This window comes from Emys orbicularis, chromosome 3 (assembly GCF_028017835.1).
Source record: "Emys orbicularis isolate rEmyOrb1 chromosome 3, rEmyOrb1.hap1, whole genome shotgun sequence".
Classification (NCBI taxonomy): domain Eukaryota; kingdom Metazoa; phylum Chordata; order Testudines; family Emydidae; genus Emys; species Emys orbicularis.
Genome location: NC_088685.1, coordinates 133,245,684 through 133,534,041, shown reverse-complemented (window position 1 = coordinate 133,534,041; position 288,358 = coordinate 133,245,684). Strand labels below are relative to the sequence as shown.

Below are 288,358 nucleotides of genomic sequence, written 5' to 3'. Positions count from 1 at the left end.
CCCCACACATATGCTGCAACACTTGTGCAACAAATCTTCGCCAGTGGTTGAACAGGAAAAGGAAATCTATGCCTTTTGCAGTGCCAATGATTTGGAGAGAGCCAACAGATCATACCAGCAATTGTTACTTCTGCATGGTGCCTCCAGTTGGGAAAGGTGTGTCAAAGAAGCAAAAGTGGACTGTGCATTATCCAAACATTCCATCAGCTATATGCCCAGTACCCCACGGAGAAGGACTGCCGGTTCCTGATGCACCAGAATCATTCTCACTTGAGTCAGACGAGGAAGAGGATGAAACTTCTGGTCCTGAACCATCAATGTCACAGGACCCACATTTTCTCCCATCCTCCTCCTCTGAACCACACCTCATAACACAAGGTGAACTGAATGACCTTGGCAGGGATTTGGAACTACCCAAGAGTAAGGCAGAGCTGTTGGGCTCCAGACTACAGCAGTGGAATCTCCTGGCAGGTGATGTTAGGGTTTCCATGTTCCGTGACCGTCAAAAGGATCTTGTCCCTTTCTTCTTCATGGAAGGTGATCTTGTAGCCTGCAACAACATCGATGGTGTGATGGCAGCCCTCAACATCGTTCACGATCCAGATGAGTGGAGACTGTTCATTGATTCATCGAAGACGAGTCTTAAAGCTGTTTTACTGCATAATGGCAATGTTTTGCCATCAATTCCAGTTGGTCATGCAGTCCATATGAAGGAAACCTATGACAACATGAAACAACTTTTGAGGTGCATAAACCATGACCAACATCAGTGGCAGCTTTGTGGTGATTTGAAGGTAGTTGCTCTCTTGCTTGGTCTGCAGACTGGATACACAAAGTACTGCTGTTTTCTCTGCGAATGGGATAGTCGTGCAAGAGATTCCCACTACATCAAGAAAGGTTGGCCACTCCGACAGTCATTGGAGCCTGGGAGGAAAAGTGTTCAGCATCCACCACTTGTTGAATCAAGGAAGATTTTGTTACCAGCCTTACACATCAAGCTGGGTCTGATGAAGAACTTTGTCAAGGCCATTGACAAAACACAAGCAGCTTTCAAGTACCTCCGTGGAAAATTTCCAAGGTTAAGTGAAGCTAAGATAAAGGAAGGTGTCTTTGTTGGTCCTCAGATTCGTGAACTTCTTCGAGATGATGCATTTGACCATGCACTGCGTGGCAAGGAAAAGATGGCATGGAAAGCCTTCCAGTTAGTGGCAATAAATTTTCTCGGAAACAACAAGGCAGACAACTACAGGTTGTTGGTGGAAAACCTCCTCAAGGCATACAAAAGTCTTGGTTGCAACATGTCACTAAAGATACATTTTTTGCACTCTCATCTAGATTTTTTTCCACCGAACTGCGGAGCAGTGAGCGACGAGCACGGCGAGCGATTTCACCAGGACATTGGAACAATGGAGAAACACTATCAGGGCAAATGGAGCCCATCAGTGCTTGCAGACTATTGCTGGACAGTGACAAGAGATGCTCCATTTAATGAATACAAGAGACAAGCCAAGAAGCGCCGAGTAGACACTGAATAGGACTAAACTATGTACATAATAGTTTTTTGCCTTTTGTTTCATAATAAATTTTATTTATATAACCCTTTTGCTGATTTTTAAAGTGTTACATAAACAGGACAGGTGAAATATTATCATGTAAAGCAACCATAAACACATGAAAAGACCTAGGTTTACAATTTATGATTAAAACTCTACTATCTACACAATATACATAGACATAAAATGTAAAAACTTAAATATCTTAGAAACAGTAGCCAATCAGTTGTTTTAATTGTCATATTTGAATTCAGCACATCAAAATACATAATAAATAGCACATTTTATCTCTGAAGCAGATGACTTCTCAAAAATTGTAGACCAGTGTTACCAGAGCATTCCTTAACCCTCTGTTCCGCAGTGTGGGGTTTGTACACCCCATTGTACCCCGGGATAGCTATGTAGTAGAAAGACCCCATGCTCCTGGATCCCATTCCCCCAACCAGTGAGAAATAATGTTCGATTCTGGGGTCAGCTTTGCCAAACATTGTTGATAAAACCTGAACTTCTCCAGGCTCACTTACCCTGCGTTACCCAGTCACCACACCAGCTGGATTAAGGGTGGTAGTGATTGCATTGTGTGCTCCATAACTTCTTTACAGGGCTTGGTGGAGGCTTATTAGGAGAGGGAAAGTATGGTGCAGATTATCAGGATCCTGTCTGAGTCTGTCCAAAAAAAGAAATTCCTAAAGGGGAGAAAGGGAGGAGTCTTGTACAGCTGACGGCAAACCTCTGCAGACTAACTGGGATATTCAGTTGGCAGATGGACTAACACTTCCTGGGTTCGTGCCAGCAAGTCAGATTGAATTTAAAGATGAAGCACCCACTGCCTGGGAAAGAAAGCCAGTAGTCCACTGATTAGGAGCACTTCCTGGCAGCTGTTCATGTACTAGCTGCTACACAACTCATTCTTTCTGCAAACCCATCGAAGATGGGGAGCATTGGTGACTCTGTGTAGGAAATATGACCACAGGGCGCTACATACTGTTACAAGGATCAGTTTTGTGCGGGTGGCTGAATGGAAAATGTCTGATTTGTAAAGGAAGCTAGGAACTCATAGCTTGCAAGAATTACTCTACCAGACCAGAATGATGGGCCATTTAGTCAAATATCCTGTCTCCAATAGTGGCAAGTGTTGGATGTTTGAAATGAAGGTACAAATCCCTCTCCAATCTACCTAACTGCAGTATTATTCCAGAGGGAAATTTTTTTGCCTAACTCCAGCTGGTGATTAATTTATGGTCTGAAGCATGATTTCTCTCCCTTGTGACTTTAGCTGTGCTACAGATCTATATTAGAATGCCTTTCTACTGAACGTGTAGGGCCAAATTAATCTGAGGGGTAACTATAGTGATGCTAATGGCATTTATACTAGAGATGAATTTGGAAAAGTATGCTACTAAATATCTTTAAATTCGCTCGCTCTCTTCCCCCCCCCATAACCTTTCCTACAAAAATAGTATGAGCCAGAGGGTTTGTTCCCCTCCTGCATTTTTCTTAAAATGAAATGGAAACCCCAGCCTCAATGAAATATTGAGGTACATTCTCTGATTAGAAACCCACCAACCAATACAAATATATGAAGCCTAAGTATGTTCAGTAAAATAAGTATTTTCCCAGCAGCTCATTCCATCGTATTATATCCAAATGGCCCATCTAATTTATGATGGCAATTCCATGGTCATTCCTCCTAATCTCCCATTATATATAATTTGCTTCTCTCTTTTAAGCATATGGTATACATTTTTATTGCATGCATGGGAAAGAGACACAAACTCAGACACTGAACTGGTGCCAACTCAACATCTTGACTTGCCCCTTGAACATAAGCTTATATAAAAGTTAATCAGTTTTTAGGCTGATTGTACAACATGTGCAGTTGTGATTAGAGTCTGTATTTAAGACTTGGCTGCCAAAAAGACTTCAGCACTGACAGGCTTAAAAACTATTTCCAAGTAAGATTCAAACAAACCTGGGATTGGCAAGCAGATCTGTACAATTTATATACAGACACAAGCAAATACATCTTCCCGCCCCCCTATGCCTCCATAGTATCGTTCCAGTGTACAGCATACACGTTCACCATTTGCAATATAAATACCACCTCCTTCTCAGGGCTGGAAAGTAAAAGATCTGGACAAAAGTGACTCTACAAACTTGACAAAATGCATCAACAGCAAATAAAAATGAGGCCATTGCTGGGAGAGAGGTGCACAAGGGTGAAGCTTGAATCGGGGTCTCTTCATTGTCAGCAAAGGTCCTGGTGTTTCCTGATTTGTGCTGCAGCACTGGTCAGGCTGTTTGCATTCTGGGCGATTTGGATAAAACAAGAACCAAAACAAGTCTTCACTCAACACCCAAACTTAACTTTGTCTGACTGTTTGTACCTGTTTGTTTACCTTTACAGTAGTTCCTGCCTTGCTGAAGCCTGAGAACCTGATCTGAGGGGCCTGCAGTTAGATTTCCAGCTTTAAGAAGGTTAAATAAAACTCTTATCTGCCTGCTTATCCAAGGCAAACCTGGATCTGGGGATTGGGAGATAGATCCTTTCACTGCTGGGTCATCAATTCAATCTGACCCGCATACGTAGAGTGACTTCTTCATTACCAGCCGATTGCTGTTCAGTGGCCTATATGAAATGAATGTGATCATCTCAGTTTACTTGCTAGGGGGCCAGTGTTTGTCCATGTCAGAAGAGCCACCAGGGCTAGATCCCAGATATGGTTAAGCATTCACTAATGGGGTGTGTAACCAGGTCTAATCCAGTCCAGTGTGGTACCCTGCTACTGCCTCAGTTTCTCCTTCTGGGGCTTCTCCAAAACTGCCCACAGCCATTGCAACTCAATGAATACCCTTTCTTGGGGTCTGGTTTATTAAAACATCATCATAGTTCAAATGCCAATTTAAATCAAAACAAGTCTGTCCTCCACATCAGTCTCTTCAGTCCCTAGCTGGGCTTAACATTTCTTTCCAAAAGCCACATCCTGCTGCCTGGAGTTTCTGCAGGTCTCTAACTCTTAAGGCTGTTGCTCCTCACTCCACTGCAGGTAGCTCCAGCCAGACCTTGCCCTGTGGCTGGCACGGAGAGAGCTCGCTCCTGCCAGGCCTTTTCATCTGGCTGGTGTTGAGAGCTCCTTTCCTTGTCCTCACTGGCCTTGGATCCCCTGTGGAATCCCTGCAGGTTTCTCTCCCCAGTTATCCTTGTATCAGGGACCTCAGGCTCCAGCCAATGTTTATTCTCCCAGGTCACTCTGAGCAGATGAGCTCTGCCAGGCTCACTCTTGACTTCTCTGAAGATACCTCCCCTGGTCTCTCTCTCTTTAGTGGAGCAGGCACTGGTTTATAGCTAAGGCTACGATTTAGTCACAGAGGTCGTGGAAGTCACAGAATCCGTGACTTCCAGTGACCTCCGTGACTTCAGCTTGTGATGGTTGGAAGCTCCGGGGTACCCCTGCTGCCTCTGGTGCTCCCGGAGCTCCTGGCTGCCACAGGCGGCAGGGCTACCCGGGGCCTTGGGCAGCAGGGGAAACCTGCAGCTCCAGCTCCCGGACACTGTGGGCCCTTGCAGGTGGTGGGGGCACCCCACAACTCCTGGCCACTGTGGCCCCCAGAGCTGCAGACGGCAGGGGTACCCTGCAGCTCCCAGCTCTGTGGGCAGCAGGGGCATCCCACAGCTCCTGGCCCCCATAGGTGGTGGGGGTACTCCTGGAGCTGCAGGCAGGAGAGGTACCCCGCAGCCCCCAGCTGCTGCAGGCAGCAGGGGACCCTGGAGCTCTGACACCCAACCCGCGGTGGGGCCCCCCGGAGCTCCTAGTCGCTGCACAGCTGCTCCGCTGTAGGCGGTGTGGGAACCCATAGATCCCCATTTTGTCACGGATATTTTTAGTAAAAGTCTCAGACAGGTCATGGCTTCTCTGAATTTTTCTTTATTGCCCGTGACCTGTCCATGACTTTTACTAAAAATATCCATGCCAAAATCTTAGCCTTACTAATAGCCCAATAGGCTACCATCATGTGATGCCTGATCACCTGATCCAACCATCAGCCCAAACATAATCCCAACCATACATATAAAATGATGGGGTCTAAATTGGCTGTTACCCCTCAAGAAAGATCTTGGAGTCATTGTGGATAGTTCTCTGAAAACAATCACTCAATGTGCAGTGGCAGTCAAAAAACGAACAGAATGTTGGGAATCATTAAGAAAGGGATAGATAAGATAAAATCTCATATTACCTCTATATAAACCCATGGTACTCCCACATCTTGAATACTGCATGGAGAGGTGGTTGCCCCATCTCAAAAAAGATATATTGGAATTGGAAAAGATTCAGAAAAGGGCAACAAAAATGATTAGGGGTATGGAACGGCTTCTGTCTGAGGAGGGATTAATAAGACTGTCTTTTCAGCTTGGAAAAGAGACAACTAAGTGGGGATATGATTGAGGTCTATAAAATCATGACTAGTGTGGAGAAAGTAGATAAGGAAGTGTTATTTACTCCTTCTTATAACACAAGAACTAGGGATCACCAAATGAAATTAATAGGCAGCAGGTTTAAAACAAACAAAAGGAGTTGACAGATAGGAATGGTCACAGACACAACATACTTTATCTTCAAGGAAGCAAATTTTGAACTTGAAAATGTTGTGGATACCTGCCCTGGAAGCCTGATCCCAAATGTTCCTCCTCTAGTTTGAGAACAGAAATGTATTATGGGCAGTCTCTGATCTTAGTAACACCAGTGTAATATGGAGTCATGCCACTGAAGTTACTTTGGATTTACACCTGTGTAACTGAGATCAGAGTCTGGCACAAGTGATCAATCAAAATTAACTGACATGGTCAGAATCTGCAGTTTCAAAAACTTGCACTGAACTGCTCATGAACAGTCTGCAGGCTAGGAATTATTTGCAGTAAGTACTCAGGGATTAATTGTAAATCTCAGATAAATTTGAGACATTCATAAGCTACTTGCAAACAGAAAAAGAGGCTAAAAATCATGAAAATAAATTATCTGCCATGAATTATTCACTCAGCTCCCAGCATGACAAATGGCTCACTCGCTGTTAGTTTCAGCAAAGAGATCAAGGCATGAATAGAGTTTAGAGGCAGAACTATGCTTTCACCCCAGAGATGCACCTTCAAAACAGACTAGCAGCACACAGGTGATGAGGCGTGAGGAGGCTTATGCTGCATATGCTATATCTGTTTTGTGGCTGAACAAAGGATTTTTACCCAGCAAGGCTGTCAAGGTGGCTGCGTACATGAGGACTAGACTAACACAAAGAAAATGTTAAGGGTTAGAAAAGGAAAGACCTTAAGGTTGGTTGTACACCTGGCATATTGTATTATTGAGTTTTTGTTTTGGGGGGAGGGGAGGAGGGTGTAGCATTCAACACCTTCTGGCAGATTACTTCTCTACAAGCTCCGAATCTGTCTGCCTTCCCCACCACAGGCCGAGCACGGAGTGCAGTGCTGGCTACAAAGGAATAAAATGGTGGAAAAGGAAATATAGTATAAAGCAGCAGGGTAATCCAACTTCAGAGTGCTCATGCACAAATATCAACACACTTGGATTCCTTCCTTTACTATAATTAGGTGCTTTCTGGAAACAGGTATGCCTCTGTAATGGATGTGGGCATCAGGAGTGAAATGATGACTGATGTCCAGACAACATTTCAAAGAGAGAGGACGGCCATTGGAGGAGGCTGATACGTGACTCAGTTAATCTAGTAAAATCCCTATCCAAGTAGAATATATCCTGGGAACAAAGGTGGCTTGATTAAAGACATGGAGCCTGATTCACCACTACTTTACTTCAGTTTTACATCAGTGGAATTTCAGGCATGCTAATTCAGTTACACTGGCGTAAAACTGAAGTAACATAGTGGGGAATTAGGCTCTTTGGTTGAACATTTTTATCTAGTGAAAACAACTTAACTCATTCCTGGTCGAAAAAGATTAGGAATTGAATGGTCATATGCATTGTCTAACAAACCAATTTGTTGACTATTTTTTGATAAAAGGACATTGGGTTAAATTTGGAGGTGATGTGTAAGTTATCCACCTACTCACTGACATGGTCCCCATCACCTTAGTATCTGAGCACCATTAATAGATTTTTCTCTATGGTATGGAAGAATGACCCCATTTTACAGATGGGGAGCTGAGGCACAGGGTACATGAAGTGACTTGTCCAAGGTCACAGAGGGAAATTGTGAGCTGAAAACCAAACCCAAATCTCCGGAGTCCCATTCCAGTGCCTGATCCAGAAGACCATCCTTCTTACCCCTCTGTAAGGTATACATAGGAATAAGGGAGCCTAAGTGGGGGTGTAATTCACATGCCAAAGGGCTGGAGGAGAGGGGTGTAACAGGAAGAGCAGATAACTGAAGGGTGTAAATTGAAGTACTCCCCACCCTACTGTAACTTACATCATCTTGCGCTTTCCTACAACCCCTCTGCTCTGTAAGATACACCACTATACACTCACTTACATTCATGTAAAACAACTTGCCAACATGTAACTCACCCCACCTTACCTGCCACCTGTGACTTCAACCCATTGCTTTTAAGATTCCACATCATGGCATCTAGAGATCTTCTACTACAAGGACCAAAATTGTTTGAAATTGTTGGGAGCTGGGCACGCGCATCCACGGCATTGTTTGAATGAAAGAGAGAGATCTTGTGAGTCAGAGAAAGCTGTCAGGCTCCGTCAGACTGGGGCTATAGGAGTCATGTAGAGGAAAAGCCAAGTTTGATTTGATTTCTTTTCCTTTTTTTTTTTAATAACCTCTATTTCTGTTAAGATCATAGGCCTACAGCAGACTGAGAACATGTTCATCTCTATGTACCTGTGTTTAAATTTATTTTATTTCCCTCTACTTTGCCTTATTTCTGCCCATTCAATCTAAAAAATAAATCTCTGTTTATCACATACAAAGTGACGACCTCCAAATCTTTCCACATCGCTGTAAGGCCTTAGCAAGTCTTTAGCGCAAAGCTGACAAGACAGACTAAAGGACAGACTTACCTTTGCACTGGTGCTGGTGGAAGGGCAGAGAAAGGTGGCTTGTGTCTCCCCTATTCAAGGATTGGGTCAGCTCCTGCCACAGACCAGAGCAACCAGAAAGGCTGCCCTAACATGTACCCCATTTAATAGCCTCTATGAGCCACTGTAGGGTCTCACTTTTCTCCAGCTCACTTTCTACACCGAGAGATGCTAAGCCCAGCTCCCTTAAAGGACCAGACCACCCTGCTACACTTGCCAAAGGTGAATCTTGCAGGCTTGGGCCCTATACAGGGGTGCTGGAACAATTTGTGTAGTAGGGTGCTGAGAGCCATTTAACCAAACTGTAAACCCTGGATATGATGGAAACCACTTTAAGCCCGGGGATGCGGCAGCACCCCCAGCACCTATGGTCCTTTAGAAGCAAAATAGCATGTAATATGTTCCTAAGTTAGGAAATTGTTATGCTGTGTGAGTGTGAAGCACCAATGGTGTGTTATATCTCTTGCTGGTATGGAAAGGACATAATGCTCTGCAAGGTCTCTTCAATTTATAACAGCTGTGATCCTACTATATGTCAGTATGGGGGGAACACAATTACTACCTAAGGACCAAAACAAAGACAATAATAGCTTCTGGTGTGTGTGTGTGATATCGTAGTGCTGCAGCTGATGAATAAGGGGTGGGGGTTACTGGAGGCTCAAAACTGCCTAGTGACTTCCCCATTATTGGCAGAGGGGTCTGCTCAGTTACCTCATGTTTCATTTGAAATACATTTGCTTGCTGCCAGCAGCTTTGCAGTCTTAGTCTCAGACTTGTATTGCCATAGAAACAATCTCTCACCTCCCTCTGTTCGTAGTACATTTTCCTTAAAGGATCTTTCTTCTTTACTTATCCACTTCATCTTTTCATTTGCTACCTCTCTCTTCATTATGTTGTTCCAATTCCCTTGCCTTCTATCTTACTCCACTATAGCTAAATATTTACCTCGTAATCGTTCTCAACTCACAGCCTCTGCCTGTGTGGCTGTCAAAATCCTGTAATGATGTATTTTAGCTAGGGAAATCAGGCCAACTAAGCATGTGTATGTGTGTGTGTGTGTACACATGTGGTACAGGAGGTGGTGTCATAGGGATAGACTGGAATCAGAGCGTCTTGATGTTGATCGGACCAATTTTAACTTCTACTTGAGAAATAAGGAATGGGACTGTTTTAACCGAAAAGGTAGTGTGGAATTGTGAGGAATTTCCTATCTGGGTCACTTCCTCTGCTCTCCAAATAACTAGAAGAAGACAACAAACAAGATTCTAGGCACTGTGGTCAAATGGAGTCGCTTCAGGATCACTCAGCTGGTGCTTTTTATTTTATTTATTGTGGGGTTGTTGCCACCTTCTGCTCTCGAATCTAAACTTTAAATAAATAAAAAAAAAAAACGGAGACATCAGTAGCCCTTGTGGTTGCAAAGGTGACTTTCAAATCTTATTAAGGGAGCTTTTCCAAACTACCAGGATTGAGTTTTCAAACATGGATGCTTAATGGTTATAATTACGCCTTGCCAAGAACCCAGCCTTTGCTTAGACACTCCAGCTCTGAGAGCTCTCAATTTAAGAGTCCTGGCCTGAACTACCTTTGGGAAACTGAGGCACCAAGCCAGGAAGTGACTTGTCCCAAGTTATCCAGCAGGCCAGTCACAGAGCCAGGAATAGAATTCAGATTTCCTGAATTCTAGTTCCATGCTCTATCTGCTAGGCAACACTGCCTCTCTAGATGATTCCAAGAGGGAATCTCCCAGTTGCAAACTGGCATTGCAGGCTTCTTTTGTATCACTGGATTCAGAGGACCCCCAGAGCACTAGTGATCATTTCCTCAGGTCTTTATTTCTGTAGTGCAGCGTGCAGGAGAATGGAGGGTGACCAGCCCTGTAGTGTGCCTGCCTTTTCTCTGTTTCTGGCTTGGAACCCTGTGCTGGGTCTAGGGCAGAGGATTTATATTATTAGGATGCCCTTCTGGGTTAACACTTCAGTAGAGCCCCCTGCTGATGTAGTCTTTCCCTTCAGTGGCTGATTGTTTAATGACCAATTCAACCATTGTGTAGGGCCAGGTAACAAAACAACTAGAGATGGTGCTGGGGTGGGGTAGAAAATCTCAAGATGTCACAGACCTGCTTAGCATGGGTGCCACCAGGATGGATAAATATCTAATTGCTAATGTAAAAAAAGAAGCAATTAATCTTTCTGTGTTTCTTTATGCATCAGAAAGATATGATAAATGGGGAAAAATCTGAATCTGTGCCCCCTTTGCACATCAACCATTTATGTTGAAAGAAAATTCATCATCCATTGATGTTGAAAGAAAAACCAAGTGGAACTGTAATAGGTGGGTGGCCCTTCGCTTGTTTCTTCTGATGTTGAAACACCTTCCATCCTGTGGAATGAGTTTCAGAGAGTTTCAGACTTCTTCCTTTGCACAGTGATTCTAGGCTTCCCTTCATTTTTCCCTTGAAGCAGCCATGCACTAAAATCTGTTTGTAGTCTCTTGTTATTAAGATCAACAGTGACACTATAATAGCATATGACAGTCTTCGTTTTCTGCAGGAATTTCTACCATAGATGAATCTCAGTCCTGTCAGATTAAGTGAACAGTCACAAGGTTTAGCCATCCATCAATACAAATCAACCTCCCCATAAACATACTGCTGGCACATCTCATGGGGATTAGGAAGATTTAGTCCTCTACTGTTTGCCTTGTTAGCCCAGCAATTGCCACCAAGTGTCAGTAATTCCCAACACAAACTGGTTAATTGGCTTCAATTAAGCCTGCACTCTTCCCAGGGCTGCAGCAACTGCAGTGACCAGGGTGCTACTAATAGTGTGGTGCCCTGTCACAGTGGCTCACACAGACAGTAAGGCAGAGGTCCCCAAACGGTGGGGTGCACCCACCGTTTGGAGGCATGGAGGAACATTTTTGGGGGAGGGGCACAATTGGGGCCTGGGCCAGCCCCAGCCCCCATGGACGGGGGGGAGGGAGCACCACCCAGCTCCACTCCCAGCCCCATGCCCAAGGCCCTGCACCCAGCCCCACCCCAGTCCACAGCTGTGGTCCCAGCCTCAGCCCCCTTACCCCTGTCCGTGTCTCCCCCCTCCTGGAGCCGCGGCCCTGCTCCCAGTTCGGGGCGGGGGGAGGTGCATGGACAGGGGTAAGGAGGTGCATGAGGTAAAAAGTTTGGGGACCACTGCAGTAAGAGATCTGCAGCTCCTAGCAGCTACAGGATTGCCTAAGTGGTAGCAGTCTGTGTTTCTGGAACTGAAGGAGCCAGGGTTCCAGTGTTGTTTAAAATGAGACAGTGGCACGGTGTAGACTGGTTCTTATTAGAGACTGTCTGCAGTAATGGGAGAACTGGAAGAGGCCAGAGATGTTTTGAATAGTGGGAACAGAAACATGTATTAGCACTAAACTCAAACACATTCTCTAGCCTGTGAAGAGCAGGACAAGCCTTCAGCTGTGCTACGTCAGGTCAAGTAGGACTTAAGATATAGACAAGGGATAAACTCCAGGAGACAGATTCTTCCCTTTTATAACTCCATTTGAAGGCAATGAGTTAGACAAGATACGAATCTCACCCCACTCTGTATTTAAAATCTAGACTCTCTAGTATCAAAGCTCAGGGGGCCAGTTCAGATGTGCTGAATCCATATAATATTGCAGCACCCCTTTAATTGCTGTTGATATTTTTCTGTGATTAAGTTTTTTCCCTCTGGAGACTTAATTATACAAAAACCAGTTGCATGAAGGATCTATCACAGACATTTAATGAACTTTGCATCTCAGTAGCACTGAGAACCATCAGCACCTACGGATGTTTAATTCATTATCGAGAGCATCCTAGTTTCTGGCCTGAATTCCCACTTGCAATATGACTCCTTTTGACTGCTCTGGCAGAGTGAAGGGGGTCTTAAAGTGGGTGTGACTGTAATTTACTCCCACTTTAGGGCTTCTTTTCACTGTCAGGGCAGTGTAAAAGAGCCTTAGGGTAAATGAGAATCAGGCCCAATACGATGAGTAACAAGCACTATATAGCAGATAGAAGTTTCATGCTATCACCTATAAGATTGCTAGCAGCTTTCTACATCTCAGCAGCAATCAGGATGAAGCTCTGCATAAGAGTACATGCTGTCATGATGGCCCACTTAGTAGCTCTCTTGCTTTTAAGTCAGAAGGTTGAGATTAGAATCCAACACCAGTATTTGGGTCTCTACCCAAGCCTGACACTCCAGAGCAGCTGGACAGGTGGCTGCTCTTTCAGAGGTGCCAGCCTTTGGATACCTGATTAAATGAAAGTCCCTCTTGCCCATCCCTGTTGGCTGCCAAGGTGGCCTATGGCCCTTCTTGAAAAGTGCAGGGGATTACCCAAATTTCCAAATGAATAGCCCCATTGACCAAGCTGTTGTGGGAGCTATTGCTCAATGCATAATGGCCACTCCTTCACCTACACAGTCAGTACACTGCTAAGGGCCTGATCCTGTAAGCTCTTACTACTGGATGAAGTGCTCGCTTCCATGTGTCGTCTCAATGGGCCAAATTCTGCTCTCATTTATACCACTGTATATCTGGAGTAGATCCCTTGAAGATCGCAGTTCTCCTCTGGATTTATACCTGGGGAAGATAAGCAGAATTTCTTCCATGGAGACCACTTGTGCTGGTAAGCATTGTGATAGGTAGTAAGCGGTTGTAGGATCAGGCCCTTGCTTGGGACTATGGCCTTGGCTACACTTGCAGATGTACAGCGCTGTGAGTTAAACCTGACTTCGTACAGCTGAGTAGGGAAAGCGCTGCACTCTGTCCACACTGACAGCTGCCCAGCGCACTGTCGTGGCCACATTTGCAGCATTTGCTGTGCCATTGGGAGTGGTGCATTATGGCCAGCTATCCCACAGAGCATCTCCTCCCATTCTGGCGCCGTGGGTTGTGGGAAGGGGGCGTGGGTGCGGGGCATTCTGGGTCCTGTCCCAACGACCCGTGATGCATTGCTTCGCATCCCAGAAATCCCTTTGTTTCCGTCCACCTTTGGCGCCATCTTTCAACGGTTTCTGTGCAGCACGATCTGTTGTCTGCGGGGAAATGGAGCCCGAACTGCTGAGGCGTATGCTGACGAGTCTCGCCAGCACGTCACGTTTGGCTGTTGAACTATTCCTTAAGATCCAAAGTGACAGTGAGAGTGAGGAGTCCGACGATGCTATCGAGCCGCGTAACGCGTACGACACGAAATTGCTTGTGGCATTCACGGACATGCTCAGCACCGTAGAATGCTGCTTTTGGGCTCGGGAAACAAGCACCGAGTGGTGGGATCACATCGTCATGGAAGTCTGGGATGACGAGCAGTGGCTGCAGAACTTTCAGATGAGAAAAGCCACTTTCATGGGACTGTGTGAGGAGCTCGCCCCCACCCTGCGGCGCAAGGACACGAGATTGAGAGCTGCCCTGCCAGTGGAGAAGCGGGTGGCTATTGCAATCTGGAAGCTGGCAACTCCAGACAGCTACCGGTTGGTCGCAAACCAGTGTGGAGTGGGAAAGTCGACCGTTGGAATCGTGTTGATGCAAGTTTGCAGGACCATTAATCGCATCCTACTCAGAAGAACCGTGACTCTGGGTAACGTGCAGGAAATAGTGGATGGCTTTGCACAAATGGGGTTCCCTAACTGTGGAGGGGTGATAGATGGGACGCACATTCCTATTCTGGCACCACCCCACCTAGGATCTGAGTACGTTAATTGGAAGGGGTATTTCTCTATGGTTCTCCAGGCGCTTGTGGATCACCGTGGGTGATTCATTGACATTAACACAGGCTGGCCCGGAAAGGTGCATGATGCGCGCATCTTTCGGAACACGTGGCTGTTCAGGAAGATACAGGCCGGGACTTTTTTCCCAGAGCGGAAGATCACGGTAGGGGAAGTCGAAATGCCCATTGTGATCCTTGGAGATCCCGCTTACCCGTTAATGCCGTGGCTCATGAAACCCTACACAGGGAGACTTGACAGCAGCAAGGAACGGTTCAACTACAGGCTGAGCCGGTGCCGAATGACTGTGGAGTGGGTCTTTGGCCGTTTAAAGGCCTGCTGGCGATCTCTGTATGGGAAGCTGGACTTGGCCGAAAACAGCATCCCCACGGTTATATCCGCGTGCCGTGCCCTCCATAATATTTGTGAAGGGAAGGGTGAAAGCTTCACTCAGGCATGGACCTCTGAGGTTGAGCACCTGGAGGCTGAATTTGCACAGCCAGAGAGCAGGGCTATTACAGAGGCCCAGCGCGGGGCTGCAAGGATTAGGGATGCCTTGAGGGAGCAATTTGAGGCTGAAAACCAGCAGTGATATCTGGTGCCCTGCACAGGAGTGAAGTGCAGTAGTTCCAATCTTTAGGAATCAGTGTTTGCTAAGCAGACTTGCAGTGCCTGTTTATTTCCTGGGCTAAGGAGTCTTTTACTTTATGCAATAATAAAGAATGTTTTCAAAGCCAAAAAATCCATTTATTGAAAAGAAAAAAAAATTATTTATTGAAAAGAAACAAGGGGGTGGAGTGGGGAACAGTACAATCACAGATTCGCGTATGTCCTGTCTGGTGTGCTGTGCAGTGAGTGCTGCACTTCAGGATAGCTATACTGCATGGTGATGGGGGTTGAGTGCAGAGGGTAAGGGTCGTGGTTTTCAGGGCTGGGTGGTGAAGATACTGGTGTTGGAGGCAGCTGGTGGTGTGAAGAACACGGAAGTTGGGGAAAGTGGGTTGGAGGTGACAGTGGGGCACAACGGAAAGAGTTTTGGGACAAGGGCTGTGTGTGTGTGGGGGGGGGCGTTTGCGCTTGCGGTACTGCTCCTTCTGCATGGCTACGAGCTCCTGGATAGCGTCTGCTTGGCGCTCCAGGATGCTTATGAGCCAATCCGTGCTTTGCTGCCGGTGCTCCGTGCTTTGCCGCCGGTGCGCTGCATTTTCCTGGCGGATCCTGCTTTCTCTCTCCCTCCAGTTCTGTGCTTTCTTATTCTCTTTAATAGATTGCCACATCACTTCTTGCAGCATGTCTTCTTTGCTTTTTCGCAGTCTCTTCCTGAGTCTTTGCAGTCTCTGAGCAGGCAATAAGAGGGACGGCTGAGGACTCAAGGTTGATGCAGCTGTATAGGCAAAATGCAACATTTAACAGAGGCAGCATTGTTTATACCAGACAGAGTAGAAAACACAGAGGGTCTACACAATAGCATAATTTTCCTGTCCGAAACAGAGCACACATATCCCATGGGAGCCTCAAAATGGTGAGTAAGGGGGACTGATTGTTTCAGGGCTGCACTGTCCTCTGGGTTTCTGTGCCTTGGGGAGAGCCAACAGCTTCAGAGGGCACCTACACTGAACACTGTCCCAACATTTTCCACAGGAGTTCGTCCTGGATGATATCTTGCTGCTGAGGGTGACCTGGGAAGCAAGGGAGGGTCTTCTACTGCAATGCGGCTTCCGCCCTGGCCCATATGCAGCTTGCCTGTGTGCAGCAATGGTCCCCCTGCCCCTCGCGGCACAGTGGCGCGGACATGTTAGCCTGGCTGGGACAAGGACCATGGTGGCTCTCCCGATAAACCTGCGCAAGCGCATTGCACACATTCTGGATGAGACATTCGAGGAGATTACCGAGGCCGATTACCGCTATGTGATAAACCACATCATTGCACTATTCCGCATCTAGGCATGTATGCCTAACCCTCCTCTCCCAAAGAGCCCGCACCGAAAAAATTCCTTCCCGAAAAAAAACCGCTTACCGGGAACCTGCTCTTTTGTTTGTCCTCCACCAAGTACCGGCCGCTGCGACTGGCTACCTTCCTCCACACTCGAGAAGAGCTCCTGGCTGCATGGCTCCAGGGATTCTGGGGTGTCGCCATCCGGCCCACCACCATCACTCCCGTTTTCCTCCTCCTCCTCCTCCTCCCCCCCCACCCCGGCTCTGACGGGTCCATGGTGGTGCTCGGAGTGGAGGTGAGGTTAACCCCAAGTATCACATCCAGCTCTTTGTAGAATCAGCAGGTCGCGGGGGGAACACCCGAGCGGCCCTTTGCGTCGCGGGCTTTGCGGTAGGCACTCCACATCTCCTTCACTTTAATCCTGCACTGCAGGGCGTCCCGGTCATGGTCCCTTTCCATCATGTCCTTTGATACCTTCCCGAAGGTATCGTATTCCTACGGCTGGAGCACAGCTGGGACTGTACAGCTTCCTCCCCCCAAACACTGATGAGGTCCAGCAACTTGCCATTGCTCCATGCTGGGGCTCGCTTGGCGCGTGGAGGCATGGTCACCTGGAAAGATTCGCTGATAGCACTCCACGCCACGCCGGGCTGAGCAAACAGGAAGGGGATTTTTAAAATTCCTGGGGAATGTAAAGGGTCGGTCACATGGTTGGTTACCTGAGGCCAGGGCAGTAGAGTTTGAACTGATGACCAGAGTGGCTAGAACAGGCATTGTGGGATACTGCTGAATACTTCTGGAGGGCAGTCACAGCGCATTGGGCAGCCACATTGGCACCGCAGCGCTGCAGCGGCAGCGCAATACACGCTATTTCTTTCGGGGACGTGGAGTACATGCAGCGTTGCAACCACGGAGATACAGCGCTGCAAATGCCTTGCCAGTGTGGACGGGGAGTGAGTTACAGCGCTGGGGGTGGCTTTACAGCGCTGCAACTCGCAAGTGTAGCCAAGGCCTATGTAAAGTGCTCTGTGATACCTCGAGTAAGAAAGATGCTACAGAAAACCAACCTGATAAACGCTGATGTTTCATTAAAAAGCAAAAAGTGAATGTCCCCAAAAGTCAGCAACTCCCACAAATGCTCAGCTGTTACTTAAAAAGAGTGGTACACAATATCATTTTATTATGTCCATTGTTTTAAAGGTAACTCTGGAAAAACCTTAATAATTAGAATTTAACATCCTACTCGATGCATTTTCTTTGCAGTCAGTTTAAAAAGGGTGATAAAAATATGCTAAAAATTGCATTGGCGCATCTGTCAGAAAATGGTTACAGCTTTGCATGTCATTTGGGGTCAGAAAGCACTCAGAATGAAATTTTAAGAAAACTAATGTAGAGCACACATCTCTCCCCAACTCACACATAAACCACCAAAGTGTTTGACCCAGTCCCTGCAGTGCTAATATGTCATCTGTATGCACGCAACATATGGTTTGATCAATATTTGAACAAAGTCTGATACTCATTCTCCACTCACCTATGCCCGTGTACTCCCATTGCCTTCCGCAGGATTACTCCCAGTTTACAGAATAATGAGAGGATAATTAGGCCCACAATATCTGCAGTATATTTGCGTATCTGTATTATATAAGAACCAAAATGTACTTGATGAAATACATAATTAGGAAGTTAATCACTGCTTGGATGCTCCCAGAGCTCTCTGGTACAAGGCAATTTATCTTGACAAAGATTCATATGTCTCTATTCTGTTTCCTTCTCCTTTTTCATCTCACGGGATCACATCAGTGCTTCTATCCTTTCCGAGTGTGTGTCTGGGAAGATGTAGCTTCCACTGTGGTTGTGTTATGTACACATGCATTGCATTGCTTTCACTGTAGATACTTTTATCATATGTGGGTTTTTTTGATCATACAGGACAAAATCCTTCCTCAAATGCACATAACAGCTGTGCTGTGTTCTGGGGAGTTCTTCCAGGTCTAAGGCAGGGAAAGTCTTCCAACACAACTGGAGCTGTACTGTGTCTGCTATTCCAGCCTGAGGTTTGGAGTAGCCTCTACCATTTACATCTTTTTTCCTCAGCTGGGGTGTGGCAAATAACTGGTGAATCCACACAGTGGTGGATCCACTGATCCCACTCCCAAATCCTTGCTTTGCACCAGTGACCAGCAAGTCCTCCTCGAGCTGTCCCTCCCTCTGAAGAGCAGAGCCACCCCACTGGTTCTGGCCTTCTCTGATTGCAGAAGAAGAGGGAAGAGTTTAACAAGTGTCCGCTTGCTTGCCAACTATTTGAACTGTATTAATATGTTACAAACCAGGAGAGAATGTGGTCTAGTTGTTATGGCAGGGGCTTAGTGTCAAGATTCCTAAATTCTGTTCCCAGCTCTTCCGTTCACTTGCTTTATGACCTTCGACATGTCACCTGACCTCTCTGTTCCTAGATTTACCTTTCTGTAAAATGGGAAATAACAACACCTACCTTGCAGGAGCTGAATATTGGTAGACCACTTGGAGATCCTGGGTGCTGCCCTACCACATATATAAGTATTTGTATAAATGAAGTAGGAATAACCATTTCAAAGGAAAGCTTTAGCAAATACTTCCACTGTCATGTCTTTAACATGACTCATGCTGACTCTTGTCTTCCATAGGATAAACGGAACTGCACACTGCATCGAATGGCATATGTTGAATTCTTTTCTAGTCTGTTTGGGGAGGCGAGAGAAAAAATGAGATGGCAGTAGTTACTGGCAGGTGAGGCTGACACAGAATACAACAGTGCTGTGTATAAAATATTTAATCCCACAAAGTAAGATGGTACAATGAAGCTGTCATTGACCCGGGTAACCTTAGTGAATATTGCATAAAGTACCCTCTCTTCTTGTCACTATAAATAAAATTCTGATTATTCATAATGAAATTTGAGTCTTGATGGTCACACATATTAACAAAAGCATTGAGCTCAAGGGTTCTGCTGCTTTATGTGAGCTCCTGGGTCATCTGAAACAGATGTCTTCACGGACAACTCTCTTGAAGTGTGCAGGATCTGAGCTCTAGCACTTTCTTCCCCTGGCAGTACCTGCACCAATACGGAATTGAAAACAAATATTTGGCACCAGAAAAATGATGCAATGATTTTAAAAAGGGAAACAAAACAAGAGGAACACTACACAGAAAGGATGCAGAAGAAAGAGAGTTAACTTTGGGTATGTCCACACTGCATTGTAAACCTGGGCTTACAACTGCTGGACCCGGGTCTCACAGCTGTGCTAATACACCCATACTGCACTTCGCAGACCTTCTGACTTGGGTCTGTGGCTTGAGCTACCTCCACATTGCAAAATGACAGGACTTGGACCTGAATCGTAGTGGGACTCAGGCTCTGACCCGCCCCTGGCAGTGTCTTAGGACTTGGGTCCTGAGTGCCAGCTGACCTGAGTCAGAATGATTTGTGTGTGAATGGAAGGGGGGTTTGGGCTCAAACCTGAGTCAGAGCCCAGGCTTAGTGTGCAATGTGGACATACCTTAAGGGTATGTCTACACTGCAATTAGACACCTGCAGCTGGCCTGTACCAGCTGACTCAGGCTCGTGGGGCTGGGGCTAAGGGGCTGTCTAATTGCAGTGTAGACATTCGGGCTCAGGCTGGAGTCCAGGATCCGGGACCCATCCAAAGCCCCAGTGTCTACACCACAATTAAACCGTCCCTTAGCTCAATACCTGTGACCCTAAGCCAGCTGGCATGAGCCTTCCATGGGTTTTTAATTGCAGTGTAGACATACCCTTCAAGGCTCTACTGGACTAATTCTCATTGCTGGCTACTGTTTTACAGTATGTTCTCCTGGACTGCTCCATACGTTTGAATTATGCTGCTTCACATGATGTGAATTTCTCCTTGTGGTGGGGTGTACAGGTATTTTTGTGTCCCCAGAAGGATACCCAGAAGCCCAGCCACTCCCTGCTTCAGTGGTGTCTCTAGGAGGAAACCCCAGTGAGCCAGATAATAATTTGGAGTCCCATGGGCTACTTTCTAGCAGGGTTCAGAGGCAGCTCCAGGAGCTATTACCAGCTGGGAGATATTAGGTGGATGTTGAGTATATTTAGGCTCAACGCCCTAAAGAAGGGGTGGTGCTCTCAGACATAAAAGGATTAAGGAGCTGTTGTGCTGACCAGAAGCCAGAGCAGGTAGCCCTGGGGAAGCATTGGAGCTGCCCTTAATGTTTTTTATATTCTTGAGTTTAATTCTGTTTAAACAACAAGGAAAGAAATGCAGCGAGAAGTTGATTAGAGCCAGTTATGGCTCCATGATCCTCATGGTCAGATGATGCTGTCAGGCAGCTCTAGTGGTTCCACTGATATAGAGTCCTTAATGGTTCATATGCCAGTAGAGGGTTAGTGGAGTGGAACAGAACTCTACCCTGCCCCTTTCCTGCCCTCTCCACCCCCTACTCTGAGAAATGGGGGTCTCCACAGCAGGGCAAAGTGCTAGCAGTCAGCTCCCCTCTGAGAGAGGAATTATCTGTGGCTGGATTACAGCCCCTTTGCACCACCACTTCAGTCAAAGGACTTGTGACTCAGCTAGAGAATCTAGCCCAGTGACTTTTTCCAAGGTAGTGTCAATTTGGGCTAAGCTCACTTGCACTGAGCCAGAGAGGGAGATCTGTCCTCAAACACAAACCTATAGTCAACTTTCCCTTTCTCCATTCTGACCTCTGACTGCCAGAAGCAGGGGCTGGATCACTCAATAAATTGCCCTGTTCATTCCCTCTGAAGCATCTGGTGCTGGCTACAGTCGGAAGGCAGGATACTGAGCTACATGGACCACTGGTCTGACCTAGTATGGCGGTTCTTATGTTCTTATGACCTGTGCCTTCTGCACCCTCTTTGAGCACTAAGCAGACAGACAGACCCAGAAACGTGCCAAGTTTAATGGGAGGAGGTGATGGTGCTGTGGCTCAGAGATCTCCAAAGAAGTGCCATAGTAACATATCACCATGTTGTGATGTTTGCATCAAGACATCTTGGTGCTTCATCATGTTACAACACAAGATCTCAGTCTGATGCTATGTTGGCCTGAAGCTGTTTTAGGAGAAGACCTGTACTCAGTGGAGACTTTAGGAGAACGGATAGATCAGCCTATCAAATTTCAGGAGTCCTACTATATAACTATTCATCTTGGGCTTTACATTTTATACTTCATACAGACCATGGAACTGCAGCATATAGAAATGTCTCCCTCATTAACCCTTAACATCTGCAAAGTTCTGTACGAATATTAATTAAACCTCCTAACTACCCTATACACAAGTTAGGCTAAATATTACTAGCCTCATTTTACAGATGAGGAAATTGAGGCCATGGAGAGTGTCAATGTTTAGATACAAAGAGGCAGAGGTTAAATGGTTTGCCCAAGGTCACAGAGCTGTTTGGTGTCAGAGCAGAATTTAAATCCCAGGAGTTCCTCTGTTCATAACGCTAGAGTCTCCCATCATAATTGTGAACATGATAGGTGGCACCATATATCCTGCCAACAAGTTCAGAGAAAATTATCACACTAGGCTGCTTTTAAAATATTTTAAATGTCTGAATTGAAAGCTCTAATTCAGATTCCAGGAAGATGGGGACAGTGGTAAATACCTAGATAATACAATATGAAAGTGCTGATCCTGCATGTGAGTAACATTATTCACAAGGGCTTACAGGACCAGGACCAAAATACACAATACACAGCTTGAAAATTTCCAGCTTATTTGAAAAAGACTTAGAGTGCACATTTATGGTAATCTGTATAAAGGCTCCTGTCGTTAGAAGCAGCTAGCAACAGTCTGAGGTCTTCAGGGTACGATCAACCAGTGAGAGTGTGCTCTCATGATGTACTGCCTAATCTTGCTGGGAGCTTTGATTTCTTTGGAGCTGGAATCCTCTCTCTACTGATGGGATAGTTCCACTTAAGCACTGCGTTAGCCTCTTACCCTTGAAAGCTCATTTGATATATCTCTAACTAACCTTTGGACTTCTAAAAATTGTTTACCTTAGACACAACCCCGTCATCTCCAAGCATTCACACAGTATTTACACTACACTGTACATAAAGATAATGAGGGATAGATTTCCGTTGTTAAATATGCAGCTAAATAGGCACATGCATAAGAATGGAAATATTTTCAGGAGTATGAGAGGCAGCGTATTCTAGTTGTTCGAACAGGGGGCTGGAAGTTGGGAGAACCAGGGTAGTCTACCCAACTCTGCCACAGACTTTCTGTGTGTTCTTGGTCAAGCCACTTAGCCACACAGTCTCCATTTCCTTACCTGTAAAAATAGTGATAAGACCTTCCCCTCCTTTTTATAGGACTTTGAGATCCCCTGATGAAAAGTGCTGTAGAAGGGTACCGTGTTACCTGGAGTACCTAGTTCATCTGGAAAGAATTCTTATTTATTTGTGTTAAATTCTGCACACTTAAATGAGGGCCCTCCAGTTGCATATATAGCTTCTCATTAATGTTTCAAAAAACCCAAGACATTTCTGTACTCATAACTACACCCTGGTCAACATCCCTCATGCTCATTTAACATACACGTTTCCTCCAGTTTATGTCTGCATTTGCACTATGTAAACTTTCAGACATCCTTTGTACCAAAGTTGGGCATTATTAGTAGGCAAAAGCTTTTTTTTTTTTTAATCATACTGACAGAGAGAGCAAATAGTTATGTAACTTAAAATGGGACTGTTTCTCCCCTTCCAATTCCCCTTTATTTCTAATTTTGTCATACCTATAATTTGGAAATACTTGCTTCTCCAAAACAGTTGAAAAACACACCCTTTGCCTTTATAACCTACTATCTGGGTAAAAAGAGTTTATATTTGATTTTAGTTTATATAACAAAACCATAGGGGCTTGCAGGGGATTTATATAGGCGGTTTGGGCAGATTCTTTTTAATTCTTGAATTTGGATTGTGAGAGAGAAATCGAATTTGGGGCTGTGTCTGGCTCCAAGTATGCGTTATTAAGGCCATGTCTACATTAGCAAGCTTACAGCGTGCTGATACAGCTGTGCTACATCTGATGTAGATTCTATATTTCAACAGTATTCTTTCATTTGTGATTACTTAATTTGGTGCCAAGGATTTTGCTTTATGCATTTTTTTTGGTTCTTTAATTGACTATTTGAGTCATGTCATAAGTTTAATATTAAACACTGAAAATATGTATGGTCCTGTGCCAAGGTGCAAGAGCGTGGTAAACAAAAGGTTAACTCTGATTTCCTCTCCATCCTCCCTTTCTCAGGAATGGGGCAGCTGGGGACTAAAGGAGGGGGAAAATGCCTTTGGGATGCAGGCCTCCACACCGAAGTTTTGAGGAATGGATGAACCCCATGCGGGGGAGGATTTTGTAGCTGTTTGTTGTGGCTTATGGTAAATCATTTGGGTTCTTTCATGGTTATAAAGACTTGCTGCTCACGACAGACCTGACTAGTTTCTGATGTGTCTTGTTTCTGGTGAGTCACCACCATCCTCCATCTGCACAGCTCCCTCTAAGATCTGATTTGTAGACAACCGAGAGCAAAGCTCACTTGATGTGAAGTAGACCTGTTGGTTTACTTGTGTGAGTAAGGCAAACTGCATTTCAAAGAGACTGCCTGAATAAAACAAGGGGAAAACTGCAGAAAGAGCCAGTGAGAGACTCCAGCTGGTAGGGGCAGAAGCAGCCAAAGCTTCTGGGCCTTTAGACATTTAGAGCAGTGATTCTCAAACAGGGGTACATGCACCCCTGGGAGTACACAGAGGTCTTCCAGGGTGGGTACATGAACTCATCTAGATGTTTGCCTAGTTTTACAGCAGGCTACATAAAAAGCACTAGCGCAGTCAGTATAAACTAAAATTTCATACAGACAATGACTTGTTTATACTGCTCTGTATACTACATCTCTACCCCGATATAACACGACCTGATATAACACGAATTAGGATATAACGCAGTAAAGCAGTGCTCCGGGGGGGGGCGGGGCTGCGCACTCCGGTGGATCAAAGCAAGTTCGATATAACGCGGTTTCACCTATAACATGGTAAGATTTTTTGGCTCCCAAGGACAGCGTTATATCGGGGTAGAGGTGTATACACTGAAATGTAAGTACAATATTTATATTCCAATTAATTTATTTTATAATTATATGGTAAAAATGAGAAAGAAAGCAATTTTTCAGTAATAGTGTGCTGTGACACTTTTGTATTTTAATGTCTGATTTTGTAAGCAAGTAGTTTTTACGTGAGGTGAAACTTGGGGGTATGCAAGACAAATCACACTCCTGAAAGGGGGACAGTAGTCTAGAAAGGTTGAGAGCCACTGATTTAGAGAACTTCCCACTGTTTTGACTGGACTTTCTCTGCCCTGTGCTGATTGGGTGTTTGCTTCAGCAGCCCTCCAGCTTTCCTGCCCCCCCCAACCCCAATCAACACAAAGTTTCTTCACCTCAGGGTATGTCTACTCTTGGAGCCAGAGGTGTAATTTCCAGCTCGAGGAGATATACCTGTGCTAGCTCTGATTAAGCTAGTGTGCTAAAAATAGACATATGAAGTAGTGTTGCCAACCCTCCAGGATTGTCCTGGAGTCTCCAGGAATTAAAGATGAATCTTTAATTAAAGACTATGTCATGTGATGAAACCTCCAGGAATACGTCCAACCCAAATTGGCAACCCTAGGGCAAGGTACATACTTGGGGCAGCTATCGTCTCCCACCCTTCACACTACCACAGCTACCCTTCTATTTTTAGCACACTACCTCAATCAGAATTAGCGTGGGTACATCTACCCACCCACTAGGTGAAAAAACACATAATGTAGACATACTATGTCAACAGAAGAGGGCTTCTGTCAATGTAGCTAACTCTGTTCCAGGGAGGTAGTGTTCATGCACTGACAGAAAAAAACCCTTCTGCGAGTATAATTTCCATAGTGATATAACCTTTGCAAGCCCATTGAGCTTGCTTAAATTCCCTTGGATGCAGCATTTTTCATACCCTGTTCTAATTTGCTGTGTAGAGTTGTGAACCATTAAATAGCTACCATACTCCAACAGAGAGGTGGCTGCAATTCAGTGGTGGATGGGGTGGTTTCTTTGTGTCTGTGTTTAGTTCTAAAATGCTTTGAGATTCTAACAGATGAAAGGTGCAATATAAATATAAAATCAATGTTATTTTATTAATATTTAAATATTATTTTTTCACATGGAGCTGCACTGAAGAGGTCTCTTGAAAAACTTCCTGGTTGATCTAAAGATCCTCCTGAGTCCTTAGGATGTCCTTGCTTTTGCTTTTATTATTATTTCTTCTAGGAGACACTGACTTTCCCATCGCTGGAACACACTGACTCCTGCCTGCCACATCGATTAAGCAACTTGCCACTCAGTGTTACAAAGGGAAAGCTTTCTACTGGCTTTCTGATATGCTGTCTGGTCTCTCATGGCCAGCTGTCAAATGACATATTCATGTGGCTGGTTGATTCTTAACACAGAATCACTGTAAAACAGCCTGTCTTGAGTTCTTTATCTAGCAAGTGGCACTGTCCTTTATACATAGGGACCTCCTTGTATAGACAGGATCAAGGTTACTTCGTAGCTTTCCCTTTTCTGGACAGGGTCAGATTAAGTTACTAAAAGTTATTTATAACTGTGAGGTGGATTGCTAAATATACTAAATTGAAAGGGGAGTCAAGTTCTATAACAGAAAATATATGGAAAAATTCATTAGCTTATTTTTGCTATAACAAACTCAAATATAACATTTCAAGTTTGTTACATGAATAAGGCTGGTTTTGTTTTTATATATATATATAAAATTGCTAGATAATATATATAATCACATGTACTTACTGGTATGTCTTATATTATGATGCATGGTATACATATGTCTTATTTTATTAAAGCATGGTATACATTGCTAAGTAATGTGGTTTTATGGATCCCTAAATTGTGGTTTTATAGATCTTCTGTCACATCTTTGAAAAAAAAAAACGTACAAAGAAAAAGTGCTATTCCCCATGTTGGATACATATGATTTAGCTGATGACTGTGATGACTGTTTAGTTACCATGGATCACTAACTCATTTTAGGTGTTGAGTGATTCAGAGCAATAATTTTTAGATCCCCCCGCCCCCAGAAATTATTCTGTTTACTCTAGTGGCCGTTTGCCTATGTTGGAATTCAGCTGCTAAAACAAAATTGGGTACCAACTTTAATTTAATTTCACCTCCTGCCATGACATCTCTGACAGGCCTTAGTAGCATAGCTGCAATGCTGAGAGAACTCTTGGTATCTGGACCTTTGTACTGGGAATAAGACAGATTTGAACTACCTGCTGTAGTGGTACTGGCGGCTTGTGAGATGCTTAGCTAGTAAAAATTCAGCTGTGACATTCAGAACTTGATATTAATGTCTGAAGTTTCCTTGTTACCTTATTTGCAAGGAGCACCTGCACTTCTATATTTATCTGCAGTGGGTGTATTTCTTTTGTTTCTGCAGTAAGATTTAAAAGAAGGGACATGGCCAGTTCACTAATGAAGGTGCAATCAGAATATTAAAGAGCCACAGTAAAGGAGAGTGAAGGGGAAAATGAAAATACAAAATGCTTTAATGGGCAATCTGGGTGGCTCAGGAGACTGACTACAGAGCCTTTATGCTGCCAGTTCAACTCCAGTCTGGGCTGGTAGTGAATGTCTTACTCAGTGGAGAGCTTGTGAGTGGCCTATGTGAAATGAGGTTGGTGGGCTCTACGCCCTCTCCAATGGACAGATCTCTCTATCTCAGATCCCACCTGCACAGCTGGTTCTAACTGGCTGTTTTAGCAGGAGCAGGATTGGAGGGATATGGATATTGACCTGCCCTCTCACCCCTGAAAAGGCGTGTGGTGTCCAGTACTGTCAATAAGGCTGCACAACATTAGAACTTTTGAGAGTTGTTCTTTCCTTTCCGGTGATTTGATACCTACAAAATTTAACATCATGTGGGTTTATTTGGTTGGCTTTTGGGTTTCTTGCACCAAAACTTGCTTTTTGCATGGTGCGATGTGAACACTCATCTTTATCCCAACAAAATTTCCAATTTTAAAAATGTCAAGTTTTTGCTTCAAAAATAAGCCTGCTTAAAGTTAAAACAAGTCCACTGAAATTCAGATGATCCTATTTTCCAACAAAAACCTGACATTTCGCAACCTTTATCTCAAAATTGGAAGGAAACTGAAATTAAATGTAAAAACATCAGATTTTGAGATGTAAAAAATGTTGTCTTGAATACTTCACACGGCTCTAGCTGTCAGTTTGGCTCCTTTTGCCCTCCCTAAGGGCCCAGTCCTGCAAGGTGCTGAACCCCATCAGTTCTCACTGAAGGCAATAGGAGCTGAAGGTTTACCAACACTTCCCAGGGTGAGTCTTTGAACTCCTGCACACAAATTATTTACACACACAGAGGAAATGGAATGTTCATGTAGCAACACACCAACTCACAGTGGCACCAGACCCTGCCAGAACAACAGATGCAAAACCTGCAGACATGTCTCCATTGTGACAATGATCAACACCCTCCACAACACACCTTTCAAGATCCATGGGTGCTACATGTGCCTATCACAACATGTGTTCCTCATCCAGTGCATTAAATGTCCCAAAACCAACTATGTGGGTGAAACCAGACAATCACTACGCTCTCGAATGAACTCTCACAGGAAAACGATAAAAGACAAAAACACCCTATCACCTGTGGGCGAATACTTGTCACAAAGCGATCACTCTATGTCGGGCCTCTCAGTCCTCATCCTCAAAGAAAACCTGCACAACACCTTCAACAGTCGAGAGCTTAAATTCATCACTCTGCTAGACATCACAAATCATGGACTGAACAGAGACAGGCTTATTAAAATAATCTGTAACCCACTAACCCCCTCTTTTTTCCTTGTGACTGCAGAGGTGTTTACGGGCCACTCTGCCTTGAATGGTCCCTTACAATATGCACTAACTACTTATGCTAAACAATCTGTTCCACTTTGCATTTTGCTGTGCGGCTGGGAGTTTCTTTCCCTGACCTGAAGAAGAGCTCTGTTTGGCTCAAAAGCTCCTGTCTCTCCCCCACAGAAGTTGATATTGCCTCACCCACCTTTTCTCTCTAATGGCAAAAAGAGCTGACAATTCATGCGTTCTGATTACTCGTTCTGGAAGTGTTTGATATTAAATGGGGTGGGACACAACTGGCACAGCTTGGCAGGATGTTTGTTCTAATGTGACACATCGGTTGAAAGAAATCTGAACATGTAACTCCCTTCATGACAAGCAACTGCACTGTTATGTGGCAGTTCTGTGCCAAAAACGTTATAGGTCAATTCTCCACTTCCCCTCCTAAAATCTGCTACGTGTAGGAAGGCTGAAGTGTTCTACCCCAGAAAAGGCAGAGTGATCCCTTGGTCTGCAAAGTCGAATGCTTAGGAACCATGATGAGAGGCATTAGAGGTCCTATTGTCCCTTATATGGTTACCCACAGGAGTAGACTGTAAGCTCTTTAGGACAGGGGCTGCCTGTTTGTTCTGTGTGCATGCAGTGTCTAGCACAGTGTGGTCCTGGTCTGTGACTAGGAGGGCTGCTAGTGACTACCACAATACAAATAATAGATAATAATAACAGGGGACAGGAAGCTCCCACAGTGTTCACAGCTGTGGAAACAGCAAAAGGGCCCATCTCCTTAGGACTAATGGATCTTCAGAGGTCAGGAACATCCTCATGGAAACCCTGTGTCTATGTGCTAGCCTCCTGCCTCCTCCAGCTCTCAGAAAGTGTAACTCCTGCCAGGAGGGAGCTGTCTGCTAGGGAATCTCCACCAGCCACGTCCCCTGGAACATGCTTTCCAGGAAGGGCTGTTCCCTCTGCAGGGAGGGGGGCAAGTGAAGAAGCTATGGCTGATAGGAACAGTACTCATTTACACACAAAAGCCTGGAGAGTTTTGAAGGGTGAGGGATGATGCCAGAGTGAGCAGAGATTTCTTCCCCTCCCAAGTATAGTCACCAACCCCCACAGAGGCTAGGTTCTTGTCCCTTCTGTCCCTGGAAGCAGAAGGCATAATAGGGCCCTACATAAACATGAGTTAACTTTGCAAGCGCCAGGAGCATGGTTCTAATGTGCGTCTTTCAACATCACTAGATGGCACTGCAGTTTTCTTTATTCTATTGGAAAATGTAACTTTAGTAACAGTTTAGGCTTATTTTGTTTGTGGAAGCAGGAGCCTGGTAGGGATGATTTGGGGCCATGGCTGGTGTGTATGAGCTGTGCTGATTCACTGGCCCACAGCTGCATGTGAGGGAGTGGGAGCCACAATCACTTCTCCTGTCCATACCCTGCTGTAGCCACCAAACAGCCATGGCTGCACTGGGTACTGCAAACTGGTGCTGTGAGGATTCTGAGCCTCCTTTACATGTGGCAGAATTTCCCGCTGAGTCCATGGCAGGGTGTAACATAAACTGAAATGTTTCCATTCTAGCCAGGTGGTCGATTCAGCCAGGGATACATTTGGCCCAGCCTGTCGATCTGAAATATACAACCAAGGACAGTTATTTATACTTCTGTAAAACTGAGGCTGGTGGGAAACAGTGCAACTGTTGTTTTAATAGCAATCAGGAGGGGCGGGAGGCAGAGTGAGATGGAGACGGGAATGCAAACGTGACAAGGACTGAGAAATTATTTAGGATGCATAACCCAAAGCAAATGCATTCTTCAGTAACACTGTGCAAGTAACCCCATTAATACTGTAAACGTAACCAAGCTGGAACTGGCGATCAACAACGGCTGTGAATGACCTTACGCTGGAATTCTGTCCCTGCAGAGGACACCGAAATCAAAGTGAAGATGTGTTTATATTTCTGGGCATGAATGAAACCTATATCATTGAAAATTATAAACACACCTTTAGGGGGTCTAAGACTGCCTCTGTCAATCTGCCTCTATCTCGTGCAGTGGTTATTCACAATGCCTCGGAATAAGCTGGAGGTCCCTCTGAAATATAATCTATCTCAGTCAAAGGCCGCCAGGGCACTGTCTCTTTACTCTGGAATTATGGCGTTCATATTAGCAAGTCTATTAAGAAATTCATATTCAGGAAATGTGCACTCTGCAGAAATGTCTCATGGAAATTAGATTTCAAGAGGCAAAAATAGCACAATGCCATGAGATTACAGAAGGTGGAGATCCTTTTTTGTGTTTTCCCCCATTCTCCCAGCAATTAATTTTTCCCTCTGGCACAATTTGAAGACAATAATTTACTTTCATTAATTTATTGTCTACCTGTTACGGAACATTATTTTGATGAGTTTTTTTAAAACACGAGCACTTTTTTTAATCACGCTTTCTTCATAAATCTGCCAGAAAGATTTAATGCACCCAAGCGACTTCTGAGGGCACTCATCCATGTTATGCATATTTGGCCAAATGCAGCCCTGGGGTAAGTAGACATCAGTCTCCTGAATTCAGTGGAGTTGCACCTGCTTATATCACCGCTGAGCTTGGCCCAGTAGCTTTTGCAACATGAAAAACAAGTGGCAGTGACTTTTTATATTCAGATTGTATGTGACTAAATAATGTCATACAGACAGATAAAATTCAATGTGCTCCACTGCTGGATGTGCATATCCACTCTCTTACTAGACTCCTGTCTCAGAAGCCGACAGGCCTGCTCACTCAGTTTGAGAGAGAACAGGAATGTCCTTTGCTCTTGGCCTTAACTAATTCCTCCAGCCTAATTTCCCCCCTCCCTTCCTCAGGATGGCAGAGAGAAAGGTAGCTGCCACCTCTGTCTGGCCAGCCAGCTCCGTTAATTTCACTCCTTTTGTATATATAAGTGTATATGGACAAGCCCAGTGGCTCAGACCATATGGCCTTGAGATAACAGACTTCCTCCTGCTCCCTACTTACTGGAGCAGTAGCCATCACCCGTCTCTCATTGCTTCACCTTGGAGTGCTTCAGAGCCATCAAGAATGAGATTGTGCCCAGCTCTACTTAATCCCCTGGTTAAAACCGTTCTCAAAATGTTATTAAAATCCTGCCTACCTGAAAGACAGTCCCTCTCCCTGTGATATACAGTCACCGTTACAGTCCACAACAGCACCTGAGCTGGATCCCCCTCACTCGAAGAGAGCAGCTGCTGGCTGGAGGTTCTCTGGACAGTGCTTCTCCCCACCTTGGTCAGAAATAGCCCCAAACCTGATGGCCTGTTAGGTGTGATGGTTGCCATCTTAACACTCCCTACATACTTCTTCTGGACAGGAACTTCCTGAGCAACTGAGGTTCATATGCAGGGGTGGCTCTATGTTTTTTGCTGCCCCAAGCACAGCAGTCAGGCAGCCTTTGGCGGCATGCCTGCGAGTGGTCCACGGTCACGCGGATTCGGCGGCGTTTCTGTGAGTGATCTGCCGGTCCCGCGGCTTCAGCGTACCCACCACCGAATTGCCACCGAAACCACGGGACCAGCGGACCTCCCGCAGGCACGCCACCGAAGGCTGCCTGACTGCCGCCCTCACCCCGACCAGCAGCCCCACCCGCGGCTTGCCGCCCCAGGCATGTGCTTGCTGCCCCTGTTCATACGAGTTTGAAACCTGGATGAGCCCTTACTTATGTGCTATCTGCTACCTTGTGCAACACACTAGGGATTGATCTGGGAACCTCTAGAGCTATCAACATAAGTGTCTACAGCTTGAGTTAAAGAACCAGGATCTGTAACTGAAGGCTGTAACAGTCTCAGGGTCCTCTGTGGATTGGGCATGGGGGGGGGGGGAATGCAACATTGACATCTTTTGTGACTTTGGGCAAGTTACTTAACACAAGTGCCTCGGTTTTCCCATCTGTAAAACGGGAATCACAATATTTACCTACCTATACCACAGTGTTGTACAATGTGTGTAAAGAACTTTCAAAAAGTGCTACCTTCTAAATGCTAACTGCTGCCTTTTCCCTCCCAGGAGTCCTATTTACAGCTGCTCAGCCTCAACAATAAATTGAAATGGAACCTTTTTTATCACTATAATGAATACATTAACTTATGCCAGGGCGATTTAATGATGTGGTATGATTTCCTATAGAAGGTGGTTTTGAATATTTAATGATACAACCTTAGCTAGAGCTTTTCACTTCTACAGATGCCATAGCAATTATGTTTTAATGTAAGGATCTGGATATTTTAGAATCAAAAGAGGAACTATTCTTTGATGCAAGCCCAGCTTTCCTTCTGGTTTGCTGATGTCCTTTCAGGAGACAAGGGATCTAATTCTTCACGGCCTTACACCTTGTGCACAGTGGGTGTCAAAGGCTAGCATTCTGATCTTGTAACATAACACACCCATTTTGCATCGGTACATGCTGCTACACAAAGTGGCAATGATGGAGAATCTGGGGCACCTTCAAGGGTTAAATAGTAAGTGTGAGCCAATCAGAGGGCTGCAGATGCTGTCATGCTGGCCCTTTTGGGTGGTACTTCCTGTGACACCTAATCTCCCTAGGGCTCTTTGGCAGGGGCTTTATATAACCCTATCTATCTATCTATCTATCTATCTATCTATCTAATCTATCTAGGGTTATATGGGAGGTCGCGAGCTGTCAGCCTGCACCCCAAACCCTGCTTTGCATCCAGCATCAAAGATTCATGACCCCCCCACATATAACCCAAGGACTCAGAGAATACTCAGCTCTTAAGGTCTTCAAAATATGATACTGAAATTCCTTGTTCTCAGTTCAGCTCTGTGGCTTTGTCTACCTTACAGAATTAAACAGTTACTGAGCATGGCTGTCAATCAATTTAACTGAACTGGGACAGCTAAACTGCAAACATAGACAAGGGCAAAGAGTGCTGAAGGCAGTTCGGCCTTGTCTACACTTGCAGACGCAACAGACTTGAGAGGAAACCAAACAGAGCTTGGCTCTAGGAAGGTCTTTCCATTACTTAGCCATAGCTGGACTGAGTGTCTTAGTTCTGGTTCAACCTTTTACAGCCCTTAACCACACCCCTTTTCCCATCAGACATTGCTTCAGTTAGAGAAAAAATAAACTATACACAGTGGTGCTGGAATGAGGGCTGCTGGGGATGTGGCTGCACCCCCTGGCATGAAGTAGTCACAACAAACACCTAATACATGATTTCCAAGGTTTTCCATGATTTCTGTCATCAGCACCCTCACTATAAAAATTGTTCCAGAACCCCTGGACCATACACCTGCTGTAGTGGAGTTGGTGCTGTTCTGCAAAGTCCTGCCTTGGGTTATACTGTTGTTTGTGTACAGACACTTCCTTGAAGCAGGATACTTGACTGAAATGGAGTCTTCCTGTAGCACAGGTAAATACCTAGGGCTTTAATTCCCTTTTAAACTAGTAAGCATGCTCCTAGCCTTATGATATATAACATTGTCACACTTATCTATTCTGAGAATCTTTCTCCTTGCCTCGGCCCTTATGCTTCCAGTCTGGGATGGAACAAAGGTTTAGTGGAAGGAGCACCCTGGCCAAAAAAAAAAAAAAAGAGAGAGAAATCTTAAGGGTTGCTGGGACTAAAACCCATGTCTGGGGGCAGCTGACATTGGCCCATTGCCACTGGGAGGCCATGCAGAGCCCCTGCCAAAGAGCCCTAGGGAGATTAGGTGTCACAGGAAGTACCACCCAAAAGGGCCAGCATGACAGCATCTGCAGCCCTCTGATTGGCTCACACTTACTATTTAACCCTTGAGGGTGCCCCAGAAAGCAGTCTGGTCAACCACACAGACTTCTGGCTTGCTGCAGCTCCCGACCTTGCCTCATTTTTAAGTCTACAGCCCTAGCCTGATTCTGACCCTGACTCTTGCCTCTTGCCTTCCGACTTCAGCCCAGTAACTACTCCTGCTCTTCGGTCTCCAACCTTGGCTTGACTGCGACCTTGACTCTTGCCTATTGATCCCAACCCTAGCAGTTACTCTGATCCTTGCTCTGTGACTACCACCTTATGGCTGTCCTTGATACTGTAACACCAGCCCAGCAGTGACCCCTAGGCCAGACTGCCTACACCTTGATCTCTTCAGGTTTGTCAAGACCCCTTTCGACCCCCTCCGCAGAAGCCCCTTAGCAGGGTTATGTAAGGGGCAGGTCTATCGCCACCCAAGGGACACCAGGGGGTACCGGATGAGCAGGAGCAGATTGCCCAACTCTGAACCAAGAACCATGTGCTGTGGGCCCAAGTGACACAGCTCCTAGCAGAAAATCAGACACTCCACAAGCAGCTGGCATGCTCCCAGGAAGAAAGGGCTGTGCTCCAGGTTCAGGCTGGGCCACTGCCCTCCAAACAGGATCCCATGGTACCATCACCTGAACGTTTTGATGGGAACTGCCTGAAGTTCAGGGGTTTTCTGAACTGATGCCCATCACCTTTTCCTGCTCTGCAATCAAATATAACCCACCAGCCAGTCCCAGGGTGGGACTGATGCCAGCTTGCTAGCTGGAGAAGCACTGGATTGGGCCTCCCCCACAGGGGAGCAGAACAGTGCAGTGTTAACCAATTGGAACACCTCCCTGAAAGCATTTTCTGCAGTTATTGATAACCCTTATTGTGTTTGCTCAGTGGAAGCTGCCTCATACGCTGCCCAGTTCCAGCGTCTTGTGGCTGACGTCAAATGGAACGAGGCAGCCCAACTTCACTAATTTAGATGCATACTTAGTTAGAAGATAAAGACCGAACTAGCTTGTCTGGAGACCCTGAACAGTTTGGATGCCTTTATTGATGTCTGTCTCCATGTCAGCAGTTGGCTGTGTGAACGAAAGAAGAGGGAAACCATGCCACCACCTCACTCACACGCCATGCCAAAAAAGCCCAGGCCCAATCACGAACCAATCCAGGGTGATCTTGTCTGCTGATGCTTGACACTGGAAGAGAAGGAATGGTGATGGCACAATAACTAATACTTTTATTGCAGAGTGCCAGGACTTGTTCTTGCCTCTTGCCCATCATGGACCAGTAAAGAATCAGGAAACAAGAAAGCCCAGGCCTTATAGGGAAGGCCTGGGCACTGTCAGGCACTATACTCTGGAACTATCTCCCAGTCCTTGATGAAAACCTGGGTCCTCCCCACACTTCCAAGTACAGATACAGTTACTTATGTGGACAGGACATAGTTCACTGGTTCTCAAACTTTTGTACTGGTGACCCCTTTCACATAGCAAGCCTCTGAGTGCGACCCCACTTATAAATTAAAAACACTTTTTAATATATTTAACACCATTATAAATGCTGGATGCAAAGTGGGATTTGGGGTGGAAGCTGACAGCTCGTGACCCCACATATAATAACCTCGCGACCCCCTGAGAGGTCCCGACCCCCAGTTTGAGAACCCCTGACATAGTTGATTCCCCCTCAGTGAGCCCTGATCAATTCTGGGACCACCAATAATTTCATAGACACCAAAGCTGTTCAAGTCCTACAAATCCCCCTCCGCTTGAAGCCTATGTCAGTCCTTGTAGAGATGATAGACGCATTACTGGCCCTGCAGACAGGAATGACCCAGGAAACTGTATCCTTAGAGGCTGCACTCCAGTGACATCAGGACATACTGCAATTCAATGTGATTTATTCTCTATGCTTCTCCCTGGTTCTTGGCATCAGCTGGCTGGACCAGCACAATCCTTGCATCTCCTAGGGAGAGAAGAGGATCAGCTTCCCATCTCAACATTACTAAAGGGTCTCCCTGCATTCTCCTAGCCCCAACCTGCTGGACCTGGGGTCCAGGGCCAGTCTTAGGGAAAATGGCACCCTGGGCGAACTTGTAATTTGGTGCCCACCCCATCACTCCTGCCCCCCCCAGCTCCCTGGGCTTCCCGCCCCCCCATCACCTCTGGGCCCTGCTGCCTCCCCCAGTGTTTAATTTGTATTGAAAGAGATGCCAGAGGCTAGAGCTCAGCCCTGGCACAAATTAAGCACTGGCAGGGTGGCCTGATACTGGCGGGTGCAGGCCAGGCACCCAGCTCTGAAGGCAACGCCAGCACCAGCAGCAGCACAGAAGGAAGGGTGGCCTGGCATATGGTGTATTGTCACCTTTCAGTGCTGCTGCAGTGGCTTGTGGTCCTTGATGCTCGGCATGTGGCTCAAGGCGGGCTTGGCGCTGTCACATGGGGGCTGCATCTTGCCAGAGCCCATGGCCCTCCTGGCTCACCCAGGGCACCATTTCAGATTTTGGGGGGTGGGCGGAAACTTCACCCCTGATTCCAGGGACTACTTAGGCACCTGAAAACTCTAAGGTTTTTGCAGATAATAACTTAGGAATTAGCTGACAGGAGCACTGTATCTAATTGTTATATAAAGAAAGAAAAAACTCTATTTTAGTCAATTGTTTTTCACTAAAAACATAATTTTAACACATGCGATTAAGGTGTTTTTTTTCTTTTATTCAGAAAGGGAATTAATTTTTCTAATTATTTTGGCATTTATGTTTACTGATCACAATTGTGTATGTGACTCACTAGCATTTGACTCCATCATTGCTATTGGTATCACAGTTGGAACTGCATTTATTTTCATGCAAATTTTAAGTTATTTTACGATATAACTAAAAAGACCATTTGAAAATAAGCAACCTTCATCTGCCCAGTGCCTGATTGCTGCTGGGCTCCTGCAACTCCTGGTGATGCTAAAGAGGGTGTGGGTATGCAGTATCTCTCCAAATCAGCCCAGTGCTAGTATTTATGAGATCTATGAGGAGTTAATGCTTGTATGATAAATGCATTCAGTCTTTCTCTTTGATGTATGTGTTTGAAAAAAAGTATTTTAGTGATATGGCTCACTTCCCAGTGCTCTGAGAAAGTCACATATGTCCGCTTTCCTGTGTAATCTGATAATTTACTGCAATTAGTGTTTGAAATATTTCTGAGCCTCCAGTTACAGTAGTTAACCCGTATTTGTAAAATAAATATTTTCGTTCACTGTCACATTGCCCAGTGTTATGTGATCATGTAATGAAAGTCCCTATTGCAATGCATGCTGTGTGCTCACATGAAGAGTTAAGATATGATTTTCTGAGGGAGCTTTGCCACTGAATTTCCTAATTTGCTTTTGTGGATTTCAATTACACTGCTCTACAGCCAAAATGCTTCTGAAATAAATGTAGTCAAACTTTACTAATTCTGGGTCACTGAGAACGAAAATGATGCTTAAAATTGTTGATTGGCTCTAGTTTTCAAGATATGCTATTGGGTCAGTATATACGACCCTTGACTTGGGAATGGTGGAGGATAAGTGAGTTATAAAGGGAAGGGATCTCAATTTAAACCAGAAATGACTAAAATACATCTTTGACTGGATCTATGAATAAATCTATGACTGGGTTTGGACAGTACTTGCTTTTTAAGCAAAACAATGAATGATGCAATCTGAAGCTGGTATTGCGTCATACATGATATGAATTGCATCATGTTATTCCTAGAAGTCATGGATGATGCAATCATAACGAAGCTTACATCACTCTGCTGAACAAATTGCCCTATATCAGCTCTAGAAATCATACAGTGTCATGCTCTCTTATTTGTCAGTGTTTGATTTTGCAAAGGGACACATTTCTGTTTAGCCAAAGTGAGCAGAGATGCCTCGTACTTGTGTGAACAGTGCAGATAACTTCTGCTATGTTTGTGGTGAAGTGACTTGCATCAGAAAAGCGCAGTATAACCACTATGGTTAAGAAAGCCTATCACCTTTATTTTGGCTGCAAAATTGGAGATCAGGACAAGAGGTGGGCCCCACACATATGCCGCAACACTTGTGCAACAAATCTTCGCCAGTGGTTGAACAGGAAAAGGAAATCTATGCCTTTTGCAGTGCCAATGATTTGGAGAGAGCCAACAGATCATACCAGCAATTGTTACTTCTGCATGGTGCCTCCAGTTGGGAAAGGTGTGTCAAAGAAGCAAAAGTGGACTGTGCATTATCCAAACATTCCATCAGCTATACGCCCAGTACCCCACGGAGAAGGACTGCCGGTTCCTGATGCACCAGAATCATTCTCACTTGAGTCAGACGAGGAAGAGGAAGAGGATGAAACTTCTGGTCCTGAACCATCAATGTCACAGGACCCACATTTTCTCCAATCCTCCTCCTCTGAACCACACCTCATAACACAAGGTGAACTGAATGACCTTGGCAGGGATTTGGAACTACCCAAGAGTAAGGCAGAGCTGTTGGGCTCCAGACTACAGCAGTGGAATCTCCTGGCAGGTGATGTTAGGGTTTCCATGTTCCGTGACCGTCAAAAGGATCTTGTCCCATTCTTCTTCATGGAAGGTGATCTTGTAGCCTGCAACAACATCGATGGTGTGATGGCAGCCCTCAACATCGTTCACGATCCAGATGAGTGGAGACTGTTCATTGATTCATCGAAGACGAGTCTTAAAGCTGTTTTACTGCATAATGGCAGTGTTTTGCCATCAATTCCAGTTGGTCATGCAGTCCATATGAAGGAAACCTATGACAACATGAAACAACTTTTGAGGTGCATAAACTATGACCAACATCAGTGGCAGCTTTGTGGTGATTTGAAGGTAGTTGCTCTCTTGCTTGGTCTGCAGACTGGATACACAAAGTACTGCTGTTTTCTCTGCGAATGGGATAGTCGTGCAAGAGATTCCCACTACATCAAGAAAGATTGGCCACTCCGACAGTCATTGGAGCCTGGGAGGAAAAGTGTTCAACATCCACCACTTGTTGAATCAAGGAAGATTTTGTTACCACCCTTACACATCAAGCTGGGTCTGATGAAGAACTTTGTCAAGGCCATTGACAAAACACAAGCAGCTTTCAAGTACCTCCGTGGAAAATTTCCAAGGTTAAGTGAAGCTAAGATAAAGGAAAGTGTCTTTGTTGGTCCTCAGATTCGTGAACTTCTTCGAGATGATGCATTTGACCATGCACTGCGTGGCAAGGAAAAGACGGCATGGAAAGCCTTCCAGTTAGTGGCAATAAATTTTCTCGGAAACAACAAGGCAGACAACTACAGGTTGTTGGTGGAAAACCTCCTCAAGGTATACAAAAGCCTTGGTTGCAACATGTCACTAAAGATACATTTTTTGCACTCTCATCTAGATTTTTTTCCACCGAACTGCGGAGCAGTGAGCGACGAGCACGGCGAGCGATTTCACCAGGACATTGGAACAATGGAGAAACGCTATCAGGGCAAATGGAGCCCATCAATGCTTGCAGACTATTGCTGGACAGTGACAAGAGATGCTCCATTTAATGAATAAAAGAGACAAGCCAAGAAGTGCCGAGTAGACACTGAATAGGACTAAACTATGTACATAATAGTTTTTTGCCTTTTGTTTCATAATAAATTTTATTTATACAACCCTTTTGCTGATTTTTAAAGTGTTACATAAACAGGACAGGTGAAATATTATCATGTAAAGCAACCATAAACACATGAAAAGACCTAAGTTTACAATTTATGATTAAAACTCTACTATCTACACAATATACATAGACATAAAATGTAAAAACTTAAATATCTTAGAAACAGTAGCCAGTCAGTTGTTTTAATTGTCATATTTGAATTCAGCACATCAAAATACATAATAAATAGCACATTTTATCTCTGAAGCAGATGACTTTTCAAAAATTGTAGACCAGTGTTATGACTTTAATGTTTGTTAGCTTAGACTTTTTCAATTTAACATTGAAAGTTATGGTTGATTTCTGATCTCAGTAGGTTCATTCCAGCTGCCTGTCCTTTGATGATTGATTTTGGAGGCATCTGGGTATTTTGTGCCTATTCTGGCATCTGGCCAAATTAGTCATTAATCCATCCTACCTTGCTCCTACTCATGCCCATCTTTAAAAGAATATATTAAATCGTAACTGTCTATAATGTCCCTAGAGATCTCATAGCTTTCCTCCCCCTCCTTTTTTTGGTTGTCAGGTTTTTTTCTTTTTAGTGCTTATGAAGGCTGCTGGATTCACAGCCTTGGAGACTGAAGTCCTGTCTCTTCAGAACAAGCACAGCTTTCTCACACTGCTCTGCCAATGTAGCTCAAACCTGGTGGGACAAAGCTTAGGAGGGGAGAGAAGGTCAATCTCCAGGTCCATTTAATCCTTTGCTGAAATGATAGTTGATGGAACAAATTAATGACTAGGGACTGGCAGTGCTGATGGGGATTTGGATTTGGACATTTCACTAGGACCTTGACTGAGTCCATCAGACACATTGTATGGAAACCACTGAACAGTCACAACCTACCTGGGCTGGTAAATGTAAAACAACATCACAACATTGTATTGTTCCAAAGATATTTCAGTTGAATGTGGTGTAGCCTCATGGGTTTCCCTCAACTTGCTATTCTCTTGGGGTGAAATTCATCCCAGTGCCTAGCCCTGAGGTGGCTCCCTGCACAGAGATGAATGGCACCCTTGATGAGTAAAATGCTGACTATTAAGCACGGCATAATAAATTTTTTTTAAAAAAAAGACAAAACAGATTTCTTTAATCCAATAAATTGATAGTTTTCCAGTCGGGTTTTACATGATAAATGGGATGGCTCTCTTTTAAATAAGATGGTTCTATTTTGTTCCTTGTACATCAAGGAATCTGAATTCTGTAGATTCAGTGTTCTGAGAGCCCACACTTGGATTTCTCATCATGTGTATGTTTCTGCCTCTCCAGCAAATAGGATCAAATTTACTATCCCCTGGATTAGTACTAGCCTGAAATTTTACTATGCTGGTACCAATGGAATGATAAGGGCATCACAGTGAAAACTTCTTTCCTCATTTATGGGGTTGTAAAGTGCTTTGAAAATGTAAGAGCGCATTGAAATAGCTTAACATGATATCTGTCCTCATTGTGGTTTTTATTTTAATAATGGGATTTGGAATGATAGCTTAGTATAATAAGTAAGTTTTGAAATATCTACATTTCTTAGATCATAAGTAACACTGACTTAGGCCCGGATCCTGTAATTGGATCTGCCTGGACAGACACTTACTCCCAAATGGAATTGCACTGAAATTATGGCGCTTGGCATGGATCAAGGTCCTACCTATGTGGAGCTGGTTGAAGGATCTGGGCCTTCATGTTTATGATCATGTCTTCCTCTTGCGTCTGACCCAGGACGCTGATAAACTACAACTTTCTGACACCTAAAGGAGCTCTTCTTTAGCTTAAGTGATAGAGGTCTGTGCTCTTGGTGCTGAAGATCCCAGGTTCAGTCCCCCCAGATGACCATAGTGTCTGTGTGTGAGCATTCATTACACTCGTATCCTGGAGAATTGACTCAGCTCTTTGTCTCATTGACGTAGCATGATTCAGTTTTGTGAACTTCAGCATGTCTTTCTGATGAGGCTTTACAAATGACATGCATACTAAAGATCTCATGACAGTTTTTATAGAATCATATAGTGTATGCCTGTAAGAGACCTCAAGAGGTCATCAAGTCCAGCCCCCTACACTGAGGCAGGGCCAAATAAACCTAGATCATCCCTGATGAGTGTTTGTCCAACCTGTTCTTAAACACCTCCAGTGATGGGGATTCCAAAATCTCCCTTGGAAGCCTGTTCCAGGGCTTAACTACCCTTATAGTTAGAAAGTTTTTCCTAATATCAAACCAAAATCTCCCTTGCGGCAGATTAAGTCCATTACTGCTTGGCCTACCGTGAGTGGACATGGAGAACAAGTGATCACTGCCCCCTTTATAACAGCCCTGAACATATTTGAAGACTCTTATCAGGTCCCCCTTCAGTCTTCTTTTTTTCAAGATGAAATATGCCCAGGTTTTTCAACCTTTCCTCATAGGTTAGGTTTTCTAAATCTTTGGTCCTTTTTGTTGCTCTCCTCTGGACACATTTGTCCATATCTTTCCTAAAGTGTGGTGCCCAGAACTGGATGCAATACTCCAGCTGAGGTCTCACCAGTGTGGAGTAGTGTAAGACAATAACAGTAGAGGCTAGCCACCCCTGTTTTTGACCCAAATCCCCCCACCCCCAAAGTGTTGCATGATGTACTGTCCTGCCTTCTAGCATGCACTTGGCTGCGTTTCAATGGTGCTATAGGTTTTTCCAGAGTTGTACAGCACTCTGGGACCATTCAGGATGAAAGGTGCTGTGATATAAATCTATTATGATTATTGATTAGATATTCCTTTGCATGAGATATTTATAATTTGGTACTTGGGATGTTACCTCTCGTTGCTCATTGCTTGTAGCTGATGTTTCTGCATGAAAACTTGAAGTCCCCAACAACTGAGGAGTTTAGGCAGAAACCTCCTCCATGGACATGTTGTTCCACAAGGTATCTTGCACCAATCTCTAAAGCAGCTTGTATTGGACAGACACTGTCAGGGACAAGGTACTAGACTAATGAATCACTGGTCTGATCGAGTATGGCGATTCTTATATTTTCTTGTTGTACTTGACATCTTCTAGTAAACAAAATTACAATCCCTAAAAAAAAACCCCAAAAAACCAACTATCAAATCAGAACCAAAGTTTTGTAGCTAGTGTAGTAAAGTACAATTCAGAACTCTCTCTCCTCCTGAGAGAGACAGTGCTTTGCTATGTATCAGCCTGCTACTGGATCTGGAAGGGTTGCTGTGGAGAATGAGGGTATTATATGGAGTATTTTTTTAATAAGTATCATACGCCTCTCAGGTCAGCTGTTGATATTAAGCTGCCTGACTGCCAGGAGTTAAATCAAAAAAGGCTGTTAAGGGAGGGAGCAAACAGGAAATGAAAATGGCAAAGAGAAGGTTCCTTAAAGGAGAAATGGGGGGAGAGCCCCTGCTTGGCTCCCAACAGGCTGGCATGGAGATAATTTTCCATACCCGTCTCTCTTGTTCCTCTGCCCTGCCTCAGCTATGCCCATGGGTTGAACTTTAAAAGGCCACTCCCAGCAATCAATTGCACATGCACTTACTAGGTGCTATGTCTGTTGTGACGTATGACTGAGAAAAGCTTGCTCGTATACCTGCTGTAAGCTGTTTATGTTTCTCTCTCTTTGGCACTAAAGGAGCTCAGCCAAGGGTGTTTGATCAACAGCTGTTTTGAACAGGAGAAATTGCAGATTCTGTGGCAGCATGATAGACAAAGAGCCTTCTACATCAGGCAAGTAGGAATGCGGGGAGTCCATTGTTGCAAAATAACTTCAAGTGAGATGTAAGCAGTGGGGCTGCTTTCCATGCATAAGCACTGATCGGGTTCCCTCTTGACAAGGCCATGGCAAAGCAGAGTCATGCTAGGACTGCTAATCTTGGGCTCACTCAGCACAAAAATAGTGCCAAGGTCCATCAAATGACATTGTTATATTTATAAAAAGCCATGCAACTGTATAGTTACAGCACAGTGCAGTCACTGCTGGGGTGAGAACCAAACTGAACACCGCAATATGCAACAGTGGTAGATCAGGATTATTATTATTTATTTTATTAGGGTGGGGTAAAGTGCGTGCCAGTATAGAGTGAATGCCCGCCTGTATGGGAGTATTTCTCTGCAGGAGGGCTCAGCAGCTGGGACGGAAAGAAGTCAAGGCTGTAATCATGTGTGGGTGCCACAACCAGACCGTGGGCAGGGATGGAGAAGTAGTGTCATGGTAAGTGTAGTGTACTAAGGACTGTGTTGGAACTGCAAGCTATAACTTTAAGACCGGCGGGGGTTTCCTGGTCCTCCTTGCAGGCTGGAGCTGTAGCAAAGCATGAGAGCAGAGTCATTCTGGAAAGAGTCAGTTTAAAGTAAGGTGGGGTAAGTTGTGCCTTGCTGCCTTAGGGAGCAGCCTGGTTTTTCTCTCTCTGTTTTTGCATTCTTCTATGTTATCATTCTGGATTCTAAGAAATGAAGTAGTGGGTAATTGGATGTATAAACCCCGCAATGGTGATGAAGGGGTTAAAGAGCTGCTGTGGATAAGGATGGTCGCTTCCCACTCACCCAATCAGTTATGTCAGGGGTGGAATAAGGGCTTAAAAGCAGGAAGTTCCATATAGTTGCTGAACAGCTCTGAAAAAGAGCAGACGGTGGCCCAAGAGAAACTCCTGGAAGCCTTCAGGAAGGCCATTCACCGATTTCTCCCCTGCCCCTTCTGAATACCTACTCCAGTGCCCTCAAGGAGACAACAGACTCTCTGGTATACCAGCTGGGTAGGATAGGTTCCGCAAGCCCTTGTAGCCCTGGCTTAATTTAAATAACTTGACATAAGTAACTTGCCTAGTTGCTTAGTGGGTATGATTGGGAAGGTGAGTGGAAGGTTAAGTTGTCATAACAAGCAGTATGCTGGAGTCAGGGTGGCTAGTTAAGATAAGCAGGAACATTCTGATATTAGTAAGCAAGCCTAAAGGTAGATAAGGCAGAAGTGAGATTATGCATGGACCAAGTAGGCTGCACAGGGATTGGTTCCTGAAGAGTAACCAAGCCAGTCGTGAAGTGTATGATGCAATGTATAGTTAGGAACTAGTGTTGGTAGAAATGTAGTAAGAAAAAGATTTGTTGTATGACTTTGGATCTGTGATATACCCTGCATCCATCCCTTGTGTTTGAGTCTGATCAACTCAGCATAGCTTTGCTGTATGCCAAATAAAGGCACCTGAGTGACGAGATTGGAGTTTAACTGAATTTTCATGGAACCGGTGGAATAGAGCTTGGGGGAACCCCAACAGCACTAAGAGGAGCTGTTAGGTGGCTGATACCGTGACCCTCTACCCCTTTGAGGGTTAGGGACTCTACGAAAGGGACTGGGGGAGTGGGAGCCCCACTCTCTTCAAACACTGTTGGACTATTTGACGCTATTTTGTATCATAGAGGCTCCTGCTAAGGCAGATGGGGGCACCCTAAGAATTTTTCAGTGTCCAGACAGCAGGAGGTTCCCCTCAGCAGCCCGAGAACTGTGACAAATGGTGGAGAATGCAGGCATGAGATCGCCCCTGAGGTAAGAAGAGCTGGGTGTGTGTGAGAGAAAGTTACTTACACATGTGGGCTGTCTAAGCAAGATGGACTTGGACAGGCTGCTGAAATGGCTGACAGAAAGCCAACAGCAACAAGCCACACAGCAGCTGCTACAACAATTAGCTACGCAGCAGCAGCAGGTGCCGTAGCAGCAAGAGCTGCTAAGGGAAATAACGGCACGACAGCAAGACCAACAACAGCAGGCCCAACAAATGTTGTTGTTTTTTCAAGCCAAGCAGGGTGGCAGTGGGGACACCAACAAGTCCGAGGATGAAATCTTTCGTTGTCGGTGAAGCTGGCAAAAATGGGCCCAAATGATGACTTTGAATCCTTCCTTATTCACATTTGAACGGATGGCTGAGGCAGCCTAGTGGCTACAGGAATGCTAGGCCACCCTGGTGGCCCCTTTCCTCATTGGACCAGTCCAGGCAGCGTATGGAGAACTGGATGTGATGGCTCCACAGGACTACCTGAAAGTCAAAATGGCTGTCCTTTGAGGATGTAGCTATTACAGAGGAAACCCACCATCTGCACTTTGGAGAAGGGAAATACTCCCTAGGAGCATGACCCCAAGTGGTAGTTCAGTGGTTAAGGGACCACTGCTGGCACTGGATAAATCCAGAAGCCAGGACAGGGGTACAAGTAGCTGAAATTGTGTTGGTGGAACAGTTCATGCACCTCCTATCTGCTGGTGGAAGGGCCGGGGTGTTAAAATGTTAGTCAGAGACATTGGTGTCTTGGTTGATGAAGGAACTATGCAACCTATGAAAGTTAAGACACTGTGAACATCAGTCTATCATCTGCAAACAGAGAGTCTAGTATAACTTTTAATAAAGCTCTAAAAGAAATGTTTAGGAAATTTGTGATCACAGACCCCAAACATTGGACCCCAAACTGCAGAGCTTGATTGAGAGAGTTTAAGCCATGTGATTGGGTACTGTTACTGCTACAGAGTCTACACTGTTGGCCCACTGGCAAGGGCCCTTCGAGGTGGTTAGAACGGTGGGCCCTGTTGATTATGAAATCCTGCACTCAGGGAAAAGGAAAAATCCAGATTTATCATATAAACCTTCTAAAGGCCTGGAAGTCCAGGGAGGGGCTTTTCATTGAACCCTGCCCCCATATCCAAACTCATGCCCTGATTGATAAACCTGCGAGTCTGTAAAGATGGAGAAAACCTTACAACCTGAACAAAGGACAAGTCCAGCAATCTGTTCCCCATGGTCTTCTCATTTACTCCAGGAAAGCTACACTTGGTCTCTCCTCATATTAAAACAGCATCAGGACAAAAAGTGAGGGAAAACCCTTGCCTTCTGCCCCGGAAAATGTAGGACCTAGTTCAGAGCTTCAAGCAGTGTTAGACCTGGAAGAGGTAGAGGTGTGCTAAAGTAAATGGAGGAGCCCCATTGCCCTGGTCCCTAAGCTGGATGGAATGGTGCATAGATTTCCACAAAGTCAATGCGATATCTAAATTGTATGCCTATCCCATATTACTGGTGCGGTTGGGGCAGCAGAGAATATATCTACCCAGTGACCTTATCAAAGGGTACTGGCAGATCCCTCTTACACCTGACTGCAGGGAAAAGATGGCTTTCTCCATACCATTTGGTTTGTACTAGTTCCGTACCATACCATTCGGGCTCTATGGTACGTCTGTGACCTTCCAGAGGTTGATGGATAAAATCTTGCAACCCCATTGACAATACGCCACCGCCTATCTGGACAACATTCTCATCTATAGCCAGAATTGGGGGGACAGCCTGAAACAGGTAGCAGTAGTACTTCAGTCCCTCATGGAGACAGGGTTGACAGCCATCTGGTGAAATGCAAGATCGGGAACCATGAAGCCATGTACCTGAGGTATGCAATAGTAGGTGGCCAGCTGCGATGCTGGATGGACAAAGTCCCCGTTTTGATGAGTTGCCCTGTCCCTCTTGTGAAAAAACAAGTGCGACGATGCCTAGAATTAGTCACATACTATCGATGTTTTGTCCCGGGGTTCACCACCACTGCAACTCACATAGCAACCCCTTTTTGCTAATTACAGACCATGCACCACTCCGATGGTTGAGCAAAGTGTAGGAGACCAATCCTCAAATAATGTGTTGGTATTTGTTACTACACTCATATAGTCTCCAAGCTGTCACCAAGCTGGAAAAGCTCACCAAAATGCTGCCTTTTCCCCCTGTGATGAGGGAGCCCCTCCCCTCGCCAACTCTAACACCCTTACCCCAATCCTGAGGGGGAGGGTGTGTGACAGAGTGTATAAGCCCTGCGCTGGTGATGAAGGGGTTAAAGAGATGCTGGAGTCAAGGCTAGCCCTGCCCCTCTGGCCCTGTCAGTCCTCCTGTCAGAGGTGGAATAAGGGCTTAAAAGCAGGCAGTTTCAGACAGTTGCCGAGCAGCTCTGGAGGAGAGCAGATAGCAGCTTTCCAGATCCCAGAAGAGACTCCCAGGGGAACTGGCCCCAGGCGGGCCATTCACTGATTTCCCCCTCCCCCCAACCCACCCGTGCCCACAATGGAACAGTAGAATTTTGGTATACCAGCTGGGAGGAGAGGTTCGACAAGCCCCAAGGTGAGCCGTTAGGTGGCTGGCACTGCTATCTTCGACCCCTTTCAGGATTAGGTAAACTGGGACTATACTAAAGGGACTAGAGGAGTGGGAGCCAGGAGCCCCACCCCCTTCAAAACACTGTCAGAATCGTTGACCCGATTTTGTATCACGAAGACACCTGCTTAGGCAGATGGGGGCACCCGAAGGAATTTTCAGACAGTAGGAGGTGCCCTCAGTGACGCATAGTGATACTCTTGCTGGAAGGTTGCAATGTATCTCCGTGTGTCTATTTTCTCTCTGGCTGTGCTGTGAACATAACAGGAAGGTTTGGCATGTGTAATAGGGGCTGGCTATAAATTTTCTGGAATTGGGGAAGCAAGGTGGAGAGGACAGGGTTTTTTTGCTGGTGGGAAGCAGGATCAGTTTGGGCACATCATAGGTGAATGGAAGGAAGGCTCAGAATTGGAACAGGGCTCTTTTCACAGGTGGTGGTAGTGAGCAAAACTCCACAGTGGGAGGTTTGGTCCGACACGATGGGGTTGGATGCTTGTAGGAGGGGGCAGTTGCAATGACAAGTATAGTCTTCTGTATTTTAATGTACTTTGAGGATGTGGGGTCTCATCCCTCATTATCAAAGTGTCAAACATCTTCACTAAAAATATATATTCACCCTGAAGACAGGTGTCCTTGCTCAAGGCAGGCACACTTTTGATTTTCTTCATCCTAAAGTTTCTATGTAAACAGGAAGGTCCAACCCCCCTCCCCCAACCCCCATCAGCAAATAATTTGAATCCAGATCCTAACTCTGCAACTCAGCCCCATCTCCACTTGTAACCATGTCAACCCACTCTCTTGGATGCTAGGGAGAAAATTCATCTTTCCATCTGGCCCTGTTCATCTCATTATTGAATGCATGGCATGATTGTAAGATATTTTACCCTCTGCAGAAAAAAATCACATCGTATGTCTCATGGAAATGGTCTCATTTACAAAGAGGAAGAAATGGCCACAACTGCTAATACTGCCCTGGACTCTCTGTCACTCAAAGTGCTCGCTACCTTTCTGCTTTGCTCTCTTTCATGGGACTGCTTTGGTGACTTATCCAGTGTGAGGGTGTTAGCGCCCCAGCCTTCTGCACCTCCTCTCTCCTCTAAGTTGTTTAAATCATCTCATCTGTAAACAATCAGCTCCTAGTCTATTTTTGTGATAGTGCTCATGAGAAATGTCAGACTAATAGTCCTGGATCCAGATGTCCTCTTTAGTCACAGAACAGGTACAGCATGGACAGTAGCAACGTAAACTTTCCCAAATCACACCACTAGGATGCTGCCAACCTGACCTGGAAGGACTGACCACTTCTTAGGCCATGTCCACACTAGAGAGCTTACAGCGGCACGGCTGTACCAATGCAGCTGCGCTGCTGTAAGGTCTGCCGGGTAGCCGCTCAGTGCTGATGGGCGAGAGCTCGCCTGTCCAGCGTCCACATAATTAAACCACCCCCAACGAGCGGTGGTACCTGTGTCGGCAGGAGAGGCTCTGTCGCCAACATAGTGCTGTCCACACCAGCGTTTCTGTTGGTGTAACTTATGTCGCTCAGGGGGGTGGGTTTTTTCGCACCCCTGAGCGACATAAATTAATCCAACAAAAGTGCTAGTGTAGACAGAGCCTGAGTGTGAGAGGGAAGTTGGCTCTCCAGGCCTATTCATTTCTTGACTGTTCTGCTGAGACTGCCTACAGGAATGTAGATGGCTGTGGTGGTGGTGATAAAGACTCAAGTCTATTAAAACTACCCTCTCATTTCACATGGGGTGTCAAACACCAGCTGGTCACTCATCCAATGCCAGCTTGAAACCTGAGTTTCCATGTTTGGTTTGCGGTCAAAAATCTCTATAGCTGGAACAGAGCATGTCTCCAACCCGTTCATCTCGCTCAAGCATGGGCTTAATGCAGGAATTTCTGGGTAAAATTCTATGGCCAGTGTTTGTACAGGAAGTCAGACTAGATGATCATAATAGTCTCTTCTGGCCTTAAAATTCATGCATCTATGAAAGTGATCATATGTTAGAGCAGCGCGACCCCCTTCTGAAAACAAAAATTACTACATGACCCCATGTGAGGCTGAAGCCAAAGGCCAAGCCACGCTGCCCCGGACGGGGGAGGGCTGAAGCCAAAGGTCGAGTTTGAGAACCGCTGCGTTAGAGTATCCTGCCTTAGGAAATGTCTCAGTGAGACTCTTACTTATTTCTCCCTTTCATTTAAAATCTATTTTTTTTCCTCCTCTTACTTCAAGATTTATTTAATCTCTTTCTCTGAGCTTTAGCTAATTAAAACAAAAAATACTTTATTCATGTGAGTGTTCTGTGAACTTTACTCAGAAAAAATGCTGAACGTACCAAAAGCACAGAACAGTTTTTGTATAATGTGGGGGTTTTGTTTGGTATGGGTTTTTTTTGCTACTCAGCAAAGCTTTTTTTCTTTAAGTAAAAAAATGGCTACATCCCCACAACGTAGGTAGACAAAATAGTCAGATTTTCTTAGGAGAACAAAACAATTAAATAAATAGCTTTTTTATTGGTCAAAAAAAGTTGTTTGTTGCACATTGCAAACAAATGCTTCTCTAATGTGTCGCTGCACAGTGCCCAGCTCAGTGAGGTCGTGATCCTTGAATTAAAAGAACTTTAAGGTGGCAAAGTCAAGCCCTCAAAAGTAAAAAAATGCCATAATTAAGGTTGCACATGCAACCTTGTGCACATGCATTATAATACAGTTTCTAATTACATCATCACATACTATTTTTTCCCCACAGGACCCCTGCCTCCTTCAGTGCACAGACGGATGGTGCTCATTTAATAAGCAGCTATTCAATATTTTGTTATCCTCAGTGGTCAATGTTTGGCCCCAGGTCTTATTTACTGCACACTATTCCAACCCTGCTCCAAAGACAGAATTATTAATTTCCTCCTGGGCTTTTCTATGGCGCTCATTATCGTAGCATCCGAATGCTTCACAAACCTTCATGAATTTATCTGCACAACACCCTTGTGAGATCTCATGGCCACGGGGGCACACAGAGGGAAGTGAAAGAGAGATAGGAAACAGAAATAAAAAAACCTAGAGATTCAAGGGGCAACATGTGAAGAAAAGGAGAGGATTCAAATGAATCCCTGAGAACAGATACAGGAAGTGCCCTTTCCTCTGAGGTGCAACTGACATGGGATTCTCAGTGACAGAGAAAGTCATGCATATGAACATAAACTAGAGAACTGGAGGAGGAAATCCCTAAATCACCGAGGCTGTGGAGATCTGTCCCACTGTGGAATGGTGGGACTGATGCTGGGACAGGGCATGGCAGACCCAGGGATCGCTGCTGGAATAGCACAGATTCTGCAGCACTTCCAGATCTGAACATCCCTGACTTCAGAACTGAACGATAGTCAGAATGCTAATCCTAGGTCTAAAAAGGACAAGTTAACCACTAGGGAAAGATCAGAAATCAAAAGAAATACGCTACAAGTCCCTAAGCAGAACCTCCCCATTACTAGAGTCTCTCCATATGGAAAACAAGCAGAGCCCTCTAACATATAGAATCAGTGATCACCGACTGGAAGAAGAAAATGGAAGGCTGGAAACCCAGAACTGAATGATTGTGTAATTTAGGTGACAGAGCGGAGATTGAAAAGCACAGACATATTTGGCTGACTCCCTTGTTCAAGATTGCAGGGATAGTGGCAGTGACTGCCTTGCACTATATTAGTAAAAGACTTTTCATCAAAAAGTGAGGGAGTAAAGTACGGTCTAACTCTGGGAGAAAGGAAAGTGGCAGCAGGGAGAGCATCTCAGCTCCACACTATGATGTCATCCTATCAGATTCAGCACAAGGCCCAGCACTGTGAAGTCAGCACTGAGTCAGCACGGCACCAGGGTGGGGGGGTGAAGCCTGGTTTGCCTTTCCAGGTGGGACTCAGCAGTTCAGCAGAGTGGCTGGGTGCACAGTCTATGGCCAGAGACACACAGGGAAAGCCAGGGAGAGAGAGAGAGAAAAGGGAAATAAAAAAAACTATGAAGAAGAGATTTAATATGCAACATGGAAGGAAAAGAAGAATCAGTCAGAGAAGTCCCTGGGAACAGGTAAGTTCTTTGTGTGAAGAACAAGGGTATGTGTGTGCAATTTGTCAGGGTGCAAACAGGGGGACAAGCTCAGGGAAATCCCTAACTGGGACTAGTTGTTGGGTTGAATCTAGACAGCAGGTCTCATCCTCTGGCGACTGAGGCAGAGAGATGATGATAAGAAAAGCATCAAAGTGCACTGAAAGGAGAAAGTGCTAAGCCATGAAGTCCAACCAATGACTGAAGATCCAAGTGGCCCAGCTCTGGGAGCAGAGATGACAATGTGTAACTGTTGACAATGGGGGGCACAAATTTAAAGGTTCGGGTGGTATGCAGCAGGGTTCAGGGCAGCATATAAACCCTGGCATAAATTGGGGTGGGGCACATGACCCCACGTGCCCCCCCCCGCCCCACACACACATGTCACCTCTGTCTGGGAGTGAAAGAGCAAACCCTTGAGAAGAGTAGATGGTGAAAGGAAACAGTGACTTTACCAAAGGAGCTATTACTCACAAAACTGTGTGAATGGAGGAAGAACAGAAGTGGGTTCAGTTTAGCAGAATCCTAATAACCTCAGGTAAGGCTGTGCTGGCATTAGTTACTGGAAGCCCCAAGAGGAGGCTGGCATGGGCGGTGGGTATCATAGGCTGGGAGAGACTGTGTCTCCCCAAACAGCCAGGCATGGCCCCGTCCATGCTCCTCCCCAGCCCCCTCCTTCTGCTTCCCGCTCGGCATGGCTCCACCTCTCTGTGGGGTGGACCCGGCTTGGGCCACACCACCCGCCCTCCCGTCATTCCGGGGCTGGGGGCACTAGCCTGGGGTGGAGGCTGGTGGCTGCAATGGGGGGGGGGAACTCTGGGCTCCGACAGGGGGCATGGAAGGGGAGGGGCCTCGGGCGGAAGGAGCAGGGCTGGGGGCTAGCCTCCCCCAGCTGGCGGCGGTTCATGCACCGCCCATGGAGGCTGGGTATTATTATAGACCTTGTTAACACTGAAGGGGGAGCATGTGTGTATATTCATGGGTGCTCTTCCGCAAATGATTGTGAAACAGCATTCTAGAAACTTAACCAGGGTAACAGCCTGACTGTCATTACTCCATGATAGCCCATGAGCTAGATATCCACAATGTCTAATGTGTTACAAATGCCGAGCTCTTTGGGACAACGTGAGTCGTATAAAGTGCATCTGACATAGTGCTGGCCAAACTTTGGTCACACCATTTATAAGAAGCAAAATCAAGGCTATTGACAAAGATTTGCTAGACCTCTTGGTGTCAGTGGAAGATGCATCCACTTGGTTGGAGAATTTGACCAAAAGCTGCCCAGAAGATTCTACTTTTTGGCACAGGAAGGCTCTGAGGGGGGAGGTATGTAGCAGGGTGACTGTCCCCTTAAGGGTAGTAAGGAAGAGAGGTCAGTGAACATCTGTTCTGTGCTGTGTCCCTTTAAGTCTTGGGACTTTTAGAGCAGGTGAACTCCTAGGGAAGGCAGAGCTAGGTGTTGGGAGCCAGGAAGATGCCCCAGGGGAATAGTTAAGACTTGGGGAAAACCCAGGCTGCTGTTTCTTTAAGGGCCTGGGACCAGGAGTCTTGCAGAGTGGCTGGGGCAAGGCTCCCGTCTCTCATCCAATTGGGATACTTTTTGGGAAGAAGTCTGTATAGGGCCAGCTGGAGGAGAAGCTGTTTGAAACTCTACAGCTGGCCTAAATAACTCCATCTCCAAGGAGGAGAGGAGAGCTGGATGCTGGAACAGAGAGCAAATTCCAGGGGAGAAGACGACTCCAACCAGGTAGGGCTGGGAATGATGAAATTTGGAGTCTGAGGAGTTTAGAAAGGAGGGTGTTACTGGAAGAGGAAAAACCTTTGTGGCGTTTTTAAGGAGTCCAAGAAAAGAAACTGAGGCAGGAGGTTGCCGAGCCATGCTTGGCTAGAAGGGAGCACTACAGGGAAGGCATACACCTTTATAGGACTACTGTAATACAAATAATAGAGAGGTGGTTGACTTTTGTTGTTTTTAATTGCAACACTGAAAATTTCAAAGTGGTTTCCATTTTTTCAAGGGTCAGAACTAACCTACTTTTTTTCTTAATTATTCACTACATTTTTTTAAAATCAAAAACGTTTATCAAAACTAAATGGAACTGTTGCAATAGCAGTTCGGATATTGTTTTCAATAACAATTCTGAAGTGTGAGGGAGGGAATGTGAAAAACATTGAAAAAGGCAACAGTTCCCGCTTCCCTTCCCTCCGGAATAAGTTTCCTTTTTGAAACTTTTCCTAACACCAATCTTTAATAAATAATAAGAGGGCTGTCTGTCTGGAATATAAATATTCCTTGATCCTTCTGTACCATGGGAAACTTTTGCTCTGTTATGGACTGGGTATTTTTGTTTCTGTGTTATACTTTTGTATGTGATGCAGTTAGTGACTATCTGAGTGATAACGGGATGTGGTTATTTTCTGGCTTATTGACATTCAAATCTCTTCTCTTTGCTGTTCTGCTGTTCTGGAGGCATGATCCCAGGGCTTCATGACACCAATTTATATATTAAATATATGGCCGTCCAACATCTTGACAGATGAAAGGAGCCGTGACAAAGTTGGTCCCTCAGTGGTGCTTACCAATGGTGTGGGGAAAGAGCCTGACGCGTGAGCGGCAAACCTGCCCACAGTGGCTACAGGTCCACTCACCAAATGGAAGTTGAAGAACAGTCTGCTTCCTGGCTCACCTGCGGGCCTCAGCCTGGGCTCTCTGATGGCTCTCCGTGGTGACTGCGCCAGCCTTAACCTGGCATCTGAAAACTGAGCGATTGTGGGCAGGATTTTCCCAGTTGTCAGTGGGAACGCTGAATTTCTTGGGGCCTGTCCTTGCTTCACTTTGTTGCTATATCAGAGCTTTGGCCTTCCTCTATGTCGCTGGCAGTTCTTAAGTTGGAAAGTTTGAAACTTAGAAAATAAGCTACTTGGTTCCAAATGACTAAATTACAGCATGACTCAGCGTCATGGCTGGGTCACTGTGCCCCAGAGCTGAAGCACCAAATCATTGAAATAGTGTGGACTGGTACAAAATGGCATATTGAACTGAACAAAGGCCTGGATCAATGAAGCCATTAACAAAGCAACCTTCTGGGGAGCAGAGACGACATAGAGGCCTTTGTGATGATGCCCAAGAGTGTTTTTGGTTTGTTTTTTCTTTAAGAACAAGCTATATGGCACAAAATCTGTAATGCACAGAACAGTGATGTATTAAAAAGGTCTTTACAGCAACCCCTATAATTGAATTTCCAGGAACAAAATAACTCCTCTCTCTCTCTCTCTCTCTCTCTCTCTCTCTCTCTCTCTCACTTTCTCACGCCAACACTCATTTTATCTGATCCACAGACAATGTCAACTAATCGCTCCCTTGGAGCCAATGCTATTAGTCGCACCATCAGGCCTGATACACTTGCCCCCTCTTACTTGATCATTTCAATGTAAAGCCTCTTCCAGACCCCAGAGAGACTGCCTCTCCCCACTTCTTCTCCCATCATACACTGAAGGTGTGCTGGAGAACACTTCTTGTACAATGACAACTGCAAGGCTCCAGAGAGGGAACAGCACAATCATACTGCAAGTGAGACTTTATTGGAAAGTCATAAATTACCCACCCCCCCAATATTATGTGACTGGCTGATATTGTACATAATGAATTGTGTGAGCACACAAAGATTTATTGACATAGAGACTCTGCTGCTATTATGAATTTACCATGTTGAGTATTGTAGGGGCCCAGTGTTTGCAAGGCAATCCCCTCCCCCCAAAATACCTCAAACCTAATTGTCTCCAGACTTCTAAGAGCCCTTGACATGGCAAGAAGATCATAATGGATATTGTGATGGGTTGGACCCCTTGGGAAGCCACCTGATGTGCTGAGATACCACTGAGTCTACCTGTTCTGCTAGCATGGGTCCCTTTTAACCTGTCTTGCTGAGCCAGGCTATTAAAGCCTCCTCTAACACACACACAGGCAGGGCTACACCCAGCTGCAGATCGGCTCTGGGAAGACTCAGCTTAAGGGACTTGCTTCAGCACTCAGGTGTCCACCTCCCTTGAAGTGCAGACCCAAAGGTATATTATGAAATCTGCCTCCTCCCTCAATGTGGAGGAAGGTATGCGCAAGCTTCCCCCCACCCCAGTTAGAAATTATAGAAACTGGGTTATAGTATAAACAAAAACCATTTTCTTAACTACAAAAGGCAGATTTTAAGTGGTAAAAGGGGTAGCAAACAGAACAAAGCAGATTACTAAGCAAATGAAACCAAACACGTAAACTAAGCTAGTTTCACTAAAGAAATTGGTTACAAATAGTATTTCTCACCCTAGATATTGTTGCAGGCAGATTACAGAAAGTCTTGAAAGGCAGCTGCACTGGTCTCCCTCTTGAGACCTCAGCTATTATTACTCACGAGCTAGATGCCCTTCCAGCTTGGGTTCAGTCCTTCTCCCCTCAGTTTAGTTCTTGCTTCCAGGTATTTTTCAGTGTCTCTTAGGGTGGGGAGGCAGAGGAGAACCATGATGATGTCACTTCCCTGCCTTTTATAGCTCTTGTGTAAGGCGGGAACCCTTGGTCTTCTAGTGGAAAACCACTGGTATTCCAAAAGGGGAGGAGGGGGATCCAGTACCAGGTGACTCAGACCTCTGTCTCTGCATGGCGGTGGCAGCCATTGCTCGTAGGCTGTGTTCAGCGTCCACAGGAAGACTAAGCTCTTTCACAGTCCATTGTCTCTGCTAATGGCCCATTAGCCATGCTTGGCTTTTCTCTTGTTGTACGTGAAGCGCTGGTTGGGGATGACACCCAAAGTAACACATTTGAAATACAGATACATAGTTAATATTCCTAACTTCAGATACAGAAATGATACAAGCATACAAATTGAATAATCACATTCAGTAAACCATAACCTTTCCAATGATATCTCACATGAGCCATCTTGCATAAAGTACATCTCAGTTATGTCATATTCATATCATAAACATATTTTCATAAGGAATATGGAATGTCACAGATATTTTTTTCCCCATAGATTTCCAATTGTAATTTAGTTGCCTCAATTCTCTCTCTCTCTCTCTCTCACACACATACACACACATATTCTGTGTCTGTCTGTCTCTCTCTCACTCACACATACACACACACGCACACACATATTCTGTGTCTGTCTGTCTGTCTCTCTCTCTCCCACGCCATGAGAGTGAAGAATAAATTGGGGTGAGTCCAATTACTGTAAACTTAATTAAAATAACTTTAAAATGACTTAAGCACTTATCCAACAAGTGATTTTTGGTGACAGCTGTCTTGTGCATGGACAATTTATTAGTTAGTTAAGCCAACACTGTTTTTTTTAATATAAACAGATTAATTAATCAGCAGTTAACTCTTTTGACCAGCTCTGTTTTTAATTATTGCTGCTATCATTAAGCATAACGGCTTCTTTCCAAGGATTATTATACCAGTTGCCAGTACTAAATTCTATGTGTAAAGGTTTAAAGCAGTTTTCATGATAACCTCTTATTGCCACATGCTCATCACTTTCTAAATCACTCATGCCTCTTGGCTTGAAATATTCCATGCGTCATCACTGCTTGGGAGTGAATTGTTCTAGAAAACCTGGAACAAAATATCGTGTGTTATTTTTGCATTATTGCGGAGTGAGGAGTGGGGAGAATGTTCTTCTCCCCTATAAAAACAAAACCTAAGCATGCTTTTGTATGGAACTACAGCAAACTTGGCTTAAGTCTGAAACATGCCATGGCCATATCATTAACACAGGCCCAACACTTTTGCTTGACTTGAAATTATCTAGGTTTGATTTAACGAATTACAGGCTGTGCACTAGAATATTTCCTTAAGTCTACAGATACCCGGCAGTGATGGAGACAGCCCAATTGCTCCAGTTCCTGGTGGTCTTACAATCATCTTCATGCCCTTTCGCTAGCATGGGGCTGCCATTACTTGACCTAAATCTTATGTGAGCTGTGCCACAGGGAAGGACGAGAGTGATAGACCATCATCAACCCAAAGGAGGGCATATAGTCAGCCTTAGTGATAAGTGGGGAGAGAGATAAAGCTAAGAGAAGATAAGTCTAATGGAATCCACAGAGTCCATGGACAACAGCCAGAGACCCACTTGGGGCTGGGAAAGAGAGAGAAAAGAAGCATGAGAGGCAACCTGGTAGTACCTTTGAAAGCTAGCCCTAGAAAAGCCCTCGGGACAATGGAAAATAAGAGTACGGGGAAGTTATTCAAAGGGAGGGATAGGCCCTTAAGTTATGCTTCCAAAATAGCTGAGGTGTACATGCAACTCCGGATTGTGCATTTGCATTCAACCAGTAGAGCATCTAGTAGGCCACAGGCACACTTAAATACACAATGTGTGGGCATGCAGCAGGTATCTGCATGCATAAACTAGGTGGGCACAAAAATGCGCGCAACCACATGTGCCTAATTTTGAGTATTTGGCCATGCGGATATTTGAGAGTTAAGGATTCTTTGAAAGATATAAAAAATCTGAAATGCCCACCAATGGGCAAATTTAATCCTCTCATCAGAGTTAACAATAAAGATAGTCCCATGGAGTCCCAAGAAAGGAAAACAGGAAGTGCAGATGAGTTATTATAGAACAAGCTAGTAAGAAGAAGCAATTGGAAGCAGCACTCAGTGGGGCAGTCAAATCTAATAAAGTCTTGATGGACAAAATAGAATAGTCAATGAACTGGTCCCACACGGATGATCTTGGCTCTTAGACCTGCTAGCAGCAGTAGAAGAGAATAAGTTAAACATCAGAAGACCCACGTGGAGTCAAGCAAACCTCCGGAATCCCTTGATGAAGCTGAAGCAACAAATTTGCACTGGTACAGTACTTACATAGTCTTAAAAATGTCAGATTTCCACAGCAAGGACTGGATGGTGGTTTTTATCCAGGAAGAAAAGAGCACAAAATGTTGCTTTTTGTAGATTTGAGTCAGCACAGACGGGAAATGCAGCGCATGCTTTCATCTGCAATGTGCTTTCTGTAAAGGGCAAGTAAACCCTGTCTCTTTCTGCCTTGTAAAACTCAGGATGAACTCTACAGTATGTGCACCAGATTCTGCTCTGTCGCATTAGCATAAACGTGGAGCATCTCCGCTGATGTAAATGGAGTTACTCTAAATTGACACTGGTGTAACTGAGAGCAGAGTTTGCTTCTTATTGCCTGTATTTTCTGTCAACCAGAATCTCTCTCTCACTGTCATGCAACCCACACTCAGGATTTGACCCCCATATGGATAATGAGGGAGCACCTGGCTAGAAAAGTTATTGTAAATGGCACTAGTTGCCCTCTATCGTGTTGCCCCCCGTCCTTTTACTTCATAACCTAGTGCCTATAGTTTTTTAAAGCCTCTGTTAGGCCAAACGACACCTGCTGCTGATCTCCATTGATCTGCCTCCCTCCTGCCATATTAAGGGCCTGATCCTGGTCTCAGATCACTGTAAGTGAGGAGTAACTCCATTCTAGTCAATAGGGTTACGCTGGTACAAGTGAGATCCAAATCAGGTCCTAAACCATCCCTTCTTCAAACAGTCCTGTCAATCACTCTGTGTCAATTCCAGGCAAGAGGGTGGGCTGGACAGATAGAAATATGGGATTTGCCATAGCAGAGCAGACCACTAACCTGTGAAATCCAAATTCTTTTCTCCAGCTGTGACCCATGCCTGGCTCTTGGATGAAGGTGAACTCTGCCTCCCTCCCGCAACAAGCTCATCCTCCTTGGTTATGCACCTTGCCAGTTTTGCATTATGTGGGGGAGAAAATTCTCCTCCCCAATCCCTGCAGGAGCTTAGCTCACTCTTTGGGAAAAAGGCAGATCTTGTCTTTACAGGCATAATTACATATGCTACTAGTGGCCATAAAACTTTAAACACCTTTTAAAATCTAGCTCTATTCAGTTAGCAGCAGAGGCAGAACAGACAGTTTTAAAGAGAGCTTTAAAAACCATGACTGTTATTCTTGGCAATAACATAAAATGTCGGTGGCTAGGCATCCACATTTGGGTTTAACCCAGCAGCCAGCTTTCATTTAACATATTAACACTGAACTCCGAAGCAAACCAAACAGCAGCTATGCTGGCTGACAAAACAGCTGGGGGGGCGGGGCAATAAGGTGGAAATGCCAAGTGCCCCTCAGCAAACTCACTGTTCTATCTACCACTGCTGGGCCCACAACAGAGCAGATGTAGGGCCCAATCCTGCAAACACTTACTATTGAGCACTGTGCTCACTGTTAATAGGGCAGTGAGAAATGCGCTCGATATTAAGTGATTGAGGACTGGGCCTTTAATTAGGGCCTGATTTTGATCTTAGTTACCGCACTGCAAAGCAGAGTAGTAACTCTGTTGAAGTCAATGGAATTACATTGGTGTGAGATCAGAATCAGGCCCTTAGTGATAATGGTCCCTCGTGTTGGATGACTGGTTTTTCGGTGTGTGTCTCCTCCATATTGTTGTAAAGCCAAGACTTGAGCCATGTTCCATGTGGCTCACAGGCTGCTACTCTATTTGGTGAACCAAAAAGGAAGCCTCTCCCTCACCAAACCAGTAGAGGCTCAGCTAAGGTTTTCTTCACTGGACACTGTCACTGTTTTACCTCAGTTATTGTGGTGGTTCCAAACTTGTGTACCACATTTTCTGAGGGTGGAATTCTTCTAGCTCTTTTTTTGATCCAAATACCGTTCATCACACATGCCCATTAGCACAGATGCCACAATACGCTGTACAGTTATTCCATCCAGTGGGCCAAACTGGGCTGTACCTTCCCTGAATTCATACCTGATATAAGCCGGTGCAACTCCCCTGGGAGTCTCCAAGTCAAACTGAGCAGTGAGGTACATGGTGCAAATCACCTGTTGAATGTAAGTGGATTGTAAGACAGGTCTAAATAATACAGTAGTGCCCCCCATTTGGCATTGAGTTAATGTACAAAATCAATGTGATTTCCATGCCAGGGTGTGGATGTAAGAGTGCAGTAGGAAAAGGATCTAACAGGTGGGTGCAAACTCCTATCCCTCAACACGCTCACTTCTTTACCTCTACTCTTAATTGCTTTTTCTGCTAATCCCACCCCCACCTCCTTTTGATACCAGTTATGCTCATTTTGCGCACACATGAAGACCAAATTGATGCAAGTTCCTACCTAAAGGTTTAACTGTAACCCTGTGCTGTTGTAACCACCTGGTGTCTTTCATGTCCTACTTCGATTGTAGGGACCATCTCTCGGTTATATGTGTGTACAGTGCCTGGTGTGATGGGGCCTTGATCCCTGTGGGTCTGTAAGCACTACCACAGTAGATAATATTCCATTTCCTACACTTGCTTGACCAAATTAACTAGTATTTACATCACCATGGAATTTGATCAATGGGTTGAACACTGCGATTGAAATAGAGTACAACTGCAATATTTTGGATTCTTGGGCACATGAATAATCCAGGTTAGACATGGATTACCAGGGCCTGTCGGTATCGTAAAGGTCTCATAAGTGTATATTTTTGAGGCATAACAAATCTTTTCCTTTTTAACAGGCTTACTTCTTGGCCTGATAGCTGTAGACATAACCGTTGACATAAAGCTGCCGCTGGCAGACTCCTTTGCTTTAACAGTTTAATTCTTTCAGCAGGTCTGATCGTCACCAGACAACAGTTTCCATTCCTTTGTCAAGTATCTGTTTAAATGCATTTCACTAACCATGAAAGGTCTGGTATGATTGTGGTTGAAGGGATTATTTTAACATGTTTATTCTTTTGTAGGTATCTTATTTCATCATTGTGGTCTTGTCGTAATTATATTCAATCACAAATGGGGCGAATTGACCTTGGTTTCACTTGTCTCTCAATACGCAGGACTTGTTTCCCTCACATCAGTTATATTAAATGTGGGTAGGTTTTGATTTTTTAAAATGTCTTATCATTTTGTATTGCAGTCATACCTAGGAGCCCCAGTCACAGACCAGAACCCCATTATGTTGGGCATTGTACAGACACAGAACAGAAAGATGGTCTTTGCCCCAACGAGCACACTTATATAACACTCTTAATCTTCAAATTTAAATTAATTCATATACCTAGAACTGAGTAAATAATGGCGGGGGGGAAACAACCTGGTTTGTGAATATTTGCTTGAATTTGTAAATGAAAATACTTTTGCTATAGTCATACCATCTGCCCTGATCACCTACAAGTCTATTCCTACTACTGATTCGCTCAACAACCTAAGAGAAGCTCATAAGGTTGTTCAAATGGCTTCCAGGAGGTGTGCTCAAGAATTTTAGCTTGGTCTCTGCGACAGCATCCAACAGGCGGCTGACACAGGTGATAGTAGACAGTTGTATGAGGGCATTAGAAAGGCCATTGGGTCGATAAAGAACAAGACAACTCCACTGAAAGATCTGGATGGCAACTGATAAAGGGAAGCAACTGGAGAGGTGGATTGAGCACTACGGAATGATTTACTCAAGGGATTCTGTAGTAGACCAATGTGTGTTAGACAAATTGCCTGGGTTTGAAATTATGCCTTTGGTGGATGCCAAACCTATACTAGAGGAACTTGAACAAAGCGTCAAAAAGATTCCCAACAACAAAGCTTCAGGATCTGACTGTTTACCTGCTGGAATCTACAAATATGCAAACAAAGATTGCATGAGGTATTGCTACGCTGTTGGAAGGAAAAAACTGTTCCACCAGATTAAGGATGCTCATTTCATCCAACTCTATAAAAACAAAGGAGACAGAAGTGATTGTAATAACCACAGAGATATATCTCTTCTTAACATTGTGGGAAAAATCTTAAGCCATATTCTTTTACCTAAACTGCAAACTTTAGCTGAGAGAATCTATCCTGAGAGCCAGTGTGGCTTCCGCTTGGGAAGGATCACCATAGACATGGTCCTCTCTGTAAGACAACTGCAGGAAAAGTGCAGAGAGAAGTGTATTCTATTGCACATGGCTTTTATAGATATAACAAAAGCTTTTGACATGGTTAGTTGGTCAGGGCTTTACATTGTTCTGAAAAAATTTGGTTGTCCACCTATATTGCTAAATCTTGTAAAAACCATACATGATGGCATGAAAGCAACTGTAATGTATGAAAACCAGGAGTCTGACTCGTTTAACATCAACAGTGGAGTGAAGCAGGGTGGCGTACTGTCTCCCACATTGTTTAATACTTGCTTCTTATTCCTGCTTCATCATGCGTTTTGTGATATTTGAGAAGGTGTCTATCTTAGCTCTAGACATATCGAGGTTTGTTTAACATTGCAGGGTTCAGAGATAAGACGAAGGTGAAGGAGATCATTATAAGGGACCTGTCATTTACAGATGATGCAGCCCCTGTGGCTCATAGTGTTGATGCCCTACAACATCTTATTAGCAAGTTTTCTGGTTCATGCAAAATCTTTGGGCTAGCAATAAGCTTAAAGAAGACTGTTATCATGCACCAAGGCTCTTCAGAACCAGTTCCAGATATCATCTTTAGATGGTATTCATCTAGATGATGTTGACCAATTTTGCCACCTGGGCTCTACCGTTACCGCAATGTAGATCTTGATGCTGAGCATACTAGTAGAATCAGCAAAGCAGCCAGAAACTTTGGTCTTTTGCAAGACAGAGACTGGAATAATAACAAATTGTCAACTAAAGTGAAAATCTGTATTTATGAGACATGTATTTTATCCACTCTTCTATATGGCTCAGAAACATGGATGACTTACACCAAACATACCAAAAGACTAAGCAGTTTTCATATCAGATGGTTGCGTAAAATTCTTCGAATAAGACGGCAAGACAGGGTGACAAATGTGGAAGTGTTAAATCATGCTGGTATGTCAGTCATGGGAATGTTGATTAGTAAAAAAAAGACTCGGGTGACTTGGACATGTCAAGCGAATGCTGGATTACAGGATCCTGAAGAGTGTGCTGTACTCTGAAGCTTGCGAAGGGTCTAGAAAGAGAGGCAGACCACTGCGCAGATTTCAGGATGCTTGCAAAGGTGATTTAGCATCCTTTGGAATCTCTGTGGATGATTGGGAAAGGAGTGCAGAATGGCCGGTCTGGTTGGCGGAGTCAGCTTATAGATGGAGCGAGGCATTGTGAGGCGGACTGATCAAGCTTTCTGATGACCGGTGTCAGAGGAGGAAAGAATCTGCTGCTCGGATTCAGAGCTTTGCTAGTGCATGGGTGTGCCCTACCTGTGGATGGAACTGTCACTCACACATCAGACTCGGCAGCCGTCGAAGAACTCATCGGTGCATACACCGTGCTCTCTAAAGAGCAATGGTGCCATTGATTGAGTCATACCACTTTTGTGTTTGTTTTCCATCAACATTTAAATTGTGGACCTTTACTGGTGCAAATATTAAGGGAACATGAGTTTCAAAGTTGCATTCATACACATTCATTGAACTGAACTTCAAACTTTCAAGTATTCATGTCTGAAGTCTTTACATGCTCATCCAGGCCTGGAACAGAAACAATATGATGCACTTTCTCTGTACAATCACAACTAAGTATCCCGGCTTGCATCTGGAATATTTATGAGCAATCCAAAGAGTAAAGATTTTGCTAAGATAATTGTCAGTTAAATTCAAGTCAATAAATTTGAGGAATTAATTATCTGCTCCTAAATATTTTATAAGCAGAAAATTGGGATGAATTAATGTAATTAATTATTCATTGTGAATTATTCTGTTTTACCCATAACTCTCTTGTGAGGTCATTAAGTAAATGCTATTATCCCCATTATTATAGATTTTTTTTAAGGCCAGCAGGGACCATTATAATAATTTAGTCTGACCTCCTGCATAACACAGGTCAAAGAAACTCATCCAGTAATTTCTGCAGCAAGCCCATAATTTCTGTTTAAGCTACATCATATCTTTCAGGAAGAGTTGCATTCTTGATTTGAAGACTGTAAGTGATAGAGAATCCATCACATTCCTAGGAAAATTATCCCAGTGGTTAGTTACCTTCACTGCTGATTTTTTCCCCTTGTTTCTAATCTGAATTTGTCTAGTTCCAGTTTCCAGCCATTGGATTTCATATTTTTTCTGAAATCTCTTCCCCATGTAGGTACTTGTAGACTCTGATCCAATAATCTTTAACCTTCTCTTGGATAAATTAAATACATTGAGCTTCTTAAGTCTCTCAATATTATAACACATAGTTTTCTAGGCCTCAAATCATTCTTTCTCTTCTGAACTCTTTCCAATTTTTCAACATATTTTTTTGAAGAGTGGAATTCCTCACACTTTCTAAATATTATAGATAACAATTTCCTAACTTAAAAAGTGTTGCATCCAAAAAGTCTTATGATTAGACTGGTTTGGGGTGTGTTTCATCCGTGTGTGTGTGTGTGTGTGTGTGTGTGTGTGTGTGTGTGTGTGGTGTTAGAACCAGGATTATTACAGCTCAGGAATTAATTTACTGCCTTATACTTGGACTGCTAGATCCTACCTCTCTCATTTTGGGGTACACAGAAATAATGGACAAAGTCAGGATTCAATAAAGTAAAAAGAAGAAAGACCAAAAATCATCTTTGGGATTGTTGCAGGATTGCTTCCTTTTGAAAAGCACAAAGTGATCATTGTATATGTATTTGCCAAGTTGGAAAATTATGGACCATAATGATTTGGGTTGCAAACTATTTGGAGTCAAGAACTGAGTAAATGCCCATAAAGTTAACGTTCTAAATTCAAAAGCAGTTGGCCCCAACAGGCTATTATGAAAATGAGAAATCCACTCTTCAGTTTTTGCATTTGCATATGTCATATTTGTCTGCAAACTCAGTTAACAGGAGGCAGCATTCTCTATAGGTCAGAGCAGGGGAATCAAAAGGAAGAAGTACTGGATTCTATTCCTAGCTTTCATATTGGTTTCACTGTGACTTTAGGCAATTTACATAACTTTTCTCCCTGCCTGTTTCCCTGTCTGTAAAACTGGGATAACATGGTGCATTTGAGTGTCTTAGATGAAATGCGACCGATATAATTATAATTATTAAAACTCCTATACTCCCCTTTTAAGTGTTGTTTGATATATCAGTTTCCCCATAACAATTGTGTCCAAGACTGTGGTGAATCAAGAGCAGAGACCTACGTGTTCCTTTCCATCCATAACACAATTTACCTTCAGAACTTAATCTGATTTGAATTTTATTTTTGCAACCCTAATAGAAGCATTGCAGGATCCCATAGTAACTGCACCGAAGTGATTTCAGTTATGTAAGAAGAAATGACACTTCAGAAGCCTGGGTCAGCAGAGGACTTGGACTAATTATGGGAGACAGAACCCACATTGTTACACGGTTGTTTTGGAGCAGAAGCAGATCCTTTGTGTCTGAGAGACTTTGGTGTCACCTTTGCCACATCACTTGCACATGTTTCAAAACGTTCTTTAAAATATAAACTTAAAAAAAATCCCTCCACTTTTCTAAACCTAACCAACTTCTCTGCCAAAAAAAGGCATAAACACTCCCATGTGCACACGCAAAAAAACACACGCACAGCACAACAGGAACAAAAACCCCACATAGCCAAACTGTAAGAACACGATTACTGAAAATTTTTCCATTCCCCCTCACAATGGGTTGTTGGCTAATCTCAAACACAAATAGATTAAAACTCTGTATCGTCATCCAAAGTTTGCTTATGTTAGCATTGCTTAACTATACCAGTTTAGTTGAAAGTTCATACCACTTACTCAGCACTCTCTGTAAAATAATCCTCAAGTTCTTTTTACATATATTCCACTTTAACCTAAACCTGGGCTCCTTCGTTCAGGTATGTCAAATGACCTCCATTAGGAACTCATGTGTAAATGTATCATTTAACTCGCTTAAATTCTTCATGGCACCTCTTGTCTTCTCTCAATCCCAGTCTAGTAAACCTTTCCTCATAGGTAAACTTGTTAATTCTAGTCATTCCATTCCATACAATAACTGCTTTAAAAGATTGTTATAAAGTTTGCAAGGTCAGGAGCTCAGAAGTTAGGATATACCGGAATTAAAAGTTTCCTTTGGGCATATGCTTTATGCTACAGTCTTTAATTACATGATCCTATAGAATCAGGCCCTTTACACCAGTGTAACTCCATTGACTTCATTTGAATTTAGGATGACCAGACAGCAAGTGTGAAAAATCGGGACGGGGGTGGGAGGTAATAGGAGCTTATATAAGAAAAAGACCCCAAAATCGGGACTGTCCCTATAAAATCGGGACATCTGGTCACCCTATTGGAACTAGTCCTGATTTACAGCAGCACAAGTGAGATCAGAATCAGGTCCATTCAGTTCCGTGTTTCTAATCTGAGCCCATTCATTGTCTTTGTTCAGATTATCCTTTAAAGAGCCAGGTGCCTCATTCTTAATCACTCTATTTTAGTTTTATCTGTAAATTTACTGATCTTACACATTATTATGACATTATTATGTCAAGATCATATCAGTTAAGAATAACTGTTCCACTATAGGTCCCTATGGGACTTTATTCCCCACCAACTTCCACAAAGAATATACATCAGTGGTTCCCAAACTTTGGGTCGTGACCCCAAATGGGCTCACACTATCAGCAGATGGGGTCAGGGCGATCCCTTCAATGCAGAGGACACCATTTTGCTCTGCAGTGCATGACCTCATATGTACAATGCATACGCGGTCACAATGCATAGAGGATGCCATTTTGTGCTACAAACTGGCATTCTCTGCACAGCATGATCTTGCATGCACCATATGTACAAGGTCACACTGTGCAGAGGTCAGCATTTTGTAGAGCAAAATGGCATCCTCCATGTGGTGTGACCTCACACGTAGGGAGTGTGCAAGGTCACCTTGAGGGGAGGATGACATTTTGCTGTTCAAAACGGCATTCACCATGCTGTCTGGAGTCCCGGCAGGAAAGACTTCATTAAAATGGGGTCATGCCGGCAGAAAGTTTGGAAACCCCTGATATACACCTTTAACTCCAACATCTTTCTACCTATTAACTGATTCTTTACCCATCTTCATAATTTAGCCAAGTCGTATTTAGAGATTTAATTCAATAACTCACCAAATGAAATTTTGTCAAAGTTTTCTAAAATGAAGATATATTAAAACATGTGTGTCTCATTCTCCATTCATTTACCCTGGAGAGACTCAGGAATAACTCCACTGAAATCAGGGGATTTATGTTGGTGAAAAATCTGTCAGTCTAGATTTTTATAAGGTCACCCATCACTGTGGTATTTGAATTTCTTTAAATTTTTATGAGAGGAGAATGAAGTCCAATAATTGTCTTGTCTCTACTAAATCAACAGTTATTTCATAAAAAAGATAACCACGTTTGTCTGACATGATTTACCTTTCAAAGAACTATACTGATTCATGCCTATTCGATGATTCTTTCAAAAAGTACAATTTTTAGTTCAATTCTTTGATCCCTAATCTCGCATCTCAGCTGTGGTTGTAATTAGCTGGCATTTGTTCACCTTTATCTTGTTTGAGTGATTGTTTATCACTGTTTCAGTAATCTCAGTACTCTCAACCTGTCCTCATTAGTACCCATGAACACACTCTCGAAAGCTGTGCTGCTAATCCTTTTCCTTAACAAATACAGCACTAGTTCTTTTGCCACTTTCTTTTCAAGAACCAAGAGTTTCTTACTTTGGGATCCCATTTATTGACCCATCCAATCTTTCTTTGACTTCTCCCTTTTAATTTTACATCAATATCCCTTGCTACTTGTGTTTCATTTTTTTCTGGGAAAGGTAGAGTGTCACAGCTAAATACAAGGTGGAACAGATTCTTAAACATCAGAGTTAACGCATGTTGCAAGGGCCCATTCAAAATGAAGTGAGCCCTGGGTACTAGGGTGGCTCCCCAATATACCAACCACTTCATGGGCCACCTTGAGGAAGAATTTCTGGAAAAATGCACCACAAAACCAATTATATACTTGCAATAATATTAATGACCAGTGTGTTGCCAGTGTACATTTGATACCTTACATGACACCTTTTAGATACATATTATGACAACAGTGAGTTGGTCAGGCCAGCAGAGGCTCACTGCTACATACGGGGGAGCTCTTTCCCCTCTGGCATTGGGGTGCTCTTAGGCTCACCCTCTCCAGGGTTCCTTTCAAGGAGGGCCTGCAGCATGGCTTCCCCATAAAGATTTTAATGAGGTATAGGACCCGGGTAGCGTGACCAGACAGCAAATGTGAAAAATCGGGACTGGGGGTGGGGGGTAATAGGAGCCTATATAAGAAAAAGACCCAAAAATCAGGACTGTCCCTATAAAATCAGGACATCTGGTCACCCTAGACCCGGGTGACTAGCCTCCAGCCAATGGCCTGGTTTTTTTCAGAGGGGTTCCTGTGTGCAACGCTGCCTACAGTTTCCTCCTAAGTGAAGTTTTAGACCTACAATCCACAATCAAATTCCTTTTGGTATCCATTGCACTTTTTCTCTCTATTTCTTTTTCTGCCACTTGCTATCGACATAGTCCTGGTGCTATTTGTCCCACTTTTTATCCTTTCCTGTATGCCTACATTTAGATTGACATTATTGCTGTTCAGTGGGTGCAAGGGAGAGAGACTATATAATATGCAGTGAATGGTATTTATAAAAAGAAAATGGTTTGGTACAGGGGCTCAGTAAGCCAGAATATATTTTACAGACAAATAGCACCGGTGCTGGTGTACTGCAATATCACATGGAGAGTGGAATTCAGGGCTTTGCATAAATTAGTGCAGTGCCTCGACAGCGAGATTGATGAAATCATCACTCTCACCTTACAGAAGAAATGGCTCACACAAATGCCTTTAAATCTCTTGTCATTGCCAGGCTCCCATTTTTTCCCCTCAGGAACTCAAAAGCTCAGGATGAAAATACTCGGAGAATCCCTCCAGCTTCATACTTTCTGTCTGGAATCTATATTTCATTATGAGGGTAGGGAGGCATGTGCGCTGCATGCCCTGCCATCTATTTTTTAATATCCTGAGGGCAACATTTCTTGTAGCGATTAGAGAGTGGGGTTTCTTGTTCATCTTTTAAAATTATTATTGATGTGGCCTCAAAAAGGTGGTAGGCATTTTACAGAGAAACAAAAACAAGGTCCCTTGACTTGAGCTGACAGTCTAAGGTCCCAATCCTGTGCACACTTAGTCATGCACAGAATTTTCATGTGTGTAAAGTTATGCAATAGGACCAGTGGCGTGTGTAAAGATACATGGGTGTAAGTGTATGCAGATTAGCATACATATCGTTATAGCAATCAGCTACAACAGAGTGTGCATTAGGTTAAAGGTGCGATTCTCGTATGGCTGAATGACTAAGAGCCTACAGATGCTCACCGTGGCTTATTATTATTCCAGTTGTTGTTTGCTCTTTACACAACAAAAAAGTGTGGAGAACCCACATGGGCACAGTTGGGTCCCAAAAGAATGGTGTTTACTAAATGCAGTATACCGCACCTCCAAATTATCTGAATCCTTCTTTGTGGTAGGAGACAAGGAAGGGATTTGGATAACGCAGAGGGTCAGATAGTAGAGCACAGAGGAGGCCACCCTGCTGCTCAGTGGCTTCTGTGGGCTGCAGAGGGCTCCCTGCATTCTTCAGGGTCGGTGACACCCAATCCCTGCAGGCACAAGGTGCAGGGAAGCCTGTGGTACTGGTGGGGCAAAGCAGAAGCCTGACTGTGGGTCTCTGCACTGTGCCACCAGGAATGCAGCCTCCCCCTCAACTCCCCGACCCCTTGCATCTGCCATAATCAAGAGGGCAGGAGCGGCAGCACAGGGAGCCCTCTGCAGCCCTGCTGTCATGGGACTGAGTGTTCAGGGCCATGATACGGGAGCTGGCTGCAGAGGGCTCCCTCCCTGCACTGTCACTTCTGCTCTCTCAATTAGCCAAATTAAATCCGTGCCCCCCGCCCACCATGCTATTCAAATAATTAGGAGTATACTGTGTACACAAACATGCAACTCCCAGCTACCTATGGGTTGTGTCTGGGAATGGTTTCTTGTGGCTTCTAAAACACAGAACCTGGTGAGCACCACTAGAGGAATCACAAACTATTAAAAAAAGGGATACTGCCCTGTTGCTTTGGCTCATCACTTCTATAATTCAATTTAAAAACTAAATTATTTTGTGGGACTTTAAGCAAAGTATCCTGCCACTGTGAAAAGTAGTTCCAAGAAAATGGCTGAATCGTGGTTTCACCACCAGCCCTGAGCAAGGTGCAGTACATTGGTACCCTATCCCTGGAACAGACTGGGAAGAAACTTGTGACTTGGGGGTATGTTTACTCAGCAAAGAAAAACCCACGGCTGACCCGTGCCAGCCAACTCGGGCTCGTGGGGCTGTTTCATTGCTGTGTAGACTTCCAGGCTCAGGCTGGAGCCTAGACTCTAGGACCCTGCTTTCCTTTATCAAAATGAAATCTGGAGTTCTTAATAGTTCCCAGCTTAGCTTTTGCAATAGCAAATGAATTAGAAGTGGCTGAAATGGCAGCTTCGCAGTTTAAAACTATCACTGTCTCCTTCAGCCCTTCACTTTCTGTCCTCTCCTCATCATCTTCCCACCGACTCTGTTCATCCCCATACCTACCACAACTTCATCACCCTACCAATGCTTTCGTCACTCGCATATTGTCATATAGTGCAATTTGGTGAGTAGGTACCACCTGTCCACTATTGGGAACTAGCATATGGCTGTGACTTCACCCAAAAGGCCCCAACTGACTAGAACGTGCCTATTCAAAAGCTGTTCCCAATCTCTACTGTTATTTATAGAGCTGGGATTTATTTATTTTTTAATGAAAAGGTTTTGTCATAACAATTCTAAGGAAATGAGCATTTCCATTCAAAAAATATTTGGGAAATTTTGTTTTTTGATAAACAATTTCATTTTATTTTGGCAGGGTAAAACCTCACTTTCATTTATTTACTCTTTTTCCACTAGAAAAAAGGGAGGAAAAAGTTATATGTGTTTGTCCTCAACTGAGGCAAAATGAAATTGAAATTTTTCAACCATCTCCAATTATTTATTTAGCCGCTTAACCCTGTTGTCTCTTTTGGTCCAAGCAGTTAGCCAATATTTGGGGCCTTACAGGGTGTTTAATGGGTAGGAGAAATGGATTACAAGTCAGGTTGTGATGGGGCATCTGCCCCACACTAGCCCATAAAGGATTAATAGAACCTTAGGGAGGCTATGCAATAAAACAGCCAATGGGAGAGGACCCTAGGGAGGCTGTGCAGGAAACAGCCAATTGGAGAGTGCTATGAGGAGCAGCCAATCAGGGCCGGGCAGGCCCATCTAAGAAGAGCTGCAGGGTCAGAGCAAGTCAGTCAGTCCCTGGAGCTCGGGGAGGTAGGAGCACTGGCTGCCTTACAGGCAGAGGGCAGCTAGCACCTTGGATAGAGCTGTGCTGGGCAGGATCAGGGGAGCGAGGTTAAGCTCCTGGCTGACTGCTGACATGCTGGGGCCCTGAGACATGGGCGGAGAAGGCGCTGGGGCTACAGGGAAGTAGACTGTGGGGTTGGAGGGGACGTAGCACATGGCTGCCATCTTCAGGGTCCCTGGACTGGGACCTGGAGTAGTGTGCGGGCCTGGGTCGTCCCCCGTCCCGTCCCCGCCACACACACACTTGCCATCGAGGAAGTGGCTGAACAGTGAACTGCTGTTCCCCCAGAAGGGGGGGAAACAGAGTGTGACACAGCTGGAGGGCTGTGTCCTGAAGGGGACGCCATAACCTTTGGAACAACATGCTTCCTGGAACAGAGGTGACAGTGGGTGAGACACCACCAGCAGAGGGCGCAGCACTAATTCCCCGGACAACCAGCAGAAGGTGCCGCAGTGGTGAGTCGTGCCCCATCACACAGGTATTTCTCTGATGCAATCCTGTTTATTTACAAAGAATGTACACAAAGTCCTGTCTCCCTGAACACAGTAGGAATCAAACAAGAGGTAGCAGTTTCCTTGCTCACAATTCCAAGTCTTCTTTTCCAGCCAGCACTCTGTCCCAAAACGACCCCTCTTGCTTGGTTTTCTCTCAGGGCTGTGCTTCTCTTGCTGTCTCTTTCTGCTTCCTTTTCTGCTGGCTTTGTACATCTGAGCCACACACGCACAGCTGCAATCCAATCAATCCCCCTGTTTCTGCTCTCACTAAAAAAAGGGCATTTAATTACTCCCTCATTTAAGTTTAACAGAAGGCAGCTAGCACACCCTCCAGCATAACAATATGCTCCAGCTCCTTACAACAGGCAAAATGGATAACAAACTCTTACCTAAAAAGCTGAACCTAAGGATTTGATCCTAAGTGATCCAAAGCACCTGTCAGGATCAGGGTCAAAAGGCACAAGTGGGTACAATACAGCATAATACAAACAGAACAGACTCAGAATAGTGGATGATCAGTATGAGCCCAACCCTGTGAGGAGTTGAGTGCCCTCCACTCCCATTGATTTCAGCTGCTCGGCACCTTACAGGAGTTTGGCCCTGTAGCTGCAGTTCTTCATAGAAGAGATGGGGTTTGAGAAGATTCTGGAGTAGAATAAGGCATTAGCTGAATAATAGTAGGGCGGGTGGCTATTCCAATATATGGGGTGGCATAACAGATGGCACCATGTCTGGAGTGGGTAGAGGACTCAAGGGATGCTGCCAGTAGAGGAGTATGGAAAGAAGTTTGGTGGAGATGGAGCAGGTGTAGGCAGGAGCAGAGTTAAGGAGACCTGTGAAATTAAGTGGCGGTTTGAACTCTGTGTAAAACAAGAGAGGAAGACTTGTATGGAAGGTCCGGGGTGCAGGAGGGGAAGGAATGGTTAGAGTGCCTGGAAAGGAAGCTCTCTGTATCTCAGTGCATCTGTTCTGTCAGCGATCACATTGTTTGTAAAAGCATATGCTATGGGGATGAGTTTTGAGGACTGGCTAGTGTCTTAAACTGCTACCTACGGCCTTGTCTTTTAATCACTCTGGGGAATTTATGGCTGGATTAGTGTGCCTGTGGTCACAGAAATTCCATTAGCAGCCCTTCATGGAGGGAGGAACAATAGAAATGGCAGTAGTAGGAGCAGGGGCAGATGCAGATACAGAAACAGTAGCAATTCATGATGCAGCAGCAGGAGGAAAAGAAGTGGAGATGGCTGCAGCAGAATGAGGAGCTGCTATAGCTGAAAAGAGCAGCAGCAGTCGAGAGAATTTTCACCCACTCTGAATGCACAAAACAATGTTAATGCTAAGGTTTGAATTTTAATTGTGTGATGGTTGGGAAATGCAGAGGTGAACTTTCCACAACAGCCCTTGCGCCTCCTCTCCCCCACCCCCGTGTTCAACCTCTGGGAAGCATGTCTCCTCCCTGAAAACTAAGCCCCCATCATGTGTGAAGTCTTTTAAAACCAAGCCACTTTGGAATCACCCAAGCACAAAAGGGTATGCGAGCAATTTAGATCTGTCTCACCCCTCCTCTTGGGCAGGTGCAGGGGATGAAAACCTGGCAATTCTGGAGGAAGAGGGAAGCACTGCCTCTGCAGCATAGTTTCCTTTTCACCCCAGCTCTCTGGAAGCTCCCCGGCCAGTGCATGGAAGGAATCAAGCCAGTGTGGGGCTGAAAATGGCTGATCTCTGCAGCAGCTCCATCCCCTCCCCAAAGCCCTGTGGCACCTTAGCTGAGGTAATTTAATGCTGACTCTGGTCCAGATGTTGCCACCCTTTACTCACACTGAGTGGTACCTGGCTAGCATGAGCAGAGCCATTTTACGCAGTAATAGAACTAGAGGAGAAAGGGTGGGAGAAACATGGCTGGCTGCCAGCACGCTCTTTCTAGTTGTCCTGCTCTGTGGTTTGAAGACTCCTAAGGGAGAGAACACGGAGCTGGTAACATAAAGTTCATAGTCTATAAAACAACCCTTTGGAGCTACCTAGCAATAATTGTAACACAAATGGCATTAAGGTTTTGTTCGACCCTTTATTTGTTTGGCTCAAATGCCAGTGCATTTGATTTGCAGTGCATCTGCCTGTTTGTTGAAAGTATCCGAATGTAATTGGTAAATGGTTTCCAGATGCTGTTTGTGTTTTTATTGCTTTTTCTGACAGGTGATATTTTTTCCATAGACGGGATAGCCCTTAGTTTGGCAAACTCTTGGTCAGTGGGGAGAGTCTGGGGTCTTTTCCAGTTCAGCTGCGATTGTGATCTAGCTGCTAACAGCAAAGACTTTGGAAGCTTTTTAAATGGGTCTAATGGTTTTACATTGTGTGCACCTAGAAAAGCATGTGACCCTTTTAGCTCTGTTGGTGTGTTAATCATTTCATGCAAGGAGGAACTGCAGTCTAGCTGCTAGACTAGACAGTGGAGTGTAGATTAGAACACTTCTATGATTCTATGATTAGAACAGAATTTGGTTCCCTGGCATTGGATGCTTGTGCTGCCAGTGTCACCAACATATACAGTGATCCCTGCACGAATGCTCAGAGCATGGAATTGGAGGCTATTATTGTTACTTTATAAATCAAAACAAATAAATATTAGATCATCTCCTGTTTTAAGGCACTGTCCAAAAGTTACTCCAAACATACGGAGTACAATTCTGCTCCATCTATAATAATAATAATTAATTAATACCTAGCTCTTATATAGCATTTTTCAACTATAGAGCTCAAAGCATTTTACAAAAGAGGTAAGAATAATTATTTTCATTTTACAAATGGGGAAACTGAGGCACCGGGAGACAAGGTGGTTTGCTCAAGCTCACCCAACAATCTAGTAGCATAGCTGGGAATAGAACCCAGTCCTGTGCTTTATCCACTAAGCCGTCCCACCCACCCTATTAATTAATCAACCAATTTTTGTTGGTCTCTTGAGTGATCACTGAAGACAGATGTCATTGTACTTGTTCCTTCTCTCTGTTTCAGAGGGTTCTTAAGTTTTAGAAAAGCATTAGCATTATCCCACTCCGTCCCTCAGAAAATGTTTGTAGCTCAATAGATTTCAGTGGAATTAGAATGCATCTTTATTCTTCCTTCTAGCCTCCCACACTTGTCTTTATTAATAGTGTTTGAATGCTGGAATTTAGGCACCAAAAATTTGCTATTTATTTTTCACTAACCTGGCGGTTGCCAGCCAGAAGAAGGAGTATTAAGAAAGGCATTTGGTTAGAGAAACACGGCATGTGCTTGGCTGTGGTTTTAAAACACGCATGGGTGTTGCCCCATTGAATTCAATAGGACTACTTGGGTAAGTACTAGTCAATGTGCATGAGGGTTCCAGAACTAGCTCTGAGGAAGCAGGTGAGAAAAAAACACCAGTGAACTGAGTTGCACTAGAATTACTTTTTATTTTTTAAATAAAAATATTCCAACCCATATACATAGTTTAAACCCAAACCTTTTGGGGATTCCAGTGCCCTTTGAAATGGCACTGAGGAGTGATTCCAAACTAGCTCAACCTTTTCTTTCAATCCATAATTCATCATCCACACTTGTTGCTCATTCATTGCAGCCCAGAACAAAGAGTCGCACAAGAGGCATAAAGAAATCAAACCAATAAAAATGGGGCAAGATAAAAAGAAAAAGTCGCAAACCACAAGGGTATCGGAGAAGAGAAATAATTTCATTCAAAAGGCTCCTTGGCACCAGCATCAGAAACTTGCACGAGATGTATCCCCATTTTTTAACAAAACCCACAATGGGCCTACTCCTGAGCTGTGCTGCTGAGCAATTGATTCCAGTGGGAATTGTGGGTGGTGAGCACCTCTCTGGATCAGGCACAAAAGGCGCCTAACTTACAGTTTCACTGGATAAATGTTGAAGAATAATAATAAATGAGGGCACCCCATTCCACATTTAAACATCTTAACTGACACTAATTCTGCATGTTCAAATATCCGCGTTGGACACCCACGTGCCGATATTAATGCCCAAACACAGGATGTGCACCATAATTTAGGTTCTGTAATTTGAAAATTGGGCTCCTAGTATTGGAGAGGGAAGTTCTTCATAATTGCATGAGGCCAGGATTGAATGAATTGAACAATCCAGGCCCAGTGTCAGAAAGACATCCTCAAAGGACTGTTCTCAAGTATCTCACACCTTCACAAGTAGTTTGAGAACCTACATTGTTGATCAGTCCAGGTCAAGTTTAGACATTATCCATCCCACACGGTCTTCCATCATTCAGCAATGATTCAGTCCAGCCCATTTAAGGAGAGGCATCAACTGACTCCAGTCCTCCATTAAACACTAGAACAGTAGCTGAAATGCAGGTGCAGGTCTGGAGGATGGGATTGCAAAACAGAGGGAGTGTAAACTGGGGACATCCTCCAGGCTCTGAGAATGATGTAGAGGATTCCTGAGGGGGAGAACAAACTCCCCTCTCTGACTCCCGTCCCCCACCCCCATATGTCTTTCGGCTGCTGCACTCACCAAATTGAATGCCACGTTAATCTGGGATTGCTTGAAGATGAGTCCATCTGGAATGAATCCAAATAGGGAGCTTTGCAGATTGCAACCTGTAATCTGTCTTTAACTTTGAAACCATCAGGCTCTGAAACTTGTAATTTAGAATAGGCTCCCTGCAGATGTAGTAAAGTACCATCAGCTTTGGATCAAAGAATGAACAGCTTGGGCGCATACATGAGAGAGGACAGGTGTAGACCAGTCAGCCAAGAAAGCCACCCAAGAGCATAAATGCATTGAAGTCAGTGGGGAATTTTACCACTGGCTTCAGTGGGAGCAGGAGCAGGCTGACTTGTTGGAACAACAGATCAAGAGGATATAAAAAAATGCTTGTACTGGTGATTGCATTATGATTTGAATATTGTCCTTTCAGAGCTGCCTGTGGGTACATCTACACTACTGACTGTTCACATGTCCATACATTGATTGTGCCATAATCCCCCTATTGGCCATAGTTAAACCCCAGAAGCACGTGCCGAAGGTAAGTAGAGGGCGAGTAAGCTAGCACACCTGCGGGGTGTGTGGGTGGGTAAGTACATGCCTGAGGCTATGGCTACACTTAAAATGCTACAGCAGTGCAGCTGTGCTGCCTTAGCACTTCAGTGTAGACACTCACTATAGCAATGGGAGGGGATCTCCTGTTGTAATGAATCCACCTCCCCAAGAGATGGTAGCTAGGCCGATGAAAGAGTTCTTCCATCGAGCTAGCGCTGTCTACACTGGGGGTTAGGTCAGTATAGTTTGTCTTTCAGGGTGTATGAATTTGGGGTAGACCAGGTTGTGGCACAAGCCCGTTCCGGTGCCAGTTTGTAGAGTGAACGGGGATACGGGGTATGTACCAGGCCTTGAGTTTCATTAGTCCTCCACCCCCCATTCCCACAACACACTGAATTCTTTTTTTCCTGACCCTGACCCTGACCCAGTCCCGGTCCCTGTCCCCCTGCACACTGGTAGAAGCAATGCTGCATCGACTGACCACAGCAGAGCAGCATTCTGCTGCACCTCTTACAGGTGAAAATGGATCCACCGCTCAGAGCAGCTTTTTTGTCCACTGGGGATACCTGGATGCTGATCAATGTGTTGGGGGAAGTACACGGTCCTCAGACATTCAGCTGAAGCAGCAGGAACACTCACCTGCACCCAGAAGTTTCACAGAGGCTGGAGCAGGCGAGTGTTGAGCGGGCTCTGTCCCAGTGCTGGGAACGCATGAAGCACTTGAGGCTCCCGTACAGGAAAGCCAAAGACTCTAACAGTCAGTCCTGGAGGGCTCATTGTATATACCCCTTCTATGAAGAGCTGGACCGGGTGCTGTCAAGAGCCCCTAGTACTGAGCCTGAAGGGGCTCACAGTCCCCTCCTTGGCCCCACCTACCCCATTGTCCACGAGAGCGCTGATGAGGACCAGGGTGAGGAGGAAGTAGGGTCCGTGGGATGCCCCAGAAGACTTGGAGCATGTGGTTCTGCATCTGTACCCAGAGGGCCAGCTTGAAGAAACCTCCCGTGATGCAACTGAGGAGGATCCTGAGCTGTGTCAGGAGCCAGAATGGCTACATTACAATGGACCCCCCACCCTCCCCACTGATGTGCCCTCTTACTCTAGTGCTACATTCCTGATTTTAGTATCAAGAGCACCTGAAGTACCGTGCCAACTTTTCCTCCTTGGACGCTATGCCATGCATTGCTACGTCTCTGGGTCTTTGAACTGCAGTGATGCCTCATCCCCCTACTGAACTCCTCCAACATTCCCTCCACCCCCAACTCTGCTCCACCTCAAAACAGGCCTCAAGCCAGACAGAGTTCTAAATCAATCATTTTTATTGATTTCTGATGATCCACAAGTATGCAGTTGGCTCCTCAAGCTATTTTTTCAAACACTTTATAAAGGAAAAAATCAGCATGCCCAGGGCTGGCTCCTGGCACCAGCGCAGCAAGCAGGTGCTTGGGGCGGCCAACGGAAAGGGGTGGCACATCCGGCTCTTCGGCGGCAATTCGGTGGCGGGGCCAAATTGCTGCCGAAGAATGAAGTGGAGGTGGTAGAGCTGCCGTTGATCGCGGCTTTTTTTTTTTTTTTTTTTTCCGGCCACTTGGGGCGGCAAAAACGCTGGAGCCGGCTCTGCTGCCCCAGTGTCTGTGCAATTCTCAACCAGACAGCAGTCAGGCAGCAATGGTTCTGGAGCTGTGTGGATTGGTCGTCGAGATTTGGAAAGGTCGTGGTTGGGGAAGGATATAGAAAACTTTACAGTTGGTTGTCTAAGGAAAAGTTAGTCACAGCAGTCTTTACAGCCTCTGTCCCTGGTATCTGCCCTTTCCCGGCACAGAGCCATGCTGCACAAGCTTGAAGGAATGGGGGTGGGAGAAGGATGCAGTCTGGCAGTTGGATGAAAACAGTGCAGTGTCCTTTTCCAGTTGTCTGAGAGGAGGAGTTGTGGTTCTAAACTGACTCTTCAGTAAACCCAATGAAATAGCAGGGTGTCTCTTTCCCTGTCTATTTCACTGTTAGGCAGGCACAAAGCCAGGATTTCACAGAAACTCCAACTGGTTCTGCAGGTTCACCAGCAATGCAGATCTGCTTGGTCCACCTTCATAGCAGACCAGGCCCCTCCATTCAGCAATATGTAGAGGGATTTCCGTTCTGGTACTTGAAAACCCCTATGTTTGCCTAATGTTGGCCAGCCTTAAGGGAAAAAACTGTACCCTGGTAACGTAGCCCTGGGAAGGAATTATTCCACCTTTCTCCAATCCTGTTGAGACAATGTGAACATTTTAAATGGTTAAAAACACTAGTACTGTTTTCTTACCGTTATTAGCCTCTGCTTCTTCCTCGTGGGCTGCAAAATTTGTCTGAGAGCAGCAAGGGCAATGAGACAGGTACATTCCTAGAACACTGAAAAGTATCAAAATTGTGGCCTTCTACAGCAAATTTATGTTATATGGGGGGATTTCTCAGCTTGTTCCAATGGCCAAAAATATAGTGCTACTCTTCTCTTTGAATTGGCAAGACCTTTGGCTCCCAAGAGCAAACCATTCCACCATGTAGGAGCAACACCCCAGAGACGGCAGTGGTAGATGGAGAAAGACCATGGAGGAGCTGCTCATAGGGATAGATGGGAGAAATCAGGAGCAATTTGAATTCCTCAGGGCACGAGAGGATCAGGCTCTTCAGCTGGAGGAGACACTTATGCACCAGTTCAGAGACATGGAGACATACCATAGAGAATGGGAGCACTCCCTAATGGAGAGGCTCGTTGAAATGGTGGCCAAAAAGAGTATGGTTTCTGCCTGCTGCTGACACCCCAGAACCAACCCGTTAGATGCCGCCTCCTCCTCTTCCTCTGGTTGTCACCAAGGGTGCTGCCAAGCCAGAGGATCCTATCACAGTGACTCCCCCAGCTTACCAGGAGGAGAATACTGGTCCTCCAGGAGTCCTGGAACACCACCACATACCAACCCCCGAAACCTGTCACAGGAGACCTCCCCAGTTCTCACTCACCGTCACTGTCCCCCATTGCTCACTCGTTCTGATAAGGAGGTAGGCATAAAGACATTAAGCTGTGGGCAATGTTCTCACTTGTGAGTGGTTACTTTGGTAACAGTATGTTGTAGTTCTGATTTCAAAATCTTTCCATCTTCTAATGCATACTCTTCATAATTATGCATTGCTTACTGTGTGCTAGTCCTCCTTCCTAACGATGAACTGAATTTTTCATTCTTAAGTGGGACTCAAGCTTCCTACCTCATGTAATGTAAGTTGCACTGGGTGCCATCTTAGTGCAAATATTTTTGAGTCTCCTCCGAAATATCTTAAGTCATGTGGATACACGGGAGGGATGGAGAAAGGGCAGTGTCTGGTGGTATGTGCTTTAAAAAGCACTACTATTTTTCTCCGTAGCAGATGTCTAAAACACAGAGGTCGATCAATGGCTTAAGGATTTTATTACAAGTGTTGAAAATCAAAACCCAAGAACAATAGGAAAGGAAGAGGGAACACAGAGGTAATAATGTCAGCCAATCCCCCACTCCTGGGAAACCTTAAGGCCTGGTCTACAGTACAAAGTTAGATCAACATTAGCTGCCTTGAATTGACCTAGTTGTGCACAGATCTACACATAAAGTTGTGTCCCACCGATGTAAATGCCCTGTTACGCTGACATAGTAACATCACCTCTCCAAGTGGCATTGAGCCATGGTCCATGTACATAGGTCAATCCAGCATGAGTATAGACACCGTGTTACCTATGTTGACCCTAACAGTCCCACAATGCCAGACACTGGCCACGCTGGTCACAATTGTGAATTCCACTGCCATGGGGAAACATAGACCAGAAGGCCCCCTGCACCCGCCTTTAAACCCCCATGAATGTTTGAAATGTCTTTTCATGATTGTCCAGCTGAGCAAGCACCCCTAGCAGCTCTCCATTGTTGTGCGCAACTGCCCAGCAGATCTTGCTGGCTACACGCTCCAGACGCGCTCCTTCTTGGAGTAGATAGAAGATATTGGATGCCTGGGCCTCTGGGGAGAAGAGGCTGTGCAGGTACAGGTACAGACCAGCTGTAGAAATGGAAAAATCATGGAGCAGGTCCTCAAGGAATCCATTTTGAAGCACTTGGAGGAGAGGAAGCCGATCAGAAACAGTCAACATGGATTCACCAAGGGCAAGTCATGCCTGACCAACCTGATTGCCTTCTGTGATGAGATAACTGGCTCTGTGGATATGGGGAAAGCGATGGACGTGATACACCTTGACTTTAGCAAAGCTTTGATACGGTCTTCCACAGTATTCTTGCCAGCAAGTTAAAGAAGTATGGATTGGATGAATGGACTATAAGGTGGATAGAAAGCTGGCTAGATTGTTGGGCTCAACGGGTAGTGATCAATGGCTTGATGTCTAGTTGGCAGCCAGTATCAAGCGGAGTGCCCCAGGGGTCAGTCAAAGGATTGCACCCTCAGCAAGTTTGCGGATGACAATAAGCTGGGGGGAGAGGTAGATACGCTGAAGGGTAGGGATAGGGTCCAGAGTGACCTAGAAAAATTGGAGGATTGCGCCAAAAGAAATCTGATGAGGTTCAACAAGGACAAGTGCAGAGTCCTACACTTAGGACGGAAGAATCCCATGCACCGCTACAGGCTGGGGACCAACTGGCTAAGCGGCAATTCTGCAGAAAAGGACCTGGGGATTACAGTGGATGAGAAGCTGGATATGAGTCAACAGTGTGCCCTTGTTGCCAAGAAGGCTAACGGCATATTGGACTGCATTAGTAGGAGCATTGCCAGGAGATTGAGGGAAGTGATTATTCCCCTCTATTTGGCACTGCTGAGGCCACAGCTGGAGTATTGCGTCCAGTTTTGGGCCCCCCACTACAGAAAGAATGTGGACAAATTGGAGAGCGTCCAGCAGAGGGCAACAAAAATGATTAGGGGTCTGGGGCACATGACTTATGAGGAGAGGCTGAGGGAACTGGGCTTATTTAGTCTGCAGAAGAGAAGCGTGTGTGTGTGTGTGTGTGTGGGATTTTGATAGCAGCCTTCAACTACCTGAAGGGGGGTTCCAAAGAGGATGGAGCTAGGCTGTTCTCAGTGGTGGCAGATGACAGAACAAGGAGCAATGGTCTCAAGTTGCAGTGGGGGAGGTCTAGGTTGGATATTAGGAAAAACTATTTCACTAGGAGGGTGGTGAAGCACTGGAATGGGTTACCTAGGGAGGTGGTGGAATCTCCATCCTTAGAGGTTTTTAAGGCCCATCTTGACAAAGCCCTGGCTGGGATGATTTAATTGGGGTTGGTCCTGCTTTGAGCAGGGGGTTGGTTGGACTAGATGATCTCCTGAGGTCTCTTCCAATCCTAATCTTCTATGATTCTATGTGGACATGTATGAGCAGATTGCTTGGGGGATGCAGGAGAAGGAGTATGAGAGGGACCAGCAGCAGTGCCACGTGAAAGCCAAGGAACTGTGGCAGGCACACTAGAACGCCAGGAAAGCCAACAACTGTTTGGGTGCAGAGCTGCAGACTTGCCACTTTTACAAAGAGTTGCATGCCATATTTGGCAGAGACCCCACCATCAACTTTGAGGAGTCTGAGTCCGAGGCCCCTGTCATGAACAGTAAGTGGAAGAGGAGAAGGAGTATGGGGGACAGGCAAATGGAGTTTCCAGTTGAGCTGCAAGCCAGGGCGTTTTCGACTCTACCATAGTCTGGGCCAATCCTTGCAGTTGAGCACAAGTGAGCCCAAAGCTAGGGAAGGAACCTTGGGTAAGCGTGTAAATAAATTTCCCATTACAGTAATAGCACCTGCAACTTATCAATACACAGCAATCGAATTTTCATTAATTTACTCGTATTAGAAGAGGTAGTACTACAACAAAGAGTTGGTATCTGCTTTTCATTGCCTTCTAGAGCTAGGCATGGGGGCCATGAGGAACAGTTTGTTTATGCACAAGGGATGTCCCTGGAATCCTCCTGAGAGATCTCGATGAAACTTCCATGGATGTACTCTGCAATCCCTGGCTGAAGGTTTCTAGGGATAGCAGCCTTATTTCTTCTTCCTTGGTAGGACACTTTCTCAAGTCATTGAGTGATAACTTCAGCAGGCACCATTGCCTTAAATGGGCTAGCAGCATAAAGGCCCGGGTGACTTCAGGCCTGTGCGCTCTTGCCTTTGTTACTCTCAGGAGTGAGATATCGGCTAAAACCACCGTCTCCTGTGGAAAATGGTGCTACTATTCCCGGCAACTGCCCTATATTCATAGTTTCATACAACCGAGCAATTACATCCTCATTTCCCTCACCCCTGGAGGGTCATTCTCACCGTGACTGGTGGTGTCAGTGGTGCCATGAACAAGCACTCCGAAGCAGAAGTGCCAATGAGCATGTCTTGTTTACCAATTTAGGGGAGCAATGGGGGGGGGGGGTTGATGAATCTAAGTTTCACTTTCTGTACATACTATACTGACAATGGTACTTTGCAGCCTTCAGGTGTACCCCCCACCCCAGCCATACACACACACCACTGAAACAACTGACCCAGATAAGGAGGAGAAAAAGAGGATGTGGAAGGACATGTTCTGTGAGATCCTGCAAGCTCATGCTGCATCATGCCATGAACAGAGGGCCTGGAGGGTGAATATTACAGACTGGATAGAGACGGAAAGAGCAGACAGGAGAAAGGCTCGGGAGAGAGAGATGCATCAGGACATAACGGACCTTCTCCCTCAGCAAATGAAGATGCTGCAGACACTTGTGGACATCCAGGTTCAACAAACATGGGCTAAACTCCCATTGTGGTCTGTGGAGAACTGCATCATAGTGCATCCCTACACCCCCTCCCTCCTCAGCATCTCTCATAGCCACTGGGCCAGCATGCCTATACCTACCATTCCACACTGGGGGAAAATTATGGACAACCACAGCTTCATATACATGGACCTGTGAGAGCCATAGTTGATGTATGTGTAGCTACAAAGGACATCAATGTTCCTTCCTCTGATTTATTTATTAAGGTTCCTAAATTTTTTTAATCTAAAATGTATGTACTATTATGTTCTTCAGAATGTTTGTTAGGTGCTGTTTCCATAACTGAATACAATTTTTATTTTGAAAGTGATTCATCTCTATTAGTTTACAACACATGGTATGTAATGCCTGCTGGCAGTGAAAGTAATGCTCTTGTACACTCGCTACCCATCGGATCAGTGGCAAACAGTGCGGTCATCATAAATGTACAGCAAGCAATCCAACATTGTTAGCTGCACTGGCAGTGATATATGCACAGATGTGCACCAAGCAGCACACAGTTCCTAAGTCCCCAAACTGCAGCACCAGGTTGAGCATAGTACACCACAGCGCATTGCTGTAGCTTGCTGTTAAAGTGCTCTTTCAAAACCTCCCTGAGCTGTACAGCTCCTCATTGAGCTCATCTGATAACCCTTGTGTCTGGCTGTTCAAACTCAGCGGACAGCAGCTCCTCCACCACCCTTCAGCACTATGGCAAACTTCCCCCCCCTTTGCTTCACAGATATTATGCAGGATGCAACAGGCAGCTATAACAAATGGGATATTTTCCACACTGACATCCAATCTAGTGAGTAAACAATGCCAGTGCCTTTTCAATCTACCAAAAGCACATTCAGCTGAGCACCTGCTGAGTCTGTAGCTGAATCTTTCCTTGGTGCTGTTGAGGTGGCCGGTAGGGTTGCCAATTTTGATTGAACGTTTTCCTGGAGGTGTCAAAAACAATGTGATCCCATCATACTGTGCCAATTCTTCTGCACCCGAAGCAACGGTCAACAAAAGAGCATCCTGTGACAATACTGATATTCACCATAGCTGTACAATGTGAGCTGAATGAATTGTCATTGACCTTCAAGGTCAACTGTCTTTGACGTGTCATAAAATGATGCCCAACTTCCATCTAGCATCTCGCTGAATGCCCACTCCACCGCATAATCATGTGTCCTGCAATAAGGAACAGGAGCAGAACCACACCATCATCCAATTGCTCCATGTCTTCCACACAATTTTGCAGGGAATAACAACAAGGGGGCAAATGTGTAAAGGTGGGCTTTATACACACTAGGCTAAATGCTGCCCTGATGCCCCAAACAACCCCACAGAAGTCAATAGTAAACAAGTTCAACTACCCGTCCTCATTTTTGAGACTCTGCTGATCTCTGAGGCAAAGAGATAAAGGCCTCAATACAAGAAGATACTTAAGCATATGCCTAACTTTGAGTACCTGAGTGGTCCCATTGATCTCATGTTGACAACATTAGGCTCATGTTTAAGTACGTCGCTGAATCGGGGCCTAAGGGCCCCCAGTCCATCAAAGCACTTAAGCAGAATCTTAACTTTCAGCACGAGTAGTTCTACTGACTTCAGTGAAACTAATGTGCTTAGCTGGATCAGCCCCCTAAGTGAGCTACCGCAGGCTGCCGTGGCATAGTCAAGACTAGAAAGCAGGACTTCCCAGATCCCAGCTTTATACTCAGCCAGCACTTCTCTCTCAACTGTGGTCAACTATTTATACCTCTGGGATGGGCAAAATTATCCTGGGAATCTCTCAGAAGCAGGCTTTCGCTCAGTATGTTGGCACTTCCAGTTCTGGTCTCAGCTAGAAATGAAAAAATAAAACAATCAGCCAAAGAATTCAGAACGTCAAAAAAGTTTTAGGGACGGAGGGGGGTGTCTGAGAATTCTAAGGCTACATCTAGACTACAAACTAGGGCTGTGATTCCCATCTCACACAGACATACTTGTGCTGGCTCTCATCTAACCTAGCACACTAAAAATAGTAGTGTATCTGGGCCTGCACAGGCAACGGCAGCAGTGCCAAGTACATACCCACAGGGTTCAGATGGGTTTGTACTGGGCACGGCTAGCCCATGCCATCACTACCGCTGCCTGTGCTACCGTGGCTACACTACTAATTTTAGTGCACTAGCTTGACGAGAGCTAGCACAAATGCGTACACGTGAGCTGGGAATCACACCCCTAGCTCATAGATGTAGTTTTAATTTGGGTCCAATCCTGCTCTCATTGAAGTCAATAGAAAAATATTCATTGACTTCCATTGGATCTCCATCAGGCCTTTTCCCCAAATTGAATCATGTCTCTTTCCTATAACTAAAAAAACCCAAACAACCTGGCTTGTTCTCATTCATAATGGAGAGATCCATTGCAAACAACTGAATTTGGCAAATTTGCATGTAAATGTATAAAGACAATAAGGAGATAAAGCCAACACATCGAACATACTTTACTCATTCATTTTGACCATTTTAATTACTTTTTCTTTTGTTGGTAATACAGATTCCATAATATAGTACGAGCCATTCTGTATTACATGTTCTAAGTATAATAAAATCTTAGCATTCTGGCAACTCATCACAGTCCTTGTTTGCCATCAAATGCTTGCTGAGCACTGGGCAGACAGACCAGCCAGTGTGAACATAAACATGTATGGTAATATTTGACAAAACCATTAGAAAGGAATGCTGGAAAAAGTTGAGTAAATTGTCTGGAATTTCATTTCCTTGAGCCCTTCCCAGGACTTTACAATTTGTTTATACAATAATAATACCAAGCACTTAGCTAGTACTGCATGTCCCAGATCCCCAGTTGGTGTAAAGTGGAACAGCTCCATTGATTTCAATAGAGCTACACTGATTTACACCATTTGAGGACTTGGCCCTATATTTTCCAAGGGAAATTTACTAATGAAAAATACCAGTATGGTTCTAGTCAGCAGTGAGTTAAATTAGGATTTCCTCTGTATTAGAGGGGAGAGAGAATGCAGAGTGTGCTTCCTCCCCTGGTGCACCCACACAGGGGACCGACATAACCACTGTCTCTTACTGCTGTGGTGTGCAGGGTGACTCCTGCTAGCCCTGCTTACAGCGCTGACTGATCCCAGCAAGGTCCCTGTAGGTCAGACCATGATCTTACCTGTTGATAAAGTATATAGTCAATTGCTTGACCACACTTTGGTTTGTTATGAAACATGCTCAAGAGACCAAATAACCAGCATCAGTCAGGTTTATTGCAATCACCCGACAAACATTCTATACAATACCAGTCTCTGGGAAGCCATCTCGTGCAGCGATGTTATATTTACCTTATGCAGAAAGTGTGCTCCCAAAGTTATACCCCTAAAGCCATCTTCTTACACCCTACCAGTTTACAAGTAAAAGGTACTGTGTATGTCCTCTGAAACTAGCTTTAAGCAATCGACGTTCTACCTTGTTTTTCTAGTACTGTGGTGTACCCCTTATCTCTTTGTTTTGAACACATGCACTTCAAGTACTAAAGGGCATGAAGCCATCTCCTAGGTTCATAGTAGAGTAGTACAATCATACATCTTGTCCTCTTCCTTTGGGACATTACGCTAGAGGCCTGGGAGAGTAACTCCCTTTCTGTTGCTATGGTAAAGCACTCATCTGTTCTGATCTTGACAGCTTCCCTATTTGCTCAAGCCAAAACTTACTTCAGTGAATGCAAGGGGTTACGGGATACTTAGCATAAGTGAGCAGGGCTATATAAAAATCATAGGCCAATTTAGGCTATATAATTGCTATAATATTTGTGCTTAATGCATATTAATATATATGTGGTCTGGGTAATACATATTATTAATATATGCTAGCCAGCATATATTAGTCAACATACCCCTTCTGAATGGCTATTAGTAGACAGGCTTTTTCTTTCCTTTAAGAAGATTGCAAAACATGTCTCCAAACAGATTTATCTGTTTTCTTGGAATTAGAAACAACTAATGTGATTTTCCTCAAATTTTGTGAAAAGGAAAAAGAAAAAAAATCCTGAAGTCCCAACTCTATTTTTATTCCACCTTCCTCAGAGGAAATCTTCCAACAAGGGCTCAGTCTTGCACCTATTGAAGTCAATGGAAAAAATCTTATTGTTTCAATGGGTGAAGGTTGGTCTCTGAGCCAGTAGGAGTTGTGCCTAAGTAAAGACTTGAAGATTTGGACCTACATTCACTTCTGTGTTGAGAATTTGTTTAGCCAGTTTCTACCTGGAATCCATTTTAATGGCAGGGTCATATAAACTCTTGTAAAATGGGCTTTACAATGGAAACTGGCATGAACCTTAGTTACAATGATGAAATAGCAACATCATTGGCTATAAATCTTGTCCGGGCTATTTTGTTTTCAGAAGCCTCAAAGTCTTCTGTAGAAAAGATGGTTCTCTATTCAGACAACTCAGGAAAGAACCTTAGCTCCAAATGTGGTGTCTGAGATAACAAGATGTGGGTAATGTGTACTTCTGTAATGTGACTGTTCAAAGGAAAGGAGCAATCTATTACTAAACAAGCACTGTAAAGTTACCTGCCCTTTTGCTACAGAATAACAGGGAGACACTACCTGACCAAAATGTTTTTAAGGTAGATAATTCATGAACTAGTGTGGAAGAGATTTTTTAAATGCTTCTCTGTGTTATGGCTACTGAGTCAAATTCTGCCCTTAGATTGTACTTGCGCAACCCCCTTGAAAATAATGGGGACAGTGTAAACTTGGGGGCTGAAGTTGGTCCATCAACTCTACAGGAGGAGACAATGGAAAAGTGGGGAATTCCAACTCAGATTCAGAAAGACAAGCAAGGAGGGTCAGTAACAAGATATTAAAGCCAAAAAATTAACATCTCTGTATCTCTGTTTGCCTTTGGTTTGAAATAGGGATGAGACTTTACCGACAGGGATTTTATCAGGCTCAGTTAATGTTCGTTGAGGTGCTTTGTGATCCGGGATGGAATGTGCTAAATGCAAATGCTGGCCTTGATTTTGGTGGGAGTGTTTTCTGTGCAACGGCTGCAAGATCAGTTTTAATCAGTATTATTAGAATTAGGCAACAATGCACTTCCATGTTGAGTTGCCTAACTCTCTGGCTGTGCTTTCAAGTTGAACATATGTTTTTAATTATGAAAATGATTAATTGGATCCAGGGGAATTGAATCACAGTGAGCTTTGTCATTCTATATCATGGAAAAAAACCTGTGATGCGGGAATGCTTGTGTGGTGTTTCTGATGCATCATTTTCTCCAGAGAGAGGGGTTTGGGGGGCTGCAGTGCAGCTGCCTGGGGAGCCCTCCAACTGCACTGATAATCAGCAGATCTCAGGGATACCTAAACAGAGCCAGTCCCTACATGCAGTTCCTTGGTGCCTCCCCTCTCTGGCAGCGCAGTATCACTCCGGAGCCCAGCTGCCACTCATGGCAGGTCATGGCTAAGGGTAAGATTATGTCATGGAGGTCATGGAAATCACAGATTCTATGACTTCCAAAGAACTCTGTGACATTTTCCGCTTCAGCCCCATGGCAGTGAGGCTGGAGCTGTCAGGCGGCAGGGGCCCTAGAGCCCCAAGCTGCCATGGGCATCAGGGGGCCTCCACAGCTCTCAGCTGCCACGAACAGTGGGGGGACCCAGAGCTCCGATCCATCGCGGGTGGTGAGGGGCTCCTGCAACTCCCCACCACTGGATCTGGAGCTCCCAGCTGCTGTGGGTGGTGGGGGCCCCCGTAGCTCTCAGCTGCCGTGGGTGGCAGGAACCCAGAGCTCCAAGCCACAGAGCGGGAACTCCAGAGCTGCCAGCCACAGCGGCAGCAGGTGCTGGCTTCCCCCCATCCCACTTTCCCCCCGCAGCAGGACTCAGGCTCTAATCCCCACCTCAGCCCCATTTTGTCACCGTTATTTTTAGTAAAAGTCAGGGACAGGTCACGGGCTTCTGTGAATTTTTGTTATTTGCCCGTGACCTGTCCCTGACTTTTACAAAAATAATCCTGACAAAATCTTAACCTTAGTTATGGCAGTCTATTACCCCTCTCTCTATGGGGCATGCAGTATGGAAAAGAAGACATACAGAAGCTGCTGCAGCTGTGAGCTGCACTACCTTGTGAAGGGATTTCCACTGAAAAATCCATGAATTGCAGAATGGACAGGGCCATATATAGCAACCACCTCCCCATCTCCTCCCATTGTCAGCTGGAGAGGCCTCCAAAACACACAGAGCCCCAGCTGCACAGTAGTTGCACTGAGGAACTTCCACCATCCTGAGTAGGCTCTGATCCTCCCCTTCCATGCTAACCAGCCAGATTTAACTCACATGTACATTATTTTCATCCTACCATATGTCTCAGTAGAGCGGACAATACAGCTCAGTATTTGGCAGAGGAAAAGTAACCCTGGCAATTCCTTCATTTCAGTAGTTTCACCTCTCTGCCAAACAAAGAAATCAGCAATGCACATACACCATATTTTTCTATCAGTTATGTCCTGGCCAAGTCCCTATTGACATAATTCCATGTCAGTAGGGTTGCCAACCCTCCTGGTTTCGCCAGGAGTCTCCCGGAATCAGGCCCTATCTCCCGGAGGCTACTGAAGCGAAACCAGGAGATTTTAGGTGGTAAAAGTCTGGCGGCACAGGGGGCTAAGGCAGGCTCCTTGCCTGCCCTGGTCCCGCGCCGCTCCTGAAAGCGGCCGGCACGTCCCTGTAGCCCCTGGGTGCGGGAGAGGGTCTCCGCGTGCTGCCCGCACCCCGTGTGCCAACTCTGTAGCTCCCATTGGCTGGGAACTGCAGCCAATGGGAGCTGTGGGGACGCTGCTTGTGGGCACGGGCAGTGTGCGGAACCCCCTGCCCCACCCCCACGGGCCAGACATGGCGGCCGTTTCTGGGAGCGGTGCGGGGCCAGGGCAGGCAGGGAGCCTGACTTAGCCCTGCTGCGTCGCTGACCGGGAACCACCCAAGGTAAGCGCCTCCTGAGTGGAGCCTGCATCCCGCACCCCAACCCCCTGCCCCAGCCTGGAGCCTCTTCCTGCACCCAAATTCCCTCCCAGAGCCTGCACTCCCCAACCCCCTGCCCCAGCCCTGAGCCCCCTCTAGCACCCAAACTCCCTCCCAGAGCTTGCACCCCGCACCCTCTCCTGCACCCCAACCCCCTGCCCCAGGCTCAGCCCGGAGATCCCTCCACACTCCGAACCCCTCGGCCCCAGCCCAGAGCCTGCACGCACCCCAACCCCTTGCCCCAGCCCGGTGAAGGGAGTGAGGGTGGGGGAGAGTGAATAATGGAGGGAGAGGGGATGGAGTGGGCGGGGCCTCAGAGAAGGGGTGGGGAAGGGTTGTGGCCTCGGGGAAAGGGCAGGGCTAGGGTGTTTGGGTTTGTGTGATTAGACAATTGGCAACCCTACATGTCAGACACCCAAAATCTGATATTGCGTCATGGGAAGTGAGTCATTATTTACCTCATAGTGAAAGGAAAGGTTCTGGGTAGAGGCAAAATTGTACAGGATGAATTTATTTACTCAAAATTCAGGACTGTAATTGACTGGAAGTGCATCATTCATTTACAGGGGGAAAAAATTGCTATAGCAGTGTAACTGCAGAGGCTTTTCTTATTCATATGTGTGCATATATGTCTGTATGTTTATATACATACATACATTTGTATGTGGGTGTTTTGTGGGTATATATATATATACCCACAAATCTTTAAATTTTCAATTAACATAAGTTGTGTGGCTAAATTTCCTAGTTGGCTTTGAAAATCGCAGCACACACATATATACTTTAGTTGTCTTTTTTTGCTAGTCTGTGTACTCCATATATATAGTCACAATCAGTGGGTGAAACCACAAATGAGTTATGCAGACTATCTCACATAACTGCCAACTGCTATGCTGGTTAATATAATGTGGGCATTTGTACACTATAGTAATTGGACTGAGCCCACCAGCTTATTCCACATATTTCTGTAAGTAAATTTACTATCAGTAAACCACAAAAGGCACCTTAGTAAAAATAATCCAAGAAATGTTGGATTCTGTCAATATTTTCATGTGACCATAAGTGGGACTTGCACAAATAAAAAAATTACTTAGAAATAGTAAGTTTCCAAACTATAAAAATACTTTAAATTTAATCTGCACTTATTGCCTTTTTGCTTGTGGGAGGCAGAGTGAGGAGGCTCTGGAATCTTACCAATTTAATGATGGCATGTTAGCAAAAGAAATAGAATAGTCTCAGTACCGTTTTTCCTATGGATAAGCAACCAAGTACCAGTTGCTGTCAAAGTGTCAACCAGTAACAATTTCTGGTAATTACTAAGCAGAGGGAGAGCCAGTGAACATCTGTATTCCATACCAGTCCCTCAAGACATCCAGTTTTGCTGAAGAAGGGATTTTACAACCAGAACCTGTAGTTAAAGTCAGTTGGTCTGAAGAAATAAAATGTTTGTGACGCTGCCAGCACTTGACTGTAGCTACCTGCCGTGGGTGTTTGAAAAGACAGGGGGGAGAACCGCTCTGTGTGTGGGGAGAGGGGCCAGAGTCTGACAGTGGAGGAGCTGCTTTTGGGGGAAGTTTGGTGTCTCACATTAGGGGGAGCTGCTGCTTGTGAGAGACCTCAGTGTCCCAGACTGTGGGGAATTACTCTCTGTGGGATAACTTATTGTCTTAAAATAGGATAAGCTGCTTTTTATGGGAGGCTTCAGTGTCTCAAACGGAGAAAGGAGCTGCTCTTTTGGGGGGTGCTTTGGTGTGTCAAACTGGAGGACATGCTTTTCCTGGGGACAATCTAGGCCTTGAGAGAGTCTCCTTCATTCCCACTCAGCCAGCCGCACATGACCCTGCTCCCCACAGTGGGCAGAAAAACCCAACCTCCCCCAGCCTCCCCATGTTTATTACAGCAGAGTCTGGTGGAACAGGCTACCCCATATTTGTCTTGTTTATTAGCATAAAGCAAATGGAGTACTCCAGCGGAGTGATTTGAAGTGGTTTGATATTAAACATACATTATTCCTGGAAGGTCTGTATGGTTTAAAACAAGCAGAAATAATCTGTAATAGATTACTCATCATCATTATCTCAGACCTACACTGGAATATAGTATTTCTTTTCTCATTCCCGTGTCATCTTTTGTTGGCAATCATCCAATGTCCTCTATACATTTGCCAGAATGCTTATTTCTACTTCTGGCTGCCGTGGGCATAAAATTAATCTGATAGGTTGAAATTGCATTCCTTTTCTAACCAGAACTGTAAATCTTTAAATCCCTGGAGAAAAACATTTCCAAAGCTACATCAGACTGTAAACGACTAGCACAAGTCAGACGTTCCACTCTCTTTTCAGTGGATGGTTATACACAGTGATTGTATTGTATTGATCAGCTGGTGGCATCAGGAAGGAATTCCCCCCTCCCCCTAGCATATAGCAATGCCCAATTGACTTCATGTATTTTGGGAGATTTTTCAACTTCCGGTGACTCATCACATACTGGCCACAGCCAGAGCTAGGAAACCAAGCTAGATGGCTCAACAGCGACTTGTTCCAGTACAGCATGTCTTATGTTTATATTAGGTCAGACACCAGGGCTTACATGTGTGTTGGCAGTCTTTGGAAGTGAATAGCTGAAATGTCTGCTGAGAGCTAGTAGCTTCCAAATCCAAGATTCTGCTGTGCAGTATGCGTTACAGTTAATTCCAGACTTAGCCAGCTGGTGTTCACCTGTTTATCCATAGCCCTCAATTATTCATCCAACACAAGTTGTACAGCTCTGTATCACTGCAGCTTGTTCTTGAGTTCCATACTCTTGCCCAAAAAAGTAATACAAATCCACAGGATAATCTCCCACATCAATTTCAAGTGACTGGAAATCCCTCGCTAGCCTTCATCGCAGTGTTTTGAACAATGTGATGAGGAAGGACATTCATAGGCTATGTCTACACTATTGCCTATGTGGGCAAAACTTATGCCGCTCGGGGATGTGAATATTCCACCCTCTGAGTGACATAAATGATACCTACATAAGCACTTGTGTGCATAGCGCTATGTTGGCGACAGAGCTTCTCCTGCCAACATAGCTTATGCTGCTCAGAGGGTGGGTTTTTTATGCCAACGGAAGAGCTCTTGGTACAGCTGCGCCGCTGCAGTGCTGTACGTGTAGACATGGCCATGGACACTGGATTTATGGCTTATTATAACAATCTGTAACCCATTAAGCCCCCTTTTTTGTCCTACGACTGCAGAGGAGTTAACTGGCCATTTCACCTTGAATGGTTCCTTACAATACGCACTAACTACTTATGCTAAACAATCTGTTCCACCTTGTATTTAGCTGTGACACTCTGAGTGCCTTTCCCAGACCTAAAGAAGAGCTCTGTGTAAGCTTGAAAGCTTGTCTTTTTCACCAACAGAAGTTGGCCCAATAAAAGATACTAGCTCACCCACCTTGTCTCATTCCTTGGCATAGGCATAGATACATAGAGATACATTTTGCTGTCATTTACACCCACATACGCCCTTAATTTCCCACAATCCACACCCTCTACTCTCACCATTAATAAATGATGCACTGTAGCTGTAGACAAGTTTGGCACGTAGTCAGACTGAAACGGTTGGGCTGTATGCTATAGGCAGAGGTGAAAGTAAGCCGGTCTGGTCCGGTACGGTGTACCGGCAAGAGCCAGTATGTCGTGCTGGACTGGACCGGCTTCCGCAGTGGTGATTTAAAGGGCCCAGGGCTCTTCTAGTAGAGCTTACATAATAGCTCACTGTTTTGATGACTGGAGGAAGAAGACAGCTGGTTAGGGTCTGGTGGGCCCTGCTGATGTTTTCCTGGCTTTTAGAACAGAAGAGCTAATGAAAATAATGGTCTTATGAGTGGCTTCATTTTTGCCTTTTGTTATTATTACTAAAGCACATGGTATGCTTGGAGGCAACCTGGCCAAAAAAGCAAGGGAGAAAAACTGAAAAGACTACAGAACCCCAGCAAAGAACATCCTGATCTGATCCAGGGAAACTCCAAGCTGCCGGGGAAATTGTTTTATTAAGGTAATGCATGAGAAAACTATTTCAATGGGATTAATTGCACCAACCCGTATTACTCTCCAATAGGCCTAGAAGGATACCACCCTCCACAAAAAGACTAGAGTAAGCAAATTTATGACTTGAGAGATTAAAACAAGCAGTTTTACTATACAAAGCCAGGTTTTTAGTTCCAGCTGACCCCTCCAAGAAAATGCCCTGAAGCTTAAAAAAACCCAAACCAAAACAACAACAACAACAACAAAACAAAAACCAACACACGCACACCACAAGACAGCCAAACATAGATTCATAGATTCTAGGACTGGAAGGGACCTCGAGAGGTCATCGAGTCCAGTCCCCTGCCCGCATGGCAGGACCAAATACTGTCTAGACCATCCCTGATAGACATTTATCTAACCTACTCTTAAATATCTCCAGAGATGGAGATTCCACAACCTCCCTAGGCAATTTATTCCAGTGTTTAACCACCCTGACAGTTAGGAACTTTTTCCTAATGTCCAACCTAGACCTCCCTTGCTGCAGTTTAAGCCCATTGCTTCTTGTTCTATCCTTAGAGGCTAAGGTGAACAAGTGTTCTGCCTCCTCCTTATGACACCCTTTTAGATACCTGAAAACTGCTATCATGTCCCCTCTCAGTCTTCTCTTTTCCAAACTAAACAAACCCAATTCTTTCAGTCTTCCTTCATAGGTCATATTCTCAAGACCTTTAATCATTCTTGTTGCTCTTCTCTGGACCCTTTCCAATTTCTCCACATCTTTCTTGAAATGCGGTGTCCAAAACTGGACACAATACTCCAGCTGAGGCCTAACCAGAGCAGAGTAGAGCGGAAGAATGACTTCTCGTGTCTTGCTCACAATACACCTGTTAATACATCCCAGAATCATGTTTGCTTTTTTTTGCAACAGCATCACACTGTTGACTCATATTTAGCTTGTGGTCCACTATAACCCCTAGATCCCTTTCTGCCGTACTCCTTCCTAGACAGTCTCTTCCCATTCTGTATGTGTGAAACTGATTTTTTCTTCCTAAGTGGAGCACTTTGCATTTGTCTTTGTTAAACTTCATCCTGTTTAACTCAGACCATTTCTCCAATTTGTCCAGATCATTTTGAATTATGAACCTGTCCTCCAAAGCAGTTGCAGTCCCTCCCAGTTTGGTATCATCCGCAAACTTAATAAGCGTACTTTCTATGCCAATATCTAAGTCGTTAATGAAGATATTGAACAGAGACGGTCCCAAAACAGACCCCTGCGGGACCCCACTCGTTATGCCTTTCCAGCAGGATTGGGAACCATTAATAACAACTCTCTGAGTACGGTTATCCAGCCAGTTATGCACCCACCTTATAGTAGCCCCATCTAAATTGTATTTGCCTAGTTTATCGATAAGAATATCATGCGAGACTGTATCAAATGCCTTACTAAAGTCTAGGTATACCACATCCACAGCTTCTCCCTTATCCACAAGACTCGTTATCCTATCGAAGAAAGCTATCAGATTGGTTTGACATGATTTGTTCTTTACAAATCCATGCTGGCTGTTCCCTATCACCTTACCACCTTCCAAGTGTTTGCAGATGATTTCCTTAATTACTTGCTCCATTATCTTCCCTGGCACAGAAGTTAAACTAACTGGTCTGTAGTTTCCTGGGTTGTTTTTATTTCCCTTTTTATAGATGGGCACCATATTTGCCCTTTTCCAGTCTTCTGGAATCTCTCCCGTCTCCCATGATTTTCCAAAGATAATAGCTAGAGGCTCAGATACCTCCTCTATTAGCTCCTTGAGTATTCTAGGATGCATTTCATCAGGCCCTGGTGACTTGCAGGCATCTAACTTTTCTAAGTGATTTTTAACTTGTTCTTTTTTTATTTTATCTGCTAAACCTACCCCCTTCCCATTAGCATTCACTATGTTAGGCATTCCTTCAGACTTCTCGGTGAAGACCGAAACAAAGAAGTCATTAAGCATCTCTGCCATTTCCAAGTTTCCTGGTACTGTTTCTCCCTCTTCACTAAGCAGTGGGCCTACCCTGTCTTTGGTCTTCCTCTTGCTTCTAATGTATTGATAAAAAGTCTTCATGTTCCCCTTTATTCCCGTAGCTAGTTTGAGCTCATTTTGTGCCTTTGCCTTTCTAATCTTGCCCCTGCATTCCTGTGTTGTTTGCCTATATTCATCCTTTGTAATCTGTCCTAGTTTCCATTTTTTATATGACTCCTTTTTATTTTTTAGATCATGCAAGATCTCGTGGTTAAGCCAAGGTGGTCTTTTGCCACATTTTCTATCTTTCCTAACCAGCGGAATAGCTTGCTTTTGGGCCCTTAATAGTGTCCCTTTGAAAAACTACCAACTCTCCTCAGTTGTTTTTCCCCTCAGTCTTGATTCCCATGGGACCTTACCTATCAGCTCTCTGAGCTTACCAAAATCCGCCTTCCTGAAATCCATTGTCTCTATTTTGCTGTTCTCCCTTCTACCCTTCCTTAGAATTGCAAACTCTATGATTTCATGATCACTTTCACCCAAGCTGCCTTCTACTTTCAAATTCTCAACGAGTTCCTCCCTGTTTGTTAAAATCAAGTCTAGAACAGCTTCCCCCCTAGTAGCTTTTTCAACCTTCTGAAATAAAAAGTTGTCTGCAATGCAGTCCAAGAATTTGTTGGATAGTCTGTGCCCCGCTGTGTTATTTTCCCAACATATATCCGGATAGTTGAAGTCCCCCATCACCACCAAATCTTGGGCTTTGGATGATTTTGTTAGTTGTTTAAAAAAAGCCTCATCCACCTCTTCCATCTGGTTAGGTGGCCTGTAGTAGACTCCTAGCATGACATCACCCTTGTTTTTTACCCCTTTTAGCCTAACCCAGAGACTCTCAACACTTCCACCTCCTATGTCCATCTCTACCTCAGTCCAAGTGTGTACATTTTTAATATATAAGGCAACACCTCCTCCCTTTTCCCCCTGTCTATCCTTCCTGAGCAAGCTGTACCTATCCACACCAACATTCCAATCATGTGTATTATCCCACCAAGTTTCAGTGATGCCAACAATGTCATAGTTGTATTTATTTATTAGCGCTTCCAGTTCTTCCTGCTTATTACCCATACTTCTCGCATTTGTATATAGGCATCTAAGATACTGGTTTGATCTTTCCTCCCAGTTTTGTCCTGACCCTCCTTTCTCTCTGCCAAAAACATGAAGATTTTTGTCTTCTTTGTCTGGCTAAATCCTGCACCGTGGCCTGCTGGTGTACAAGAATGCCTGCTAAAGAGGGCCAGCAGGAGAACCCTTGTGTAAACTGCTCCAATGCATAAGAATAGTAAAAAGTGTGGGCAGCTCATTGCAACACCACCACATCCAGAACCAGCCTGCCCTGTAAGGGAAGAGGGGCTGTCCAAATTACATAACACACATTTGGGTAATTTTCAAGCGCTTCTCACCCGTTGTAACACTTTGTAACACTAAAACAAACATGAAGAATTAAGAACCAACCCACCCACCCTTTCTTGCACTACATAAGTTATGGACAGCTGCAGGTGATTCTTGGGACAAATGCATTGCTGACAAAACATCAATAACTCCTGGCCTGGCTGCTTCAGTTAAAGGCAGGAATTAGCACTCTCTTTTTTGCCATTGTTGCCCCGTGGAACACTAAGATAAAATGTGTATATGTATATGCACCTCTAGGCAAATATTTATCCAGCTTTTATATAATGATTAACCTAAAGAACTTCTGTTACTAACTTTGTACTGAACAGCTGAAAAGTCAGTTCCTGTAGGATTGTCTTGGAACATCCGGGTAGAACGTAATTTATCACCCACAGAGCAATGAAAACTCAAACCTTTTTAAACAGTCACTCAAAGTTCACATGAATGGGCATTTGGCAAGTGTTGTTTTAGCAACACTGACACTGAAGTTTACCAGTAGAAGGCCAAATGCTGACAGGTGCTCCCCACAGGTATTGTCCGGAAAACCTGTGGCCAGCAGAGGGGGTGCAGGGTACAAGCTGTCCCCAGACAGGGCCGGCCCACAACATTTTGGCACCTGAGGTGGGGAGCTCAAATGATGCCCCCATTCCCCCTCGCTTGGGCCAAAACTTTGAAAGGGCTCAATTCTGCCTTCTTCCTGTTCTACTCCTCTGGTGGTACTGCTCTGCTACCTGCCCCAATAAAGGAGAACTAACAACTTAAAATGCCTTGTTCAAAAATTTTAACACTTAACTTTCAAATGCCTGAACAGCAAATGTAACTTTTCTTGTCTGCATAGTAAACCCTGGCATTTTTATCTGTTTGAATAATCAAAGTGGTGCTTTCTGTGCCTTCTTGGTTGCAAAGGCCTGGTCCACACTACCCCCCCACTTCGGACTAAGGTACGCAAATTCAGCTACGTTAATAACGTAGCTGAATTCGAAGTACCTTAGTCCGAACTTACCGCGGGTCCAGACGCTGCAGGCAGGCTCCCCCGTCGATGCCGCGTACTCCTCTCGCCGAGCTGGAGTACCGGCGTCGACGGCGAGCACTTCCGGGATCGATCCGGGATCGATTTATCGCGTCTAGACAAGACGCGATAAATCGATCCCAGAACATCGATTGCCTGCCGTCGGACCCGGAGGTAAGTGTAGACGTACCCAAAGATTTGAACTGCTTCCTGAAGGTCCACAGTCTGGTCAGCTCATGCTCTATTGAGATGGTTGCAAGGCCGACCAGCCTCTCCTGTGTCATTGTGGAGCGTAGATGTGTTTTTATTAACTTCAGCTTGAAGAAGCTGCGTTCTCCACTGGCAACTGTTACAGGAAGTGTTAGAAGTATACTCAGAACAACAAAAGCATTTGGAAAGAGGGTGATCATCTTATTTGTGCACATACATTCCAGAACAGCCTTTGGAGTTGATCCTGCTGAAATGTATCTTGAAAGGGCTTCCAGTTCATCACCTAAATCACTCGCATCAATATCACGCATGTCATCATGTGCCAACACTGTCTCTAGTGCCCTGCATTGCTGGTGTAGGTCTTCTTCAGGTACAGTGAAGAGTTTTGGAATATCATAAAACATCCCAAATATACTGCTGTGTTCCTTGAGCTGCATGAAACATTCTTCAACTGACTGTACTGCACAATCTAGCACCTGGTTAAAGAATTCGACTTTGAATTGTTGTTTGGGGTCTCTTATGGGATTATCCCATGCCTCGTAATCAAAATGTCTTCTTCTTCAGTGACTCTTGTATTCTTGAATGGGTGGGAAAATAGCTTCAGTGTGAAGTTCCTCTGCCAACTTCTGTGCACTCTTCAGAACGTTTTGAAATCCCTCATCAGACCGGTAAGACTGTAGGTATGACTTTGCTTTGTCCAGTTGTTCCATTGCTCCAGATATATCAAGGTCAACACCTTGGAGTCTCTTGCTTACAACATTTATTTCAAACAGTATGTCATGCCATAACACTAAGCCATGCAGAAATTTGAAGTTATGTATGTTTCTGGTGATTCCATTTCCCTCTGCCACGGTTCTCCCACGAACAGTTCCTGTCATAGCATTATCCTCCATAATGGCAACGATGGCATCATCTATCTTCCCAATTTGGTGTTTGATAGGCTTTATCGCCTCCACTTGACTTTCCCATTGTGTGGCACTCAGTGGTGTCAATGTCAGAGAGGATGTTCCCAGATATTGCTTCAAAATTTGCCATCGATGAGTTGATGGAGAGAAAAATACATAGATGCTTTGAATTACATTAAAAAATTCAGCAGCCTCACTAGAAGCTGATGCTGCATCACTGACCACCAAGTTCAATGAATGAGAACTGCATGGGACAAAAAAAGCTCAAGGGTTTAACTCTTGGATCCGTGTCTGCACTCCTATGTTCTTTCCTCTCATGTTGGCACCATTGTGGTAGCCCTGACCTCTCATGTCAGCTATCGCAATTCCCGTATCTTCCAGCTTTTTAAGAAGCACATTTGTCATACCAGCTCCTGTAGTATCATCAATGTCAATACATTCTAGAAAATGCTCTCTGACACTCACCATTGCAGGGACATTTTCACTAGGTTCTGTTGTTGTTACAAAACACACCATTAAAGTCATTTGTTCCATATGGCTGATGTCAGGTGTGCAGTCCAGAATAACAAATTAATATCTTGCTGACTTCAGATCTACCACAATCTTCTGTTTGACTTTTGTTGCCAGTAACTGTATGATCTCATTTTGAATTGTTTTTCCAAGGTAGTGGTATGTGTACATTTCTTGGGTGGTGACTCTTCTTAGATGCTCTTGGAGTACAGCATCAAATTCAGCCATCAGCTCCACAATTTTAAGGAAGTTTCCATTGTTTGGCACATACAGCTGATCTGAAGGGCCACGCAGTGCTAGGTTTTGGGTAGCAAGCATTCTCACAATGGCAATGAGCCTTTTCAGAACATTTTGCCAGTAAAGAGACTCTGATGCAATCTTCTCTTGATGCTGATCATCTATGGTGGCCTTTACCCTTAGTCTCATCTCAAGCTCTTTCCACCTATGGAATGCTCTTTGGTGATTTGCTGCCTTCTCATGGCATGCCAGATTTCTGGCCAGATTTTTCCAGTCCTTTATTCCTGTAGAACCCAATGTGGCTGGAACATTAGACTGGAAGAGTTTGCAACAAAAACAGTATGCAGCATTCTGGGTATTTGAGTACATAAGCCATGGCCTCTCCACTTTGTCATAATTGGGGATTTCACGCCAGTAATGTGTTGGAGGGAAGCATCTATTTTCATTGTCTTTGGGGAACATGAAGTTTTTCACTTGCTGTGGCCCATGCAGTACAAGGAAGTCCCTCAGGCTACTGCTGAAGTGGGTCCACAGTCCTGGATCATCTAGACTTAAAGAACTAAACTCAGCAGCAGCTGTTTCTTGCACCTCCACCACACTCTTCTCTGATCTACACTTTTCTTCAGGAATGTGCATGGTAACATCCCTTTGAGATGGAGATATGGATGCTGCAATAGCTGCCAGGTCACCTGCGGTCTGACTAACTGGAAGATCAGACATCTCCTCATCACTCATATCCTCACTTGGGCCAGAAGGCTCACCGTGAACATTTGTGTCTATGTATCTCAGGAGAGCTCCTTCCTGCTTAGCTAGAAAAGCTTCCTTTGCTTTCTTTCTTTTTCTGAATGCTGCCCCAGAGGGGCATTTTCTTCTTTCACACATGACTGCTGTTCTGTGCCAGCTATAGTGGCTCTCAACACTCAGTTGAAGGGGACAAATAAGCAGGCTGGTAGCAGGGCCTGAGTGAGGGAAGATATCAGCGTCTTAAGGGTCTAACGGGCTTCTACTACTTCAGTTGACTGCCTGTTCTCCTCAAGTGGGTTCAGGGAAGCAGCAGGAAACAGGAAGCTTCCTGAGAAGCTGGTGTTAATCAGTCCAGGCTCCTGGGGGTGCTAGAGAGGTACATAAGAGGCTCCTCCTCCTTTCTCTCCCTGCAGCTCCTGCTGCTTTCTGCTTTTCCTCTCACCTTTTCTCCTGCCTGCCTGTTATGTCTCTTGTGCCCTCCTTCCTCCAGCACAGCACTCCACCATCTCTGTGCATCTAGAGCAGAGAGAATACATATGCACCAGTAGCAGAAACAATTTTCTACACTCTGGGTTCTAGTGGCGCCCCCTCGCCCCCCATAGTCTGGCACCTGAGGTGGCCACCTCAGTTCGCCTCATGGTAAGGCCAGCCCTGTCCCCAGACTTGCTGAGGGGCTACTCTCATCACAGAGGGATGCTTGGGTGGAGCCTATGTGTCAGAGGCCATGGTCCACATATTTATGCATGTTCACTTTTGGGCATGATACTGACCCTGATAGGTATCTCCATGGATAAATTATTCTTGCTCCTAGCAGGGATAATTGGTAGGAAGGTTGTATGTATTAGAACCATAATTACAAGTGCATATTAATGTTGTTTTTGCACCCATCTTGAAAAAGGGAGATAAACGGAGGCCTCGTTCTTCTCTCACTTACATTGGTTTTACCCCATTGTAACTCTACTCATTTCAGTGGAGTTATTCCTTGTGACAAACTGGGAAACTGTATTATCTTTTATGAATATTAAGTGTTCCTCAGTCTCCCTGTTCAGTTTGGTATTGTTGCTTGCCTAAATGCATAGAGTTAAATCAAAGGAGGCTGTTAAAAAGGGGTGGCTGTTCAGGAACCCAGGAAAGGTGAAATCATCACACAGATAAGACTGCCTCTTGGGTACCCAGCTTCAAAGGATTTAAGATAACAATAGCTGGCTCCATCCAGATTAGAATGGGGTACCTTCCTGTGACAGGGTGCTAAGCAGAAAACTGCTTAGCTAACCCTCTGTCACTCCAGCTCCAATTAAGGGAGGCGAATTGGAGCTGGGTAGACCACCTGGCCCTGATTGGGGAAGCTTGAACAGCTGCTGTCTCATCAGGCTGGGGCTGGATAAGAGCCCCAGAGGCAGGAAGCCACGGGAGAGCTGGAAAGAGGAAAGCTGTAGTAGAGGAAAAGCAGTGAGGGGAACAGAGAGCGATAGCTTGTCCCCTCTCTCCTGCTGGGGGACTGCAAGAAGGGGACTACTTGTATGGTGGAAGCACAGCCTGTAAATAAAAGCACCAGGTGGGCACTGCGCCAAAAGGTCTGTGTGTGACTTTCTCAGCCCAGCAGGAGGGCCCTGCAGGTATGCTGCTACGCTTCCCCAAAGCTAAGCCTGAGATCAAAAGGAGACCTGACCCTAGAAAAGGGGCAGGAGGTTGAGATGAACTGAGAGGCATCAGTGAACAGGCTGGTCACAACTGGAAGCAGGGGCCTGTAACTCAGAGCCTGGTCTAAGAGTAGGCAGATTGCAGAATTCCATTCCAGAAGAAGTAAAAGTCCAAGGCCTGTCACCAGTGGGTGGTACACTCCAAGACCCCAAGAAGCGACAATGTGCATCTAGCCCATTGTCACAAGGCTGGGCGTCTTCTGAGCTTACCAAGGACTCAATGCCACACTCACATCTCTTTTACGCAAGTTTTTATTGTCCAGACTTAAACAACCAAAAAACTGTTCCTTGGCTCACGCTTTGCATCTCTGGCTTTCACTGTCTCCCCTCCCAGGGGATTCTATTCTAACAGTCCTATTCCAGTTCTGTTGGGTGGTGTCCACTGACTCCTTCTTGGACACCTTTGAGGAATAGTGAGCAGTGTCCAGGGCTCTTTGCAGTGTCCCCTTTTGAATCCCTGATATTTAACCTTTGCTCCTGTTCCTGTTTTCTCATTCATTGTCCCAAGAATTCATTTGTGGTCAGGGCTCAATGGTTCCTTCCCTGCACTTGAGGGGCAGCCCTTTAGTTTTGATCAGGCCTAGGCTTGCCCATATACTACAGGCTTTACCAGTCCTGCTTCCTGACTCTTTCTGGCTCGTTCTCTATCGGCCAGTTCTTTCCCACAGCCAGCCCTTCACTGGAACACCTGCTAACCCTTTATAGCCCTAGATACAGCCCCACCCTCTTAACTGGGGCAACTGGGAGCAGCTGCTCTGGCAGAGAGGGGCTGTACCTGCTTCATTTACAGGGGCCAGCTACCCTGTGATACCTGGGAACTGTGACACTCCTGATTTACACCTGCGTATGCAAGATGAGGTTCACACTTGGTATCTATATCTAAATTATTGGATAAATTTCCTTGCTTGTGAATTTCTTAAGACAAAATGTTATTTTAATAGATATGACCTCATTTATAGTTGTATAAGTAAAAGAGACAAATTGACAAGTAAAATCAAAGTTAGCCATCTCTCTGAGAGATGCACGTCTCTCGCCACACACTGACTACGCAAAAATACTTTTGGAAGTTGAGAAAACAGTGAACATTACTCTGGTGGAGTGAGGGAAAAAAAGACTCATAACCTGATGTTGTACTATCAAAGTCCTTCAGCTTAAAAAGACACAGATGGAAAGTCCTTTCATTTGCAATCTCTCTTCTTGAATGGAAACACTTGCTGTTCTATTTGAAGCTCTGGAAAGGGCACAGGGCCAGGAAAACACACTGTCCCTGAGGTGCAGTCTCTTTCTTTGAAATTCTCTTGTTTCTCTGATGGACTTGTTGGGCCAGATTCATCCCTGGTTCAGTGGAGTTACCCAAATGATGAATTTGGTTCCTTGTGTTGGAAGTAGAAGAATTTCTTGATTGTTTGTTTTTGGCCTTGCCTTTAGGAAATATATAAAGTTTGAAAGCCAAAAGGGCCATAAAGGCTACACTCAAGGTTGGTTTCCATTTCCTGCTGTGTAAGGGCCTATTTACTGTCCCTTCCAAAGTACCGAATAATTAAATTTGGAAAAAAATCAATATATGACTTCTGAAAGCTATGTGAACTGAAATTATTATGGGCATTTATTTTCTTTCTTACATGAAATATGCTCTTGAGTGTGATATAGAAACCTGACTAATTTGTTCTAATGCTTGGGAGACTCAATGCAAAATACTAGATTTTGCAGATTATGCAAACAAATATGCAAACAAACATGATAAAGTAATGCATGGTATATTTATTTATAATGCATTTTAACTTTAAAAATCAAGGATACTATGTCAAACAACTACTTAATTGCACGATGAAAAATATTTTTGAGCAGTGTCCTGACTAGAATGTACAGTAAATGACATAAATACTGTATTGTGGCTTATATGTCTAGACACCAAATGTGTTAGAAAAAGCAGTGGAACTACTGTGTCAGACACAGTGTTGGGGCAGGTTCATATAAGTCCATTTGTGTAGCACCCCCCCGGCAAACAGGGAGCACCAGGAGATATGGACTAATAACACCCATCAGACAATGCTACGTCCTGGTCAACCATGAGCATGATGTTGCGGGTGGGATGAGGATTTTCAGATTTGTGCTCCATTGAGTATGTTTGAACATGGTTCTACTGTGTAATAAATTGAAGAATCTGGAAGAAAATATTTTTTTTTCAAATTTAACAGGTGTATTTGCTTATTACTGATAGACTGGGCCCCATGCCTTTGAAAAGATCAATTCAAGCACAGCTGATATGTGTTTATGGCATTTGTTTTCCATTTTTCTATTTTTCTGAGCTTTTCTGGTAGTCGACACCTATCTCTCTAAATAGATCAGAGCAATAATCTATCTAATCTGTTGTATTTCTAAGGTTCCTATCACTGAGGTACCTAGGGTTCTAATGCTGCACTGACTGGCACCTTTGTCATTGACTTCACTGAGTGCAAGATCAGGGCCCAAGTGGGGGCAACATGAAATGTAGCTTAAAGCATGCTCAGAGACAGTCTTTCTGTTTCCTCACTTTCTCATTCCTTCTCCACCCTCTTCTTCCTTCCTCTCTTCTGGTGAGTCTTTCTTTTCCCTTATTTCCCCCTTTCACCTAGTGTGGGAGGTGGAAGGGCATGCTGCTAGTGGGGAAAGACCTTCTTGAATAGGTGGTGAACATGGTTAGGCTGAGGCTCAGTCTCATCCCGTATAGTAAGGCATTCTGTAGTTGGGAATTCTTTGTCCAGTCATCCAAGAATCTTACCCTGGGCTATTTTAGTTGAAGTTTTCCTGCTTTGCTGGGTTGCAGATGGATAGATAGTCTCTGATGTTGCCTGGTCCTAGGCTATTAAGGGCCTTGTTGATTTGGAGTATGACTCTGAATTCAAAGCAGAAATGTATAAAGTGCTAGTGGAGTTTGCAGAGGGGTGCAATTTGTTCTGATTTATCTTTGTTGCTCAAAAGACAGGCTGCCGTGTGACGTATTAGTTGTAGTTTTCACTTGGTATTTACCGCATCCCCTGGTGAGAATCATTAGTGGTAATTTGAGCTGTGGATCACAGTGGGTATAGTCTTGTCTGAGAGGAAGGGGTGGAATCTCCTGTCTTGTCACAAATGGTAGAAAGTGTTCCTCACCACTGTTGAGAATGCTGTGTCACTGGGAGCTGTGAAGAGTGCAGCATGACCCTGAGGAGTCACACAAACCTGATGATCAGTGATCAGATATCCTCAGTCAAAAGCTGAGGTCAATGTTACAGCAAATCCCTCTAGGGATTCTCTCTTCCTTCGTCATCTTTCTTTCGAGAGAGCTGTTTCTGTGCCATGTCTCATTCTGAAATCTGATTGCTGAGAACATTGGAAGAAGTTACGTGCTGCTGGAGTTTAGTTGTTACAACCTTCTCAATGATTTTGCTCAGGTAGGGCAAGTTGGAAATAGGGCAATAGTTTGTACAGCTTTCTGCAGAATTGGTAGGAAAATGGCATATTTCAAGGGGGCTAGAAGCATGCTATCTTCTGAAGGAGACATTGATGATATCTGCCATCAGGGGACATGATTTCCCTTTACATTCTCTGGATCATTCTACCAATGCTGCTCTTAAAATATTCTAATATTTTCTTTTGAAATGCATTCAAGATTGCTTACATTTTTCTTACATTTCTTGCTTTAAGGCAAACTTAGTTTGGTTTTTACTTTGCTGCGTAAGTAGGATAGGATTTTGGGGGCAGAGAAGTATGTGTGTGAATGTGCTATAATAGGAGAAGCAGCTACTAATATATAGTTAAGGCTGCATAATGATTTACATTCTAACTCCCTGTGCTTTACTTACTTACAACTTTCTGAAACATTTACATTTCAGGGTGAAATTTTCTGGCCTTGGTGTCTGTCCAAAGATGAATATAATTGGAATGTTTCAGCAAAACTGGTTCTGTCATTCTCGAATATCAGAAGTATGAAAAATACATTTCCCATTCTAAAATAAATTATTGAAACCTTTCTATGACTTAATCAGCAGAAGGTTGAAAAGTGAAATCTGGCATAGAAGTAGCTAGCCCTTGTTGAGCAGAAGGGCCTTTGCTTGTTCCAGAGGAAATTACTTTGGATTTGACTGAGTTATAAGCCTTTGAAAATTGCATAGCGAGCATGTGCAGTACATTATTTTGCTAAGCTTGTAAAGTGTGCGGTTATGGAAGGATTTGCTGTGCATGCATGAGTGGCTAATTTTGCTGTGGAATGAAAAGTCTAGTAATAGGGCCATATGTTGCTGTGAACCAGTGAGGACACTGCAGAGGCTGCAGGAAGGTCTTTGAAGATCTGAATGAAGATCTTGAGGTTGTGAAGGAGGCAAGGAAGGAGTCTTGTGGACTTTGTAAGGGGGAGAGGGGTAGCAGTTTGTGACTCAGGCCCTGAAGGCCTTGTAAGGTTAAAAGAGATTGGGAAGGCTCCATATTTTAACACTTTAGACATGAGTGTGTGATCTTTTCTATGCGAAACAATTTGGTCAATAGTACCCCGTTACTGGATCTGTTAAATCTTCTTTGTATATGCTCCCTGTCTCAAAACCTGGCAGATCTGAACTGTTTAGTGAAGGAATCTTCCTGGGGCATAGGGCTGGCATACATGTTCCTACTTCAGCTGTGGCATAGTGGGTGTGGCCAGGACATCCCTACACTGGGGCAATCACTGGCTGCTGTGGCTGCTCTAAACTATACTGAGAACCAGGCCAGTGAAGAACTGGCCCCAGAACTGGCTCCTTTGCACCTCCTCTCCTGATCCCTTCTTGTATTCAACATGCTTTGGGGACACCTGAGGATCTATCTCATAATGTCTATATGGCTCTCTGCAGCCTATACCTTTGACAAGCCTATTCTTTCACTCCAAGGAATGTCAATCATTTTGTTCCAAAAGTTCCACACAAATTGAGCGTCTCCCTCAATTTTACTGGTGAAAATTATTTACTTCCAAAACTAAGAATCATGAAACTGAATTTACAGAGTCATTTGCACTAACAGGATAAATCTCTTTGCACCATTTTAAGTTTCCAGCATGAATAATTGTTTTGTGTTCCTCGGTTTGTGGGTATGTCTACACTGCAATCGAAGGCGTGATCATGTGTAGACATACTTGAACTAGCTTTAAGCTAGCTAGTATGAGTACCAATAGCAGTGAAGCCATGAAAATATGGACTGCCACATGGGCTAGCCACCCAAGGGTCTTGGTCAGGCTTGTACAGCCTGCACTGAAGCCAATGCTGTTGCAGTTTCACTGCTATTGATATTTGCACTAGCTAGATTAAAGCTAGCTTGGGTATGTCTACCGGTGCTGTAATCACACCTGCAATTGCAGTGTAGATATACCCTTTGTCACACATTGTATCCCACATTCAGGCCTTGGGAGGTGCTTTTAATGAAGTCCTCAGACGCTGAACAACTACAGCACAGGCAGTCAGCCTTGATATGAAAGGATCACCTCTCAGCTTCCAGGTCTGTGTAGTCTTCAGCCTCTCTGATGAGACTGTCAACAAAGTCTGCTCTGCTGAGCAGCAGGGGCAGTTTTTACACTCGCTTCCTAATGGCTACTGTTTCTTTTCCTGCTAATGTAACAGAACTTTTGCCAGCCCTAACGCTGGTCCTTTGCCACATTCCCGTACTGCTTGGAGTCAAGTCTTCTAGAGACTGGCAACAGATGCTTCAGCCATTGGTGCAGATGGACTGACTGGCAGAAGGGCAGCAGGATTGGCAGAGGCTATTGGCATCAGTAGACAGAAGAATCATAGAAATATGGGACTCTGTCAGTATATGCAGCAATAAAATGGACTAAAGTTTAAAAAAAAAACTTGGTGAGATGATAGAGCAAACCTTTAAAAATCATGAATGTCATGCCTAAATCAGATACTGTGATGCTGATATATATGCTGTTTGTTTTTTGTGTTCTTTTCAGTTTCACATTCTTGTTTTGTGTTATCTCCCTGTGAGAGCAGATGGGGGTTAGAACTGAACAACAGGAGACCAGTGGCACCAAAAGGGGCCCAGCAAGTGACAAACAGAAGTCAGCAGATCCCAGTGAGAACCAGGAGCAGTGTTGCAGCTGTCTTGGGCCGCTTAAGGGTAGAGTCGAGGTATTCGGTGGCCGCAGTAGAAGGCAAGGGAACGTCAGAAAGAGACGTCCCAAAAGCAACAAGTCAAAGTAGGGGTGTGGGGCCCTGCATGAGTGGCTTACTCTTGTGAGAGGCTCCAGGCAGGCAAGGAAGAAGGATCCCTGTACAACCTCCAAGCTCTGCTAGAGGGATTTAACATTTAAGGTTGGAGTACATCTTAAAGATTTCTTACCTATTTGAATAGGTTTCTGTGCAAGGGGGTTGCATGGATTTAACTAAATCCGTTTCTAACCTGATTTAGTTAAATCAATGCCGTTTTCTCATGTAAACGTGGTCTAGGTCAGAGTGGGTTACAACTGAGCCTAACAGGTCAGTTGGCTAAACGTCAAGGAGAAAAAGATGAGGATTCAGTTGTAAATTCTTCTTGTAAGCAGCACCACTTTCTTCACGGGTGCCGCCCCCCTGCGATAAGCCCCTTCCCTTCTTCTGTCAAGATTCCCTTTATGAAAGTGTGCCCGTGGCTCAGATGCCCGCGCGCCTCCGGCTCGAACGCGGTGCCAGCCCTTCGGGAAGCAGCGCTGTGACCCCGACTCCCCCTTGGCGCCTCATTTCCACCCCACGGCTGCCCGTTACGCCTGGGGGGGCAGGGCGGGCTCACTCGCTCTCCACCGGGCGATGTGGCGGATGCTCTCCCAAGGGGGAGGGGACGGGCTCACGCGGCGTTCGGAGCAGGTGGAGCGCGTCACGGGAGGCTGGCAGGAGCCCCGCCCTTCCACCCAGGGTGGGCGGGGCGGCGGGAGGCCCAGCGTGATGTAACCATGGAGACGCCGCTAGTCCTTCCCTGCCCCGCCCCTTGTGGGGCCGGGCGGCTCGGGATTGGCCGGGGGGCGGGCGCTCGCCCTCTGCCCCCTGACCCTGCGCGGTGGCGGCTGCTGGTGGCCGTTTCCTGCTGGCCTGGCGGCGGCTGCACGGGGCGGGCGGGAGGATGCGGCGCAGGTCTCGGCTGCTGCTCTGCTTCGCCTTCCTCTGGGTGCTGGGCATCGCCTACTACATGTACTCGGGGGGCAGCGCCGCGCTGGCCGGGGGCGGCAGGAAGGTGAGTGCGAGCCGGGGGGCGGCGGCGACTCCCCTCGCCCGGCAGCGCCTCCCCTCGGGGTGTCTCCCCGCTCCCGGGGCCCGCGGCGGTCTGATTCCCTCCCTCCCGTGCGGGGGTTCCCCGGTCTCCTCAGAGCATGTGGCCCGTGGTCCGCTTCCTCGCCACGCAGCGCCGAGGCCGTTCCCCCCCGAGCCCTTTCCCTCCCTTGGCGTGTGTGGGCTCCCCTCACCCCGCGGCGTGGCGACGTTCCCCTTCCCCATAGCGACCTGCCGGGGGCCCCTCGCACCCCCGTATTGTGTGTATCGGGCGGCGGGAGGGAATCGCCCAGTCTCCCGGGTTTCCCCTACCGTGTGCGGGCGGCTTTCCCCAGCCTCCGCTCTGCGCTGTCTCTCCTCCCCAAGTGATGTGACCCGGGGCTTTTCCCCTGGGGGAGGAGGGGATTCATTTCTTTCCCCCTCTGCGTCCTACGAAGGAGGGGAGGGGGTGGATAAAAGCTTGTCACCCCCCCCCCTCCCGGCAGCACGTTTTAAAAGGCAGATGGTTTCTTTGTGGACTTCAGACTGGTTTCACCTCGTCATTGTATGGATCGCTCTTTCTCCAACTGCAACGAGCCACGTCCCAGGCTATGGGGAAGTTTGTGTGGGAGGGTAGAGAATGTGGGCCGGGCTTGGGGCAAAGAGGGAATGGGCAGGAAGAGATGTTGTTCTGACTAGATATTCACCTTTTGGAAGAAACAACTGGTTAATTACATCATCTCTTAAATATTATTTGGTCGGTAGCTGGGATGAATTCCCCTATCTGTTTTCTCCTCATCTCCCTGGCTCCTCTTCTGCCACCCTTGCTTTTCCATCTCTCCTTGGCAGTTGCAGAGCCTCTCGTAATAATCCTCTGCTCTTTTTGTGTGTGTGGAAGAGGGTAATAATTCGGTTGTTCCACTTTTCAACCTAGCGAGGATAAATATAATTTTAATTACAGCAGTGGATATTTTTATTTCCCTGTCCCTTATTCCCCATTTTTCTAAACCTTAGTTTAGTCCTTTTCTTTATTCCCATAATTATAATGTGATTAAAAGGTTAATTTTTTTTCCAGTTTGGTTTTGCAATGCTTCAGCAAAAAGAGCCTGACTTCTCAAATGCCAGCTTAGTTTGAGCTGGTGCTCATCTCTTTCGTTTAATGGTTCAATTAATAATGCTTTGAAACTGCCTGACTAGATACAATTCAGAAACCATTTAATGTAATCATGTACTGTGACTTTTTAAATAAATATTTTATAATATATTGCAACACTTCATTGGTCATGGAAATAAATGCATGGAAATGTCAGGCTTTGGTTAGGTACTTTTATAGTCCACTTTCGTGTGGGTCCAAAGATCTTTAGACAGGATTTAAAATATGAAACTTTAATTTTTGTAGAGTCAAATTAACAAAATATTTAAAATAAGTTTTATGTTATTAAGACTAGCAAAGCCAGGAAGTTTTGAGTTTTAAAGAAGTTATGGGTAGTTATGGGTAGGTGTAGCAAAATTGTCAGAACGTTTTGTTATTTTGTACATATGCTCATGTCATATCCTGTAAAAACTAGGGTCACATTGTTTAGCTAGGAATTGGCCTTTTAAATCCAAACCTTAATTATTTTTGAAGTAGTGTTTCACAATTACAAGATGGTTCTGTATTTCCCATTAACATTGATGCAGTTTGAGTTGTAGATGAATAGCTATTTTCAAGATAGAAGTCTGCTGAGGGACAGATCCTACAGTAAATCTTGAAGTAAAATAGTTAGTTCCATGACTAAGAGCTTGTAGCATCAGGGTCTGCATCTGAGTTAATGTTTTGCCATGCTGTCTTTTCATAGTTCAAAATGAATTTACTATACTGTAATTATTGAAATAAATGTTGTAACTAAATATTAATGTATAACTGTACATACAAACTCTCATTCTCCTTAAACAGATACAGGGGGCTCATAACCGAAATAGATCTGGCATGTGATGGAATTAGGGCAGTGGTCTTTAAAAGCTCTTTGTTGAGGGTCCATACAAGTGTATTTAGTAAGTAAAAATAGGCTGCTGATAGTATATAATGGAGGCAGGGAAAGTTAGCTAAGACAAAAATCTTAATATTTAGAGAAATTACTATCAAGGGAAAGATACTTGACACATTATTTAACTTTATTAATATTAAGAGGGCTGTGGTGTTGATCCTTTTTTGCACATTTCATCACCAGTTATCATTCCATACAAAATTCAATAAGTCTGAACAGTTGAGAGAGTTACAGCAAAGAGAAGCCGAAAAGTGAGAAGAATTAATAAACATGGACAGGGTCTTAGCACTGGATTTAAAATATTCAAGACTAAAGTAATGCCTGGTACAGAGGAAAACAGGTATTGGGGGTCATAAGAAACAAGTGGGGAAATTAACAGTTGTACACAGATTGGTGATTTAGGATTCTATTTTCTGTCAGCGAAGCATAAAATTTAATCCCAACCCGTGGAATGGTTTAGTGAATGTAAGTAGAGGAAGAGGTGTGTGAATGTAATTGCTTTTGAAATATCAGAAAAAGACTCATTGACTTAAAATGTCAGATCCTGAAATAAAGCAAAAACACATTCTTAGCTTTATGAATAGAAATGCTGCTGTGGTGAATTTCTTGGTCTAGATGACTCTGTAGTCCTAATTGCTCTCAAACTATTTCAGTATGGCAAAAGCACAGAAGAGTCTCTCGTGGAATATCAGTTTTAGTAGACTGAATTCTTGGCTTGCTCAGTCTACAAATTACAGAACTGGGAAAAGGATGGTTCATAATTATATAATTAAAAGTTAGGATGCAAATTACTCAGATCTCATTCATACAAAGAACATATGCTTATATTAGGATGACAAAAAAGTACAAATCTAGGGAATAATAATCCAGATCTATTGAATTTCGTGGTATAGGTCCATGTTCTGCGAGGTGATGAAGTCAAACAATTCCTACTGACTTCAGTATCCTTATTGATTATTTGTATAATTATAGCCTAGAGGCCCTAGTCATAGACCAGGACCCTATTGTGCTAGGTGGTGTACAAAACAGAACAAAAAGACAGTCCCTGCCCAAAGGGTTCACAATCCAAGTATGAGACGAGACAACTGAAGTATATAGGCCAGGCATCGGCAACCTTTGGCACGTGGCCCGCCAGGGTAAGCCCCCATTGGCCTGGAATGGCCAGTGGGAGCTGCGATCGGCCAAACCTGCGGACGCGGCAGGTAAACAAACTGGCCTGGCCCGTCGGGGCTTACCCTGGTGGGTTGCGTGCCAAAGGTTGCCGATCCCTGATGTAGACAGATTGGGGAGTACAAGTAAACAGTGAGACAGTATTGGTTAGTATGATAGACAGTGGTCTGTGCACAGCCTAACTTGTCAAGTTTAGAAGACAGTCCTTAGGAGGGATTTGAATTTGGCTAATGAGGTAGCTTTGCGGATGTTTACAGGAAGTGTCTCCCAAGGATGTGGAGCAGCCTGGGAGAAAGCACGACTTTGACGGTGCTCACTATGGTGCATGATTGCGCCCATCGAGTAACCAGGACTTTAGTTTTTTCCCTTATTAGAATTGTGTGACATCCTTAATTTGTGTTTGTTTCTTTGGTTCTCCACTTGCAGTCTTTCAGTGCTTGCATTGCCTTCTAAAGAATGTGTGTAGCTAGCAGTATATACTTTTATTGAATTAAGCTATTTGGGTTCTATATCAGTAATGTGCTAAATGATGAGCATCAAAAACATAAACATGGCTTATCAGAAACACAAACTTTGTAGTAATTTGGGTACAATTTTGGGGGATGGTAAACAATGGTTGCCTTTTATGATGTGGATATTTGATTACTTACTGTTTCAAAAGTAGCATACTTCTGTGATTTATTTAGCACTCTTTTGCCAGCAAGTTCTGTGTATTCATTCTCATTCAGAACAAATAAACTTTCATGACTGTTCCCATTTTCAAAGCAGGAAAATACATCTTCTGTTGGAGCTACAGAATGGTACACTGGTTATTACTCAGATAATATTTTACAGGGACAGTCATATTTTGCCCAAGTTAATGTGTATGTGTAAAGCAATCATAAAAAGGCTGTTACCCAAACATATTAGGATTTCCCTGGCTGATTGCTTGTCTTTCTACAGCTATGGAAGAGAATGGGTCTATCAGGACAGAAGCTCCCCGTTTCCTCCCCAAAGAGCAGCAGTTGGAGGGTCCCTCATTATTTTCACCTAAGGAACCTCTGATAATTGGGGTGGTGGGCCACTACACCGCAAGTAGAATTAGGAGCCACTCAGCTTATCATATGGGTAACTCTGCAGAGTTGTCTTAAAGTTCAAACTAAAAAAGCTTGTAAAATGGTTCCAGGATCTGTTAATCTTATTCCAGGATGTTTTGTGGTCTAGTAAAATTGGAAGGATTCAGAATTATAATTAGCTGAGCCACAGGGAAGAGGCTACTCCTGAGCTGGTTGTGTGACTCCTCTCTACAGTTCCCCCCCCCCCCCCCCCCGTTCTGGTTTTCTGAAATGGACAGATTCTTGATAGGTTGGTTTACTATGGAGCAAGCACAAAAGGAATGAAGCAAAGAGAAAAGGTGATGCCCTAACTCAAGAGTATATCTGTTCATTAAAAGTAAATCAAGATTAGGGGATGGGGTGCTTCTATGGTAGCTCAAGGATGACAGGACTTTAGCGTTGTGCCTGTTAGCAAATGCAGCATATCTCTATAATGCAGCCTTTTTTTTTTTTTTTTTTAAACCAGGACATTAAGTAAAATAGTGTTAAATGAAGCATGTATAACGAGTATGAAGGAGAGAACAAGAAAACTACATATAGAAATATGACACTTCAAATTCATTTTTGTAGGTTTAAGTGGAAACAGAAGGAAATGGTTTTTGTCTAGTTTTTCAGTTATTGTAGTCTTAGATGTTACTTTTGTCACCAAAATGAAGCTTCCTGATAAGTGGCATTTTTAATTGACAGTTTCCCTTTTAAGTTACAGCATAGGACACATCAAGGAATGTATATAGAGGCCCTGGGCTGTTTTGGGGAAAACTTATTTTAAAAAAAGTGTGGTAGCTGCAGGGAGCCTTCTCAGCCTATCCTCACACACAAGCAACAGAGGCCATGTGTAACCCATTCTGCCCATCTTATAACTTGAGGATTCTGAACATATAGCCACACAGGGAGTTTGAGTTTAGGCTGCTATCATTTGAGATAATTTTAACTCCTTATACTATATGTTCTTGGATTTGGTTTGTTAGCATCTCAGTGTTAGGATAATTTGGCTATTCTTAATCTTGAACAGGTACCGTAACTAGTTCTGTATGGCTCTTCTCTGTTCTTGAGTTCTTAACTTTCTAGAAAGAGCATGGAACTAGAAGACAAATGATGCTCCTTTCTGTTTTGGAGGTAATATTGGTGGATATTTTTAGTAAAAGTCATGGACAAGTCACGGGCAAAACAGAAAAACTGATGGAAGTCGTGACCTGTCCCTAACTTTTACTAAAAATATCTCTGACAAAATGGGGATCTGCGGCTCCCCACACTATTTCAAGAGGGGCAGCTGCAGGGACTAAGAGCTGCCTGTAGCAGCTGGGGGCTGCAGGGTACCCCTGCAGCTCCGGGTGTGTCTTGCTGCCCACGGGAGCTGGGAGCTCGGGGTTCCCTGCCACCCACGGGGGCCAGGAGCTGCCACAGTGGCATGGAGCTCGGGGGTTCCCTGCCGCCCTGGTGGCCCAGAGCTTGGGGGAGCTTTGTGACTGCAGCGTCACCCTCTGGTGTCAGGGAGCTCGAGGGGGGAGGGTTCCCCTGCAGCGTCGCCCCCCAACAGCAGGGAGCTCGGGGGGGTTTCCCCTGCCGCTCGTGGTGGCAGGGGGCTGCGGGGGCCACCGGAGGCGGCAGGGGTACCACACAGCTTCCTGCCTCAGTGGGTAGCAGGGGACCTTGCAGCTTCTAGCGGCCTCCGTGACTTCAGCCTGCGGTGGTCGGAAGTCATGCATTCCATGACTTCCATGACCTTTGTGATTTAAATCGAATCCTTAGTAATAGGTGATGCGTTATTTTTTCTTGTAATTTGCAATTCTTCATTTGAAAGGGAATTATGTGATGTTATTTAATTACTGTGCCACCAAGGCTTTTCTTCTTTCACTGCAGTACAGAAAAGTCTTTTGAAAATGTAGTTATATGTACTTTCCGTTTGTTAAAGTCTCATTTTACAGAATTATTTTAGTATGCTTAGACATTGAGTCATTTTGTCAGTCAGTGGTAGTTTTAGTCAGTCACCCTCATGGAACATGTCTTGTGTGAAACTAGGTTCACTTGCAGTGACAGGCCAGAATTATGTAGTAGGCTCTTTCCCTGTTTCCTCAGTACTCTTTGAGGTGATATTTTGATGTGAAACCTCAAAGTTGCATGGGGAGGTAGTGGGAAACTGATATTTAACTGCAAGACACCTGTCGCTTTTGTTTTTCAGTTTAGTGATTGTCTTTGGTCTTAGTGTGATGATACCACTCTTGAGTTAAGTACAGTAGATATGGATAAGGGAGCTGTGTAGGGAGAATTGTCTAGTGGTTAGAACAGGGAACTGGGGAAACAAGACTCACATTCTATTCATAGGTCTTCCATGAACATGGTGTATCATCTTGAGCAAGTCTCTTAGACTGCCTGTCTTTTAGTCTCCATTTTGCATGGCTATTGTGAGGTTTAATGGTTGAAATTCTCAAAGTATTATTCCATATTCCACTTTGATTTGCTGCTTCGCTATGGTTTCTGTATACATCAACTTTAAAACTGTAGTGACATTGCTCTTAGTATTTAGGGTTCTTCTGTGAATGGAAATGGCCCCCTGGAGTGATATGGTTTAAAAAGTATAGAGAATGAATGATGTGAGGCATAAGCACTATGCCTATTTCAGTTTCTTGACAGTCACGCATTACAAGATTTAGTGTAAACATCATCCATGCTCATAAGGTGTGCCAGCTCTTTCCAAAAATACTGTTTGATATCTGATGCCTGTCTATGATATAAATATGATGGCAGTTTTTTTTCTGTTGAAGAATCTTTTGCTTTTATCCATACAAAATGCACTTCTTTCCCATCCTCACTGTCAACTACTTTTCTCATATTAAGGTACTCTCACTTAAAGATTTAGGTTGGACATTAGGAAAAACTTCCTAACTGTCAGGGTAGTTAAGCAATGGAATAAATTGCCTAGGGAAGTTGTAGAATTTCCATCACTGGAGATTTTTAACATGAGAACGGCCATACTGGGTCAGACCAAAGGTCTGTCAAGCCTAGTATCCTGTCCTCTGACAGTGGCCAATGGCAGGTGCCCCAAAGAGAATGAACAGATAGGTTATCATCAAGTGATCCATGCCCTGTCACCCAATCCCACCTTCTGGCAAACAGAGGCTAGGGACACCCATCCTAGCTAATAGGTCCATCAATGGCTATCTTACATGAAGCTATCTAGCTCCCTTTTGAACCATGTTATAGTATTTGCCTTCACAACACCCTCTGGCACGGAGTTCCAGAGGTTGACAGTGTATTGTGTGAAAAAATACTTTCTTGTGCTTGTTTTAAACCTGCTACCTATTAATTTCATTTGGTGGCCCCTTGTTCTTGTATTATGAGAAGGAGTAAATAACACTTCCTTATTTACTTTCTCTATACCATTCATGATTTTATAGACCTCTATCATATCCCCCCTTAGTCGCCTCTTTTCCAAGCTGAAAAGTCCCAGTCTTATTAATCTCTCCTCATACGGAAGCCGTTCTATACCCCTAATCATTTTTGTTGCCCTTTTCTGAACCTTTTCCGATTCCAATCTATCTTTTTTTGAGACGGGGCGATCACATCTGCACGCAGTATTCCAGGTGTGGGTGTACCATGGATTTATATAGAGACAATATGATATTTTCTGTCTTATTATCTATCCCTTTCTTGATGATTCCCAACATTCTGTTCGCTTTTTTGACTGCCGCTGGACGTTGAGTGGATGATTTCAGAGAACTCTCCACAATGACTCCAAGATCTTTCTTGACAGCTAATTTAGACCCCCATCATTGTATATGTATAGTTGCGATTATGTTTTCCAATGTGCATTACTTTGCATTTATCAACATTCAATTTCATCTGCCATTTTGTTGCCCAGTCACCCAGTTTGAGAGATCCTTTTGTAGCTCTTCGCAGTCTGCCTGGGACTTACAAAACTGCTCAAGATAGTTATCATCTGCAAATTTTGCTACCTCACTCTTTACCCCTTTTTCTAGATCGTTTATGCTATTTTTAAGAGCAGGTTATACAAACACCTGTCAGGCCTGGTCTAGATAATACTTAATCCTGCCATGAGTGCAGGATCCCTTCCAGTCCTATGAGTCTATGAATGAGACAGACTTTCTGTTCCTCTCTACTGAATTTAAGAACTACCTGCATCCAGAAACTCTGCTACTCAATGTACACTTTCTTATCAAAACATGGTAATTCTATGTGACTAATTTTTCTTGTAATATTTTGATACACTTTTGCACAAACACCTTCATGTAACTTGGAAAAAAAGGAGCAAAAAACCCCCCTACAGTATGCATGGGGGGCAGGTATTGGCAAGAAATTTAATAGATTCTTGATTCCCTGTTGCACCATGTACCAGAGGTGCTTGAAATACAAAGGATTCAGTTGTGGAAAGGTTATACAAAGGATTGGCACAAAGCTAACATGTTATGAGAGAACTGGACTTGACATAACCATAGGCATCTTGTGCACTTAGCCACCATAAGCTGGAAGTTAGGACACCACAGAGTCAGGAAAATTCTGGCCTTGGCTTAGGCAGACAGAACAAAAACATCTGCACAATTGCAGTTACTAACTAAGATAGATAAAGTGAAAGGATAGGCTCATGAGAAGTGTGTGTGGGGGGGTGGGGAGGGGAGGGAGTGTGAATAGCTGACCTTGGTCTGGCTACCTGTGTTTGTAAGTTTCTTGCTGAAGTTGCTTTGCTGATATGTAGAATAATGAATTATTTGCTGTTACTAGGGAGATTGTAATTGGGGGGCTATTATGGGTTATGTGCTTGATCCGGAGAAAACCTATAAAGAGTTTAGTTAGAGAGTGTACTTCGGAGAAGTTTGGATTTTCTGTGAACTAGGAGACTGGCATCAAACTTCCCAGTGGCTAGGAGAAAGGCTGGCCACCGGAACCCTGCTGCTTAATCACTTGGCACCACCTCAAATTTTGGGTAACTATATTTGGGCTGCTTCTATATTGCTAGTTTTGATGTGTGATTTGTACTCAATAAAAACAAGGATTTTTGAGTGGAAGCACTCTTGTGTGTACAAATCAGACGGAGGTGCTGTGTCCCCCACTGATTTATTTTCTGACACCACTTGAAAAACAGAGATTAGCTAGCATAGCTTTGGGTTCAGATAATCCCAGGTAACAAATGGTGTTATGTATAAATCCTCAGACAGATGACTTGATGAGAAAATATCTATTTCCTCATTGTATGAGGTTCCTTATGTTTAGCCACTTGAAAATAATCAGTACAGCTGAAATTATTTTTGGCTACTAAAACTGTTGTGGTCTCTTAGTCCTGTTTGTTTAAGGGCAGGCAGTAAGTACGCTTTCAGCATGATGCTAGAACTACAAGGATTGTTAATGGAGTGGTGGCCAGTTTTTGATTCTTTGCTTCTGTTAAGATTAATGGAAAAATCTAAACACTTAATAATGCACTTTGAGTCTGGCTGCTTTAATGCCTTGGTAAAGCAATGGAAACGTTACTTCTTGTTAACCAGTTTGATTTGGCATCAAGCTGTTGCCATCTGATGGTGGTTTTCAGCCTGTGGTCCGTGGACTGCTGTGGGTCTACAGACTATGACTAAGATTTCCAAAGGGGTCTGCACACCTATTGGAAATTTTTTAGGGGTCTGTAAATGAAAAAAGGTTGAAAACCATTGGCCTAAGTGATCTAAGGTCTCTGTCCAACTACACCTCTACCCCGATATAACGTGGTCCTCGGGAGCCAAAAAAATCTCACTGCGTTATAGGTGAAACCGCGTTATATCCAGAGGTGAAAGTAACCCGGTATGGTCAGGTATGGCACACCGGCAAGAGCCGGTATGCCATGCCGGACTGGACCGGTTTCCCCGGCGGTGATTTAAAGGGCTCAGTGCTCCAGCTGCTGCGGGGAGCCCCAGGCCCTTTAAATCACTGCTGGAGCTTCGGCAGCGGGGCTCGGGCGGTGCCTTAAAGGGCCCGGGGCTCCACACGAATTCAGATATAACGCAGTAAAGCAGCAGGGAGCCCCGGGCCCTTTAAAGTGCCGCCCGAGCCCCGCAGCTTTACCGCGTTCTATCCGAATTCGTGTTATGTTGGGTCACGTTATATTTGGGTAGGGGTGTATTAGTAAATATCTGTATCATGAAAACCTCTACTACAGCTGGCAGACTCAGCAGAAAGGACAATGAGAGTTAATCTCTGGGTGAATTATCTTTTCATTGGCTAGCGAAGTTTTCATCTGGTTAGTGTTGAGGCACACTGGCCAGGCAGTGCAAAAGAGCCTATGGTATTGGCACTGCCATTATATCTGTTCTGTCAAGAAGTGGACCATTTCAGTCTTCATGGCTGTCAATTCAGCATCTTTCATAATCGGTAAATTTGCTCAGTTTTTTACTATGTACCAGCTTCTAGATTTTGCCAGATGCTATTCTATAACGTTGCATTGTATAAGCTGAGCAACTTCTGAAGTGTGGCTCTCATTTTATTGTTCTTGAATTTTTCATACTTGTGTTCTGAGAAGAGCGTGTGTTAAGTTTTTTTAGGCTGTCACTTTGCCATGAAAATCCCACTGAGATGTAGTTTTTACTGTGTGATTAATTTTAACAAATTGGCAACTGATTTAATATGTGGAGCAGTTATTACCCATACATAATACACTAGTTGATACTTTTTTGAAGTTTTAATTAGGAAATGTTCTTTTTAGTTCCATCAGTTTAGCATCTGGCTTTCTTTTGAAGTTTTCTGCAGATGACAGCTAAATGACAAAATAATAATTGTAACACATACAAAAAAGACCCTTTGTGAAATCTTCGGAATGGTTCTATCATTTACCAGATTCTCAGAACTATTCTTAATACTCTAAAAATGATAAATAAGTGTCAAAAAGGACCGATTACTTGCTGAACCATTTTTCTTCCTATTGGATATATGCAGAAATACTCCGCCTCCTGCCACAAAACCCCCTTTGGAAAACGTAGTTATTACTTAGGTCCACGGTATACAGTACAATGTGAGTTAATGTCCTATGCCAGACTGTAGTTCAAAGCCAAAGACTTTGGCAAGGTTCCTAGGTAGTGGTGGCAGGCAAGACTTACGTAATTGTTAATTCATTAAAATTTCCTTTTTTAAATGAGAATTCAAATACAGTAGCCCCTCTGTTCTGATATTAAATTTAATTTTCTAATTAAAACTTGCCCACAAGTTTTCAGTTTTAGAATTTGTTACTTACATCATAGAAAGTGGTTGGGGTGAAGGTGGATATTTTGGCAACTGGATAGGGGACATTTGAGGCTTTTGCCACTTGAGGATTGTGAAATAAACATCCTAGCTAATAAATTTCTACTAAAAGTGATCAGCATTGAAATAGCTAAGTGATGTTTACAATGTTATCTTCAGATTTCACATTTAAAGGTGATGCGCATATGGGTTGTTTGGGGGGTGGGGGAGAGAAACTTGGGCTTGTGCTCATTACAGCACAGAGTGGGGGGTGGGAAAGCATGTCTGAAACTTTTTTTTTTTTTTTTTGTGGCAGCCTAGCATCAGAAATTCAGGTCCTTTCTAGGCTGCAGGACTCTTGACTGGAGAATTAGTGGTAACACAAGAGCCAAGAAAGTCAAAACTGAGCAGCTGAAGGGAATGGATGTTTAGATTCTTCAAATTGTTTTTATTTTAATGCTTGACTCTCCTTCAGTGACTGACATCTATGATACAGAAAGCCTTTGCTAAACTTTGAGAACCTTAAGGTAAGGTGCTATGCCTCAAAAACATCCCGAAGACCTTCCAAAAATTCTTGAGCAAACCCAGGTAAGACCAGATTTGATGTTCCTAGTATTTCTGAGGTTAAAAACAATTAAGACCTGAAAGGCATTGTTTCTATACAGTAAACATGTAAATAAAAGCACAGGCATAATTAAAAAAAATCATTGAGGTTACACTTAACCCATTGAGATGACTAGGATGGTTCATACATCTTAGTTTTGTTTCAGGCTATTTGCAAAGGCAAGAACACAGTATTGTATTGGTTTACACTCATCATGTCAATATTTTCAAGTAACTGAAATAGTGTACGTTTTCCTAGAAATTTCTAAGATCTTGTCTACTGCAGGGACTCTTGGAAAACTTCTCACTGTTATGAACACTAGTTTAGTTTAGCGATGATGGAAACTCCAGTAAAAAGGCTGCCAAAATTATCTTTAGTACTGGTTTGACTATCATTATTTGTATTGCCTAGAACCCCAGTCTTGTGCTAAACACTGTAAAATCATAATAGACTTTCTATCCTGAAGAGCTTACAAAAAGGCTTGCTCCCAAAGGGGTTACTGAAACAGTGATAAAAATGGTGTTGGCAGTTTGTGGTCCTGTCTACATTAGTTTCCAATGCTGCTGTGTCTCATTGCTGTTTTCTTTTTTTTAATTCCCTAATTTAGTCACATCTTAACCAATTAACAAGGAAATTAGCGGGCAAAGTAGACGAGTAACCTATTTAGTGTCGCGCAGGCGCTCAGGAAACCTGTCCAGGGAACTGCCATGGTGGGGGACGGGTGCCCCCTCCCCCAGCCCCAACATAGCCCGTCCAGCCCCCAACTTGCCAACCGGAGCGCCTCTACCCCAGCCTGAACCTGGCTGGCGCAGCTGCGGCCGGGGCACCCCTCCCCGAACCCAGGCCCAGCCCAGACCTGTCACGGCCGGAGCACTCCTCCCTGAACCTAGCCCTGGCCAAGACCTGCAGGCGCCAGGGGAGGGGTGCCTATCCTGTGGCCCCAGCCCCAGAGCCTCCATGGCGGGGAGAGGCGCCTCTCCCCCACCCAGCGCAGGAGCTGCTGCGGGGAGAGGGCTGGGGGGGGGTCCTCTCTCTCTGCCATAGCCCTGGAACACCCTCCTGCACCCCAAACTCCTCATCGCTGACCCAACCCTCTGCCCCAGCCCTAAGCCCCCTCTCGCACTCCGAACCCCTCAGCCCCACCCCTACCACATGAATTTTATGTGCACTGATATGGAGCTGATGTATCCCATATTACCTCCATATTGGTGCACATAACAAAATTCATTCCGCACATGGGTGGGAAAAATTAGAGGGAACACTGGCTGTGATATCACCGTATTTGTTTGTGTTGCAAGATGGCTTATTTTCCCCTCTTCTCTCCTGCATAATACATGCTTGTCCTGAATTGAGGATTCAGATTATAAAACTACTTCTTGTTTCCTGTATCTGAGTGACCTTCTGCAATCATTAAAACATGCTGTGATACTAAGATAAATGTCAAGAAGGCTTAATATTCTGAGGTGACATCAAATGTCACTTTCAGTTTTGGGAGCTATAATAATTATTTACTGCATGTCTGGATGCGAAGTCTTTATTGCCTGTAGTACTGTCGTCTTGCTTCCAGCCCTTTTTTGTGTGTGTTTTAGTTTCTTGTTAGCAGTCTTTAGAGCAGTTGTTCCTGTTATTGTCTGTCACAAAGACTGTTCCTGCCAATTAATTTGAAAGCATTGATCTAGAATGACTGACAGGGTAAGGAGGATGCCTTATCTCATCCTTTCACTCACAAAAGGCGAAGTCTTCTGACCATACTGTCCAAGTCTGTAAACTACATAGGCTTGGCTGTAAAATTCAGCACTTTTTGTGAGCATTACCTTTCTTAGTTAAAGTACATGGTCTGAATTACTCCATATCCATATTAGGATTCCGCCTGTAAAAACTGTCTTCGTTAATGTGTGGCTGTCTGATTCTGTTGTAGGTGTTGACGTAAAATTACTGACCCATGTACAGATGCCTTTTGGTAATGCTCAAAATATCACAAAACCTCTCTTACTAAATAAGTCTATCTAACTATTCTGCTAGCTTTTCCCTACTCATAGACTTCAAGGTCAGAAGGGACCATCGTGATCATCTAGTCTGACCTCTTGCACATTGCAGGCCACGGAACCTCACCTACTCCTGAAATAGACCTCTAACCTCTGTCTGAGTTACTGAAGTCCTCAGATCATGTTTTAAAGACTTCAAGTTATAGAGTATTAACCATTTACACTAGTTTAAACCTGCAAGTGATCTGTGCCCCATGCTGCAGAGGAAGGCGAAAACCCCGCAGGGTCTCTGCAGGTCTGACCTGGGGGAAAATTGCTTCCCGACCACAAATATGGCCATCAGTTAGTCCCTAGTCCCTAGACCTGCCAGGCAGATACCTGGAAAAGAAATCATCTAGTGTCCTATCTTCAGCAGCTAGGGATTTCCGCAACTCAGTTGCCAGTGGGCCACGTGCCATCATAGGCCATCCCATCATACCACCCCCTCCATAAACTGAGCAAGCTCAGTCTTGAAGCCAGTTAGGTTTTTGTCCCCACTGCTCCCCTTAGAAGGCTGTTCCAGAACTTCACTTCTCTGATTAGAAACCTTCGTCTAATTTTGAGCCTAAATTTGTTGATGCTCAGTTTATAGTCATTTGTTCTTGTGTCCACATTAGCATTTATCTTAAATAACTCCTCTCCCTCCTTGGTATTTATCCCTCTGATGTATTTATAAAGAGCAATCCTATCTCCCCTCAGCCTTCTTTTGGTTAGGCTAAATAAGCCAAACTCTTGGAAAACCTACCTTATGAAAGGATACTCCATTCCTTGGATCATCCTAGTAGCCCTTCTCTGCACCTGTTCCAGTTTGAATTAATCCTTCTTAAACATGGGAGACCAGAGTTGCACACAGTATTCTAGATGAGGTCACCAGTGCCTTGTATAATGGTGTGAACACTTCACTGTCTCTACTGGAAATACCTCGCCTGATGCATCCTAGGACTACATTAGCCTTTTTCATAGCCACATCACATCGATGGTTTGTAGTCATCCTGTGATCAACCAATATACCCAGGTCTTTCTCCTCCTCTGTCACTTTCAACTGATAAGTCCCCAGCTTATAACAAAAATTCTTGTTGTTAATCTCTAAATGCATGATCTGGCACTTTTCATTATTAAATTTCATCCCATTTCTATTACTCCAGTTTACAAGGTCATCCAGATCTTCTTGTATGATGATCTGGTCTTCCTCCATATTGGTTACACCTCCTAGCTTTGTGCCATCTGTAAATTTTATTAGCACACTTTTTGGGCCTCGTCTGTACTACACAGTTAGGTCGACATAAGCTGCCTTGCATCGACCTAGCTGTGGAAGTGTCTTCCCTTACGTCAGCAGGAGCCAAATTTAAGTCCTTCTCTACACCAATTTAGTAACGCCACCTCGCTGAGCGGTGTAGAGTCACCCTCAATGTTATTAGGTCAATGCAGCATCAGTGTAGACACTGTGTTGCTTATATTGACTGTTAATGTCCTCCAGGAGCCATCCCCCCCAATGCTCCACACTGGCAATACAATGGATACAAGTGCTCATGGTGACAATGTGTACCGCCAACACAAGGAGCCAAGTGTGCACACTCATAAGTGATGCTAAAACTGTGGTGGCTATGCCAACCTAAGTTAGATCAACCTAATTTTGTGGTGTAGATATGGCCTCAGTTTTGACCATTGTATTAACATGCTGTGTAGTTTTAGCTGTGTTGGTCCCAGGTGTTAATGGGCCATTCTGTCTTGAATGGTCCCTTACAATATGTGCTAATTACTTATGCTAAACAATCTGTTTCACCTTACATTTTGCTGTGAGGCTTGGAAATATTTAAATCCAGATTGGATGTTTTTCTAAAAGAGATGTTTCTAATTCAAACAGGAATTAATTAAAGGGAGTCCAGTGGCCTGTGTTATATACAGGAGGTCAGACTAGATCAGGGGTCAGCAACCTGCAGCATGTGCGCCAAAGGCGGCACATGAGCCAATTTTTAGTGGCACTCTGCTGCCAGCCGGAGTCCTGGCCGCCGGCCCCGCTCAGCACGCTGCCGGCCTTGATAAACGGAACCCCAGGCCAGCAGGAGGCTGAGCGGGGCCGGTGGCCGGGACCCCGGACTGGCAGTGTGCTGAGCCGCTCAGCCCACAGCCGGTCTGGGGTTCCGGCCGCCGGCCCCCTGCCAGCTGGGGTCCTGGCCACCAGTCCCACTCAGCCCGCTGCCAGCCTGGGATACCAGCTGCCAGCCTGGGATACCAGCCGCCGGCCCCACTCACCTCGCTGCACTATTATTTACTTTACATACAATAATAGTTTAGTTATATAATATAGACTTAAAATGTATTACTGTCACGCGAAACCTTAAATTACAGCGAATGAAGACTTGGCACCCTGCTTCTGAAAGGTTGCTGACCCCTGGACTAGATGATTGCAATGATCCCTTCTGGCCTTATCTATGACTCAACTCCAAACCTTAGAAAGAAGAGAGATATTGGTTGAGATGTAAATTTCTTGTGTCCCAAGGGTTAAGTTAAGCACAGTGCCTCTGTGGCATTCTTAGCCTCTGCTGGCCTGGTGAATTGAGGCTTGGAATTTAACCTGAGTAAAACCTTATTAGGTCACTGGAGGATGGCCCTTTCAATTTATTTTCACAGTTGACTGATGCAGTCCCAGGGAAAAGTCTCACAAGCGCTTACAAACAAAAATATTCAGATGTTCTATTCATAGCCTTCCACACAGTATTTTAAATACACAAGGGTTCCAAGAACTTTTCATTCAAGGATATTTGATAGATTTTTGGGCTTTCAATGTGCACTTCTAATTTGTGAACTCTTTGTAGTGTGTAAATGATACTCTATAAACTTAGTGCAAAATTTAGGTGATTTGAGCTGCTTGGCTAATGTACAAAGCATTCCGTAATGTGCTAGCCATGCAAAAGGTGGGACATTGCTTCTTGTCTGTCAGGCAGGTGATAGCCAATCCTGAAAATTCTTTTACTGTCCTCCTGTGGAGACTCCTGTTTTTTGCTATTTGTTGAAGTAACAGCTTCTAGTGACCCTGGCTGAGGTATTGTCTTGTCTTGTTCCACTGCCTCAGCCAGTCCGTAGTTCAAGGTGTGAAATCGGGATAAACACAAGAGGAAGGGGAGAAAGAGCTATGCATGTTGTGCTCCCCTTCAGCCCTACAACAGCTCCTCCGTCATTCTACCATAGCCTCATCTGTTGTCAGACGACGGAAGGAGCAGTCTAGGACAGGGGTGGGCAAACTTTTTGGCCTGAGGGCCACATTAGGGTTGCAAAACTGTATGGAGGGCCAGGTAAAGGAAGACTGTGCCCCCCCAAACAGCATGGACCCCACCCCCATCTGCCCCCTCCCACTTAGAACTCCCGACCCATCCAACCCCCCCTGCTCCTTGTTCCCTAACCACCCCCTCCCGGGACCCCCGCCCCTAACCGCCCCCTGGGACCCGACCCCCATCCAACCCCCCTGCTCCCAGTCCCCTGACTGCCCTGACCCCATCCACACCCCTGCCTCCTGACAGGCCCCCTGGGACTCCCACGCTTATGCAACCCCCCGTTCTCTGTCCCCTGACCGCCCCTGCAAGCTCTGCCCCATCCAACCACCCCCTGTCCCCTGACTGCCCTCTGGGACCCCCCGTCCCTTATCCAACCCTCCGCCCCCCTTACCATGCTGCTCAGAGCAGAATGTCTGGCAGCCGCAGCACCCAGCTGGAGCTAGACACGCTGCCGCTCTGCTCCGCAGGAGCACGCAACCCCGCCACCCAGAGTGCTGCCTGCGCGGCAGCGTGGCTGACGGAGAGGGGGGACAGCAGGAGAAGGACTGGGGGCTGGCTAGCCTCCCTGGCCGGGAGCTCAAGGGCCCGGCAGGACAGTCCCGCGGGCCGGATGTGGCCCGCAGGCCGTAGTTTGCCCACCTTTGGTCTAGGACCAAGTGACTGTGCTTTACTTCTCATCTACTACTCTTGCATATTAAAGGCTTTCCTCAATGACCGCTCTGAAGACCAGAAGTAAGAGCAAGAAACTCTGGAAAAAGTACCACCACCTACTTCAATGGAAATAGAGGATCTATCCATTCCCTCCCTTTTTATTTTTCCCCCCTCCTCCTTCAGTGACGACTATTTTAATCTGGAGTTATAGATTGGCCCTTTTCTTGCATTCGTTTGTAGTAACAATGACAAATAAGTTGGATGGCGTTTCCTGGTGGGTTAATGGCTAGCTTTTGTGTAAATGGATATCAGCTGCACCTCAAACTATCAGCTTCTTTCATCCAGTCACTAATCTCCAGGAACTGCCTTGTTCATAGATCCATCATTGCTTAAGCTTCCAGATCCTGTAGTTATATGTAATACTGTATTTTAATACCAACTGACTCCAGACTTTCTCTTGTGGGTCATACTTGTACATGCGGATTCTCCAGTCTCAAAAAGCAAATGCTGGTATGCTGATGTGCAACAGTAATTACACTTAAGTATCATTAATGAGAATATTGCATGAAGTATGTTTACTAGCATCACTGACTCCTTCAACTGAAATTAAAATCATACTAACTTTAGGAGTTTCACTTAAAGCATCTATGCAAACTAGGTATTAATGATTGGCACTGTCCCATATCCAAAAATGGACAGAGATTGAGTTTGAGGGACAAAGGCTGCTGTCACTACCAAAGCTCCTAGTAAACATCACTGCCTACCCTACCCCACCAAACAGCTTTATTCCCCATAACATCTTTCCCCCCTCCTTATGGGAAAGGCTGCTTTTGTTTACACCCCTCCCACACACCCCATATTAGCTGCCAAATCATCATGGGTAGGAGAGGGAAGCAGCTTAGAGCTGCAGTGGAGGGAGAAGATATATGGAGAGAAGGCAAAATCAACAAAAGGAACTCTGCCTCATTTCTTTCAGCTTAAATAAACTGAAGAAACGATCCATGTAAGAGCTGGAGAGGTGGTGATCCTAGTAGTTGCCTATACAAGTGATGAGTGACTTTCTTCAAGTTTGCATAAAACTGTACATATTACTTTTTTATTTAATTTGAGGGGGTTTTATTGGGGTTGGGAGGTGGTTCAAGAGAAGTATATGTATGAAACTTATGCAGAGTAGAATTCTTCTTTTGTTGCACTAACAATATAGCACTACTGAGTTTACCAGGATACATTTGCTTAGCTTCTGAGTTTACAAGGCAATAAACATCCCCTTGCACTGTGAATAATACTGAAGTTTTAGACTGAGCTATTCAGTATGCACTTTTGCTGAGTTTACTTGAAGGCAAATACAATTATTCCCCATTAGGTTAAGTACAGCATAAATAGTAAAAACTCTTTCTCCAAGTTTTGTTGTCTTGCTTGTACTGCCGCCTCCTCCTCCTACACACCTTGATTGCTTCCAGACAAATGCTTTTGTGATTTTTACTTCATTTCTAGACACTTTAAAATAAGAAAATATATGCCATGTTGAACTATGGGTTTACATGGAAACAACTGGATTTTTATCAGATAGCTGGGAACTGGATGAAATCAGGTCTCAGATATGCCTTAGTGGAGGTGAAGCATATTTTACGAAATCCTTTCATGACACAAGCTAGATTTTTTTTTTCTTTCTTTTTTTCCCTTGGTCAAGTAAAATGTTTGGACAACTAAAATGTGTAGTATGGTAGCGTGCAAAACTAAGGGGGAAAAGTTGTAGCTCAAGGATGTTACCTTGCCCTAGAATGCAGGACTCTTTGAAGTGTATGTTGTTGACTTCTGGATTTTTAAATGGAAGGGAAGTTCTTGTTTAATGCAAGTATATCTCTATGAATCTAAACTCTGAACAGTTGCAGCAAGAGGCAGAATAAAGTCCATCTGGCGTAGATGGTCTCAGCTCATTTTAGAAAAAAGTCTTGGTCAAAAATGAACAAAATGGGGGTTCAAACCTTTTAATTAACATTAAGGATTTTAAGTATTCCCTAACCACATTTTAAAGAAAATTTTAATCGTAATTGCTTTCCTGAGATAGATGCTGGTTTGATAATGTGTGTGACAGAATGACTATCAAGGTGTGCCATCTTTTGATCTACAGCACAGATCTCCATCACTTGAGCTAACTGAGTCACTGGTAGTATTAACTGTTATCTTCTATTTGGACCAGCCACTGAAAGAGGGAAAAGACAATGTGCCACTTGGCCTCATAAATATTTGATATAGTTGTCTGGCATGTTAGAAACTTGGGTCCTATTCCCGACTCTGTCAAGACTGACCATGTGCACCTTTTGCTTATATGTGAAGTGTGTGTGGGAGGAGAGTATTTGCCTGCCTCTTACAGTAGGGGAATAAAGGCCATGAAGTGCACAGCGCTATTAACACCAGTCAGTGGAAGAGCTGAGTTTAGAATTTATGGTCTGCTCTTGACTGCCAGCCAAGCATGCCTTCCCCTAGGCCAAAGCACAGTTGTCAAGTTTTATGCAGCTTTGTGTCACATTGCTTGCCAGTGATAAATAGTAATTTATTTACCCTTCATGGTGCCCTGGGGTAGTATAAAGGGAGACAGGAGACTTTCCAGTTCACTTTGCAGATGCTTGGTTGTGGGACCTGGGGTGACTAGTGAGACTCAAAGGAAGTCAGGAGCAGACTATGGGTGTGTGTGTGTGTGGGGGGGGAATGGAGGCTTGGGGGGGGGGGGGGGGCTAAAGGAAAGGACAGAAGATCCTGATACATCAGCTCTTGTTTTGCACCTGCTTCCCATTATCCTACATCTTGCCCATCTCTATCACTCCTATCCCTGCCACTCATTCCTCTGAATTTGAGTCAGGCTGGGTGCTTGTTGTCCTCCATTGTGCCTGAGTACAGTTGTCTTTGACTATGGCTACACTACAGACTTACAGCAGCAGCTGCACTGATGCAGCTGTGCCACTGTAGTGCTGCTAGTGCAGGTGCTCTAAGTCAACAGGAGAGAGCTCTAGTGTCGACTTAATTACTCCAGCCCCCTTGATTGGTGGTAGCTATGTCAGCAGGAGAACCTCTCTCACTGTTCACACTGGCGCTTAGGTTGCTGTAACTTGCATTGCTCGGGGGGAGGGGTCTTATTCACTCCCCTGAGCAACATAATTTATACTGACTTAAGCTGTAGTGTGTGCATAATCTCACTGTTCGCATTTGGTGCCTAACACAGTAGTGGTCCCCTGGCTGCTGGGGAAAAGCAATTGATGGAAAAGTCCTGCCCAGCTCCTGCAGCCCTGGACTGGAGCATGCCCAATGCAGGTGGAGTCTTTTGACACTTTTTGGTGCCAGCTTCTGACAAACCTCTGGTGATTTTCCAGTCTTATAATTCAACCCAATCTGGGTGAATTTTCATGGGCGGAAAAGCAAGAGATACCTCTAATCCCAGGGCTAAATGTCAAGCCTTTGCTCCAAAGCATGGAGGTGATAGCCTCACAAAGAAATGGTTGTAACAGAAATTTTAACATTGGCAAAACAATGTCTTTTTCACTAATGTTCTTAGAAATGGCTGAAACTTAAAGAGCCTGAGGGGAGAACGATCATGCAAAATTTCATCCTGAACACTTAATTTGACAGAGTTATAAGCTGTTGAAAACAAGATATTATAATGAGAAGTGATGGACAACTTTAACTCTAGGTGCTGCCCATAATCAAATATCAAAACTATGTTTAACTATCTATGAAACTTGTGTAGGAACTGTAGACTACTTCATGAATCTGCAAACAGCCATCAGTTGATAATGACTTTTGGTTGCTAGACACTGGATTCGATTCTAGTTGGAGATCTAGAATGACAAGTTCCCATTATTAATACCCAGAGTTATTTCATAATTATAATTGAATTGGGGTAAACCTTGTTTCCAATCTTTCATGCTGTCAATATTGCAAATGAGTGGCTTTGGCATAAGACATAAATGCAGATGTATATCATCTTGATGTTGCAGCATCACAGCTTTGGTCAGAAGGAGGAGACTTACAGCCATGGGAAAATTGGCTGGTGAGCTTGTTAAGTTTGTGGGTGTTACCTTCCCAAAGCAAAAGATTTGATAGGACTACACATTTTGAACTAGTCACTATTTTAGAGTGATGACTTCAACCTATAGTTTCACTCTTTTATTTTCCAATATATTTGAGTTACCTATTGAGAAGTTTTATTTTTGTTTTTATGCTGCTTGACGAGAGCTTCTCTTGTTCTGTTCAGCCTCGCCGTCTTGCTCTTTTTTTACACTATTTAAAAAAGAAAAGTGCTTCTTGCCAAGTCCTATTGCAATTAGCTTTGCTTCTTAGAGCACTAAACTAGTCAGAGGCACAAACGATTAACTAGATTCTGATCATATGTTGGCAAATTTTCAGGACCCTGAATTAGCCTGAGAAATACTGGTGCCCAACTGATCAAAAAATCCTTTGAGATATGACTGGTTTTAAAATGCTTTCTCTAAACTTCTGCCTTTACTCCTTCTCTGCCTGCTTCCCCCTTTCCACTCCCTGCCTCCCCAATACAATTTTCTCCCTTCTAGGATTTAATTATAAGGCACATTTCACAGGTACCTTCCAAATGATGTAATAGTTCTGTATGTGAGTGTTAATTAAATGCCCAGAGGGGAAGAGAGGTGTTACACTGAGTAAATTAGCAAACGCTGTCTCTTGACTTATAGCTGAGCAAAAGATTGAAATGAATATGGTGTAACTCAACTAGAAATAGCTAGCACCTGTTTTTTTCCCCAGAGTGTTTTCACTGTTTGATACAAGCATGCCTGACTTTGCTTAACAAATTGCATTGTGTGAAATTGCAGATAAAGTATTTTGTCTGGTAAATAACAGTTAATTTTAATCAGCTAACAAGGTTTGTAAGATTGTGTCATTCAAAATAATCTACAGGCTTTAAAATTTTTAAATCCTCATATCTTGGTTCCCTTAAGTCCAACAGAATATAGCTGATCTCTTATCTCAAGTTACCATTTGTTCTTCCACATAAGCTTTAGGACCGCAGTTGGATGTTAGTGCTGTCTGTTTTAAACACAAGACTGCAGACCATGACCTGATGTTTTAAGTTAAAGGTTCTCAAACTTTTTTTTTTTGCATGCTCCCCTTCACAGATTCATGTCCCATGTGTACCCCCATCTTGTCCCCAGGCCCCTGCTCAGCTCCCCTTAATCCTCTTGCTCTCACTCATCCAGCCTGTTGCCACCTCCTGCAGCCCCAGCCAGCCCCTTTGTTCCCATGGCCAGGCACTTTGTCGGGCTGGATCTCCGATTTCTTCCATAGTAAGAGATTGCTGCTCAACCATTAGGCCAACCTCAGAATTAGTTTCACTTTTGATCCAAAAACTTCAACTTGTGCACAAGTTAAGAATGTTTTTTACAATCTGAAATACCAAGTGTAAAAATCATTTTTTCAGTTAAAAGCATTCTATGTTGAGATAAAAACAGCTGCGTTCCACCATCTACACACTCAAAACAATCAATCTTTCATATGCTTCAGAATCCTGGAATTCATAATTCAACCAGATACACTCTGACCTCTGATTCAAATAACGTTGAAAAGTAGCTAAATGCAAAATGTACTTGCTTTCTGAATCTCCTTTCATTAGCAGGAGGGTGTGGGCTAGTAAATAGGAGCTGTAAAGTCATTTATCAGCATATGCTGTGCACTGACCCAGTATGCAGAATACATATGGAGAGTAGTCTGAGCTACATGTGACTTAAAACAGAAATACCACATAATAGCCATTTTTCTGCTTCAGCCTTCCTTAATGCTGCTTGTGATGTGCATTCCTAGAAAACTGATCAAAGTAGTCCCCCTCCTTTCTCCCCCCCCCCCCCCAAAGTATCCTGGACTTAATTTGAAAGTATTGTAAAATAATCTATATACACACACGTTAGGGGCGCCAAAGGTTTTTCCTTTTGAGTCTTCTGTTTTAGAAATTCTTTTCCGTTAGAATAAGTGCAGACAGTATAGCATGCTGTGTGGGGCCTGTAGAAAGCAGCATTAAACCTTTAAAGAAAAGCTGCTTTGCACTCCACAGTGGTGGAAAGGATGTCGCTCACATGCTTAAGATTTTTAATTGCATTTGGAAAACTGGAACCCTAATGCATCCAGTCTGTTTATCTTCAGGATTTGTATAGAATGGCACACGTGAAGAGTTTGCAAGGCCATTCATTGGTATCTCTGATGTTAAATGCAGTATTATATTCACGTCTAATAGTCACCCACTCTATATCTGTTTGAATGCACAAAAAATTGTCTCCTGATCAGTGTGCCTTGGGGTGAGGTTGCCACCTTATTAAGAAAAAATAATGGGAAAGTGAAGTAGAACATAATTAAAAATAGTAATGTGTGCTCCTAACCCATGGCCTGGGCAGGAATGTCTCCCTTCCAGTAAGTGTAGAGGAATAGATTCATAACTTTGAAGACAGTTTTTCGGCTATAACTCCCAAGGTGTTTCTGTGATAACCAGGGTCCAGACACCCCCACGGGAGAACAGAAGGTTTGAAACTCCAAAAGAAAAGCAGTTAAATTAGCCAATTGTATACAGTGTTGTTGTACTGTTGAAATATATTGAGTAAGGTCTGTTATGAAAGCAGGGCCCAAAATCTGCTAGGAGCAGTGAGACCCTAGTACAGCTAGGAAATGGGGATACTAGGCACTGCCAGAAGGTGCTGTGTGTCCTAGCTCCCCTGGAATGAGGGAGACTCTTGATGTTGAAAGTGCTAACAATTCATACTACCATAGTAAGGTATAGGAAAAGCCCTGGTGTAAAGTAACCACCGGGGGAAGTGTTAATGTCAAGGAGGGGGAAAGGTGCCCCTTAATATATGGGTTTAGGGCGGTCATTTGAAATGTATTGAAACCTGGTGGGATGGGGGACGCTAACAGGAAACATCCCATTGCATTTCTCGGCAAAAAAACACTTTCTCACTGAACAGAATTATTCTGCAATAGAAAAAGTGTGCTATTGTGTGCACTGTAAAACAGTTTAGCTCAGGGGTTCTCAAACTGGGGGTCAGGACCCCTCGGGGTCACGAGGTCATTACATGGGGGGTCGCGAGCTGTCAACCTCTACCCCAAACCCCGCTTGCCTCCAGCATTTATAAGGATATTAAATATATTTAACTGTGTATTTAATTTATTTGGGGGGTTGCACTCAGAGGCTTGCGATGTGAAAGGGGTCGCCAGTAAAAAAGTTGAGACCCACTGATTTAGCTCCTACCTGTTCAGTAGGGTGGATCAGAGTGTTAACAGACCACTCACCGTTAGTATGGCTGACTAGAAGAAAAGGAATTTTTTGTCACATAGCTATGCTGGAGAGCATAGTTTTGCAGGAGTATTATATGGAGTTAAAATATATTGAGGGGTTGGAGAGAGGTGCTGCCCAGAAAAGAGGGGGCAGAGGTGAAGCTTACTTCATGGCCTGTGGCCAAAACTCCTGCATCAAACTCTGTGTGACAGTCAGGATCGAGATGACCCAAGTGGAGAAGTGAAGGTTTAATCTCTAAAAATAAGCAATAACTGTACTGTCAGAGTCAGTGGTCCGTTTAGACCCCTACCCTGTCTTGTGACAGTGGCCCATGCCAGATGCTTCTGGCCTTTAAGTCTGAGTCTTACATACTCAAGTGTTAATAGAATTCTTGTAAACTTGTAAAATGCTTTTTTCATCTTCCAATGTAATTTTAAACATGTTATAGCTAGCACGGACACTCTCTGTGTAAAGAAATAGTTGATCTCTGCATAAGTCACCTGTAGGTCATGCTCTTGATTCTTCGAAGAGTTCTCTAGTTTCACCTCTAGGCCATCTTTAAAGACTCAAGCCTTACATGAATACTTCATTTGGACCATTGCTAACTTTGTGTGTACTACTGCCTTGTTTACCTTCTAGCCCTCTTAGGGAGATTTTTGAGGCTCCAGACGTGGCTTTATTGCTCTACCATGATGAAAATGCCAAATTAACCAAATCACAGGGATTTCACTCCCACCACTTTTCTTTTCATTCTCACAGGGCCACTCCAGCTAGTCCAGGAATCAAGTCACTCTCCCCAGGCAGGGGGCAGTATTGAAGCATGTTGTCAGGGCTACTGGAAACCGGTCACATGTTGGCTCTCTCCCTCTGCAGCCGGGAGTTGTATGCTTGAGCCTGTGTTCCAGGCGTCCATGTACCGGTCCATACACATGGCAATATACTTCTGCTCCGAGTTACCCAGCGAGCTCTCCGGCTTCCTGATGCACTTCCGGAAACACATGTCGGTCATCCTCTGCAGCAGCTCCTGTGTGTTGGCCACGGCGATCTGCACCTTCACCTGCTCCATGATGAGCCCTGGGTCCAGCTTCCCCCCCGCGCCGCGGCCCCGAACTCGGAGCCAAACCCGCCCTCCATCGGGCAGACTGCATTGCAGGATCAAGGCCCAAAGTGGACCCTGCACCTACTCAGATTTCTGTTGACTTTGTTAGGGCTCTGCAAGGTGCAGGAGTTCTAGCTAGCAAACTGCATTGCAGGATCAGGGCCGAAAGGTGTACCAAAATGTTCTTTTTAAAAAACATCCTTTTTGTTGGTCTTGTTTGTGCCTTTTGGTCATCAGAAAATACTGTATAGCAAATATATTGCAGCATGTGGCCAATTTGAATAACTGAAGATCAGCAAAAGTAGTAAAAGCATCTCTACAACCAGGCCACTTTTTAAAATCTGTGACTCTTTCAGCTCATAAGTGTACTTCTCCCTGTTCCACTACACTAATTGAACTTCTCAAATGGTCTCCAACACATTGCTGAAAGTGAGCACTTATCCCCTCCAAAAACTTGGCAAGATGGTGGAAATAAGACAGAGGATTTAGGCCTTTACATAATGGTCAAACTAGTTATTCTTTTTTAGTGTTTGTAATCAATAATGTATCATGAGAGGACTGGGAGAGGGAGGAGAAAGATGTCAATTTATTGTTCAGGTAACTGATCCTGTGTATTTTTTTTCCAGTTTGATGCCCACACCAAGAGCAAAATATCATCTTTATATTAAAAAGCTTTACACTTTACCCTTTGTCCTTTTAGAGGTGGAGCGAGTTTAACATTGCATCATGCTTAATTGACTGGGGGAGCTTCTGCCTGAATGTAAGCTGTCTTGTTACTTCTATTTTTAAAGAGATGCTATCCTTTGAAACTTTTGTGATTGGCTAATTGAAAGCATCTTTCTTTTTCTCATCACCCTTAAATGCTATTCCCTTATAATTTCCCCCCCCCCCCCGCCCCCTTTGCTCCCTGTTTGACTATAGTGGTCTTTTCTTTTAGTTTTGCCTGTGCTAACTGGCTGCACAGCTTAATAGCGAAATTGATTAATGCATTAGAATATCAAATGCATAAAGTAAACTGAAAAGCTTCTCTGTCCTTTCAGTTATAATCATATTTGGTGGTGCAAAACAGGGGACACAGAATTTTCAGACACTGTCCCTTTTAAATAGATAAGCTTGTCCCAAACTGCACTGGAATTACTGCACATAGAGGTAATTACTACTGTTGTCAGAATAAATGCTTCAGTTATTAAGGGTAATATGTCTAGCTTACAATAATTACTGACTCTAGTCCTGTAATTGACTGCTTCCTGAATGTGTACTTGGTAACCTTAGATACAGTGAAATGTTTCTAGTCTTAGTTTTTGTGCAGTGTCATATTAAATGTCAAATTGCCACAGGCTCCCAAGACAGCTGCCCTGGAAAAAATGCTTCTAAAACAGTTTTCTACTGTGGGATTTGGGGGAGGGAGGGAAGAATTTTACTCTCCTATTTCTTCTCTAGGATTTTATTTCCCAGGAGATGCTTGTTAGTCAAATGCGGTTTTTATGGGTATGTCTACACAGCCGACGTTAAAGCGCTGCTGCGGCAGCACTTTAACATGGCTGTGTAGTTGTGGCTCAGGCACTGGGAGAGAGCTCTCCCAGCACTGTAAAAAAAATCACCTCCGTGAGGGGAATAGCTACCAGCGCTGGTGCACTGTCTACACTATCACTTTACAGAGCTGAAACTTGCATCGCTCAGGAGGGTGTTTTTTCACACCCCTGAGTGAAGAAAGTTTCAGCGCTGTAAGTGGCAGTGTAGACAAGGCCTAAGTTAATCTCATGGCTTTGTTTTTCTTCACATACTTGCGTTGTGTTTAAACTGTCAAACTAATGTTTTTGTAGTCTAAATCCAGGTTGATACCATTTCAAAGAATGTGCTTGAAGCAAATACAGGACTCTTTCCTACCTTCTGTGCGAATTTTATTTTTATAAAATAGGAAGCAATTTCCTTAAACTCCATATCCAAGGATTGCTCTCTACTATCCTCTGAAAAATCCCTTGCTTGCTTTTATGGCATTTTGAATCGGGGGTGGGAGACACCTGTTCATGAAGAAATCAAATATTCTGAAGGCAAGTCTTGTTTGACTTCTATCCTAGTCAGCTCCCCAGCCTCCCCCCCTTCCCCCTTTTCCTTTCTCCTGTTTCAGGTTGAGTGAATTGCTTTCCTTTCCTAATGGCTTTGGACATAAGTCTTTAGGAGGATATTGTGGAGGAGGAAGGAAAAAGTTGAGAGAATAAAGAAAAATTGGAGGAAGGCATTATTGCATTCTAAGGGAATTCTTGATGACACATTGCAAATTCTTTTCCTAATGTCACTTGCTGAGGGAATAGAGCTACTGCAGTGTTGTTAAAAGAAGGGCTGTGGTGTAGAAGTGAGAGGTTGTACATTTACAACATCCTTTCCAGCAAATCAGAACAGTGCTTTTGGTTTTTATCTGTGTACATAGTCTCAGATCCAAGAACTAAATCTTTATCCCCATTTAACAATGAAGACATTTCAGCACCTTTAAAACTAGAATGACTTTCTTTCTGGAGGTCTAGATTTTTTTTCTTCTTCTATAGGATGAGGGACAATAGCAAATTCTGAGCCATACAGATTTATTTAGCTTGTTCTGTTAGTCCTGTTTACTGTGCATTTCTGTAATTAATTTTCTTGAGTTTTACTATGTGACTTCACAAGAACAACAGTGAATAATCTGGCAAATCTTTGGACTTATAAAGCTTTATATTTTGCATGTTAAAATCCTGTTTTGCCTTGCCACTGAAAAGGCACAAATGATAAAACAAATGAAGTAAGCCTGATAGTGCATAAAAGAAAACAAACAAACAAACAAAAAAAAAACCCCAAAGCCAAACCCACAACACTTTTTAGGAAGGACTTAGGGCTGGTCTACACTACACAGTTAGGTCCACATAAGGCAGCTTATATCTACCTAATTATGTTAGTGTCTATACTACAGCCTTCCTCCCACCGATGTAAATGCCCTACTATACTGATGTAATAACTCCACCTCTACAAGAGGTGTAAGGCTAGGGTGACCAGACTGCAAATGTGAAAAATCGGGACCGGGGCTGGGGGGTAATAGGAGCCTATATAAGAAAAAGACCCAAAAATCGGGACTGTCCCTATAAAATCGGGACATCTGTGTAGTTAGGGTAACGCAGTGTCTGTGTAGACACTGTTTCCCTTATGTCTGGTATCTTGTCAATTTCACGGCAGGAGTCGTGAAATTCACAAGAAAGCCCCTGTTCACCAGGATAGCTGGGCGGCTTCAGATCCAGGCCGGGAGCTGGGACAAGAAGCTAGGGTGGCTTCTGTCCCCGTTCCTGGTGGTGTGCCAGGCAGCTGTGTCAGTTTCATTGCACTTTGAGTCATGAAACTGACCAGGCTGCCCTGCTCCCTTCTGGGAGTCGGGGGGGCGGGGGGGGGGGGGCAGTCCGCCCTTAGCTTGTGGGGCAGCCAGGCTTTTGGCAGGGAGCTGCCAGCAGAGCTCTCAGCTTCCCAAACTGCCCCTCTTAGGTTGGTGGAAACGTTAGTGGTGGTGATGCACACCACCGACCCAAGGAGGGTTGTGTAGACATGCACCACCTCCGTAATTACTGTGGGGGTTGTAGGTTGTCCTAATATAGGTCGACTTAGGTTCATAGTATAGACATTCCCTTAGAGTAAGGTTTTTATTTTTATTTTACCTTCTCCAATATATTGAAATATCAATAGCTCCTTCTCTTTCGGTTCCAAATAATCTAGTAAAGAGCATTAGAAAAGGCATCTGTAAAGGTGGTACTGGTAATTGCAAACTATGGTAAAAGCTCAATTGAAGCTTAAATTTTAAAGGCGGCTCCTATGAAAGAGAAGTGTTGTCACCCCAGTAGGAAGATTGGTTAAGTGAGAAATTCTGGGTTGATTGCCACTCAATAAGGTGAAACAAGCACACCTAACTGATTCCTCCAACTGTATTCAGTAAGTTTAAAGGCCTGGATACTTGAACCTGACTTGTAATCTCTGCTCACATCATAAATTTTTGTCTTGAGGGTTTTTACACCCTCAATCAAAAATTTGGGCTGAAACTTGGGTTAAAGTGTTTTTGGGTAGGACTCTAGTTGAACTTTTTCCAAAATGTAGTGAATAATCTGTTTTGGAACAAAACACTTTAAAGTTTAGATGGGTGGTGAGGGGGGAGAATAGTTAATATGAGCAAGCCAATAGGGATTACAGCACAGGACTGAGCCTGGGGCAGATGTTTAGGGTACAGGAGGGGGTGAGGGGTTCAAGCTCTGGGAGGGAGTTTTAGTGCAGGAGGGGGTTCCAGGGTGTGGGCTCCGGGAGGGAGTAAGTGTGCAGGAGAGGGCTCTGGGCAGGGGCAGAGTGTTGGGGTAGGACTCTAGTTGAACTTTTTCCAAAATGTAGTGAATAATCTGTTTTGGAACAAAACACTTTAAAGTTTAGATGGGTGGTGAGGGGGGAGAATAGTTAATATGAGCAAGCCAATAGGGATTACAGCACAGGACTGAGCCTGGGGCAGATGTTTAGGGTACAGGAGGGGGTGAGGGGTCCAAGCTCTGGGAGGGAGTTTTGGTGCAGGAGGGGGTTCCAGGGTGTGGGCTCCGGGAGGGAGTAAGTGTGCAGGAGAGGGCTCTGGGCTGGGGCAGAGTGTTGGGGTGCTGGAGGGGGTTCAGGGTGCTGGATCTGGGAGGGGGAGCAGGGCTGGGGCAGGGGGTTGGGGTGCAGGAGGGGGTATGGGATGCTGGCTCCAGGAGGGGGCTGGAGGTTGGGGTGCAGGTTCCTACCGGGAGGCACTTACCTTGGTTGGCTCCCGGTCGGCGGGGCTAAGGCAGACTCCCTGTCTGCCCACCCTGGCTCCACTCAGGCACACCAGCACCTCCTCCCCATCACGAGCTGGGCCACCCCTCCACCCTGCTAGCCAGTAGTGCACCATATGGCCACACTGCTCCCGGAAGGGGCCAACGTGCCTCTGCAGCCCCTGGGGCAGGGCACCTGGCTCCGCGTGCTGCCCCTCTCTGCAGGCACCGCACCCGCAGCTCCCATTGGCCGCAGCTCCCCGTTCCTGACCAATGGGAGCTGCGGGGGCAGTGCTCGCAGGCAGGAGCAGTGCGTGGAGACCCCTCTCCTGCCCCCACCACCGCAGGGATGTGCTGACCACTTCCGGGAGTGGCGTGGGGCCATGGCAGGCAGGGATCCTGCCTTAGCAGCAGGCAGCCCCGCTGTGCCGTTGCAGCCAGAGATCACGATCGACTGGGAGAGTCTCCAGGATCGACCAGTCGATCGTGATCGACGGCTTGGTGACCACTGCTCTAGCCCTACCAGTGTGTTGCACTGTGGTAAAACTCTATTGCCCACCCTGTTTCCTAACTGTGACTTTGCTATTGATGCGACCCAGGTGCCCATAAGAAGCAAATGAGTACATAAACTGCATAATTAGCTCCTTTGGTAGCTGTCTCAGTAGAATGACTGCAGTTTGAGAAGGCTTTATACTAGGGCTGTCAAGCGATTAAAAAAATTAAACGCATGATTAAGCAATAATAGAATACCATTTATTTAAATATTTTTGGATGTTTTCTACATTTTCAAATATATTGATTTCAATTACAACATAGAATACAAAGTGTACAGTGCTCACTTCAGATTTATTTTTTCATTACAAATATTTGCACAGTAAAAAACAAGATATAGTATTTTTCAATTCACCTAATATAAGTACTGTAGTGCAATCTCTTTAATATGAAAGTTGAACTTACAAATATAGAATTATGTACAAAAAATAACTGCTTTATTTTTCAATGCAATGTAAAACTTTAGAGCCTACAAGTCCACTCAGTCCTACTTCAGCCAGTCGCTCAGACAAACAAGTGTGGTTACAATTTGCAGGAGATAATGCTGCCAGCTTCTTGTTTACAATGTCATCTGAAAGTGAGAACAGGCGTTGCAAGGTATTTACGTGCTAGATACACTAAATATTCATATGTCCCTTCATGCTTCAACCACCATTCCAGGGGACATGCATCCATACTAATGACGGGTTCTGCTTGATAACAGTGGAAAGCAGTGTGGATCAACTCATTTTCAACATCTGAGTCAGATGCCACCAGCAAAAGGTTGATTTCCTTTTTTGGTGGTTCGGGTTCTGTAGTTTCCGCATCAGTGTTGCTCTTTTAAGACTTCTGAAAACATGCCCTACACCTCGTCCCGATCAGATTTTGGAAGGCACTTCAGATTCTTAAACCTTGGGTCTAGTGCTGTAGCTATCTTTAGAAATCTCACATTGGTACGTTCTCTGCCCCGTGCACCTGTTCAGAGGATAATTAGGACATCAGTCTCCAGGGCTGTCAAACTATTAAAATGAAACTTTGCAATTATTAATTTTTAAAATGGGATGTTGAATGAAGGTGCTTTTGTTTTTGGTTGGGTTTTTATTTTCTTTTGTTGGTTTGTTTTGAAGCTTGAGATAAAGTGTAGGTTTCACAGGAAAAACCACAGACCCGAGCCTGGCTGTTGCTGGCTGTGAAGTGGTGTAGTGCATCCCCGGGGGTCCCTTATCCCTATCCCTGCTGCACCCCAGGAGGCTGTACAAAAGTTTTGGGGCTGTCTTCCAGTTACCGCCCTGACAATGCATGCAGCCCGGGGAGGGCAGGGGGAGCTGATAGTGGAGCGGGGACCCAGTGGCTGCCCTGCAGGGATGGGGAGGAGTGACTGGCTTGTTGTGGGTCATCCCTCTCCTGGCTGTGCTGAACTGGGAGCTCTGTCATTTCCCCTCCCGGCAGGGCAGCCACATAGTCCCCGCTCTACTCTATGATCCTCCCCCTTCCCCCGCCCTTCTTGGAACTGTATGTGCAGGTACGCCTAGGCAGAGTGCACCAAAATCTGGCTGTGCTCTTGTGAACAGGAAGCAGCTCTTTGCAAAAGGCTTCTTCTGATCGGTCTCCATTGAAAACCCTCCAGGCTCTCTGATAACCCATTGGCTGCAAGCATACTAATGCTAATCTGAGCTGCTGCCTTTTGCAAAGGGAGGTATGGCTTCTGGTTGCAACAGAGCGTAATAGATTGCCAGCATAGAAGGGACTCAGGAAGTTGCTCCAAGGAACTCTGGGATACATCTGGAAGACTTCCAGGGCCCAAGTCAAGCTTGGGCTGCATGCACACAGGAAAGTAATAGGGCCCAGACTCTAGGTTCCAGCTTAACATGGTCTTGGACCCTCCTGCCCTGCAGGGTCTTGGGACCCTAGGTTCGAGCCCTAGGTTAACACAATTGGTGTGTGGACACAAAGGTGTTAGACTTGAGCTCAGGATCAAGCCTGAGCTTACATTGCTGTGTAGACACACCCTTAGTGACCAGAGGGTGGATCATGCAAATGCATCTTAAAATATTTAAATCCATTAAACTATTTTTATTGTACACTTGCTAATAATACTGGCTAAAACACATACCTATTCTCTAGCATCAGTTTTTAGAAAATGAAATGAGAAATGATCAGCATTTTAGTGAATGTAAATTTTACTAAAATACTTGCAAGTATTGCGTTCAGTATGGCAAGTAGGGAGTTCTGAGAGTGTCCGTGGCAAGCTTGAATCAAGAATAGTGTACAGTTACTCTTATTTTGACGGCTGTTTCTACAGTGTTTGATTCAAAGCAAGAATCAGAGGGGTAGCCCTGTTAGTCTGGATCTGTAAAAAGCAACAAAGAGTCCTGTGGCACCTTATAGACTAACAGACGTATTGGAGCATAAGCTTTCGTGGGTGAATACCCACTTCGTCAGAACAATCTGTAATGGTTTGCAACTTTATCTAGGCATACTACAAGCTCCCAGAAATAAAATTTTTAACATTGGTTAGACTTGAAATTCATCCATTTTAGCTGTTGGAGATCAGAACAAATATTTTAGCATCTGTTCTTTAGTAGGAACATCTTTTTCCCACTTTCACAATCTAGGGCTTGTCCACACACAAACTTGCACTGCATTAACTAAATCCGTTTTAATTCACATCTTCCATTGTGTGCGCACACAGGTTTGCACTGAATCTCATTTTGTAATCAAGTATCCTATTCTGCTTAAATTGGTTAGACAAAATCAAAATAGGTCACTTTATTCCAAAAGAAGATTGTTTGCACAGACTTGCACTGAAACAAAACCGATTTAGTTAATGTGGTGCAAGTTTGCATGTAGACCAAGCCTTACTCAATGCTCCTGTTGTGTAACAATTCCTCTTGTATCAAGCTGGAGGTACACTGGTACCAATATGCTGATTTATTCAGAGCAAAAAGGCTAGCAGCTTGTTTTGTGTGCCAAATCCCACATACCTTCAGTATTCACTTTTTCATCTAGCTGTGATCTGAATTATTTTCTCTTTCCTGTAAGAAGTTTGGGGACACAACAGCTTCTAAATTGCTGTATCTGATCTTCCTATTGTTTAATTATCAGTATCACTTCAGCATGTTGACTTCATGCTTTTATTTGGATCCTAAGAGTTGCAGCTTGAAATGGAATTCTTTGAAGTACTCCACAGAAATTCAGAGCTGGAATAGTCTAGCCCAGTGTTTCCCAAACTTACAACAGTTGCGTACCCCTTTTGAGACATTTGTCTTACTGGCGTACCCCTTCTCTGGTGAAGATAATTTTGGGGGGGTAGTCACATTTTTATGACACACTCCTAATTTGTTTCATTCTGGATTAAATGTTTATTAGTAATAAATACAAAATTATATTACATACAGTTGAAACAAAACTTTTAATAGAAATAATAGTTACATATAGAAATAGTACTAGAAATAATTAAAATAATAGAAGCAAATCAACAGTCTGGCAGAACAGCGTGTGGGGGACACAATATATATATGGTGAATTCGTATCATTCTGAAATTAAAATATGCTGGTTTGGTTAGGTTAGTGAAGAAAGGCCTAGTTTTAATACTTACTATTTCGGTATTGAAAAATTTTTCAGTACAAACCAAACTATTCAGTGCGAGGGATGAAACTGCTTTTGGCCAGACACCCTCACGGGGATGGCTCGATGTTTGTGATCTTAAGACGAAGATGGGGCTCCACGTCAATAAGACGATTTTGTTTTTTTGTTTTGATGCCAACCAGTGCAGAGAATCCGATCTCGTACAAATACGAGGTGGGAAAAGGCAGAAGATACTTGACAGCTTTGTCCGATAGAGCTGGATATTCAGAGCTAACCCCCACCAAAATGACATCAGTGTATTATGCTCAAATTTTGTTTTCAGGAAGCTATCTGAAGCCAGCTCCAAGAGCTGCTGTTCTTCTGAAGCAGAGAGGTTTTTTGGCAATGTTTGAACATTGATGATAAAAGGTTTCCTTATCCATTCAAAGGTGCCATCCTGTTCATGGAAATACTTATGAAGACCTTTCTGCAAGCTTTCCAAATGCTGCTTCATGGCTTGCAACACATCACTATCAAGTTCGTTAGTCGAGTTTATTACTAAGTCATGAAAAGATGGAAAGGAATCCAGTTCACGATGACTAAGACGTTTATGCCACAGTTTCAATTTTGCAACCGTGGCGCTCACTTTGTCTTGCACATGGAATATGGATATGAATTTCCCGTGCAAGGATAGATTGAGGTTGTTTAAATGAGCAAAGATATCTGCAATATATGCTAGCTTGCATAGCCATTTCCAGTCGTATATACGGGCTTGCAGGTTAAAGTTTTCATCTAAAAAAACTTGCAGTTCTTCTCGCAGCTCAAACAGGCAATTCAGAACTTTGCCACGCAAAAGCCAACGCACTTTAGTGTGAAATAGGAGTTGTGTGTAATCACTGCCCATCTCATCACAAAGCTGAGAAAACAGCCGGGCGTTCAGAGGGCGGCTTTTCACAAAATTATTTTCACAGCTTCATCCAGTACTTGCTTTAGATCTGCCTGCATGTTGTGAGTGGCGAGTGCTTCCCTGTGAATGCAACAATAAGTCGATTTTGCTTCTGGCGCAACAGCTTGAATACATGCAACAACTCCTTTCTTTGAACCAATCATGGGTCTGGCGCCATCCGTGCTTATTCCAACACAACGACTTCAGTCCAAGTCATTGTTTTTGATAAAGTCATCAATAACTTTAAAAATAGCTTCTCCAGTTGTATGTGTTGGTATAGGTTGGCAGAACAAAATATCATCGTGGACTTCATTATTCATTATACTCATTATACTTCTGGGGGAGGGATAGCTCAGTGGTTTGAGCATTGGCCTGCTAAACCCAGGGTTGTGAGTTCAATCCTTGAGGGGGCCACTTAGGGATCTGTAGCAAAATCAGTACTTGGTCCTGCTAGTGAAGGCAGGGAGCTGGACTCGATGACCTTTCGGGGTCCCTTCCTGTTCTAGGAGATAGGATATCTCCATATATTTTATTTATTTACTTGTATCTGACAAACAACAAACGATTAGCTAAATTCACAATATCAGTGGATTCATCCACTTGCAGTGCATAGTAGCGACTCTTTTGTACTCTTGACAATAATTGCTGCTTTACGTTTTCGGCCATATCTGTGATTCTACGATGACAGTGTTATTTGAGAGGGGGACACAATCTATAGTTTTGCTAGCCTTGTCTCCAGTCATCACTTTCACCATTACTTTGGCTGCAGGTTTTACTAATGTCTCACCAGTCACTTCAATAGCTCCGGACTTTGCAATTAAGTACGCCACACTATATGAAGTTTCTAAAGCTTTCATATTTTCACCTCCCGTCACATTACAAATTGTTTTCTGGGACTTTTGGAGATCTTTGCGCCTATTTTCGAAGAATTCTACAGGTTTTCCCTCGTTTTTCTTTGCTATCGAAATGGCGTTTTAGGTTGGATGGTTTCATACTTGCATTTGTGAGAGTCTCGTAACAAATCACACATAGTGGAACAGGCTCCACCTCATCACCAGTCCACGAAAATCCCAGTTTAAGATATTCTTCAACATATTTGCGGGCTTTTTTCGTTTGCGGCTGATACGTTCAATAAACTTACAGATGGTTCACACGGTTCACTAATTTTGTCGTCACAATTGTCTGATGTAGCCATATCCCTGCATTTTTCGGCATAATTATCACTAACATTTGTATTTCCTTCATAATTTTCTTTTGTACATTTCAAACTTCCCATTTTTAGCCAGCGATCCATTGTAAATGGGTTTAACGAAAACAAAAAGAGAAATTTTGTATATTAATACACACCAAGTATGTGTACTTGCTACGATCTTTAGATTACTACGAGGAGTTATTCACTTTTATCTTTTATCCGTCAGTCTGACTTCTGCGCATGCCACAAAGGCAAGTGTATTGCCCAAGCCGCGGTAACGCGCACATGTGGTTTGTGTCGGCTCTGCTGTGCTATTAGATGTTACTGAACGTGTTATCATATTAGTTACAATGTAAACCTGTGTATTTCTACTGTACAAGTGTACACCATTCTTATATATTTTAGTGAATTGTTTTCTGCTGCTTAAAAAAAACCTATGATAAAGTAAAATAAAAAATTCTGACACGTACCCCTTGAAACCCTTTCATGTACCACCAGGGGTATGCGTACCACACTTTGGGAAACACTGGTCTAGCCTGAAACCAGAGGTGGCTTCCATGCTACAGGGATCTACTCATTCAAGTCCAGAGAAGTGCATAGTGTTCTGTCCGTTTATTATGATATTAAACTAGATCTGTTGAAAAGGATTCAGATACTTTGTTCCCACAGATGTAAAATGTCCGTCGGATGAATTCTCATGAAACCCTGTCTAAGGGGAACTTTGATCTGATCATAAAGTTTAGAAGCTTTTATTGGAAATATCTTATACATCTATGCCTGGAGGAATTTTGTTAAATCTTTGACACTCACTTTCATTTCTTCTCCTTATTCCAGTTTTGATTCATCAGAAACTCCCAGATCTGACTTTGTTCTGCTTCTGCTTGAATTACGTTCTTTAGATTGTTTAAAAAAAAAAAAAATGCTATGCTACTCTAGTTTGTCAAAGTCCCAGGAAATACCCATATCCTCTTTCCAGTCAGGGTTGAATAATTCATACAAAGTGTGAACTAATGTGCATTAATTATTGAATCAGAACAGTTAGTTAAATTTTCTAAGATTAAAAACTAGATGCCTTGGTTAAATTATATACTGGTACTTAAAATAACACCGAGGACATGTAACCTGTGCATCTTTTCATTCTTTTCATTCATTCTCTCATTAATAACTGTCCTCCATAAACATTTAATAGGAAAAAGAACGAGGAGTACTTGTGGCACCTTAGAGACTAACAAATTTATTTGGGCATAAGCTTTCGTCAGCTAAAACCCACTTCATCGGATGCATGCAGTGGAAAATAAAGTAGGAAGATGTGTATATACACAGAGAACATGAAAAAATGGGTGTTGCCATACCAACTCTAACGAGACTAATCAATTAAGGTGGGCTATTATCAGCAGGAGCACTTTAACATTGCTAGTGAAGATATGCCCAAAGTCAGATGCTCTAACACTGAATTAGGCTATGTCTACACAGCAGACCCTTACTGCGGCACAGCAGTACTGCTGTAAGGTCTATTGTATAGCTACTTTATGCCGACGGGAGAGAACTCTCCTGTTGGCACAATTAAACCATCCCCAACGAGCGGCAATCACTATGTCAGTGGGAGTGTCTCCCACCAAGTGCTGTCCACACCGGCACTTGTCGGTGTAACTTCTGTCAGTCGGGTGTGATTTTTTTTTTTCTTTTTTTTCACACAGCTGACTGACAAAAGTGCTAGTGTAGACATAGTCTTAGTCAGCTATGTTTAATAAAATTAAAAGCTTTAGTGATAAGATATGAACCAGTGATATTACATGTGTTAAGTTATTGAGCTTGAAGCTGTGATTTTTCTTACTGCTTCTCGATTACATGTCGAAGTTCCTTGAATGACATGGGCAGCTAAACGTTCACTGATTTATAATACTTATAAGCTCTGTCAGTAAAATCTAGCTAGTCCTCTGATAGTGTATGGGAGGGAAGAGGAATACCAAGAACAACTCTGTGAATGGGTAAGTAGGAATGAATTCAACAGTTTTCTGTTAGGAACTGGGAGGATAACAAAGATTCTATAAGTCAAAGTGGCATTGAGCTGCATGGAATGATTACTGTAAAACACTATAATTCAGCACTCCTTTCTGCATCACCATTTGTGATGTGAATTGGTCATTTCATCCCAGTTAACGGGCAGGATAATAAAGGGAAGATTATGAGTGAGGGAATGCATACAGTACTGCAGAGATTTTCTACCGATGGTCCATGGAGCTCAGGGGCAGCAGAGAATTGAGTGGTTACATGGTGCTGGTTCTTGTTCCCAGATTCCAAACATCATCCATTTTCCCCTCTTCTCCTCCCCCAGGGAAAAATACTTTCCTAGAACTATTATCTTACCTAAGCCATTATTGTAGTTACCTCATGGATGTTGTGATTGCAAGTGGGGTTGGGGAGGTGGTTCATGCAGTAGTGAATGAGAGGGGAGGCGACCAATAGGACAACCTTTCCTTAAAATATGGTCCTCATTATGGGGGGGAAAACCGAGACTCCCTGAAGTACATTCCATACAGGTCATTTTAATTTAAGTAGCCTATTTTCTCAGCTTGTTCATGCTGTAAATGTTTCAGAAACTCACATTAGTTTGTCTGTGTAACATTAGGTCCTTTAAATTTTGCCTAATCTGTCATCTAACTTTGTAGCTTAAAAGCCAGGGCACAAGATCAGTAGCGAGGCTAGAAAAAGGCATGGTAAAAATAGCTCTCTTTCCTGATGTGTCTCCTCCTAATTTAACTGTCATGCTTTTTTTTGCTTGATGTAAACAGTTTTCACTACTGTTAGCTATATTGATTATGCAAGTGCTATGAAAGAGTGAACAGGATTCTGGTCTGATGCATGCATCAACAGAACAGAGTCAGCAAGTTCTGATTTTTAGATTATTCTGATTGTGTGACAGAACTCCACTTTATTTTTAGATCTCTGTCTGAGTTTGCATTGCCGCAGTAAGAAACCCACTTTGACTCAGTAATGTAGGTAGTTTGTTCATTGTGATAGAAAATGTCACTTTTGCAGTCACTCTTCTGAATGTAATTCAACTGTCCCTAAATAAATTAGGCCAAGAGGTATGGTTCCCATCACTTAATCAAAATAATTAAAGATGGAATCCAGATCTAAATCCATTAATCCTTGCTCCCTCTGTTAATTTTGTTCAGATTGGAAGTTCTAATCAAGCTAGTAATGTCTTATATTAAATATTTACAGTGGCACAGTTCTGCTAATACAGTGTTAGAGTTGTAGTTCAAACAAACTTTTACAAAGCAATATTTAGTGTGGAGTTCTTTCTTCTTCTTCTTCCTTTCCTTAATTGGGGATTTTGGTACCTCTTAAACAAGTGGGGTATTATTGCATATATGGTTTCCCTGCCAACAGTGCCAGCTGTTAAACAGCTAGGGCTTCTTGTTAAGATGGCTTTTTCAAATTTTATGTTTTCAAAAGAGAATAAAGATCTAAGCTGACTTCTCCTGTTTCTCCTTCAAATTCGCCCTGCCCCCCCCCCCCAATAAAGTTGGTTAATTGAATTACTATGGCACTACCCAACTCTAAAAATCCTGCCAAAAACATTGTGCCTTTCTCCTTCCCTCCCCCATTACACAAATCTGCTGTTGTCATTCTGGATATCTTCTTTTCTTGTTTGATATGTTTTGTTGATCACTATAAATCAATTATTCATTTAAGTATCCTGAAATAAATGCCAAATTAAAATGAAAGTGATCTGAAGTGCAGTTACACTTCACACAACTGCATGTAGGCGTTTTCTGCATAGAGCTGAAATATATAGCAGCAAAAAAAAGCAACAGTTCATTTGTTAGTACATTTCAGGAATTTATACATTCACTTTATGTGAAATCACCCCCTGAGGAAACTGCATTAGATTTGTTTGGGTTTGATGGCATCCTAAATTGAAGTGTATGTAGCAATATGATGCAGTGTCATAGTCAAAAGCTTCATGATATGCATTTGTCCAAGCCAAATTTGTATTAAAAAAAAATCCACCCCATACTGTCTGGTGTTTAAGGGAGGAAAATTGTTTTGGGTGTAGATGACAGCTGATTTCCAGCAATTGGACAGTGAAACTCAAGAAATCTCTGGGAGATATGCTCTGATAGTAGGGGATAAAAGTTAATGTTAATTCTCTCAAACACATTTCAAGTCTGTACTGTTCTATGTACTGTTCCATTTGCTAATGTGGTATAATGGCACATGCTCACATGAATTATCTGAGATAGATATAAACTGGTCAAAACATATATTTTTAGTTCTCCTAGACCTACAGAATACCACAAACCCCTGAGAAACAAATGTCTGTGAAGAGGATTGTAGTAATGAGTCCGCTTTTTGGAAGTGCAGACTTGTTGAGTGTCCTGTTTTGAGCTGATGCCTATATAATCTTTCAATGAGTAATCAAGTGTAATTGTATAAGTTGAAAATGCTGCCCTGCTTACTCCTGCTGTGCAGCATTGTGGTATGCAGTTTTGTTGAATACATTAGTGTTGTATGATGATCATACTCCTCGCTTGCTATTGGACAGTGTTCTTGTTTATGTTGGCCAGCAAATGGCCTTTGCTGGCATGGTGTCCAAAATTTTGGTACAACATTTATTATGAGTAGCTATTTGAAAGTAGCTTTTTATACCTCTATTTTGGAAATTGAAAGTAAATAATAATGAAGTGTTATTTACTCCTTCTTATAACACAAAACTAGGGGTCACCAAATGAAATTAATAGGCAGCAGGTTTAAAACTAACAAGAAAGTATTTCTTCACACAACACACAATCAACCTGTGGAACTCTTTGCCAGAGGATGTTGTTATAGTCTTGACCTTCACAGGGTTCAAAAAAGAACTAGATAAATTCATGGAGGATAGGTCTATCACTGGCTATTAGCCAGGATGGGCAGGGATGGTATCCCTAACCTCTGTTTGCCAGAAGCTGGGAATGGGCGACCGGGGATGGATCACTTGATGATTACCTGCTCTGTTCTTTCCCTCTGGGGCACCTGGCATTGGCCACTGTTGGAAGACAGATACTGAGCTAGATGAATACCTTTGGTCTGACCCAGCATGGCTGTTCGTACGTTCTTATCTTGCTATAAGCAGAATTTTTAAAATATTCCTTAATGATATGCAACATTTTTCTTCAGCCTTATGTCCTAACAATATACTAGATGTGATTTATTATTGTACCGTAATTTATGCCCTGCTTGTGCGACTTCAGGACTGCAATTTTTAGCTGCTGGGTTGTTCTTTCTTTATAACAGATAAGGAGCAGAGCCAGTAATGTCACAAGATTTTTTTTTTTTTTCACTGCCTTCTGCTCAGAATTGCTATGACACTTAAATTTTGGTCTCTTTCTACTTTTGAAGAAATTAAGTACAGCAGGAGCTCTTCCTATACTTTTTCCTCTCTTCGTAAACCTAGATCTTCACCAGCAAGGCTTGAAAATTATACCTGCCAACTATTACATGAAGGGTTAGGCCTGCTAGTCAGTGGGAAAACACCTGTGCTTCCATGGCCTCTGCAGTTTAAAGGAATGAAATAGTTTGGGCACTCTACCTATTTGTGTTTAACTGACATTACACTCCACTTTATTTTGTTTATAGAGTGCAATTTATGACCCTTCTCACATTTCTCTCTATCTAGTTTCACTTCTCGTTTTTTATTTCCTAGAATAGGTAATGGTACGTCTCTTCCTGACTTCTGTGTCCTTTCTCCCCCCTCCCACCCCCCCATATCCTTTTTGTTTTTTTCCCCTACATGGTGTGGGCTACTTCTACCTTTATATTTTCAAACTCTCTGATCCCTACTCTGTGTTTTATAAAGATGTGCATACCATACTTCTGGAGCTTACCCTATCGATCTCTTCCACTGTACACAGCCCTTCACTTCATATCTATCCCAAATGCATCATACATACAGCTTGAAATTTTTTAACACACAGTAACTTTAAAGACTAGACTAAGATGAGAGGCCCTATTGTCCGGGGGCAATACTCTAGTAAGACATCAAGCTCTACCTCTACCCTTTCCTGCTTGGAAAGGGAAGAGAGCTAGGATTCCAATTTGGGAGCTGTCCCTGTATCCTGTCCAGATGTGTTCCATCCCTTTGAGCCTCCAGTAATAGGGATCTGATAAACTTGAATCACCCCGACTCCCTGTGGCTGCTGGAAGGGAGAAGGTGCATGCATGTTCCTCTTCCTCCTATCCCAGAATCTCCTGATTGTTGCAAAGGTGATGGGACAAGGGTCTGTTTGTTTTCCCCACCCCTTTCTAGTGAATAGCTATGGTGCTGTCCACTTTTCCAAGTTGTTCCAAGGTAAAAGTGACCTGATTCTTGACTGTGTCACTTGTTACCCTCAGGGTTCCCAATAGTATAACAGAAAATTGAAAAGACTAGTCAATTTTCACTTTTTTTGTAGTTTGGGAAAGCTTGGGGTGTCAGGAGCAGCAACGGAAGTTCTGGGAGTTGTCTGCAGATTTAGAAAAGCATCACTGTAACAGTTTGCATTCTTTGCTTCTGGAATATTGTCTTCTCTTCTGTACCAGTCTAGATACTCCGTTACAGTTCCTCCTTGCCAACGTAACACAAAGTCTTCTGATGGTGTCATTCTCTCAGATATAAGGATCTAATCTCTCAAGAGGAGCGATGGTGCTGGGCTGGGGGTCTGGCCCCTGGATGGGACGAGCGGCTGAGTTGCACTGGACAGAGAACAGCCCTGCTCCCTGTTTGCCTAACTCCTCCCCTGCCCCCCACCGGCCGAGCTGGGGTCTCTGTGCTGTCCCCAGGTCGCCCCTTGGCGATGGAACAGAGCCTTCCACTCTCCCAGCTGCTGTAGGGGGTGGGGGGAGGAGAGGAAGCTGGGGGGGGGGGTCGTCACCCTTTTAATAAACACTTTATTTTCTAATAAAATGAAGGGGAAAAAAAAAAAAACCCTCTCAGTTGTTAATCTCCAGTGAGTGAATGCTATCACTAACAGGCTGCTGCTAGAGAGAAAGAAAAGAAGCATATCTCACAGGCCGAAAAGAAGCACTATAACCTACTTGAGCGTACAACTGACCTAGTTGTACATATGAGGCATTAGTGTATGCGCCTGGAGTACACTTATTATATAGAAGTTACATACTACAGTGATAGGGGGGGAAAAATCTCCCCCTTATCCCAACTGTAGAAAGAGCATTCTATACCATCGCTTGTGGCCAAACGGGTGGAAATAAAATATTTTTTGAGGATCTGAGATTAAAATAGAACAACATGTCTCCTTATTTAATTTTTTCCTCTTAAGGTTCATAGTGTTACATAAATTTATTTGATGAATATGGTGCATTGTTAAACTTCTAAATGTATCTGAGAATAATGTGTGGAGGAGAATATAAGAAGGAAACAATTCAGCTGTAGAGATAACTTTTAGATAAAAATAATTAGCAAAATAGAAATCTCCTTTTTTACCCTTGGTTCTTGATTTTTAGCTAAATCCACTTATTTCTTTTCTGTTCTCTCTTTCCACAGGTCTCCTCTTCTTCTCTCTCTCTCTCTCTCCCCCTCCCCCCCCCCCGCCCCGGCATTTGACTGACTATTTGAAATGTGGTGTACTGATCAGAGTTTGGTAAACTTCAGCATAAAAGCGTCCTTTGCAACTCTTCTGAGATGCCATCTGTTAATTATTGCTACTTCCTTCCTATACTGCCCTTTGTCATAAACTCTTCCTCTGTCCTCACACACCATATGCAAATCTTCCTAATTACTTTTTTATGTGTAGCTATCAGGTGTTTATCACTGAGATCATAAGAATTCCACTCATGGTGCTGTCATCAAGTTATATATTTTACAGCTCTGACAACCTTCAAACTTTTAAAAACAGTAAACTGCTAAATAAATGCCATTTAAAATCAGTGAGATTTAGTGTACAAGTGAACTTATGACAACTCTGTGCTGAATGGTGTGATTTCTGACAGTTGACAGATCCCTTTAACAGTGTGCCAAATGTCAGGAAGAAAAAAATCAGATTTCCCCCCCGCCCCCCCTTTTCTAGCAAATCTTATATCATGAAAGGTAAACGTAAGAAAAGAGACATGTTTTGTAATATTAAGTTTTGTCCTCAAGGAGTTTTCTCTAGAGTAAATTGGACCTGAATTCCTAGTGTAACAAACAGAAACAAAACTCAAGCAGGATTATAAAAAATCCCTTTTTCTACTTGATTTGAAAGACTCAGATTACTGGAAAATTAATGAAAAGACCATACAATAGACAGTTGGGTGAAGGGAGATGAGCTTTTTAGCTTGTTTAAAATTATTTGGTTTTTGCTAGCACATCTTTTTAACTTGAATGGGTAGTATCTGAGATATTTTTGTTAGATTCACTACAGCTCCTCTTTTAATTAAGGTGTGAGAACTCGCAATCTGCATCCTCTGAGATATCAGTAGATTTCTCCAGCAAAACCAGGGCTCACGCTCCTAATAATTTTTAAGGTTTAGGGGGAAAAGAAAGTCCTTTGCTGGTTGCCTTTAAAATGTTCTAGCAAAATTTCAATCTGAAAAACTCTAAAATTCCTTCACCTGTCATCCATGTCAATTTAAATATTCTTAGGAACAACAATGGAGAGATCTTTGGGAATCTTCAAAAACATATTAGATGTGTTTTGAGCTGTGGAATCTGTGATGGGTTGGATTCCTGTCTGTTACCTGATTGTTCATTGTCTGACAGATTAGGACATAATTTTCTTGCTTGCTTCAGACAGGAAAGAATCCTGCTGCTTCAGTGGAACCATTGGAGAGTTGGTTGGTGTAGGCCAGGGGTGGCCAAACTGAGCCTGAGAAGGAGCCAGAATTTACCAATGTACATTGCCAAAGAGCCACAGTAATACGTCAGCAGCCCCGCCGATCAGCGCTTCCCCCTCCCTCCCCGCACCTCCTGATCAGCTGTTTCGTGGTGTGCAGGAGACTCTGGGAGGGAGGGAGAAGAGCAAGCGCATGGCAGACTATGTGGAGGGGGTGGGAAAGGGTGGAGTGGGGGCAGGGCCTGTGGCAGAGCCAGGGGTTCAGCAGTGAACGCCCCCAGGCCAACTGGAAAGTTGGCACCTGTAGCTCCAGCCCCGGAGTCGGTGCCTATACAAGGAGCCGCATGTGGCTCTGGAGCCACAGGTTGGCCACCCTTGGTATAGGCTGTTCCTGGGAAAAATGGGTTAGCATTACCTTCTGGAGTAGGTGCTTATGGAAATCCATGTACAGAAGGAAATGTCCAAGATGGTGCTAGAACTATCACTTCACTTAGAATAGAATTTGGCTCACTTTCTCTCTGTAGGAGTATAAAAGCCAAACCCAGGGAGAAGTTTGTTCTTCTGCTCAACTGAGGCCTACAACAAGGAGTTTAGGTTCTCTAAAAGTAAGGTACTAATATCTGCTATGTAGAGGCAGGGTGATCATGAATGAGAAACCTAACATCCTAGATGGATGTTGAAAAAAGGTGTTCTTTAAGTATTCTATGGCTTTTAGTTTCTTTTGAAGCTATTGAACTCTAAATTGTTTGATGGCTAAACCTTTTGGAGCGAGGATAGATTTAAATTCCAGTCACCTACAGAGCATTTTTTTGGACTGACCAGTAAAATATATAGTGTTAGTAAATTCAATAGTCAATGTGCAAGGCTGATTTAGTCCTGTGCCTTAGAAACCCACACTATGGATGACTCTTGTTTTTCCACCCTTCTTAATCTTAATGATTTTGTCCAGTGTTTTGAATTTATTTTAAACTTAAAGCACACAGTCAGAGGCACTGGAAACTTCATCATATAAAATCCTGGGTTTCAGCAGCGGGGCTCCATGGCCCCCTGAAAGGGCTTACATACCCCCAGGGGGCCTCAGACCGCTGTCCCACAACATGTATTACCACTTCTGCTTAATAATCTGTCCCAACTTGTATTTAGCTCAGGTACTGACTTCCTTCCCCAGATCTGAAGAACTCTGTGAAGCTTGAAAGCTTGTAATTTCCACCAACAGAAGCTGGTCCAATTTAAAAAAAAAAAAACCAACCAAACAAAAAAAAACAACCCTCACCTACTTTATCAGTAACTGAAGTCACCTTTGCTGAAATCTGTATTCATGTAACCAGAACATGCCTTTTAAAGCCATAACATTTTCACTCATTAAAACACTTAAGTGAAAACAGTGATACTATAAATGAGATATTGGAGATGAATAAATATCGTAGACAACACAAAATATAGCCCTGTGCCTTTCTATTAATATGAATGTGCTGGTATGAAAGTACTGACCAAGCGACTACATTGCAGGATTTTGTGTGCGTCTCTCTCTCTCTCTGGTTTTTAGTCTGCTGTCTAGAGAAACTTAATTCCATGGAATTAAATCTGTATGTGCGAGAGAATTCTGCACACATACTCTGGTTCTTTATGGAGTGTTTGGATTCAGAATAAGAATCCCTGATAGTAAGGGGAGGGATTTCCCATCTTTGTTACCAAAAACTGAATCAGCAGCAGTTGGTTGGGGTTTTTTTTTTTTTGATACACATTGGCTACATGAACCTAAAATTAAATTAAACATTTAATGCATTTCCGAATGACTCCATTTCAGATGAACAGACATTCCCTTATTAACACATTCTTCTGATAAAAGTGTGTATGCTTGTTCTTTAGAAACCATGAGACAGATTATTAACTGAAAATTGGCAAACGGTCTTAGATCTCAGTATTGGGGAGGGAGACAAATTTTAACTTTAGATGTGCATCAAACATTGCTGTGTATCCATGTACATAAAAAAAATCCACAACTGTGTGCATATATTATGGCATTTGCCTTAATATTCCTTTTCTTGCACTGAAGTGATGTATGCTATTTATTTGAGATAGGAATCTGATCCTGAGATTTGGTGGTGTTTTTCTTTAATCAAATCTGTGCCCTGTGAGATGCATGGACTGGCTGGCACTAATGGCATCTCACCTATTTATCATTCTATCTAGAACTCTTTGTTTTGAAACAATTATGTATGTAGTTGTGGTGCATATTTGACTTCGGCAGGCTAAATGTGAACCATAGTGGAAATTTGTATTCTTTCTTGTTAATTTGTGATGTACTTTAAAGTTTCTTTATACATTTGAAGACATGGAAGACTGGAGGTTTGGTGTTACAATAGTTATTGCAATTACATGAGTAAAAATTTTCTCAGCTCTCATTTGTGGTGGGAGGTCATGCTGATTGATAATCAAATATTTCCCTGTCTTCAACTGATGACTGGGAAAGATGCAGATCCTGTTGTTCTATTGTGATGTCATATTCCTACTCCATTCTGAACTTTTAGGAGTCCTCTCGAAAAAACAGGGAAGACTAGATGCTCCTGACACTTACAAGGTTAAAAATCAGGAAGAATATTTTGTTTTTAGATTACATTAATTTAAGTGTAATAGTATTGGTAACTTTGTTCGATAAAAAGCTAAATTCTTATTTAAAAGTCAACGAAAGCCCAAGGGGAGTGGGGGAAGATGTAACAGTCCTAAAAAGCTGTCTGTTGCTAAGCATGAAAGATTAACTTTTGCATTTTAGCACAGTTATCAAAGATACCAAAAATAAATTCTGAACACTTTGAAGTGCACGGTATACATCTGTAAAGGAGCAGTAAAAGGTACCAACAGAACTTGTTTCCTTTCTATCTTCAGAAATTAATAGCAAAGTGGCTTATTGTTTTTTTTTTTTTTTATATAGTGCACTGGAAAATGCTAGCCAATAAGCCAAGTTTTTTTATTATAAAAAAGGTTTTAGCAAGTAATACTTGAATAAACATTCCAACAATTTAGATCCAAAATTAGACCTACCGATTGTAAAACTGTTATCTAGTGGATTTTATTTATCCTACTTTTTTATGAAATTGTGAGACTTTTAGACAACCCCCTGTGCCTTTGAGGAACAGTGTCCCTTTTCAGTTTTTTCTCCTACCTTCTTTTCTGATAACAAGTTTTGTTCTATCTATGGGTACACACAGTGCATTTTGTCTGTAGTCATTTATTTCCAGGTTTGTTTAACAGATAGAGGTTAGTTGAGCCAGGAGTGAGTCATCTTAAGAGAAATATGAGAAATAGATAAAGTAGGAGGCCATGTGGAGGAGCAGGGGAAAACCAGCCTTAATTTGCTTGTATTATAGTAAAATTTGGCAGTTTGATCATTCTAAACTCTTTACTCTTTTTTGGGAAATGTCTGATTGTATGCAGTGTTGCTGTTGCCGTGTTGGTACCAGGATATTAGAGAGAGACTCAGAACTGACTAACATGCATATGTAGCACTTCTCTTAGTGAGATGAGGTGGGTAAGGATATACTGTATCTTTTATTGGACCAACTTTTGTTTTCGAGCTCTCTCAGCTGTTCTTCAGGTATGGGAAAGGTATTCAGTGTCACAGCCAAATACAAGATTAAACAGATAGAATATGTGCTATTTATGCTAAACTAAGGGGCCATTCAAGGTGAAGCGGCCTGTTAATGCCCCTGTAGTCATAGAATAAAAAGGGGGGCTAGTGGGTTACAGATTGTTGTAATAAGCCATAAATTCAATGTCTTTATTAAGACCATGATTTTTAGAGTCTAGCAAAGTTATGAATTTAAGTTCCCAGGCTCATGGTTTGAAAGTTTTGTGCAGGTTTCCTTTGAGTATGAGGAATAATAGGTCATATATAGAGTGATCACTTTTCACAAAATGTTCACCCCTAAGTGATAAGGTGCTTTTGTCTTTTACCATTTTCCTCTGAGAGTTCATTCGAGAGTGTAGTGATTGTCTGGTTTCACCCAGCACAAAACCAATGATATACCTGAGTTACATCAATGGTATTTTCATTCTCTGGACAGACAGCTTAAACTCCCTCATAGATCCACCACAACTTCAACATCCACCAACCATCCATTAAACTCTCTCTGGAACACTTCAGAAGAATATTAGGCTTTTCCTTGGAGGATAAGCCATTCAGGTGGGGTCATCCTTGACCAGACAAACCAATGCTCTGGCAATGACCATTGAGTATAGTGAAGATGACAAAACTGGAACAGAAAAGCATGGGCCCAATCTTTTAAAACAAAATGCAAATAAAAACTGAGGTTACCAAACAGTTCGGGTGTGGAGGGGAAAGGTGGTAGAATGTTACTTTTGCACACCAGCTACCACGCAATGTGTATATCTTCCCCTCCCCTGCTTCATACTTTTCCAGAACTGTAGTGCTTGCCTTGTCTATGACTGGTCTAGGAATTGCTGTACTGCACTGCTTTGAGGGAATTAGCAGTCTTTCAAAGGTTAGTTTAAGTCTGTTTCTAGTTTAGCATTTCCAGAGCCTTAATGTCCTGGATTATCAAAAATGTCCTGGATTATCAGTCATTATCTATCTATGAATTTTAAAAGAAAAATTAAATATCCTTATTATCTCATTGCACCTCTAAAAGAGTAATGATTCTGCAAAGGGACAATCTGCTTTCTGTTAACTGGAATTTTTTTAAATATAATTTAGTACTATATCCTGTCTAACTATATAAATATTGATAAATATTCATTTATTTGCTTCCTTTAAATCTCTGCTCCAATGAAAATAAAAAAAAAATTCTTTTTTTCCATGGTGATCTCTTCCTTATGGGTTTTACCAGCTACCAGAAGTTTGCAGATGTATTATCCAAGTTCTCTTTGTAAGTCAGATCACTCTTCTTTCACACAACCTTCATGGGTATCTGAGGAAGCTCTGGTTCTGTTGCAATTATAATTAGAAGGGAGCCCCAACAATCTCTTTTATCCTTCTCTAATATCCCTAATCTTCCTTCTTTGTATCAACATGGTGGCTGGAATGTCCTAGAAGATGATTCTTATGACCTGGGTAGCTGATTTCTTTCTTGCCTCTAGAATGTTTCAGGATAGCTTCCTTCTGCATTTTCATATCTTTTGGTGCTGCTGCTAACAGGGTTCTGTGCACCTCAATGATTATTTCAGTTTCAAAAAGGATCTCCTTTATAGACCACCAGATCTTCTATCAGGTATTTTCTTTTCAGCCCTGCTCACTGTTTATTTTTCGATTGTGCTGGGGGGAACTTCCTCAAATATGAATTTTAACTTTTTCTTGTTTTGAAATTTAGTCCTCAGGTGTTGCTTTGTGGGCATGGGAGATCATGTACTTTTTTTTCAGGGGAAGAGGGAGAGGATGCGAAGTGATTGCCTATGTATAGGAGTTTTTGTCCACATTTCAATTGTTCATTTATTTTTAACCATTCTATAAGGAATGACTGTATCTCAGAGTAAAAAATTGCTTATTAATCCATAGGCCTGGTAGAGTGCAAGAAGGTGTGAAAAATTGATTTCTATCAAGGAAAACGGGGATAAGCAGAATATTAATTGAGTAGAAAAAAATCGTGGTGTGTGGTTTTTATTTATTTATTTTTAAGAGACTTGAAAGAGTCACACATGAGAAGATTTAGATGTAAATGCATAAAACTCTAAGAGGACACTCCAGAAGTACAAGGTGCTACTTGCTATATTCATAAGGCTTAGGAAGTGGGGTTTACCAGCCAGCCATTTCTGAATTCTTAATCTGCTAAAGAAACCTTCTAGAATTGTTATAAAACTTGTTATCCCAGGCACAAATATCTACTCTGGTCTTCACCATGATGATAAAACTGTTTGTTACCCAGGAAAAAAAAAATTCCCATATCTAACAAATGAACCAGTCACATTTTGTGCGTTGCCTCATACGTACCACAGCAAAAATTGAGTAAATTCACAATCTGAATTTTGCCCCTTGTATGTATACATTGATGAATTATTTCTTTACATGATCACATGCTACTCTTGGCTAAACTCCTGGTTTGCTACAGACTGCTTGATCAAACCGAGGAATAATTTCCAACAAATGGAAACTGACATCTCTCCTGTAGAAGAAGACTTGAACTCTGTGTAGCTTGAAGGCTTGTCTCTTTCACCAACAGAAGTTGGAACAGTAAGATATTATCTCACCCTCCTTGTCTCCTCTCATATCCTGGGACCAACTGGCTAAAACAACACTGCAAAAATCACTCACTCCTGTTGTATGTTCTCTTAATGTTAACAAAATGGTTAGATGAAAGTATACATTTTAAGATAGTTTGGTGGTGCTTAACAAATCTTCTACATTGTCTCCATTTGAAATGGCCCCATGCTGATTGCTCAGTACTTCCAGTAGAGTATGAAAGAGCCCCACGTTAATCAAGATTACTTGTACAGGAGTAATCTTAACAATATTGTTGACTGATTAAGAAGCTAGATTCCAACCAAAGTCGTATAATCTACTTGTTGGATGGTGCTGAACACTTGAGCTGCATGTATTGTCAAGGCAAAAACTGTGATGAACATGGTTTTTAACTGAACGTGGTCCATGCTCATTCACACTTGCTACTAAACTGTGCATCAAAAGTTCAGCTGCACCAGTTGCTGTTACTACTTGCTGACAACAGGTAACATCTGTAAAGTTGACAGTCTCAAAAGTTAGTAGAGAAGGGCAAAAGGAACTGGGAGCAAACTTGCAGAAATGCCATAAAGATTCTTAGTATCAGGACATGCAAAAAAACCTCTGCAGAGTGCTGCCTTCTGCCACTTATTTGAGCATCACAGCATACTTTATTTGCTTTCAGGATCACTGTGCCAGGCTTAGCCTGGCTAATACTCCGTATGCACTACAAAAAGGATTATAGCAGGAAATGTGCATGAAGTGGAGAGGAGAATACTTAATTTATAACTAGAATGGTTTCACCCTCCAGTGTCAATGGTGAAAAATGTGATTATTTGTTATTCCAGATGCTGGGGGGTTAACCCCTTGTGTGAGACAGGAGCTGCTCAAAGACTATGGAGATAGGGTATCCATGAGAGCCATCTTTCAATCTGTTCCAGAGACTACCTTTCAAAACATAAGACTTTGGATAGCTTCAGACTAGCATTGTGGGTTGTTGTTTTTTTTATTGGGGGTGGGGGGTAGATGTCTAATTCAGCCCCAGATGAGGAAGACTGTGTGGAAGGTAGTTGCTAAAGGGTAGGCACTTTTATTTTGGCATAGTGATGGGGAAGTGAATAGAGCAAAGCAGTGGTGCTGAGGGAAACAAGAGAGGGATGACGGGGGCGGATTTAAAAAAAACCTCTGGAACCACCAGAATACATGCATAACATCTCCAGTCACTGCTTGTATGTTTTATCCTGTCCCTCCTCTTCTCTGCTGCTCCTGCTGCTTCTCTGTTTAGATTGTAAGCTGTTCAAGTCAGGGACCTATCTTAGATCTATTATATTTTAAATGATATATAAATGATAGGTTAAAAATGCAACAGCCTCAAATGGATCAATTAAAGAAAAATAAATACTATTACCAAAAATAGTCAGTTTGACTGCTGTGTTGTGTTTTCTTGCAGTCCTAGAGGGAGATGTTCTTGTTTCTTGTAATGGAATATTCTTGGTTCCCTGAATCAGAGGGAATGTGCTGATATTCCAGGGTTGTGTAAGATGCTCCTTTTAGTAACTCAAAAAACATTGTCCTATCTGCAGTGTTTTACCCAGGGTGAATAAAAATCAATTTTTTGGGGGGCGGGTAGTTTTTTAAAAATAAATGTATTTTTTAAATTGTTTTTCTTTTTTAAAATTAAATCTGAATTTATTACAAAATCTGCTAAAGCCTAAATTTGTTATAATCCCTCAAAGCGTTTAAATAAAAAATAGTTATGCTGAATCCATGTGCCTCTATCAAAAACTTTGAGTTAAAGGCTGTTTTTCCTTTATGAAGACAGAATTGGGCGGTGTGGGAGGGGGAGAATCTAACTGTTGAGATCAAGCATTATAAATATGGCACAATAGGCCATGCATTGTATTAAGGGCTTTATCCTGGTTAGTAAACTTATTTTTGCACTACTCGTATGGACTGCCTGCCATGTGTTACTATGCTAGTGAATGATAACTTACATTATTGTCAGAAATGTGCAGTTTTTTGGTGGATTACTTATGAATTTCAAAATGTTAGTGTTCAAAATATAATTGGCAATTTGTTGTGGGAGTATTTATCAATTACATTTTTACCATTACTGCTGGATTTATGACATTTTTATTGCTCGATATAATCAAACATTCTGTTTAAAAGTAGTTTTATTAGGCATTTAGGAATTTTAACATTTAAAAATGTTTTTTCCAAATGCTAGCGATAAAGGTTTAAAAAGATTTAATTATCCTATGATTTTTTAATTTCCCCCATGAAACTGGGTTTAGAATAAATTATATCATTTGAACAGTAACACAAACAGCTGCAGTAGGCAGAATATTTCATTTACAATCTTTTTTTTTTTTAAAGCAGTGCACTCTATATTCTTAATGAGTGAGAGTGACTCTCTTACCTTTTAGTTTCAGGGTCCAGCTTAGACGTAAGAGTTTGTGTCCATCTGCAATGTGAACAACTTCAGAGTCATCTGCTGGTACCACCAGCAGTGCTGCAATTTAATTTGTCAGATAATAAATTACCTGTATATCAAAAAAGACTTTTTTCATTGTCCAGTAAAAGCATGTATGAGTTTGGTAACCAGGATCAGCAAATTCCAGCAAGACTCCATAGATGGGAAAAAATAGGTTGGTTCGTTTATGCGACAAATTCTCCCTTTTGTCTTATTCAGAACAAACATTTAATTGACACGTTTCAGTCATTACAACCAGGCTGTCCTCCACCTGGCAGAGCAGACATTTCTGGAAAATTGCTGAATAGTTCCAGTTACTGTCCTAATGCAGCTTGACACAAATCATTAACAAAATGTTAACTATCTAGTAAATAAGCAATATCATTTACATTTTTCTGACATACTAAAATGTACCATAACTAAGAAAATATTAAGCTATGTAATTGCTTAAATAATGTATATAGTTATAGGGTACCCTCCTAGGCAGCAAAAAAAGCAAATCTAGTGCAAAGTCTCTAGTTGTAAAGTCTCTAGTTGTAAATCAACGTGTTTTAATGGTTATATCGACCAATCAGAATGCCCCTTTCTTTAGAAAATAACTGAAGTACAAATGAAAAAGTTGTTGAAAATTGATTTAAATCAAGGCTTTCCACTTAGCAATTTAAATCCTGATGTAAATTGCTGATTTTAAGTAATCCACCCTGATTTTACCACAAGATGTGGTCGTCCTCATGCTTGAGCCATTCCTCTTGTCTTTTCCTGTCCCAAAACTGAAGGGATCCCTAAGGAAATATACGTTCATGTGAAAGGGGATCTTTCCTGATCTGCTGTTTTTCATATTTGCTATTTCAGAACGACTTCTCACATGTAAATTAAAAAAGTTTGCTTGCCTTGTGAGGAACAGCAAAGAGCTCTCTAGAGAGTTTGAAGCAATGGAGTATGCTGCTATAATACTGACTCTTGTAGAAATGCTAAATAACTGGAGTTAACTTTCCATTGTCTTGCAGTCTTTTACATGCTGTTCATGACTTCAAAAACGCCAGTTGGCTTCCATTTCCCAACAAGATTAGAGTTCATATTTAGTTTCCAGTGGGCTGCTAAATAGCTAAGTTTGGCATATGTTGGCAAAGTGATTTTTAGAAATGGATGGTAAATACTGCCTGACTGGTTTAAGTTTAAATTTTTCATTGAGAAGCTTTCACTTCTAGTGATTTATGAACAACTTTCAGTTTGGCAACCTGGATGAAATCAAACTCTGAGCTGTTTCTCCTGTTGTAATTGTCCAAGTTAAGTTTCAAGACTTTCCCTTTGTTGGTGGGTTTGATTATAGTACAAAGGCTTTCTACACTGCACCTGGTTTATCCGTCATGCTTGGATCAGTCCTTAATTTTGTTTTTTTCTCTGAGGTCTGTTTCTATTGTGTGCTTTCTGTGCAGAGTTTATTTTAGAGTTCTCTGAACAGTTCACAGTTGGTGACCTCTCCTCTCTGAAGGGAATGCAGATGAATAGGCCACTGCTTGAGAAGACTTTGGCTCTTATCCTCTTTTTGCCAGGCCTCGGCATTCATGGGAAAGGTTCCCCACCTTGTTTTAGAATGAGATTAAAGTTATATCAAAGTTATAGTATGGAGCTAAAAGTTTCAGTTCCAGCTTACTGTTTCGGCTATTAGATCTATTATAGTATAGGGATTTCAGCTAGTTGGCTCAATCATTTGTAATCTGTTTTCCCTTTAGTTTTATTTAATGTTTGTCAGGAGATACTTCTATGGACAGCTAGCTTCTTGCAGTGTCAGAAAAATGAAATCTAATTAATGCTCTCCCAGGCCCTCCATGGGCAGCAAGCTATGATATCTCCAAAATCTTCATCTTGCCTGCTTTCATAATCCGTTAGGGAATGTCTCTCTTCCAAAGGTGAATAACAAGGGCATTTATGCAGAATAGGGATATTTGCTTAATGTTACAAAATGACATTTAAAAAAAAACCAAAATGTTTAGAGCCCCCTTTAAAGCAATCTGGATAAACTTCAGCTATGCATGGCTAGTATACCATCACCTGTCTACCTGTTTATAATTGCTCAGCTATGTGGATGACCCAATGGTATTCCAGGTATATATTACTTATTTGCACTTTTCTCAGAAGGGGAGGACCAGAAAACACCAAACATGAGTCACTGGTACTTTTGTGTGTAACCCTCAGTTGAAAACCATATTGCAATGAACAGAGTGCACAGCAATAAAGATGAGAGGCTGTGCATCTCATTTTAAGCTGTAGGTTCATATACACTTTAGGTTGTACTGATAGAGAGCAGTACAATTTGGTGCTGTTCAGTTGCTGCATGAAACAATTGGTGGCTTGGATAGAAATCCTAGGAGAAGTGGATAAGGGTTCACATTTGGTGCTAACTGGTATCTTGGTGCAAAACAATATTTTCAACAAGACATGTTTTAAAGAAGATGCAAAGACCTAAGCCACCCGCTTCTGGCACAATTCTGAATACTGAAGATAGGTTTACTGAAGGAATGCAATGTGTGCCTTTTACCTCTTTATCATAGCTAGAATTTTTCTTCCTTTTGACAGGAATCTGAATATCTTTCCCATTCTATGAAAATGCATTTAACCATATACCAGCCATTACATCACAGAAGCAAATATTAGTTTAATGTTCTAGAGTGTTTCATATTGAATCTTGCCCCAGGCACAAGGCTGAAATGTTTGGGCCATAAACTAAAGAAACTTTATCCTTTACAAACAAATCTAAATTTAAACTTGTACTGTAAAAATCAGTTGCCATACCCAAGTATAATGTCAGAATTGCTCTACCTTTAAGGAATTTAACTTACTATCAAAGATTAAAAACTAGGTCATACAATGAAACAATTGTTTTCTATAGGGATTATTGGTAATAGGATGAATTGATTGGCCAAACCTAAAAACAGATTGCTTGTCCACATCTGAATCCCTCACCAACCTAAGCTTTTTGACTTAATGAAAATAAAATAACAAAAACGAGTTAAATACAAATTCAGCACATTTCTCCCTCTAGTCATCTAATGGGAAAACTGCATATGGAGTAGTGAGGAACTCCTTGTCCTCCTTATCTAATTAGTGACCTTGCTGTAATAGGCATCTCTCTTCACCCAGACCGATGGAGATCCTACCAATTTTGAAGCTGGTTTAGCCTCTTCAAGGTGAGGTTTTTATTAAAGATGGCATTTTAAAATGCTCCAGAAAAGGGTTTCTATCACTAGTTCTTATTCAGAGAAATATGGGAATGATCACCTAACCAGGTCAAGGTAATCCCATCGTAATCTGGCAGTTCATCTTTAGAAAAATTTTGGACAACATATTGCTGGCACTACCCCTTATCAAAAGGAATATTTGATTACTTAATTCATAACCTTTGGAGGCCTTAATCAAAGGCTAATGAGAGAAAAGGGAGTGTCCAGAGAGTGGGATGGGGGGAAAAACTTTTGAATGTTTGAAACTATTTAATTTTGCTCTTGTTACTGGATTTTGAAATGAGTGTAGAAATCTCTAAGGGCTAGTCTACACTAGAAGCATTATAGTGTGTCTAGTGAAGACACGCTCTCCGCCCTATAGACATAATAAAACCACTTCCCCTTGAGGCGGTAGCTGACATAGTGCTATACGCACACCGACGCTTAGGTTAGTGTAACTGACGTCACTCAGGGGATGGCTTATTCCCACCCCTGAGTGACATAAATTATAGTGACATAACCTGTAGTGTAGACAAATCCTAAATCTTCAGGGGAGGCAAATTAATGCAGGTGATCATTATGTATTACCTTGTGCTTGGCAGAGCACTGCATAGAGAGTTCGGTTCTTTTAGCGCTCAAAACCAGTTCGTGTATTTGGCATTCAGACCTACATTTGGCCACCCCACTTGAAAAGTCTTGAAAGATCATCTTTAGCTTCAAGATAGGCTCATGAAACCTTAGATAGAAAAGTTTGCCTTCCCATAAGATTTTAAAGAGACTTCCTATAGAGAAGTCTCCACTGGCATAGTACATTCATTCTGTTTAGGGGTGGGGCTGGTCTTTCTCCTTTGGAACTCCTAGAACATTAGGATCAGACTTGGATATTTAGTGGGATTTGTCTATAAAAAGAAGTTGAAATGCAGAAGTATGGAGGAAAATACAAGGGCAGTAGTTGGAGGCAGAAACAGCCATTTAGATACAATACAAAGCAGATTTTTGTTATAAGGCTATCTATTGAAAGGTGTCATAAAATAATTTTACCAACGCAGGGACCTATGTAGTCTGCTTTTGTTTACAGTTTATCATTCATGAAGGAAAGGGAAGTGCCCTACCATTGTCCTTAAGTGGCTGGGATTCTTTAAGAATCTGAAACCAGAAGTTAACTCTGCTCATTTTAAATTATAGAGGCTTTCCCTAAATCAGTCTCTCTTGTTTTTGTCTCCCAGTGTGAAAGATGGTAAATAATGCCACATGCTCATTCCCTAGCTCTACAAAAGATCCAAGGCACAGACTTTTCTTTGTGCTGAAGCTTGATTTCTGTTCTTTGGTTTTCTTGGCAGTTCTTTCTCTCATTCTCTCTTCTCTATTCGGTCTCCTCTCCAATTTCACTGTGTTGTGCACTTGACTGGGAGGCAAGGTGGTGAGTAGTGCCACTGTTTACATCCATCTCCTGCAAACCACATCCAGTCAAAGAGTAAATCTGTTAAAAGTACTTGGTTTTGCAGGGTAGCTCCTTAGGATCTTGTTTTAACTTCACAGCTGTTTTCTCTGGTCTCCCCCATAGATGAAAGGGAAGCGGCACTGTTTCCTTCTCCAATGAGCTGCAAAAGTGACTGGACTGGGAAAGGAATCCTTTGCACTCCTCTCCCCATACCATTGCATATGTTTTGATCTCTGGTCACATTCCAGACACCTGGGAAAAGTTCCCCATATTCTATTTGATCATAAGTTATAAGTAGGGCTGTCAAGCGATTAAAATAATTAATCATGATTAATCGCACTGTTAATAATAGAATACCATTTATTTAAATATTTTTGGATGTTTTTCTACGTTTCCAAATATATTGATTTCAGTTACAACACAGAATACAAATTGTACAGTGCTCACTTTATATTTATTTTTGATTACAAATATTTGCACTGTAAAAAACAAAAGAAATAGTATTTTTCAATTCACCTAATACAAGTACTGTAGTGCAATCTCTTTATCATGAAAGTTAAACTGACAAACATAGAATTATGTACCAAAAAAACCCTGCATTCAAAAACAAATGAATGTAAAACTTTAGAGCCTACAAGTCCACTGAGTCCTACTTCTTGTTCAGCCAATTGTTCAGACAAACAAGTTTGTTTACATTTGCAGGAGATAATGCTGCCCTCTTCTTGTTTACAATGTCACCTGAAAGTGAGAACAGGTTTTCTCATGGCACTGTTGTAGCTGGCGTTGCAAGATATTTAGTGCCAGATTCGCTAAAGATTCATATGTACCTTCATGCTTCAACTACCAGGACATGCGTCCATGCTGATGATGGGTTCTGCTTGATAACGATTCAAATCAGTGCACTGACGCATGTTCATTTTCATCATCTCAGTCAGATGCCACCTGCAGAAGGTTGATTTTCTTTTTTGGTGGTTCAAGTTCTGTAGTTTCTGCATCAGAGTGTTGGTCTTTTAAGACATTTGGAAGCATGCTCCACACCTTGACCCTCTCAGATTTTGGAAGGCACTTCAGATTCTTAAACCTTGGTTTGAGTGCTGTAGCTATCTTTAGAAATCTCACATTGGTACCTTCTTTGCGTTTTGTCAAATCTGCAGTGAAAGTGTTCTTAAAACGAGCAACATGTGCTTGGATCATCATCCGAGACTGCTATAACATGAAATGTATCGCAGAATGCAGGTAAAACAGAGCAGGAGACCTACAATTTTCCCTCAAGGAATTCAGTCACTAATTTAATTAACACATTTTTTTTAACGAGCATCATCAGCATAGAAACATGTCATCTGGAATGGTGGCCGGAGCATGAAGGGGCATACGAATGTTTAGCATATCTGGCACATAAATACCTTGCAATACCAGCTACAAAAGTGCCATGTGAATGCCTGTTCTCACTTTCTGGTGACATTGTAAATAAGTGGGCCGCATTATCTCCTGTAAATGTAAACAAACTTGTCTCTTAGCGTGGCTGAACAACAAAGTAGGACTGAGTGGACTTGTAGGCTCTAAAGTTTTACATTGTTTTTGAGTGCAGTTATGTAACAAAAAAACCTACATTTGTAAGTTGTACTTTCACAATAAAGAGAATGCACTACAGTACTTGTATGAGGTGAATTGAAAAATACTACTACTTTTGTTTATCATTTTTACAGTGCAAATATTTGTAATAAGAATAAAAGTGAGCACCATCAACTTTGTATATTGTGTTGTAATTGAAATCAATATATTTAAAAATGTAGAAAAACATCCAAAACATTTAATAAATTTGAATTGGTATTCTATTGTTTAACAGTGCGACTAAACTGCGATTAATCGCAATAATTTTTAATCGAGATTAATATTTTTTTAGTTAATGGCATGAGAACTGCGATTCATTGACCGTCCTAGTTATAAGAGAGATTTTTCTCTTAATATTGTGAAAGTAAGGCTGGGCTGGAGTGAATGTACTTCCTATCTGCTTCCCTGTGTCATAAGATCTCCTTTATTCTAAGATGTATAAAAGTCGGAGGGTTTTTTGCAAATCCCCTTCCCCCCCGCCTCTTCTTTTTTGCTCCTAGTTTTTTATATTGTAGTTCAGCTATTGCCTATTCTGTTTCCCTGTAACAGTTTATGGACAGTTGGAGAATTAGTTCAATAGTAATGCTGCAACTACCCAAGCTACTGAGGGGAAGGGGTTTCTAGTAATTTTTTTAAACCTCTACTTAAGTTTGAATAAGTGGGAAGAAGGATCTTTAATAAACATTCACTAACCATCTTCCTTTCAAATAAGGGCTGAGAGAACACAGTCTGGTTTTCTGGCCCTCCAGAAAGTACAAGATTTGATATTCCTGACATACATAATAATTTAAAAAAAACCCTTTTCAGCTTTCCCTGATCACTATATATAAAAGGAATTTTCTTTTGCAACTTCCTACTCCCCTCGACCTCTAGAAGCAAGTGCTGAGTTATTACATTCAAAGGTGTTTAAAGGACCATATATTCAATCCTTTAATTTGTAGGAAGCCATTTGATACTGCGGAATTACCAGTTGATAGAGAACAGTACAATCCCAATATTTATAAAGGTTTTGGAAGGGTTAGTGGATCTGCAACTCTGACATCTTTATCCTGCATGAGGTAGATATTTATGGCTAGATAAAGGATATTTGAAACTACTATGTGTAATAGACATGATTTACTTCTCACAAATCCATGCTGATTTGCCTGAAAAATTGGATTATTTAAATGAAATAACTGCTGGCTTGAGTTGTTGAGAGAGGAGCCAATAAAAACTTTCAACAAAGTTAACGTGATTATTATATAAACTCTGGGGCAGGTAATAAATTAAAGAATAGTTATGTAATGAGCAGAGAGCATTAAAGGTATGGGTGTTCAGGGAAGCTGCACAGAGCTGTCTGTGTTGGGACTGTAATGGTCCTTCGCTCTCCCTCTCAGAGGGAGGCCACTTAGTCTGGTCCTGTCTGGCCAGGACCAGAGTCTGCAGAACAGCCAAGAGCCCACAATAGGGCTGGGCGATCAATAGTCAGTCAGGCTTTAGCTTGGGTTTGGGCGGCTCAAGCTGTCAGCCCTTAAACAGAGTCTATAACTGAGCTGGGGGCCTGGGCTTGAGGAGGCTCAGGCAGCCAGCAAGCAAAACAGTCTCAGGGCTGGCTTTAGCCTGGGTGGAGCTCAGGCAGCCAGCAAAGCAAACAGTCTATAAGGGTGCTGGTAAGGGAGGCTCCTTCTTCAGGGCTAGAGCTTCCTTGCACAGTGTAGGGAGTCAGTCACCCTGGGGTGGGGTGGCAGGGGGACGTGGGCCCACCCTACTCCACTGCGTCCCAGCCTAGGGCCCTGGCAGAGGCAGGATTGGCTGCCTCTGCGTTGGTGGGGATCCAGCTGCAACATGACGACTGAGCCACACCTGGGGGTATGTCTACACTATGGGATTAATCCGAATTTACAGAATTCGAATTTTGGAAACAGAGTGTATAAAGTCGAATGTATGCGGCCACACTAAGCACATTAATTCGGCGGTGTGCGTCCATGTACTGGGGCTAGCGTAGATTTCCAGAGTGTTGCACTGTGGGTAGTTATCCCATAGCTATCCCATAGTTCCCGCAGTCTCCCCCGCCCATTGGAATTCTGGGTTGAGATCCCAGTGCCTGATGGGGCAAAAAACATTGTCGCAGGTGGTTCTGGGTACAGCCTCACCCCTCCTTCCATGAAAGCAACGGCAGACAACCGTTTCGCGCCTTTTTTCCTGGGTGAACACTGCAGACGCCATACCATGGCAAGCATGGAGCCTGCTCAGCTCAAGACAGCAGTCATGAACATTGTAAACACCTCACGCATTCTCGTGCAGTTTATGCTGAACCAGGACCAGAAAAACGAGGCGAGGAGGAGGCGGCGACGGCAGCGCAGCGACAAGAGTGATGAGGACATGGACACAGAATTCTCTCAAACCGCAGGCCCCAGTGCTTTGGAGATCATGTTGTTAATGGGGCAGGTTCTATCTGTGGAACGCCGATTCTGGGCCCGGGAAACAAGCACAGACTGGTGGGACCGCATAGTGTTGCAGGTGTGGGACGATTCCCAGTGGCTGCGAAACTTTCGCATGCGTAAGAGCACTTTCATGGAACTTTGTGACTTGCTGTCCCCTGCCCTGGAGCGCCAGAATACCAAGATAAGAGCAGCCCTCACTGTTGAGAAGCGAGTGGCGATAGCCCTGTGGAAGCTTGCAACGCCAGACAGCTACCGGTCAGTCGGGAATCAATTTGGAGTGGGCAAATCTACTGTGGGGGCTGCTGTGTTGCAAGTAGCCAAAGCAATCACTGAGCTGCTGCTACGAAAGGTAGTGACTCTGGGAAATGTGCAGGTCATAGTGGATGGCTTTACTGCAATGGGATTCCCTAACTGTGGTGGGGCGATAGATGGAACCCATATCCCTATCTTGGCACCGGAGCACCAGGGTACCCAGTACCTAAACCGCAAGGGGTACTTTTCAATGGTGCTGCAAGCACTGGTGGATCACAAGGGACGTTTCACCAACATCAACGTGGGCTGGCCGGGAAGGGTTCATGATGCTCGCGTCTTCAGGAACACTACTCTGTTTAAATGGCTGCAGCAAGGGACTTACTTCCCGGACCAGAAAATAACCGTTGGGGATGTTGAAATGCCTATAGTTATCCTTGGGGACTCAGCCTACCCCTTAATGCCATGGCTCATGAAGCCATACACAGGCAGCCTGGACAGGAGTCAGGAGCTGTTCAACTACAGGCTGAGCAAGTGCAGAATGGTGGTAGAATGTGCATTTGGACGTTTAAAAGGTCGCTGGCAATCGTTACTGACTCGGTCAGACCTCAGCCAAACCAATATCCCCATTGTTATTGCTGCTTGCTGTGTGCTCCACAATCTCTGTGAAAGTAAGGGGGAGACCTTTATGGCGGGGTGGGAGGCTGAGGCAAATCGCCTGGCTGCTGATTATGCGCAGCCAGACACCAGGGCGATTAGAAGATCACACCAGGAAGCGCTGCGCATCAGAGAAGCTTTGAAAACCAGTTTCATGACTGGCCAGGCTACAGTGTGAAATTTCTGTTTGTTTCTCCTTGATGAAAACCTGCCCCCTTTATTGACTCATTCTCTGTAAGGAACCCACCCTCCCCCTTCAATCACAGCTTGCTTTCAAAGGAAATAAAGTCACTATCGTTTAAAAATAATTTATTCTTTATTAATTGATTATAAAAAGAGGGAGAGTACCCTGGTGGGGTTTGGGAGGAGGATCGGCGGGAAGGAAAAGGCCACTAAAAAAAGGTTAAAAAAATGACAGCCTTTTGCTTGGGCTGTCCACTGGGGTGGAATGGGGAGGGTGCACGGAGCCTCCCCTCCCCGCGTTCTTACACGTCTGGGTGAGGAGGCTATGGAACATGGGGAGGGAGGTTATACAGGGGCTGTAGTGCCAGTCTGTGATCCTGCTGCCGTTCCTGAAGCTCCACCAGACGCCGGAGCATGTCTGTTTGCTCACGCAACAGCCCCAGCGTTGCATCCTGCCTCCTCTGATCTTCCTGCTGCCACCTCTCATCTCGAGCGTCTCTCCTCTCCTCACGTTGGTCCCTCCTGTCCTCACGTTCACTGACATCTTTCCTATACTTTGAAACCGTGTCCTTCCACTCATTCAGATGAGCTCTTTCACTGCGGGTGGATTCCATGATTTCTGCGAACATCTCGTCTCGTGTCCTCTTTTTCCGACGCCTTATCTGGGATAGCCTTCGGGACGGAGGAGGGAGGCTTGAAAAATTTGCAGCTGCTGGAGGGAGGGGAAAAAGGAGAGAATTTTTTAAAAAGATACATTTTACAGAACAATGCTTATACTCTTTCACGGTAAAAAACACTATTCACATTACATAGCACATGTGATTTCTGTGCAAGGTCGCATTTTGCCTCTTAATATTGAGTGCCTGTGGCTTTGCTACTAGAGATCACAGACGCAGGTCCGGGCAACAGAATTCAGCTTGCATGCGGCCATGGTAAGCCATTGTCTTTCGGCTTCTGCGCCCTCCTTTCCCACATACCAAGCAAAGCCCGTTGAGTGCTGCGGTTTTCCTGTTAACCTTCAGCAGCAGAAAACAAACTAACCCCCCCCCCCCCCCCCATCCAATTCTCTGGATGATCGCTTTATCCCTCCCCCCACCATGTGGCTGGTATCAGGGAAGATCCCTGCTAGCCAAACGCGAAAAGCTCAGGGCCAATTTCCTCTCCTCCCTCCCCCCCCCCCCGCTTGGCTAACTGCAGGGAAGGATTTCTTTTCAGCCACAGGCAAACAGCCCAGTAGGAACGGCCACCTCTGTCCCCTTAATTAAATTCCCGTATTTCAACCAGGTTACCATGAGCGATATCACCCTCCTGAGGATTACACAGCGAGATAAAGAACGGATGTTGCTTGAATGCCAGCAAACACTGGGACCGTACGCTGCCAGGCTTTGTCATGCAATGATACCAAATTACTTGCTACTAGCATGGCGCGGTCAAGTGTCCTACCATGGAGGACGGAATAAGGCTGCACTGCCCAGAAACCTTGTGGAAAGGCTTTTGGAGTACCTCCAGGAGAGCTTCATGGAGATGTCCCTGGAGGATTTCCGCTCCATCCCCAGACACGTTAACAGACTTTTCCAGTAGCTGTACTGGCCGCGAATGCATCCCAAGTCCTCAGGGCAAAGTAATCATTAAAAAACGCTTGCTTTTAAAACAAGTTTTATATTTTAAAAAGTAAACTCACCTGAGGTCCCTTCCATGGGGTCATGGTCTTGGATACTGGCTTGGGAGGGTACTTCAGTCAGGCTGAGAAAAAGATCCTGGCTGTTGGGGAGAAGGGAGTGCTGTGTGCTCTCCGCAAGCTCGTCCTCCTCCTCTTCCCCGTCCGCAGAATCCTCAGGTGTGGCTGATGAGATTACCCCCGCCTTGGAATCCACGGTCAGAGGTGGAGTAGTGGTGGCGACCCCCCCCTAGAATTGCATGCAGCTCGGCGTAGAAGCAGCATGTCCGCGGCTCTGACCCAGAGCGACCGTTTACCTCCTTTGTTTTTTGATAGGCTTGTCTGAGCTCCTTGACTTTCACACGGCACTGATCTGAGTCCCTATTGTGGCCTCTCTCCATCATGCCCTTGGAGATTTTTTCAAAAGTTTTGGCATTTTGTCTTTTCGAACGAAGTTCTGCTAGCACTGAATCCTCTCCCCATATAGCGATCAGATCCAGTACCTCCCGTATGGTCCATGCTGGTGCTCTTTTTCGATTATCAGCCTGCATGGTTACCTGTGCTGATGAGCTCTCTGTGGTCACCTGTGCTGTCCACGCTGGGCAAACAGGAAATAAAATTCAAATGTTCGCGGGGCTTTTCCTGTCTACCTGGCCAGTGCATCCGAGTTCAGATCGCTGTCCAGAGCGGTCACAATGGTGCACTGTGGGATAGCTCCCGGAGGTCAATACCATCGAATTGCGGCCACACTAACCCTAATTCGAAATGGCAATATCGATTTCGGCACTACTCCGCTCGTCGGGGAGGAGTACAGAAATCGATTTTAAGAGCCCTTTATTTCGAAATAAATGGCTTCGTTGTGTGGACGGGTGCAGGGTTAATTTGATTCAACGCTGCTAAATTCGAATTAAACTCATAGTGTAGACCAGGCCTGGCTCTGCAGCCGGCTGCTCCGCGGCTGCCCCTGGGCCACTTCCTGCCTCCCTGGGGTTCGGTACCTGTGGCCTCCAGGCCTCTTCCAGCTTCTTGGGGTACACTGCGGCAGGCACTTTGGGCCAGTCCTCGTCGGCATCTGGGGATCGGGGACAGCCAGGCTTAGGTTCCCCTCTGGGACGTGGCAGAACAGGCGGACTGTCATCCTCCTCCACAGACTCTGCCCCAACTGTGCTGCAGGGTCTGCCTTTTATACGTCCGGCCAGGCCCCGGTACTTCCGGTGAGTGGGGCGGGGTGATCTAGGCTCCGCCCTCCAAGGGGCGTGTAATGGTCCCTTGCTGTCCCGCTTGGAGGGAGGCCACTCGGCCTCACTACAGGACCAATATTTTTAATATTTAAAAAAAATATTTATGTAATTATAAAGTATTATTAAATTTGCAGATACTAACATTGAGGGAATGGGCAAGACTCAGACTCATGTAGCAGTTGTACAGGTTTAGTGGTATATAAAATATGTTAAATGTAAATATAACTAAGTAAGTAGAATGTTTATGGAGTTGGTTAATATACTTGAAGGATCGGGTTAGAGTAACCAATAGGTAACAGATAAATAGAATGGCAGGGCCTTATCTATGAGAAATCTTCTTGAGAGAACTAGTGAGGTGACACAACTGAAATATTTAAACGAGCTGAATGTTGTTATAAAATGAAGCATGATGAATTATGATGAGCAATTGCACTTCTTTGCCAAGTGCCCTTATTCATGGTAAAAATAACAGGAGTACTTGTGGCACCTTAGAGACTAACAAATTTACTTATTCATGGTGTTCCACTGGGTTAAATCTTTTCAACTCCCTTCAATGTGTGAGTGAAGCCACAGGGAGAATGAGGTGGTGTGAGCATCAGTGATATTGGTATGTTTATAGTCCGATCCTGTTCACTAAAGTTGGACAGAACCATTTTCTTGCTCTGCCAGTATCTAGTAGCGATGAGACTACACCATACCTGAACTGCTACTAGGTTAATTCAGTTTTTAACTCTGTGCGTTGGAGTAGGGCAGTGAATTGATTGTCACAGGATATGTCTGCCCTGCAATTGGACATGTGATTGCAGCTCGTGTAGGCACACCCATGCCAGCTTTAATCTGGCTAGTGCAGCTAAAAATAGCAGTGAAGATGCAGCAGCGTGTACCCTGGTGAGGGCTAGAAACATGACTATTATAACAGACTGCTGTGTCTGCTGTAGTTTAGGTTAAAACCAACTTTGTTTAAACTTGATTTTTCTAAGTGCTCTAAAATCCACAGTTACTTAGCTTGCCTTGAAATTTGGTGACCTGGCATAAGTGTCTCACTTGAGCGCTATGCCCAGAGAAAACCAGGACACAGAGTTCAGGTACATGCCCGCCCAGCCTTAACTCTTCCCTCTTTTTGAGCAATGCTCGTATAAGCCCATAACACATACTTGCACTTCTTTGCCCTGCAGGGAATAAGAAATACCTACACCTGCCCTACACTCTGACACTTAACCACTCCGCTGAAAGAACACCACCTCCACTAAATTTTCCCACTCCTTCAACCCCTTTTACAACCCTTGTCTTTATGCACACGATGCCATCAAGCACTATGCTTTCATTTACTCTTTATTAAATGTATAGCCCACACTCCTCTTGCACCTAGCTGCTGACAATCCCCATGACCGGAAGACCCCTGTGCCCTGGTAGTGACGCAACCTGCACAGTACAGCACTGAAATGAGGCTTATTGGCTCTCCCAAGATGCACATGCACTTCTTCCCTTTGATCACCCACAGAGGAGTCAGGGAAGAGGGGCCCCAGAGGGCCACAACCACCCAGATCATCTTGCATCACAATCACAGCTCTTCCAAGCAGCTCCAACTTATTCCTCCACCATTCAGTGCAGCTACGCTAACACAGTGAATGGAGCTGGAGTGCATGCAGATAATTCCCAGTGGCTCTTGGCAGTTGAGGGGGAGGGGGGATTTGTAGAAGAGGGGGCAGAGTTAAGGTTTCATGGGTGTGTACCTTAACTCTGTATTTCCTGGTCTTCACAAGTTTAAGTTTTGCTCAACTCAGTGTTCTGGAATAGCAGGGCACAAGATACCTCAATGCCACCTTAACTCTCTGTTAACGGAGCTTTTTGCCATTTAATATACTCAGGGTTCCAGGCAGGCACATATTGCCTGCACCGCCATGGCTTCACTGCTATTTTTTAGTCACACTAGCGATCACACCTTTGAGTGCAGTATAGACATACCCTGAGTGTCTAAGCAGCCATTGGAAATAGATTGCTGACCCCTTTAACTGAGATTGTATGGCACTTGCACAGTACTTAATTAGTAACTTGGCTTGTGCCCCTGTCTTCTAAAAATTTAGGAATGCCTGTAATAGGTCACTGCCTACACAAAGTCTGAAATACATGTAAATTAAAAAAAATGCATATGTGCAGACACTAAAATCCATATTGTTTTGTCTGTTTAGGTAAGTCTTAAGTGACTTCCTGCTAAAACTTAAGTTTTCAACAATTTCTTAATTTTTATTGTGAGACACACAATAGCTAGAACATGCATTTGCTTTGGATAATTTTAATGTTTTGTATTCAAAAAATGGTGACTGTATTTAGGGACTTTAAGTTTTTATAGTACCGATCACTCCTAGAGTGTCTACATTACAATTAAAAACCCGCAGTGGCCCATGTCCGCTGACTCGGGCTCTCAGGGCTCAGGTAAGGGGCTATTTTAATTGCAACATAGACGTTCGGGCTCAGGCTGGAACCTGGGCGTTAAAACCCTGCAAAGTGAGAGCGTGTCAGAGCTCAGGCTGCTGGCCAAGCCCAAACGTCTATGCTGCAATTAAACAGCCCCATCGCCCAAGCCTGCTGGCCCAGGCCAGCTGTGGGTGTCTAATTGCAGTGTAGACATACCCGTGGTGTCAGTCAGTGGACGTTTTACATTTTATTTCTAACACCTTGATACAAACGTGCATCCTGTTGTGGTTTATGACAGAGTTATAATGCTGATATATTAGTAAATGGAGGAGTTGTATGGTTGCTCTTGAAGGAGCTCTCCCAATGCAAAGTATTTTATCCAGTCTTCTGATTCTGGGATTGCTGTTTCTGAACTCCTATGGGTGTCTGATCACAAGCACCACTGTAATCATGTCTTCAGCTATCACGTTGAAAACCTTTGTTTATAGAAAATCATGTAGAAAGATTTTCTATATTCTAACTTTTGATAGGAATATATATGGTGAGAAACAAATGATGTAACTTGGACCTGTGGAATAGGGCTTTTGGCTAAACAGTCCTTGGGTTCTATTTCTGGGTATCTTTTGTCACCTGCTTTTTGTATGTGTTTGGAATTCCTCCTGCTAAACAATTCTTTACATGGGGATTTAGAACATACAGCACATGCAGAATAAGAGCTATAGGTTTCCTATCAACTACTTATAAAAGAGCTATTCTGTGCAGTTACTAACGAATATAGGAGCCACTCTAAAGTCTGAAAATTAGCTAGACAGACCTTTCTTTTGTTACATTGTTATCATGCTGCTAACAATTTGCAAGTATTAGTGCTCACTGTCACTATTTCCATGACCCTCTCTTTTTTCTGTGGAGATGTGTGGAATTGTATTATTTTTCCTACTGAAGCTGTCTTGCACACTCACAATAGCATCGGATAACTCAGGGTTCTTGTAAATCAAACAGATTTGATTGGCTTATTAGATTTTTTCCCAGTCCAGTGAATCTGATAGCTCAATATAAATAGCTCTGTTGCTGAGCCTGCACTTGCCATAGAAATGTGACTATACATATCTGTTTGCATAGATATGTATGCATAAAATAATTTGAGAATAAATGACTGCTTTGACCATTATTTGTAAAAGACAAATGACTTATTGCAGGAAATATGTCCTAGTTCGTCTCCCAGTTTTTTCTTTTCGGGGTGGAGAAGTAATAGAATCATGAATTTTCATTGTGTGTAAACAACTGTGTTCCAGATGTTTTGGGAGGTAGCTTATTTCTGTAGCCTGCTAATAGTACAGACCAATAGGTGTTCCTTCTCCCCACCAATCGGCTGGGCAGGAAATGGCCATTGAAAATCGAGACCTTCTACCTCACTGAGACCAGGTCTCCCTACTTCTTTTATTATTGACATCCACTGAGCCAGTTGCTAACCTGCACTTAAAAATCCTGCATGCATTGACTGACCAGCATGTCTGATGTGAGCTTGTAAATAAGAACTGGCCTTTCACTTTAGTTTCCTTAAATGTCACCAAATGCCAGAAGGAAGGCATGAATGATTTGCACACCCAGCCTCCTATATTCTGCACCATTAAATCAATATAACTCTTTACCTTAGCAAGGAGTATGAATATGAATAGTAATCTGTTAAGATGCTCTCCTATGGTAAGCATAGCTATACTTGCAGTATCTTGCGCTTACCACTGAATGCTATTCCACTGAAAGAGTCTGACCTAAATACGTATGGGGAAGGGGAAGAACGGTTATTGCTTTGTTAGGTTTGTGCATTTTATTGTCCTTGTCAGTTAATCTAAATTGCTATAGCTCTCTTTAACATTTTGCTCTAGGCTTCAACATGTGGGACTTGGTACCTACACTTCTGTTTTGTAAAAACATCTTCACCTTTGGACCTGGTTCTCCTAGTCGTTGTTCTTGTGATAGTTTTACAAATTTTAGAGTTGTTGGCAACTGTAGTGATATTATGGTGCATTAGTAATCAAGTCCAGGTAATCTGGCTTTTCTTTTGGAGAGGGGCTTGGTACCAAGGAGTTTCCTTTGCCAGGGAAAGCAAATTGATTTGCCAATTTAACCTAAATCAGAATCACAAAAAAAGTTAATTAAAAGCTGATTTCTAGGCAAAACTTGGTAAAGTTATGTTTGCTAAGGAAAATATTTAAAATAAGGGGGAAATTATTTTCTTTTAAAGACATCAACAGTTCAAGGAAGGTGGATACACTGTTAACTGAATGTGTGCACAATTAGAAGTTATCAGATTACATACTTCACAAACAGAATTTAGCTCTGCCCATCTTTTAATTTCAGGACCTCTGAAAGAAGTTGATGGGGGAGGAGCTTCCAAACATGAGTGAGAAGCCAGGGGCAGAGGAAGCTAGCCTTTAAGGGAAACCTCCACATGAGTGCAGAGGGAAGCCCAGGATAGTGACTCTGAGGCAAGGGCTTTCTGATGTTTTACTTACCAACAATAATGAATCATTGTTTCAGAACTACATATCTGATTTCCAGGAATAAATATTCCTGAACTGCACAGACCAGTCATGTGCTTTGGATAACTAATATTCTGCCTATCCATAATTCTCCTATCATTTTAGTTGGATTAAGTATTCATTTCCTGTGCTTATCTCTCATGTACTGTTTTCACACCTGCCACATTCTACCCATGAAGTTAGGTGAGGTAATTCCTGTATATATTTTGTAAACCATTTTGAGATTCAAGATATCAGGGTAAATGTTCTCCATTCAGGCTCACAGTGCCAAGTCTGTATCTGAGATTAAGTTCTTTGGGTGTCCTTTGTACAAGGCAGTTTAATGGATTTTTCTGTTATAACTAGTTACCTCTTTAAGCTTTAAGAATTTAAGATATATAATAAAGATACTTATGTGAAAGTAGGGCCCCATATATTTTGTGATGCCATAGAATGTTCTGCAGAATCCACTCCTTGCTGCAGAGTTGTACTCTAGAATCTAAAACTTCCTAGCTCTCGTGGCTGTGAAGAAAACCTACCCAATCTGAACAAAGGTGTGAGGTTTTCCTGAGCCAGCAAGCAACTTGAAAAGTGTTTAACTGTATCATTCATCTGAGATTTAAATTCTAAAACCTAAAGATGACCACTTAAATATCAACTTCATTATGTCACTGCTGATCTTTATCAGATATATGGAGCTAATGTGTTTATCTCAGCCTCCAACTGTCTGCCATGCCTTTTTGGATGCTGAAACCTACAAATATCTCCTACCCAGCTTTTCTGTTACAGCTTCTTTGATTCAGTTGTACGTTGTCAGTACAAATGTTTGTGGCACACTGAACTTGAATGACGCTGGACCAGATTTTCCAGTCTGCTGCACCATAGTGCTGTAAAAACAAGCCTCTTGCTACAGAATATAGCTTACCACAAAGTATGTGAATCTTGTAAATAGCCAAGGAATTCTGAATAATCAAATTTCTGATAAGCATTGTTTACGCCAATCTGTTCTGAATCTCAGTTCGAACTTGCAGCTTGTTTCAGTATTTGCACAGGTAGTGGCTTTTTAAAAAACAACAACAAAAAGCTCTCTAAAAATATACTTATGCTTAAGCAGCTATGCATGTAAACTTTGCACACAAAGTACTTACTTTTGAATTTGGCATTGGTAATCTACAGTGGATGGGAGCTTTAGAAATGCTTTGACAGATGTGTACTTTGAATTTTCACGAAAGGATAGGATATTTCTCCTTTATAGGGACACAACATTGAAATCTAGATGGTATTGAGTGAAAAGTAGCTTCACCAACTACACCTGCCCTTGAGTTCCCTTACAAATTTTTACTGTTTTATAGCGAATGTCAATGTTTGCCTTCCAACATCGTTCAGATCAAAAATACTCTGTTAATAAGTGTTTCAACTGCCCTTGCTTGCTTAGCTTTGACTCTGAGTGTCAAGCTTGGTTCATTCCTTCTCACATGCCACCATCAATATTAAAGATTCTGCAGGGCAAATCCTGCCCTTAGTGAGTTTTCACAAGGGAAACTGACTGTAATTGAAACTTAGCAAATAACAGAAGGAATAGAATCTTCCTTAATTGTGTTGACTCTGCAGGGCTAATTGGCGCGGCTGACTGAATAAATAGAGTGCAGATGTGTAGAATAAAGGCTTTTCCATAGACGCTTCATAGTAAAACCTCACTGTAGTAATATACCTAATTACCAAATATAGTCTCTAAAATAAATGCTTCCTGTTATCCCACTTTCTCTTCCAACTTGATTCTGTGATGTATCCTAATGCTGAATTGACATCAGTTGTTTGTATGGTACCATGAACACATGATTATGACTTCTCTGTGGGATTAAGCAGGAAGAAAAATGGGGCTGTTAGTGAACTTTCATCCTGTATTTATCAATATCTTTACTGGAATTCAAAAAGACTGATAGTTGCTTTTTCACTAAAAGTTAGTATTTTTAGTATAGTCAGAAATCCAGTGGAAATTTTACTTGAAAATCTACTATCAGCATGGGTTCTGCCAAAATGGGTTCCCATAAATGGCAACTTGCTGTGGCCCTTTCAGAAGTCTTTTTTATCAGAAAGCCACTTCCCAGAATACGATGAAAATTATTAATAACTTGGCTGTGTAGTATTTAGCTTTTATTATAAATATTCAAATAGAAGTGCTCTGAATGTGCAAACTGCTGGACATACACTATTTAGCTTTTGTTTTCATCACACTTTGCCATCACGATACTTTGTAGAAACAAACTTCAGTATCACAGATTACATTTAGGTTCACATTTCCTAATAAATTTTCTATTTGATAGCAAGATGTTTCTTCGAGTAAGTAGTTGCCACATATGTTAAATGTTTGATCCAGTGTCTAGAACGCTGTTTTATTTTCCTATTTTTGGAAAACTTGGGGAATTTGCCATTCTTTCCCTTGGTGCCTAAAACAAATCTCTTGAGGTTTTTATGCCCTTAAAAGGGTCTAAAGGCTATGTTAGTGCCAAAGAGTAAAAGTGACTAGTCATCCCTTTTGAAAATTCAGAAAATTAATATCAATTAATCATACCAATTTAAGAAATGGTTTTAAGTTTTTGTTTGTTTGTTTGTTTTTTTCAGGAGGACCCAAATGACATTGATGCACTAAAAAAGAAAGACCCTCGCAGTAACAATGGGGAAGACAAAGTACAAAGTGTGGAGACCCTACCTCCAGGTATTGCAGTAATGTTTGTTGCCAAAGTAAAAAAATCCAAAACTATGAAAAGCTGGGGCTGTGAATTTTTCTGATAGAGGCTTTTACCCAGGAAGGGAGAGAATTATTATGCAAAATGTGGATTTGCTTTAATTCTGAAAACTTCAACTTTCTGAACTCTAGCCCACCTTGCGAGTAAAAATACCTTCTATCTACATTTGATCTATGCCTGCTCATGCTATAAGCCAGGGGTCTCAAACATGCGGGCTGCATGCGGCCCGCAGAGTTATTTTGCTGCGGCCCACCAAGTTTCCCGCGCCCCCCCCGGAGTTATTTCCTGTGGCCGCCATGCTCCCCTTCCCCGCCGCCCCCCCTCTCCCCCAGCTCACCACGTCCCTGCTCCTCTGCCTACCTCCAGGCACTTCCCACTGCCAAACAGCTGTTTGGCAGCGCTTAGTGCTTTCCAGGAGGAAGGGGGGAGGAGTGGGGAGCCGTGCACTCAGGGGAGGAGGCGGAGAAGAGGTGGGGCATGGGTGGGGATTTGGGGAAGGGGTGGGAAGAGGTGGGGCGGGGCCTCATGGAAGGGGTGGAGTGGATGAGGGGACGGGAGGGCGGGCTTTTGTACCTTTATATGAAAAGGTGTCAGTGATGTATTAGTCCTCATGTGGCTCTCGTGGTGATTTGAGTTTGAGATCCCTGCTATAAGCTATTCCCTGGGTACAGATTCAATTGTTGGAAGAAGGCTCTTGTACAGGAGGTGCTCCAGTTCTTTCCACTGGTGGGACTGGGAGGTGGTATGCACTCCCCGATGGAATATGATACTTAACACATGAGCCCAGCTTCAATCAGGAGCAGGCCATTTTAGCTTCAAATTGAAAAAAAAAAAACAGGCTTTTGTGATATATATTGTGTTTCTCTTGTGTAACAGTCTGTCTAGGCTAATGTGTTGGCTATAAGCTTTATGTGCTCCAAAGCAAAGTGACATCTTTTCCCACTCATATCTGACATTCTCTAGCATAGAACATATGAATGGAGCAAGGAGTCCAGTGTCTTTGTTTAAGAAGCACAGGGACATTTCCTGAGGTATGAGCTAGGAAAGCCCCAAGTGACCGTGTGATGTGCTCTTTTATGTATTATCAATATAGGTTTGTTCCTCTTCCTAATACTCCTGTTGCTATAAAGCCACTGTTTTGCAGCAGTGATAAATATGCATAGCTAGAATTAAAGCACCAAAGAGTGTATTTAATAATAAAATAAAAAAAAAAAAAAAAAAAAGGCTAATAACTTATTAGAATTGTTTCCAATGCCTAGCACTCTACTTGAAGGACAAGTGTGTCTTGCAAAGGAAATTACTTTCTACCATATGGTTCCACAGTATGTGTTCTTTCATTGATCTTCTATACAAATCCAGATGCTTGGTCGGGAGAAATTATAACCCAAGCATCTGGACTAGTATAGATGATCTTGAAGAAAATTAACAACCTAGGCGAATTTTCCTCTGTACTTTGTTAAGCAGGATTTGCTATAATTTAAGCATGTTTTTGTTTTGTAATCGTAAAATCTGGTGCAGCATAAACTATTTAAATTAATGGTTTTCCACCCTACAGTCTTTGGCCCAGCTTGTTTTAGTCACTTAAGGAAATATAATTATTATGAACATTTGCTTTCTAGCAAAATAAATAAATATATATATATATATATATATATATATATATTTTATATATATATAAAAATATATTTGAGTATTACGCACCATAGATTAGAAATTAATTTTTTTTTAACAATTTATTTTCCAGTTTATCCATGTGCGTAAAGACTTGGTGGTAATTGTTAGTTTGCTTTCTAGCAGTCCTTTTTCTGTACAGTTTTCTCTTTAACAGGCCTCTTTGCAAATATGTTTAATACCTCTCACTTTTACTATAGTTTAGTTTTTCTTGTGACTTTTAGCTGCAGCTCTTCATTTGTAGGGATTAGGCTACTTAGTCATGGTTTAGGGCAATGGTCCCCAAAGTATGAGGCGTTCCCCCCAGGAGGTGCGGCGGGGAGGGAGCGCCACCCAGCCCTGCCCTGTCCTGCCCCAGCTTTCCTCCGGCCCCAGCCCTTGGCCCCCACTCTTGGCCCCTGGGAAAAGTTTGGGCACCACTGGTTTAGGGGTTCCAGGCATATATCAAATGCTTTTGGCTTTCCTCCTGAGTAGGGGAGACCTTTCCATTGGTCATAGGGAGCAGACATAGGTGTTGGGATGGGTATGGGGAAAACATGGAAAGGGAGGATTTAGAGGTTTGGGAGAGGACAGGAGCTGGAGGATATGGAGCCAGGAATGAGACCAGATGCCAGAATATTCAGAAAGGAGGTCTGTTGACCAGTCTCTCCTACCTGAGTAAGAATGATGAATAAGAATCAACATACTCTTGCAGAATATACAAGGCTCTGATTACAACGCTCAAAGAATATATTGTCACAGGATTATACTCTTAAAATGCTGTACTGGTATGAGCGTTTTTAATGATGGGTTGCACATAATGTTGTGAATACAGTTATGGGATCTCTATCCAGACTTCTGCAAGTTTTGTGCAACTTTTTTAATGCAAGTGGTTAGGCTTCAGCTATTTGGCTTTTTCCTCCTTTTCTCTCTTTGGCTCACTATTCCCTTCCTGCTTTTCAGTTGAGGTTTAGGAGAGCTGCTGCTTGTTTCAGCCTTCTGCAACCTTGTATTTCTAGAGCTCCAAGAAAAGCAAGGAATTGTTTACTGAGAGCTCAGTGCACAAATATTTTAAAAAGTAGAACTTGGGAGTCCGTGTTTATACAAAGCCATTAACGTTTTAAAGGTAAATTGACATTTTACTATCAAAAACTCTATTCACGGTGCTGTGTTCAGGGGTTCTCCAAACAAATTTTTAGGTGGCCTTAAAGTGCGGCCACCAACTCTTGATGGTGGCTGCTGACAATTTTTCCTAAAATACTTAACTTTAGAAAAAACAAATTAAATATTCACATATGCATGTCCAAATCATTGTAATTTATTTATGTAGGGTTTTTTTTGCAGACTCGGTAATTAAAAATTCATGTACAGTTGTCTCTATTCTTAACTGGCCTAAACAGAATAGAAACACAAATAAGGTGCTTTGCATGTTCTGCTTTTTTGGTTGCGTTTTTGTTTTTTTTAGACTTGCTAGCAAGTAAGTCTTCTGCTGTGAAAAGTGATATTTGTATATTTGTTAATGTCCCTTTTCCAGCAGACCTACTCAGCCCCAACAAGCTGGCGGACAAATTAAGCTTTGGATGGGGAGTTGAGTAGGGGGCCATGTGGTGATGGGGGATAGATGGGAGGCAGAAGGGGTCAAGGGCGATGGGGGGGTCAGGGCAGAAGCATAGGGTCCTGCTGCACGGATGGGGACTGGAAGAGGCAGCGGGGGCCAGGGGCGATGTGGCGGGGGTGAGTCCAGACCCAAAGCCGGAGCCTGCTGCTCTGCAGCTGTGGGATGGAGCCACAGCTGACTGCATCACTAATGCCTAAAGCAGTGCAAATCTCCACTGCTCTCTGGGACATTGTCAGTGATTAGGAATATGGTTCTATTTTTTTCTTCAGTCTTGTTGGGTACTAACTGCCAATCCTGAAACTTAATCTGATATCATATATGAATCAGAACCACAATTTTTGGGGAAAATTTTATTTTTAGTTTAACAATGTGTCTTCTAAGCTAAATCAAAACTACACTCCACAGCATATACAATACAAAGTTTAGGAAACATGTTCTATCAATATTGCATAAGGTAAAATATAAGCTAAGTATTTGTACCTGTCTTTTACTGCAATTTGACAATGGGAAACAGACCCAGCTCTCCAAGCCACCAGTAAATGCTCACCAGTAGCTCTGAAAAATGAGTTCTGCAGTCGTGCTTGTATACTGGGAAACGAAGCAGATAACATATAAAAATACATGTTCAGTTGCTGGAAAATGCTGATTAATTTTATCTTAAAACTTAATTTTTAGTAAATTGTCAAACACTACCCTCTTTGCAGCTTCAAAGACAATAGCCTCATTTTTGCTGAGCAGCGTTTCAATTTCCCTCTGTGCAGTTATAATTTACAGTAGTTCATTTGAACTGTTGTAACTTGTAACCATGCAATGCCACATGAGCAATTCTAGCTGATGTAAACCTGTCTAAGAACACTTGCATTGCTCCCTCCAACTGCTGCCATACCAGAGCATTGTGGGTACGCATTCCACAGTTGTCAGCGCAAGTCCCTGAAGCAGGGGTTGGTGGGAATACCATTTCACTATTGAAGAGGTGCTGTAACAATTTAAAAAGTGAATCATACACATTAACATTTTTAATGTATACAGTAGTATGTATTTTGTAAAATTAAATGTCAGTATTACATTAAAATAGCCTTTATTTTTGAAACCAGAAAAGCCTTAGGATTGAATGCATTGCACTTTATAAAATGGAAAACAAATATGCATTGAATAATAGAAGTTACTGTAGTTCAGTATGAATAATCAGGAGTATAGGTGATTGTCACAGTTTTGGGCTAACTAAACCTTTGACCTCCTCTGGTCTGCTCAAGGAATCCCCTCTCAGGCCTCTAGCCATCACCATTCTCTGAGCCAGGGACACACATCCCTCTCCCTCTTAACCCAGGGAGTTTAGATTTGCAGCCCCCTTGTTTATCTCCACAAGTCTGAGTCCAGCACCTGCGTGTTGCTTTCACTTCCAGGGCTTTGACCAGTGTATGCCAGCAGTTCCAAGTAGTTAAACAGCTCTTTCAGAGCAGAGCACATTTATTTTAGGATAAAAAGCCTTGGAGAAAACATGTAAAACAATAAAAGGATTAATTGCCTAAGTTCACCAGAAGCCCCCCACCCAGTTCTTATGGGAATTGGAATCCCTGATAAATTCCAAAGTCTTTCAGATCTTTCAGTCAGGCTTTGGCTTTCTTGGTTATCAGGTCATGTCCGTTTGTAGCCCAAGAAGCCCGCTCTGTCAGTTCAAACTCTGCCTTTATATCCAAAACCCGTTTTTGTTTTCAAGCCTCCTGAAACATGTAAAACCAGTCACTGCCCCTTTTCCCAGGTGGTCAGGCTTCAAACGCTGGGTATCTGCATAACCAGCCTTGGGATTTTGCGTTGATCATCCATAGTGATTCCACAGGGAAATCACCCGGTGAGCCAGGAATACACAAATACTTAGAACGTTCACAGACCTTTGTATCATGTGTGCCCATATCGCCTGGCCTCTCAATATAATAGTCTCTGACGTTTTTCATGCTTTCAAGGGCTCGCTCAAATATACAGATAACATTCCTAATGTTAAATACAGAGGTCTAGAGGTATACCTGTTTGCCATATCTCTCACAGTGATATTGAACATATTGGTTGCTGGAGAGCTTGCAGGGATATTGTGGAACACTGCTAGGAAGACCAGTTACTATGGTGTAGCTGCAGCATTAGAACTAGTGGCATATGCTATCTCTTTAAAAGTGCTGAGAGACTCGGTGCAGGAGAAGTGATAAGCCTTGTTTCAAGTAGGAGCAATTGTGCATTTTTGCAAACTGTTGTGTGAAGATGTCGTAAGTGTTTGCAATGTCAGAATTCTCAAGTGTAGAACTGCCTTCAAAGGGTAGACCCCTGAAAATATCCTGAGAGAAATTTTGGAAGACTCATAGAAGTTTCTTTTCACCACTCTTAAGGTTGGGCTTTGACAGCTACAAAGTGTTCCCTCTGCTGCATTTTCACTAATTGGAAGCTGAAAATCTGTCTTTCTCCCCATAGTGCTGTAGTCTCTCCTCTGGCTCTCTTCACAGGTTGCTAAATAAATGTTTTTCGGTCTGTTACATTTTGGTCTCTCTGGTTCTGGCTTTTCTGCATGTTTTCTTCAGCCTCTTTTGGGAGGTGAATTCATTTGTAGGAGGTGTTCAATCTGAACTAATTGAATAGCTCTTAAACCTGTAATCCAAAATATAGGCATCTAGGTTCTTGCTCTGTGACTAGACTCTTAAAACATTTACTTCCGTGGCTCCTCTGCTTTTCACTAGTACTTGCTGTTCAGGTAAGCTGTCAGTATTTGAACTCCAAACACCACCACAGGCTTGGTCAGAGCTAACTTCATCAGCTCCTCCGGTGGCTCAAACCCTAGAGAATCTTAAATCTACTCAATGATTTTTCTTTTCAGTAAACAGTTTCCATTCTTGATGGATTTTTTGTGTCACACAATAATTTGGTATCAGTCTTATTTTCCAGCAGAAATTCCAAATGGAATTCTAGCTGGCTATATCTTCAATCAGTTGTGTAACAGACAGCCCTAACTCACTTTGCGCACACTCAAATTGGCAACAGTAAAGGTGTATTTGAAATGTCTGACCACTCTCTGGTTGCCCTAATGAATGCCTGTTGTTATAGTACATCCGTGAAGCAGAGCAGCAGGTTACATGTAAAGTATCCTAAAGTATACGCTTTACTTGCCTAAAAACTTTTGTTAGTATCCATGGGGTGCTCCAAGAGAATGACTCTCTCTGCTAATCTGCCACTTACTGGACTTGCCCAAAAATACCTCTGAAATGTCAGTTCCCTGTGTTGCATTTGAAAAACGCTCAGTGAAGCATAACTTCTCCTTGTGAACACGTTAGTTGTCAAACATACTGACCCCAAAAGAGAGTTGCTTTGTGTCATCATTTGTTTAGTGTCAGTAGTGTGCTTGGTGCTACACAGCAACTTCAGTATGATGCCTTGAAGAACACTTCTGCATTAAAATTGCATTTAGTTGTTAGGGGTAACACTATTTGTGCTCAAGTGGTTTTGAGTCATAAAGCGTAAATCCTGTACAGTTGCAATAGGTTGGCTATCAATAGCCATATAAGAAGGAATAATTTATTTAAAATGATGAAGAGTTAAGAACAGAGTTTCATTTTTTCTAGATGCAAACTTTCAAGCTTCTGGGGTATATCACAAGGTCAGTAATTTTATGAAAGGGTCCATCCTCTTAGAAGAAAACATTGTTTTACCTTAATTGCGTACTATAGTGTTAGAAGAAGCAGGCTTTGGATAAAGTATACATCCCCATAAGCATGCCAACTACTGTATTACCAGGGATCGCATAGCTATGTGCTCTTTTTAGTAAAGAGTTAACCTGCTCATGACAGAACCTAAAAGCTACAAAGTGTTCCAACTAGTTCATGTATTTCATATCAAAGTGGTCAAGTGTCCTAACTATTGGTAGCATATGTGTGTCTTACAAAATAACGTATAAAATTTACTTGTAACCAAGTTTATGAAGAACAGACCTTTAGAGCATGGAGATACAAATCATTACTTTTAAAGATGAGACTGGCTAAATTAAACCATAGTGGTTTGGTTTGGTTTAGTGAAGTTAATTGAAATCTAAACTGGAAAAATTAAATGTGTCTTGGGGTGTAAATCTGTGCTTGAATCATCAGCTGCCTGATGTGGAAATGTCCTTTGAAAGTGGAACATATGGTTCCCGAGGTTAAAACCTGTAACTGAGGAAAGCAGCGTGGTCTAGTGATTACAGTAGCAGCAGGACTAGGAGTCAGGATACTATTATTTCAGTTCCTACTGAAACTTTGCACTAGTCAATTGTGTGACTCAGAGCAAATAATTTTATGCAAATAACTTTGTGTTAAGGCTTCATTTATTTTAAAGCACTTTGATCTCGTAAAAGCGAAAACTTGATTTCAGACATTTGAAAACTAGAGCTTAACTAGAGCTTCAGATCTATGATGCAAATATTTAACTTTGGGTTTCTTCCTTTTCAGGAAAAGTTCGATGGCAAGATTTTGATCAAGACAGTTATGTTGGTGTTACTATGGTCCGATCTGGTCAGGACCCATACGCTCGTAATAAGTTCAATCAAGTAGAAAGTGACAAACTGCAAATGGACAGAAACATACCTGATACCAGGCATGATCAGTAAGTGCCTAACTCAGCAGTTGTTGAGTTAATCAGTTATTCTTAATTTACGGCTCTTGAGCTGCATATGGCTCTTCTGTACCCTGCACAGTTGTGTCTAAACTGCCACCAATGAGAATTTCCTGGCCCAAGCAGCTGGGCTGATGGTACGACTTGAGCTTTAGACATGATAAAAAATGCTTAAGCTTGCCTAAACTTTGTCTACTGTACAGTTTCTACTTTTCTTATCACCAGTTGAATTCACCAGTTGAACTGGTGGTGAATTACATGTCTTGTTTTTGCTAGTGTTGACAAAGACCTGGTGGCCATTTTGTAGTGTCTGCGTGTCTAGTATTTGCTATTACTGGATCCCAGGCAGAATAAGCAAAATGCCAAAAACTGTAGAACTTGTGTTGCAGGTTGCCTGTGGAGATTCAGGAAGAGTCATGAACTGCCTGAAGCTCAAATCCCATCCTGAGTAGCTGGGCTGTGCATCATGGAATTCCTTCAGGTCTGGGGGTTGATAGAATCCACATGTGTGTATACCCACTCCTGCTCTTCGAGCAGTACTCCATCCTCAGGCTGTGGTAGCTTCCACATTGCTTATGCCCCAAAATACATGGGGTGAATGTTCAGGGGATTCACAAAGCAGTGGGACAACTGGGTATCCGTACACAGGAATACAACGGGGCTCCATGACGCGCTGAGAGTCCACATCCTCTGGCCAGCCTTCCTGAATGCTGCCTGCCTGCACATGAGTTAGTATAAGGAAGAGGACACACTTGTTTGCCCCAAGAGGTGTGAACTACCTCAGTTTATATCAGTGGGGTGTTAACTCTGAAGTCTGTGGGTACGCATACGCTATGGGGACAATACTGGCATAGCTTCAGCACCCTAGCTATGCTGGCATAGCCCCATGGTGTGTAGACTCGCCAACAGCAATGGAAGGGGTTTTTCTGTCACTGTAGAAACATCACCTCCTAAAACGATGGTAGCTAGGTTGATGGAAGCAATTTTCTATCTATGTAGCTGCATGTACCCTGGGGGTTAGGTTGGTGTAGCTATGTCAGTTGGGTATGGATTTTTTTCATATCCTGGGCAGGGGAAAAAGTATGTGTCTGCTTTAGCTTTTTTGAGGGTTAAAACTATGCATTTGGAATGTCTACGAGACTTTGAGCATTTCCCTCTTGCCCACTTCAACCTTGTGTGAACCTTGAGCACTGGTGACAAGTAGGCTAAATCTTCTGACTTGTTACCCTCTGGATGACTTATCAAGGGTTGCATTATTCATGATACTACAAAACCCAATACTGTGTTATGTCTTACTGCAAAGTCACTGGATAAGGATGTGATTCTTCAGCTGTTAAAGATTAGCTAGTTACCTACTATTGTAGACAAATAAACCTTATTTTTAATAAGTATACATAGGAGTGGGAACTATGGGTGCAGGGAGTGCTGTAGCACCCCTAGGTTTTACGCGGAGCCGCTGGCCCCTCACCCAGGCCTCCACTCCCCAGCCCGGGGCTTGGGCCCCGGCCCTGTTCCCTGGCTGCTGGCCCCGTGCCCAGGGCTCCGCGCCGGGCCCCTGCTCCCGGCCTGTGGCCCCAAGCCCGGGATTCTGCTTCCCAGCCCGGGGTTCGGGTCTAGGCCGCAGGCCCTGTACCCCGGGCTCCAGTCCTGGCTGCCTGCCCACTTCCCGGCTGCTGACCCTGTACCCAGGGCCCCGCGCCTGCGGCTCTGGCCCTGCTCATTGGCCCTGTGTCTGGGGCCCCGCACCCAGCCCCCTGCTCCCGGGGTCCTGGTCGCTGGCCCCACTCACGGGGCTCCACTCCTGACCCCGCATGCAGGGTCTTGGCTGCGGGCCCGTGTCTGGGGCTCTGCTCCTGGCCCTGTGCCCACCCCCAGCCTTTCCCCCTTACCCCTGTTTGGGTTCTTCCTCCCCCATCCGGAGACACAGCACTGCTCCCGGCCCCTACTGTGGGAGTCGCGGAAGGAGTAAGGGAGCTAGATTTCAGCACCCCCACTATTAAAAGGGTTCCAGCACCACTGTATGTATATCAAAGTAGTGTGCGTAGACCTCCAAGTATAAGGCTGTAAATTACACTCAAAATTGAAAGTGGCTCCCAGGGTCCCTTGTCATTAACTTACTTCAGTGTTTGTGTTTACACTTAGTTTTATGGAAATATTATCTTAGTATAGTGCAGTGTTTCTCAAACTGGGGTCGCCGCTTGTGTAGGGAAAGCCCCTGGCGGGCCGGGCCGGTTTGTTTACCTGCCCCGTCCGCAGGTCTGGCAGATTGCGGCTCCCACTGGCCGCGGTTCGCCACTGCAGGCCAATGGGAGCTGCTGGAAGCGGCGGCCAGTAAGTCCCTCAGCCCGCGCCGCTTCCAGCAGCTCTCATTGACCTGGAGCGGCGAACTGTGGCTAGTGGGAGCCGCGATCGGCCAGACCTGCGGACGGGGCAGGTAAACAAACCGGCCCGGCCCGCCAGGGGCTTTCCCTACACAAGCGGCGACCGCAGTTTGAGAAACACTGGTATAGTGAAATGAAGCGTTGCTGTCTGAGATATTGATTTATCAGATGAACGCATTTGTGTGATCAAATCACAAGCTCAGGATTTGTCTTTTTGTTGTTGTTTCATGTTAGTATTAAATGTTAAGCTGAGCAGCATAAAATCATGCTATTGGTAGTGAATGGTATTCATGCACATGATGATGATGGAAAGAGAACTTTAGCATGAAGATTACTTTGTCTTCACTAGTGGTGTGGTGGTGTTTTTTTCCCCCCCTGGAGTTGAGTTCATAGGAAGAGGTTAAGTGAGTAACTAGTGAGTTATCATTACCAGCTGTCCTTGGTAATTTACAACATTCTGGGCATTAGCTGGCCTGGCATCTCAATGAGTGGCACATTATGACCCTAATTTAGCAACCACCTATAGCTTTATGCTCCCCTGGATGTCAAGAGAGAGTATTCTAAAAAATGAAAGAGCAGAAAAGGGGATTGATTTCTTTAAAGGGAGGAGTTAGCATTTAACACCGAATTCTAGAATGACAAATGAGTCAGATACTCAGCCTTTTTGAACAATTCCTTCTCCTCAGTCAGTGCTGTTAAATGGCCAGGAAAGAATGTTGGAGAACCCACACTGATGTCTGGGGCATCCCTAGAACACATTTAGTAAATGGAATAATGAAATCTATTAGGCTGATGGATTGAAAAGGCTAAACTTATAGGAGCCCAACCAAAACTGAAAAACAAGTCTTTTTTTTTTTTCCTCCCCTCGTTGAGGGCTGGGTGATAAGAAAGGATGGTTACAATTGTGAATTACTTTGACTTTTCCTTACTTCAGGCTGAACATAGTCTTATAAATATTTTAATGTTCTGTGGTTTCTTTCAGAATATGCCAAAAGAAATGTTTGGATCAGAGGGTGTCCTCAGCTGTTTGTGATCATAGATTATTAGAATGAATATATAAATTTGAGAATTAACTTACTTTGCACCCCTATAACTACAAAAAAATTAGGTTTATCCTTTTACTTTCTACAGCTATAGTTATATTGTGTGGCCTTAATTAAATTGTGTTCCATTTTCAGAATGCCTTTTGAGTTCACATGGCATAAATCATCTGTGTTTGGTTCAACTTTTTCTAATAAAGTCTGGTATAGTGGCCACCTATCCCAATACTTGAATTAGAGTTGTCTTTGAAAAAATGATGTTTATAATACATCTGTGCTTTCCACTAATAATATAGCTGTTTGGGGTAGCTGAGTAGTGTAATGGAATTGAGCTCCACCTATTAAAAAAGGAGGCAACAAAAAATAGTCCTTTCGGAGACTATTAGAAAGGCAGACTAATTGACGAGAACAGAAGTAGCTTTCTTGCAGTGTCTGGAACTTTGCCCTGCAAACTCTTGTAAGTCCATTAGCTTATAATAGAGATGACATGTGGTTGCTTTACAACTCTTGACCTGTTGATGGTCTTGTGACTTAAGGCTTGTCTACACTGGCAATTAACAGCGCTGCAACTTTCTTGCTCAGGGGTGTGAAAAAACACCCTCCCTGAGCGCAGCGAGTTGCAGCGTTGTAAAGTGCCAGTATAGACAGTGCACGTGTGCTGGGAGCTACGCCCCTCATTGAGGTGGGGTTTTTTTAGACCACTGGGAGAGCTCTCTCCCAGCACTGCATGGCGACCACACAAGGCACGTTAAAGCACTGCCGCAGCAACGCTTTAGCATTGCCAGTGTAGACTAGCCCTTGGGCTTGGTCTACACAGTGGAGTTGGATTGACATAGGCTGCCTTATGTCAACCTAGGAGCATGCACAAGAAGGGGCAAGTCGGGACATGCCCCCCCCAATAATTGGCAGAGCCACAGAACTCCTCCGGCCCCGGGGCTGTGGCGGGGGCACAAAACATGCCCCTCCAAAAGCAGTGAAATTTAAATTCTTTCGCACACCCCTATGTCAACCTAACTATGTACGTGTCTACACTACAATGTTGCTCCTGCCAATGTAAGTTGCCCACTACACCAACCTAATAACGCCACCTCCACAAGAGGGTAGTGCTTAGGTTGGTGTAGATAGGGAGGCACAGTGTCTGTGTAAACACTGCGTTATACTTAAATCATCTGTTGGCTGCCAGCCCTGCGTGGGGCTTACAGCCGGAGCCCACCCATCCCAGAGCTCAAAGCTGGAGCGGCCTGGTGATGGGGCTGACAGCTGGGAGCCCCGGGGCGGGGGGGCATATAGCTTGGGCTGTGGGCCCTGGGGTGGGGGTGCTGTCAGTGCCCCACAATGCCCCACACAGTTAAGTTTGTGGAGGTGCTCCTAGTGAGGACGTGCACCACCAACAGAGAGGGTGTAGTGTGGCCATGAGCTGCCGTAGCTGTATGTCGACCTTCGGCTATGTCTATGCTAGCACTTTTGTCGATTAAAATTTATGTCGCTCAGGGGTGTGAAAAAACTACCCCATTCTCTCCCCCGAGTGACATAAGTTACACCAACAGAAGTGCTGGTGTGGAAAGCACTGTGTCAGTGGGAGACGCTTTCCTGCCGACATACCTACGGCCGCTTGTTGAGGGTGGTTTAATTATGCTGATGGGAGAGCTCTCTCCTGTTGGCATAGAGCAGCTACACAGGAGATGGTACAGCAGAGCAGCTTCAGTGGCACAGCTGTGCCTCTGTAAAGTCTCTTATGTAGACATAGCCTAACTTAGGTCAACTTAATTTTGTAGTGTAGACAAGGCCTTACTCTTGGGTCTATTCATTTGTGTTCTGTTATCACCATAAAGAGCTCTTGAGTAGCTTAAAGAGTGTCTTGGCTTAGTACTAGTGGCTCTTCTCACTATCATCTCAGTTAGTTTGTTCCTACCCACACTCTTTGTTTTTTGGAATCCATCTTCTCTAGTGCTGACTGTAGACTACCATTTTGGTATTTAGGCATGCCACTTTCATCTCAGGGGGTAGCCGTGTTAGTCTGGATTTGTAAAAAGCATGCGTCTGACGAAGTGGGTATTCACCCACGAAAGCTTATGCTCCAATAAGTCTGTTAGTCTATAAGGTGCCACAGGACTCTTTGTTGCTTTTTACTTTCATCTCAGAATCTCATGCTGTTTCTGTACAATTGAGAACATTGGCAGAGTGCTAATACGATGGTTCTCAACTGGGGGTCTGCAAGCTGTTTGGGGGTCCGCAAGCCATAAGCCGCCCCGTGGGGCTAAAGCTGGGAGTCCCAAGGTACTCCCAGCACCCCATGGGGCAGGAACCGTGAACCCCCCCCCACCCGTCTGGCATCTGAAGCCCCAAGTCGTGGGTCTCCCCACGCCCTGCAGGGCTAAAGCCCTGACCCCCCCCCCGGTCCTGGAATTTGTATAGCATGTTGGGGGGGAGAACTCTCAAAGAAAAATGTTGAGTACCCCTGTGCTAATGGATCCACTTTTAGCACTTAACAGTCCCCAAATGGAAAAGTAAATGTCCCAGGACCTTGTGGTGATCAAATTCATTATGAGAGATTTGATGGTCCACACATCAAGTTTCAGCTTAACCCATTCATTTTATATTCCCATTGAACAAAAGGGAAACTGTGTAACCTTCATACACAATCCCAGTGCTATTTGGCAGTCTGCTCAGAAGCAGTCCTGAGAAAGGATAGGCCTGATATTAAACTCCAACTTCTCTCATCACATTTTCATTTCTTCACTGAAGATTTTTATTTAAATCTGTATTTATATTTTCATTGTTCTCATTAGGGTTGGAAAGACTTGTATACTTAGCCAAGAAATGGAACTGCCTCTATCTGTATTCTGCTGTAGCTGTAAGGAAATCTGAGAGTTTGGTGTCTTTGTTTAAAAAGGAGAAGGCACTCTCCATTACCTGACTTGCTTGTAAGTTCAGTGGAAAAGCACCCTAGTAGGGGTGTGAGATGTTTTAGACTGTGAGTGTAGAGATGGGCTCACTAACCAGAACAGGTAGATGTGTTCTGAACAACCACACTTCTCCAAGTTGCACATAAGAGCACCCAACTGTGGGCACTGCACTCCTTATCCAGTCCCCACAGGACCGCTTAACTGAAATCTGCATCTGAATGGAATAGAAGCCAGATGAAAATAAACCCACAACCTTTTTGGTTGTCATCCAAAGTGCTCCCTCTTCCTTCCCTACTCGCTTGCGTTGCCAAAAATACTGGAGACAGGAAGGGAATTAAAGGATTCATAGGTGGCCTGTGAACAGGTGGCTTTCCCACACTTCTCCAAAATACAGCCCACACACTGTAAAAGGCCAAAGCTTATCCCCTTCATGATGTTTGGCTTTATTTACAAAGAAACAAATAACTGTTTGCATTCGAGACCCCAACTGAAATCATAGTTCCATTGTGTTAAGTGCTTTACAGACACCTAGTAAGAGTCGTTCTCTGCCCCAATAACAAATTTCAGCCCAAGCCTTCTCCCCTTCTTTAATGCTGTTAGGTTTACTCCCTGAGTTCTATTGAGCCTGAGGCCTCTCAACCCATACTGTTGCGCCCACCAGTGAGCCGGAATACATCGGCAGTTCCCTGCAGCATACAAACACCTGCTGAGAGGGAGGGCCAAGAGAAGGACTGCCATGCTGGTACAGGAGCTAATGGACTCTTAATTCTTGAGTGAAGCCTAAAATCTGATGCCTCTGTCTGCATTTGGGGTGTCAAAGATCATGAAAAGCACAAGTAAGTTACTTTCTTCTCAGTACAACTAAGCACATCTCTTCAATAATACAATAAAGCCTTTTAAAAAAATCTGTGGCAGGAACATCTTGAAAGTAAAGTGAAATACAGAAGAAAGTTTGCATGTTAACAATTGATCTAATACACTTTCTATGTACCATAACTAAACAGCCTTGAGAAAAAGGGGCCCTCAAACTTACTGCCTTTTAAAGGAAGAAATAATCAACGAGAGCACTTCACACACACACCCCCCGGGTTGTGCATTAAATGGATTTTTAAAGGGGTGGTGTTTAATTTTAGACTTTAAAAACTGTTTATCAGGTGTTCAAAACACTGTATTTATTTATATCAAACACATTTGTTTGGACACCCTTTATTTTGTAGCTTTTATGTGTTTAAAAAAAAAAAGGAAGTATGAAGGTAAAGTTATTTCATTTCAGAATAAAAACTTGCAGACCACTTCCCTGATTTCTGAAGACTTTTTTGCTTTAACTACAGTGTAAGCAATGTTGTTGCAAGCTATTTAATCAAGATTAAAGCATTAGTCATTCACAATGTGGGTCTCTTCAATAACTTGAGGAAAACAAAGTGAAACAATCCACCTGGCTTAACTGTAGCTCTTGAATAAATATACTTAGTGCCAAAAGTATTATAATTAATGGAGTCAATCATAAGTAGGTTAGATAAATACAGAAATCAAGTAGTTAGGTTAGTTAAACATGGCAGTTATTTGAAGATGGGAGAAGCTAGGAGAGGCAGCAGAGAGGAGGATGGGGAAGGCATCACCTTTGTTTTCTTTAACAATTTGTAACTACAAATTGTATAGCAACCTGGAATTTCCTCATGCTTTTGATAGGCACGCTGATTAGAAGAAAGTCTTGTATATCTAATGTCAATCATTCTGGAAAGCAGGAAGAATTCAGTATTTGTTTCCCTTGCTGCCAGGAAAGTATTGAGGGCTTGTCTACACTTTCAGAAATGTAGCTGCATTAGTGCAGCTGTACCACTGTAGTGCTTCATGAAGACGCTACCTATGCTGACAGGAGAGTTCTCCCATCAGTGCAGGTACTCCACCTCCCTGAGAAGCAGTTGCTATGTCAACAGGAGAAGCCCTCCCATCGACATAGCACTGTCTACACTAGGAGTTAGGATGGTATAACTGCGTTGCTGAGGGGTGCAGATTTCCACATGCCAGAGCAATGCGGTTATAGCAACATAAATTTGTAGTGTAGACTAGGGCTCAGTAAAGCAGAGGAACTTGCCTACAGTGTATTGAGCAGTTGTAAAGAGATGGCCTTTTATTTGCCTTTTTGAGGTACACTTTAATGCGTGAGAAATCTAATCCTACGTCTGTTTCAACACTGCACTTTCATTTTAAAGCATAAAACCTGAGCCCCCATCTTGTTATTTCAATGAGCTTATTGGGTAATGGGTATCTTGGAGAGTTCCTCCTTTTTGTGTTGAATTGTGATGGCTGGTATCCTTTGGACTTGGCTAGAGTAGATGGAGTAACAAAGTATATCATACATCTGCAAAATGGAGATACCTTCCTTTGTGGAGTATTTTGAGATCTACTGATTGAAAAGCTCTATAGCACCTAGTTTTTGTTGAGGTGGATTGAAAGAGTTTCTCACGATGGTTTCCTGTGCTGTTGAACTCCATATGTTGACTGTATACAGGATGTATAGGTCTTTTTGATCACTTTCACTAAATCATCCTATAAGGACGGCCCTACTCTGGGGAGAGTTAGAAGGGTCCAGGGAACAGGAAGCCAACAAGGAAGCTGCTCCTGGGAAAGGGCTGCTTCTGTGTTGTGATTATCACATGGAGTTTGCATTAGAACAAAAATTGACAGTACCTCTATAAATTAGTTTTTTAGAGTAGTTCTCAAAATGGCATCCACTGACTCCTCTGTCCAGTTTCCATACTATGTCAAAGAGAGTGAGTCTTTTTGCTTTTAACTTGGGCAAAGATAATCACGGCACCAGCCTGGAAACAGAAAAGTGATTTGAAATATTTGAGAAAGAAAGAAATGCTTTTAAGATCTGACTTTGTGTCACAGAGCGTCATGTTGGCTCCAGCTAAATTGCAGGTGATTTGGGTGGAAGTAGTGTATTTTCTCTGAAAAGTTTCTAATTCTTTTCTTAAAAAAAAAAAAAAAAAAAAAAGGGAAAAATTCATGAGGATTTATCTCAAGCTTTACTTCCTAAATTTTTTTTTTTTAAATGGACTGCTTAAACTGCTTTTGAGTTAGGCTTGTAGATATATCAACTTCTATTTGACATTTATTTAAATAGCTAGGCATTTTACCAGCACAGAATTTTCATCTTTTCTTTAAATTCTGAGGGTGTTTAGAGGAATTAAAAAAGTTTCCAAAAGTTATTTTCTTTAGTCATAAAAGTGAAATTAGATTGGAGGTGGAGGGAGAGTTTAGACCAGGCGTGGGCAAACTTTTTGGCCCGAGGGCCACATTGGGGTTGCAAAACTGGATGGAGGGCCGGGTAGGGAAGGCCGTGCCTCCCCAAATAGCCTGGCCCCCGCCCCCATCTGCCCCCTCCCACTTCCCATCCCCTGACTGCCCCCCTTGCTCCTTGTCCCCCCCTTCCCGGGACCGCCTGCCCCAACCGCCCCCTGGGACCCAGTCCCCTGACTACCCCGATCCCATCCACACCCCCGCCCACTGACAGGCCCCCTGGGACCCCATGCCTATCCAACCCTCCCATTCCCCGTCCCCTGACCGCCCCCCACCCCTCCCCGAACTTCCGCCCCATTTAACTGCTCCCTGTCCCCTGACTGCCACCCCGTGGCCTCCCGCCCCTTATACAACCCCCCGGCCCTGGCCCACTTACCATGCCGAGCAGAGCTGCAGAGCAGCATGTCTGGTTGCTACGCCGGCCGGTGCCAGACACGCTGCCGCTCTGCTCGGCAGGAGCGCGCAGCTCCGCCGCCCAGAGCACTGCCCGTGCGGTGGTGTGGCTCTGCGGGGGAGGGTGGGCAGCGGGGAAGGGGCTGGGGGCTAGCCTCCCCGGGCAGGACGGTCCCGCTGGCTGGATGTGGCCCGCGGGCCGTAGTTTGCCCACCTCTGGTTTAGACAGATAGGAGCAGCCTGGGACAAATGGAAGGCAACACTGAGAGGATCTGTGTTTTTTTTTTTTTTTTTTTAAACTATCCCCGTGATATCAGGTGTGCTCATACAATGGTAGGCTTTGATGGCCCCTCACAGTGGCAGTAACTGTGTTAATATCATGGTGGATGCCTCTGTACAGTCGAAGTTACTGTGGTAACAATGCTGAGCACTAACATCACAGTAACTTCCATGACAGATGCAGCTCCTAAAATTTCAGCCCTTAGCTTCAATTTTAACAACGTTTTAAAAGCTTAAAAAAATTTCTTTGCCCTGCCACGCTTCTGATGGCATCCTTTTTAGTAGTCTTTGAAGTGACTTGACATTTTTAATTTATAGCACTTGACTGTGCCCAAATAGGTTTATAAAGAATTGATTATCCAGCACAGCTCTAGTATTAGTTAAAGATGTTGGAAAATTGGCTGTTGATCAGATTTTTTTTTTTAGGGAAGTCCAACCAAAAAAAAAAGGCTTTTTACAAAATTCTTGACAGAGGAGTGGCAGGATGTGCATCTTGAACACAACTGCAGTATCATCCTATTTTGCAAACATTGTTTGTGGTTCCATGGCTAAGGCTGAGTTGAGTTTTGCACTTAAAGCAGGAATTCAAACACTTTATGCATGAAGAGTAGAATATCATTCCCAAAATTACAGTACTTTTTGAATATAGAATGAGAAATATAAATAGGTCACATTTAAAATATACAATAGGCAAATTCTTTCAGATCATTATGCAGTAGTTCAAATTTGGAGCCTTGGATTCTCCCTCAAAATAGCAGTGAGTTTATTCCCAAGCTTACCTTTTTCAAGGCAAGAAGCTTCTCTGCGTCAAGTAACTTTGACATTTCATAAGATGGATTCTGCTTCAAATTTCCTCATTTGCAAAAGTGCAACAACTAAATTAAGTTAAATGTTAAATTTTCAAATCCTACTACATGTTATTGAATGTTAACTTAATGATTCACTGGCAAATAGAACAGACTCAAGATCATTAAAGTGAAATACGTTTATACGAGTTAAAGAAGAGCAGGTTAATGCTGTTTTTTGGGAATACTAGTTGTAGTGTTAGGATATCTAATCCGTTTGAGTTGCTCTGGGCCAAAAAATAAAATGCATGACAGATTTAATTTTCAGCATACGGAACCTTTAAGGGACCATGTTGTGAGCCTGTACTGGTACGACCATTCACAGTGTTTAGGGCAGTGGTACTCAATTTTTGTAATGCTTGGGTCCTGCTGGCAACCGGCTGAGAGCCAGAGAGTTGTGTGTAATTTGCATATAAATGTACATAGGATTTTAATAATAGAACCGCATTACCCTCCCCCCGCCCCCATTGTCAAACACATGTAAAAATTATGCACTTACCGTATATACTCGATCATAAGCTGGTTGGTTTATAAGCCGACCCCTCCCCCCCCCCAAAGATGGATAAGTAAAAATGGAAAATTTTTATAACCCGTTCATAAGCCGACCCTATAATTCAAGGGTCAGAAAACTTTGGCTCCCAGGCCATCAGGATAAGCCGCTGGGGGAGCGAGATGATTTGTTTACCTCAAGTGTCCGCAGGCACGGAGGTAAACCTAAGTAAACAAAGTGTCCCGGCACCCCAGCTGCTTACCCTGATGGGCCGGGACAGCAACTGGTGGGGAAATTTTTTGGGGGGAGAAGCAGGGAGTCAGGGGAGTAACCCCTGTGACCCCCCCACATGACCCCGCCCCTAGCCTGGGACCCCCACACTCTCCCCATCCCATCCCTTCCCACCTTATCTGGGGAGGGCCAGGGGAGGATGTCTCTGACCTGGCTGGAGCTGCTCCGGCAGGCTGGGCGACGCGGCCGCAGCCTGCTCCGGCGGGCCAGACCGGGTGGTGCGGCCGCAGCATGTTCCTTGCTCCCTCTGTTGGGGGGAGGGGCTGTGTCCCACCTGTCCATCTCTATGCCCGTTTATAAGCCGACCCCCTTCTCTGGTGCTTCCCTTTTTTTGCTAAAAAAAATTTGGCTTATGAATGAGTATATACGGTAAATTGGTAGCCTGGCTTTCAGAAATGCCGTGCATTTGGAACTGCCAATGGAAGTCCCAGTTTCATTGAGGAACAATTGGACTTTTTGAACTGCGCTGGTGCTATAGACAATACTAATGTGCCCATTCTGGGCTTACCCCATTAAGTCAATAGCTTCATAGAGAAGGCTGCAACTTCCTGATGATCCGAGCCTTGGTGTATCACTGTGGCTTGATCCTGCATGCATGTTTAGATGGGGTGAAAACTCGCGTTATAAGATTTCAGTAATGCTCCACTTTTCTGCTGTGAACAAAGAGGCATGGTATTCTCACCCCACAATGGACATTAATGTGGTATCCAACGTCACTGTCACTTTACAGACCATGAACGCCAATAGATTCTGAGTCACGAAGCCAAACTTGGCTCTGCAAATCTTGATAGACAACAGTTCAATTAGAGCATGTCTACAGCTGGGAGCAAGTCTCCCAGCCTGGGCAGACAGACTTGTGCTAACAGGACTTGAGCCTAGTGCACACTAAAAATAGCAATGGACGTTGCTGTACCAGTGAAGGCTTGGGGTAGCTACCTGACTTGGACCCACCCAAATTTCTGGATTTGAGCTCAGGTGGCCTGCCCGCGCCATTGCGGGTGCAGCATCATCCAGGCTGCTATTTTTATTGTCCTGCCTCAAGCCCCTCCAATGCGAATCTGTCTGCCTGGCTGGAAGGCTCATTCCCAGCGGCAGTGTAGACCTTCAAGGCTTGACGGGCATAGCCTTGACGTGTAATCACAACTGTTCTGTGAATATTTGTGTACCACTGCAAACGTGTGTGTGTGTGTGTGTGTGTGTGTCATGCTATCGGTGTGCTAGGGATTTGGAGTTGTTAACACTAAAATTATGTAGTGTAGATGGGGCCTTTTCTAGGTGGGAAAGGCGGAAGCTTTCACAGCTCTAGCCACTGCTGCTTGCTTCTCCATTCCATAAATATTTATAACTTGCCGAGTTTTATGTGCATATCATTGACTCTCATGTCCTCAGATGTGGAGAATGCTTTTATGCAGGCAGATTATCTTTTTAAAAAAAATTGAGGTAGGAATCTCTTTTTTTTCTTAAAAGTGGATTTGATTGTATATTCTAAGCAATGTTTTGTCTGATGTGCTGAGCTTGCTATTAGTTGATGGTGCAGCTAATCATGACTACCCACACTGCATATTTCTGTGTGCTTTAGAACAGTGGTTCTCAACCGGGGTATGCAGAGGTCTTCTGGGGGTACATCAACTCATCTAGATATTTGCCTAGTTTTACGAGAAGCTACATAAAAAGCTCTAGCCAAGTCAATACAAAGTAAAATATCATACTGACCATGAGTTGTTTATACTGCTCTATATACTATACACTGAAATGTAAGTACAATATTTATATTCCAATTGATTTATTTCATAATTATATGGTAAAAATGAGAAAGTAAGCAATTTTTTCAGTAATAGAGTGTTTGTGACCCTTTTGTATTTGTATGTCTGATTGTGTAAGCAAGTAGTTTAAGTGAGGTGAAACTTGGGATAAGCAAGATTAATCACACTCCTGAAAGGGGTACAGTAGTCTGGAAAGGTTGAGAACCACTACTTTAAAACACTCAGCTTTTAATATTAATTAAAAGGACATCAAAGGAAATGAAGTCACTAAAACAGACTAGTGTGCATCATTCTAGGTGGACAAGGATCATTTTTTTAATTCCCCAGGCCTTTTGTGATACATACCATAGGATCTCTTCTAAAGTGAGGCTTTCTCCTGCTCTGTTCCCTTTGGAAGGGAACAAACACACAATAATTGATAGTATTTTTCAAATGTATTGCCAATGAGATTTTTAAGCAGCTTAATTTCTTATAGGTCCTGTGGGGGATTAAGTATTTTGGGATTTGGTCTTTTCTAGATTAAACTCTGAGCCCATTAGAGTTGATGAAAAGTTAGTTGTTAGATGGACTACCCTATCATTATCACTGTTTAGAAGGATTATATTGTGTGTTTATTTGCATGAATATCATTTCACAGCTACTCTTGTTTTTCAAATTCTGAATTTTAGAATCCTAAAATATGGATTTTTAGACTTACATAGAAGATCATATTTGTGAGCAAGACCAGTACAGTGCCAGCCACCTAGGAGACCTGTACATGGAATTGGATGTTGAAAGTGGGGGACTGAGCATGAAATTGAGCACCAGTCCCAAACAATCAGAATGCAGCCCTTTAAACACTCTAATTTTTAAGAGGTTTATTTAGCTATTTATATTTAGATTTATATAACATGTACTTATCCAAGTTCTAAGTATTATAAAGAGCTTTTTAAAACACCATTGCACTGAAGTCAAATATAGCAAAAGAGGACCTTTGAGGAATGAATATTTTCACCCTTAAATTCTGATATTGGAATTGGGCATTAGAGAAAATCAGATTTCCCAGAACCGAGGAACTTAAAGATTTGTAATGTATTACAGTTCAAGGACAGGATCAGACCCAGTTCTACCCAGATCATCAGTAGTATTTTCTAATTATGTTTTAAAGGTATTGGTCTATCCCTTTTTAAATGTAATTGCCACTTAATCTTATATTCATCAGGGATTGCAATGCTAGTAGTACAAAATGAACTGCTCAACTGAAAAGTGCCTCATCATCTTTGCAAGGGAACAAACACTTTAAAAGCAAATGGAAGACTTGGTCAGATAAAACTTTAATTTTGTTTTTCAGTTACTTATTGGGTTAAAATATTTTATGGGAAAGTGTGTCCTCTTTTATTTATTTCCTGGAAATAGTATTGAATTTTTATCTAGCCCTAACTAGTGTGTGTGTGCGCGCGCACACACATTTTATATATATATATAATATGATGATTGAAGAGCAGCATTAAGTAAGGACATTTTATTGAAAAGTAACATTTTAGCTCCTTAACTAATATATACACATACTAATATATACATTTTAGCCCCTTAACTAATATATATATTAGTATGTGTATATATTAGTTATGGGGCTAAAATGTTACTTTTCAATAAAATGTCCCTACTTAATGCTGCTCTTCAATCAAGTTGTTGCCACAAGCAGTAGTCTGAAATGCCAATTTTAATTACCAGCTTTTTAAAAAAAATACAACTCACAACTTGAATAAAATTGTGTATGCATACAGCAACTTCACAAGAAGGTTTCAAAGCAGTTTCTTGCTGTGCTTAAGCAATATTGCCATTTGAGAATTGAGTACTACATCAATTTGCCCCATCTTTTATTTATTTATTTATTTATTCAGTACTTTATTGTTGCATTCAATCACTCGCTGGGAAAGTAGGCTCACCTTCAGGACCATCATTATTTCTGCCTTTTCTTTCTCTTCTTTCCCTATCTTCTGTTTTCCCTTCTCCCAGTGGATTTCACTTTCAGCACCTTTCCCATATCATCTGCTAAAGTGATGAGGCAACAAAACAGTTAAATGTCAGAATGTTTGCATGCTGGCCAAATTCAGGCAACAGCTGAAACCTCTCCAGTGACAAAAGAGCTCCAACTTGTTCTGCCATCTGCTTGCTCTGCCTTGCTTGTCACTGGTGCACAGTGTACATAGCAGCCCTTGCATGTCAATTCATAGTTTTTACCAAACATTGATCGTAATAGCACATACGTACATCTACACTTGTCAGATACATGCTATGCATCCCTGAAAACTCTAGATATATTTGTGTGCATTTTGACAGAGAAAGGTGAACACTTGAAACCTGTTGTTTAAGTAACTGTAAAAATCACATGCTTTCAAATGGTTCCTCAATAAATTAGTCTGAAATACAAAGTACTGTATAAATACTTTTAATAAAGGGTTATCTGTGGGCTCATAGCAAATCAAATTTAAGCCCTTTTGTCACTGGTTGGAGAGGCTTACCTAGTCCTTGAATATGGCCAGCACATAGCTGTTATAATTTTGTGAACTATAAACAAAGTACTTTGCTTAGAGCAGTTACCAGAATTATCAGAAAGAGGAAATTACTTTATTCTAATGTTACTCACGAGAGCCAAGTATTTCAATCTTCTGAAGAATATTTAAGGTAGATGTATGGTAGGACATACATTAATTTTATTGGTAACAGCTTCATAATGGAGTTCTTTGCATTGTGAGTACTATGAGTTTAAATTACAGGGTTTTTTGTCTTTAGGTGTCAACGGAAACAATGGCGGATAGACCTGCCAGCCACTAGTGTAGTGATCACCTTCCACAACGAGGCCAGATCTGCTTTACTTCGAACTGTTGTCAGGTATACAGAGAGAGATCCTGTTGCCCTGCAAGTCACTCTCATAACTGTAATATGGAAGGTGAACCCTAATTAGTTATCTGACTTCTCTTTTTTCAGTGTGCTTAAAAAAAGCCCATCACATCTTATCAAAGAAATCATACTGGTGGATGACTACAGCAATGATCGTAAGTACTATCGTGGGACCTGTGCCTTCAATATCCTTACTCATGTGACTTGGAGTTTGGAGTTTCAGGTTCCATATTTGATTTTAGTTCTGTCAGAATTATTGTCATTGCCATTTAACTATGAAGAAACATGCAGTATGTAGTTTTTAATCACATCTTGCTGGGTGCAGCCCAAACAGAAGAAAGAGCTTGCCATAGTATTAACGTTTTTATTATAAACTTCTGATATTTGTACCAGCCATTTGATATCACTGCTTTACAAGGGGGCTGACACCTTGAACAATGAAATTAGGCCAGTAAGTATAAATTCTGATTACAAATCAGCATCTACTTCATTTCACTGGTGAGTTCACATATATTAGCAGGATACTGCGAAGTTTGGGTTATAGACACTGCAGAGACATAATGCCTTTTAAAAAAATGTTTAAAGAGAAATCAGTTATTTTTATTAATATATCTTGTAAAAGCCTATTTCTGCAAAACGTGCCTAAAATAAAGTTGGCAGGATACCTTTAATTTACAGGAACATGCATTTTGTAGCACATTAGAAGTTCATCACATCAGAAATATTGGAAAACTTAAGGCAAGCTTAGTTTTTCAGTTGAATAAAAACCTATTTGTGACAAGACGAGAGATTCATTTTACCTTTTTATTAATTTACAAGTATGTTAAAATGTAAATATTTTGAAACTTGCATTTTTTGCTTTTCATTGGTGAAACAGCTAATTTTATGATTTCTTTTAATGATTATGTCAAATTGCATGTCATTTATTTAATTCATGTCTCATCTAGCTGAGGATGGTGCTCTGTTGGGGAAAATTGAGAAAGTGCGGGTTCTTCGAAATGATCGTCGAGAAGGTGCGTTTTGTAAAATTACTTTGGGGAGGGGAAAATGCCTTGGATTTTAGGCCTGTAGTTACTTTTTGTTAACAGTGAACTTGAAATATATTTTTTAAATATGTGCTATGTATTCTGTTTCTCTTTGTGCAAAAAAGTATACGTGGAGTAGTAATGCAACAAATAAAAAGTAATGTTTAGGTGTGTAAATAAGGTACTTTTCCAATCTGATTCAGGCACTTTCCTCTGTCTCGCTCTTTCTTCCCCTTGACATTGCACACTAGTCTCTCGCTTCACAGCATAGGAGCCCTTCAGACAGCAGCTTTTTAAATATGGGGTTTAAAACCTTAGAGACATGGGAGACTGTCTTATAGCTGTTTGTTGATGTAACTTTGTGAGGTTGACAGCTACTGTAGCTGAGAGTGAACTATCAGACATGTCCTTATTCACTTTTATAAATATTTGCCTACGAGGCTGCCAGTCTTGCCTCTGGGGCAGCTAGAATTATTGGATGTTTAAGTAATTATAAGAGATTGTCCAAAACCAGGAATTGACGCATTTGAAACCTCTTGACATTGTATAATTAAAGGTATATTTTGCACAAGAATTTCCACTCTGCTGGGTGTACAGTGCTTGAATATATTGTTTGGACTTTGCTTGTAAGCAATACTTTGTCAGAAAAAAAAAAAAGCACTGATGACTTAAAACACTGACTGGGGTCTATTGAGTAAGAGGATGTCATTTTTCAGATCATAACTGCATTTAAAGTAAAAAAGAACAAGATAATTGTCACTGGAAAACTGATTTAAAGTAGAGATCTTAGTGTGTTTTTAATTCTTCACAGTACTGTAGAACTGTAGAGAGGGTGAGCTAAATTCTTTTTGGTTCATACATCTAGAGAGCAGGATTGCACAAGTGTAATCGAAGACATAATTTGACTGACACATCTTTTACTAATGATGCATGTCCCAGAAAAAACAATTTATGAACAATTAACGGGAGTGGATTCATTTTGCATGGTGTTTTAGAGAGTAGATATGATTCTTGCCCTGAAGAACAAGCAGTCTGTTTTTATTAAGATTTTATTTTTTTCCCTAAATGTACAACTATATACAAGTTTACAAAGAGCCATATAAACAAAAAACAATGTATTGAAAACATTTTAACATTTTGTTATCAAAAGCATGTGTTACTATTATGTACAAAACAAATATAGAAAGTAAATAAGTATAGTACTAAATTGATACCTTATTGATCTGAACATTAAAACTTAAGAGGAGCAAAAATAAGAGAAATGAAGTGTAACATAAGAAATTAGAAAAGCAGAACGTGAAGATGGACAAAGGAAAAAGGTAGGAAAATGAGGGGATGAGTTAAAACAAAAAGGAGTCAGAGCAAGCAAATTGGAAAGCCTGATATTTTTCAGGCATAGTGCAAGAGAGTAGAGAAGACATCCTGGGAGTGGAAGTTAATGCAAGCAAAATCCAAAGGTTGTATTTTGGGAAAAGGGACTTGAAAGAGAAGAATGAAGGTGGTTGGTGCCCCAGTGGGATGTTCTACATGGAGGGCGCAATTATTTAAAAACAAGCAAACAAACAAAAAGTATGTAGGTGAGAGTGGGAAGGAGACAAAGGAAGCAACAAGGTGTGAAGGTGGTCAGAGCACAGAGGGCGAGGTGGGGAAAATGAGATGAAATGTAAGCAGGGTAGAGACTTAAAAGTGAGGATGAGGTGATTAAACTTCATGTAGAAAGACATCGTGAAAGAGACTTCAGGACTTCATTAGCTGCTGAATGTCAGACTGAAGGAAGGGAAAGATGAGTTGGGAATGCCTGAGAGGGAAAAGGTTGCAGTAGTCCATATGACAAAGTTATGCTTTTGAATGAAGCTTTTGGCAGTGGGGATGGAGAGGAAGGGTGGATTTTAGAACATTTGTAGATGGAGAAGCAACAAGATTTGATGGGAACTGGAGTATAAATAGAAAAGGAAAGATATAATCCCAGGGTTGTGATCTTGAACAACAGTGAAAACAATGGATTGTGAACAGTGATGAAGACGTGGTAAGTCAGGGAGTTCAGTATTTACTATGTTTAATTTAAGTAAGAGGTGAGACATTGATTGAGAGATGAGACAGATGGGGAGAAGTTGGGGGCAGAGAGGTAGATCTGAGTTGTCTGCATAGACGTGGTAAGAGACCATAGGAACAGAGGAGATCACTCAGTTAGCAATGGTAGAGGAGAGGATAAAAAGGAGGGAACCAAGGGTAAATCTCCCAGGGACTTACTCTGGGGAAAGGGGAGAAGTGTGTTCACCAAAAGTTCTTTTGGAGTGGTCAGCCAAGTAGGAGAACCACCAGAGAAGACCGTCACAGAAGCCCAAGGAATAGAGGATTGGAAATGGAGAAGGCGCTTAAACATGGAATAAAAAGTCCTAGTTTTGTGAGAACAGTTTTGATGCAGTTGAGAGGGTCAGATGCCAGACTAGAAGCAATCCAAGAGGGAGGAGCAGAAAGTGTGCTCAAGGAGGCTTGAGGTAAAAGGGAAGGGGAGAGTTTTGGCAATGGTGTCCCCTTTTGCAAATCTGCCACTGCCTGTGACAGGAACCACTACAGCAAGTTCTTGGGAAAGTTAGGGCTTGTCTAAGCATGCAAGTTATACCACTTAACTATACCAGTATAGTTGAAAGCAGTACAACTTCCTGGTGTGGATGGAGTTATGCAGGTGTGAAGATACTTATACCAGTATAGTTATTGCTGTAAGGAAAGGGGAATTAAGATATACTGTCAAAGCACCATGTATACCAGTATTACTGTGTCTGCACTAGAGGTTGCACTAGTATGACTATTTTGGTAGAAAATCACACCTAATTAAAATAATTAAGTACAAAAACTGTAGACCAGCCTTCAACAGATTGGAAATTTGTCACTTTTGGTCATTTTATCCTCTCATCATTTCACTAAATCTACACTAACAGCTGGTTTTATAGCTGGGCTTGTTAACAGGCTGACTGCATTGGAGTACTAATTACATTTTAGAGCACTTAGTTATTGTCTCTTTACTGTTGATATTCCTCCTCCTGTGGTGACTTATTTAGATTTTTTTTCCCCTCAGGCTTGATGCGCTCCCGTGTCAGAGGGGCAGATGCAGCACAGGCTAAAGTACTGACATTCCTGGACAGTCACTGTGAATGCAATGAGCACTGGCTGGAACCTCTTCTGGAGAGAGTTGCTGAGGTTAGTTTAAGGTGTATGCTTACCTGGTTATAAAATGATTTATACTGCATTAATTTTATGCATATATAAAAAGATTGTTTTCTCTTTGAAGTGAGAGGAAAGATGACATGAGTGTTCACTGATGAAAGCCCACTTCTTGGTCATTTAATCTAAACAGTAGAGCTTAATCTGTAAATACTCTTTTTATAATTTTTCTAAGCAATTCAAACATGCTTCTTGGTTCCTCAATGACTTTTCTTTGTAACCTTTTTTTTAAGAAACTGTAAAGCTAGATATAATTCTCATCACGCCAGTGTAACTCCATTTATGTGAATATTTATTCCTGTTTGATGGTGTTGAGAGGATATTCAGATTGGTAATGGGAAAAAGTTGGGCTAACTAATTTGTGTCTGTGGAAAGCTGTTGGTAAGATTGGTTAAGAGTCCACACGTACTCTCTCTCCATGTGTTAACCATATTTTTTTACTTGTTTCTTGGTAAGCAAGCAACATCTTTAATTTCTCAAAATTCTGTATAAGTAGCAGCTGGTCCAAGCATTGCCCCAGGAAGCGTTGAAGAAAACTGCAAAAAGCAAATTGCCTACCTTTCACCCCCTCCCCCCTTCTCATTAAAATGCCCTTTTAATTTACCTGTTGTAATGATGCTGCCTTTGGTGGAACACTTCTGAGAGTATCAGTTCAGGACAAATTGCTTAGAGCAGGGCAGTTACAGCCCAAGGCTGGGGTTTCTCCACTTCTAAGCACACCAAACCAGCCAGCCAGAAAGGACTTTGGTTTTACCCCACTGGCTAACCATAAGTCATACAAGCAATTCCCTTAGACACTCCTGTTTCCCAGTATCACCACCAGTGCCACTCGTTATGGGGGATGAATGGTTATGAAAACCAATATCCCAGTAAAAGAGAAAAGGTTCTCCCGATCCCAAAGGACCCCCAGACCCAGGTCAATATACAAATTAGATCTTACCCACAAATCACGCTGTTGCCAATCCTTTAGAATATAAAATCTAAACGTTTATTCATAAAGGAAAAAGATGGAGATGAGAGCTAAAATTGTTTAAATGGAATGCCATACAGTAATGGCAAAGTTCTTGGTTCAGGCTTGTAGCAGTGATGGAATAAACTGCAGGTTCAAATCAAGCCTCTGGAGTACATCCACAACTGGGATGGGTCATTCAGTCCTTTGTTCAGAGCTTCAGTTTGTAGCAAAGTTCCTCCAGAGGTCAGATGCAGGATTGAAGACAAGATGGAGGAGTTTCCATAGCCTTTTATATTCTCTCCCTGTGAAAGGACACCCCTTTGTTCTGACTGTGGAAAATCACAACAAGATGGAGTTTCTAGTCTCATGAGCAAGTCACATGTCCATGCATGACTCAGTTCTTTACAGGCCGCCATTGTTTACATGTTTGAAGGTTCCCAGGAAAGCTCAGATGTGGATTGGCGTCTCCCAAAGTTCATTGTTAGTTGTTAAGTGTTTCTTGATTGGGCACTTACTGAGAATAGTCCTTTCTCAAGAAGCTGACCAAATGCTTCACTGAGGCTACTTAGAATCAAAAACATTTAAGATACAAGTACATAGCCCATATTCATAACTTCAAATACAAAAATGATACACACATACATCTAGCATAATTATAACCAGCAAATCATAACCTCTTCATAGACCTCACATGACAACCTTTGTACAATATATGCTGCCACTATATGACCTTAGTTGCAACAATGATCTATACGGTCACAGTTCATGTCAATAACGTCACACCTGTTCCATAAATGTTTCCTCTCACAATGACCCTGCTCTAATTCCCTCTTTCTACATAGTGGAGTAGGGGGTGGAGGGGATGAAAAAGGCAAAACTCTTGTTTTAAAATTACATAGGCCACCATCAATAGCTGAATTGATCAAACCCGGGCCCAGGATGACTGAAGAACACTGCTGTCTGGAGCTTCAGATAAAATCACATCCAAATCAGTTTATAATGTACCAAACTATGAATACAGTAATAAATAATGCAGCCTTCGTCTTAAAAACAGTTTCCATTAGATACTTTGTCTTACTAGTGCCATATTCTTCTACCCATCTCACAAAAGAATTAGTCTATGCCATCAATACTCCAATTCAGAACAGATGGATTGTAGTTCTTCTTATTACCAACAGGCAGTGGCAGGTACCAATTTCTATTTTTGGTACTCTCTGCTGTTTAATTCTGTGGTACCCTGTTGCTAGTTGACATATAGCATGTGCTCATTTACAATGTGATTAGTGTTCTATTTCCAAATGTTAATAACGTCAACCAAGTCAAACTTTGACAGTACTAGAGTAACTAATTAGCGTCTAGAGTGCCTGAAGCTAAATACATCACATCAGTGCTGATATTTCTTAGCACTTGCATAAAGTGCCGTATATCAAAGCCCCCTTAGCTGAGGTTCCATCTATCTCTGTGGTTCTGTAGTGCTAGAATGGTCTCTCCTATCTCAAAAGGGAGCAGAAAACCCCCAAACCAGCAAGCAGTTCTGTAGAGAATTTCAGAGGGAGCAAGGGAAAGGAAAATAACAAATGTCTTGTGGGAAGCCCTCAGCTTACAAACTTGTTATGCCAATACAAAAAAGTTAGGGAGAAGGAAACTCTTTTGAAGCCCACTAGCCCAGCTTGACTGAAGCCTCTACCTACTGGGACACAGCAAGTAAAGTGGCGTTCTGAGCCAGTACAGCTCTTTGTAGAGGGCAAATATTCCCCCCTACCCCCCAGGCTTTTATTTGTTTCCAGTCTCTGTACTAGTACAGTGCCATTATGCACTCTTTAGGCTACACTTGACTGGTTTTAGAAAGTTAAATTGGGAGGTAGGAAATGTCATTTAACCCTTTCGTTAAAACAGAATATGGTACCGTTTATTCTGAAGTTCTGACAGGCTAATGGAGCACCCGCACGATTAAGTGATTTACTTGGAAGAAGCATCTGATGCATTTTGCTCCACATGTCAGCTATGTCCAGCAGGATAGAAGTGGTTAAATCCACTTAAACTTGTTTCCTCACCATTATCATATAGCAAATACCTCCCTGAGAAGCAGAAACATATATGAACTAATCATATCTGAAATCCTGAATCGTTCTCTATTTGATGTATTACAGTTCCACTTTTTGCATTGTATCATGCTTGGTTTCATACATTGTTCAATGAACATAAGACTGGAAGGGCCCTCCTGGATTGTTAAATTCAGTCCCCTACTATTATAGTCAACCCGCCGTATTAACCCATTTATGAATGGGATGAGCATTTAAGGGTGATGGAGTTCAGGTTTCTCTCTTGGGTAGAAGTTAGAATATACTATATTCTGCCCTTTCAGAAAGAAAGGCAAGACTCATTGACTAGATGACTGGGGGTTTGATAATGGAGCGTACTGATTCCAGGTGTTACGCTGGCTCAGGTTGGTAAGGACTGGAAACAATTCATATACAGTATGTGATGGCTCTTGGTTACCTTATGCATTGGTCTCAGACTTGCTCACAGTGCAAACAATATGTAGTTTGGCATTAATTGGCACTTTTTTTTACAGTCTGAGCCTAAAAGTGGAATGGATGTGAAAACTCACCTGTTTTAGGCCTAGAGATGACTTCTTCAGGTCGTGGTTGGGACACATTTAATAGGGCAGTGTGGAAAGCCTGCACTGCTGCTGCCCTTGCAATACCAGCTTTGTTGGTAACTAGAGGTCTTCTATTTCCAGTGCTGCCCAGTGGTCATTGGTTTTTACAAAGATTAAATACACTATGAAAGTTGATAGAAAACTTCGAATGGGGCAGGGGAAGGAGAGTAGTTTTAGCAGACTACAGTACAAATATCTTAGTGTGGTGATTGAATTGAATCAGTTTACACGATTGACATGCTGTAACAGCATTGTCACAGTTAGTGTAAACTGCACCTTTTCCCCTCACAGATCTCTCCAGAGTAAACCCCTCAGACATTGGGCCCCTGCCTTCTGTCTGGGAGTAGAATTCCATGATTCTCCCACTCAGACTGGGTTTCTGGGCTACAGCATCCCCGTTTACTTACCATGATTCCTGAACAGGCCCAATTGGGTTTGGCACCTGCAAGAGCCTTCCCTTCAGGAGCTGTGGCCAGTAGGTGTAAACAGTGACTCAAAGCAGCTTTTTCAAAACAAAATTTTATATATAGTAGCATAGCAATCCGAGAAAAGGGTTAAAACAACAGAAGGCCTACACGCATATTGTCTTACCTACAGCTTGGCATTCCCTCAAAGCCTAGGGAAGTCCAGCTTATCCTAGGTACTTCTGCTTCTGTTGACAGGGGTTCCATCTGCTTCCCTGCAGACTCTCTTCCTGTTCTATGGTCCCCTTTTTATGCCCCTCCAAAGTTCCTTTGTCTGACCTGGGTCTCCTGAAGCTGGCCAAACCGGCTTATGCACCCCACTGGGGGAGGTCAAGGATAGGCTTCAAAGCAGATTGTTTGCATTATCTGTTAGGAACTGGTGATTGGTTGATGTAAAGCCATACTCTGACCTCTGCTGTGAGGTGAGCTCCGGTAGGAGCTAATCCTTTGAAACCAGGTAGCAAACATAATCATAATCAAATAAACAGGTACACAATATTCGTAAAAATAATACGGGTAGCTCCCATGTTCTTCACAAGCCCAGATATTACATCCTTTCTATTTGGCATTTTCTATTTCCTATATCTGTTCTATTTGGCATTTTCTATTTCCTATATCTGTTCTATTTGGCATTTTCTATTTCCTATATCTGTAAGAGTTGCGTGCATATCTGGGGACAGTTTAATTCATGATCTCTGCCATCACAGCCTAACTGTAGACTATGTAAACTCTGAGTATCACTCTTATTTGACAGTGGTAGACTTTAAAACAAACGAGGTTTGGAGGAAGAAAGGATGGCATTGTGACTGAGTGAGACTGGTTCTATTTCCATGACTCTCAAATTTCTCATGTGACTTTCAGTGAGTCTCTTAAACTCTGTTTGCACAACAGCAAAATGAGAATATCAGTAGATCCTCGTAGTATTGTGAAGCTTAATCTTTGTGAAACCATTTGAAATCCTCTAGAATTTTTAAAAAGCAAAATATTTAGAATCCTGAGGATACTTCCTGATGGTTTAAGTACAGTATATGATACACCAAATTTGTAAAGCCTGCATTACTTCTCTACCAAATATTAAAATGAAATACTATATTACTTTGAATTTCCAGGATCTAGAGACTCGTACTGTGTTCATACTTTATTTCCCTTCAACATCCCCACAAAACACACACACCTTTTCAGTTCTATATGCCATTGCAAAGTATAGTGGAAAACCTACGGAACAGAAGCAGCAGACTAAAAAATGTAACAAGATTTTCACTTAGCCTTTGTTCTGGTATTCAAAATGCACATCAGACTGCCTATAGGATTTCAGCAATGGAAATTAAGTATCTTTTTGCATAGCAAATGCAATTTAACTAATGGCTATTTCAGGGGAGCCATTGAATTTAATCATTTCAGGGGAGCCGTTGAATTTAATCTTTTCAGTGGATGGTTCTGTACCCCCTATATACTGAAGCCTGAATATCAGTTATCACTTTACATGCATTAACAGTTTTAGTAGCACGGTGCAAGGATTAATATTAAGAATACATAAATGCTCTGTCCATTTTGCTGCCAAAAAAAAAAAAAAAAATCTATTGCTTAACATCATGAGGAAAACCATGGATGATATAATCATTAAAAAAACTGGAGAGTAATGCAGTATTAGAGAGCTACGGTCTGGTAGTTTAAACCTACAAGTTAGTTTGTGGGATACTTTATAAAGCTTTTATAATTTTTTTTTAAGTTTTTGTTTAAACATTGTGATACTAGTGTATGGGTATCAAAGTGAAATGGACCGGACTAGAATTCCTGGCATGTGGGAATCACAGATGGATATATAGTCAGCAAGCTGCCACCTACCCCATTATGCCCAGCCCTGACCTAGAGGGCATGGCTGGAGCTCTGCTGTGTTCTGGCAATCCCCTCCTGGTGTAACAGCCCCATATTGGAGAGCTGCAAAGGTGGTTTGAGCATCTTTTACTGCCACTCAGCTGTGCCAAGCTGGTTCCCTGAGAGATGGGCTTAGATACCTCACTTTCAACTGAGGAATGAGCAGTATTTAGTGTGGAATCGGTTGCTACACATGGACATCCAGTGCTGGGTGTACTATTAAAAACAACCAGATAGGCTGCAATGCTTCTGGGTGCCCACTGTGAGGCTTCCCCACCCCATCCCGCCACTTACTTTTAAACAAGGAAGTTTCCCCTAGCAGTATCTCAGTATTTGGAAATATTTTTACCAAAGTAAAACAAACAAACAAACAAAATTTTTAATTTTTTTTTTTTTTTTTGGTTCAAACATCTTACTTTCGGGGGGGGGGGGTTCATTTTTGTTTTTTTGTGTGTGACCCATTCCTGTAATTTAATGGAATAGTTAAGATCCAGCATACTTGAACTGGTTGGAAAATTGACTGCTCATTTGAGAGCACAAAGGGATTCATCTAGTGCCAGTCTTTGTGCAGTTTATATCTAGGATTAGCTTGGCGCAAGTGGATATATAAAGGGTGGGGGAGCAAAAAAGCTTATATTTTGCCTTTTCTGTCCTGTCCTGTGTCTCAAGCTTGATTTGTGTCTCTGGGTTTTTCTACCTTAATTAGACTAAACTAATTATTGCATTATTTGTACCTCTACTATGAATGCAACACAGTGTTCAAGGTTTAAAGTCTTTGATGAAGGGTCATACTTGGCCTATGTGCCACAACTGAAAAGATATTGGTTAGGACCCTTAGCTTGAATTTTAACTACAGACCCAATTAGATTCTCCTTTGACGAATTTAGTAGGCTGTAGATTTCAGACATCCTACTCACTGAAGGTAAGATGACCCGTCCGACTCCTGTAAAATACTCCGTATTTCACAAGATTATAGGTATTTGTAATAACTTGCAGTGGCTACACTGAGATCATTAGGGAGTTAGCAATTAATCTTAAATGAAGATAAAACAAGGTGATATCTTTCATGACTTGGCATATTTAAATTGATTAGCCAGAGGAGTGAATACTTTATAGCAATCACTTTCAGTATATGCAATTATAATATTCTTGCAAAAGTTCAGTAGTGCAAGGGACAAAATGATTAATAACCAGTTAGAGGTGCAAAGTGTGGGGTGCTGAACCCATAATTAGAAGTTATATACCCTATTACTTTAAATGAAAACTAACCACATAAATACAGTTAAAAGCATGATTAAGAGATTTAGCTTTGTGCCTTATTTAACATGAGTGCTTACTTTATTATAGATTAATCAAAATAGATCTCCTTTCCTTTATTGGAGACCTGTTTACATTTTCCATACTCCTTAATCTACAGGGATTTCTTGAGTTACATGTTTTGGTCCTGCCCCTAATTGATGGCATTCTGTTCAGAAATGTTATCCATGCATGTCATCAAAGTGATGCAATCTGAATCTTACATCTGAGCCCAGAGTTCTGGTACTATTACTTTGCATGCAAGCAAATATTTTTCAAGATAGGTCATCATTTGTTTGAACAATCAGAAGTTATGTTTGAATGTGTTTATGTTCACTTAACAGAAAGAAATGGAACATGCCAAGCTATCACATTTGGAATATCACAAAATCAGTAGTTTTAAGTACTAAGACCTTACCAAGATCCTAATGATTACATTCAGGGGTAATGGGAAAGCAAGTTTTGTGAATTTGATAAAACACTTTGCATTTGAAGAACATGTTGTTTGGAGTAGCATTCAAAGCAATTTCACTACTGATGGGTGCAATAGCTGTCCAAAGGCTTTGTTGGTAGCAATTAGTGACTTTTCATGGATTTAATATTTTGACATTCTTTTTCCTACCTAGTTGAGTACACCTCTACCCCGATATAACGCTGTCCTTGGGAGCCAAAAAATCTTACCGCATTATAGGTGAAGCCGCGTTATATTGAACTTGCTTTGATCCGCCGGAGCATGCAGCTCCGCCCCCTCCCTCCCCCCCCTCCCCCCCCCGGAGCGCTGCTTTACCGCGTTATATCCAAATTTATGTTCTATCGGGTCATGTTATATCTGGGTAGAGGTGTATTTGAATATGGAGTCTATTGACCGCCTTAAGAATCCAGGTTTCTTACATTCTGCACTGGCATGTAACATTATCAGTGCTAGTGAAAGGATCTCCTGATGTAGCAGGGTCAAAACATTTTTTTTCTTTTTTTTTTAAATTGGGTTAAGGTGGTAGACTAGCAAAGACCTGGTGAGTACTGCAGTATACTGTATTGCAGGAGACTTGAGATCTGAATTCTGGAGCAGCTTTGACACTCTTGTTCTTTGGGGTAGTTTTAAGCTAAGAATGGTGAAAGTTCTTCTGACTTGCCTTCTGAGGTTTGATGTGCAGTGCAGTAATGTCTGCTTCAGGATCAAGTCGAAGGGAGAGGATTAAATTGTATAAAAGTAGCCTAGAATGAAGAGGGGGGTGAAAACCATAAGACGAGGCAGCTGCTTCTGGAGGTGATGGAGAGAACTCTCTTGCTGAGAGAGTTGATATGAGAGATTCTTTCTGACTGTTCAGAGTGAGTCAAAAACAGGAAAAGGGGTGTTAATGGTCTCCCACTAAATGGTTCAACATCTCATCCTGCTTGAATCTTTTTCTATTGATTTCATTATTTCAATATTACTTTTTAATATTTATTTTAGGACAAGACCAGAGTTGTGTCTCCTATAATTGATGTAATTAATATGGACAACTTCCAGTACGTGGGGGCGTCAGCTGATTTAAAAGGCGGTATGTACCTGTACTGGAATATGAGTCAACAAAAAATTAATGCATCAAAGCGCAAAACATAATTGCTGCATTCCCAGAACTGACAGCATTAATGCACCCTTGTTTCTTTTCACACATCAGGTTGGTGTTTTCACAGTCTTCCTGGGCTTAAACTGGACTCAAATTGGATTCTGATTCCATTATTTGAAAACTGTTTCTTTTGAGCCATAAACAAACACTTAAGGTTTATACTACCCTGTTCTCATGCAAAACTCTCACCGATGTTTATGGTAATTTTGTATACATTTCAGGAGAAGCATATGGCCACGGTATTTGATTCTACTCTTAGATGATAAGGCATTTATCACTATATAGCTTGGCAAGTCATCAGTAGTGTTGTGCTTATTGATTTTTTTTTCCCTCACACCCTGCCCCCGATGCATGCATGCAGATTGTTTATTTAAAAATTAAAACTAAACTCTCATCTCAAACATTTGGACTAAACTGTTTGACAATACAATCATGAATTGTGTGCATTGGTAGGGTACAGTGGCTACCTTCAAATAAAGTATACTGGTTGGAAAGATTCTACCATTCCATTATTCCTTAATTTTATAATGGAGAACTCTGTTAGAAATAGTAGAATCTTTCTTTCAAAATAATAAATTAAAAGCACTCCCTGAACCTATTGTGTGAATAATTGACTGACAATAAACGCTTTATACAGCACCTATAAAACTTCAAACCAGGGCTGAGTTCTTTGGTGCTTCCATTAAAATACAAGACAAAGCAAAGTGGATGAGTAACAACCCTGGAAACTGAACTCTGTTCACATGACAGGTACTGTGTAAGCAGTGTCAGTGGAAACTCCTTCATGCTGATCTCTAAGGTGTTTCAACCATGGCTTAGGGAGGGTAGTTCAGTTTCCATGCCCATTTAGTCTTTAGTGTTTACTGAGACTGCCACTGCATTTGCTAGTTACATCGGCTGTCTTAGGAATGATCCCTACTGACGAAACTAGACTGAATATGGTCAGTCTTCACTTCAGACACTATGCTTGAGTGTCAAGTTCCAACCTGTGACCTGGAGATGGGAGGCTCCTTATCCCTTTATTAATACCTGGAGGCATGCAATTTCCCCACAATTATAATACTCGTTATTATAAAAAAGGTAAATAACTGAATTCTAAATGTATACGACATTAGCACTTCCTAAGCATTCCGGTGGTGGTATGTATACATGTGCCAGCTTTCTAAAATATGCAAGTCTAGTGTTTTTGTTTGCCATGCTTTTAAATCCTGGATATCCTGGGGAAGAGAGGGTAATGGTGCATGGTGAATGTATCTAATAGCCTGCTGCTACTCCTAATGTTACTCCTATGGAGCTGTGGTTCCCCAGTCCTGCCCACTTGCCCTCCATCAGTTTAAGCATGTGGGACCCTCTGCCCTCATGGACTCAAAAGGTGGGATTTGCCTACTTTTGAATTTTAGCAATAGAAATGTTGCATGTTCAAACTTTTAAAAATAGATTAGAGGTCTCTGTTACATGAATTTGTGGTGTCCCCCTGTTCCCTGAGGACAGACACCAATCACAATCACTGTGACGTGGCATTTTTGGCCATCTCAGCAAAGGCCGAAGACTAAGCATGGAAACTGAACTGTGCTTTCGTCCCTAGATGTAGTCTCTCCACGTCATGACTGAGGCATGGGAAATCTTACTTATACTGCTTTTATGCATGATCTGTGGGGAAAGAACTTAATTACCCAGGGCTAGCAGTCTGGCGTCTTTTCCAAACACTAAATTCATCATCATTATTATTATTATTATTATTATTTTTTAATAAAGGGTGGGAGAAAGGGGAAAAAATTCCTTACATTCACTTCTAAATCTGACCACAGTTTTCAAATCCATGTATTTTCATCTTTTTGGTCCAAGACAATTTTCAACCTTTTCATACTGTTAATGTTGTAAAAGTGTTATTACCTGTTGAAAAAAATCTTTTCAATTACTCTAATAGAATGTCATTAAATTAGATCTAAACACTTAATTTATGGACACGCCTATCACTATCTTGCATATGAAGGAAGAGGAAATACCTTTTTCACATGAGGCCTGCACTTGAGTGATACAGTACATATAAACGTGCTGTTTAAAATAACACACATTATCGAGTCTGTGATCTCACCTCATTGAGCTCAGGCTTTCCCCAGTCACTGAAGATAGTATTGTTTTTGCTTCACCATCATTAGAAATGCTTTCTACGCTTATTCTGTGTGTTGTTTTGTAACACTCTCCTGCGTTCCAGAAGAGACCCCTTGTGTTCAGTATAGGGTATGTAACTCTTGTCTCAATCGTGCTTGTGCACTGGAACAGCAGCAACAGTACAGGCCACTGTAATTCAAATCATTTTATGGAGTACAAAATAAATTTGACTTAATAGGATACCAAGTATCAGGGTACATTTTTCTTGTTGTGATGGAGACTTTGTTATCTAATGTAATACTACTTCCTTTTATATCTAAAAGTGCTTTTTAAGAGATGAAAGCTCTAAATATAATGTGGAAATGCTTTTTAGTTTTTATAGTATTAACATTTTATAGGAAATTCCAAACTTGTAAAGAGGTTTGCCCCGTTGGCATGCTTGTCTGATGAAAGACTTCAGAACTACTACTCACTTTCTGTGAATATAAAATTAATATAAATACCTTGTGGGGTAGAAGATGGATTCAGCTGTCTTCATTTTGCTGTCCACATCAATCCTACCAGGCAGAAATCTACTGGTACGTGTTAAGGATCCTTAGTGCAATAGAGTTGGTGGGGCAAATGTTTCCTGAGCCAGTTTTGTCCTTTTCCTATCTATCCCATTTCTCCAAAGGCAAACTGCTATACCTCCATTCAGGAAAGGAAAACCTCTGATCTCTCTGACAAATCTAGAAATCCTCCATTAAATGACCTCATGTGTTCTAAATGCTTTTGGTAGCAGGTGTAGTATGAATAGCTGGCATGTTAGCCATTACGCAGTGAGCATTGTAGCTTTCTCTAGTATCTTTTTATAAACCTCCATGCTTCAGGGCATAAGGCTTCCTCAGAGAAGGGGGGTAGGAAGAAATTTTCACTATTGGCCAGTTATCCCATAGCTGCTGGGTTTTTTTGCATCTTCTTCTGAAGCATCTGGTACGAGCCACAGTTGGAGACAGAATGCTGGACTGGATACATGACTGGTCTGATCTAGCTTTGGCAGTTTCTGTGCTTGTTTTTCTAATCTTAATTCACAAAGCAAGCTGTCCAAAGAGAGGTTTTTCACCCTTACATAAAACAATTTTAGCTAAACATAAAGCACTACATCTGAAGGTTTTAACATGCCATATTTTCTAAGCATGCAGTTAAAGAAAGTGGCATAAGTAGGTTTCCAAACTAGGCAGGTGAAAAAAATTGCAAATCTATTGTGACATCCAGGAGAGTGTTTCATGTAATAAACAGAGATGAACAAATAAACAAACATTAGCTGCTGTGGGAGTGGTATGTATAATCTGACTAATCCGATTATAACTGTGGTAATGACCTCTCATGTGTCCATGATAACTGAAAGTTCTTCGTTTGATGCTCTACTTAACCAGAGGTGTATGAGACTAGATCCATACCAAGGCTTTTTGTTTCTCATTTAGTGTTGCTGACTGTGGGTTTTAAAATACAATATAGAAGTATTTCAAGATAAATTTAGTTTACATTTGAGCCCATTTCTGTGTCATAGCTAGCTTCTTCTCTTTCATCCGAAATCTTATTTGTTCCATCCTTTCCTTTTCATTTCTGTTCTCTCCTCAGATGTTTACCTGAGCTCAGATTTTCATTTGAATCCTTATGTTAAACTATTCATTTTGTGCTAACCATCTAATCTGAATGTCAGTTCCCAATAATTTTAATCAGAAATTCATCAGTAAAGGCTGAACAATGAATAAAAACTTCAATTAACGTTCAGTTTTTTTCCTTTCTGATTTTTTTTTCCCCCTTGTAGGCTTTGATTGGAACTTGGTGTTCAAATGGGATTACATGACACCAGAGCAAAGAAGAGCAAGACAAGGAAACCCAGTTGCTCCCATAAAGTATGTTCCTGTCAACATTTCCCCTCACAAAACAATGTTGTAGATATTTTAAAAAGTGCAACTTCCTGAGCTACTATCTCCCAAATGTTGTCTTCCACAAATGATCCCTATGCTAACTGATCAGTGCTAGGGAGTTCTTTTATGAAAGTTTATATGCAAGACAAAAAATTGCAGTACTGTAATGTTGTTCCAGAACATTGCATGAAGCGGAGTCATCCATTACTTTTCTCCTTCCCCATCCTTCTACCTAAACTTACAGTTCTTAGTATTGTTCAAGCTGGTGTTGTACCACATGGAACAGAAGCAAGAAACTGATAATACAAGTCTGTGGATTTGAATGGAAATAATCACTGTTGTTCATTGTTCAGCTTCCATTATTGATATACATAATCAGCAAAAGTCTGATAGCATTTAATAGTTAACATCAAGAGCTTTTGATTTATCCCTTTTTTCTAGAATGTGTAGAACTATTTTTAACCAGTTTGTTGGCCTGTTAAACATCATAGGTTAACTATCAACAGTTAACTGTCAGATGTATATGACATGAACACATTATAACCTATACTCTGTGTACACCACTTGGCTTAACATACATTGAAAAATGTAAATGGACCGAGGCCTATTATGACCGAATGGACTACTTCATTTTCCCCAGCTGCAGAAAGGGGATATTGACCCTACCTCATTGGGATGATGAGGCTTAATTCTTTCATTGCTTGTATAGCACTCTTGAGACCCTCAGATAGAAACTGTTATAAGTGCAAAGTAACTATTATTTCTAAGGATCTTAGTGTACTGTCTGCACTTATAAGATGACCCCTTCTTTCTTGAATTGAAATTAATCTCTTTATTGTGCTAAGACTATGGTAAGGGTTTTAAAATTCAGTTTGACTCTGAGAATACATGTCCTATATAAAAGGAATACGACACCTGACTAAGGATCTGGAAATAGAAACAAATTTTATCTATATAAGCCATGAAGCAGTATATTACTTAAAAATGCTAGTGTGGTGGTATGCATGTAGTGCTATACAAGGAATAATGACTAAATGCTTTCAAGATAAAAATATTGCAAGGCTACTTCAAGTAGGCATTCAGCCTTGAAGGCTCAAATGGTAGAGAACAATAAACTGGCAGATGATTAAATATTTAACTTCTGACTTTTCTCCTTTCTGTCTCTTTAGAACACCAATGATAGCTGGCGGGTTGTTTGTGATGGACAAATTCTATTTCGAAGAGTTAGGAAAGTACGATATGATGATGGATGTGTGGGGTGGAGAAAACTTAGGTATGTACATGGCTTTCTTCTGTTTGTACAGAGAGGATTTAAATGGTAGTTAAGACTAAGTGGATTATTAGCAAAAATTCAGAGACAACCAAGCTTCAGTTTAAAATAAAGAATTAGAATAATGTAGGACTAGCATGTTGAATATGAATGACTGAGAAGGAAGCATTTGTTAACTATACAGTTCAATTGTTTTTGTGAAAAGGCAGGCCAATAAAATGGAAGTAAGAAATTACAGGAATACAGATTGCATTTTTGAAAAATAATTTCCGGTATAGCTCTAAAATGGCATTCTCTTCTAGTTAAATTGATTAAAATGCTGCAGTGTCTAAGTGCCACCAGTTTAAGGGGCTTCTTAAGATGTTGGTGAAATTTAATCATGTAAAGCAGAACACAAAAGTTCATGAGTTTAATCCTCTTATGTATACTTTAAGAAATCAATTAAAATGTAGCTGGCTAAAGACTGATCTAATATAATTTTTTATCATCTGTCCTAGTAGACCACTTGGCCCTAAGTTTAAGATAGTTCTATTATTTTGGGGGAAAACTGGCCTTTGGCAGTGTTCTAATTCTTGTTCTTGGGCTAAGGGTGATATTTGAGCTGAATAATTCTGTTTTGGTTGTTTGGATTACAGTAGCATGAAGTTTTTTGCTTCTGCTAAGAGTGGTGTATTCAAAAACATTTTTCACTGTGACAACTTTTTAGAGCTTCCAATTTGCTGTTGTCTTTACTGAAGGACTATATTAAGTATCTTAGTCATTTTTTGAAGTAGTTTAATTTAGAAACCAGTTACAGTTCAAATTTGTGCACTGCACATGCAAAGTACACTACTTTCAAACTTTTAGTGTGTTGTGTCATCCATCCATCTATCCATTCAGGGTTTTTACATACACACTTATTTAAAGCCTTGGAGTGCATTTATCTGAATCTGTTGCCAGAAGTACACTACAGTAATACAAATAATTCCAACATTCAAGGGTTGGAAGGATTGTCTGGTGTGACCTCCTGTACAACACAGGCCATGGAACTTCGCTAAAATAACTCCTGGCTGAACTAGAATACACATGAGAGTATTCAAACACTTGAATCAAGAGTTTGGCTGTCATGTTGATTGTGCATTACTAAATCATGCTTATTTGAATGTTGCAATTATGGTCACCTTTTTAAAAAATTACCAGGAAATTCATTGTAAAACTAATACTGCACGTTGCAGTTGACTTTACTTTAACGGAAAGCATTTTTAAACCAGTGCATACACTATTACCCTTGAGCCAGTCAGTGTATTTTAATGCCCTTCTTTCTTTACCTGCTGAGGGAAGGTTCCAACAGCTCACTCGGTCCTTTTTTCCTTCAGTGGGAACACAGCCCTGAGATCCCTGTCCAAGCACCTTTTCTCCTGCTGTCCCACACATTCTCCATACGGTTTCCTTTCACTTCACCTCCCTGAATACTCTTTGGGCCCTAATCCAGCAGAGCACTTAAGTACATGTTTAACTTTAAGCATGAGTAGTCCTATTGACTTCATGTGCTTAAAATTAAGCAGGTGCTTAAATGCTTTGCAGAATCAGGGCTTTGATGGGGGGCGGTGAGAGCAGGCTGGAAGCTGTAATTCTCTCAAGGTGAAGAGTTTCTGAGACTAACAAAGACCTGCTTTATGGTGCTTCCTCTGTTCCCTTCTCCCCATGTGGAGGGATGTGAGGGAAGCTAGAGGCAGTTCTGAAGACTCCCTGGCAATGACTTCTCTTCCTATTATGGGTGTCAACTACTGCACAAATGAAGTAATAGTAGCAAGTAGTGAACTTTCTGCAGGTGTCACATGATTAGTCAAAAATCAATTGGCAGGAAAAATTGAATATCCTTCATCTTTCTGTTTAAAATGCACAATACGCACACCAGATACTTGATATCTACATTGTACAGCAATGGACATCTAAATGTCCAATCATCTAACTTGCTGCAGTAATAATATGTCTAGATTGATTGGGAAATGCTGCAAGTAAGTAAAACAACTTACTGGATATTTAAAACACTAATTCTAAATGTTCTGCTGAAACTTACTGTTTAAAACTTAGCATTATTTCTATTGAAATATTTCTCCTGGCTATGCAGTTGAGTGAACTAAAGGAGGTTTTATTTACACACATGTACACTTGACTCTATCAATTATAAAATGGCCTTGTAGTGTTTTGATGTCTGTTTAACCATTATTTTAAACAATTAAGAGGTGATGTATTTTTTTGTCATTGTTAAATACAGTATTTTTGTTGCGTGACATACGGAAACTGGCTCTAGATCAATGACGTTAGCTTTGGGAACCCTATTCCTAAGAATAACAAAAGAGCATTGCAGAGAAACAGAAGCATTTGAATATGGTGGGGAATAAGATATACTGCTAACACATTTGGATCTAAACTCAGGTTTAGAGGTTCTTCTTTGTAGTGGTTTGATTTTGTTAAAACCAGTTCGTAAGCAAGCAAGACTTCCTTCTTAGTTTTTATATTAGTGTAATGCTACAGCAACAAGAATGAGTCTGTTGTTGAACGGATCTATACAAATATCATTACACCATTGGGGAATATGTAGTTCTTCGAGTGATTTGCTCACGTGTATTCCACAATAGGCGTGCATGCTTGCCACATGCGCCGGTGTCGGAAGTTTTTCCCCAGCAGTATCCGTAGGGGAGCGCCCCTAGCGACCCCTGGAGTGGCGCCTCCATGGCGCGGTATAAGGGGCGCTGCGCGCTCCCCCCACCCTCAGTGCTTCGGAACTGCTCTGCTCCAGTTTTGCTGTAGCTTGTCCCCAGAACTCTTGTTTGTTCAGTGTATGTGACCTGCAGTTAGTACTCGATTCGGTTTAGTTTAGTTTAGCTGGTGCGCCCGGGCGCAGGGGCATGCCCCCGCGCCCCAGGTTTTAAGTCGTGCAACACTTGTAAGCGCCTGATGCCAGCGAGTGATCCGCACACAGACTGTCTACGTTGTTTGGGTGAAGCTCATCTCAGCGATTGCTGTAAGATTTGCAAGTCGTTTAAGCCTCGGACCAAGGGAGAGAGAGACATTAGGCTCTGGGCTATCCTCATGGAGTCAGCATTGACCCCGACTCCGGCGCGCCACTCCAAGTTGGCACCGGGCACCGCGCTGTCAGAGTGCGGCACCCCCCCGGCACCATCTACTAGTCGGCACTGCTCCCTGTCCACAGGGCACGCCAAGAAGGCTAAGAAGAGGCCTTCTCTGCCGCGGCACTGGAGTAAATCTGGGGCAGAGACTAGACCCATGTTGGGCAGTCCTCGATCCCTATCAGCCTCTAGTCCTCCAACTCAAGTCGAGCAGAGTAGCCCAGCCCAGTTGGAGCAGGCTTCCCCGGATGTCCGGATGCCCTCCACTCTGGAGGCCCTGCAGGCAGCCCGGGATGTCATGTCCATGCTGGTACCACGAGCACCACCACGCTCCAGAGGCAAGCCGCTGCTGGGATCTCCGCAGTCGCCCCCGACTCGGTCAAGGGAAAGTTCCGTGCGTAGCCCACATGGGTCGCCGTCGACTCCCACCAGGTTGTCTGGCTGGGTTCTGTCTGACAGAGACTCCAGGCACCACTCTGCCTCGAGGAACGAACACCGATGGGACCGAGGCAAATGACACCAAAGATCCTCATCTCGGAGGGACTATTGTAGCTGGTCGCGTCACGAACGTCAATGCTTTTGCTGTTCATCGTCCCGCTCCAGGACCCCGCCGCGGCACCACTCCCGCAGCCCCGGGCGTCGATCGCTGGCGAGTCGCCGTCACGGATCCACCCGTCAGAGCCAATTGCCGAGTAGCTGTTACCGACGGTACTGGTCCTCCACGTCACGGTCTTGGGGTCGGCACCGCTCCCGGCGCCACCGCTCCTCCCGGTCCAGGGACAGTGGCAGGTCGTACATCATCCCGGCCTCCCTTCATAGCCGTCCATCGATGGGTCAGGCCACCCAGGCTGAACAGCCCGCTCCCCCGGTGCCACAGCAGGTGCAGTGGCACCGGGCCCCATGGCCAGCGCAATGGTACCAGTGGGCACCGTGGCCCCCGACGCAGCCCCTGGTGGGGGTTCGCTCGGTGGCTGGAGCCTCAGAAGGACTGTCGGCCTCTCTCTCCCGGCCTCTGAGGAAGGAGTCGGTGAGACGTACATCCTCGGCACCGTGCACGGAGACCGACCAGGTGGTAGACCCTCTGGTGACGGTAGACACGCAAAGTATGGCGCCGGCCTCCTCGCCCTCCCCCGATGAGGCGATTACGGCCCCTCCTCCCTCCATCCCGCAGGAGGACTCAAGGCCCACCAAGACCTATTAAAAAGGGTGGCATCAAGCCTCAACCTCCAGGCCGAGGAGGTGGAGGAGCCCTCGGACTCCCTGTTTAACGTACTGTCCGCCTCAGTACTGGGCAGGGTGGCCTTGCCTCTCCTGGTCGCACCTCTCGTGGAAGGTAGCCTTCCTGGTGGCGATCATGTCGGTGAGGCGGGTCTCAGAACTCAGGGACCTGACCTCCGAGCCCCCGTACACAGTATTCCATAAGGACAAGGACCAGCTCCGCCCACATCCTTCATTCCTCCCAAAGGTGGTCTCTGCCTACCACATGGGTCAGGACATTTTCCTGCCGGTCCTCTGCCCCAAGTCCCGTGCGTCCAGTGAGGAGCGCCGCCTCCACATGCTGGATGTGTGAGGGGCTCTGGCTTTCTACTTGGAGTGGACAAAACCGTTCAGAAAGTCCTCGCAGCTGTTCATCGCCTCGGCCGAATGCATGAGGGATCGGCCAATCTCCACTCAGCAGCTCTCCAACTGGATCACGTTGTGCATCCATACCTGTTATGGCCTGGCGGGAATCCCCCCCGCCGTCAATTGTGAGGGCACACTCAACTAGGGCGCAGGCCTCATCGGCTGCCTTTTTGGCCCATGTCCCCATGTGTAGGGCTGCCACGTGGTCTTCAGTTCACACTTTCACCTCACATTATGCGATCGTCTCCCAAACCAGGGAGGATGCCAGGGCTGTGCTCCGTCCCAAGAATTTGTGAACTCCTCCCACCTCCAACAGATATAGCTTGGAATCACCTATTGTGGAACACACATGAGCAATCACTCGAAGAAGAAAAGACAGTTACCTTTTCCGTAACTGGTGTTCCTCGAGATGTGTTGCTCATGTCTATTCCACATCCCGCCCTCCTTCCTCTCTGTCGGAGTTGTCTGGCAAGAAGGAACTGAGGGTGGGGGGAGCGCGCAGCGCCCCTTATACCATGCCATGGAGGTGACACTCCAGGGGTCAGTAGGGCGCTCCCCTACAGGTACTGCTAAGGGGAAAACTTCCAAGACTGGTGCACGTGACGAGCACGCACTCCTATTGTGGAATAGACATGAGCAACTTATCTCGAAGAACACCAGTTACAGAAAAGGTAACTGTCTTTTTTTTCTGACTTACTGTTTGTGCCTTTTTGATAAAATCACAGATGTGCATCAATTCAAAGGTGAATAGTTGGGACCATATTCTAATAAAAAATATATCCTGATGCCTGCGATACGTAACAGGCGAGGGAGGGGGGCAAATAAGAATTTTTTTTAAATCTCCCCCAATATCTTGGATTTTAAATGACTTAAATCTATTCAGATTTTAGCTGCGGAGTTAGTTAAAACTGCAACGAGTTTGCACCTTCCCTATTTACTTCTCCCTCTCTGCCTTTCTTCATTGCTACTTTTCATCCTCTCCCCTTCTGCTGCCCAGCTGCCTCAGGATGTAAGGTGCCACCAAACCTGTATTTTGGGTGGGGGTGGTTGATCGGGAGGTGGGGGGGCGGGGAATTTGGTTAATTGAAACACAGCAAACAGTGATGTATAATAAAGGAGTCTATGCATAATATATAAAATAAAGGGTCATTTGTGAAAGGTATTTCACAATTTATTGTAAAAATAAAATCAACTTCAATATTGAATACAAATGCTATCTTGTTGGACTGAATTCATGATTATTTGTCCTTTTTTTTAAAAGCTAGCTTTTTTGTGCAAACTGTACCAGTTCTGATTCAATGGTCTGACATTCAGAAGAAATCCTCCTAAACCCCTTATGAATTCTAATATTGACATCTGTTGTGTGCTTACCCTTCACTCAGCCCTCTGCTGAAATTATGCAAACTAGCTTCAAACTTTCATCAATGAGTTCAACTCTACATAGCTCACACTTGAATTTAGTTATTTTGTTTTGTATCAGTCCACTATAGATTTTAATCTCTGGGCCAAAAGCTGTGTAAACTCTCTCGTAAAACTCACCAGTGGAACTTTATAAATACTGGCAGGCAAAGGGATATAAATCCATAGCTGCTTCTCCAGAGTTTAGAGAGCACTGAAGTGAAACGGTCAGACACGCTGAGCCCAATTTGTTAGCTTTTTCATGTTCTCTGCAAGCTAAATATCTTCCTTTAATCCTATGTGACATAGTGCATATATTGGAAAAATGTGTTAAGGGTCAGAATTTACAAATTACTTTAGGTTTATGTGGATACTTATCATGCATTCCTAATTGCAGAGATTTCATTCAGAGTGTGGCAGTGTGGAGGGAGCCTTGAAATTATCCCATGCAGCAGAGTGGGTCATGTATTCCGCAAGCAACATCCTTACACTTTCCCTGGTGGGAGTGGTACTGTGTTTGCAAGGTAACTATTTGCAAGTTCTTGGCTAAATCGTGGAACTGTGGATTTTTGGTTTTTTCCAGTTAGCCAGCAGGTGGCAGTAACTTCATTAAACTTCCAGGGCCTTTTACTAAAAATATGTACAGTATGATTTGAAGTGAAAATCTTATGAATAAATTTTTTAATTAAAAGGAGATTATTTTTCATCTCTAGTGATAACTCAGATGCTCGAATTAGGGCAAAAATAAAAATTGGAAGTGGTGTAACATTTTAATAAAGAGGTGAGGAATTGCCTAGTATCAGCCGGAAGAATTCTGGGCCAAATGGGGAAAGGGAAGAAATGGAAAATCTTTTAACAACGGGAAATTTACCATCAGCTTTGAAAACTTTGTGTGTATATCTTCTTAAAAGATCTTGTGGGAAATAAAGGCTTTATCTTCGGTATTCAGTCTTTAAAAGATGAAGAAAATTAAATTGTTCATTTTTCCACTTTGGACACTCCGAATTCACTAACTGTGTGATCGTTTTGTATATTTGTGTGTTGCATTTTGGTTTTGGGTTCCTGGTTCAATAGTAAACAATTCTGTGGTGTCATGTTAATAATCACATAGGCCCAGATTCTGATACTTGCAATGAGTAGTACCTATTAGAATCTGGCCTGTCAAAAATATCCACTCCTCTCTCTTTCTGTGTTTGTTATATGAAGTTTTCCTTCCTTATACTGTAACTTTAAAAAAAACAAAAACCCTTTTTGAGGAGGCATCATGGTTCAGTAGTTAAGAAATCCCATCTCTGCTATTGATTCACTGTGTGAACTTGAATCCCTAACTTTTACTCAGTTTTCCTTCTGTAGAATGAGGAAAGTGATTTTTATCAATGTTTGTAAAGAGCTTTGAGACCTATGCCTCAAGGCACTGTATAAGTACAGTGTAGTAGTATTACATTCACATGTTATATGAAATTTTCACTGATGTGTTGTTTCCCTAAAGAACCAGAGATGCAGCATGAGGCCTGGTCTACACTTAAAATTTAGATCAACCTAGGTATGTCACTAAGGGGTGTGAAATTGAGCACCATAGCTATGCCAGCCTAACCCAGAGTAGGATGCTACTAGGTTGATGGAAGAATGCTACTACCACTTGGCGAGGTGGATGGAAAAACCCCTTCTGTCACTGTAAGAAGAATCTATATTATGTGGCAACAGCAGCATAGCTGAGCCACTGTAGTATCCATAGCATAGACAAACCCTTATTCTAGGCACAAAGTGTGTCGAGCATTTGTGTTTGATGCTTCATCAACTTGGAGGAATTCCCAATCAGGATTTACAATATGCTAAATGCAAACAGAATAAAATGTATTTTGTACTGTAGGAATTCTGGAGTCCAAGAAAATCATATTCAACAAGTCATCTAGAGCAGTGGTTTTCAAACTTTTTTTCTGGTGATCCAGTTGAAGAAAATTGTTGATGCCTGCGACCCAACGGAGCTGGGGATGAGGGTTTGGGGGGGGGGGGCTCTGGGCTGGGGCAGAGGGTTGGGGTGTGGGAGAGGGTCAGGGCTTTGGGCTGGGGGTGCAGGCTCTGGGCTGGGGCAGGGGATGAGAGGTTTGGGATGCAGGAGGGGGGTCTGGGTTTGGGGGGGCTCAGGGCTGGGGAAGAGGATTGGGGCACGGGCTTACCTCCGGAGGCTCCTGGTCAGCAGCACAGCCAGGGTGCAGAGGCAGGCTTCCTGCCTGTCCTGGCACCGCGGACCGCACTGCGCCCCAGAGGCAGCCAGCAGGTCTGCGCAAGCAGCTCAGAGTGGCTCTCGCCCGCAGGCACTGCCTCCCCCTCCCCCCCCAGCTCCCATTGGCTGGGAACCGGCCAATGGGAGTGCAGAGCCAGTACTCGGGGTGGGGGCAGTGCTCAGAGCCCCATGGGCCTCCCTGCCCATGAGCCAGACCTGCTGCTGGCCATTTCCAGCATGCAGCGCGGTGTCAGAACAGGTAGGGACTACTCGTTTTTGCTGGCTGGCCGCCAGGGTCCCTGGGTGCTGAGCAAGTCCACCCAGTGCCTTGCATTCCACAACCCAGTACTGGGTCGCGACCTGAACTCTGAAAACCACTGATCTAGAGAGCCAGACATACGTTCTTCACACCTGGAAGCTTCTGACCCAGTCCCTTAGGCAGTGTTTCACATTAGATAAAATACTCTCTCTTTTGGAAGTGCAGATTGATTCTACTTTTTGTGCAGCACTAATGAATTGGCTGATTTGGTGAAATAAAATTACTGGTCTTGTTTCTCTGAATAGTTTTAGCGGGGATTTTTCTTTGAATATCTGCTTCCCCTTTCTGTTGAGATCTGAATTTTATGCTGCTGTGGAAAATTAGCAATGGCACATGTGAGGAAACAAAAGATTGATAATGAAATACCCTGTCTTGATTACAGCTCTGCTCCAATATTAATATTACACCAGGGAATAGGAAGATCTACTGATTCCACTATTTGGGTTGGGTTTATGACATAACTGCATATCAATTTCACAATAGCTTTCAGGGTCATGTTAATGAAAGACTATGTAATTTGCACACTGCTCTGCAATTTTCAGTTTTGGGCTAATGCCAAGATGCTTTTCCTCCCATAAGACTTAATAGGTACTTAATAGAGATGGGCGAAATTTTTCAGACAAATATCTTACTTGTCTATAAAGCACATTTGGGTTAACCAAAACTATTTGCAAATTCGTGTCAAATACATAGAATTGTTTCAACCAAACTGGAAAAATCGAAATGTTTTGATAATGTTAAAATTCAACTTTTTCAGTTCTGACCAAAAATTCTATTTTAAATTTCGGGCATTTTGACAAAGGAAAGGCACTAGATTCAGAAAATGACAAGAGGTGGTGGTTCATCCCTTAAAAGCTTTAGCCCAGTGGTTAGGGCATTCACCTGGGATGTGGGAGACACAGAATTTGAAATTAGAGCACTCTCCGACAATGTGGGAGACCCAATGTCCAGGCTCCAGAGTCATTCTCACTCTCCCTGGCCCAATGACTATCCCTTGTCATTCATAGAGCCAATTCATACAGGGAAAGAAAGTGCTTTTAAGGGAGGCACCATCACCACCTTCCCAGCAATTTTGTTAATCTAGTCCTCCTTTCCTTTGCTTTTTTCAAAATGCCTGAACGCTGAAATGAAAGTATTTGGGTCACAATGAAATGTTTTGTCATTACTGAAACATTTTGTTTTGACTCAAGTTTTTTTTTACTTTTCGATTTGCTGAAAAAATTAGAAAGTCATCCTTTTTTTTGTTGGTGAATAATGGATTTTTTTGGTTCACTAAGCTCTTGTACTTAAATATAGCCCAGACTTGAGCAATAGGAAAGGATGTGTCTATATATAATATAACCAGGGCCAGCGCAACCCATTAGGTCGCCTAGGGCGCTACAATTTAGGGGATGGCGACCGTGGCGGTATTTCGGCGGTGGGACCTTCCGCTGCCTCTGCGGGGGGCAGCATTTCGGGGCGGGACCTTCCGCTGCCTCTGCGGGGGGCGGCATTTCGGGGCGGGACCTTCCGCCGTCTAGGGCGGCAGGAAAGCTGGCGGCGCTCCTGAATATAATTGTGTGTGGTAAATCAAATTACTGTTTGTCTGAAGCACTATCCAAAACTGCATTTGGGTTGGAAAGGATCTGGCCTGCGATGTCACAGTTATGCAACCAAATCACAAGGGTGCACAGGTAGGACCTCCTCATTCAAACAGATATCCTTACGCTCATTAGGTGTAATGGGTGAATGGGGAAAATACTGGAAGGGAAAATCTTTTTAAAACATGTCCCTATCTTTGTTCTTCAAAATGATTTTAAGGAACCAATACCAACTTGAACTGGAAAGACAGTGGAAGTGTGTAACCAATGTGTCTCCTGCTCTGCCTTTCCACACAGCTGATTTTCCTCCTCCCCTTTTGGCTGTCCATCTGCCTCATGGACTGAAAGGCTGTGAAAACCCTTACAAGTCACTCTAATTGCTTTTTATTTGGGGGGTGGAGGGGTGGGAGGATGATACCGTTAATTAATGCAATTTTGTTTACACTTGAATTGCTTTGACCAAATAAGAAGTATCCCTGACAAAAGCCAGAAGCAGAGGGGGAGTGAAAAACAACTCCTCGGCTTTGGCTGAAAGGGAGTTTTAGAAAATTAGCAGTTTCCACAAGGAAATTATCATCCATCAAAACGCAGAGACTGTTTGAACTTCCTCTTCGCTTGTGGTTTTTGCACTCAAGAGTTTTTGACCAGCCTTTTTCAGCTCATGGTCATTTCATTTCCCCTGCAGAAGCAGAAGGATACAAATTAAAGATGTCTTTAACTCCCAAACCAATATGTGTTATCCAAAGATAACATAAGAACGGCCATACTGGGTCAGACCAAAGGTCCATCTAGCCCAGTATCCTGTCTTCCAACAGTGGCCAATGCCAGGTGCTGCAGAGGGAATGAACAGAACAGTCAGTCATTGAGTGATCCATCCCCTGTCATCCACTCCTAACTTCTGGCAAACAGAGGCTAGGGACAGCCAGAATATGGTGTTGCATCCCTGAACATCTTGGATACTAGCCATTCATGGACCTATCCTCCCTGAGCTGATGAAGATGGGTAATGTCCCACAAATCACTAGAGATTTTTTTATTGTCAAATGTACAAAATAGGCTTCAGGGCATGGAAGGTGCTAATGAAATAAAACTTTAATTCCCCAAACGATCACTTCTAATTTTGTAAAAGATAATAAGGCTGTCTCTGGGAGCAGAGGGGTGTGTGTGAAGAGAAAGTTTTGACAGGAGGAAGAGCTGAAAAACTACATTTTAGAGAGTTTAAAAAGTTTGTACTGGGAATATTGTCCCTATCCTTCCTGTCCAATTGCACATACCTCAGGAGATCATACAAATGTCTAAAAATGACCTAAAATAGCTTTTCTGTACATAACTACTTAAAATTGTAGGTGTCTCACAATCTCCCAAGTCTAGAAACAAACACTGGGTTCCACTGGGAAGATGAGAATCTCCCCCCTCAATAGCATGAAGCTCCTATTTCTAGCCTTACAGAATCTGATGACAACATACTATCAAATTGTGATATTTTTATGCACAGAAAATCTGTTACTGGGACTGGATTGCCCATCCCAATCCTCATCGGAGGTAATTTTTGGCATATAGAAATACCATATTTGAAAGAGAAGGGGGGAAATATTTCTTTGGTAGGCTGACCTATAAAGAAAAAAGCTTTTGGAAGCTGCCTAGCATTTTGGAATGTTACAAATGGTTGTAAATCCTGGAGGTGATGGATTAGTGGACAGAAGGCAACTGAGGCAGTCAGAAGTGTGTGATATTTATCATTTGGTTCTGTAATATTTGCTACATGGATGCTGCTTCTGTGTATGCATATGTAACACACCAGGATTTTTGCAGACAACTTCTAACAGGTAATATATTTCTGTGCAAGATTATCTGTTTAATGTTGAATTGATAAAAGTTTAGTTGCTTTTTGTGACTGTACTCCAGCAGAAGAGAGAACTTTTTGATAGAATGGCAAGAGGAATATCCTGGAGAATGACAAAGCTTTAGTCACATTGCAGCTCAGGTTTAAAGACACTGTTTTTATATAAAGATCAATATATAAAAATACACAGCAGTCTCTGAAGAGTTTGGACAACATTTTCATATCTTTAATACAGAATTTTAAGTAGTGTTACAAACATCTAACCTTCAGCTTATTCTTGGTCATCTCAGCTGTAACAAAACCTCTAGGTTCATAAGTCTAAATGTTTCACCACTTGCAATTATTTATCCATCTAGGTAGCATTCAAGTTGGTGTGTAGTGGGGGACAAAAAGGAGGTTGAGAAATATACATTCCATAAGATGGTGTGTCAGTTTTCTCTGGCTTTAGTGAAAACTGCTTGTAAGATAAAAGGCAAACTGTCAAATATTGCCAGCTGTTGAGATTTTAGATTCTTCCAAGTTCCTGATTCAAAAACCACTCAGTAAATTTCGTTTCTTTGCAAGACGTGGCCTAATAAATTAACAAAGTTGCTTTCAAAAAGAGCATTGTAGAAAATGAAAGTCTTGAACTAAACTTTTTACCTTTTCTGATTGGACGCGTGGACCAGCTATTTAGGACTTGTCTGCTATTCCTGATTAACTCCAGGTATGAACTCTTATATTGCAAAATAAGTATGTCCACACATGGAATTAATCAGGAATAGGTAATCCACTTTAAATTCACGCCCTATCTTATTATGGGTTAATTTTCATGTGTTGACAAGCCCTTAGGCCATCTCTACACTGCGGGGACTATAATGGCATAGCTGAGGCACTTGGTGTGGATTTTTCACACACATGAGCATTATAGCTATGTTGACCTAAATTTTAAGTGTGGATCAGGCCTAAGTAATAAGGAAGGCACAAAGTCCATTCCAAATGTGTGTGCTTCAGTCATACCACCTCTGTGGTATGTGTAGTAGAGGGTGGGGAAAAAATAAACATAATCAAAACAGACAAAAATAAGTGTCATGGATTGTGACAGGAAAAAACATAACCTGCATCTCAATTTGATTGTTCCTAGAAATACGCGTAGGGCAGCAGAAGTGTGGATGGATGAGTACAAAAATTTCTATTACGCAGCAGTGCCTTCAGCCAGAAACGTACCTTATGGCAAGTAAGTCCGATCTGCTGCTTCTTCCTATTCACTTTATTCTGTTTGCCATTAGTAGTTCATGAGGGCAAAGGGGTGTTTCATTTCTTTTAAATATATTTCTACTGATAAATGTCTCACTTATTAAACGTGCTTTAAAATTCATCAAATACAACTGCCAGAACTTGCTGTTTTTGTTTCTCTCTAGTATTCAAAGCCGAATGGAACTGAGAAAGAGACTTAGCTGCAAACCTTTCAAGTGGTATCTTGAAAACGTCTATCCTGAGTTAAGGTGAGTCTCAAACAGCCTTTCTGTTTTCTGGCAGTGTAGGTTCTTTCTTTACCTGGCTTGGCCAGAAACTTTACTACATCTCTCCTGCATAGGCATTTAGGATATTAGCTAGTTAAAATATGTCTTTTGCAGTTTTTGCTTACTACTTTATTCTGCTGTCATTTTCTTCACTGACCCATCCCCTTTCCTCTTGCCCCATATCCATATTGCAATTGCATCATGTGATTGTCACTGCCAAGAGGGCTGACTTTCTCCTTGAAAACTGCTGTACTCCTGGGCTAGCTGCTTGCTGGAAATGCATCATTCTTCATCCTTCTCCGCTCTCCTTCAAGCTGTTAGCTTCACCTATGTGGCATGCTTAGCTCTGTGAGCAGCCTTAAACTAGGTGCAGTGCAAAACTTTTACTGCCAGTTTAGAAGTGATCCTCCCATGTAGAGTTGTTATAGGTTAACTGAGGTCTTCAGATGAAAACATTTAAGGTACTTTGGAGGCATTGGTCAGAGCCCAGGCATGAGAATACAATCTATCCGGTGGATTTCCATTCATCTCTTCTGTAGGATAGAAAATCTTCAGAGCTGTATTTATTTACCAGACAAAGATTTTAAATGAATAAAACCACCATGCTCAATATCCTACTACTAACCCTACCTGTCAAACCTAAGGGTCTGTGAGCTAGTATCTGTCATACAGCTAATCTTATTAAACAACTGTAGGCTGGTATGTGGCTTTTATACAGTAGCACATTTCTTGCTGTAGGAGTTCCAAAACACTTTAAGTTAGAATACAATGAGATAAATACTGGTAGTACAGTGATTTTTTTTTTTTTTTTTTAGGCAAAAGCAGCAGCTAATATACCCTCAGTAAAAACTTTCACAGACCCATAAACATTAGAACCTGTCTTATAAAGAGGGATAATAATGGTAAGGAGACCAGTTATCCTTTTTTCTTTTCAAAAAGTGCCATGGGATATTTACTTTCCCTTAGAGTTGGGCAAAAATGATCTCTGATGTCTCATTTGAACAGATGTTCATAGATTCATAGATTCTAGGACTGGAAGGGACCTCGAGAGGTCATCGAGTCCAGTCCCCTGCCCGCATGGCAGGACCAAATACTGTCTAGACCATCCCTGATAGACATTTATCTAACCTACTCTTAAATATCTCCAGAGATGGAGATTCCACAACCTCCCTAGGCAATTTATTCCAGTGTTTAACCACCCTGACAGTTAGGAACTTTTTCCTAATGTCCAACCTAGACCTCCCTTGCTGCAGTTTAAGCCCATTGCTTCTTGTTCTATCCTCAGAGGCTAAGGTAAACAAGTTTTCTCCCTCCTCCTTATGACACCCTTTTAGATACCTGAAAACTGCTATCATGTCCCCTCTCAGTCTTCTCTTTTCCAAACTAAACAAACCCAATTCTTTCAGCCTTCCTTCATAGGTCATGTTCTCAAGACCTTTAATCATTCTTGTTGCTCTTCTCTGGACCCTTTCCAATTTCTCCACATCTTTCTTGAAATGCGGTGCCCAGAACTGGACACAATACTCCAGCTGAGGCCTAACCAGAGCAGAGTAGAGCGGAAGAATGACTTCTCGTGTCTTGCTCACAACACACCTGTTAATACATCCCAGAATCATGTTTGCTTTTTTTGCAACAGCATCACACTGTTGACTCATATTTAGCTTGTGGTCCACTATAACCCCTAGATCCCTTTCTGCCGTACTCCTTCCTAGACAGTCTCTTCCCATTCTGTATGTGTGAAACTGATTTTTTCTTCCTAAGTGGAGCACTTTGCATTTGTCTTTGTTAAACTTCATCCTGTTTAACTCAGACCATTTCTCCAATTTGTCCAGATCATTTTGAATTCTGACCCTGTCCTCCAAAGCAGTTGCAATCCCTCCCAGTTTGGTATCATCCGCAAACTTAATAAGCGTACTTTCTATGCCAATATCCAAGTCGTTAATGAAGATATTGAACAGAGCCGGTCCCAAAACAGACCCCTGCGGAACCCCACTCGTTATGCCTTTCCAGCAGGATTGGGAACCATTAATAACAACCCTCTGAATACGGTTATCCAGCCAGTTATGCACCCACCTTATAGTAGCCCCATCTAAATTGTATTTGCCTAGTTTGTAGATAAGAATATCATGCGAGACCGTATCAAATGCCTTACTAAAGTCTAGGTATACCACATCCACAGCTTCTCCCTTATCCACAAGACTCGTTATCCTATCGAAGAAAGCTATCAGATTGGTTTGACATGATTTGTTCTTTACAAATCCATGCTGGCTGTTCCCTATCACCTTACCACCTTCCAAGTGTTTGCAGATGATTTCCTTAATTACTTGCTCCATTATCTTCCCTGGCACAGAAGTTAAACTAACTGGTCTGTAGTTTCCTGGGTTGTTTTTATTTCCCTTTTTATAGATGGGCACTATATTTGCCCTTTTCCAGTCTTCTGGAATCTCTCCCGTCTCCCATGATTTTCCAAAGATAATAGCTAGAGGCTCAGATACCTCCTCTATTAGCTCCTTGAGTATTCTAGGATGCATTTCATCAGGCCCTGGTGACTTGCAGGCATCTAACTTTTCTAAGTGATTTTTAACTTGTTCTTTTTTTATTTTATCTGCTAAACCTACCCCCTTCCCATTAGCATTCACTATGTTAGGCATTCCTTCAGACTTCTCGGTGAAGACCGAAACAAAGAAGTCATTAAGCATCTCTGCCATTTCCTAGTTTCCTGTTACTGTTTCTCCCTCTTCACTAAGCAGTGGGCCTACCCTGTCTTTGGTCTTCCTCTTGCTTCTAATGTATTGATAAAAAGTCTTCATGTTCCCCTTTATTCCCGTAGCTAGTTTGAGCTCATTTTGTGCCTTTGCCTTTCTAATCTTGCCCCTGCATTCCTGTGTTGTTTGCCTATATTCATCCTTTGTAATCTGTCCTAGTTTCCATTTTTTATATGACTCCTTTTTATTTTTTAGATCATGCAAGATCTCGTGGTTAAGCCAAGGTGGTCTTTTGCCACATTTTCTATCTTTCCTAACCAGCGGAATAGCTTGCTTTTGGGCCCTTAATAGTGTCCCTTTGAAAAACTGCCAACTCTCCTTGCCCTGCAACTCCCCACACCTGTACCTACTGACGGATGTGCTTTAGGGGCTCTTGTTTTAGGATTTGCATGAATTTCATTTGAAACTTAACTAGAAATTTTAAGATTACCCATACCTTCCTGCAAGTCCTCAAGCAGCTAATACATTTGGCATTTTGTAGCTTTGTTCTGTCACCATCTTGAATTTTACCACAAGATGGCAATGCTAAATTTTAGTGGAAGGATCCTCAATGAAGGCTTATAGGTAACTTACAACAAATACTATTCCCCAGGCTTCAGTAAATAAAGCATTATTAACCTGTAATTCTTTACCATGTCAAACTTTTAAAATATTAGCTTAATTTATTTTGGATATTAGCAGTTAATTACAGCTTAAACCTCATTTGTAAAGTCAGTGTCCAGACCCTCATTCTTTTCTAATAAATGGCTCTTTTTTAAAAATGAACCTTCCTTAAAAGTTGGAGAGCTCAAGGGATTGTTCAGATCCAGGTTAGATTTTACACTAAGCTACTTGTTCAGTTGTGCCATAAACTCTCGACCTGTCTTTTCAAGGCTTTGGGGCCAAAATGTCAAGATTTCAGTTGCATCCAAACTAGAATAAAAATTTACAACCATTGCAATTTTGAATCCAACCTGGAATCAAAACCATAGGGGTGGGTTCTGTGCAGGAATTACTAGATGAGATTTTATGTCCTGTGTTCTGTGGGTGGTCTTCTGGCCTTTAAATAAATAAATAATCTGACTACAAGTGGTGAGAAACTGGGAAATCGCGCGCTCTCTCTCTCTCTCTCTCTCTCTCTCTCTCTCTCTCATATTTTATTTATATTTATATATATATATATATATATATATATATATATATATATATATATATATATATAAATCATATGCATCTGTTTATCTGGGTAAGATTATCCTGCCTGAATGCATAGTTAACTCAAAGGAAGTTGCTGGGGTAACCCACCAGGAATGAAACAGTGACAAAAATAAGACCTCTGGGGTAAACAGCTTCAAAGGAGTTAACAATTGCTGGACCATCAACAGGGAAGAAATTGTCTGGCTTCATCCAAACTAGAAAGGTTTACTCTTCCAGGGCTAGAGCCTGGGATCTTGGGGGATCCTAAACCTCCAAGACTTTAGAAAAGGGAGGGAGTTTGGGTGAGCTAGGAGAGACTGCGCAGGGTGTGTCAATGGAAAGTGGACAGTCTAGCAAACACACAAAGGAATGTAGTCTGCTTCTCCCTGCCAGAGAGAGAATCAGCAGGGCAGAGGGGTCTTACATCTTAAACTTTCCTTGCCAGCTTTTATAAGCAATACCCACGTGTGTAGGTCTTCTGTTTTATCTTTTGATCTGTGTGCTTTGTACTTTTGAAGAATGAATAAATAATGCCTTGTTTTGAAGATGCAATTTCTGTGTCACTGCAAACTTGTGTTGTCATGGGCTCCCGAAGGGAAACTCTTACAGGTGCCAAAAATGAGTTTGGGCTTCTGGTGTGAACATGGTTGGGAACCACTGGGGATTGCAAGTTAGAGACCCAGTCCCAAGGTGGTTGGACTGCTTGGTTCCGCCCAGCGTGAGGTGCAGGAAGCTGGCCTGTCAAGGGGCACTAAAGATAGACTCGGGGACCAAGGTGCAGTTCATCCTCTAGCTCTGACAAGGATTTGGATTCAGGGTTCCAGTTGTGGCACATTCTGTAACATTAATACATATATATTCACAAATCTACATTAAAAAATGTTAACATTGCAAAATCAAGTGCACAAAAATTAAAGAATTCCACAGTTAAGTTTGCGTGTGCAACTTTAATTGAACCCTCTTATGTTGTGTACATTATGATAGTATTTAAGTGATCACACACTATATTTTCCACAGAATATCTGCCTTATTCAGTGCTCAGTGGGATGGGTGTGAAGGGAGGCAGGAGCCTATCCCTCATCTAAAGAAGAGGACTGGGGGACACAGGGTTGACCTGAGTGCCTGGAGAAACTGGTAGAAAGCAGAGGCAGTAGGAGCAAGATGTGGGAGGCAGAAGAAGTAGAAAAGGCAGGATAACCCAAGGCCGCCTCCCCACTCTGTTATCCTGCCATCTGTCCCTATTCCCCCATGCCCCTGTCCATTTCCATGTTTATTCCTCTGCGTTTGAGTCAGGCTGTCTTCTTCTCCCCTTCCGTGCTGACTGGGTGCCAGCAGTGTGAACTTAGGGAACACGGGAGAAATATTCTGTGCTCCTGGTTCTGGTGCCTGATGCTCAGCAGCCCTGGGAAACAATTGCAGTACAAGTCCTGCTCAGCTTTTTTATTTATTTTTTTATTTATTTATTTTTAAGCATGCTCAATGCAGATGGAATCTTTGGAAATCTTTGCTGCCAGTCCCTAAAAAGCCTGTACTGAATGTGTAATATTCTTGGGGCAGGGACTGTCTTTGGTCTCTATTTGTACAGCACCTAGTGTAACACCAACAGACCCCAGTCATCGGTGGGTAGGATCGAACCCAGGGCCTCTGGAGCTTAGTGCATGAGCCTCTACTGCTTGAGCTCAAAGCCATATGGTTGTTAGATTAATGAGTCTGCTCTATAGCCTTAGCTCTCTAAGTGGTCTCGGAGCCACCAGAGGGAACAGAACACCACACCCAGGAGGTGTGTGGGTTACACTCGCACCATGGGTGGCAGGTGGAGCCCCCCTTAGGGGAGGCTAGCCCCTGGCTCTGCCCCTTCTGCCCACCCTCTCCCTCCCCACCCCCACAGCCAGAGCCCCAAGACCCCCACGGTCAGGGCCACAAGTCCCCCCTCAGCCGGAGAGTTCCGAGAGCCCTGCCCAGAGGTGCCCCAATGTTGTGTTCTCTCCCCTCCCCTCCTCTCCCCCCCCACAACCTGCGCAGGGCTGCCCCGTGCCAGCTGCAACCACGCCACCCTTCTCCAGACCCCAAGCCACTGCAGAGAAAAGCCTCACTCTCGTCCAAAGATGCATTTGATATGCCCCATGCAGATTCTGGGGCCATTGATGAGGCGGGATTTGCTACTCCACTTCCTGGGTCCATCAGTCATCTCCCTGGAGTCCAAAGAGATGACTGATGAACCCAGGAAGCTGAGTAACAGGTGCCGCCCCGGAACCTGCATGGGGCATAATAAAGCACCTGGTCTATTATACCCGCCGCCCATGTCTAGCACAATAGGGTCTTGGCCCAGGATTGGGGCTCCTAGGCACTATGGTAGTACAAATAATTAATAAACCATGATATTCTGTGGTCTATAAAGTCACCAAATCTCAGTGAATTTTTCATGGGGACCACAAAAGGCAGCTCCTTAATGCCACAGAGACTCTGACAAATCTCAAGTCCCTGCTCCAAAGCATGGAGGCATTAGTTTCTCAAAGGAACAGTTGGATTTGTGAACATTGTCGAAAATATGCTGCTTTGTCAAACTTCATTTTCAGAAATGGTAGAACTCTGTTTTTTACTGAAACTTAAAGAAAAAAATCAGCCTGGGCAGAACTGCAGCATGCCGAATTTCTGCCTCACTGGTTAAAGTTTGACAAAGCCATGAGCTACACAAAAGAGGGATTTATAATGGAAAGAGTTACACAATGGAAAGTGTTATACAACCTTAACTACACACATTGCTGCCAGCCACACTTGTGATGTGACTCTCTAATGCTCATGTTCATTGTAGTTCTCCAGTATATTTTACTCATATTCAATCTTTTAGCCTACAAATCCACTGAAAACCTTTGACCACTTAGTTATGAGAGCAGAGTCTCTTGACCAAATAATTACTTGTAACTTCTTCAAAATGTTGTGGGAAGTGGAATATAGCTTGTGTACCAAAATAAAATCATTACCTGTTGCCGATTGCCTCTCATCTAGAAGGCCGTTAAGTAAAGGAAGGGCGTCAAAGTTAAAGCAAGAGAGAAATTGAATTAAAACAGATGTTTCTTGTTTTATATTTAGGGTACCTGATCATCAAGATATAGCTTTTGGGGCTTTGCAGCAGGGTACCAATTGCCTCGACACTTTGGGCCATTTTGCAGATGGTGTTGTTGGAGTTTATGAATGTCATAATGCTGGGGGAAACCAGGTCTGTATGCTATTAAATTATTTTTTTTAAACCCATAGTCTTTTTGAAAAATACAGAATTTGAGGCAGGCAGTCAATGTGTACTACACATTGTGTTGGGAAGGTTGAATCAACAAGGTTGGCTAAATCACTTGTCCCTCAAATAACTTCTTATTTTGAGTTTTAGAATCATAGAGGCCAGAGATGGAAAATGGGGATCAGATAATCCACTCCACATCTCAATATTTTAAATTGTCACTCTTACTCTATAGCCCTATCCCATCCTCACCAAAAGTTACATCTTTATGAAAACCTGTTTCCTGTGGGGCATGTCTACAAAAAAATAATAGGTTGGACTGAGAGTTTATATCGCCATATTCTGTAAATGTCCTGAAGACAAGGGGAAAAAACAAATATTTTTTTATATGGTGCTGTTCCCTTTCCCAGTGGGGGGTTGCAGAGTGTGAAAAAAATCTATCTTAAATCCCAGACATGTTCTTTCACAAAGCATAGGCACCAAAAGTCACATCCAACTCACTTACAGTAAAGATGTTGTTTCAGTAAATCCTTTCCAATCTTTCTTTTAAAAACTAATTGCAAGTGTGTCAAAGCAGTAAACAAGAACTGAATGGAAACATTAATTACTGCAAAGGATCTAATTATACAGTGGTGTCTTACAGGCACCATTAACAAACTACTTGCATATGCTTTTCCTCTTGTTTCCTGTGCTGGTTTTGTACACAAATGGTTTTCAAATAGAACTCAAATACAATTAAATTGATATTAACATTGTTAATAAATAATTAACAGGATATATAGTTAATTTGCTAATCAGTCCATTTTCTACCACATTAAACTATTAATCGCATCCCTTTAAATTAAATTGGGGGGGGAAGGGGGAAATCAAAATGAAAATCTGACCAGGATCACAAAACTAAAAAATACAAACAATTCCAGAAAAAGCATCATATGAATCTGAATGCACTCCTACCATACCATCAGCTTTAGAGGCATCTTCAATTTCAGTCTCTTCTCCAGAGACGAGAGAGAAATTTTTCCAAGTGCTGTTATATTTGATGACCTTGTGTAGCTGCAACTACAGCCAAAGAGCACACAGTACAACTCAGGAGGAGAGTTGAAAAAAAACTTTAAGCCTCCTTTGTACTTCCCTGATCCTAGGCCAGCTTTTTCCTGATTTCGTCTCCCAGTGGAAGTTATCACAGCTTGAAGGGGATGGGATTGCTCAGGTACCAGTACTCCAGAAAGAGTTTTCTGTAAAAATTAATAGACTAAATCTTGACTCTTGTTTAGACCCTGCATCTGATATTTTGTTCAGTGAATGTTTTGAAAACTGTCTTGGGAATCTCCCAAGTGGGTACAGGGCAGAGGCTGACTGCTGTGGCAAACTTGCCCTATACAGAATGAGCCTTGACACTACATTCAAAAAGCCAGTCATTTAAGTATGAGAATATCTTTGTTTGAGAACGTAGCAACCATTGTTGTGTACTTGATAAATAACGTTGGCACAGCAGAAAGGGCATAGCGCTAATACTGAGAGTTACTGTTGCCCACACCAAGATTTTTTGTCATCTGTGTGAAAATACTCATCCTTTAAGTGGAGAGCCCCAAACTGGTCTTGAGAGGAAAGGGTAAATATTAGGGCTGTCAAGCAATTGTCGGAGAAAAACAGAGTTCATTTAAAAAAAATAATCACAATCATGCTGTTAAACCATAATAGAATGCTATTTATATAAATATTTTTGGAAGTTTTCCACATTTTCAAATATATTGATTTCAGTTACAACACAGAATACAAAGTGTACAGTGCTCACTTTATATTTTTATTATAAATATTTTCACTGTAAAAATAAAAAATTGTATTTTTCAATTCACTTAATACAAGTACTGTAGTGCAAACTCTTTATCATGACATTTAAACTTACAAATATAGAATTATGTACAAAAAATAACTGCATTCAAAAATAAAACAATTTAAAACTTTAGAGCCTACAAGTCCACTCAGTCCTACTTCTTGTTCAGCCAATCGCGGAGACAAACGTGTTTGTTTACATTTGCAGGAGATAATGCTGCCTGTTTCTTATTTACAATGTCACCTGAAAGTGAGAACAGGCTTTCGCATGGCAGTGTTGTAACCAGCATTGCAAGATATTTACATGCCAGATGTATTAAAGATTCATATGTCCCTTCATGCTTCAACCACCATTCCAGAGGACATGCATCCATGCTGCTGATGGGTTCTGCTTGATAACGATCCAAAGCAGTGCAGACCAATGCATGATCATTTTCATCAGCTGAGTCAGATGCCACCAGCAGAAGGTTGATTTTCTTTTTTGGCGGTTCAGGTTCTATAGTTTCCGCATCGGAGTGTTGCTTGTTAAAGACTTCTGAAAGCATGCTCCACACCCCGTCCCGATCAGATTTTGGAAGGCACTTCAGATTCTTAAATCTTGGGTCAAGTGCTGTAGCTATCTTTAGAAATCTCACATTGGTACCTTTTTTGCATTTTTTTCAAATCTTCAATGAAAGTGTTCTTAAAATGAACAATATGCTGGGTCATCATCCGAAACAGCTATAACATGAAATATATGGCAGAATGTGGGTAAAACACAGAGCAGGAGACATACAATTCTCCCCCAAGGAGTTCAGTCACAAATTTAATTAACACATTTTTTTAACGAGCGTCATCAGCGTGGAAGCATGTCCTCTGGAATGGTGGCCGAAGCATGAAGGGGCCATACGAATGTTTAGCATATCTGGCACATAAATACCTTGCAATGCCGGCTACAACAGTGCCATACGAAGTCTGTTCTCACTTTCAGGTGACACTGTAAATAAGAAGAGGGCAGCATTATCTCCCGTAAATGTAAACAAACTTGTTTCTCTTAGCTATTGGCTGAACAAGCAGTAGGACTGAGTGGACTTGTAGGTTCTAAAGTTTTACGTTTTGTTTCTGAGTGCAGTTATGTAACAAAAAAAATCTACATTTTATAAGTTGCATTTTCACGATACAGAGGTTACGCTACAATACTTGTATGAGGTGAATTGAAAAATACTAATTTTGTTTATCATTTGTACTGTGCAAATATTTGTAATAAAATAATATAAAGTGAGTACTGTACACTTTGTATTCTGTTGTAATTGAAATTAATATATTTGAAAATGTAGAAAAACATCCAAAATATTTAATAAATTTCAATTGGTATTCTATTGTTTAACAGTGCGATTAAAATGGCGATTAATCGCAATTAATTTTTTTAATCGTGATTAATTTTTTTGAGTTAATCGCGTGAGTTAACTGTGATTAATCGATAGCCCTAGTAAATATGATAGAAGCTAATGTCGGCATGTGAAACTTGAAACTTCCAATGAAGCTGTACAGCTTCTGTAAGTTCACAATTGGACAAAGGTTGTTTTTTTTCCTGTTTTGGTCTGAGAGAGAATCTTCTTTAGCTCTTATGGTTGTGAAGAAAACCTCAAAAATATGAACCAAGGTGTGAACTGCTTTATACATTGCAGCAGAATCTACTCAGAGTGACAGCTCAGTTTGGAACCACTAGTGAGTAGAGTTTGAGAGAAATCCCTCTGTTTATTTCTGCCTATCAAGAATGAGCCACACAAGGAAGCCCACTGGGGCATCTGAGCTCAACCAAGGGAAGCCAAGCCCAGTGGAGCTCAGAAGAGCTGCAGGATTGTATTTTGAATATCTGCGTAATCTACTGTGAGAATTGCCTCATTCTGGCAATGTGGGGTTGGAGCCTGGAAGAATACTCTACCACCACTTGTTTTGCCTTCTCCTTTCTAACTTGCCCCCTCTCTGTCTGTCAGTGTGTGGTAATCTTCAAGGAATGATAGAAGGCTTTTCAGTTTTAATCAGGCTTGTATTATTTAAGTAACAGCTATGCAAAGGAAAGTTTTATATGCAGACAATAGGGGAAAGATTTTACTGAGTCCCCCATTGGGCTGATTTGAGTACTTAACTGTAAAGCATCTAGAACAGTGGTTTTCAAACTTTTTTTTCTGGCGACCCAGTTGAAGAAAATTGTTGATGCCTGCAACCCAACTGAGCTGGGGATGAGGGGCTTGGGGTGCAGGAGGGGGCTCTGGGTTTGGGGGGTGCAGGCTCTGGGGTAGGGCTGGGGATGAGGGGTTTGGGGTGCAGGAAGGGGCCGGGCAGCACCACCGTTGGGACTTTGGTCGGCAGTGCTGAGCAGAGTCGCCGCGACCCAGTGCCTTACATTCTGTGACCCAATACTGGGTCACGACCCGCTGTTTGAAACCACTAATCTAGAATGCCAAGGCTGTCAGGCAGTGCAAGCCTACAAAATTGTTTCCCTTTAGCTTTCCAAAGGGAATACATTCTGAGCCTTAAGACGCAACTATTGACGAGGAATATCCTTGTTTCTCTCCAGTTGTGATGTTATGCCACCATAGTTCCTCTGGAGCTTCTACCTCTGTGGACACTGCATGTGTGAATTAAAAAGTACCTAGCTTTCGTTAGCATAGTCCTGTTAGAAAGTGGACTATGGTAACGTAGGCTTAGGTACTTCTGAATTTGCCAGCAGCATGCACTCGGGGAAGTTAGATTGCGGCACTTTGGTGGGCTCTGCAGTTCACATCTACATAGTACATGCTGAGGCACTGTGTAGACGTAGCCTCAGTTAGAGTTCATTGGAGCCCTCCTGAAACATAACTAGAGTCAGAAAATTAGTGAAAATTTAAAAAAAATCTATTTTTAGAGAGCCTACGTGGTTCACAGAAGTAACAAGCGTTACCAGCTAGCTGATACTGCTTATTTCCATTCAGCATCAGATGTGGATCTCCCGGAGGGTGTGTACATTTTAATGTTCAGAAATTCACATGAGAGTTTTAAAATACTGGTTCCATTACATATTAAATCAAAGTCCTAACAAATAACCATTATTTTTACTTTGCTCTTAAACAATGGCAGTTAATCATATAAGGATTGGAGTGAAATATCCAGCAAAAAGTCACGTTTCTGTTACCTGAAACTACACATTTTAAAAATACTTTGAGTATTTAGTTTGTTCTAAACTGAAAGTTTACAGTCTGAATTTTAGGTAGGTTTGTGGTTCACAAAGGGATCGTGGGAAGTTAACAATGTTCTTGTGCAGTCATATGATTTCCTGTACACCTATGATGTGTAATTTCAATGTCCTTAGCTGATGAATTGCTAGCAGCTGTTTACTAAATCTGTATGATGGTAATAGTTTGTAATGGTAGGAGATTGGATAAATTCTGATTATTCTTTGTGCGTATTCTCATGAGGAAATTGACTGAGTCATTCTTAATCCAGTGGAGTTGCAAGAGAGAATGCATGCCAAAAGTGCAGTTAAATCAGAAGATAAATCAAATGAAAAATTTGATGATCTAATTAGCTAATCTCTTCCGGTCATATGTGTTGCTTGCAAAATAGTTGTTAATGTTATGGCTAATAAATTCAGTCCTGTGCAACTAGGTCTCATATTACACAGCTCAGAATCCTCCTCAGGCACCAAGAGCAGACTTTATTCTTAAAAAGCCTGATTAAGAAGCGAATTGAAGGTGAAGAGGTGGCTTTCAATGGTAGAGGGAATTAGCCTGGGAGGAAGAAGGAAACCAGAGACTGGGGAGTTATCAGGAGCTGTGACAAGGGTCCCAGAGGGGCTACACTGAGGTTACTCAGTTAGGGCAAACTGCAAAGAATGGGGCAGACAATCCTCAAAGCTGGTGGATATTCCAATACTTAGATTTACCAAACCAGCACAGAATAGCTTCTATAATACCTCACTGGTTACCCAGAAGCCAACACCACAGTTCCCTTATAGCAACCCACCCTTGGGCTTCCTCCCAGACATCCAAGTCAAATATGATGAGGATCACTGAAAATCTTATTCATCATATAAGAAAGTTCTACCAATCCCAAAGGGTCGGACACATTACCTCCCAACTTAGTGAATATTTCAGATCTTACCCAAATACACGCTTACAGCCAATTCTTATTAACTAAACTAAACTTTATTAAAGAAAAGAGAGAATAAGTATTGGTTAAAAGATCAGTATACATACCGACATGAGTACAGTTCTGAGCTCAGTTTCATAGTAGAGATGGTGAGCTTTGTAGTGGCAAAGAGTTCTTTCAGAATTAGTCCATAGTCTATAGTCCAATGTTGATATCCAGGGTGATCCAGGTGGGACTGGAGATCTGTCTTACGACTCAAGCTTCCCCGCATAAAGCATCAAGCAGATCTGAGATGACAGGATCAGGTCCCAAGAGTTTTTATACAGTTTTCGGGCAGCCTCTTGACGATACAGTCCTGGGTGAACAATAGGCTTTTGAAGTAACCTATTTCCTAAACATCACTGGAAATTAACTACCTGGATTAACATAAGGTAATTTATCCATTAAGCCGTTTATCTCAAACTTTAAAGAGACATATAGACCAGTGGTTTTCAAATCATGGGTTGCGACTCAGAACTGCACCGCCGCCTGGGCCGTTAAAAGTCCTGTCGGCGGTGCTGCTCAGCTAAGGCAGGCTAGTCCCTACCTGTTCCGGCACTGCACTGCGCCCTGGAAGCAGCCAGCAGCAGGTCCGGACAGACGGGAAGCCTGCCTCTGCACCCCAGCTGCGTCACTGACCGGGAGCTGCCGGAGGTAAGCCCACACCCGAAGTCCATGCCCCAACCCCCAGCCCAGAGCTCCCTCCCACACCCTGAACCCCTCATTCCCGGCCCCACCCTGCAGCCCTCGCCCCCACACCCCAACCCTTTGCCCCAGCCCTGAGCCTCTTCCACACCCCAAACCCCTCATCCACAGCTCCGTTGGGTCGCGGGCATCAACAGTTTTCTTCAACTGGGTCGCCAGAAAAAAAGTTTGAAAACCACTGATATAGACAATGACATTATTTCACCCAAGATTCATCTAAATGTTAATATTCCCTTTTGGTCGCTGAATCAATAGCTATAGTAATAGACAGGAACTGTCTGTTTACAGGGCTAACATCTAACGAGATATAAGTAAACACATACAATTAGTATCACCTCTAATGTCATTCTCTAACAATACAGGTTTGCATTTCAAAGTTCTAGCCCATCTAACATGGAATGGCCCTAATTACCATTTACATACTTTTCTAACCTGTCTCTGAAGGTTGAATCTGGGTAAATTAGCCTGCGAGCTGCTTAACTCTTTTTGGCCATGTGTCACAAGAGCATAGAGACCAAACCTAGCATCGAAGCCAGCAGAGGGAGCACAAGGCAACAATGTTTCAGAGTTATGCTGAGGCACTGAGGGTATGTCTATTCAGTGTTTTGAGCCCAGGTGGGCAGATTTGCTTTGGCGGGGCCCACACTAGCATTCTAAAAATAGCTGCATAGATGACTCTTTGAGATGAGGGTCATGCTTTGAAGCCTAGGGAGACGGAGGTGCAAGATGCAATTTCACAGTAAATTAGTCCTCAGCTACATTGGGGTTCTAGAGGACCATGTTTCAATATGGTTCCAGCTAAAATGGGCTCTGAATCTGACCAGTCATAACAAAAAGTTGTCCGTTTGGAATATTAGTTTACACTTCTTTTAAAACTGTGTGTGGAAAAAGCACTGTTCAAACACTTGATGCTTTAAATCCGAAGTGGGGCTCTTGGTTACAGAAAGTCTCTTCTGAGCCTTTTTACAGGAGCCTAACATAGGCCAACTGAGCATGTGTGCATATGTTTTTGCACGTTTCTGTGTTCACAAATATATATATATATATATATATATATATATATATATATATATATATATATATATATATATATATATATATATATATATATATATATATAAATTTTATTTCCTTGTGTTCCAGGAATGGGCCTTAACTAAGGACAAGTCAGTGAAACATATGGATTTGTGCCTTACTGTTGTGGACCGAGCACCTAGTTCACTAATAAAACTCCAGGGCTGCAGAGAAAATGACAGTAGACAGGTGAGTACATAATGTATGTAACTCACTGTGCAAGCAGTTCTACTGGAAAATCAAAAATCTCCATGTGTGTGCGCACACATGCATACTTAACCTGCTGAGGTTCTTGGCCTGTACAAACCAATAGTTTGCTCCCTGCCCCACGTATGTATATATCAGGATGCAGATGACTCTCTCTGCCAGCAGGACAGGTGGGAGCTGCAGTAGAAATGAAGTGAGGCCATGCTTGTGTGTTGAGCGCTTCACCCATTTGTGTGGCCACAGAGAGGCATTGATGATAACTTGATTTGAGATGGATGTGAAACTCAGAAAGGACTCCATTGGAAAAGACAGTATTAGTGGAACTGGTATATGGATGCTACATTTTTTCCACTAAATTATATAGAGGGTAGTTATTTAGAAAAGGGCTGTCAAAATCTCTTGGTAGCCTGCTAAAAGTGACCCCTCTCAGAAGGTCTCTTGGTGGTGGTAAAGCAAACATATATATTTTTTTAATAATCAAGGCACTGTGCCCATAAGAATCTAAATGCTGGCAAACTAAGTAAACCTAGGTTTCAGAGTAGCAGCCGTGTTAGTCTGTATCCGCAAAAAGAACAGGAGTACTTGTGGCACCTTAGAGACTAACAAATTTATTAGAGCATAAGCTTTCGTGGGCTACCCACGAAAGCTTATGCTCTAATAAATTTGTTAGTCTCTAAGGTGCCACAAGTACTCCTGTTCTTTTTAAGTAAACCTAAAACACTGGAACAACACGATCATAAAAAGGAAACAGTCTTGAGGCTTTAACTGAGGAAAGATAAAGATACATGCAGGGATATGTAATGGCAGACCGCATTCCAGAGACCATGGCCTCTAGATGGAGAAAATAGTGTGTAACTCCTCCCTTCTGAAGATTGTAACCTGGGAGGCCAAATTTAGGGCAAGTTGAGCCCTCATTTACACCCTTGAAACCCCTAAGAAGCTTTGAGGTTGCATAGGTATAACTGAGGGCTGTGTTTGGCTCTATTGTCTATTGAAGTCTTTTTACTAAGGTATATGAGTATGTAATTTCTTAAAGTGCATTACGGAATATGGGTGGAAAGCTACAAGTTGCCATGCACAATTGCCATGCACAAGTAAAATCACATTTGCAGAGTCATCTCCGCAGCAAATCCCTTTCATATAGTCATAGAGAAGTCTGCTCTGCAAAACCATGGTTTTTTCTTTCCTCCGAGCCTCTGTGCTTTTGTGCTTAGGGAGCAACTATTCTGCAAATACTTCATGACTGGGAGTTTGCTTTCTGTGAGATACTATTTAGTGCAGACATGAGCAAACTGCGGCCCGTGGGCCACATCCGGCCTGCGGGACCGTACTGCCCAGCCCCAGAGCTCCCAGCCAGGGAGCCTAGTCCCCGGCCCCATAGCCACGCGGGCCGCGCGCTGGGCAGCACAGCTGGCTGTGGCTGGGTGTCGCGGCTGATAGCTCCTGCTGCTGGTAAGGGGGTGGGGTGCAGGGAGGGGGTTGGGTAAGGGAGCGGGGGGTCCTGAAGGGCAGTCAGGGAGGAGGGAGCGGTTGGATGGGGTGGAGGTTCTGTGGGGGCGGTCAGGGGATGCGGAACAGGGAGGGTTGGGAGTGGGAGTCCCAGGGGACCTGTTAGGGGGCAGGGATGTGGATGGGGTCAGGAGGGCAGTCAGGGGACAGGGAGCAGAGAGCAGTTGGATGGGGGTGGGAGTCTGTGGGGGCTGTCGGGGCGGGGGTGTGGATAGGGGGCCGGACAGTCAGGGGACAGGGAGCAGGGGGGTTGGATAGTGGGCGGGGGTCCCGGGAGGGGGCGGTCAGGGGACAAGGAGCAGGGGGGGTTGGATGGGTCAGGGGTTCTGAGGGGGGCAGTCGGGGCAGAAAGTGGGAGGGGGTGGGGGCCAGGCTGTTTGGGGAAGCACAGCCTTCCCTACCCGGCCCTCCATACAGTTGCGCAACCCCAATGTGGCCCTCGGGCCAAAAAGTTTGCCTACCCCTGATTTAGTGAGAATGTTAACTGGGGGTACAACCAAACTTAATGGATTCGTTTTACAAAATATGTTTGGGTCAGAACTTCAGGTATCTCCCTTCCCTCTGTCAGCCCAACCCCCTCAGTCTTCTCATCCAGGAGAGGAGACCACTTCTGCTTATGCCAGAGTCTCTGCACAGTTGCCAATATTTAAGAAAATTTGGCAAAGGTCAGTTCTTTGAATAGGCTGCGAGCTGCTAGGTCCCCATCTGTCAGACGGTTTGTGGGCATTCGAGTTACAGTATTTACCAACATTATTGTCACAAACGCCACCCTTAAAGGCAGGACAAGTATCATCCCTATTTTAACAGATAGGGAAACCAAGGAAGAGAGTTCTTGACAAGGGTCACAGTGGGAAACTGTCAGCCAGAAATAGAACACAGGAGTCCCTTGTTCTTAGTCCCATACTTGGTCAATCAGACAACAGTCCTCAGCATTGCCCTGGACAAATGCTGCTTTTAACAGCCACAAATTAATTAGGTGGGTTCCAAAAATTTGAGGGATCTATGGCCATGGTTTCCACAACCTCTGAAAGACCGCCTTGGGGATCAGTTCTTGTGATTTACAATTTTAAAACATTGGGGGGGGGGAGCGCTGAAGTTAGTGCTGAAATTTCTATGTCCCGCAGGTCGGGGGGACCACAGCTGCAGGCTTTGCAGGCCTCTAACCTGGCACTGCATTGGGATTGTATGTATTTGAGGAGAGGGCTGGACAAAATGACTCAGTGTAACCTCCATTTCTAGTGCAAAGTATTAGCTGGATTAATGGTTGCTTTAGCATAGCTTGTGATAGTTTGGACAAGTCTTAAAGGACAGTATCTAAACTATTGTCTCGGTATTTAGAATTACCACAAACAGAGGCCGGGGAGGGATTTGAGGACGGACAACTAGGAAGGCAGAACATGAAACATTTTTATCCACACTTGGATAGCTCATTACTTTTTTTTTTTTTTTTTTTCCAGAAATGGGAGCAAATTGAGAGCAACTCTAAACTGAGGCATGTTGGCAGTAATCTGTGTCTAGACAGCCGAAATGCCAAAAATGGCGGTCTTACCGTTGAGGTCTGCAATCCTTCTCTGTCGCAACAGTGGAAATTCACACTTAATCTACAGCAGTAGAAGGGCTTACACACAACGCCATCTTGTTTCCTAGACATCGGGCAAAGTTTTGATTGCATTACTGATATATTTCTTAAACTTTCCACGGAACTTATATACCTCAGTATTCCATCTTCGTCTGAAAGTAGGAGAGAACAAAGCTGAACACAAGGGAACCAAGGGGACGTGGAACACTGCAATTATCTCACTGAACGTAGTGCAGCAAAGTTCCCTTCTGGTGTAAAGACTTCTCAGTTCCTGTCTGACTTCAGTTTAGTACTTGCACAGCAGATGATTAACATCCCTAGAAACAATTGATGTACAGTAGAAAATGGATCTTAACACGCAGAAGGAGGGAGGGGAATAGGGTGGGGGGAGGGAGACTGGGGAAAATAAACTGCTAGGAGAAATTGAAATCTCCATTTACATAGAAATCATCATTTGTGGTTTCCAGAAGCTGAAGTGTCATTTTGAAGGTTTTTTTCCATGTGTAATTGGTATATTTGAATATGAACTTTTCTATGATGGACTCTAAATATATATATTATACATATATATAATATATATATTTTATCAGTTCCCAACTGTTTATCAATTTTCCTCATCTTGTAATTATCAACCAAGTGATTAACATACTTAAACCGGAAAGTGGATTGGACTGTTGAGAGAACAAAACTGTGTGAAGGTGTGTCATGTCCATGCTAACACTGGATGCTTTTGCTTTGCAAACTGGACCTACTTCTTAGCACTTCACTGTCTGTGGAGATTATGGAACTCAAGAGGAGGAAGAGGAAACAGCAGAACAAACTGATGGATCTGCACACATCATTGCTTGGATTGTCTCTGCTGACTGGGAATTCAGTACATGTGCCCTGGGTATCTGTAAACTTGTACTTGATATTTATGTTGAACATTTCTCTAGTACTTGGTCTTTAAAATATTTTTTTCCTTTATTAAAAAAAATTATATAAGCAGTGCAGCTCTTCCACAGGTGCAGCCATCGGGGTTCAGCACAGTTTGTTTTTTTAGCAGGACCCTGATCAGCTTAATTTCTTTCTCTTAATGAGTCAGGATAAGACAGAATAGTAGCATCACTGTATACAGATAGCACAAGATCATCACACGTTTTAATCTGCAAGGATCAGCAGAGTTCCACTTGTTTAATTTATAAACCTGCTATAGGGGATCCTACTTTTTTTTTCATTCCTCCAAACAATTTTTGAAACTGATCCAGGCTCTGCTCTGGGTACCAGCAGATGCCAAGTGGTGTTTTTAACCTTAGAACAAATACAATTTACAGCTTCAGCCCAATTGATATCATTTTTGTATTAAAGCAATGCTGTCAAAGTTAACTTGACCCCAACATTGACCTACTTGCTTATGTTTGCCTAGACTATATGATTTGTTAAAAGCTCACTGAAGCATTTGTTTTTAAAATAAACAAAACAAAACAGAGAAAGAATTGGTGCTGGCAATAATAAACAACACTGCATTGATAACTTGGAGATGAGCAATGTAAAATCTAGTTTGGTAAGACAATGGATCTCAAACAGCCTAGGGGCTGATTATAAAGAGAGATTTAGAAATATTGTTACTAAACCGTACTATGGCAGTGTTCTTTTCCTTTTTCTGAGTCTCTGGGAGTAGAGTATGTCATGAGCTGCACTTTCCTTTCTGGCTGCATTTAGTACAGTAAGTAGAATCTCTCCATGCAAAATGGTTTTTACTTTGCATGACAGACATTGAAATAAGAGGCCCATAAATGTGTCTGATGTATGAGTTGGAGTTGCATAACATGCATTTGTGGATCTACACAGGTGTCCTTTTGGGTGTACCAGGAACACTTAGGGAAGAGATTGAATCAGCGCTTCTCCCATCTGTCCAACTCTCCTACAAATACATGAAGAGGAAGGGTCTCTCTCTTCTTCCGCCACCCTTCAATCCTTTTATCTCCTCTAGTAAAAACCCTGGGCATTTGCCTGTTTCAAGGTGGCATGCAGTGGATAAACAACTTGTTTTCAGCCTTCAATTTCTGACCATCCACACCCTTTGAGGTTATGTCTATGCTACAGGCACAACAGAAGCCAGACACTTGCTATAGCAATGTAAGGGGTTTTTCTGTCACTGTAGCAAATCTGCTTTAGAGGAAGTTAGCTAGGTCCACAGAAAAATTGATCCATTGACCTAGCAGTGTCTATACTGGGGCTTATGTCAGCTTAACTCGGTCTCTGTGGTGTCGGTTTTTCACACCCCCGAGCAATGTAGCTAGTCAACCTAACTTTTACGTGTATATTAGGCCTAAACTAGCTGAGTTTGCAGAGGGACATGATTCAGTCATGGTGGGGATTGCTGCTACTCTTGAGAATAAACGTTGAATTCTTGAAGACTGATCTCAGCAGCAAATTCATTATGGTCTAATTGTTCTGAGAGAAGAGAATTTAAAAGGTGCACTAAATTCATACTATGCTGCATTTCCCTCTGTGACTTGGAGCTTAGCAAATGGACATGCTACTGCTAACTGAAATCAGGAGTGAGTCTGGATAAGGTTGACTGTTCTGATTTCTACCTCTAAGCAGGATCACTAGTAAAAAGTCTTAATTTTTATAAATTCCGCCCCTCCGCCCATCTTGATTGCAAACCAAGTCTTTAAATGTCATCCTACATATTGTGAAATAGAACTATATCTTTAAACCCCTATGGAAGCTATGCAGATGCGTCTGGAGCTGGACAATAGACAGCATCACTGTATGTGTCGTGGGCGCAGAACAGAAAAGAGGTTGTATCCTTTTGTTAGATATGTTTACATGACTGTGTGCCAAAGTTATTTACTGTGATTTAATTATTTTTAAAGTATCAGGATTATTATGAGCCCCTTTTTAAGAAAGGTAAAATTCCTAAGAACCCCTGAATCAAATTGTGATGGAGTCTTCTCTGAAAGATCTTTTCTTATAGTCTTCAAAGCAAAAATGATGGTACATGTGAGCTTGTTTTGCAAATTTTCAAAATATAGTTTGGAAATTGTCTTTTCAGTTGGTTTAAAAAGAAATCTGCTGTACAGAGCTTGTACTTTGTTCATTTTATAGATGGAAACCATCCTTGAAAACTTTAACTTAAATAAAGAAAATTACTTTATAGATAAGATTGTGGTTGATGCTATAATTATTTGGTTTCATGCACCCAGAATCTGGCAGCTGTTTCCAAATGTTTTGATCCATTTGACTGTTTCATGAGTGTCTTTAAAAAAAAAACAAACAAAAAAAAAAAAAAAACAGGTGTCTTCACAGGAGAAAAGTTGTGTAAGTGAGTTTAAATGTTAACCTGTAGGAAACTCTTATTGAGGGTGTATTTTCCTCTTCAGGACCAGTTTCCTGGCTCTCTGTGGCCTCTAAGGAGTGCTGTTGTGGGCAAGAAAGTCTTTTACTGCTGGGAGTTTCAGGAGGATCAGGGTCCTGCTTCATTCCTCCAACATACCTGGTTTCCCTGATTCTTCCAGCAGGGAGGAACAGCATCTGGCAACACTAGCAGCAGAGATTGATAGGTGGGGAAAATGAGGTTCTCTAATGAGGCAAATGGGAGGGAATAACAGTGGCGGGGATAGAGCTCTTGCAGGGGCATTCACTTAGGGCGAGTCTTTCAACAGTGCTTAGTGTTGGTCTAGCTCAGCTCGGGAATCATGCCAATGCTGGGCCCCTCGGAAAACCCTAACCCCCCAAGGCATCACACTGAGAACTTTCTGGACTAAGTCCAGAGTGAATTGGAGAACACCCTTGCTGTTCATTAACCAGTCAGCACTGCTAATCAGAGTTCCCAGGGCCAGTCCACACTGACATCCATAGCAAAACTCCCATTGTCCTTCATGGGCCCTTAGTTTGCTGGAGGGAAAATATAAACACAGCCATGTGGTCCCTGAGGAGATGGACACCTAACCTATCCAGCCCTGCTAGGTGATTGTGGGGCTACACTAGAATTTAAGCACTGCCACCATCTTAACCACCCCTACCTCTGAGACATAAATCATTATCCCTCTGTGTACTGGAATCCTGTAATATCAGTGGGTAAAAACAGACCTTTATAGAAGACATTACTGAGCTATATTCATATTTGGGTGGAAACAAATAACCCTGTCAAATGACAGTAAACAAAAGAGATTTTTCTTTTTCATTTAGAAGTTCTATTAAAACATAGGGATTACATGAGCCAAAAAGTTGCAATTTTTCTACATTTTCAAACTGTATGCAAAGAGTGGCCATGTCCACTTTTATATACCGGTATATCACATTTAATATACACTGCCAAGTGGAATTGTATCCCATACTGCTTGGTGTGAAAATGTAATTAAGTAACCTGTGTAGTATTTGATACAAATTTATCCCGCCTATACATCAAACTCAGTCTTCCCCCGAATTATCTATGTAGTTCTTCCTTCCATCTATGAGAAATCTCTGATGTTCCATCTCTATGCTGATTTCTGAAAATCTTGACTACCAATAAATATAACTAATACAAATTAAATATTCATTTAGATTTGATTAATTCTCTAACAATTCTGTATTCCAAAATACGCATTTGAGACTCTTGATTCATTTTCAGTGCTAAATTCAAATGTCTGAATAACAGATTTCCATTAACTGCTTTTCTATCTTTTTATTGAATGTAGGGCTGTCAAGCAATTTTAAAAAATCGTGATTAATCACGTGATTTAAAAAATTGTGTGATTAAACAATAATAGAATACCATTTATTTAAATATTTTTGGATGTTTTCTACATTTTCTACAACGTCAAACTTTATAGCCTACAAGTCCAATCAGTCCTATTTCTTGCTCAGCCAATTGCTCAAACAAACAGGTGTGTTTACATTTGCAGAAGACAATGCTGCCTGCTTGTTTATAATGTCACCTGAAAGTGAGAACAGGCGTTTGCATGGCACTGTTGTAGCCGGCGCCACAAGATATTTACGTGACAGATGCACTAAAGATTATGTCCCCTGATGCTTCAACCACCATTCCAGAGGACATGCGTCCATGCTGATGACAGATTCTGCTAGATAACGATCCAAAGCATGTTTATTTTCATCATCTGAATCAGACGCCACCTGCAGAAGGTAGTTTTTCTTTTTTGGTGGTTAGGGTTCTGTAGTTTCCGCATTGGAGTGTTGCTCTTTTAAGACTTCTGAAAGCATGCTCCACACCTCGTGTCCCTCAGATTTTGGGAGGCACTTCAGATTCTTAAATCTTGGGTCAAGTGCTGTAGCTATCTTTAGAAATTTCATATCGGTATCATCTTTGCAGTTTGTCAAATTTGCAGTGAAAGTGTTCTTAAAATGAACATGTGCTGGGTCATCATTCAAGACTGCTATAACATGAAATATATGCAGATTGAGGGTAAAACAGCAGGAGACATACAATTCTACCCAAGGAGTTCAGTCACAAATTTAATTAAGGCATTATTTTTTAACGAGCGCCATCAGCATGGAAGCATGTCCTCTGGAATGATGGCCGAAGCATAAAGAGGAATATGAATCTTTAGCGCATCTGGCACGTAAATATCTTGCAATGCCAGCTACAAAAGTGTCATACGAACACCTGTTCTCACTTTCAGGTGACATAGCAGAAGCAGGCAGCATTACCTCCCGTAAATGTAAACAAACATGTTTCTCTTAGCGATTGGCTGAACAAGAAGTAGGACTGAGTGGACTTGTAGGCTCTAAAGTTTTACATAACTGCACTCAAAAATAAAATGTAACAAAAAAAATCTACATTTATAAGTTGCACTTTCACAATAAAGAGATTACACTTCAGTACTTGTATGAGGTGAATTGAAAAATACTACTACTTTTATCATTTTGGTGAAAGCAGAATTTGATTTTCGCACATTAGTACAGGCTGAGAATAACAGCTCTTACCTTACATTAGACCTGAGGAAGTGTAACCCCCCCCCACCACCACCACCACCGCGCGTGCGCACACACAGTGCTTCCTATGGGCACTGAACTGAGAAAATAGGACTTGATGTACTGAATACCCACAGCTGCCACACGATTGGATTAAACCTTGTCAAATGAGGAGTCCTCCCCTAGTTTAACAGCCCCGGTCAGCCAAGCCACACTTCTGTGGGCAAGTCTGCATTTCTTCTGCAGCTGCAACGCAGTGTTGCTGCTGAGTTGGCCATCTCTCAAGTTACCCCCACGTAGCACTCCGGTCAGCTCAGGCACATGCAAAGGTAACCATGGTCTGCAGTGCTCCACTGACCCAGGGCCAGTCTGCTCCAGAACAGTCTCCACAGAGCAACTTAGAGCAGCCTAAGGGCTGCTTGTGACTCCAAGGGGCTGTTCTGGCAGCCGGGGTTGCTATGGTACCCTTCCCAGCTCCCTGTGCACTGGCTGCAGGAAGTGGGGAGGAGCTACAGCAGCTCAGTTCCCCCTACACAAGAGATGTTTGGGGGTGAGTTAAGCCATCATTAGGGCAGTTGACTTAGCCCCTTGTGTCTGCTGCTGTGGAAAATATGGCTGAGGGGCCCATTCTCCTCTCTGCCCACGTATGCCACTGTGGTGGTGTACAGGGGCCATTAAAGTGCTTTTTAAGCCAATCTAACTATCTTTCCAGGGGGCTGATGCATGATTCCTGAACACTTGGGGTTGGGAATGCTCTCATGCTGTAGCAGCCCCTAGGTAGCCCTCAGGAGGCTGCTGTAAATTAGAGCTGGGGGCGGGAAGGGGAAAAGACGCATTGATCCCTTCAGCAGCATAAAAACTGGGTGGCACAGATGTGGCACAATGCTACCTCTGCCCACCCTCCCCTCCCCGCCGGGCTGTGTTCTGTGCTGCCCCTCCCTGAGCACAGAATCCATCCCATCTAAACCTGACACTGGGGGCCAGGCAGCATGGGCAGATCCATCCTGTTTGGCCTGGAAAACACCCCCCGTTCTGTATATGAGGCATTTCCTTGTTTTGAATGCAGAAAGGCGGCTTTGTGCCCACCTATTGGAAGTAAATCCATGCAATGACTCTACCCTGTTGCCGCAGGGGCTGCATTCCTATTAACAAGATAATGCCGCAAATCCAAGCCCAGTTGTTTGAATCATGACATGTAAGCTCCTAGGACAGCAGCAGCAAGAAATAAAAATCCAATTCACCACTGCTTTTCATTAGCCAAGTAACACGGGGTTAAGCTTTCTCACACAATAAAATGCTGCAGGTGCTGTAGTTAAAGGGACTCAACAATTGAAAAAAAATCACATTTTCATCTGAAAATGTTGCACCTGATATGGCTTTAAGTAACCCCCTAAGCTTATCAGGAGAGAGACAGATTTGCCAAATATTTATTTTCCCCTCTCTGTTTTCCAGTTTGTTCCCATTCTGAATTTGACAGGCCTTTGGGGCTTGTCAGCTTCACTGATTTCTGGATGGAAATCAAAGAGATTGCTCTGTGCACAAGAAAAACACTTTACTTACAGTACTGCAGGCTGAGAACCTGCTGCTTTCTTTAGCTACATAAAAAGAGTGGGGGGGGGGGGGGGACGGACACAGAGTAATCAAACAGGAAGTAAGGGAGGAGTGGAGCATAGATCCAACCCATAATACTCTGAGTAACCAGTTAACCCCTTGATGACCACTTGACTACACTCACCCCTTTAATTTGCATCCTGGATGTAGTCTTTTAAATCAGTGGTTCTCAATCAGGGGCCTGGGGGCCATGAGCAGGTTTCGGGGGGGGCCACCAAGCAGGACCATCATTAGACTCGCTGGGGCCCAGGGCAGAAAGCCAAAGCCCCACTGCATGAGGCTGAAGTCTGGGACCCTAACCCTCACCACCTGGGCTGAAGCTGAAGCCTGAGCAATGTAGCTTTGCGAGGGCCCCTGTGGCGTGGGGCTCTGGGCAATTGCCCTATTTGCTACCCCCCAACAGTGGCTCTGGCTTTTATATGGAGAAAACCAGTTATTGTAGCACAGGTGGGCTGTGGAGTTTTATAGCGGGGGGTGGCTCAGAAAGAAAAAGGTTGAAAACCTCTGTTTTAAATAACCAGGGTCTCTTCTCTCTCTCACAGGATCATACCTTTCATTGGTAGCCAGAGACTGACTTCCCCCAATCTCTGCCTAACAGATTTGGCCTTGGTTCCCAGATCACTGGAACTGGGAACTTTTTCTTTTGGCTTTTATATTTTACAGCAACAAGCACAGAACTGACCACGTGGATGAGTTCCCCAGTGTAGGTTTGCAGGGTCACTCCTGCATTCATTAGTGGGCTCAGTCCTGCTTGGCACTGCTAATATGTATATTCATTGACTGCAGTAGCTGAAGCCCCTAAATCTACTTCCATATGTACTAAAACAACAAGGAGTCTGGTGGCACCTTAAAGACTAACAGATTTATTTGGGCATAAGCTTTCGTGGGTAAAAACCTCACTTCTTCAGATGCAGCATAAAATCTGGGTGGCACAGATGTGGCACAATGCTACCTCTGCAGTTCCCCCTACACATCTGAAGAAGTGAGGTTTTTACCCACGAAAGCTTATGCCCAAATAAATCTGTTAGGCTAGGTCTACACTACAGCGGGGGGTCGACCTAAGATACGCAACTTCAGCTACGTGAATAGCGTAGCTGAAGTGGCGTATTTTAGGTCGACTTACCTGGCTGTGAGGACGGCGGCAAGTCGACCGCTGCCGCGCCGCCGTCGACTCCGCTACCGCCTCTTGCCGCGGTGGATTTCCGGAGTCGACGGTAGAGCCATCAGGGATCGATTTTATCGCGTCTTCACTAGACGCGATAAGTCGATCCCCGATAGACTGATTGCTACCCGCCGATCCGGCGGGTAGTGAAGACGTGCCCTTAGTCTTTAAGGTGCCACCAGACTCCTTGTTGTTTTTGTAGATACAGACTAACACGGCTACGCCCTGATACTTGACTTCCATATGTACTGACTGTTTAACTCTACCATTACTTCATAAGATCCCACTTTCTTCCCTTTTAGACAGTACATAGTGTGCACCTCCTCCTCTGTCTTCCTCCCCCACAAGATAAAAAGCCGCCTGCTTTCTTCCTTTGCCTCTGGTCTTTTGGGGTCTGCCCTCAGGGACTTGATGCCGTTTGATAGTTGCCTTTGCATTTGCTGGCTAAGTGTCCAATCTCTAGGCATTAATGACACTGGGCCGTTTTAAATTTACAAACTGATGCAAAATGAGCTCCTCCACTGTGGAAACCCCCTCAGGAGCCTGAGTCCCTTCCAATCCGTGATACATTTTGTTTATTGAGTCAGTTTGATTATCCCTGCATTCCAAGTACAAATCTTACAAGTTTTTCACTGCTGCTGCTGTTGTTTTGGCTAATTCTACAGCTTTGGGCCAGGTTCAGTTCCCACTGCCAGCAATTGTCTTTGTGGCGTTACTAATGAGAGAATTCAAACAAATCTGTCCCGCCACGTCGACCCTAGGACATTTCCCAATGAGCAATATTCTGTTCATCTTGTTGACTCTGCCACAAACACAGCTACGCTTTCACCTTCCCCCTCGTTCTAGGATGAAACGTGAAATGTTTCACAGCAGTGTCTGGCTTTGGTGTGCAGTGGTTGTGATGGGGTGTTCACCCACAGCTGAACTGAAGGGGTTAAGGGAGGCTAAAATGGGCCAATTAACTGCATAGGCTGCACCTGGAGGGGAGCCAGGGCTCAATAATGCTTAATTAAGGATGAAGCTCACCTGGGCTGGCACAGGCAGGGCTTCTGTCAGGCTAGGAACAGAAAGGGGCTGCCGGGGGAAAGTGTCTGCAGTGACTCCCTTACAGGAGGGAGGTTTGTTAGGCCTGCCAAGAAGCCAAAGGGAGAAATAGCCACTGGGAGTGGAGGAAGCTCAGATGGGTGGTAAACCCAGAGGTGGCAGAGGTTTGAAAGAGGAAGCTGCAGAAATCCCTGGGAAGTAGCAACCAGGGCTGGGTGTAAGTAGACCATAGGTCCCTGGTCTTGAACATGGAGTAGAGGGCAGAGCTGGGTTTCCCCTACTAGCCCTGGGAAGTGGCACAGCCTTGGCCATAAAACACAGGCCTGCCTGGAACAGCATCTTGTCCAGAGAGACCTTGACAGACCCCCGGAACGGGAGAACTAAAGTGACCTGAGCTGAGTCACAAAGACGAAGACCACCCAGAGTCCTGGACGGTGCGATTGAGACAATAGGTGACTGTGGAAGGGGCATCTAACCGTGGTGAGCTAATTCCCAGATGGGCTGCTAGAAGGCGTGCAAGTGGTGAGTAGTGAACCCTGTTACCTTGCTTGGTTAAGATCTTTTGCAGGTTTTCAGCACTTTTATTGCCTGGTTTCTGAGGCTAGAACAAACTCCCTGAGGGAGTAAGTTTTACTGCCATAGGCGCTGGTGAAAATTGCTTTCTGTTTGTCCTTCTCTGTCATCTAACTTACAAGGGAATGGTGGCCTAATCTTTAAGTGTATTGCTGTTAATCCTCATTTTCTGATTAAATGCCTCAATTTTCCCATAAATTACCATTCTTACCTTTTTCTTCCTCACCACATTTGTCAGGGGACCACTCTGTGAACAAGAAACACTTCACCTGCAGTACTGCAGGCTGGGAACAGGCTGCTTTATTCAACCACATAACGAGCTGAGAGAGAGAAAACGCATACTGGCTAAAGCGGCAGTAAAGGAGGAGTGGAGTATGGCTCTCACCTATAGTACTTGGCATAACCCAGTTAACCCCATGAGGTTCGCTTTCCTACGCGGGACTGAAGGCTCAGCAGGCAGGTGTGTGCAGACATCAAAAACAAAGGAGAGAGGATGGCTGGACCTGAGTCTGTTGTTTGGTGTTGCTCATAGGCCCTTGCTTGGGTGGAGTACGGCCTTGGGCCTCTCCCTCATGTTCACAGATTGGCGCTAGACAGCTGTGCTGGAGGGAGGGTAAGCTACCCCTTTTCAAAAGATAAGGTAATGGCTGCTGAGTGGACAAGCTCCCTTCAATGGGGATTTGTGATCAGGGAGTCAGTAGACACATAGGCGCTGACTCCGTGGGTGTTCTGGGGCTGGAGCACCCATGGGGAAAAATTAGTGGGTGCTCTGCACCCACCAGCAGCCAAGCTCCCTTCCCCCCCCATCTCCTCCTCCGCCTCCTCCCCTGAGCGTGCCACGTCCCCGCTCCTCTGCCTACCTCCCAGCGCTTCCCGCCGGCCACTGCTAGACAGCTGTTTGGCTGCTCCGGGAGGTAGGGGGAGGAGTGGGAACGTGGCGTGCTCAGGGGAGGAGGTGGGGCTGAGGCGGGGATTTGGGGAAGGAGTCAGAATAGGGCAGGGAGGGGGCGGAGTTGGGGTGGGGCTGGGGACAGTGGGGTTGAGCACCCACCAGCGGGAGCAGAAGTCAGCGCCTATGAGTAGACATACTGGTTCCAGGCAATATTGCTCAGATGCACTTCCTTCCCCTTCCCCCAGAGCAAATCTGGCTCTAAGTGCCACAACTGCAGGGGCGGCTCCAGGCACCAGCGCAGCAAGCGCGTGCCTGGGGCGGCAAGCCGTGGGGCGGGGGGCGTGACAGTCGCTGTGAAGGCGGCAGTCAGGTAGCCTTCGGTGGCATGCCTGCGGGAGGTCCGCCGGTCCCGTGGCTTCGGCGGCGGGTACGCCGAAGGCACGGGACCGGCAGATCACCCGCAGAAACCCCGCCGAATCCGCGTTACCAGCGGACCGCCCGCAGGCCGAAGGCTGCCTGACTGCCGTGCTTGGGGCGGCAAAAATCATAGAGCCGTCCCTGCACAACTGAGCCCTAAATTCAAAGGCTCAAGTCTGTCGGCCTAAACATCCTTTGCACTGTGCACTCATGTTCCCCAGCCTCACTCTCAGGAGCTGCCAGAGGAGCCAATTCTGCAGCCAAGGCCTTTGTACTGAGAGAGCCGAGCTGCTGATCTCCGGGGGGGGAGGGGTCATTTCAGTAAGCAACAACAGAAACATTTAGCACTGGCGGGGTTCTAACAATAGGAGTGGCAGCTTCTCCGCTCTCCTAATTAGATCCCATTGGACCATTCAAGTCTTTGGACAGAGTGCCTCTGCTTGTCTGTCACCCATCAGATCAGCGAAGGCAGAAGCATACTGTGCAGCGTAAATGCTACTTTTAAAATTGGTCTAGTGCACAAAAGCTTGAAATTGGTTGCAGTCATCCCAATTAAAAGAGAATCCTCATAAATATTGATGACTTGTTAAAGCCGTCTGGCTGCTGTGTACTTTATCAACCTCAGCCAACGTTGTGAATGTAGATATTCAGCAACTTGTATGACAGCCAACTGAAATATATATTTCAGAAGCATTGTAATCGCTTCTCCAGTGCTGCATTGCATTGAGCCAACTCCTGGTTAAAGCTATGAATGATCTTCTGATTAAACTAACTGGTTATATTTTACTTTACTGATTTGATTGTTAGACTTGATTTGCAGCTTTTAATACTAATGATTGCTCAGTTTTGCTGCAGACCATAGATTGTTACAGGGGCAGATGTAAGGGTCAGAGTGTGGTTAGCAACCATGCCGCATGGGGTCCAACAGACTGAGGTAGAACATCCAAGCCATCAAAGACAGGTTGATTTTTGCTCAATGTATGTCCTCGCTACTCCTGCATTCAGCAACAGTTTCATCTTCTAGGCCAGGGGTTCTCCCAACATAATTTTTGGTGGCCTCAGAGTGCGGCTACCAACCCTTGCTGGTGGCCGCTCTGAGAATTTTTCCTAAAATACTTAATTAACTTTAGGAAAAACAAGTGTGTGTGTGTGTGTGTGTGTGTGTGTATCTGTGTATATGTATGTGTGTGTGTGTGTGTGTATATATATATATATATATATATGTGTCCATATCATTGTAATTTATTTATGTAGGGTTTTTTTGCAGACTCAATAACAATAATGTATAGTTGTCTCTATTCTTTACTGGACCTAAACAGAATCGAAACAAAAATAAGGTGCTTTGCATGTTTTGACTTTTTTTTTTTTTTTTTTTTTTTTTAAGACTTGCTAGCTAGTAAGTCTGCTACTGTGAAAAGTGATATTTGTATATTTGTTAATATCACTGTTCACAGCAGACTGACTCATCCTCAGCAAGCTCGGGGACAAATTAATCCCTGGATGAGGAGGTGGGTAAGGGGGCAGGGGCAATGGGGATCTGGAGGAGGCAGCGGGGGTTGAAGTGATGGCAGGGGGTGAGTCCAGGGATAGCGCCCAAAACCCTGCAGCTGGGGGACAGAGCCCGCTGCTGCATGGCCAGAACCTGCTGCCCACCACCCCAGGGAAGGTGGGGAACTCTCACTGGTTGCCTGTTCCCACGGTGTTTGTGGCTCCGGAAGGGGGTAGGAATCAACCCCTGCAGGCAGCCCCAGGGGAGGAGTCACTGCTTTGCCAACACCCCTCCCACCCCCAATTACAGCCCAGGAGGCTGTGGCTGCAAGAAAAGCCCCTGTGGCAGCATTTGAGAAATGCTGTTCTAGGCATTCCAATTATACTGTGAATATTTACTATCCTTGCCTCACTGGCTTTCGTTCGAACTGCCCAGCTAATCTTGCAGAGTGCCTTTAGATAGAAAGGTCTCCTTTCATCAACTACATCAATCCTGTCAACTTCATGGGCATGAAGTACATCATCAAGTTCCTCTTCCCTTTGCGAGACTGTACAGTTTGAAGATAAGGATAATTGTTAGATTTAATCATTAGTTTTTCCTATCAATGATTGGTCTGCAAAATATATAAATATTTCCTGAAAAGTTGTGAAGAAAAGGCCAGTCCGGATCTGAAGGTTCTCTTCAGCAGCATGAAGCAAAGCTGCATTAATTTGATGTGCTGGGCCATGGATGTATGGTACCCACATTTTGCATCCCTTGCCTGAAAGATATTTTCTCATTTTTGCTTGCAGTCCTCCATGAGCTCTGATCATAACACTGGCCTCAACATATCCCTGTCCAGATAGAAAGATAGATATATTTGGGTTCTAATCCATACTTGCTAACTGGTCACACAAGGATGCGGCATCTGCCTCACTTATTGTCAACAAAGCTTACAACATGCTTTATATCTACTTTTCCTTCAGTGTGATCAATATTAACAAAACAAAGCAAAGCAAAATGCCTATTTGATCAACATGGCTAATATCCGTGACTGCATCTGCAATCACAGGTGCTGATTTTTTTGTTTTTGCTGGTGGATGCTCCTCTCTGCCTCCTCCCCCCCCCCCCATGCAAGCTGTGGGCGGAGCAGGGGCGGTACCTTGGGGGAAGAGGCTGAGTGGGGGCGGGGCCTCAGGGAAGAGCAGTGGGGTCAGGAAGAGGCTGAGTGAGGATGGGGCTTTGGGGCAGAGAGAAGGGTGGGGCCATGGTCCGGGCGCCAGGGCCCACAAAAGACTAATCTGGCCTTATGGGTGCTGAGCACCCTTTTTTGTGGGTGTTTGAGCCCCAGAGCACTCAGAATCAGTACTGATGTCTGCAATGACAGTAAAAAAATTAGCTGCTTTGCAGCTATTAAGTGCCTCCTGCTTTCTGATGCTAAAAGACTTAAATTCATCATTAATTGTCTTGTTCAAGTATTTCATTCCCTTGGTGTCACTGATTTGTTTGCCAAAATTGTCTTATGTCTGGCAAGTAGCTCAATGATACTAGGGTGACCAGACAGCAAGTGTGAAAAATTGGGACGGGGGTGGGGGGGTAATAGGAGCCCATATAAGAAAAAGACCCAAAAATCAGGACTGTCCCTATAAAATCGGGACATCTGGTCACCCTAAATGATACTCAAGCATATATCACAATTGTTGCTCTCCAGCACTTCATGGTGGCCATGGAAGGGGGAGACCTAATCTAGCTGAAGTTTTGACTGCATCAATCAATTTTATTTTTAGTGGTGCTTGCTGACACTATGAGCCTTCACAAACTGTAGAGCTTCCATATGTGACTGCACATGTTGGTTGTTCTGCCCACAAACAGACATTGACTAGCGTATTTTTCCAAACAGTGTTAACCATTTTGATTTTTGAATTTCTCTATCCCTGAACAACCAACAAATATGATAGTATGCATAATCTGAAAGATAGCAGCATACTAGCTGCTTGACATGCAAATCTTCGCGCGGTACATTTTTCATTCTGTAAAATGAAGATGGAAAAACAGCTGCTTGTAGGAAAAAATGGAAACTAGCCATTTGGCATATCTCTTTCAGTGGGCTGGCAAGGGACCAATCTGTATAAGCATGGAATCCTAGAAAAGTAGGGACCTGGATAGTCCTGCCGCACTGCAGGGGACTGGACTAGGCGACTTAAGTATTATCTAGGCTGTCCTTGACAGGTGTTTGTCTAACCTGTTCTTAAAAACCCTCCAGTGATGGAGATTTCATGACCTCCCTAGGCAATTTATTCCAGTGCTTAACTACCCTCGCAGAGAGGAAGCTTTTCCTCATCTCTAGCCTAAATGTCTCTCCCTGCAGTTTAAGCTCATTACTATTTGTCCCATCCTCAGTGATAAAGGAGAGCAATTATCACCCTTCTTTTTATAACAAGCTTTTACTTACATGAGGACTGTTATCATGTCTCTTCCCCCCCCCCCCCCCCCGTCTTCTCCTCTCCAGACTAAACAAACACAATTCCCCCCCCCCCCCCGTTTTTCTCATGGGTCATGTTTTCTAGGCCAGCGGTTCTCAACCGAGGGTCTGCAGCCCCCTGGGAGGCCATGAGCCTTTCGGGGGCTGCGAAGCACCGGTGCTCTCCACGGGGCAGAAGCCGGGGGCCGCAGAGCAGAATCCCAGAGCCCCAAGCCCTGGTGCTCTCTGCAGGGCAGAAGCCCTGAGACAAGGGGTGGAATTGGGTAGTCATGGGGGGCATTATCTCCCCCTAAAATGCAGTGCCTTACCCAGAGCCAGGCAGTCCTGGGGGCAGCTCTACACCCCCACCTCCTTCTCTCCCCCTGCCCCTGAGGCCCCGCCCCCTGGTTGAAGGCAGGAAGCCGGAGCTGGGCACTGTGGGGCATCTGCTGCTCTGGCTGGTGCCACGGAGAGGGCAGGCACAGTGTTCCCCCATCTCCTGCTGCTGCCGGTGCTCAGGATTGCAGCTGTTCTTCAACTCCCAGCCCCCTCTGACTGTTCACGCAGCCGGTAAGAGCCGCCTGGACTGGCAGAGCCCTCAGGGAGCAGTGACTGCACAGGGGTCCCAGCACGCAGCCCCTAGCTACCCCCTTTCCCTGCAACTTGAGCTACCCCCTGCCCACACACAGTCCCTAGCTACCCCCTGCCTGCACCCTGAACTACCTCCCTCCCTGCGCAGAGCCCCTAGCTACCCCCTGCCTGCACACAGCCCCTAGCTACCCTTTTCCCTGCACCCTGAGCTACCCCCTGCCTGCACATGGCCCCTAGCTACCCCTCTCCCTGCAGCCTGAACTACCTCCCTCCCTGCGCAGAGCCCCTAGCTACCCCCTGCCTGCACACAGCCCCTTTGTTCACATGCTAGCCCCATCACTGACCTCCTATGTCAGTATACGCACTTGTGGGAGGCCACAGTTGAGTCCTGAATACTAGAGGGGCCAGGAGTAGGGGAAAACAGGGCTCTCTAGCAATTTTCTGTAACCAGTGGGAGCAATAGCACTCTGGGACAGGGAAACCAACCTTCCTAGCTGGCCCAGACACACACGTAAAACCAATTCTGGACAAGTGGTGAGGTAAATTGGATGGTGGGGTTATGAATGGTAAGGTAGGGAGGATTGCTGGAAGAATGGAATGGTAAGGAAGGATTTGGAGAGGGGTGTGTGTGTGTTTGGAGGAGAAAAGTTCAGGATGCTGCCCTAGACTGAGCAGGCAGCATGAGAGGGTTGAAAGCAAAGAGTAAGGATGAAGGGAACAGTAAGGCAAAAGACTGCAAAGAACAAATGGAGGAGATGGCGTGGTGGGAAATTTGACCAGAGATTGAGTGGGGGGAACACGTTCTGTAGGGCCATTCTGGATATGCACCTAACAGTTGGAAGACTCTAGATTGTCTTCTGCCCAGATCATTCAGATTCACTTTATTTTATTTCTGTAGTTTTTTAAGGCAAAGCGTGGTGACTAGCTGGATGTGCATTTAGTATGTCTGGATACATGTTATTGTTTTCTTGTGTTTCCCTCAGCGTGTGCATGCCCGGCATTGAGCAATGTGTTCTACCAGGGGTTTACAGTAGTGACTTGTTTCATTTTCTACTAATGACCTCATAAAGCTATGGACCCTTGGAGCGCCTCAGCAAGCCCCGTAGCTTGGGTGTGTGCAGCAGGCCACTTACCATGTTTGCTATGCAAACAAGCAAGATGTTGCCTAGTTGAAATGGGGACAGAAACATTGTTGCTCACCAAGGATTTCATGCTTCTTGTCTCGTCAGGGCAAAGATGGGTGTGGCAGTTGGCTCATGGTGACCTGTGCTTAGACATCAGCCCTGTAACAAGGAGGTACCTTGTAGCAAAGACTCCACACAGGCCTGGGCATCCAATGAGTTATATATCCAGAGTCAGAGACATCCCAGAGGCCTGGTCTTAGAGCTAACAGGCTGCTGATGCCATCTCACCATCTCCTTTTCGTTTCTACCAAACCTTAAGAGCTGCAGGAATGATGCAAAGCAGCCGAACAGGAAAGTGAATGCTCGCTCTTCACTCCATTCTCTGGGGAGAATGTCTCCACTCCCACCTGTAATGTCTCCGAGAAGCCCAGGCAACAGGTCGGAGACAGAAGAAAACTCCTGGGTGGAATGGAGACAGGTGAAAGTGTTCCTGGCAAAGTGCCTTCTGGTCTGCTGACCAGGGTTCCTGTGCTTCACCCAGATGACCCAGAATCCACTCTCAGTATGGGAGTCGTCAGTCTGAAATTGCCAGCCACTCCCAAATTCTGCCAGTGCTTCTGTTGTGGATCTGCAGTGCCCTTTGGGGTTGGAATACAGGCCTCTCCTAAGCAGAGATTATCATGCCATGATTTTCATGATACAAACCATGGCCGCTAGGAGCCTTGAGGCCTGATTTTTAGAAAGTGTTGAGCACCTGCACTCTGAAAGTAAAATGTCTTTAAAATATCCCCTCAAAACGGAGACACTTGCCATCATGATTCACCTTTTGAAAATCATGGCCTCAAATCTTACTTCATGTGTAACTTCAATTCACAACTAAATCCCCATCTCCAAAAGTGGTCAGCCTAGTTCATCCTACTCAGTCGTCCATGTCTTCTGCCTTTCATCCCAGCCATATGATTTTAAACAACACATAGCTCTTGTAATTTGTCATTACTTATATATCAATCCATATTCCCAAGGTACGGCCCTGTTGAACAACATGGAATGGAAGCCAGGACTAGCAGCCAGGAAATCTTGATACTCCTTCTGGCTTCTCCAACAACTCAACTGTGAAATCTTGGGCAAATAATTTAGGCCCAGTTCCTCAAAGGTATTTCGGCTCCTAACTAAATCAGTGGAAATTAGGAACCTAAATACCTTTTGAGGATTTGGGCCTTGCTTTCACATTTCTAATCTGTACAAATGAAGATAAGATTTCCTGCCTAACAGGGGTTTTATGAGGCTTAAGTCATTAATGTATGTCATGTGCTATGAGAACCTAGGATAAAAGGTGACTTAGAAGTGTCCGAGTCTTTTTAATATTTAGGGATATTTTCTCTGCAGTATCTGTGCCTTGACATCTCCCCCCACTCCTGACCTTCTCTCTAGATGAGAAAGTAGAAGAGGATCAAGTTGGAAAGCAATGCAAACGGGAATCTTAAATTTAGTTTAATCAAAATGTTAAATTGTGGAAATTAATTGAAAATTCTCTCAAGGTAAATTTCATGGGAGATTGAGTTAGCGCAGACCCCTGGTCTGATATAAGTGGATGGCATTGTTTAAATGACAGTGCTGAGGTTGTGCATGCGTCTGGGTTTCAGTGTTAATCAGATTCTGGATCCATAATTTCCCAAATTAAATTCCTCACTTTATTCAATTAGCATTTTAAAGATTATTTGCGTTGCTTCTTCCATCTCTGATGATGCAGAATATTACATGTGTCTTTGGCTGATGTCACTGGCAAAAGGTATGTGGGGAACAGAGGAGAGGGAAACATTATGGCTGCTTGGAGAGTTCTCCGATCATGATGGCAAAATGTAAGCAAGGGAATTCTGGAGAAATGATTCCTGTTCCTAGAGCTGCTCAAGTATGTGAGATAATAGCAACCAAGATTGACTGGCCCAGAAGAAAATGGCTATGCTACCACTGCAGCTAATGGCTATTCCCCCTCTAGCACATTAAATGGCCCTACAATTTTCTAATCCAAAAGGTGAGTTCTGTCTCAGCCATCCATTGTAAAAGCCACTGTGTGCGGTGCAGCCAGAAGGCACTAGGTGTTGAAGGAAGAACAAGGATCCATTTCTCGTGGGTGGTTGAGTGAACAGACCCACACTGTCTCCTTTAGACCTCAGAGACATGTCCCTTGCCATCATAACAGCTAGTTGGAAGTGTTAATCTAATGACCTGTACGTTGACCTGAATCCTGTGACCAGGAGGTGTTTGGCTGATATCAAAGCATAGGCCTCTGACACCTTCATAGCCCAACAATTTAGGGGTGCTGAGCCGGTAACCTCACAATGGCCTGTGACTTTGGTTTTCCCTCAGCATGTTAAAGGTGTGGTGTAGGGCTGGTTGAAAAGACTGGTTTTTTGAAGGAAATTGGGCTTCTGATTAAACACACATTTTCATGAAAAGTGTCTAACTTCTGTAGAAAATGTTGACTTTGTTTTTGCTATTAAAATACCTAAAAACCAAACACTTTTTTGATGCAGAAATGGTGCCTCATGGGATCTGTAGTTTAGGTGTCTCATGGCATCATTCTTCTCTATGGGGCATGTTCCCCTGCTGGACTACATCCCTCATGAAGTGTCTTTGCCAGGAGCTCCCATAATTCACCATGGTGGCTCAGCAAGAGGAGAAACTTTAATGCATCATGTGAAAAACAGTCTAGCCAGAGAGCCTGTCCTATAGAGGAGAATGGGGGCATGAGGCACCATGATGGCATTTCCTAATTTAAATTTTCAGTTCTCAGCTAGAAGTTTTTGCTGTTCACCAGCCCCTCCCCCCCCCCCCCACAATGCCCCAAGAAGTCAAATTTCTGTGGAAAACGTTGATGAAAATTAAACTTTTCCAATTTTTTGTTGAATTTTCCCAAGGGGTGTGGGTGTGTGTAATTCTGACCAGCTTTACAGCTCAGCTAGTGACCTCACAGAGAGGCATGAACCTTCACATCAGCCCAACAAGCGAGAGGTGGGGAGCTAGTGACATTACATAAGCTTTGAGGGATGAATCGCAGCCTGTTGCTGTACTTTGTATGGGACAAACCTTCTGTACCGTAGTAAGGCAATCAGGAGTATGGGGACAAAAGAAAATTGTCCTTCATGGATTAGAATTCCATATAGATGTAGGAGCTCAGGATTTGGCCCTTGTCCACAGCCTAATCTCCATGTATTTTTCTTCCTGAGTTGTCTCCTGCACTGGGGGAGAAGCAGGATTTCCACTCTTTGTGGGACGGGGTGTGGAGCTGGCCTGCACATCCTGTGGCTCCCAGGCAATGGGATACTTGGGCTGTCTGTTTGGAAGCTCTGTGCCCCTGGTGCTTCCTTACTCCCAGCTTTCTGGTACCCGAAGCCATGCTGACACAGGGCTCATGCAGTCAGTGGTTGCCCTTGTTGCTCCTCTTAAAGGGAAGTCCCAGTAGCTGGTGATCAATGATAATACCGATGGGCTAGTATTTTTCAATGAAAAAAACCTTTGGGGGCAGTGAGGAGACAATGTGAGTCCCTCTGTTCACTTGTTTCCTTCTCAGGTCCTTCGATGTCAGAGAAAGTCCTTGGGAGAGCTGGAAAATGAGGCTGTGGAGACAGCCAAGTCCCCTTCCCATGGAGGAGAGGTGTGATCTGTGTGTAGGACTCTAAGGAATGATTAGGCCCTCTGTTACTCAGTTCTTTCTCAGGTAAAGATCCCCTGGAGTTCAGTGAGTTCTGCCTGAGCAAAGACTGAATAAGGATGTCAGGCTTTGGGTCATAATCATTTTAAAGTGAGAGCACGGAGTACGGCTGGTGGGATTCTGTTGATCCACTTTCAAATAGGAGACAGGAAATGCTACCAACTGTTCTCTCCCTCCCTACCCCAACACCATTAAAGAATGAGGCACAAAGAGGCAGCCAGTAATATTTTGACTGTATTTCAAAGTTGCTGATTGTAAACAAACTTTGTTGAAGAAATAAAATCACATGACAAGATTTCAGTGATACTATAAATCCATTTTGTTGTTGTTGTTGCCACACTTCACATTTTGGAACTCAGAATTTAGCTCATGGTGTACAAAATTTGTAAAAACTTATTGCAAGCGTGCCTTTGTGTAGAACAAAAACCATTGTCACAAAAATAGTTTCCCGCCACACTGAGAGATGCAGCTGTGGGCCTTACCATGCATAGGGGCCACACACACATTGTCTGAAAGATGTGTCTATTATAAAATTGCTCTGAGACGTTTCAAACCAAAGAGAGAACAAACCACGCTGTACGTTTAATCAATGGTCTTTACAGTTTCAATAGAACTCTAGTTTTGGGAAGAAAATGGAAGTTTGCAACTAAAATGCAATCGTTTGTGAGCACAGCCTGACAACAGTGGTGTATCAATTGCACTTACAGAACTATGGACTATCCTTGTGTTCTGTACAGTCATTTCATTTGATGGAATGTAAGTTGCACAGGTTAAAAAAACATACCAATAAGGAATTATAGCTTGTAGGACTCCCTTGAAGAATCTCTATTGTTCCCATTACTACAATGTTGTTACTCTTAACTCTCCTCTTCAAACTATCCTAAGACACTCAGTGGTGTTGTGACTCTGAGACCTATGGCCAATCTGCCTTTCTAGTCCAAACAGAGGCAACGAGTGCCACCCGATGGCTTCGCTGTAGCTAGAGCAGCTGGATGCCTGGCTGTGTCAAAGATATGAAACCCTGGCTTTTCTATTTAAATATGGGGGTGATAAGGGGGTTGGGAAAAGGCCACAACATAAAACAGAAGGGCAGGTAGTGGAACTGAACAGCTGGGATCTCTCTGCACTCCCGGCCTCTAATCCTGTCATCTGATCTCTTCCAAATGCAGCAATGTGCTGCTCGTATTACTTTTCGCATCACTATTTCTGGATTCTATTGATGATTTCCCCATACAGGGAGCCAGATTCATGCCAGATGTAACTCCATCATTGACATCAGTAGCCCTACGACAGGTGATGAGTTGGGCCTAACACTTTTAGTGTGCCTTTTCCCCCCCTTTAATAGCCAACATTTCTTCTCACTCTACTAATGTATTTTTACCTCTGTATTCCCCCTACCAGATTCAAAGTTAGCTGGTAAATTGGAGAGTATGACCCAAGAATAACTAAACCAAGTTGTAAAATTAATTCCAATTGAATAATCAAGTCACCTGCAACTTGTTTCCCATCAAATAAGTAACTTCCCTCAGTGTTGTGGTGAGGTGTGAGCTCTTCATTAGTCACTTTTTGCACATACTTGGACACCGATTAATTGGAGGACAATACCACAAAGTTACTTTGACAGCAAGTGGGTTGGGATTTGGGATAGATGACCCTAGTGTGACTGGGCTCCAACTTGACTGTCTTGAGCTTTTTGTTCTTTGCCCTTTGAGACCAGTGAACGAAGGACAAAATGCTCTGTGTAAAACTGTTTGTCCAGGAGGAGTCTGAACACACTCACATGTGGAGATAGATGCAGCAGAAATGTTGAGCCTCTGAGCCCCCTTTCCTCACTCGAGTTAGATAGTTACGTGGTCTTGGAATACTCCGTTCTTCATCTGCCCCCGGCCTCTCACTGGGCTCATCTGTCCCGCTGTCCTTGTAGGACTGAGTGTGGCTCCTAGAGCACCTGCCATGGCAAGGACATGGCGTGGGTTTGAATGTCACTAGGCATCCTTCCACCACCTGCTAATCAAGGAAGCTTGGAACCCCAACACTGATCTCTCCCATTCCTTGTTCCCTTCACCAGTTACCATGTCCCCCTTTAGACCAGCAAGCTCCAGGAGTTAGATTTCTTACCTCTACAATCAGGTTGTCCATCCCAATCCCATACTTCTTAACAAAGGGCCATGTTCGCAGTAACACTAAATGAGTACTTCTGCAGAGTGATGTTTACATTGTGACATTTTGACACTACACATTGTATGAACCACCTTGACATCTAATACAAGCAGTTATTACTCCATAAGAGTGCTATTGATATATTAGCTTTTTGATCTTATGATAGTTTCAGTAGAGCTGCTGAGGACTGAATGGGGGTACAACAGACTATGACAAGGTCCCATCTGGCAGCAGTCACATTTATGGAAAATATTGCCTCAAAAAGTGCACTGGTGGATGTGATACCTCTGATATCTCTGTCTTGGGAAGCACTGTTGGGGCTTCCCAGTGACTGCAATAGGTACAGTCTTTGCCAAAAAAAAAAATTAAAATATCAAAGTAAAATGGTATCATTTGCAAAGTAATATAATAAAAACATTAGATGGTCAACTCTGTCTGACCTCTTGCCTTCCAGAATGAACTACTGCTTAGAGAGGTGTAGACCAAGAACTAGTAGGATGATTTAATGTGATCCAAGGGCATAGAACAGCTGAAATTAAGAAAAGTCTGTTTATTTTCTTATCAGGAAAAGCTTCTAAAGGGAGCTCTGTTAGCATACAGACCAGTTTCCCAAGCAACGTGGAGGAAACCTGACTGACAGGAACACTTTAAAATTAGATCAGCTAAAGCGCACCAATTCTGCACTGTTCCCCAAGGACTAAATCGGGGTGGCCAACCTGAGCCTGAGAAGGAGCCAGAATTTGCCAATGTACATTGCCAAAGAGCCATAGTAATACGTCAGCAGCCCCCCATCAGCGCCCAGTGCCTCCCACTTACCAGCAGCCCCGCCGATCAGCGCCTCCCCCTCCCTCCCAATCAGCTCTTTCAGGAGGCTCGGGGGGAGGAGCGAGGGCATGGTAGGCTCAGGGGAAGGGGCGGGATGGGGTGGAGTGGGGGTAGGGCCTGTGGCAGAGCCAAGGGTTGAGCAGTGAGCACACCCCCCCACCCCGGCACATTGGAAAGTTGGCACCTGTAGCTCCAGCCCTGGAGTCTGTGCCTATACAAGGAACCACATGTGGCTCCAGAGCCACGGGTTGGCCACCCCTGGACTAGATGATCTAACAGGGCCTTTCCATCTCTAGATTTTAATGAGCCATTGAACAAAAAACAGAGGGGGTTGAGGGTAACCTAGACAAGGAGAAACGTAGTAAGAAGAACTGTAAATACGATTACATTTGAGTAGATGATAGAAGGATATTTGCAAAGATCCCTATTCAAAGGCAGGCCAAATATATACATATTTTAAGCTACAACAAAGCTGCTTTGCTCTGTAAATGTTGTTGGCTCTCTCTTTGGAGCTCAGACTTAGATGAGTGTTTGGCTCCATGGGAATTCCATAGCAGAGAAGGATGGGAGATCTATTTAACCTAGACTTTTTATTTTTTACTAGAGATAATTGTTAGTAACTGTTTCTCTTATTGGCTGGGTTGCACTACATTGTACGTTGTTTTCTGAATTACAGACCCTCTCTCTGCTCTGGGCTCCCCCAGTCAAGTCCATAGGTTTCGTCTAAAGCTCACTGAATTCAATGGGAATCTTTCCAGTGACTGCAGTGGGCTTTGGCGGAGGCTCACAATGCATTGTGAGAAATGAAATTAGTGAGGTGACTGAGACATGTTGCTTCTACTCCAGAGGGGAAGGCTGGTCTTGTTAAGTTCCTTTCATTTATTTTTCTAGTATAGAAAAATACATCTAGTTTGACCTCTGGGCCTATGAATAAAAACTATAAATTTCTAAAAAAATCACACGCAGTCCTAAGGACTGGGAGTTGGGAGAATCAAGTCTACTTCCCAGCTCTACCACAGACTTTCTGGAGTGACCTTGGGTAAATCTCTTACGCTCTCTGTGCCCGTTTCCCCATTTGTAAACGGGGAATGTTGATACTTCCTGCCCCCTTCACAGGGATATAGTGAGGGGCTAATTAATGTTCATATTCTAAAGCACTTCAAGATCCTTAGATGGAAGACATTATAGAAGTGCAAAATGTTATTACAGTGCAGTGTATTCCCGAAACCACCACTAAAATCAGCTCCTGACGTGACATATACCTAAAGGAAGCATAGAATTGTCCTAACAGAGGCCTCATTACCTGCCAACTCAAGAAAGCACCCATTAGGTAGCTGTTAGAAAAACAAACCTCTGTTATAAAAGGAACAAAGTAAGGGTTGCTGGAGGTCAGGAATGAAAATGCTGGTTCTGATTCAGTGCCCTTTGTGTAACTGTGGAAACAGAGAAATGTCTCTTTTCTTTGTGAGATGTATAAGAAACCAAAAATGATATCGCTGAATCTATTATTTAGTGACACTGAGAAATCTGGGTTCTTAAAATATCTGTTAATGAAAAAGAAATAGAGGCAGGGATAAGAGAGATGCTTAGAGAGAACGTAGCCAGAACTACTGAGCAAAAAGGGAAACAGGAGAGATGTCTCTTTAAATCATTCCCTTTCTTTTCAAGTGCACAAATGGGCTAAGATAAAAAGCTACAGGGTCAGAGTTCCAGGGAGCCCTTACAATAGTTTTCCACGGTGGAGCAAATTATAATACAACACTATTTGACACTGGCTTTTAGCTTCAGTGAACGTTCTATAAATGTTTCACACCGTAATGAACCTTTTTTCAAATACATGTCTTGACAGGACATGAAAACTCCTTGGAAGAGGTGCTGTGCATAGAATGTTGTCTGCATATCACACTGTCTCACTTTAATTCTTTGAAGCAGTCTGCATGCTGCAGTGAACAAAGAATTGCCAATGCTAGGAATTGTATATTGAATGAAAACAAATTTAACAGAAGGGGGACAACTTTCCCTCCCCCCATCTGCTCCACTTTCAATGTCCCCTTTCTTAGAGGTAGAGAGAAGCTGATCTCAGGTAGTTGGCATTTCCCTCAGTTTTTAATTAATGCTGAGCTTTAAGGTCTTTACCCAGAATGGCTTGAGGATACTTAACCATATCCAATCTGATGGTACAAGCCATCACACAAACCATGTTTACGCATTGTCATTGGCATCCATGCTCATACAAGGTTGTCATCAACAGTGTTCTTGCAATCCTCTGACACTTAGCCCTTTGCTTTTATTGACTTCTGAAACTAAGGAACAGCCATGTATTTCTGTGGTCGGGTGGGGGAAATCGCAAAATCTAATACAGCAAGGGAATGACTAAAGACTGAGGTCTGAACTGATGTCGACACTAAATTGTTTTAACCAAGAAAAGGTTTTTGTAATATTTAAAGAGAAATTGTGAGATGCTTTTTAACAACAACAAAACCAAACCCCACAATATCCCCCACCCTTCCTCCTTCCAGATAAATATAATGGGAAAGATATAGTGGATCACAGTCATTTTATTGGCACAGGCTAAGTTTTACTTTGGTGAATTTTGCTTGTAGGCTGTGAAACCCAGTTTTGAGTCATTTTATATAGGGTGGGGTGGGTTGTGTGGTGTTTTTGCTTGTTCTTTTATTGAATTTCTAGGCATCTTAAGGAAGCCAGTTCAAGGTTGTGGGAGACGCTTGGGGGAGGGGGTGGGGGACTGAAACTCATTGCAAAGCAATACTTTGTTTCTGTCTCAGTTTTTCTCCTTTGTGCAGGAGGGGGAAAAAAGCATCTTCCCTATAATAATAATAAT

At 43.3% G+C, this 288,358-nt stretch overlaps 1 protein-coding gene and 1 pseudogene across 1 annotated transcript; one reads left to right on the top strand and one right to left on the bottom strand.

Moving 5' to 3' along the window:
* Positions 1-111,515: 111,515 nt before the first annotated feature.
* Positions 111,516-261,606, top strand: GALNT2 (polypeptide N-acetylgalactosaminyltransferase 2). Its single transcript, XM_065400847.1, has 16 exons — positions 111,516-111,626; positions 186,752-186,845; positions 194,602-194,755; positions 211,234-211,332; positions 211,429-211,496; positions 212,289-212,354; positions 215,443-215,564; positions 224,291-224,378; positions 228,370-228,457; positions 229,642-229,745; positions 236,274-236,400; positions 242,965-243,057; positions 243,242-243,325; positions 250,375-250,501; positions 258,347-258,466; positions 261,451-261,606. Exons 1-16 carry the CDS (start codon positions 111,516-111,518, stop codon positions 261,604-261,606), a joined length of 1,701 nt encoding a protein of 566 aa, XP_065256919.1.
* LOC135875814 (mitochondrial import inner membrane translocase subunit Tim13-like) lies at positions 137,687-138,095 on the bottom strand (annotated as a pseudogene).
* Positions 261,607-288,358: the final 26,752 nt, after the last annotated feature.

Bases quoted from the DNA above. Each gene is read 5' to 3' on its own strand.
- GALNT2 (XM_065400847.1), top strand. From the start codon at position 111,516: ATGCGGCGCAGGTCTCGGCTGCTGCTCTGCTTCGCCTTCCTCTGGGTG. The intron at 211,497-212,288 runs GTAAGTACTATC...TGTCTCATCTAG, and splicing joins GGATGACTACAGCAATGATC to CTGAGGATGGTGCTCTGTTG. The intron at 243,326-250,374 runs GTGAGTCTCAAA...TTTTATATTTAG, and splicing joins AACGTCTATCCTGAGTTAAG to GGTACCTGATCATCAAGATA.